This window comes from Schistocerca nitens, chromosome 1 (genome assembly GCF_023898315.1).
Source record: "Schistocerca nitens isolate TAMUIC-IGC-003100 chromosome 1, iqSchNite1.1, whole genome shotgun sequence".
Classification (NCBI taxonomy): domain Eukaryota; kingdom Metazoa; phylum Arthropoda; class Insecta; order Orthoptera; family Acrididae; genus Schistocerca; species Schistocerca nitens.
In genome coordinates, this window is record NC_064614.1 from 55064615 (window position 1) to 55352972 (window position 288358).

At 39.7% G+C, this 288358-nt stretch overlaps 1 protein-coding gene across 3 annotated transcripts; it reads left to right on the top strand.

Moving 5' to 3' along the window:
* The first annotated feature begins 3429 nt into the window (after nt 1-3429).
* Nucleotides 3430-231371, top strand: LOC126241142 (uncharacterized). Of its 3 annotated transcripts, none has more exons than XM_049947980.1 (6): nt 3430-3645; nt 31559-31750; nt 48931-49090; nt 193829-194013; nt 206728-206890; nt 231184-231371. In XM_049947980.1, exons 1-6 carry the CDS (start codon nt 3537-3539, stop codon nt 231245-231247), a joined length of 873 nt encoding a protein of 290 aa, XP_049803937.1. In that variant the 5' UTR covers nt 3430-3536; the 3' UTR covers nt 231248-231371. The 3 variants fall into 3 exon arrangements, with proteins under 3 accessions (XP_049803937.1, XP_049803941.1, XP_049803938.1); XM_049947981.1 differs by lacking the exon at nt 3430-3645 and adding an exon at nt 12759-12828; XM_049947984.1 differs by lacking the exon at nt 31559-31750 and having other exon boundaries at nt 3432-3645.
* The last annotated feature ends 56987 nt before the right edge of the window (nt 231372-288358 follow it).

A 288358-nucleotide genomic window follows, 5' to 3' on the forward strand; every position in this document is an offset into this window, starting at 1 on the left:
TGTAGTGAGTCCACAAGAGGCACTTTTGTGAAAAGAGAAACCCCATCAAGACTGACCAATAAGTCGTTACTTTGCAGCTGTAGTGACTGAAGTCGGCTAATAAAATCACTGGAATTCTTTACGTGATGTGTGCAGTTGCCTATCACTGGTTTGAGCAAAGATGCCAAAAATTTTGCTAGGTCGTGGCTAACAACATTAATATGTGAAACAGAACCCAATTTAATAGTGGAAACCATAACCATCTTCTGTGACAATAAAGGAGCCATTAATCTAGCTAAAAATGATGTCACTAGTGCTAGAACAAAACATATTCATATAAGGCATCATTTGATTCGGGACCACATCGAGCGACAAAACATCGCCGTGGAATACCTGTGCACAGAAGACATGTTGGCTGATCTTCTGACAAAACCCTTGGACAAAGAGACGTTTGACAAGATTGTGGGATTATTTGGTTTATCTTGTGAAGGCATGCCACAAAATATATACTCAAAGGGGGGGGGGCGTTGTTGGAATTGTGTGAACAATATATTTCGTGTGAAATGGCGGAAAAGTGCATCATGTAGAATACAGTAGACCTCTCTGGTGCTATTGTACAGTCTGAGTTTTACGTATGTAATTAAATGTTCCTTGGTTGTTGTGTTCGATATATTTTACCTGGAAGTGCAAATATAATTACTGGCACTAAATGTGTTTTGCTCACTATTACTTATTCACCTGTGTCAACTCTAACAGTATACGTAATAAAATTTGTGTAACAAGGCAAAAAACGGTTTGTTTAGTTAGTTTTCTCTTTAGTTTCAAATTTTATTTTGCTGTCTGCCAGGCACTCGGCTGTCGGAGCGTTTTCGATTTGAAAGGCAATGAAAAACACAAGCAAGTAGAGAAAGAATGGACCCTGAGTTAAGTAAGGCAAAGCTAAAGTGAAATGATGGAAGCAAAACCACTATAATATAAGTAAACTGCGCAACCATAATTCATACATACAGTGATCAAACTTTTGGATGAAACATTGTGAATCCCTGTTTGTGCTACAATCTTAATGTGGCCTAGTGAATGTTATTTTTTTCTTCTAATATAGTAGTTATACATAATTGTTCATGTTGAACTGCAGTGAATTATTTACAACAAAGATCATGAGGGAATAAGTGTAGTGTGAAACGAATAGATCGCTACTCACATGCCAACCAGCAGGCAGGCAAGGTGAAAAGAGTGTTCACAAAAATTTTCAGCCAAAACCTTCTTCAAAAAAGACATGAAGCACACATACATGTTCGTACATTCCTGCAAACAAAACTCACACACACATGACCGTTATCTCCTGCAGTTCTAGTCAGAATCTTTTTTAAAAGGGGTGGACATGTGGATAATGAATAGTAATCGGCGGGAGGAATTTAGGGCGTTAGATGCTGCCCCAGCAATCAACATGGTTACGTAGCCTTGTGTTGTGTGGGGATGAGAGCATTGAGAGAGTGTGACTCAGATGTCGGAGCGTTTGCGATTTGAAAGGCAATGAAAAACACAAGCAAGCAGAGAAAGAATGGACCCTGAATTAAGTAAGGCAAAGCTAAAGTGAAATGATGGAAGCAAAACTACTACAATATAAGTAAACTGCGCAACTATAATTCATACATACAGAAGAAAATATTTCTTGAACAGCTTCACTTATAAATAACATGTGATTCTCTTAAAGTTGTGGTGGCGCAGTGGTTAGACACTGGACTCGCATTCGGGAGGACGACGGTTCAATCCCGCGTCCGGCCATCCTGATTTAGGTTTTCCGTGATTTCCCTAAATCGCTCCAGGCAAATGCCGGGATGGTTCCTTTCAAAGGGCACGGCCGACTTCCTTCCCCGTCCTTCCCTAACCCGATAAGACCGAAGACCTCGCTGTCTGGTCTCCTTCCCCGACACAACCAACCAACCAATCTTAAAGTTGCGATTAAGATCGGATCGATTAGTACATCTGTAGAGCAAACTGACATTTTTGATGAAACAACTAATTCTCCACATAATCAAAGTAACCAACACGTCAAAGATGGACATGACCATGTCAGAGTGACGTCGAGGGGCAGTATCACCATGGTGAACCATGGAGGTATGAATGTGGTGAACCTAATGTTTAGGCTTCTTAAGATGGTGGATTTCGGCTTCAAGTTTGTGATGTAATGACAACTCTTTTTTTTTCCTCCATGATAATTGACTACAGAATGGCGTCCTGTTAATTTAAGACGCACACAACACAAATTAAGAAATAATGCCAAGCCTAGAGGTAATGTTGAAACATGATTTGTTATCGAAAAACAGTGTGTTTTAGGGAATGCAGATTTGTAAAATTCTGCAAAGCTGTCACTATATTTCAAACCAAGTATTGTATTCAGTTCTACTCACCAAATTTGCCTGCTTAGTCATCTTGAACTGAACATTTAATTATGTGCGTATGTATGTAGCATTTAGCAATCTTACAGTATGTCATAAAAGAAACAGGATATTACAGAATACTCTAAGAGTATAGTAATTTCGTAAATCTTACTAAAATGGATAATACAGCTTAAAGAGCACATTCGTGTATACAGATTTCCGTTGATATACATTGTGTCAAGCTTTTCGTATTGTTTTCGGGACGCCAGTACTGCATTATCTCATATTTGGTTCTTTATTATGCTTCAATGCTATATGTGCCAGAAAATAAAAATGTACAAGTGAAATTGATAGAACAGTTGAAACTAGCCAAACTAGCGGAATGAAACACTTCGTTTCAAAGAAACGAGGAAAAGATTCATAAAAGCCAGATTTCTTTGCCAAAGTAACAAAAATTAACTTCATTTTTGTTCAAGATGGTTAATGTAAAAGGCTTGATTGTCAATTACGTGGAGATGAAATCAGAAAACTGAAATAATAAATATTTTAGTCTTCCGTGAGTCTGTAAATGTATTTTGTTTCACTTGATAGCTCCCAGCCTCAGAAATCCTTGTTGCTTTCAATTGACTCGAGAGGTGTAAATGAAGTGAAAACAGTAATTTTGCGGAACTTAAACACGTGTCGAGTGGAGACTATCCCCGCTTTCTACTCTGACTGTTTCTCTCATGCGCGAACCTGGCAGCTTGGGCGCGCTAGAAAAATTTTTTCGGGCAGCATCTTACTGCTTGCAGTTGACAACGCTAACAGGCACACCCCAAGTAGCCAGAGGCGTCCGAAGGCGTTGTTCATGCGCGACTTCAGCTCTGTGTATGGGCGTGAGTCTGCTGCCAGCTTCTCAAACGAACCTCTTGCCTCCTTGTTGCAGTCCTACTCACAAGGGATCGTGGTTAGTCTTACTGTGGAGACATGCAACGTTTTGAGAGGTATTTGAGCGTTTGCAAGGACTAGACGCCTGTATTTATGGAGACCAAAGATATTATCCCAACAATGCCCTATCGCAGTTAATGTTTTTATAAGACAGTCTGTGGTATTGTTATTGTTTGGTTGCGACTTTGAAATTTGAAGTAGTCTTATGGCATTTATGTACATTTAAATTACTTATTTTATCTTGCCGTAATGAGCCTCTGTGTCTTAAGAGCAGCATCACGTCTTCACGAGCGTGTTGCTTATACAAAATTACTACCTTCGCGTGTAATTCAACCCTACAGAAAGCAGCAGTATGAAAGTAAGTTGTTCAAATAACCAGACGGAAGGGCATTTGCAATGACTTGTTCGTGTTGACAGGCTTTCAGGTAGAACTTAGAATATTTGAAAGAAAGTAATTTGTAACTTTGGACCACCTGGCACAGCTAGTTCATTAAGGCGCAGGAGCATTAGCGAACCAGTTGTAGGTTGATTGTAGCTACAGTAACTACATGGCTTGTTTATTCAGTGCGGTTCTACACAATAACACTCAGTTACTTTATGTTGTATACTTTGCGATAATTTTCGAAGTAATTTTATTAATGACCATCAATATGTTGCGACTTTGAAATTTGAAGTAGTCTTATGGCATTTATGTACATTTAAATTACTTATTTTATCTTGCCATAATGAGCCTCTGTGTCTTAAGAGCAGCATCACGTCTTCACGAGCGTATTGCTTATACAAAATTACTACCGGCGCGTGTATTTAATTAGAACTATTTGTTTGCGTATTTTGATATTCATTCAAGATTTACCCGCGTAAAATAATTCGCCAGTGTTAATTCACTATCTTTCTTTAAACATCAGCATTTGTGTGTTTCATTTCATTTACATCGATCATTGATGGTCCAGTGTCATACATTCCACTTCACCAATTGTACTTTAGGGCCTAATGTATTTTACGTTGATTATACTTTTCATTCCCTTTTTAAATTGCATATATTCTACTTCATTCTGTAGATCCAGTGAGGGTTTTTGGAAGCACATGAAGCATATCAGAAAAAGAAAAATACGTTCACGGATCTTCCATGAGATTGCCTTCTATTTGTAGAGGTTGTAGAGAGAACTTACTAGATCAAGTTTTACAAAGGAACCCATGTCCAGAAAAGTCATCCAACAATGTTACGGAGTGCCAAAATTATAGGTGCTGTACCTTTAAATGAATGTATATTCAGTGTGATTTCTTGAAGATGCTTTCTAGGATGATGGAAAAGGATAAATGTATCTATTTGAGATAAGGGCCCCTGTACCGGAAACGATTGAGTCGACAGTTCTAAGCGAAAACCATTCTGATACCTCTGACAGTGGAATACAAGTACTGGTACTATTGTTGCTAAAATGGTTGGGTAAGCAACTTTGAGAGTTAGTAGTATGGACCAAAACAAGAATAAATGTCCAGTTAACATGAGTTCTAAAATGCATACCTCAACAGCTATGAGCATTTGTTCATTAGAGGAGATGTGTTTCACAGTAGCGAACATGAACATGTGGTCATAGCTTCGCAGGTATGCGTTTTAGAGCCCATGTTTACTGTAATTTTTTTCCTCTCTCTCTCTCTCTCTCTCTCTCTCTCTCTCTCTCCTCTCCTCTCCTCTCCTCTCCTCTCCTCTCCTCTCCCTCCCTTCCCTCTCACCATCTTTGAAAGTTGCCTACTCCATAATCTTAGCAGCAACAGTACCGGTACATGTATTACAATGTCAGAGGTATCAAAACAGTTTTCACTTCAAACTTTTGACTTTTTCGCTTCTGGTACAAGGTTCCTTACCTCAAATTGATACGTTTATCCTTTTCCATCACCCTAGAAAGTTTGTAACATCATCACTAAATCACCCTGTATATACCCTTGCCTCAAACTGATACATTTATCCTTCTCCATCATCCTTGAAAGTTTGTAACATTATCATGGAATCATCCTGTGTATATGTACATGTACAGGCACTGTCGCCTATAATTTTGACACTCTCTAGCATTGTCGGATGACATCTCCAGATGTGGGCTTTTATGTAAAACTTAATTTACGAAGTCCAAGGCTAAAAATGCACAACATGAATTGTGGAACACTGTATAACTTCCAAAAATTCTTTACTTAATTTCTTCATATTTTAACATTATACTCTAATAAAGTTTCAGATGGACATTGGCTACATATTTTTTAGGTATATATCATATATAAACACACATGTAATATATAAAGAGTAAATGTTGTAGGCAAAAATCTTGAAAATTTCTTCAGTGAGTTACTTCAAATTTTCACGTGATACAGTAATAAAATTTGGACAATCAGAGTTTATATATTTTTAAATATATGTAATGTATGAGTATACGTAACAAATAATAGCAAATAATGTTAGCAAAATCTCAAGAAGTTGTTGATATATTTACTTCAGATTTTTGCATGTTACTCTAATACACATTCAGATGGACATAGGCTGTATACTTTTTTATACAACAATATACAGGTTTTCTGTTAAGATTGACTGTGAAAACACAAATTCTGTGCCGTGCTGTGAAGATATGCAATTTAGATTTCTTTCTCGCAGTCAGTTTATCTATAATATCAAGTCATTTAAACCATTTGACTAATTGTTTGTCCTGTGTGTATTCTTTACCATTATAATTTTAAACAACATGACACAATGTGCTGCTTTGTTTTATTCTTTGCAGTTCGTTTTGACAGAAAATGGGAAACTTATATTTATAGCTATGGACGCTGAATCTCTGAAACTTTATAATTTTACCCATTCACAGATTAAAACTGTGCAAGATACTATCCAACAGATCCAGCAGCTGAAGAGGTCTCTCTCATTGCACATACCAACCATTGTAATCATCCATTTTAAGTGAGTTCAGTTCCCAATGAAGGTTCCCTTTGCAACACCAGTTAACGAAGCTCAAATTCAGAGAGGGGTGAGGTTGGGGGGGGGGAGGGGATGAGGAGATAGAAAGAAAGAGGGAGAAAATGAACATAGAGATGGGGGAGGAAGAGATGGACAGAGAGAGGGGAAAGATGGAGATTAAGACATACATTGAATTCCCATACAAATTTAACAATTGCGAAACATTGCTAGGTTCACTAGTCCTACATAAAATACACTTCAAATGCACTCGAGAATTAACTTAGACAGTCAGATAATAGGAGGTTGATCCCACAATGTTTTGGTGTTGTTTGTGTTCCTAATATTAGAGGTTGTTTGCCAATATGTTTATAATGATTACTTTAACAACAGCTATCCCCAGTCCTTAAGATGGACAGTATTAGAGATCAGTCAGTGATACAAATCACTTTGACACCCAAAATCTGAAGATAACTTTAAGACATCTAATTCAGTGACAAGAAGTGGAATATTCTACTTATCAGAAAAACAAGAAATGTGGCTTACCGTGACACAGATTTCGCAGGCGATAAGAAAGATAGAAGAAGTACTACAGGATGCATATTTCCATACAGTAACTTTCCAACCATTCGGCATTGCAAGAGGCATTATGTGGTTGTTCTGTCTACTACTGGCGCAGAACACATTTATGCAGCTCAATATATGAAGTTTGTGAAGACTTTCACAAAAGAATTGCTGAATACAAACATGAGAATGACACTTTGTGTGAGTAACCTTAGTGCAATAGCAATGATAAAATCAGTTCAGTGTCAGGAAGAAGTAACCACGTTGATGTGAAGTAGCTTATATCATCAGTGATGAGTTGAATCATTGCTGATTCTGTATAGTATACTGTCGAATTCAAGAACAGTTAACCTCCCCAAAGTATTGCTTTTGAAAGATTGAAAGAAAAGTTCATGTTTAAATTGAAATTAAAATCTGTTGTATGTTTAATAGACATATTTTCAGTAACTGTGGTTATAAATGCTTTGTAAGATAACAACATATTTTAAGGGAGTGTGTTGATATTTAAAAAGACTGTAGTAAACAAAACAACATTCAGCTGTTAAATGTAAAACCACAGTTGGTATCTGTGCTTTGTTACACTAATAAGTTGGCAACATGAGTTGGTTGTACTTCAAATGAAAAATGAAGGTAGTTACTCTTTGTAGCTATGTGCTTCAATGTATTGTTTAAAAAAGGAATCCTGTGTAGTGTATCAACAATAAAAGACAATCCCCAGCTGTGCAATGAGATATATTAACAAATTCGTAAAGCCCAGAACTTTCAGTAAGACTGAATAGATAGGCTGCGAGAAGTGTAAATGCCAGAGGTACCACCTATTTAGTTTGGGATACCATCACATCCACTTCCCAGTTCTTGTACATATAGTGGGCAGGAAGAATGAGTACCCATATACTCCCGTATAAGCACAAATATCTAGATTTGTCTCTGTGGTCAGTACAATACTTGCCTATGATTGAATTTTGTCTTTAATCTTCCATGAAGCCAGGTTTTTGAAGACGTTAAAAGCAGCCCATCATGTGATGCATAGCAGTTTGTTGGAGAAGAGTATCACATTGAACATACAAACAAATTTCAGGCCTGCAGCCGGTACATCCCACAATATTTCAATTGTGAATCTGCCATTTATCCTCAAGTTGGCCATTGAAAACTGATGGAAGATGTCCTCCATTCCATAATATGTAGCTTTCTATAAGTATTCTGCACATGCTGGGATCAGTGAGGGCCAATTAGTTGTTGTTGGAGGTCAGAATTTACAAAATACCTTGCTTACGAAGGTCAGATCACACACACCATGATAGAACAGTGTACTGAAAATCCGTACTTCATTTGCCTTTTGTGACGGAGAACATCCACTGTTGCTGAACATTGTACGAAATTCAGTGTAATATAATAAAACAATGTTCTGACCACAGCAACATCTTTTTGGGCTTCCATTATTAAAGAATCTGTGAAAATACTCCTGGTGGAACATCTGATGAACCATGATAGTGGCTACCAGTTGGACAGTGCGCGGAGTCATCTCCATGATTTGCTGTAAGCAAAAACTACACTGATGGCAATAGCAAGTGGTAATACAGAAGACAGTTTGAGTTCTGCAGTTCCACCAGTGAGGACACTGCCAATGGGTTATGTAGTCCAAGGGTCATCTTGATTTTGATGGATGGGCAGATACTTATAGCACGCTTTACATTGCTGAATGGAGGACATCTTCATCAGTCTTCGATGGCTTACCTGAGAATGACTGACAGGTACCCAGTCGAAATAATGTTGGATCGAATGCCGACCAGCTGCAAGCCCGAAATTTATTTGAACATTCAATTTGCTGGTAAATCTTGATTCATCACGCGATGCCACTACCAAATATACAGCCATCCTTGAATTGTCTTCATTCAAATGTCTGTATTTTTTACCTACAGCTAGGCTATTTTACATCCATTGAAAGTACTGCATTCATTTGGCTTTGACAGTTCTGTAACTCATATGACAAGCTTTTACCATAGATTAGCAGGCATAATAATGATTGGCAAATAAATGGAGATTACTAAGTGGGGTACAAACTGCAGTACATCCATTTTATAACCTTATTAACACGGGTTGAAACATCACTGTTAAATGCCCTTTGCTTGTATGTCACTAGCAGCAGTGTATTACTTATGAGCAATCCTTCTAACTGAACAGTCTTAAGTTCTGCAATGAAAAGTACAATAATTCTGTGGTATACATAAATCATGGTGTGCAGTATTGATCCTTGCAGTATGTACGGACAGTACCTACCACACTCAGCATCTCACTAAACCCCTCTCCTGTCCTTTGCAGTTCACACTGTAATCCCTGACACAGTACTCGTTAAAGCCTGTGCTACGGTAAGTGAGCGGGATTCACCTTATGTGAAAGGATTTTCGCATAGATATCGACCGCATGTACCTGAATGGTGGCAAATCAGACTTACATCCACTCTGTAATAACCATGATAGGTCAAGCAAGTTCGAAATGCAATCACATGTCAGGACAGATCAAAATCGAACCAGAAGATGCTACCAATGTGACAATAATATAGTCACCAGCCTAATTAGGCATTAACCGAGTTTCTTCCCTGTACAAGTTGGTATATATTCATTCAAAACAAGTTGTAACACCGCATAATATAGTAGAATTTTAGAACCAGAAAATCTATTGAACTGATAGTTTCACGTTTTGTACTGATATGGAAAATCATGAATACATAACACTACACTATAATGTTTACTACAAAACTTTATACTGTGTATTAATCTGATTAAAATCGGGCATAGGTTACCCTAGAAATTGTACTTTCATGCCACACACAAAATGTCAATTTTGGTAAAGATAAAACACTGATAAATTTTGACTTTTATATTGACTTTAACTTTTGCTGGTTAAACCAATTCAGAACACTTCAGAATTCAAATGAATGAGGTGGGGAGGGACCCTACAACTGTTATGATCGCTGTCTTTAAAAAAAAGATTACTGAATTTATTATTCATTCAAGCTTTCCAGTATATAAGTTACTACTCTTTTCATCTTATTTACTGCTCATTTAAATGCCTTTAAATCTTTCCTGAAATAGTGAACTTCATTACTATATCAATACTAAAGTCATCTTTCGACTTCGTTAGACCTTTGCTATTCATTTACTGGTTCATTAACAAAACATTTCTTTAAACACTATTCTAACATAGCTAGGTCTGCAAATTATTATTATTAACACAAATTTTTAATTTTCATTTCGGGACACTCTGATTGCACCATGTTTGGAGAGGACCCTGTCTAGGTTAGTTGTGAGGATAATTGAATGATTGAAAAGTTCTGGTAAAATTTAGTTTATTATTGCACCAAACAAACACAATTCACTCTCTGATCCATATCAATACAGTACTAAAAGTTTCAACCTGCTAGTATCGATGCGGCGGGCGGCGAGATGGCGAGGCACAGAGCACACATACAACCACAGCTGTGGCTCTTGATGTATCGGCACTTTAATTCCTCTTAGCGTCTCAATATTTTTCCATTTAGTGCCTACGGAATTTTGCCATGCTGTGTGGGCGTTGGAACGGCACACCCGAGGCTCAGTGAAGCTATATCTTCCAGGAGAGCCTCCTCACTCCAGAAGGTGTTGCTCAAACCAGAGCCAAACTCCAACTACTACTGTGCCCGTTGAGCCGTGCAGTGCCCACGTGCATTTTCCCACGCTCGCCTGCCATCCACCTTTTACCGCTCCCTGACAGACCGGGTATTCACCCAAGGTTTTGCATTCTACATATCCTAACACATTGCCTATGTATGGACCAGACACACAGTTACAATTTTAAACATCTTACAATAGTTTCAACATTTGTTACATTTCAATTCTTTTACAAAATTACTTGACATTTGACATAAACATTAATATTCACATTGAAACTTATTTACGGTATTTAAAGTTTATCCTAAAATCAGATGATAAGAATTACTCATATGTACAATAGTAGAGAGTCGTTGTTACAACACAATTAGTTTCTATAGAAGTACCAGAATTCTGTAGAGAATCCAGTGAACACAAAAGATGTTGCAAGAAAGTAAAATGAATTACATAATTTGGTATCTGTATTATTATTATTATTATTGTTATTATATTAAACAGTGCTTGCGAAGAGAGTTTTCAGTACAGTTATCCTGTGCAGAGTTCTTTATCAGCTTGGCATTTTACCCAGCCATTCAGATTTAGTTCTTCAGTGTGTTTTTTTCTCAGTGAAGATGAATGTTAGGATTTTCCCATCAAAAAAGACATGGCAATTTCCTTCCCCATCTTGTCCATTCCGCGTTTGTCCCCCATGTGTAATGGCTTCATTGTCAGCATAAAATTAAACTTTTGAACTTACTTCTTTTGCTAGCTAGTATTCATGTATTGAAATATACTACTTGTTATTCAAATGAGAACAATAGTGTTCTCTGTACCTAAATGTTTCATGACAGGAGTCAGTAACAGAAACTAAATTTCCATTTGGAGCACATGGCCCAGTATTGCCAATTGCCATGATAAAGCAGGAGAAGCATATGTCAGCTTAAGAGAGGCAGAGAAACCTGACACCTTTGATGTCAGACATAGTAAATGTCGCATTAAGACTTATAGACGGCATGAAATGGTGCTGGTGCTGCTGCTGATAATGATAGTTTAATGTACCACTGTCAATTTGGTCATAACAGTGAAAGATGATCACCTGCCTAATATATTTGGGCACTACAGTGTCATGTTGTCAGTAATATGCACACCATTAGTATACAAGCTTAGAGACCACCTTCATTAGGTGATTGTGGTGGGCTATTCTTAGCAAGAGTATGCAACTGATTTTATTTTGCTTCCTCTCCCAAAGAGCTGGAAGGAAGTTATTGGCCTCAACTGCATCTGTTGAAATGCTCATACTGATTTGAGTTGGTGCCACTGCAACCAAAGGTGAATACTTTAAGTTGTCTGTGCAGTTATGTGTGTGATAGTGTGTACTTACACTAGAAATAGAGTTGTATCTTGAAAACTCATTACGTCTCTGTGCTGTTATGTGTTTCTGTGTGCCATGTATCATTCAGGTCTGTATTAATGGTTACCTTTCCCCCCTTTGGTTTTGTTTTGTGGATGCCATTATTCCTGATCTCTGCATCCCTTCTCTCTCATTTATCAACTGTTCCCCAGGACAGTTGTAACTTTGATTCTTTCAAAAGTCATCTTTACTGTTATCTTATTGATATCACTCCCGCCCCTGCTGTCATGTCTCCATCAATGTGACTTGCTAAGTGAGATGACTGACATAGTGGTTAAAACACTGGGTGGTCATTTTGTAGCAATGGGTTTCTAATTATCATTCAACCATTTAGTTTTGGATTTTCTGTGTTTCCCTAAGTTTGTTAAGGAAAATGTCAGGATAATTTCTTTCACAAGAATGTTATCCTTTCCCCGTCTTCTTTAATTAGATCTTGCGCTTCCTCTCTAAAAACCTGATCACAGACAATGTTAAACCCTAATTCCTCCTCCTTTTCTCCTTGTATGACATTCTTTCTTGCGCTTTCCTCCAACTCTGTCCTGTTTCAAATAAAAGTTGCAGTTTCCACAAACAAGCTTTGTCATCTTTTGCATGTTCCTGTCAATCAGCTATCACGTGTTAAGTAGGAAATTCTTAAGTCTGCATTTAACTTTTAACACACATCGCAGGTGCCAACAGTGGATCTTTTGTATCAGGTATAGTAACGTATTTACGCTTCATTAGTAAGAAAGAACAGTTTTTTTGTGTCAGGTACAGCAGTTCGTAACTGTAACTCAGCATTTCTTTTAAATCAACATACTCCTGTCTTAGGCCATAACAAGTGTACAATTATTGCAGGCTTTTCATCCCTGTGGTCTACTCCTGTCAGTTCCACAGTTGATTGTATAACTACAGCTCCAGTGAAAGAGGCACATCTATTCTGTACCCTACACCATCTCCTTCACAATTCTCCCATGGCCTCCTCATGTTCCTGTCACTCCTTCATATTTGGAATATGTACTCCTTCTGGTAAGTGCTACTAAATCAAAATTTATGTTTTAAACTTTTTTCATTAGTATGCTCAAAAAACTCAGTAAACTAAGGAAAATAACAAAATATCTTGAACAGTGTGCTTAAACAGACCTGTAGTTACGGCAGTGACATATGTGGACTGGACAAAATCATACAGACACATCATTTCCAGAACTTATTTTTGGCTTTCATAGGTGATGCCTCAGCAGTTTTCTTCCCCGTTTACTATAAAATTACAGAAAGTTTTCTGAGCTACCGGTATGTCTGTAGACGTACTAACATAGAGTGTGTGCACTGTTAGTTCATGCTTCCAACCAGTTGCAAATTTACTAATCAGTGATGTTACATGGAGCTACAGTATAACAGTGGAGAAAGTGTTCATGAAAAGACTTGTAGAGAAAAACTAAACTAAGTGATAGAGATATGGAAGTAGTAAGATTGTTATCTCTTATAATACGACACACTATAAAAGTGAGTTCTGAGATTATTATGCATCTAGAGAACACAATGTCAATGTAAGCAATGTGGAAGGGATAATATTAACAAAACATTCACAGTAAAGCTCATACTGTGTAAGACCTTATATAAACAAATCCTTTTAAGAGAATTCAGAAACTTGTTATATCCAACTGGTCTACTTCTATACTTTTGTCTAGTGTAGGGTGTTTTTACATTTTGAAAACATGAGTAGTAGCATACCATCCAGACTGTCTGCTTCCAACTGTGAAGCAGGTGAAGATTGTTTTATGGTTTTGATGGCCACAGCTTGGTTTGTTGTGTTTCCCGTGGTTACACTGAAAGAAAGAGAGACAATTAAAGTTTTTGAAACCATTTAAGGTGAACAAGTTGATTCATTGGCACAAACATTGTTTTTGACAGGGAAGAGCATATTCTGGTAGTACCTGAAAGTGCCCATAAGTGCTTTCAAGGGCTAGATGGTTTAATAGCAGGTCTTCCCTGGCCTCCGTAGTTTCTGAAATTGAATATTATCAAATCATTGTGCCCTTTATTGGTAAAACAGTCATCACTGTTGTTCTTCTGCTGTGGTAAAGTCTTTGATGCTTTAGAAGTAATATTGAACAAGACAGTGTAGCATTATGTGTGTCGAAGACAGGAGCCCTCTGGGCTTAACTACTTGGATTGTGAGGATTGCTACTCGTTGAAATGTATGTACTAATCCTCTTCAGAACAACACTGCTGATTTGTGTAGGCCTGTTAGAACATGCAAACAAAAGAGAAATGTTAACAGATAATAAATCTGTAATAAGAATTTGTTTTTAGGCTTGAATTGTAAAGGAGGTTCATTGGAGGAGAAAAGTAAATGGTGTGTTACAGAAGAGTGATATTGATGTTGCTATTCAACACCACAGCTCCCAGAATTTATAATTGCTGCCTTCATTAATCTTACCCCTACATTGTGAACCACTTAACATTGTTCCAAAAAGCAGTGTTGCAGTCACAGCATACATTTTTACTAAGGACAAAGTTACAAGCGGTAAATATGGTCAAAATGCTCACAGATCAGATGTGTCATTCTCAGCCTCAAATTCAAATTAAATTTTAACTGAAATGGTGAATATCTTGTGTGGAATAGCGAGAGCGTGTATATTTATACGATCAGAATATTGTAAATATAAGTGTGATGATGTATTCCATACAAGCTTCTGTTATAACTTCAAGTTGAACAAATATATTTCAAGGAAGACGCAATACATGAAAGTCACAGATCAAGTAAACAGAGTAAGACGTGTGTACACTTTAACAGTCAAATCATAACTCAGTCCGAACCTAGCGGCTGCTGGCTGGCCGGCCGCTTAAGTGGCGCTGCTGCTGCATGGCTGGCAGACAGCGCCGCATGTAGAGGACGTGCGTAACTGTGCGGCGGCACTTTGAAAGATCGGCGAGTCACAACAGCTTCTTAACTTCTTTCAGAACAGTGATGAAAAATCGATACAGAGTGTGTCTGTATCAGCACAAACACAAGCAATTGACATAGGCACAAATCTATGAAGTAGACCACATGGCAGTAAATTTTTTTTATTTATGGAATGTGAAGTTCAGAACTCAAGTATAAATCAGACAAAGCATATTTGTGCAACTCTCAAAAATTCTTGAGAAAATTGACATTGAACTTTCCCGAGCATCTTTAATACCCTAATGTAAGATAAATTTCTCAAGAGACAATGTGGAGATGCAGTAGGATGCTCACTTGACATGCGAGGGTCATGGATCAATTCCCAGCCAGCCCAGTTTTTTAAATGAAGGTGCATGTTGTGTGAGCATATCTATGAAGTGTAAAATTCATAAAGATGGAAAAAAAGTCAGTAGTGCTCAAAGCTGGTAATCGCTGGGTGACTGGGTCGAGTCTCATTTTGGTCATTATTTTCTTGGGCTTTTTTCAACTTAGTTTGAACACCAATCTCATTTAAATATAAAATTCATCATATGCCATTTAAGATATGTTGGCATTCTACAAACAAAAATCTTGAATACGGAGGTCTTCTCATGATATCACCATCTCATAATTCTTACGTTTGGAATATTTTTTAAATGTTTCCAAGCATGGCAGAGTTGCACACAAAAGACTTGGTTAACTACAGAAACGTAGTGTGTATGGATGCTAACAAACTTAAGCATCGGAGGCATCCTTGTTATACCCAGAAAAGTAAATGTGTCTTAGAGAAAACCGATATTTGTATTGCCATTCATCACCACAAGCCTCCCAGAATTTATCACTACTACCTTCATTCATCTTAAGATACAGCCATATATTCAGGACCCCTTTGTCCCAAATGCCATTGTTTTGACCATACCATATACTTAAATTAAGGACCAAGTTACATGCAGTCAGTGTGGTCAAAATGCTCACAAAACAGGAACTTCATTCTTGACCTCATACTCATGTTAACTGTAATGACGAAAAGGAGTGGAGTAGGGAGTGCCTTGTGTATTCGTAAGATCAAAATACAGTAAATTGAAGTGTGACTGTGTATTCCATACAATCTTCTTGACTTCTTTCATAGACGTGATGAAAAAACCAACACAGAGAATGTCTGTGTCAGCACAAACACAAGGAACTGACACAGGCACAAATCTAAGTGCACCTGTAGAGGCAAAATATGCACACAATATGCCATTACCAAGCAATCCCTGTAGTGACAGTAGGAAATTGTGAAATTAATGCCCTGGTGCACCTGTAGAGGCAAAATATGCACACAATATGCCATTACCAAGCAATCCCTGTAGTGACAGTAGGAAATTGTGAAATTAATGCCCTGGTGCACCTGTAGAGGCAAAATATGCACACAATATGCCATTACCAAGCAATCCCTGTAGTGACAGTAGGAAATTGTGAAATTAATGCCCTGTCTTACAGACTGTCAAAGAAACATATTCTAACTATGTACACGAGGAAATACACACAGCCAGAAAAGAGAGAAAATATATTGGAGCAGTTGGCTCCATTGGTGTCATTCTAACAGCTTAAAAGAAATGTGAGAGCCTCTTCAGCCAGGAAATCTACATACTTACACATCTGCCTATTAAATGTATGGACAGGCCATTCTGTCTTGCTGTTCCGTTGTGGATGGATGGAGGTGCTGTGGCACGGTGAATACCATTGTGTGCACAAAAGTCATTGAAAGATTGTGCCACAAACTGAGGACGGCGGGCGGTGTGGCCGAGAGGTTCTAGGCACTTCAGTGCGGAACTGCGCAACTGCTATGGTCGCTGGTTCAAATCCTGCCTCGAGCATGGATGTGTATGATGTCCATAGGTTAGGTAGGTTTAAGTAGTTCTAAGTTCTAGGAGACTGATGACCTAGGAAGTTAAGTCCCATAGTCCTCGGAGCCATTTTTGAAACTGAGGACAATTGTCCAAAACCAGGGTACAAGGCAAGCCCTCTGTGGAGAATATCCTCAACAGGACATTGACAGTCGTGCCTGCTGTTGCAGAGAGACAACAAACAACAGAAGGTAAATGAGAAAAAGAATCAGTTGCCAATAACCAGAAAGTGTCTGAAAAGGACCAGTGAAATCAATGTGGACTCTTCCCAAGGCTGTGTAGGGACAGGCTCCAGCGAAAAGTGCATGGCTCCACCTGCTGACCTGAATACTGTTGGCAGGCCGTGACAATGTATTCCACCTCCTGATCAGTTCCTGGCTAAAACACATGGGGTGCCAACAGTTTTATGTGAGAGATACCCCAGTAACCCTGTTGTAACAAGTGGAGGACCTCCCACAGCAGAGCAGCTGGAACGTTGTTGTTGTTGTTGTTGTTGTTGTTGTTGTTGTGGTCTTCAGTCCTGAGACTGATGCAGCTCTCCATGCTACTCTATCCTGTGCAAGCTTCTTCATCTCCCAGTACCTACTGCAACCTACATCCTCCTGAATCTGCTTAGTGTATTGATCTCTTGGTCTCCCTCTACGATTTTTACCCTCCACGCTGCCCTCCAATGCTAAATTGGTGATCCCTTGATGCCTCAAAACATGTCCTACCAACCGATCCCTTCTTCTAGTCAAGTTGTGCCACAAACTTCTCTTCTCCCCAATCCTATTCAATACCTCCTCATTAGTTACGTGATCTACCCACCTTATCTTCAGCATTCTTCTGTAGCACCGCATTTCGAAAGCTTCTATTCTCTTCTTGTCCAAACTGGTTATCGTCCATGTTTCACTTCCATACATGGCTACACTCCATACAAATACTTTCAGAAACGACTTCCTGACACTTAAATCTATACTCGATGTTAACAAATTTCTCTCCTTCAGAAACGATTTCCTTGCCATTGCCAGTCTACATTTTATATCCTCTCTACTTCGACCATCATCAGTTATTTTGCTCCCTAAATAGCAAAACTCCTTTACTACTTTAAGTGTCTCATTTCCTAATCTAATCCCCTCAGCATCACCCGATTTAATTTGACTACATTCCGTTATCCTCGTTTTGCTTTTGTTGATGTTCATCTTATATCCTCCTTTCAAGATACTGTCCATTCCGTTCAACTGCTCTTCCAAGTCCTTTGCTGTCTCTGACAGAATTACAATGTCATCGGCGAACCTCAAAGTTTTTATTTCTTCTCCATGGGTTTTAATACCTACTCCGAATTTTTCTTTTGTTTCCTTTACTGCTTGCTCAATATACAGATTGAACCTTGTTACATGGTGTAAATCCTTCTGTCGACAGGAGAATAGTGCCATCCAAGAGGGGGAGGTGATGATGCAATGCATAAGAATTGTGAAGCGGGGTCGCTATGCAGCCCTGTGGACAGTTGGGCCACCCTTTTATTTTTCTGCCTGAGTACCAGATCTGCCACCACAGCAGAGGCAAGATGGCATTTTGGAAATAGGTGATGGGGGAAACTGTTCACCGCTTCCATATTCAGTTGAAACCATAGCCATTCCTCGGGGTTAAATGAGGGGTCAGGGGAGGTGGGAAGTCGAGACAGAGCATACATGTTCACTTATTGAAGAGGGAGTGGGGACTAAAATGGGTCTCATAACTGTACCGAGACAAGAACAAAGCGCAGCGCTAAAGATGATGAGCACCGTTGTCTGATAAGGATGCTGATCAGCTAAACAGGGAAACCAAGGGCTTGTGGCTGATAGGGTCAATCCATACCTAGTGGTCCACCACTGGTTGCTTGACCTTCTCAGAAAAAACTTTATATTTGCTGGGTGAATTCCCCAATGTTTAGTAGTCACAGAAATATTTTTAAAAAAAATTTATTGTTTATTATTTTGAAATGGTGGCCATATTTGTTCCAGGCGACATGCGTTTTTTTGTATTTGAAAGCATCTACATTTTTTACAATTATTCAGTAGTGGATTGTCCTAAGCCTTTCAGATAAAACAGATTTAGTTCAACACACTCTGGGCTACAAATTAACATCATTATAACTTAGCTGAAAGTATTCTTTAATATATTTTAATAGTTAAAAGTTATCAGCCACAAATATAAAACACTTAATTTTTGAACAGTAGTTTTCCAAAGAAAGATTAATTTCTCAGCTTTAATATTTTTTCTGCTGTTACACTGTATAGTACAGTTACTTTTTATAGAGTATCAGTGGTGAGCAGTTTACACTTAAAAAATACACTATTTTAAAAAAATGGACTTTTTTATTTTTCCATTTTGTGGCCTTCAATATCTTTGTTGCGGGACCATGTAAAAATCTGAAAATTTCACAGACCTTTATGGTATCAAACTTCAGTGTAAATTTCAACTTTGAGATTGAATTGGAAGTTATGGAAGAAAGATTACAAAGTTGTTGTTGTTGTTGTTGTTGTTGTTGTTGTCTTCAGTCCTGAGACTGGTTTGATGCAGCTCTCCATGCTACTCTATCCTGTGCAAGCTTCTTCATCTCCCAGTACTTACTGCAACCTACATTCTTCTGAATCTGCTTAGTGTATTCATCTCTTGGTTTCCCTCTACGATTTTTACCCTCCATGCTGCCCTCCAATGCTAAATTGGTGATCCCTTGATGCCTCAGAACATGTCCTACCAACCGGTCCCTTCTTCTTGTCAAGTTGTGCCACAAACTCCTCTTCTCCCCAATTCTATTCAATACCTCCTCATTAGTTATGTGATCTACCCATCTAATCTTCAGCATTCTTCTGTAGCACCACATTTCGAAAGCTTCCATTCTCTTCCTGGGCAAACTATATATCGTCCACGTTTCACTTCCATACATGGCTACACTCCATACAAATACTTTCAGAAACGACTTCCTGACACTTAAATCTATACTCGATGTTAACAAATTTCTCTTCTTCAGAAACGCTTTCCTTGCCATTGCCAGTCTACATTTTATATCGTCTCTACTTCGACCATCATCAGTTATTTTGCTCCCCAAATATCAAAACTCCTTTACTACTGTAAGTGTCTCATTTCCAAATCTAATTCCCTCAGCATCACCTGACTTAATTCAACTACATTCCATTATCCTTGTTTTGCTTTTGTTGATGTTCATCTTATATCCCCCTTTCAAGACACTGTCCATTCCGTTCAACTGCTCTTCCAAGTCCTTTGCTGTCTCTGACAGAATTACAATGTCATCGGCGAACCTCAAAGTTTTTATTTCTTCTCCATGTATTTTAATACCTACTCCGAATTTTTCTTTTGTTTCCTTTACCGCTTGCTCAATATACAGATTGAATAACATCGGGGACAGGCTACAACCCTGTCCCACTCCATTCCCAACCACTGCTTCCCTTTCATGTCCCTCGACTCTTATAACTGCCATCTGGTTTCTGTACAAATTGTAAATAGCCTTTCGCTCGCTGTATTTTACTCCTGCCACATTTAGAATTTGGAAGAGTATTCCAGTCAACATTGTCGAAAGCTTTTTCTAAGTCTATAAATGCTAGAAATGTAGGTTTGCCTGTCCTTAATTTATTTTCTAAGATAAGTCGTAGGGTCAGTATTGCCTCACGTGTTCCAACAGTTATCCCGAGGTTGGCTTCTACCAGTTTTTTGATTCGTCTGTAAAGAATTCGCGTTAGTATTTTGCAGCTGTGACTTATTAAACTGATAGTTCGGTAATTTTCACATCTGTCAACACCTGCTTTCTTTGGGATTGGAATTATTATATTCTTCTTGAAGTCTGAGGGTATTTCACCTTTCTCATTCATCTTGCTCATCAGATGGTAGAGTTTTGTCAGGACTGGCTCTCCCGAGGCCGTCAGTAGTTCCAATGGAATGTTGTCTACTCCCTGGGCCTTGTTTCGACTCAGGTCTTTCAGCACTCTGTCAAACTCTTCACGCAGTATCGTATCTCCCACTTCATCTTCATCTACATCCTCTCCCATTTCCATAATATTGTCCTCAAGTACATCGCCCTTGTATAGACCCTCTATGTACTCCTTCCACCTTTCTGATTTCCCTTCTTTGCTTAGAACTGGGCTTCCATCGGAGGTCTTGATATTCATACAAGTGGCTCTCTTTTCTCCAAAGGTCTCTTTAATTTTCCTGTAGGCAGTATCTATCTTACCCCTAGTGAGATAAGCCTCTACATCCTTACATTTGCCCTCTAGCCATACCTGCTTAGCCATTTTGCACTTCCTGTCGATCTCATTTTTGAGATGTTTGTATTCCTTTTTGCCTGCTTCATTTACTGCATTTTTATGTTTTCTCCTTTCATCAGTTAAATTCAATATTTCTTTTGTTACCGAAGGATTTCTACTAGCCCTCCTCTTTTTACCTACTTGTTCCTCTGCTGCCTTCACTACTTCATCCCTCAAAGCTACCCATTCTTCTTCTACTGTATTTCTTTCCCTTATTCCTGTCAATTGTTCCCTTATGCTCTCCCCGTAACTCTGTACAACCTCTGGTTTAGTCAGTTTATCCAGGTCCCATCTCTTTAAATTCCCAACTTTTTGCAGTTTCTTCAGTTTTTATCTACAGTTCATAACCAATAGATTGTGGTCAGAGTCCACATCTGCCCCTGGAAATGTCTTACAATTTAAAGCCTGGTTCCTAAATCTCTGTCTTACCATTATATAATCTATCTGATACCTTCTAGTATCTCCAGGCTTCTTCCATGTATACAACCTTCTTTTATGATTCTTGAAGCAAGTGTTAGCTATGATTAAGTTATGCTCTGTGCAAAATTCTACCAGACGGCTTCCTCTTTGATTTCTTTCCCCCCATCCATATTCACCCACTATTTCCTTCTCTCCCTTTTCCTACTCTCGAATTCCAGTTACCCATGACTATTAAATTTTAGTCTCCCTTCACTACCTGAACAATTTCTTTTATCTCATCATACATTTCATCAATTTCTTCATCATATGCAGAGCTAGTTGGCATATAAACTTGTACTACTGTAGTAGGCATGGGCTTCGTGTCTATCTTGGCCACGATGATGCGATCACTATGCTGTGTGTAGTAGCTTACCCGCACTCCTATTTTATTTATTTATTATTAAACGATATCTGGGAGGCTAATCAAATAAAGTATATGAATTGTTGCATAATGTAACACACCACATTACACTAGCTAATGATTATTTGTCGAAACAATTCTGTGGTAATTGTTTCAGCAGGCTAATAATTGTATCTGCAAGCCTATACAAGTCTGATTGTTGTCTTCTCCCTTACACCAACTGTCTACTCTCACTTATTTAGCTATAAGTTCTTGAAGTGTGCAGTTGAAAAATGTTGCTCAGTGAAATTTCATCACCTTTTTGGTCAGTCTTGCATGGCCCTTTTGAGAAACATAAGAAACCTATAACAAAAAGTCTGTGAGAATAACATTTGATCATTATTCTAAAAATAAAAAGTCCTTTTGTCAATCTCATTCCAGGAAAATCATTGTGTCCAACATGTTATTCTAAGATATTTGTAATTCACAAGAGAAAGGATAGTGAAACCTCAGATACAGAATTTTGTGACTTACCAGCAACCATTAAAAAAAGTAGATACAGCTTGTGAAATCGTAGGTAGTCAAGATAAAAGACCAAGTGCCTTGAATATGAAAATTGAGAATGTGGCAGCTACAGTCAAAAAGAATTTGGAAGCTTCATTTCAAAATACAACTTGTAGATGGAAGTTCTAAAACTTCACCAACTGAATATGACAACTTGATAGAAAAATAAAAACTAAATGCAGTTCTTCAAACAAAGAGGATAAAATTAAGATTATCATTTTACTGCCTAATTCTTGGAGTCGAGCAAAAGTTAGTAATGAATTTAATGTGTCAGAACGTCTTGTTAAGTTAACGAGGCAGTTAGTGAAAGAACATGGAATTTTACCAGCATTACAAAAGAAAAGTGTATCTAATTTCGTAGTTGAAAACACAATCAATAAAGTTATTAAGTATTATGACGATGACATTAACAGTCATTTGATGTGTGGCAAAAAAGACTGTCTTTCTGTGAAAGAAAATGGTTCTAAGATTCAAAAACAAAAAAGGTTAATATTGTGTAATTTAAATGAACTATTCACTGAATTTAGAAAAGAAAATCCTGACATAAAATTGGAAGATCAAAGTTTTGCGAGTTGAGACCAAGATGGTGTATTGTTGCAGGGGCATCTGGCACCCATAATGTTTGTGTGTTTGTATCATCAGAACGTTAAGTTGATTATAGATGGGGCCGATCTTAGAGTTGACTACAAAGACCTTTGGAAGTTATGGTATGCAATATTGACAGTTACAATTGTATGATCAAGGGAAAATGTGAAGATTGTCCAGGCAAATGAGCCTATGTTATTTATGGCATTGTGTGGATGCACCTAGTACTTCCTTTTTTTTCAGTTTTCTGAGTTTTAAATAATGATAAGGCACAATAACACCCACTTCAGAAGAGATTATGGTTGCAGCTGATGCAGAAAGTGATTCATACTTTCTTGTTTTTGTCAAATTGCTCCATTGGGAACGCGTGTGTCATACAGGTAAGCATCAGAACCTGTGACCTTTATTGCAGTATGTCGTATCATATATAGTATCATGTCAGTGGGAAGTGTGTATTAAACCTACCTGACAGAATAACACATCATGTAGAAAGCACATGAGAAAACTTAAGGTGGTTTATTCCCAGGATCACAAATTTGGAGAAGCAACTTGATGTAGTGAGGTGAAGCCTGGGACAGAACATAGCTCCAAACTACTGGATGTGATGTCTTGCTATCTCAGTGAGCTAATCATTGGCCAACCAATTATTTACTGCATCTTTCCAAGCACACATGATGATAAAACCAACAGTGCACTGCCACAGACACATAGTTGTTATGAGGTAACTCAATGACATGTTGGGGTCAAAACTGGCACCTTACAACCTCTGCATACCAATGGGAAAAAATTCATGCATACCAATGGGAAAAAATTCACTTGAAAGCATTACATTTTATAAATTATGATTGATGTTTCCCTCAGAATGCACTAGTTAGTAGTGCTGTCTGTGTGATATGAAACTTCCTGGCAGATTAAAACTGTGTGCCGGACCGAGACTCGAACTCGAGACCTTTGCCTTTTGCTCTACCACTGAGCTACCCAAGCATGACTCACAACCTGTCTCCACAGCTTTACTTCTGCCAGAACCTCATCTCCTACCTTCCAAACTTCACAGAAGCTCTCCTGCGAAACTTGCAGAACTAGAATTCCTGGAAAAAAAGATATTGCTGAGACATGGTTTTGCCACAGTGTGGGAGATGTTTCCAGAATGAGATTTTCACTGATATGAAACTTCCTGGCAGATTAAAATGTGTGCCGGACCAAGAATCAATCTCGGAACCTTTGCCTTTCATGAATTGTGCTGGGGAAACTCAGTTGGTAGAGCGCTTGCCCGTGAAAGGCAAAGGTCCCGAGTTCGAGTCTCGGTCCGGCACACAGTTTTAATCTGACAGGAAGTTTCAAGATCTACATATTGTGTTTTATCACCCTGCAGATCCAAGGACATCTTTTTAAAAAAATTGAGAAGGATCAAGTTTGGATGCCACTTAAAAATGTACTATGGAAGCTGTCTCCCATGGAATTTACAACTGTGACTGGGCGAACTTATAATCTAACACCCAAACTGAATGAACAAATTTCTCAAATGTTCAATGAGTGATGTACTAAAAACAAATAACAAGAGAACAATATAATGTAATTAGTAGGCTTATTTTCAATAAAAATGTAAGTAATCATTGATATGATTAAATTATATACTATAACTGATATATTTTATTCCATAAGCCTAGATATAGCGTATGTTAAAAAATGTATTTTTGACTCTTGTTTGTAATTTTTTTTCTATAACTTCCGATTCAATCTATAAGTTTAAATTTATACTGAAGTTTGATATCATAAAGGTCTATTAACTGTGAAATTTTCAGATTTTTATATGGTCCCCCAACAAAAATATTGCAGACCACAAAATGGAAAAATAAAAAAAGTCCACTTTTTAAAAATAGTGTATATTTTAAGTGTACGCTGCTCACCATTGATACTCTATAAAAAGTAACTATACTAAACAGTGTAATAGCAGAAAAAATATTAAAGCTGAGAAATTAATCTTTCTTTGGAAAACTACTGTTCAAAAATTGAGTTTTTAAATTTGTAGCTGATAACATTGAACTATTAAAAATATATTAAAGAATACATTCAGCTAAGTGATAAAGATGTTAATTTGTAGCCCGGAGTGTGTTTTATTTGAAAGGCTTAGGACAATCCACTACTGAATAATTGTAAAAATGTAGATGCTTGCAAGTACGAAAAAAACGCATGTGGCCTGGAACAAAATATGGCCACCATTTCAAAATAATAAACAATAATTAAAACAATATACATATTTTTGTGACTACTAAACATTGGGGAATTCACCCAGCAAATATAAAATTTTTCTGAGATGATCAAGCAAACAATTATTTTTTTCTTGGACCACTTGGTATGGATTGACTCCGTAGTTACATGAAATTTTGCACAATGTAAGAACACTTGAAATATTTTGAAGGCATAGAGAATAACAGGAGCTTCTTTTTCGACCAGAGAATAATGTTGCTGATCTGAGTTGAGTATTTACAATGCAAAACCAATAGGCTGTTTGGAGCCATCTGAATGGCAATGGTGCAAGACTGCCCCCACCCCATACTGGAACATCTGCGTGACCAAACCAAATGCTTGCTGGGTTCAAATGCTGTAAGACATGGCACAAATTGATGACTATCCTTATGGCGCACAAGAGCACACTCACAGGCTAAAGGACCACTTTTCCAAAGCAACAGATGCAAGGTGTGGGTGACAGTACCCACTCGGTAATTAAATGTGTGATAGTACGCCACATTGTTGCCAAGGAATGCCTGAGCTTCTTGTAGATTAGACAGATGGAGCAAAGCATTAATGATGGCGAAATGTTGTTCCATGGGGCACCTTGCTTGCCGGGACATTTCATGACTCAAACAAACAATTCAAGGCTTGAAAAAGTTAAACTTGCCAAGATTATAGTTGAGGTCAATGGTCTTTAGAACACTGAGCAAAGAACAGAGGTTACATAGGAAATCTTCTGAGGTAGCATCACTGAATCGTCAAAGAAACTGGTATAGGCATGCGTACTCAAATACAGAGATAAGTAAACAGGCAGAATATGCCGCTGCGATTGGCAACACCGATATAAGACAACAGGTGTCTGGTGCAGTTATTAGATCGATTACTGCTGTTATAGGGGCAGGTTATCAAGATTTAAGTGTAGTTGAATGTAGTGTTATAGTCAGTGCATGAGCAGCCCGATGGATGTGTACGGGTATGTAGACAACAGCATGAATCTATGGACCCAGCATTTTGGCCCTGATACACCTAGATACGACTCTGGTGACACATATGAAAACATCCTGTCTGATCACCTGCATCCATTGTGCATTCCGATTGACATGGGCAATTCCAGCAGGATAATATTACACCCCACACATCCAGAACTGCTACAGAGTATCTCCAGGAACACTCTTCTGAATTTAAACACTTCTGTAGGCCACCTAACTCCCCAGACATGAACATTATTGAGCATATCTGTGATGCCTTGCAACATGCTGTTCAGAAGAGATCTCCATCCCCTCATACTCTTATTGATTTATGGGCAGCCCTGCAGGATTCATAGTGTCAGCGCCCTCCAGTCCCTCCAGCACTACTTCAGACATCAGTCAAGTCCATGCCATGTCATGTTGCGGCACTTCTGTGTGCTCACGGGGTCCCACACAACATTAGGCAGATGTACCAGTTTCTTTGGCTCTTCAGTGTAGTTAATGGAGTGAGGGACAACCATCATAACCTGTTATAAAAAACTTTGAAAGATAGCAGGTGCGCTAGTGACCCCAAAATCAGCTGTTGATACTGATAGAGACCAAAAGGCATATTAACAACAAACAACTGTTTTGATGCCCCATCCATTGGGATCTGAAAACAGGCTTCAGCTAAGTCCATTTTTGAAAAGAATTGACCCCCAACCAACTTTGGGAGCAATTCCTCCAGTTGAGGCAGGGGACTCAATAGTGACCTTGGAAGTCTCCCTAAAGGTGAAGCTGACTGCACAACTTCTTTCCGATAACTTGTGGAAATTGCTCTAATCATTCGCAGTGATTTTAAGTGGTCCAGCTCCACCTTAACCTGGTCATGTAAAACTGCTGGCGTTGGCTACACCCGAAGAAATTGAGGGCAGGCATAGCGTTTGACAGTGATGTGTGCTGTGAAATTGTTTGCATAACCTAACCCTGGGGCAAACAGATCTGAAAACTCAGAACATAAGGATAAGACAGTTGGTCCAACATTGGATACACTGCATCTGCAATAGGATAACCAAAAGTAGCAACGGCATCTAACCCAAACAACTATGGCGGCATGTTAACAAGCGGTGACTGAGCCCAGATCAATGTACCCAACAACCTTTTCAACATGATGTATGAACCTGCTGTTGTTGCAGAAGTGAGTGGAGTAAAGCTTCTCTGGAAGAGCCAAATGACAGTAAAAGCCCAGAATCCAAAATGTGTGAAAATTTGACCTTCGACATCACTACCTGTGTTCTAACAAGGAATGCAAGGAAACATGCAACATAAAAGAAGCACAAATCAACAGTTTTCATCAGCTTTTCAAACACTGAACATGTTTTTTCTGTAGGTTTAATGGATTGTTCTCAAATAGTGTTTTTTTGTCCATGTGGATGCTACTTTGCATCATGTTGTCAGTAAAATTAAAGTTTCAACTAATTACGGTCAAACATCCCTAATTATATCTATTTTTAATGCAGCCACTACTTTCACTATTTTATCTTTTATTTGTGAGAAAATTCACTTTTTATTGTGCGGAATATACATTCCAGTCTGTCATTTAAAATATGTAATATCCACCAAATATCTACTGTAACAGTTTGATAGTACTCACTGAGACCTATCCGAAGAAATTCTATGAATTATTTAAGGCATTAGTGAGTTATTAATTTTTGAAGATCATTTTATATCTAAAACATTTAACACTAAATAACATGGAAACAACTCTTAGCAGGGGCCCTTGGTCATACATGCAGTTGTCTGACTTTTGTTCTAGAAACCATGTTATGGCTTCCTTGTTGCTGTTGGGCTTAGTTTTTATCAGAGTTTCGTCAGTGTGTGCTAGGCAGTTATCAACCTAAGGGTGATGTTGCAAAGTGAACTTACTTCTGATACTAGTCTTCACTTTTCTACAATCAGTGATCATCACTGGTAGTGCTCCTCGCTTCAAAATGGTATCTTCCACACAGTTTCTGGAGCTTCGGCCATCAGCACAGCATTGATGACTGCATATGAATGAGGTAGTTGGTGCAGACTGTTATTATCCATTGATTCCCATTTGTCAACTTTGGGAACATCCCCAAGAGGTAGATTTCAGTTTCATGGAGTGGTGCTGCTGCAGATGGAATTGGTACCAGATGTGCTGGAGGTAATTGCCACATGTGTTTCTGTTGCTGGCATTTGCTTACAATGGCTCACATAGTGTCCAGTAGATCGGTAGAGACCTGGCCTTTGATACCTGTGTCTGATTATGTCTAGAATCTTCATGAATCCCAGGTGACCATATGTTGGAGTGTCGTAGAAATACTGCAGGATCACTGGCCACATATGAGCTTGAATGGTGAAGTACCATTTCTGCACCACCAGGTGACAGTGTTTCATTTATTAATTGGAATTCTCCTTTGGTCAGTTCCTCATTATTCAAGGCTTCTGTGGTTTTCAGCAATGCTACGTCTTCTGTTTGTTCAGCAGCACAGAATTCCTTGAAAGGCAGTCAGCAGCCTTGTGTTTATGTCCGTTTTTGTACAGCAGTGTGATGTTGTATTGCTGAAGTCTCAGTGCACTTATTCCCAGACATACTGATTGTTGATTCAGGCTAGTCAGCCAGCATAGAGACTATTGATCCATCACAAAGATGTATGAATTGCCAAATGAATAAGGCCAGACCTTGATAATGGCCAAAACAATTGCAAGATACTGTTTATTGGTTGTAGATTTGTACCTCTTGGACTTGGAGAGTTATCTGGAAGCATATTTCTGAATTTGCACTAGGAACTGCACCCATACCACAACCACTTGTTTTTGGTATTCTTGTTATGCAATCCTAGAACTGCATAAGATGTTAGCACTACCTTGAGGACAAGAAATGCTCATGTTGTGTCCTCCCCCCCCCCTCCCCCAAAAAAAGGCCTTGCACTTCCAGATGTTGGGATAGTGTTATTAAGGAAGCACTTGAGACTAATTTAGCAAGTCACTTTATAATAAAGATGAAAGTTTTTGCTCAAATTCTGGTTGGAATCCTGCTCTCTTCCTGGTCAAGTAACAGTTACTGCTGCTTATTCACCCACTGCTAACTAATATTCATTGTTGATGACTTCAGATGTCTTTTATCTTTGGTAGTGTGGTGGTGCTAGTTTTGATGTGATGTGATGTGGTGTGTGTGTGTGTGTGTGTGTGTGTGTGTGTGTGTTTTGTCTTTCTGCTTATGCCCAGCATACTGAGGGCTTAAATTTCCTTCCACTGTATTCTCTCGATGCATTTGTGCGTGTAAAATGATGGAGTGTGTAAATGTCCAAATATTGACAGTTGTCAGTGACATCATATGATTACATTTATTGAGCCTTAATATATGTGGCAACAAAGCGAGGCACACTGACAGTGGTGTACTCAGTAGTAACACTGCACAAGCAGCAGTATCACGTCTCAGTTCTGCATACAGCATCGCGATAGACATGTCCTCGTGTGAAGGCTCAGTGGAGAGCAAATATTGCCAGAGTGCATATGTCATTGGTAGACAGGCCCAGCACCTTAAGTAGTAGGGGGTGCGACAATCACCTCTGGTTTGCGTAGCCAATAATTTGTGATGTGTTGAGGTTGGTAGTTGTGCCCTATCTTTGAGGTCTTTATGACAATGAGTCTGCATGTTGCCCCTGTTTTCCTGGCCTATTTTGATACAGAGGGTGTTTGACTGTTGTCCTGACCATCATATTCTCCAGATTCTCACCCACTGCGGGAAAAAAAAAATCCAGCTATGAGTAGCTGAGGAACTGGCCTGCTACCACTTGCCAAGCCATTGTTTCTGCATTAAATGTCACAACCAATACGTCCCAAAATCGCCTACAGATTTAATCTTCTATTTTTTCTAATGTACTTGATACAATAAATAAAATTTCACTATTTGCTCTTCTTACTTGTGTTGTAGATGTAATGTTCAGCAATGTAAATCACCACATGCAACTACTACTTATAAGGTTAGATACTTTTATCAACTATGTAAAATGGCAGATAGTTGCAGTCAATTTCAGGTCTGTTTAGACCCAGTGGCAGTATTAAAGACCTTTGTAATTTTATTGTAGTGCTGCAGATTTTTGCTATCGCTGTTAACTTTTATCTACAACTTTGTTTCACTATGTTACACAGTAAGTGTACAATGTACTAGGGCTATCCAGAAAGTAACCTCCATTAGGCTCTAAATAAAATAGTGGAATAGTTAGGCAGATTTATTTGCACAACCTTAAAATTACACTTTTACATTACTTTTCTACATTATCATCATTCTGATTCATACGTTATCATATATCTTAAAGAGCTGACTAATTCCATCTCCATAAAGTTTTGCTTCCAAAGATTGCAGCTAGCTATGACAGCATCTTCAAGTTCTTCATCAGAGTCAAAGAACAAGGAGTCAAGCCGTTTTCTCATTTGCACGAATAATTGGTGATCACTTGGAGGCATGTTTGAGCTGAAGAGTGAAAGTACAAAAATTTCTCATTTGAACAGACACAAAATTCTTGCGTTTGCTAGACAGTGTAGCCACGCATTATCCTGCAAAAAGAACAATGTTGTTAGTCAACAGACCACAATGCTTTGAATGTCTTCTCTGTTATCTTAATATGTCACAGTAGGCCTGAGAATTGATGGTTCTTCCATGTTCTGTACAGTTTGCAAGTAAGATTCATTTAGCACCCATAAAATGATATCTGTATTCTGTGGCTGACAGATCACATGCTTTAGTGTCACTCCATCCCTCGTCCCGCTCAGAGATGGTATGGCCCAATTCCATTGATTGTTGTTTTGTCTTTGCTTCACTGAAGGCAATATTACTAACTATGGTTGTGATTCTGTTCAGTGAATTTACTCTTTTTTCATCATAAAGCAAAAGGAAAGCCACAAGAAAAGTTTAATCTGTTAGTTTTGTGGTTCTGAGAAATGAATTTTTGAATCTAACAAGCACAGAATTGGTAGTACCGTAATTGTTTAGTAATGATATCTTGCAAAAGGCTCAAGAAGTCTGCAGAAATTTGTCGGACAGTTGAAATATGGGGAAAAAAATGTTGATTTTCTGTGTCAGCCTCTTGCTGGCCCTTCTCTTCTGTCATTAATAAAAAACATTTGTCATTCTACTCTTGAACACTCCCACCATTGATGCACAATACCACCATTCATTATAATCGGTAAATATGTGCCACAAATTTCATGATAAATTTTCTGCCGCTATAAACAATATTACAGAACAGATTTCTCATTTGGCAGGTTCTTCAATTGCAACACTTATGTTAATGGCTACCTATGCAACCAAGAACTAAAATGGCTCTCTCGCCATTACAACTTAAAGTACGCTGACCTCCTATGTGACGTAATGTGATGATTGTTCCGTTCTCCAACCAATTCCCATCCTGTAAGAAAATTGAGGTTTTTTTCTGATAGCCCTTGTATATGGAAAGATTTATAGTTACAGCAATAATAGAAATTGTGCTAACACAACAAGGTGTTTCCAGATCAGGCATTGAAGAAAACTGTTCGCAATGTTTTCACTCGTAATATGGCCACTGATGTACCTGATGATAGGAGATTAAACACTGAGGAGTTAATGGATCTCATCAAAAAGAAGGAAGTTCTGTTAATAGATGTAAGAGGCCGAGAGGAAGTGAGACTAACTGTTAGAATACCTCAAAGTCTTAATATCCCAGGTAAGTAATTAGTATGTTGAACCACATGAGCAGCTGTGCACTTGAAGTAATATACAAGATGGAGAACTTATAGTGCATCCCAAATATATCCAGAACATGTAAATATATCAGGATGTGGTTTTTCCTAAGCTATAACAGATACTGTCAGATTTTCTGAAGAAAACACACAATCTTTAAAAGCTGCCAAATTATGATCCCAATCCAGGTTTTGTGTGTGTGTGTGTGTGTGTGTGTGTGTGTGTGTACTTTTTTCCTCGGCTTCAGAAAGTGCTTTGGAAGAGAACTTCGGATACATAACTAGCATGGGACAAGATAATAGCACCACAATCCAGTGTCGTGCCATCACAATAAGAGGTCCTACAGACATTTCCCCTTCTGTACCAAGTAAAAGTGAACCCATAATTTAGGCACAGTTTGTGAGTTTAACTGTACACTTGAAATCCATATGCGCCTTGCTGATTTAAGACACTAACAGTTTTTTAAAAAAATGGAAATATATATTTTTGTTCAACATTAGAAAGGGCGTTGAAAGAGGACTTTGATGACGTAATGTGTGGAAATTGCTCTGTGATCTCCTGTTGTGGCAATCGGGCAACTTGCTTGTGATTTTTTTTCCCAAACTGTTTGAGAAATAGTGTTGTTGTACCCTGAAAGATATCATGATCTTGCAAGCCCACAAAAGCTGTCTTTGCAAACTTTATTAAAAAGTCAAGCAACAGAAAGTGTGAAGAATGAAGAATATTAACGAAAAAGAACAGCAACTGCTTGAGAGAAATGCAGCTAACATTTTGGCAGTGCTAATAAATAGTCATAGTGTTTCTATGAGGCAGCTTCAGTATGCTTGTGGGATCAGCCAAATCAGTGTTTTGTGAATACTACATTCCAGTGCATTGCTTCCTTTCCAGATTTCACTCCATCAACAGCTCCATGGCATGCAGTTTTTCTATGCAATATATTGTTTCTGGATGAAACAACATTTACAAACTATAGGCAAATGAATCTTCTCAATATACACTGCTTGTTGTAACACATACAGTAAGTTCACATGGAATAACCAAATCACATTAATGAGAAGACCAATCAGATGTTCTATACACAGTCTGTGTACATAGCCAGGCCAAGTCCAAACAAGCAACAAACATCACAAGAGCAGAGTCAAGTAAGCACACAAATGAATCATAACAGAATGAGGAAAGACCTCTCTACTCTGGGCGTATAACAAGTAGGTTGCTAGTCTGACTCAGGAGATTCCCCTGTCCGTGGGCTGTGTGTGCCAACCTCGCAGCCATTGCTGTTTGATCGTGCTGCTGCCTGACGACCAGATCTGTGCCACCAGGTGCCAGCACAGGCAAGTTTAACCATAACAAGACAAGCTGACACCCCACATCTTGTTATGTCCCCAGCCGCATGGTTCAGGGACAGTAGATGTAGTAACATAGGGTTCCACTTGGTAAGGTGGATGTGAGATGGTGCACCTTCATTCTTCCTTCCCGCAGTGTGGTGTGGCATCCAGCACCCAGGAAAGCAACGTCCTGTCTGCTGGGGAACTGTTGATGGGCACCTGTGGAGAAGCCAAACGTTCCCTGTTGGCTGGCACCAGAGTACAGGGCTGGAAATGACCCTAGCAGTGATGGATCCGTTGCAGGCGAACACCTGCAGGTAAGATGGTAATGGCTGGGGGCACTAACACTGGAATAGAATCCATGGGGGCATCTGGGGCTTTGAGGGCGGGAGCAGGACCCAACTGGTACAGTGTCTGCTGAACATCCAGTACCACCAGTTGCTGTTGAACCCCATCTGCACCCAGCCACTAATGCTCATTTGGTAGGCTGGAAAAAAACATTGCAGGAGGATGAGGTAGGCAAGATTTCACCTACTGTAGGGAAGGTGGAGGCAAAAACAGGGAGAGAAACTCCAAGGACATTGGAGAATGACAGAACCTGGACTTTGGGAGAGAGGAGGGCCTGGAAGATGAGGACATGGGCGGCAGAGACCGGTCCCCCATCCATGGGCAGAGTCGATTCCGATGGTGGTCCACGAGACCGTTACCTGTATACAGGATGAAGATTCTCCGAACGTGTATACCGTGAATTATTGGGGTCCCTACATGTGTGGCAGTGACAGAGGCACCCAAGGAAGGCACGAGGCAGGCTGCAGGAGTTGAGGAGCATGTAACAGATGGTGCCTGTGGAGCAGTTCTGCCACTCTTCTCACCCAACAGCAAGGGCCTATAGGAAATGAGAAATTGGGTGAATGCATCTTCAGCCAGGTCATCCCCTATGTACTTCTTCATTTGTGTCATGAAAGTCCAGAAGAGGCGTTCCACCTCGGTCGTCTGAGGGTGTTATGGGGCACCCTGACCTGATGAATACCGTGTTGTACCCAAAAATCTTGAAAGGCATTTCTTCATTTGCATCTAGAAAGTCCAGCAAAGGCGCTCCACTTCCCCTTCGATTTTGGGTGGAACGGGGGCACCATGACATGGTGGATACCATATTGCACACAAAAATCTGGAGAAATCTGTGAGATAACTGAGGGCTGTTGTCCATCATCAGGGTGCGGGAGAGGCCTTCGATGAAGGAGATCTGGTTGGGGGCCCATATCGTCGATTCCATCACTGTCGGACAGCAGTTTACAATACACAGAAACTGAGAATAGGCATCAATGACCACCAGTTAGTAAACATCCAGAAAGGGATCAGCAGAATTTAGGTGGACTCGTTCCGATGGCTGTGAAAATTCATCTATTTTGAAGCCTTCGTGTTTTCTGAGATTTGTTGACGACATGTTTCTTGTTTTGCCACCTGGAATAGACTCTTTGCACCGGTTATTGGACCATTTTAATTGTCTTCATCCGAACATCAAATTCACAATGGAAATTTAAAATGAGGGAAAGTTACCTTTTTTGGATGTACTAGTTTATAGAAAAGAAGACTGAACTCTTGGACACAATGGTTATAGGAAACCAACTCATACCGACAGGTATTTACATGTTTCCAGTTGCCATCCACCTTTTTAGTGTACAGGAGTCCTTTGGGCCTTGGTTAAACGAGCATATGTTGTCTCGGATGCTCAAAATTTACCTCAGGAGTTGCAACACCTTAAGGATATGTTCAATAATAACTGCTATATGGACCAACAAATTCGACGTGCTTTTGAGTTTGGACCTCTACCTGAACCTTCTGAAGACACCTTTAGGTCTGTGGCTTTTCTTCCGTATGCTGGGAATGTGTCTGCCAAGATAGGTAGACTTTTGAAGAAATATGAGATCAGATGTGTTTTTCGTCCGCCAGCTAAGATTCGAGCACTTCTTTGCACTGTCAAAGATAATTGAGATTTGAGGAAGTCCGGTGTTTACAAAATACCGTGTGAGTGCGAGAAAATTTACGTTGGCCAAACTATTCGTACCGTCAATGACAGGTGTATTGAATATCATCGCCATACACAATTATTACAACCAGATAAATCTGCGGTGGCTGAGCATTGCCTTACAGAGGGATACAGGATGCTGTACAATGAGACACAAGTAGTTGCAAATGCTTCGCGGTACTGGGATTGTGTTTTAAAAGAATCTGTTGGAATCAGACTTGCAGATAATATCGTTAATCATGATAATGGATACCCGCTAAGTAAAATGAGGAAACCTGTTTTATCAGACATGAAGAAACAATGGCATCTGATTCGGCCGGCTATGAATACTCATTTGTAACCATATATAGTTTTCAGCAGTATTCACCACCGGAGGCACTGCAACTCTTTTTGTGCCAGGGGGCAGCAGGAATGATTGAGCGTGTGCACACTGTATTTAGCGCATGCACCATTGTACGTCCAATGCATATAAAGGTGCAGTCATTTTCAAGTGGAATCAGTTATTGGCGAGAGCAGCATAGCTTTTCTCACCTGATGATGGCGGCCAGGTGGACCACTGAAATATTGTGCTCAGATGACAGTTTGATCCGGCTGGAAACCCGACAAGAATTTGATATACTAATACGCTGGGAAAGTCTGAATAGTCTGATATAGCATTTCATATCACGATATACTCTCATACAAACTGGGAAATGTGCAGGTAAAATAAGGTAAAGCATACCTGTTCTACACCATGTCCTAATGTGATAAAGCCGTAAGGCATCATAAAAGGGTATAAATAACTCGGCAAATTATCGTCACATAGCACTAAAATATAGTAGAAAATAGCCGACATCGTCCACACAGTCATTTTGCAACTGGCGTTAACTGTACAAAACCTACTGAATTGCAGAAGCTACCAGAAATCTGTTTGCCTAGCTGCTTCATAGATATCACTACTGTGGGCTTAGATGTATTCTTCATTTACATATATTTTATTTTTGACCATAATTTCACCATAAATGAGTCAGATCTATTATCTTTATATATTTCCTTTTAATAATTTTATATAGTTAACTGTGTTCGTCTTTTTATTTTATCACACTTGTTTTCTATAATAGTTATCAAAATTTAAAATTCTGCTACATGTATTTTACCTAATTTGTTTTTATCATATTATGGTTCTTACATAAATGAAGAATACGTCTAAGCCCTCAGTAGTGACATCTATGAAGCATGTAGTCAAACAGATTTCTGGTAGCTTCTGCACTTCAGTAGGTATTGTACAGTCATGCCAGTTGCAAAATGACTGTGTGGATAATGTGGCCTGTTTTACACCATATTTTAGCTCTACGTGACGATGCTTTGCTGAGTGTATTTATATGTTTTGATGATGCCATTGCGGTTTTATCACATTAGGACAGGGCGTAGAACAGGTACGCTTTACCTTATTTTATCTGTACATTTCCCAGTTTGTATGAGAGTACATCGTGATATGAAATGCTGTATTGTTTTGAAAGACAGACTGTCCACTAGGTGTATATATTTTTTATATTGTAGATCTGAAGATGGTCATTTCTGACTGAAACCGGTCATCATCAAAGGAATTTATATTGTGATCAAACACTGGAATAAAAAATCTTTTGACCATATTGGATCACTGTTTATATTCGTGACCATGCCACAGTGGGTGAAGAATATGCTTAACAATGACTTGTTCCACATCATTATGATTCATCGTGCAAAATTATCCATGGAATGTAAAAAACTAACTAATTAGAGGCATGTGAGCGATGAAGAGAGTGAGTACAAAACCTGAAATCGTACTCCATTACAACAACACTGAATGTGCTATAGATAACGGAGAATAAAAGACAAGAGTTTACAGCTATTTAGAGGAATGAGGTAGTGGCCACTAAGAATTTAATGAAGATGGTAGATACTGTAACACTGAATGCTTATATCCATACACAGAAAGATTTTCTGAGCAGAAGAGAATAATTGGAGCCAACGGAAACTCTTCATGATTGAGCTGGTATTTAGACTTGGAAAAGGCAATATGGAGAAAAGAGCAAGAAATATCAAGAGTCTTCATAAGGATGTACAAGATGCACTGAAAAGCATCTGGTATTGAAATTCCAACAATAGTGATCCAACCCCAGTGTTCCAAGTTAGCAACACCACTGTGATGCAAGAGGAACAAAGATTGGAAAACAAGTTTCTGTTGCATAATGTACCAAGAACCCATTTGTAATGTACACAGAGAAGAAACTGTAAATGTGAAGAGCTTGTTGTACAAAAGTGTACCTGAATGACCAGTTCAAAAATGTTGTGTGTTATTTTGAGGCCAAGTACTAGTTTACTGCACTGGCAGCCAAAAGTCTACATTTTTAGTTTTACAGGTATCCAGTATTGAATTTCTCTTGTGAATAATGTAAAATTTATTGTATTTTGCTACTGTGTTCAGTTTAAGACTAATAATAAAATGAAAAACTATATTTCACTACTAAATACTGCTATTTGTTGAAAATAAAAAAATCTAAAAACAAGTGTTATACAAATCATAAAACTGTATTGAGGAAGTCAAAGTATCCCACCTAGTAAAATAAGGGCGTCATAAAGCTTGGCAATGAGAGGTTTAAGAAAGAAAGTCTTCATTACTATAAACGTGCTTGCCCACAATCGTCTTGTATAGACTCCATCTAAGGAGTTGGGTATTTCGACTGCTGCTTCACTGTATATTTATTCCTCATGAAGTTTGTTCTAAATAATCCACTGCAGTTCAAAAGAAACAATGATACATGTAATTTCAATACTAAAAGAAGAAATGACGTTCATCACTCTTCATTAAGGTTGTCTTTTAGGTGCACAATGCTGCAACAAAAGTTTTTAACCATTTCTTGCCTAACATACATCAAATAAAATTTGAAAACAAACTGAAAAAGTTTCTCCTTGACAACTGCTCTTTCCTAGAGCAATTTCTATTAATGTTGTATGTAAAATGTGGTGGGTAGTAATTAGTAACTCACAACTATATATTGAGTAGTAGTAGTAGTAGTAATAATAATAATAATAATAATAATAATAATAATAATAACAACCACCTTATAAATGTTCAGCATGCATCTATATTTATGAATTAATTTGTGGTGTGAATATAAAATAACTTGTTACACATCATTACTATTTATACAAATAATCCACGGAGCAAGAAACTAAATAACTAACTATCTAAATCAAACAATAGAACTCCAGATAGGAATATCAGCAATGTAGTAAAAGATATATTGCTACTTTCTGTAAAGATAATGTGCTAAAAGTTGCTGACAGGCAGAATTAAATGACACTTACACGTAATCTTTCAGCCACAGTCTTCGTCAGAAAACGAGAGAGACATGCCATTCATTCACACAAGCAAGCACACCTCATGCACACATGACTGCCAATTCTGGCAGCTTGGGCAAGAATGCAACTATCACATGGGATAGTAGCAGCAATCTGGAGGGGTCGAGGAAGGGGAAGAGGAAGAGATAGCATTTGGTGGAGTCAGCAGGAACTACAAAGCCAACAGACACAGCGTCACGAGGCTGTGGGGTAAGGAGGTGGTAAAAACAGAGCAAAAAAGGAGAGGACGTGGAAAAGATGAGCGGGTCCATTGGCAGAGGGTGACAAACAAAGAGTTCAGGAGACGGGAATTGGGAGGAGGTGATGGTACAGAGGGGGTTGAAACAGTTGGGTGGACAGTGTGGGGACAGTATGTTATGGCAGCTTGAGTCTGGGATAACAATGAGAGTGGAGTATGTGTTGTAAGGGTAACTCCCATGTACGCAGTTCAGAAAAGCTGGTGGTGGAGGGGAGCATCCAGGTTGTTTGGGTAGCGAAGCAGCCATTGAAATCAATGCTGTTATGTTCAGCTGCATGTTGTGCCACAGGGTGGTCTACTTTGCTCTTGGCCACAGTTTGGCAGTGACCGTTCAGCCTGTTGGACAGCTGGTGTGTAGTCATACCAATGTAAAAAACTGCACAATTATTGCAGCACACCTGGTGTATTACGTGGCTACTTTCACAGATGGCCTGGCCCTTGATGGGGGTAGGATAAACCTGTGACAGGACTGGAATAGGAAGTGCTGGGTGAGTGGATTGGGCAGGTCTTGCACCTGGATCTTCTACAGGGATATGATCCTTGTGGTGAGGGGTTGGGATTGGGAGTGGCATAGGGTGGACTGGCCTGTTGTGGATGTTGGGTGGGCGACAGAACACCACTTTAGGAATGGTGGAAAGGGTCTCGGGCAGGATGTCCCTCAATGATGATAGGTAATCAAAGCTCTTGCGAAGGATGTGGTTCGGTTGTTCCAGTCCAGGGTCGTACTGGGTGATGAAAAGGACTTTCCTTTGTGGCTGGTTCTTGTGGTGGAGGGAGGATTGGGGGTGTGAGGGGATCTGTCTATGGGCTAGGTGTGGGGATAGTGCCTTCTGTGAAGGCCTTGGTGAGACCCGTAGTGTACTGGGCATACTGCACATATGCCATCCTCACTTAGCCAGGCTTTATGGGAGGGATTTTTGGTGAGAAAGGGATGACAGCTGTCAAAATGCAGGTACCATTGCTGGTTGGTGGGTTTTATGTGGACAGAGGTGTAGATGGAGCCATCAGAGAGGAGGAGATCCACATCTAGGAAGGTGGCACACTGGGTTGACGAGGACCAGATGAAATGGATGGGAGAGAAGGTGTTGAGGTTGTGAAGGAATGAAGATAGGGTGTCTTGGTCCTGAATCCAGATCATGAAGATATCATCAGTGAACCTGAACCAGGCTATGGGTTGCGTTTTGGGAGGCTAGGAAGGACTCCTCTAGATGACCCATAAACTGATTGACATAGGAGGGTGCCATGGATTTGCTTGTGTACTTCCATTCAGAGCTGAAATAGTTGTGGATAGGATAAAGTTAGTAAGATCTGTGATGGATGAGGTGATGGGTTTGCAGTCTGGAGGACGTTGGGACAGGTAATAGTCAATAGCAGTAAGACCATGGACATTAGGGATGTTGGTGTATAGGGAAGTGGCATCAACAGTGACGAGTAGGGATCCAGGAGGTAAAGGGGTGTGGTTGGTGGAGAGTTTGTGAGAGAAGTGGTTGGTATTTTTGAGGTGGGAGGCTAGATTATGAGCAATTGTTTGGAGGTGTTACTCAGTGAGGGCTGAAATTCCTTCAGTGGGGGCACATTAACCAGCCACCTTGGGGCATCCAGGATTGTTAGGTTTATGGATTTTGGGGATCATGTAGAAGGTTGATGTGCAGGGTGTCATAGAGATGTGGAGGGAAATGGAGTCAGGGGAGAGGTTCTGGAAAGGGCCTGTGTTGCACATCTGGGATGGGATCACTCTGGCAGAGTTTGTAGGTGGAGTAGTCAGATGATTGGCACTCTGCAAATGCACCCACCCATCTTTCCCTGCTCTTCTCCCTTTTTCCTCCGTTTTCCCCACCTCCCCACCCCACGACCTCCTGATCCTGTGCCTATCGGCATTCTAGTCCCTGCACATTCTACTAGACAGCACTTCTCACTTCTCCCACCCATACGCTGCTATCCTATCCCTTTCCCCTCCATCCCACGTGATAGCTGCTTCCTCGCCTGAGCTACTGTAGTTTGCGGTTATCTGTGCATGAGGTGTGCTTGCTTGTTTGAATGGATGGTGTGTGCCTGTCTTTTTCCAACAAAGGCTGTGGCTGAAAGCTTATGTGTAAGTGTCTTTCAGTTGTGCTTGTCTGCAACTTAGTGTGGTATCATAACAAAGTGACTAACTAACTAGAGATGACTGCTCACTCCAATCATATTACCGGTAGTATTATTACTAATGATAAACAACTAAATGAGTCCTCTGTATTAATGAATAAAGAAAAGTTGCATACAATTCAGTGCCCCATCGCTAAGAAGGTCATAACAGACAGTATTCAAGCTTGGATAGGTCAAGTATTGGGGGTTGGGGAATCAGCCATGTCCTTTTTGAAGGAACCATCCTGACTTTCACTTTAATCAGTTTAGAAACTTACAGAAAACTTATTGAACAAAAGTGTGTGTGACGTTCTCAAACATAACACTAGATGATGTGGTAAAAAATGCATACTTCATTTAAAAGACAGCTGCTTGTCATTTTCAGTCTCCGACTGAACTGTTGAAAGCTGCTTCAATTCCTTAAGAATGGTGGAGCTCTTATATTCACATCTCAGACTTTCCTAAATAACATGGGCAAAAGAGTGGATTTGGATTCCATTATGAATCGTTGTACTCATCAACAGTGAAATGATAGTAATCAGGGACGAACACAGCAAACAGCTGCATAGCAATATATATTTTATTGCAGATGTAGCAATATTAGAACTTTTAGTTTAACATTTTATTTTTATGTGCAACTGATATAACTGCAATTTGTAACCAAAAGGTAACTAGTAGAGTGGACACCTTTTAGTATCTTTAATGCACACTGTGGCTGGCTAAGTAAGCTTGTAAACAGCACCCACAGCGTGAACTGAGATATGGAAACTTTAAGGTCATTTCAGCAACATGAGTATGTACTTGCATTCTGTGTCTATATGGCTCACTACTAAACGGTATGTTTGTTTTCCCATGTAATCTTTGGTCTGAGCAAGTGCCTCTTGACATAACCAATTCAAGTGTCAGATTCCTATGTTTTCTTATTAATTTTGGCACTGATGATGACTATACTGTACTCGAAATCCAACCAGATTTACAATAAAATACAGACTGATACGCGACGGTTTGCTGCATTCATCCCTGACTACAATAAGCTAGCGTTTATCTGTCACAGGATCCTGCAGCATATTCTGAACTTTTAATACAGTGAGTTTCCTAGAGGGAGAAATTCTTCTCTCCATAAATCGGCGAGGATTTAGAGAGCGTCACTTGTGCAAAACATGGCTGCCCTTTGCACACATGTAGTTTGCAAACCGTGAATGCACACCAACATGTGGACTCTACGTTCCTGGTCTTCTTGAAAGCACTCAACACTTTACTTCACTAAAGATCCAAGCATATGAAATAGTTTCTCTGTCACATTCTTTGCTTAAAGACTTTCTGAAATATAGAAACCAGTATGTCATCTTAGATAGCAAGAGTTCATCAGAAAGTACCTCAGGTCGTGTGATTATAGAGCTGCTTCTGTTTGTCAAATATATATAAGGTCTATCAGATAGGATGGACAGCAATCTGGGCAGCTGTTGAGTATGTGAAAGTGTTGCCACTGAGTGACTGTAGGGGCACAAAGGACGGCATGGATAGAATTTCTATTTGGTGTCATGAATGGGAAACTAGCTTTAAATGTGGATAAATGTAAGTTATTGCAAGTTGGTATGAGAAACACTACTGTAATGTTCAAATACAGTATTAATGGTATGCTGCCTGCCTAAGCCAATTGTAACAAAGCAGGAGGATTCTTTCCCCGTCATGCCCCCCCCCCCATTTTTTTTTTCTTTTTGGAAATATCTTCAGTAGTATAATTTTTATGACATGTTCACGGTACTAAAAATCTTGCATATTAACTGAGGGTTTGGCCAACTTAACCCTATTATCCATTACATTCTTCTGTTTAATCAGAACTCATAACTGTAATTAGTTTACCTACATCTACATGATTACTCTGCTATTCACAATAAAGTGCCTGGCAGAGGGTTCAATGAACCACCTTCACGCTGTCTCTACCGTTCCACTCTCGAGCAGAACGCGGGAAAAACGAGCACTTAAATGTTTCCGTGCGAGCCCTGATTTCTCTTATTTTATCGTGATTATCATTTCTCCCTATGAAGGTGGGTGCCAACAGAATGTTTTCGCAATTGGAGTAGAAAACTGGCTGATTGAAATTTCATGAGAAGATCCTGTCGCAACGAAAAACGCCTTTGTTTTAATGATTGCCACTCCAATTCACATATCATGTCTGTGACACTATCTCCCCTATTTCACGATATTACATAACGAGCTGCTCTTCTTTGTACTTCTCCATGTCATCCGTCAGTCCCACCTGATGTGGATCCCACACCGCACAACAGTACTCCAGAATAGGGCGGACAAGCGTAGTGTAAGCAATCTCTTTGGTAGATCTGTTGCACCTTCTAAGTGTCCTGCCAATGAATCGCAGACTTTGGTTTGTTCTACCCACAATATTATCTATGTGATCGTTCCAATTTAGGTTATTTGTAATAGTAATCCCTAAGTATTTAGTTGAATTTACAGCCCTCAGATTTGTGTGACTTATCGCGTAATCGAAATTTAGCTGTTTCTTTTAGTACTCATGAGAATAACTTCACACTTTTCTTTATTCAGGGTCAATTGCCACTTTTCGCACCATACAGATATCTTATCTAAATCATTTTGCAAGTCGTTTTGATCATTTGATGACTTTACAAAACGGTAGTGGACAGAATCATCTGCAAACAATCTAAGAAGGCTACTCAGATTGTCTCCTATGTCGTTAATATAGATCAGGAACAAGAGAGGGCCTTTAACACTTCCTTGGGGATTGCCAGATATTACTTCTGTTTTACTCGATGACTTTCCGTTTATTACTACGAACTGTGACCTTTCTGACAGGAAATCACAAATCCAGTCGCACAACTGAGGCAGTATTCCATAGGCACGCAGTTTGATTGGAAGACACTTGTGAGGAACGGTGTCAAAAGCCTTCTGGAAATTTAAAAATATGGAATCAATTTGACATCACCTGTCGATAGCACTTGTTACTTCATGAGTATAAAGAGCTAGTTGTGTTTCACAAGAACGATATTTTCTGAATCCATGCTGACTATATGTCAATAAATTGTTTTCTTCGAGGTACTACATAATGTTCTAATACAATATACATTCTAAAACCCTACTGCACATTGATGTTAGTAATATAGGTCTGTAATTCAGCGGATTACTCCTACTTCCCTTTTTAGGTATCGGTGTGACTTGAGCAATTTTCCAGTCTTTAGGTACGTATCTTTCTGTGAGCGAGTGGTTGTATATAACTGCTAAATATGGTGCTATTTTATCAGCATACTCTGAGAGGAACCTGACTGGTATACAGTCTCGACTAGAGGCCTTGCCTTTATTAAGTGATTTAAGCTGCTTTGTTACGCCGAGGATATCTACTTCTATGTTTCTCATCTTGGCAGTTCTTCTTGATTGGACTTCAGGAATATTTACTTTGTCATCTTTGGTGAAGGAGTTTCGGAAAACAGTGTTTAATAACTCTGCTTTAGTGGCACTGTTGTTATCGCGCAGTGAAGGTATTGATTGTGTCTTGCCACTGGTGTGCTTTATGTATGACCAGAATCTCTCTGGGTTTTCTGCCAGATTTCGAGACAGAATTTTGTTGTGGAAATTATTAAAAGCATCTCGCATTAAAGTGCGTACCATATATCGAACTTCTGTAAAACTTTGCCAATCTTGGGGATTTTGGGTTCTTTTAAATTTGGCATGCTTTTTTTGTTGCTTCTGCAACAACGATCTGACCCGTGTTGTGTACCATGGGGGATCAGTACCATCACTTATTAGTTTATGTGGTATATATCTCTCAATTCCTGTTGATACTATCTCTTTGAAAACATTCCACAACTTTTCTACACTTACATGATCAGATCGGAAGGAGTGAAGGCTGTCTCTTAAAAAGGCGTTAAGAGCATTTTTATCAGCTTTTTTAAATAGATATACTTTGCGTTTCTTTTTTAACGGTATTCAGCCTAGCAGCAACTGCCTTGTGGTCGCTGATCCCTGTATTCGTCACAACACTCACTATTTGTCCAGGATTATTTGTTGCTAAAAGGTCAAGTATGCTTTCTTGAACCATTTACGTTTTGAGTGGGCTCATGAACTAATTGTTCAAAATAATTTTCTGAGAAAGCATTCAGTACAATTTCGCATGATGTTTTATGCCTGCCGCTGGCTTTAAACGTGTAATTTTTCCAGCTATCAAGGGTAGATTGAAAACACCACTGACTTTAATTGTATGAGCGGAGTAATTATTTGAAATGAGACTGAAGTTTTCTTTGAACTGTTCAGCAACTATGTCTTCTGAGTCGGGGGGTCAGTAAAACAATCCAATTAATAGTTTAGTCCGATTGTCAGGTATAACCTCTACCCATACTATTTCACATGAACTATCTACTTCAATTTCGCTACAAGGCAAACTACCTCTGACAGCAATAAATACTCCACCACCAACTATATTTAATCTATCCTTTCTGAACACTGTTAGATTGTTTGAAAAAATTTTGGCTGAACTTATTTCCGGCTTTAGCCAGCTCTCTGTACCTACAACTATTTGAGCTTCAGTTCTTTCTATTAGGGCTTGGAGCTCTGGTTCTTTCCCAACACAGCTACAACAATTTACAACTACAATACCAATCATTTCTACAACTACCTTACTGTGTTTTACCTGCCCACTTTCTGACGGACGACCCTTCTGTGGTTCTCTGAGACCCTCTAACCTAAAAAACCGCCCAGTCCCTTCCACACAGCCCCCACTACCTGTGTAGCTGCCTCCTGTGTAGTGGACTCCTGACCTATTAAGTGGAACTCGGAAACCCACCACCCGATGGCGCAAGTCAAGGAATCTGCAGCCTACACGGTCACAGAACCGCCTAAGCCTCTGATTCAGACCCTCCACTCGGCTCTGCACCAAAGGACCGCAGTCGGTTCTATCGACGATACTGCAGATGGTGAGCTCTGCCTTAATCTCGGAAGCAAGACTGGCAGTCTTTACCATTCCCACCAGCTGCCCGAAACCAGACAGAATCTGCTCCGATCCAAAGCGACACACGTCATTGGTACCGAAATGAGCCACCACCTGCAGTTTGCTGCACCCTGTACTCTTCATGGCATCCGGAAGCACCCTTTCCACATCCGGAATGACTCCCCCCGGAATGCACACGGAGTGCACACTGGTTACCTTCCCCTCCTTGGCAGCCAAGTTCCAAAGGGGCCCCCTTATGCGCCTAACATTGGAGCTCCCAACTACCAGCAAACCCACACTCTGTGAATCCCCAGACCTTGCGGGCCAAGAAGCTTCCTCTGGAACGGGGTGGACGACTGCATCCGGCTCAGAGACATCGTCAGCCACAGGTAACGCCCAAAACCTGTTCATCAAACGAACCGGGGAGGCCCTACGATCGGCCCCATGGAAAGTTTTTCGCTGCCTGCCAGACTTTGGAATGATCTCCCACTCAACCACGGGTGAGGGATCAACCTCAGTGCAGGCAGTACCCGGGGAGGTCACAGCAGTGGACCGATCGGAGGACACGTGGGACGTACTCGGCATCCCTCGCATCCCCACTTCCGATCCCCCACACTGACGCCCCTTGGCAGCAGCCTGAAGCTGTGTGACGGAAGCCAACGCAGCCTGAATCTGTGAGTGAAGGGTCGCCAGCTCAGCTCGCATCTGTATCCAACAATCACAGTTCCTATCCATTACTGCAGTCGCTCCTGTTTGAAGCTCGTAAAAATATGTAACAAGCGAACGGTGTACTCGCCTTATTAGTAGCAGGAACTAGCGGTGCGCTCTCTCTGACGGTCTAACTGACACTGAGCTGTTCTATCCAAACAAACAAAAGCCTGCACGATACGAGAGTCGATACAAAGGTCGATAGCAACGGCGGTACTGTACACTACACTGTTATTGAAATAAAAGGTTGTGCCTAGGAAGCAGTCGAACACGCAATAAATTACAAAAATAAAGTAGTAACTACACAGTTAACTGAAAATAAGTCGCTCCTGTTTGAAGCTCGTAAAAATATGTAAAAAGCGAATGGTGTACTCGCCTTAGTAGTAGCAGGAACTAGTGATGCCCTCTGTCTGACAATCTAACTTGCCTAAAAACCTTGCTAATTACAAATACTAGTAATGTAGAACTTTGTTACCATTGTTCATATGTAAACATATACCTGATTGCTAGCTTCCTGATAAAGTAAAGCAAAAGTATATAGAAATAAGTGAAGTGTCTATACATCTAATGGCAAAAATATGTTAGCAAATCTTGTGCCCATTTAGTTTCAGGATAAATATCATTCTTAGTTATAACATTGTTACTGAAGTAGCATCCTCTGTTATTGCAAACTAGACAGTATAATTCAATAGAGATTTTATATATCTAAAAACAAAGATGTATCTAAAAACAAAGATGATGTGACTTACCGAACGAAAGCGCTGGCAGGTCGATAGACACACAAACAAACACAAACACACACACAAAATTCAAGCTTTCGCAACAAACTGTTGCCTCATCAGGAAAGAGGGGAAGGTGAGGGAATGACGAAAGGATGTGGGTTTTAAGGGAGAGGGTAAGGAGTCATTCCAATCCCGGGAGCGGAAAGACTTACCTTAGGGGGAAAGGACAGGTATACACTCGCAAGTCTTTCCGCTCCCGGGATTGGAATGACTCCTTACCCTCTCCCTTAAAACCCACATCCTTTCGTCTTTCCCTCTCCTTCCCCTCTTTCCTGATCCCTCTTTCCTGATGAGGCAACAGTTTGTTGCGAAAGCTTGAATTTTGTGTGTGTGTTTGTGTTTGTTTGTGTGTCTATCGACCTGCCAGCTCTTTCGTTCGGTAAGTCACATCATCTTTGTTTTTAGATATATTTTTCCCACATGGAATGTTTCCCTCTATTATATTAAAAACAAAGATGATGTGACTTACCGAACGAAAGTGCTGGCAGGTCGATAGACACACAAACAAACACAAACATACACATGTAATTCTAGCTTTCGCAACAAACGGTTGCTTCATCAGGAAAGAGGGAAGGAGAGGGAAAGACGAAAGGATGTGGGTTTTAAGGGAGAGTGTAAGGAGTCATTCCAATCCCGGGAGCGGAAAGACTTACCTTAGGGGGAAAAAAGGACGGGTATACACTCGCAGACACACACATATCCATCCACACATATACAGACACAAGCAGACATATTTAAAGACAAAGAGTTTGGGCAGAGATGTCAGTCTTTGCGGAAGTGCAGAGGCAAAGATGTTGTTGAATGACAGGTGAGGTATGAGTGGCGGCAACTTGAAATTAGCGGAGATTGAGGCCTGGTGGGTAACGGGAAGAGCGGATATATTGAAGAGCAAGTTCCCATCTCCGGAGTTCGGATAGGTTGAACAACATCTTTGCCTCTGCACTTCCGCCTCGACTGACATCTCTGCCCAAACTCTTTGTGTTTAAATATGTCTGCTTGTGTCTGTATATGTGTGGATGGATATGTGTGTGTCTGCGAGTGTATACCCGTCCTTTTTTCCCCCTAAGGTAAGTCTTTCCGCTCCCGGGATTGGAATGACTCCTTACCCTCTCCCTTAAAACCCACATCCTTTCGTCTTTCCCTCTCCTTCCCTCTTTCCTGATGAAGCAACCGTTGGTTGCGAAAGCTAGAATTTCGTGTGTATGTTTGTGTTTGTTTGTGTGTCTATCGACCTGCCAGCACTTTCGTTCAGTAAGTCACATCATCTTTGTTTTTAGATATATTTTTCCCACGTGGAATGTTTCCCTCTATTATATCAATAGAGATTTGGTTGTATTTAAAAGTTCACATTCCGAAGAATCTTTCTCCAGTATTCAGTTAACCAGGATTGTAAATTTCTAATCGTAACTTGTAAAACTTCAGCAAACAACAATAGATACATGTAGTTCTAATTATTATACTTTAAAGCCTTCCTTTACTCATTAAGACCTAGAAGTTTGATGTAGAAGTAAGTTTTAAGATCCCAAAATATATGGTGTATTCCAAAAATTTGTACTGAAAATTAAAATGAAGTATACTTTGACCTTATTCAGCTCTAATTCATGAAAATGTATTTATTTCAGTGAGTGAATTTACTACTGCTATGAAGGTCCCAGATCAAATGTTTAAGCAGAAATATGGTTTTGATAAACCAAAACCAGATGATCCACTTGTTTTCATCTGTACTACTGGAGCAAGAAGTTACATAGCTCTGAGAAACGCTCTTCGAATGGGCTACAAAAAGTAAGAAAACTCAGTTATTTATAAAAGAGATTTAGTTACATTTTATCAGTGAGAGATGAAAATAGAGTTTCTATGTATAAATTACCAAAGCTGATAGTACCTCAGCAAAGCTAACATAGATATTGATTTTGGGCTTTCAGAAATTTTTACTGGTTGTTTCGTCATGATTAGTCCTCTTATTTAAACAATGTGTAGCCAGTAATCTTTACAGTGAACCACAGCGGTGCGTAGGAAGTCGATATGAACAATTTTGTACAGGAGGCACATGGTCTATCAAGTGTGGAAAGTACCTCAATTGGCCTACAAGAATCACCAAAGCTACAGCACACTAGATTTTCAATATTCCCTAGATCTCTGTACGCAGACTACTAGTCCTAAGAGAAAAAATCGAATAGAACCATTTTTGTGTAGCAAATTTAATATACACACACACACACACACACACACACACACACACACACACACACAGGGAGGGGGGTCAGGATTGTTCAAGGCACTCACTCCTGCCACTGTAGAAAAATTTGCAGGTACGCAAATTTCTCATATTGGACCTTTTTTGATGTTCATTGACTGGGCTTATTACACCACTGGTTTAGTCACAAATTGTAAAATTGACATTTGTGTAAATTCTGAACTTGAAAGTAAAGTTCTTGTAAGGGTTAAATTTTAATCAGATTGGCAATAATTAGTTTTTGCATAATATTTACAAAAGTTATTTTTCTTTCATCGTCCTCATGGGCGTGTTTAAATTAGTAATGTGAACGAAATAGCTGACTCAACTGGTGGTGTAATAACCTCATTGATGAAGACCAAAATAGGTCGATTATGAGAACTAATTCATGTAGTCACAAATTTTTGTTCAGACGTAGGATGGAGTGCCATGGACAATATACCAGAAATCCTGACAGATGGGAATGGAAGGGGTGTGCATTTGTGTTGGGGCAGTGTGTGTGTGTGTGTGGGGGGGGGGGGATGTTTGTACATTTTTCTTGTGTCACTCGAATACCATGGCCTCAAGTGAAAATGTGTCCTAGTACAAAGTTAACCTACATTTAATTTTCTACAACAAGTGTCCTGTTAAATCTTTTTTTCTCAAGGACTAATAGTGCATAGAGAGCAAGAGAATATGAAAATCTCGGGGGGCACGCATATAGTGTCGTGTTTTTTGTAGGTCAGTTTCAGGTACATTACTTTCCCTACTTGATAGACCACAAGTGTCCTGTATAAAACTGTTCATCTCGACTTCCTCTACACCACTGTTGTACATTGTAAAAAGTTATTATTGTTTACATCCCATGCAAACATTTCCTTAACATGTTCTTATCTTGTATCATTTTTGCTTGTGATGTGTGTACTCAACAGTCATAAGTGCATGTTTCATTTTCTCACTACTTACATTCTACTCTCTGCCTCACCATGTCAACCTGAATTTGACCAGACTATTTTGAATTAAGCCTTCGTTTATCTCTGAACTTGACATTAATCTTTATTGTGATATGAACATGGTTTTTGTTGCCCCATTACAGCAGACCAAGTAAGTCATAAAACATAGAATCATGTTTCTACCCCTTACATCCATTAAGCCTTCAATTGAGGAATATAACCAAGGACATAATATGTTGCGTGTAAGTCTGCAAGAAAAATATCAACGCTAAGTTCACATACTCAACACACCAGTCTGCAGTTTAACATAAATACATTTTCTATAAAAGCAACCCAGTTTTATGGGCACTTTATAACTCTTTGCATAACAGATGATGTGGAGGCTGTGTATTCACTTTACAATATAAGCACCAACTATTACCTTCGATTAGATTAGATTAATTATTCATTCCATAGACCCACAAAAGAGGGAATCCTCTGGATGTGGAACATGTCAGATAAACACTTTACAAAGATGTAAATGGTCTACTGCACTTTTTGAGACATTCATGGATGGAACAGGAGGAGTTGGCCACCAAACATTCTTTTAAATAATGTTTAAATTGTGCCTTGTCTGAAACTAAACTCTTAATGGTTGCTGGTAACTTATTGAAAATATGCATTGCTGAATATTGGACTCCTTTCTACGCAAGAGTAAATGATTTTAAATCTTTATGTATGTTGTTCTTATTCCTAGTATTGATACTGTGTACTAAGCAGTTAGTTGGAAAAAGAGATGTATTATTTACAACAAACTTCATTAAGGAATAAATATACTGAGAAGTTGTGGTTAGTATGCCCAATTCTTTGAATAGGTTTCGACATGATGTTCTTGGATTTACACTACACATTACTATACGCTTCTGTACTCTAAACTTTTTTTCTCCGTTTGTGGAGTTACCCCAAAGTATGATACCATATGACATAATGGAGTGAAAATAAGCAAAATATGACCTTTTTTGTATTTATACCTACTATATCTGACATCATTCGCATTGCAAACACAGACTTGTTTAGGCACTTTAGCAGTTTGTTAGTATGTCGCTCACAACTGAATTTATTATCAAGTTGTAATCCCATGAATTTTACACTCTCAACTTCTCCTATTTCCATGTCATCCATTTTATACACACACTAAAAGGAAATCTCTTGGAATCATAACATGTAAGCTTTCACGGCCGGCGTCTTCATTAATTAAAACTTCCGGGCTGAATTGCCGTGGTCCATATATAAAACTTCTTCTCCTTCCTGACATTTCGTTGCCTACTGCGGGCAACATCTTCTGAGGTGAGTCGGTGACTGGCGGTCGACTTTGTACAAACGAAGTGACAATCGATTACCTGTAATCGAGAGAGATGGCACTAGCCAGAGATAGTTTTAAAGTCGAAAGCATGTGATGAGTGGTGGCGCCATCTAAGCGCTCTATATAAGTGGGACCTCCAGTGCCTAGCAGCCAGTGCCGATTCACCTCAGAAGATGTTGCCCGCAGTAGGCAACAAAACGTCAGGAAGTAGAAGAAGTTTTATATATGGACCATGGAAATTCAGACCTGAAGTTTTAATTAATGAATGAAATCTCTTGGAAGTTCTGAACTGCATACAGTTGGTCTTTTCAAAGTTTAATGACAGTGAATTGGCTGTGGACCACTTATTAATGCCATTAAAAATTTCATTAGCTGCCCTTTCTAAATTTATATTTGATTTACTATTTATTGCAATGTTTGTATCATCTGCAAATGAGACAAACTTGGCATCTGGTAATGTAACAGATGACAGGTCATTAATAAACACAAGAAAAAGTAGTGGACCTAGTGTGGAACCTTGGGGAACATCACATGCAATTTCTTCCAAGTCAGATGACGTCTGATTGCCTACTGCTGAAGTGTTACGTAATGACACCCTTTGTTTTCTATTAGTAAGATATGACTGAAACCACTTTGCAGCACTACCAGCGATGCCATAATATTTTAATTTACTTAAAAGAATGCTGTGATTCACACAGTCAAAAGCCTTTGACAGGTCACAACATATGCCAGTTGCCTCTAATTTGTTTTCTAATGAATTAAGGACATTTTCACTGTAAGTGTAAATAGCCTTCTCAATATCAGAACCCTTTAGAAACCCAAACTGTAACTTTGACAGTATGTTATTTTCACTAAGGTGCTTAAGTAGATGCTTGAACATAACCTTTTCGAAGACTTTTGAAAAAGCTGGCAAAAGTGAGATCATTTGGTAATTTGACAGCATTTCTTTGTCCCCTTTCTTGTGGAGAGGTATAACTTCAGCATATTTAAGCCAGTCTGGGAATGTTCCTGTGATAAGTGATTGATTACACAAATAACTTAAGATATGATTAAGCTCACATGAACACTCTTTTATTAACTTTGTTGATATGTTATCATAACCACTAGAATGCTTTGATTTCAAGAGCTTTATAATGGATTCTATTTCTTTAGGTGAAGTAAGTGTCAATTCCATTTTACTGAGATTGCTTGTGTGCACTGGTCTCAGATATTCCATTGCATTATTTACTGAACCTGACAACCCCATGCTATCAGTAACAGAGACAAAATACTTGTTTATATGGTTTGCACCACAACATGCGTTTGTTACCAGGGTTTCATTTATTTTTAGAGCTATTTGTTCCTCCTCATTTCTGGTCTACCTGTCTCTGATTTAACTATATCCCATATTGTTTTTATTTTATTACTGGATGTATTTATCTTCTTCTAATAATGCAGGTGTTTAGATTTCTGGATAACCTTCTTCAATATTTTGCAGTAATTTTTGTAATGAGCTATAGTGCTAGTATCAAAAGTGTTCTCACATGATATCTTTATCCCTTGTGTGATCCATGGTTTCTTATTAGACTTCTGCTTAATTTGAGTTACCTTCAGGGGAAAACAATTTTCACATAAGGTGCTAACTTTATTAATGAATGTTTTGTATTTTCCATTTGTGTCTCAGATGCTGTAAACATCCATCCAATTAATTTCTTTGAGCAATCTCCTTAGTTTCTCAGTTTTTTACTGTTTTGCTGGCCTTCTGTACTCAGTTCCGATAGATGTTTTACCCTGACAATTTTCAGAATTTAATGTTAGTTGTTGCATGTCATGATCAGATAGCCCATGTACTACTGGTTTTGTAATGTGGCTTAGTTGCCTATAATTGTCTATAAAGATATTATCAATGGCAGTCTTAGAACGTTTGCATACTGTAGTTGGGAAATTTACAGTAGAAATTAAATTGAATACAATGTAACTGATTTCAGTAACTGTTCATTGACAATGTTTTTCAGGACATCTATATCAAAATCACCAGCAACCACTAGTTCTTTGTTTCTTAATTTTAGATGACATATTAAATCTTCAAGACCATTTATAAACAGGTTGTGGATTGCAATTAACAACACAAGATTGACATTTCCATATCCATTCAACACAAGTTTGTTACAATATTTGTGTTACTATAATACTAATCATGCACCCATAAAGTGGAATGATTGTTCATTCCATTGCTTCACAGTGACTAAATTTATGATTTCTGTATAGGTTCTCGTGTAGTTGTGATCATCCTTCAATGAAAACTGAGTATTCCTTTGAGATATATAAGGTAATTGAAAGTGTTATTGAATATTAAAAATTTAAAGAACAAGTGCCTTATTGGTTTGACTGGAGTCATTCACCTGGGAAACTGCTTAACAGGATGAGGAGTAAAATAAGAAGATTCTGACAACCTACAAGATTGAAAAATCTGAGTGCTACAGAGTGACTGAGAAGACAGAAAAAAAATCTGAAGTAAGAGAAGGAAACACTAGAAATATAACCATAAAAGAGAGAATGTTTGACAACAAGAGACGAAATGCAAAATAGAAGCAAAACTATATGAGAAGCAAACTGCAGATTAATCTGTAGTGAAAAGCAAAAAATGTAATGATTGAGGAGGTGAAAATGGAAAAAAATGGCTCAAATGGCTCAGAGCACTATGCAACTTAACTTCTGAGGTCATCAGTCGCCTAGAACTTAAAACTAATTAAACCGAACTAACCTAAGGACATCACACAAATCCATGCCCGAGGCAGAATTTGAACCTGTGACCGTAGCAAAACAACAGTGTAGATCTCCGTGATAGGACCGGTTTTTCAAATACGCACTAGAGAGCACTGCCTAACAAATAGATGATGACATTTATACATTTTAATGGGTGTATCTTTTAATGTATTTATTCCTAAATTATATTTTCACATGATATCTGCATGCACATATAATTATAGATATAATTACTTCTCTCTAGTTCATTTGTTTATTGGCAAAATATTGATAAGAACGATGTTTGTGTCATTTATATCAGTGTCATTAGGTGACAGTCCTTCCTCACTCATTCTGTAATTTCAGCTGTTTTTAACAAAAAAGTCTATTTGTCTGATGATGTGTAATGGTTGAACTGCTTATATATTTGTACCTGGCCTAGTTTAATTTAGTTATGTCATGTTCCGTAGATTATTTTCATGATTATTTTATCGATATGATGTGGAACAAGTCAGATCACAAGATATATACACACACACATGAATAATGCTAATATTAATATTACTGAAATTTGTAGTTCTACACATGCAACTACATTTAGAGGTACAATTTTTTTTTCTTTTTTTTTTTTTTACCAGTTCTGAAACAGAAACTCTTCCATGGGATAGAAGGAGTTGTCCAAAAGAAATGATTTTAAGCTAGATTTAAAACTTGATCTGGTACCTGCCAGACACTTGATGTTGATGGGCAAATGATCAAAGATTTTTGTTGCTGGATAATGTACTCCTTTTTGAGCAACTGACAGCTTCAATAACGGATAGGAAAGGTCATTTTCCCCTCTAGTGTTGTACGTATGAACATCACTGTTCTTTGCAAATTGAGATGATAACGAATTTCACTAGCAAATATATGTACTCTGATGGTGCAGTTAAAATACCTAATTCCTTGAATAGGTGCCTGCATGACGTCCTTGGGTGAACACCACTAATTATTCTCACTGCTCTCTTTTGTGCAATCAATACTTTATGCCTAAATGATGAGTTACCCCAGAAAACTATTCCATAAGATATTATTGAGTGGAAATGTGCAAATACATTAGGAGGCTGATCTGTTTATTACCAAGACTAGCGATTATACGAAGAGCGAAAGAAGCTGAACTTAGTTGTTTGAGAAGCTCAGTAATATGCTTCTTCCAGTTCAAATTGTCATCAATGTGAACACCCAAAATTTTGGAGAAATCTACCCTGTTAACTGAACCCTGTACATATGCTACATCAATTGTTGTTGTTCGGTGTACAGACTGGATATAGTTTTTTTTTTTTTTCAAAACAAGGGAGAGTCCATTTCCTGAGAATCACTTAATAATTCTTTGAAAGACGTCCTAACACTATCTTCAGCTGCTTTTTCTGGGATGGGATTTATTATAACACTCATGTCATCTGCAAAAGGTACTAGTTCTGATTGCTGAACGTTAAGTGAGAGGTCATTCACATGAATAAGGAACAGCAGAGGACCCAAAATTGAACCCTGTGGGACTCCCTCTATGATAACTCCCCATTCACTAGAATTTACCACCCTCCCAACATTATTTGTGTTATTCAGCACAACTTTTTGCTTTCTGTTCGTTAAGTATGATTCAAACCAGCTGTGCGTATAGCCGTCAATTCCATAAAACCGGAGTTTTCCTAAGAGTGTGACATGACCCACACAGTCAAATGCCTTGGAAAGATCACAAAAAATACCGGCTGGTGATAATTTGTTATTTAGGGCTTGTACTATTTGATGGGTAAATGTGTAGATAGCATTCTCAGTTAAGTAACCGTGCTGGAATCTGAACCGTGACATGCTGAGTAAATTATTTTCACTTAAATGTGAGACTATGCTTGAATACATAACTTTTTTGAATATTTTAGAAAATGAAGTCAGCAATGAGATTGGTGTATAATTACTTAAGTCACTCTTGTCCCCTTTCTTATGAAGAGGTTTGACAATTGTGTATTTCAATCTGTCTGGAAAAATTCCCTGTGCCAATGAAGCATTACATATATCACTAAGGACTCCACTTATTAAATTAGAACAACACTTCAAAATTATGTTAGAGACTCCATCAACACCACATGAGCTCTTGTTTTTCAGTATATTTATAATTCCCTTACTTTCAGTGGGGGATGTTGATGCTGTTTATAAAGTCCTGGGGAATGACATTTTTAACATATTTTTTTGCTTCTTCAACTGAACCCTTTAACCCTGTTTTTGCTGCTACATTCAGAAAGTGATTGTTAAAAATACTTGCAACTTGTGAATTGTCACTCACATGATCATCATTTAGCTTCATTGTTATTGCTATGGTATGGTGTGCACTGTCAGGTTGCCCCGTCTCCCGTTTGACAATATTCCATGTAGTTTTAATCTTATTACCTGCATTATTAATTTCTGTCACAACACATAAGCTTCTCGACTTCTTAATGACTTTCCTTAAAATATTACAGCATCTTTTGTAGTAAGCAAGTAATGTTGGATCCTGACTTATTCTGGCCTGTCCATATATTTCCCTCTTCCTCTTACACGATATCTTAATTCCCTTAGTAATCCATGGCTTACTTGATTTTGTAATGGCTTTTTTGGACAACGTTTCAGGAATGTAACTCTCAAATACTGAGACAAATTTACGGTGGAATAAATTGAATTTGGCATGAGCGTCATTTTCTGTGTATACTTCATCCCATTCTACCTTTTCTAGGCTGCTCTTAAAACTCTGTATCCTGTTCACACCAATAAGCCTCCCTGCCTTGTATGAACCTGCCCGAAGCCTGTAAGGTGCTATATGTGTTATTTCCATTAACTGTGTTTCATGATCAGATAGCCTATTAACAACTGGGTACGCACTAATTGTTTCTGCCTGAGCACTGTCTATGAAAATGTTATCAATAAGTGACCTACTATCCTGCTGCACATGAGTTGGAAAATTTACAACTGACACTAGATTGAAACAACCAAACAAAGATTGTAGCTCATTTTTCCTATTTGTATCTTCTAAGAAATCTACATTAAAATCATCACAAACCACTAACTGTTTCTTTTTGTCTGACAGGTAGCTCAATAATGCCTCTAGATTTTTCATGAATAGCTGAAAGTTACCTTGAGGAAATCTGTTGATTGTTACAGTTACTATAGACGTAAATTGCAGTAGCAACTCACAAGCACATGCTTCAAGGATCTGATCTACACAAAAACTATTTGTTTCAATATTTTTGACTTTGTGTCCAGTTTTTATATTAGTAGCAACTCCTCCTTTTCCTGTGTTGACTCTACATGAGGAAGATGCTAATCAGTAATCCCTTAATTTTAACTTCTCCATCCCTGTGGTTACAAGGTGTTCAGAGAGACACAAAACATCTATACCTTCAGAATTTACCCCATTTTCTAGGCATACGAGAAGCTCATCTATCTTATGTTTCAATCCTCTAATTTTTTGATGAAACACACACATTTTATTTCTTTGGATACTGCTACAGACATTATGTCGCTGTTCTGTTTTAATCTCTTTCAGTACTCTCTGTCTGCAGCCTGACTCTAACCTAAAAAATGTGTCCCTCTGACTCCAGTTATCACAGGGATTTTGGCTTGTGTGCATGTGGCCCCCCTTACATTTTCTGCAAGAAGATCAACTAATCTATCCTTCCCCCTCCTATTCAAGTACAGGTCACGAGTATTGTAACCCCACCTCCCAATTGCATCAACAGGCACAGCACAGATGTGATATTTAGTTTCTGCCAACAGTAACACCCTCCCCCCCCCCACAACCCCCACCCCCACCCCCCAGCTCTCTGTTAACAGGGTTGACAGCCGTATTAACCCAGGGCCAGTCATGATGCTGCAAAACATCCACAAACCCCACATGAGTGTGAGCTGTTGCTGCTCCTATTACATCCAGGTCATACCTAATACTATTTTCCGAATTGCTAGCCACTCTTTCCTGCTTCTCCTACTACAAGAACATGGTCCTCACCATCAAAATCTTTGCACAAGGCCCCTAGGTTTTCTGTAACCTGGCTAAGCTTAGTACTAGGTTGCACAATGCTTGTGACGTGATACTTGACTCCTAGCCTATCCTGTAGCAACTGGCCTACACCTCTCCCATGACTGCTACCTAACAGCAGGGCTTTTCTTTCTGCTTGACTTTACTCCTGACCTAGCTTTACAATTGTTACTATGAGTCCGCTGCACCCTACTTTGCTCAAAAACTGTTTGAGGCTCTTCTAATTCAGGTAACGAATCAAAATGATTGCTTACTAGAATCTGAAGAGTGATTTCTGGGGTTTTCACCTTTTGACTACGACTTATTACCTGTTCCCAGCTCCCATTCTCTCTTTCCCCCTTCAACCTGTCTAATTCGAAGTACACCATTTCTAGTTCAGCCTGAAGGGCACAAATCTGTTTTCCCTGTTCTACGATTTTCTTGTCACGGCTACATAAACTACAACTCCATTGGTGAGCCTCATTTGGCACTATAACAGCTTCCCCACTATAATCACCCCAGTGAAACACCAACGCACAATCCTGACATTTCACTCCCGTGCTCACTAATCTATGACAACACCCACATTTGTCACACATGTTGGCAGATTAAACAATATAAATTACACTACAAACAAACAACACAAATACAAGCTATACAAATTACATTACAAACAATTCCGCTACACCAATTAATAATTAGTAGAAAGTAAATTAGTTTCCAGTGAGATGAGCAGAGAACTTCTGGACGTCAGGTGAGTGTAGCAGCAGGTGAGAACATAGTTTGAAAATTTCATATAACATCCACATTTCACTTTTTGTGAAACATTTCCATTGGCTGGTGCTGATGTAATCTGTGCTTAGTGTGGGAATTCCACACTGTTTTACGCATGGCTCTACGGTCGTCACTCACAGTTACAATTGTGTTACCAAGAGATCAGCTGAGGAGCTGCCAACAGCAGCTATAGGGATATTTGTGTGTTTTCTTGTAATTTTATGTGTTTTAGTACTCTCTGTACCTCTGCTATTCTTACCCTTGCAGGGCTCACATTCTGAACATGATTTTAACTTAAAGTTGAATCCGGTCATAATTAGTAAATATCATTGTGATATAGACTGTTGTTTTAACCAAGATATGAGAAAGTGGTAGCTAGAAGACACAGTATGCCTTCATGTCATGTAATAGGAAACAAGCAGAGACTGGAGATCAGGTTCCCATTGGTAAAACATTCAGGTGACCATCTTTTACTTGCTTCATTCTTACAGGATTTGGAGGCAGTTTCCAGACATCAGTTTCCTAAAAAAAGTAAGAATCATATCTCTAAAACAATAAAAAATTTCCTTTTGAAGATAGATTTCCGAGCACTGTTACATACAAAACATTATGCAGTGTTGTAACGAATCCAGCTGTAGCTTACATTGTAGCATAATTGGATTGTAATTGTGAAGTTGGTATTTTGTGTATCTCTAATAGCATTCTACAGCCTTTCATTTAAATTCTGTGTTGTAAGAAATGTTAACGTTATTTAACAAGCATTGAATCATAATTTTAATAGAAATAATATCTTTTTATTTTTAATTAGTATTCACATGAAAATGCAAGTATTCATGATAAATTAAAATTTTTTGGAAAATTGTGAAACATCATATAGAAAATTGAATACTTTTTTATTTCCAGGGATTGAAAAATATCATTGATGTAAATTAAAAAAATATATATTTAATGAAAAGGCCTTACACATATCTCTGTCAAATTTTAATTTATTTCCTTGTGACCATTAAAATGAAAAATAATATATTTTCATTTAAATAATTATGTTCAGTATTTGTTAATTAATATATCCATTTGTTTGCAAATATTTACTTCAAAAGAAAGTACCCTACTAGTGACATTCAAACTATGATCCCATGATTGCAGTTCTTTGTACTTCACAGTGCTTGGAAATATCAATTTTTTGTAATTTTTTTTAATTTTATTTATTTATTTTTGAGAATTGTGTCATTCTGCTTTAGAAGATTTGTGTCTGGATACTGACCTGAAAAGCCCTTATGTATGAAGAAAATCGGAGAGGGCCATTTGGTAAGTTCCCTTGTGAGTATAGAGTGCCATATAGAAGCAATAAGTTGCTTCATTCCCACATGTGGCGAATTGGTTGATAGGTACATTTTCTGTGCATGATGTGCTGATGTGTGAAAGATTAGGAGATGCAGTTTTGATTAAGTGTGTCCCTTGTGAGTTTCAGAGATTCATATATTTTAACCACATTTGTCTTAGACTTTTTGGTGTTTTATAATAACGGTAGCTAAAGATGTAGCTCTACAAACTAACTCCCATTCTCAAAAATAAGAAAAGAACTGAGATTAACACATTGGCAACATGAGACCCTACTTCAAGCTCCAGCTGATTATATTGCAAACAGCTGCACTCTATAGGAGTAATGGCAATGAAATGGTTTCCTTTTTTACAATGCTCTTAACTGCTTTCGCCATCCAGAGGCTAAATCTGAACCCAGACTGCACAGAACATGCTAGGTTATTATATTCAAATTAATGAGCACAAATTTATTTTAGAAATTACTGTGATGTATGAAACAGGATGTTGATTATTAGGTGACAGTGTGTTATGTATATTAAATGGATTTGATGTGGCTAGTTTGCACTATTCTGGGTAGACTATTAAATTTAACGTTCTTCTTATAGTATATATGTTTTTCTTTCATATGGAATTGACAGTATGGCCAACCAATGTAAGCAGGAGAAATTCTCCTGACTGGGGAGAAATCATTACGGCATTCCACAAACCTCGATTTTAGCTTGACTATTTTTTCTCATATATGCCAATGATCTACCATCTGAGGCCTGAGTTTCTCATGACATATATAGTGTTTAAATAATGTATGGAATTACAACTGGGTAATTTCATCAATAACTGCCAGTATTTTGACAGGTGACCAGCCTGTCATTTTCAACAGCTTTTCCTTGAAGAGGAAAGGGTGGTCACTTGTTGAAATATTGGCAGTTGTCAGCATCATCACCCAGCTGCAGTCCCGTATATTATTTGATCTTCCATCTAATATAGAAGGAATAGAATTACAGTTGCACTACTATAGTGATCAGTACAAAGACACATATAGCTACTGAAGAAGTAATAAATTATGTCCTTAAAAGTAATATTGAGTGGTTTTCTGCAAATGGTCTCACTCTCAATTTAAAAATGACATAGCGTGTTTAGTTCTGCTCATCTAGGGGATCTACTTGAGTGGTAAGTGTAACAAACAGTAAATAAACAATAATTAGGATGGAAGCTCCAAAAATTGCAGGCATCCACATTGATGAGAATTGATTAGATTAGATTAGATTAGATTAGATTAGATTAATACTAGTTCCATGGATCATGAATACGATATTTCGTAATGATGTGGAACGAGTCGAATTTTCCAATACATGACATAATTAGGTTAATTTAACAACATACTTAAGTTAATATAACAACTTTATTTTTTTGTGTTTTTTGTTTTTCTTTATTTTTTATTTTTATTTTTTTAATATTTTTTTCTTTTTTTTCTTAATTTATATCTAAAAATTCCTCTATGGAGTAGAAGGAGTTGTCATTCAGAAATTCTTTTAATTTCTTCTTAAATACTTGTTGGTTATCTGTCAGACTTTTGATACTATTTGGTAAGTGACCAAAGACTTTAGTGCCAGTATAATTCACCCCTTTCTGTGCCAAAGTTAGATTTAATCTTGAATAGTGAAGATCATCCTTTCTCCTAGTATTGTAGTTATGCACACTGCTATTACTTTTGAATTGGGTTTGGTTGTTAATAACAAATTTCATAAGAGAGTATATATACTGAGAAGCTACTGTGAATATCCCTAGATCCTTAAATAAATGTCTGCAGGATGATCTTGGGTGGACTCCAGCTATTATTCTGATTACACGCTTTTGTGCAATAAATACTTTATTCCTCAGTGATGAATTACCCCAAAATATGATGCCATATGAAAGCAATGAGTGAAAATAGGCGTAGTAAGCTAATTTACTAAGATGTTTATCACCAAAATTTGCAATGACCCTTATTGCATAAGTAGCTGAACTCAAACGTTTCAGCAGATCATCAATGTGTTTCTTCCAATTTAATCTCTCATCAATGGACACACCTAAAAATTTGGAATATTCTACCTTAGCTATATGCTTCTGATTAAGGTCTATATTTATTAATGGCGTCATACCATTCACTGTACGGAACTGTATGTACTGTGTCTTATCAAAATTCAGTGAGAGTCCGTTTACAAGGAACCACTTAGTAATTTTCTGAAAGACAGTATTGACAATTTCATCAGTTAATTCTTGTTTGTCAGGTGTGATTACTATACTTGTATCATCAGCAAAGAGAACTAACTTTGCCTCTTCATGAATATAGAATGGCAAGTCATTAATATATAATAAGAACAACAAAGGACCCAAGACTGACCCTTGTGGAACCCCATTCTTGATAGTTCCCCAGTTTGAGGAATGTGCTGATCTTTGCATGTTACGAGAACTACTTATTTCAACTTTCTGCACTCTTCCAGTTAGGTACGAATTAAACCATTTGTGCACTGTCCCACTCATGCCACAATACTTGAGCTTGTCTAGCAGAATTTCATGATTTACACAATCAAAAGCCTTTGAGAGATCACAAAAAATCCCAATGGGTGGTGTTCGGTTATTCAGATCATTCAAAATTTTACTGGTGAAAGCATATATGGCATTTTCTGTTGAAAAACCTTTCTGAAAACCAAACTGACATTTTGTTAGTACTTCATTTTTACAGATATGTGAAGCTACTCTTGAATACATTACTTTCTCAAAACTTTTGGATAAAGCTGTTAGAAGGGAGATTGGACGGTAATTGTTGACATCAGATCTATCCCCCTTTTTATGCAAAGGTATAACAATAGCATATTTCAGTCTATCAGGGAGAATGCCCTGTTCCAGAGAGCTATTACACAGGTGGCTGAGAATCTTACTTATCTGTTGAGAACAAGCTTTTAGTATTTTGCTGGAAATGCCATCAATTCCATGTGAGTTTTTGCTTTTAAGCAAGTTTATTATTTTCCTAATTTCAAAGGGAGAAGTGGGTGAGATTTCAATTGTATCAAATTGCATAGGTATGGCCTCTTCCATTAACAGCCTAGCATCTTCTAATGAACACCTGGATCCTACTATATCCACAACATTTAGAAAATGATTATTAAAAATATTTTCAACTTCTGACTTTTTGTTCGTAAAGTTTTCATTCAATTTGATGGTAATACTGTCTTCCTCTGCTCTTGGTTGACCTGTTTCTCTTTTAATAATATTCCAAATTGTTTTAATTTTATTATCAGAGTTGCTGATTTCAGACATGATACACATACTCCTGGATTTTTTAATAACTTTTCTTAATATAACACAGTAGTTTTTATAATTTTTGATAGTTTCTGGGTCACTACTCTTTCTTGCTGTCAGATACATTTCCCTTTTGCGGTTACAAGATATTTTTATACCCTTAGTAAGCCATGGTTTGTTACAAGGTTTCTTACGAGTATATTTAACTATTTTCTTGGGGAAGCAGTTTTCAAATGCATTTACAAAAATGTCATGAAATAAATTATATTGAAACTGGAAAAACGCAACTTGGTTCAGCTAAATTTCCATTTTGAATCAAAGCAAATTTTTGGTAGGGATAAATCACTAAGTTAAAATATATTTTGTATTTTCATTCAGTAAAGTCATATGGAATGATGATTTGGGGTAACTCATCTTTAAGAAATAAAGTCTACTTTGCTGCAAGAATAATATGTGGTGCTCACCATGGTCTGTTTAAGGCATCAGGCATTTTGACTACTGCTTCACAGTTTAAAGATGCTGTAACTTACCAAACAAAAGCGTTGGTATGTTGATAGAGACAATAACAAACACAAACACACACACAAACACAAATTTCAAGCTTTCGCAACCCACGGTTGCTTCATCAGGAAAGAGGGAAGGAGAGGGAAAGACAAAGGGATTTTGGGTTTTAAGGGAGAGGGTAAAGAGTCATTCCAGTCCCGGGAGCGGAATGACTCCTTACCCTCTCCCTTAAAACCCACATCCTCTCGCCTTTCCCTCTCCTTCCCTCTTTCCTGATGAAGCAACCGTGGGTTGCGAAAGCTTGAAATTTGTGTGTGTGTTTGTGTTTGTTATTGTCTCCATCAACATACCAACGCTTTCGTTTGGTAAGTTTTTAGATATATTTTTCCCACGTGGAAAGTTTCCCAAACATTCCACAAGGGAAAAATATATCTAAAAACAAAGATGATGTGACTTACCGAACGAAAGCGCTGGCAGGTCGATAGACACACAAACAAACACAAACACACACACAAAATTCAAGCTTTCGCAACAAACTGTTGCCTCATCAGGAAAGAGGGAAGGAGAGGGAAAGACGAAAGGATGTGGGTTTTAGGGGAGAGGGTAAGGAGTCATTCCAATCCCGGGAGCGGAAAGACTTACCTTAGGGGGAAAAAAGGACGGGTATACACTCGCGCGCACACACACATATCCATCCACACATATACAGACACAAGCAGACATCTCACAATCAGACATATTTAAAGACCAACAACGTCTTTAAATATGTCTGCTTGTGAGATGTCTGCTTGTGTCTGTATATGTGTGGATGGATATGTGTGTGTGCGCGCGAGTGTATACCCGTCCTTTTTTCCCCCTAAGGTAAGTCTTTCCGCTCCCGGGATTGGAATGACTCCTTACCCTCTCCCCTAAAACCCACATCCTTTCGTCTTTCCCTCTCCTTCCCTCTTTCCTGATGAGGCAACAGTTTGTTGCGAAAGCTTGAATTTTGTGTGTGTGTTTGTGTTTGTTTGTGTGTCTATCGACCTGCCAGCACTTTCGTTCGGTAAGTCACATCATCTTTATATATATATATATATATATATTTTTTTCCACGTGGAATGTTTCCCTCTGTTATATATATATATATATATATATATATATATATATATATATATATATATATATATATATATATATATATATATATATATATATATATAGAGGGAAACATTCCACGTCGGAAAATTATATCTAAAAACAAAGATGATGTAACTTACCAAACGAAACCACTGGCATGTTGATAGACACACAAACACACACACAAAATTCAGGCTTTCGCAACCCACGGTTGCTTCATCAGGAAAGAGGGAAATAGAGGGAAAGACGAAAGGATGTGGGTTTTAAGGGAGAGGGTAAGGAGTCGTTCCAATCCCGGGAGCGGAAAGACTTACCTTAGGGGGAAAAAAGGACAGGTATACACTCGCGCACACACACACATATCCATCCACACATATACAGACACAAGCAGCATATGTCTGCTTGTGTCTGTATATGTGCGGATGGATATGTGTGTGTGTGTGCGCGAGTGTATACCTGTCCTTCAGTCTTTTGGTAACACATATGATCACTGGTTTCTGCAACTGAGGTTTCTGATTCTGCACTTAGGCAAGTTTGGATGGGTTCCCTTTCTCAGTCAAGAGGGCAGTGATTTCTGGCACCTCCTCTTCTCTCGACTTGCAGCTCCTAGTCGCAGACCAATTTTATCACTCTCTGGCACTCCCAGTCACAAATTGGACAACATTTCAGGGAGTAGAGATGCAGACATTGAGAATAAAGATCATCAATTCCCACTAGAGAAATAGGTGGGTTTGCTACAACACAACTTCGATGTTCTCCAGTGGCAAATCCGTGCAGTTCCAAACACTTCCACTGACACACAACACACTGTCTCATAGAACAATATTATGAAAGGGAAAGTTGGTACTCACCATATAGCGGAGATGCTGAGTTGCTCGTCCACAATAGACGTACACACACACACACACACACACACACACACACACACGCGTGTGCGCCTGCTGTCTCAGGCAACTAAAACCAGACTACAGGCAGCAGCACCAGTGCATCATGATGGGAGTGGCAACGGGGTGGGGCTAAGGAGGAGGCTGGGGTGGGGTGGGGGGGGGGGGCATAGTATGAAGTGCGGCAGGTTAGACGGAGGCAGGGGAAAGGTGGGGAGGAGGCAGGGAGAAGTAGTGGAAAAGGAGAGAAGTAAAAAGACTGAGTGTGATGGTGGAATGACAGCTATGTAGTGCTATAATCGGAACAGGGAAGGGGCTGGATAGCTGAGGACAGTGACTAACAAAGGTTGAGACCAGGAGAGTTACAGGAACGTAAGAGTATTGCAGGGAGAGTTCCCACCTGCACAATCCAGAAAATCTGGTGTTGGTGCGAAGGATCCATATGGCACAGGCTGTGAAGCAGTCATTGAAATGTAGGGTGTCATGTTTGGCAGCATGTTCAGCAACAGGGTGGTCCACTTGTTTCTTGGCAACAGTTGGTCGGAGGCCCTTCATGCAGACAGACACCTTGTTGTTGTCATGCTCACATATAATGCAGCACAGTGGTTGCAGCTTAGCTTGTAGATCACATTGTTACAGTCTAAAAGAAGACGTAGAACACGAGTTGACGATAACCAACAGCTGAAAGTGTGTTGTACATTGCCCACTTTGGGCAGCTGGAACGCAAATGTAATCAACCACGTCCTTATCCAAAGGGGTACAGTGACTGGGTGCAGTGACTGGACTTAGGCATGGCTGGTTGCTCCAGTGGACAATGTCTAGATAATCTGATATGCAATGAAAGTGCTCCATCAAGCCGTAACCACATGGACCTAGCATTGACAGTGTATCTGGCTTGAGGTGCACAAATAAGAACTTTCGAATTCACAATACCTCCATGTCACACCTACTTTATGTCCAAGACAAGTACAACAATCTCATGTATTTAGTTGACAAAGGCTCGAATGTCAGCATCCTTTCGGCAACAACAAAAACTATGGTAATAATTTTTCCATACAATCATAGCTATCGGTAGCAAATGAATTTAAAATTCTTAGATATGGCAGCGAAGAGGGAACGGTGTGTCTTGGTTTTTTACAAAAATTGAGATGGACTTCCAAGGAAAACAAAGTGTTACATGGACATTCAAGAATTCTGCGAAATGCTACAGTCAATGACTACCACAACACGAGTTCAGGTACAGCATAATACCATTCACCATAAACCCACATCAGGGCCACTGGTAGCTTGCAGGGCACATTGGTTAGCCCCTGATAAGTAGGCTGCTACAAAGAAGGAATTTGAGAAGTTAATCACAGTGGGGGTTATCAGACATTGTGACAGCCCATGGGCATCACCCCTCAATCTATTAAGTAAGAAAAGTGGGTCATGGCATCCTTGTGATCATTTAGACTTGAATGCATGTACCACATTAGATTGTTATCCAATACCACACTTGCATGATTTTACGACCACAGTGGCAGGCTCCAAGGTGTTCAGTATTATTCATTTTCAGAAGGCATATCATCAGTCTCTGGTAGCATTAGAAGATGTGAAAAACACTGCGGCGTAGTTGCACCGGTCCTTGGGAGTGGTCAGTTTTTACAGATATCACAGGTGATTAAGGTACAGGCACTGCTCACAGTAGTGCTTTCAGGCAGCAGTTCGTGAGAGTTCGAAGTATTGTATAGACTCCAGAGATGTTAGCTGCATTTCACAAAGTTAAATCATCCTTGTGAGAAGCAGTACTTCTAGCTCATCCCATACCGTCGGCACTGCTGGCTGTGGTCATCAACACTAGTAAGACAGAAGATAAACGAATCAAGGCAGCTGCTCGAGTTTTTCTCTTTGAAGTTTGAGGAACAGACAATGGAGTCCCAACCGAGCGAGGTGATGCAGTGGTAGCACACTGGACTCGCATTCGGAAGGATGACGGTTCAATCCCGCGTCCGGCCATCCTGATTTAGATTTTCCGTGATTTCCCTAAATCGCTCCAGGCAAATGCTGGGATGGTTCCTTTCAAAGGGCATGGCCGACTTCCTTCCCTAATCCGATGAGACCGATGACCTCGCTGTCTGGTCTCTTCCCCCAAAACAACCCCCAACCCCAACAATGGAGTCCCAAAGACTGGGAACTTCAGGCAGTCTATGAAGCAATCAAGCATTTCCTAATGCAAGGTGAGGCCCATCCCTTCACTGTTTTCTCAGACATTTCCTCAGTGTTTAACAACTCACACAACTCTTTTTCTCCTCAACAGTTTTGCCATCTAAAGGTTGTGGCAAAATTCACAACCGATATTCATTACCTGAGAGGAGTGGACAATGTGGTCGCCAACTGTTTCTCTAGAATCAGTGCACTTGCAGCAAATGTGGATCTAACACAACTGGCTGTGGCACAGGAAACAGATGGAGAACTACAGACATTCCAGACAATAAAAATGATGGGGATGCAGCTAAAACAACTTCTGTTGGCAACTTTCTCATGTGGTGTGATATGTTTCAGAGCCAACCTCGCCCCTTCATGCCTGTGAGTTGTAGAAGACAAGTGTTTGATGCAATTCATGGGATAGCACATTCAGAGGCCAACACAACCATTAGCATGGAGATGGAAAGGTACACGTGGCCAGGGGTAAGATGAGATTGGGTTAAAACGTGCTTACCTTGTCAAATGGCCTGAGTAGAATGTCATGTTCATATATCATTTGGTTCGGTTTGGGAGCCGATAGGTCGTTTTTCACATAGGCATATAGACCTTGTAGGGCCACTAGCACCAGTGCAAGGATTCAGATATATACTCACGGCTGTCGACAGATCTAACCGAAGGGTTGAGGCTGCTCCTGTCATGGACATTGCAGCAGAAACAGTTGCAAGGGCATTCTTGACTATGTGGAGATCATGTTTTGGGGACCCAATGGATGTGATGACAGACATGGGCCGTCAGTTTGATTCAGCCCTGTTCAATGAGCTGGCCACGCTGTGTTGATTCGTTCATCATCATTCCACTAGCTACGATCCAGCCAGGAACGGCATTGTAAAATGCTGGCACAGGAGACATAAGTCAGCATTAATGTGGTAGAGGTATCCCTGGTTGACTGCTTTACCGCTAGTGTTACTGGAGTTGTGCACAGCATTCAAAGCTAACCTTGGCACATCAAGTGCAGAAACAGTGTATGGTGAAACCTTAAGATGGCCTTCGAATTTTTTTCGTTCACTCAACAGGGATACTATACAGAGTATCGTGGCTCCTTGGCACTATGTATGAGGAAGTGCATCTCGAGCTTTTGGCCTTCGACAGTGCCCTGCCATCCACAGCCCAGTCTTTATGTATAAAGACGTGGCTCACTGCACCCATGTGGTGCTCCACTGGGATGGCAAGAGAGCACCCTCGCAGCCACCCTACACAGGACCCTATCCAGTTTTAGAAAGAGATGTGCACACAATGATGCTCTTGATAAATGCCAAACCAAACAAAGTGTCCATTGAAAGGGTTAAACTGGATCCCTGTCACCATAAAAAGAGGCAGAGTACTGACAACCATTCTGATAGCAAGCAACTGCAGTAAGACCACCTCTGACTACATCAACCTCTACACCAGCAGCCTCGACTACTACTCCACCAACAACATTGATGGAGTCAACTGCCACAGATGCCACATGCCTTCAGAACCTCCTACACCTGAGAAGGACTAGTGGGCAAAAGCACCAGAACCATTTCATACGTGGGCAGGCAGAATGTTTTGACAACAGTACCCGTGTATACCAGAAGCTCCGCTCTACAGGAGGGAACACTGTGTGGCGACGTTAACTGGAGAGCAAGTGGTATGGTAGAATATCTCTGGACCTAGATGATGGTCAAAAAAGAGACTCTTTGTTGTTATTTTGTAACCTAGTAATTTTTATGTAATTTCTTTGAAGTTTTCTTGTGTGTTCATTACTCGGAGTTATTGAGATTTCAGAAGTGATAAAAACAAAGAAAATATAGTTACAAAATCTTCTAACTGATTGTGGAGTGAAGTACCCACAAGATTTTACTAAATGCTACAAGAGGGGTCACTGTCCCAGCCCAGGCCAAAGAGATATACATTGTTTTGATAAGCGATCACATCATCATTAGATATTGCTACATTTATGAGAAATTTATTAATGCATAGAGATATTTGAACAGGGTTCAAAATAGTGTTGTTTTGTTTAACTTTTGAAATTTTCTTGTTGTTAGCTTCTGTACCTAATTCAGATTCAATAACAAACTATACTGTCTTAGACTTATTCTTATGTCCTAAAATGAACATACCATTTATCATTCTTTTGATAGTTTCGACAACACTTTTTAAATACAACTTTGTAACATCTCACTTAGTTAAAGACGTCATGATTTTTATATAGCTCTCGTTTTCTCACACTAGATATTTTTAAGCATGGAATAATCCAGTTTAGTTTACTTGTGCCTTTTTGGTGCCAGATGCATGGTTGGAATGATTCATTGAATACCTCTTGAAAACTTGTTAGAAACACAAATTTCTCAGTAATTAACACACTACTAACTATGGACTACTGTACTGCATCTGTATTGTCTCGGGACAGTATCAAGTTATTTTTACAAAAGTTTCTTTTCATAAAACCTTTCTTAACATTTGATTTCATTATTCCTGACAGTTGAATGAACAATGTGGAACAGCCGGAAATTCCTAACTGTAAAGAGAAGTTGTTTTCTCTGTTAAACATATAATTTGTTAAGATACTGTATATACACTACTGGCCATTAAAATTGCTACACCATGAAGATGACGTGCGAAATTTAACCGACAGGAAGAAGATGCTGTGATATGCAAATGATTAGCTTTTCAGAGCATTCTCACAAGGGTGGCGTTGGTGGCGACACCTACAGCATGCTGACATGAGGAAAGTTTCCAACCCATTTCTCATACACAAACAGCAGTTGACCGGTGTTGCCTGGTGAAACGTTGTTGTGATGCCTCGTGTAAGGAGGAGAAATGTGTACCATCACGTTTCCGACTTTGATAAAGGTCGGATGTAGCCTATCGCGATTGCGGTTTATCGTATCATGACATTGCTGCTTGTGTTGGTTGAGAACCAATGACTGTTAGCAGAATATGGAATTGGTGGGTTCAGGAGGGTAATACGGAACGCCGTGCTGGATCCCAACGGCCTCAGAGATGACAGGCATCTTATGCACATGGCTGTAACGGATCGTGCAGCCATGTCTCGATCCCTGAGTCAACAGATGGGGACATTTGCAAGACAACAACCATCTGCACAAACAGTTCGACAACGTTTGCAGCAGCATGGACTATCAGCTCGGAGACCATGACGCTGCATCACAGACAGGAGCGCCTGGGATGGTGTACTCAATGATGAACCTGGGTACACGAATGGCAACACGTAATTTTTTTGGATGAATCCAGGTTCTGTTTACAACATCATGATGGTCACATCCGCGTTTGGCGACATCGCGGTCTTGTTCGCATTGACGGCACTTTGAACGGTGGACGTTACATTTCAGATGTGTTACGACCCGTGGCTCTACCCTTCATTCGATCCGCGAAACCCTACATGCACGACCGCATGTTGCAGGTCATGTACGGGCCTTTCTGGATACAGAAAATGTTCGACTGCTGCCCTGGCCAACGCATTCTCCAGATCTCTTCGCCAATTGAAAACGTGTGGTCAATGGTGGCTGAGCAACTGGCTCATCACAATACACCAGTCATTACTCTTGATGAACTGTGCTATGGTGTTGAAGCTGCATGGGCAGCTGTACCTGTACACGCCATCCAAGCTCTGTTTGACTCAATGGCCAGGCGTATCAATGCCGTTATTACGGCCAGAGGTAGTTGTTCTGGGTACTGATTTCTCAGGATCGATGCACCCAAATTGCATGAAAATGTAATCACTTGTCAGTTCTAGTATAATATATTTGTCCAATGAGTACCCGTTTATCATCTGCATTTCTTCTTGGTGGAGCAATTTTAATGGACAGTAATGTAGAAATAGCTGACTGAGCATATTCTCTAGTGAATTCACAAAAATTTAGTTTAAAACCAGATTTCTGAATTAAAACAATAAACTGGTTTGACCTATAGTCATGACTTACCACGTTTACATTGAAATCAGGTGTGGTGATAATATTTTTCTTCCTTTCTTTCTTAAGTTTATCGAGAAGACACTGGAGTTTGGACAAGAAGGCTTCAGTTGTTGCATTTCCTGAATTCTGTGTAAGTTGGTATAAGTATTGTGTTCATCTCTCTTAATTCAACACAACAGCTTTCAAAAGAGCACTCCTCATTCAAGCAGTCAGATCTGTCTTTATATTGTATGTTAAGCATGTGTTGAGAAGTATGCATGACCCTTCATTGTATCTCTGTCTTCTGCAAAAGCAGCTTGTTGCATTGAAATATTCCAGTTTATTTAAAAATTTTATAGAGTCAGTAGTTAACTAATGCTCATTTAAGCAGACAATTTCAATATTTTTGCTTTCATTGAGGTTAATTTGCTGTTCTTCAATATTGGTTCTACCTGCCTTCAAACCATTTATATTCCAATGCTTTATGTAACTTTTGTCACTGTTTTTTTATCTGTCTGTGTACAACTTCTCATAGATTCCTTACCTCAGCATCATCTTCATACCAGTTTCTACTAAAAAATCTTTCAGATGGCATGATGGTGGAATTCTTCTCTTGCCAAGGGTACAAGTGGCTCCTGTTACTTCTGCTGTTGTTGATTTTGCATTTTCTGTTGTCGGTGTTGATCCTTCCCTGGTTGCTTGTGTTTCTGAAGATAATCCTAATTTTGCTGCCACTGGTGATGGCTGTCATCACAATTGGTGGTTGAGGTTGTGGATGTTTTTTTTTTTTCTGTTGTTGCTGCTGCTTTTGATGATAATAGTTTTGTATCAGTTGATACTGGTTTTATAGCAACTGGTGATGGTTCTACTGTATTAGCTGATGGTGGTGGGTTTGCTTCTGCAGTTGGTGATGGGTGCTGTTCTGTTGTTTGTGGTTGGCATGGTTCATATTATTTCTTCTTGTGCTAGCTGTGATTCAACATTTCCAGAGTTTTATTGCTGAGAAGTCTCTTACCCTATCCATTCGGGTGCAGTCCATGCCTTGTTAAACTGTCTCTCTCCAGGTAAAAAAGCGAGTGTTTTGATAAATTTTGCCAATCTCCTGAAACTGTTGGCCTTAATAATTTGTTTAGTTACAAATGAGTCGTTTATAAGGTCATATCTTTATGATATTCTAGGACAACCATGCATTTGCTCTTCTTAGGCATCAAGTTATAGAATATGCTGGCTTCATCCATACCAAACATATCTCTTGGATGATACAAATAAGAAAGCTTGGACTGAACTTCCTGCACCACCCATTGGCCTCTTCCTCACTTATATTTACTCTATGCACCTCACCACAGACACTGACAGCACCTATTTTATACCTCTTCTGGAAACGCTATAGACAGCCTTCAGAACACACAAACCTACAAATACTCATGTTCTGAGCATTTTCAAGAGCCTTTTCTTGAAGTGTGGGGCCCGACAAAGGAATCTACTGTGAGTGAATGTGTTGGAACCATTCAAACAGTGAATCCTCCACTTCTTTGTCTTTGACTGTCTTGATGCACTTGCTATTGCTGCTAAATGAACAGCTTGAAGACTTGCCTCTATTTTCTGTTTTCCGCAGCCTGTTTTTTAGTATTATCTCCATTGTTGACCATATCTAGAATTTGCTGCTTTTCTCTTAGTATCATAGCATTTTGAGCCCATTTCTGTTTTGGCAGCAAACTGCGCATGATGGAGCGAAAGAAATAAAACACATTCACTATTCACAAACAAACAGAGATGGAGAGCTCCGGTAATACTTGTGTGTCGTGCGCCGCATGCAGTCTGCTGACCAGCGCCTCTCTTCCCCAGCCCTCGTGTCTTATGCTGCGGAAATAACACGTGAGCTGCAAGCAAGTGAACAGGCCATTGTTGTGAAGCTACAATGCAATATATTACTGAGAAAAATTACGTGAAATGCATAATGGAAAATACTATAGTGCACAGCACTACATATGTATATATTTACTGGTTTACTTGGAGAAATGTATGATACACACAGTGCTGTATTACAAAACATTTATTCACTTCTGGTTTCAATCATGGACCATATTCGCAGAATAAGAATAAGAATCTTTATTAGCCGTTCAGTATTTTCTTATACAATGGGCTTCATCAGTAAGTTCAATTACACTATAAATATGGTTATATTCTCATAACAATGTATATATAAATCATATGAATGTGGAAAAATGTCTATTGTAACAACTTCACATGACATACATACTATTTAACCAGGAAGGATTATGCCATTGCTGACTTGAAAATGTAAGAAAATTGATACTTAGCATCCTAATACAGGTTTAAACCAAATGGTGCTGTCCACTTACTGATCTTACGGGTTTAATGTTATTGGCATTGTTTTCTGCTTGTTTAAGCCAGTATTAGTGCATTAAGTATCATTTGTCTTATATTTTCAAGTCATCAATGGTGTATACCGTACTGGTTAAGTAGCATGTACACCATGTGAAGTTGTTACAATAGATATTTTTCCATTGTGAGAATGGTCCGTGATTAAATCCAATAGTGAATATATGTTTTGTAGTACAGCGCTTTGTGCATCATATGTTTCTCCAAGTACATCAATGCTGTTGACAGTTGCCCGAAAAAAAAAAAAAAAAAAAAAAAAATTATTTGGTTTGGATGAAGAATAAGGAATTGAATATGTAATGTAGGGATCATATTTTAGTTTGTAGTATGAATTGCCCTTAATTCAGGTTAAGCAGTAGATATTTTTGAAGTAATTTGGCAGGGACCAGATAGCTACTATGAATTATCTGAGTTCTCGGTTTATCCGATTTTGAAATAATGAGGGTCTACTGTACGTGTGTTTTCTGTCAATATAATTTTATAGATTACACTACTTAGCGTATAGATCTACAATAACTTTCCACATATTTTGATCTGGGAAAGGCATAAATGGTAATTGCAGAGTCCAAAAAGCTTCACATGTTGATCAGACAGTGTTAGCGATCGTACCTTTCCTCAGTAAAACTGAGGGGATAGGTCTTGGCAGCTGCAGCCTGTAACCAACCAGCTGATGGTGCTGAGTGCACATTTTTTTCATTCTATGCTTCCTAATTCCAGGAGACTTTGTGACAAGTGTGAAAGAGATCTGAAAGTTCAATTCTTGTTACTTCTGAATGAGCAGCTGGACAAGGCTGGGAAGGATACAGTGTGATTTTTCTCATCATTGTCAGCTGGGAAGGATACGTTGTGATTTTCCTCATCATTGTCGGCTGCTTCTCCATTTCTTCAAACACATTGTCCACTCCTAAGCAGAGTTCGCCATCCACTGCTAAAACATTGGTGGTTACTGATCTCACTTCAAATCTAGCAATGTTTATTTTGAACACATCTCAAGCTGAATCATATTCCACCGTGCGAAACTGAACATTTGTGGAAATGCTGTCCTAGTTTCATTGACTTGTAACCACTTTTGTATATACGTGTCCACCAAATGAAGTATCATACTAGATAGTCATACTAAAAATAAACTTTTTCATGGTGGCCTTTTTAATGTCACTCGAACACTTGAACCAACTTATCTTATTGTCATTAGGATCTCCTCAGCAGTGGAAATAGCAAGTTGAAAATTTTTTGCCTAATTTATTACAGCAGCTGATACAAGTTGCTCCAGAAAGTGAAAACTGTCTGGAATCATTTGGTAGAACTGTTGGAATTTTTATTTGTGTTGAGAGAGCTTACAAGGAACCACAGTGGAACTATGTTATTTATGGCATTGTGTGGATGCACCCAGCACATCCTTTTTTCAGTTTTCTGAGTTTTAAATAATGATAAGGCACAATAACACCAACTTCAGAAGAGATTATGATTGCAGCTGATGCGGAAAGTGATTCGTGCTGTCTTTTTTTTGTCGAATCGCTCCAGTGGGAACGTGTGTGTCGTACAGGTAAGCATCAGAACCTGTGACCTTTATTGCAGTATGTCGTATCATATATAGTATCGTGTCAGTGGGAACTGTCTCTTAAACTTACCTGACAGAATAACACACCATGTAGAAAGTACATGAGAAAACTTAAGGTGGTTTATTCCCAGGATCACCAATTTGGAGAAGCAACTTGATGTAGTGAGGTGAAGTCAGGGGCAGAACATAGCTCCAAACTACTGGATGTGATGTCTTGCTATCTCAGTGAGCTAATCATTGGCCAACCATTTATTTACTGAATTTTTCCAAGCACACATGATGATACAACTAACAGTGCACTGCCACAGACACATAGTTGTTATGATGTAACTCAATGACATGTTGGGGTCAAAACTGGCACCTTACAACCTCTGCATACCAATGAGAAAAAAATCACTTGAAAGCATTACATTTTATAAATTATAATTGATGTTTCCCTCAGAATGCACTAGTTAGTAGTGCTGTCTGTGTGATATGAAACTTCCTGGCAGATTAAAACTGTGTGCCGGACCGAGACTCGAACTCGAGACCTTTGCCTTTTGCGGGCAAGTGCTCTACCACTGAGCTACCCAAGCACGACTCACGACCTGTCCCCACAGCTTTACTTCCAGCAGAACATCGTCTCCTATCTTCCAAACTTCACAGAAGCTCTCCTGCAAAACTTCTAGAAACATCTCCCAGGCTGTGGCAAAACCATGTCTCAGCAATATCCTTTTTTCCAGGAGTGCTAGTTCTGCAAGTTTCGCAGGAGAGCTTCTGTGAAGTTTGAAAGGTAGGAGATAGGTAATGGCAGAAGTAAAGCTGTGAAGACAGGTCCTGAGTCGTGCTTGGGTAGCTCCGTGGTAGAGCATTTGCCTGCGAAAGGCAAAGGTCTCGAGTTCAAGTCTCGCTATGGCACACAGTTTTAATCTGCCAGGAAGTTTCAAGACAAAATACACATTAAGCATGGATGAAAATTCACAGAATAGGCGAGGAAAAATGGAAAGACTGGTAGAAGCTGACAGCAGGGAAGAACAGTTTGGCTCTTGGGAAAAGTAGGAACATGCAAATAAGTACTGACCATACAACTTATCTTAGAAAATAGTTTGAAGAAAGGATAACTTACATTTATAGCTTTGATAATATTGGCTGGAATACACATTTTGAAATTCTAAAGAAAGCAGGCATAAATTACAGGGAATGAAATGTTGTTTAGAACACGCACAGAAACCAGACATAAGCTATGTAAGTCAAAAGACATGTAAGGAAGGAGGACAGTCGTTGGAGAAGGGAGTGAGGCAGGTTTGTCACTTGTCCTCACATAGTTATTAAATCTCTGTACTGAGCAAGTAGTAAAGGAAACAAAGGAAAAGTTTTAAAATGGCAATAAAGTTGAGGAGAAAAACAAAAACTTTGAAGTTTGTTGATAACATAATTTGTCAACCATGGAAAAAGATTTGGCGGCTGAATGAGATGGGCGATATTGTGAAAGAGATTACAAGATGAAGATAAGCAAAAGTAAAACAACTGAATAAATGTGGTTAATGAGTCACTAAAAGTAGTAGATGAGTTTTGGTGTTTGGGCAGCAAAATAATTGCCGAGAGCCAAAGTAAACAGGATATAAAAAGCAAACTGCAATAGCAAAAAAGCATTTCTGAAAAAGAGAATCTTTTAACATAAAATACAAATTTTTTACTTAGTTTTTTCTAAAATTATTTGCCATGAATGTAACCTACTACAGAAGTGTAGCATGGAAGATAAGAGATACAGACAAGAAGTGAACAGAAGAAAAAATGTCGTGCTACAAAAGAATTCTGAATATTAGATTGATAGATCGAATAGCGAATGAGGAGTCACTGAATCATATTGGGGGCGAAAGTAATTTATTGCACAACTTGACTAAAAGAAGAGACTGGTTGATGGGACACATCTTGAGGCAATGGTAATGCAGGTAAAAATTGTAGATGAAGTTTTGACTACAGTAAGTACATTCACATAGATGTGTTTGCAATACTTATGCAGTGATAAAGAGACTTGCACGGGGTGAACGAGTACAGATAAATGCATCAAAGATGTCTTTGAAATAAAGACCATAACAACAATAACAACAACAACAAGGTAGTCATTGACAAAAAACAGGAACAAGTTTAACTGGACTCAATTCCAATTCATTAATTCACCGACTGAAATGGCAAGTGTTAAACCATGAAGTGCCAGTCATATTTATCAGAATTTGTGGAGCTGTTGATACATAAAGGGTATTAAATGGTTATGCTTTCATTTCATTCAGAACTGGTATCAATCAACAACATCAACTTGAGATATGACCCCCATCCCCCACCTCCCTATGAGTACATACAACAGTCTTGTATTGCTGTGACATGAAAGCAAACAGCATCCAAATGTTATCTTGATGGAGTTCTCATGATGTGTGAAACATAGGCTGTGTCAGTTTGTGAAGTTTACTGGCTGGATGCTAATATGAAAGTATGTATATGTCTTCATATTGTATCTCAAGACATACTCTAAGGGTGATAAATCAGTGGGCTGGGGTGAGCCTGTCTAGGACCCATCCAGCCTTCAAGACATTTGTGGTGCTAACTGCAGTGTGGAGTCTTGAACTGTCCTGCTGAATGTCATTTGATAACCTAGTCAGGAAGGGTATGACAATAGGGCCACTCTAGCTACACACTGGCAGACATTCAGCCTCCCTTCAACAAACTGAATTTTACATTGGTACTTGGCAGAACATGATAACAATATTAAATAGGAAATACTTAGTAAGGTTCTGCAAAATTTTGCTGAACATTAGGAAATGTTTTCTATTTAATATTACAAATCATTTCATCTAGTAACTCCTTTTCCCATGATTCCAGAAGTTGGAGATATGTTGGTCTTGAGAATCACTGTTTCCTGTCTGCTAGCAGCGTGTCATCTTTGAGTGTTTTGTCAACCTGGCCACCAAAAATTGAAATGAGACGCATTACTGAACACCACAGAATGTCACTCAGTGCCGCAGTTAACTATAGCTCCACATCATGCAAGTCTCTACTGTCTGCGTTAACAGTAAATAACGCGTGGCAGTTCGAGATCTCTACCCACCTTCTAGTAATCTGTCCCCGATGGTTCGAGGTGACACTCTACCAGTGATCTCAATCTGGATTTTGGGCTCTTGTCATCTGTTTATTTGTCACAGCCAGTTGAACATTCCTTCAATCTTCTTGTGGTGTTGCCCTTCTGGGAAGACCCATGCCTGTTCTTCCTTCCACATTGTTGTCCTGGGTTCATCACATCACTGCTTGCCCTGCTTTCATTGCACTACAGCAAACTGTCTGTCTGGCACTCCCCTGTCCCTCTTGCCAATGATTCAACCTTTCTCAGAATCTGGAATATGGTGATAAGCTGCATCGTGCACTTCCTCCCAGCATCGGTATTCTGATCTCCACCTGAAAAGTTCCAGTCATGTTAGACACACTAAATAGCCATCACATAGTCACACCATGCTGCATCTGTATGTATGTTGTTTTTGGTACTAAAATTTAGCTTACATAAGGATGAAATTTTACAGCTTAATTTGTAAAATTTGTTGAGTGCTTTATCAGCTTCTTCTTTGGGCATTGGTTTCTTAATGAATCTAGCCTACAAAGAAGAGACTGCTGTTCCAGGTGGCATCACTGTATCCATTGTTAAGGTTTTCATTTCATGCTAAACTGTGTCTGTAATCACTGTTTGCTATGGCTTGATACTCTGCTTGTATGTTTCGATAGAATAACCTTATGATGATGGTTGCATATTATTGAATAGCACAAACATGGTATTCACTTCAAGGTAACCATTAAATAGAAAGAGAAATCATTGACATAGTGCTCATAGTGAACAACTTTACTCTCTGTTTGTAAAGTTCAAAAAACTGATTTTCAATATCATTAACAGATATGTGCGCCTGAGAGGCATCTATCCACTGCTAGACCTTCAGGCTGTGGATATATCTCCCTTTGAAATCTGAAGTAAACTTTCTAATGTTATCATACTTCAAGATGTTATCTGTAATAATACTAACTTTCTTGGCTTCCACCACACTGGTTACAGGCTCTCAATGTCCTTTGGCATCCATGCATCTTAACTTGCATTGATCCCCTGTAGGGACTTCCTGATTGTGTAATTTGTTTCAAACAGGCAAGGTGGAATGTCAGTACAGTGTGCAACTAGATGGTAGGGTTATTTGTCTAAGGTATCGTAGGTTGGTGCTTATGGCTTCATTACAATTCTTAATGTCATTATCAGTCAGTATGGGATGCAATTTTTTTCATTATCTTTTCAATCAGTGTGTTAAATCTATGTGGCACTATGCGATGCACAAGCATGTGCATGCTCTGTATATTCCCTCCCTTGCATGCATGTGCACACTTGCACGCATGTACGCACACACACACACACACACACACACACACACACACACACACACACACACACTGATGTAGAGAGGAGGTGAACATGGAAAAGATGAGGTGTATGGAAACAGAAGGACTGTAGGTGAAGAGGTTTTGAATAGGGGAAAGAGACTTCTCCCAGAAGTGCGGACATGATGTTGGCATGTTGCACTAAGCAGTACATGGTGGGGAAGCAGTATAAAATGTAACTAAGAAAACAGTAATATATTTGTGAAGCAGTGGGGGGGGGGGGGGGGATCATAAGAAGAGAATGGAATTGAAGAAGACTGAACAGGATACTGCCAAGAGAGTAGTAGAAAAGAACGGACATAGGTGGAGGATAGAATGTAGGCTGGACAGATTGAGGAACAGAAGCATATTTTGAAGGTACATAAATCTCATGCACCCATGATCAGGGAGGGGGTAGTGTCTTTGATTTTTAATCAAAACATACTCACTCGCAGGTTCGAACCCTGCCACTGCTTAAATTTTGAATAAAAATCATCAGCAGTGGCGACTGAAGACTTCTGACATAAGAAATCATCCTTATTCGCCCAATGGCCTTGTCAAAGCAGGTGGAGGAGCAGACAGAGATTCAGGACACATTCTTGCCATTGGTGTGAGAAGCTGCCTCTAAAGGCAGAGGAATCAGCAGTGACAAGTGGCAATGAAAATAACTGCATTAAAGACACATAATGTGTATCCACAGGACACGTAACCTGTAATTTAAAAAGTGTCATGATGATCTGTCCTGTGACAAAAGATTGCAGACTAGTCCCCTGTTCAGATCTCCGGGAGGGAACTGCCAAGAGGGAGGTGACCATGAGAAAAAGACTGAATAACCAACAAAAGGATAACATTGTACAAGTCGGGGTGTGGAATGTCAAAAGTTTGAAATTGGTAGGAAAGCTAGAAAATGTGAAAAGGTAAATGTTAACACTCAGTCTAGATATAGTGGGAGTCAATGAAGTGAAATGGAAAGAAGATAAGGATTTCTGGTTGGACAACTACAGGACAGTATCAACATCAGCAGAAAATGATCTAATGGGATTAGAATTCATTATGAATAGGAAAGTGGGGCAGAGAATGAGTTGTTGTGAATAGTTCAATGACATGGTTGTTCTCATCAGCATCTACAGCAAACCAACACTGACAACTATGGTTCAGGTATAAGTGCTGACATCACAAGCTGAAGGTGACAAGATACAGAAAGTGTATGAGAATATTGAACAGGTAATTCAGCATGTAAAGAGAGATGAAAATCTAATAGTTGTGAGGGAATTGGAATGCAGTTGCAGGGGAAGGAGTAGAAGAAACAGTTACTAGATATGAGAGAGGAGAAAGACTAATTGAGTCCTGCAGTAAAGTTCAGCTAGTAACAGTGAATACTCTTTTCAAGAATCACAAGAAGAGGAGGTATCCTTGGGAAAGATTGGGAGATAGTGGAAGATTTCAGATACTGGACTGCAAGGTATACCCAAGACCAGGTATGGATTCAGATCACAATTTAGTAGTGATCAGAGTGGGCTGAAGTTCAAGAACTAGTCAGAAAGAATCATTGCACAAAGAAACGGGTACGGAAGTACTAAGGAATGAAGAGACAAGCTTGAGGTTCTCGAAAGCCATAGTTACTGCAATAAGGAATAGCTCAATAGGCAGTTTAGTTAGACAGGAAGGACAAACTCGAAAAAAGGGCAATCACAGAAGTTAGAAAGAAAAATGGAGGTACAGAGAAGGTAACTGTAAAGGAACCATGGGTTATAGAGAAATACTTTAGCTGTTCGATGAAAGAAGAAAGTACAAAAATATTCAGGGGAATTCAGAGACACAGAAATACAAGTCAGTTAGGAATGAAACAAATCAGAAGTGTAGGGAAGCTAAGCCGACATCTACATCTACATCTATACTCCGCGAGCCACCTTACGGTGTGTGGCGGAGGGTACTTATTGTACCACTATCTGATCCCCCCTTCCCTGTTCCATTCACGAATTGTGCGTGGGAAGAACGACTGCTTGTAAGTCTCCGTATTTGCTCTAATTTCTCGGATCTTTTCGTTGTGATCATTACGCGAGATATATGTGGGCGGTAGTAATATGTTGCCCATCTCTTCCCGGAATGTGCTCTCTCGTAATTTCGATAATAAACCTCTCCGTATTGCGTAACGCCTTTCTTGAAGTGTCCGCCACTGGAGCTTGTTCAGCATCTCCGTAACGCTCTCGCGCTGACTAAATGTCCCCATGACGAATCGCGCTGCTTTTCGCTGGATCATGTCTATCTCTTCTATTAATCCAACCTGGTAAGGGTCCCATACTGATGAGCAATACTCAAGAATCGGACGAACAAGCGTTTTGTAAGCTACTTCTTTCGTCGATGAGTCACATTTTCTTAGAATTCTTCCTATGAATCTCAACCTGGCGCCTGTTTTTCCCACTATTTGTTTTATGTGATCATTCCACTTCAGATCGCTCCGGATAGTAACTCCTAAGTATTTTACGGTCGTTACCGCTTCCAATGATTTACCACCTATGGCATAATCGTACTGGAATGGATTTCTGCCCCTATGTATGCGCATTATATTACATTTATCTACGTTTAGGGAAAGCTGCCAGCTGTCGCACCATTCATTAATCCTCTGCAGGTCTTCCTGGAGTACGTACGAGTCTTCTGATGTTGCTACTTTCTTGTAGACAACCGTGTCATCTGCAAATAGCCTCACGGAGCTACCGATGTTGTCAACTAAGTCATTTATGTATATTGTAAACAATAAAGGTCCTATCACGCTTCCTTGCGGTACTCCCGAAATTACCTCTACATCTGCAGATTTTGAACCGTTAAGAATGACATGTTGTGTTCTTTCTTCTAGGAAATCCTGAACCCAATCAGAAACCTGGTCCGATATTCCGTAAGCTCGTATTTTTTTCACTAAACGTAAGTGCGGAACCGTATCAAATGCCTTCCTGAAGTCCAGGAATACGGCATCAATCTGCTCGCCAGTGTCTACGGCACTGTGAATTTCTTGGACAAATAGGGCGAGCTGAGTTTCACATGATCTCTGTTTGCGGAATCCATGTTGGTTATGATGAAGGAGATTTGTATTATCTAAGAACGTCATAATACGAGAACATAAAACATGTTCCATTATTCTAAAACAGATTGACGTAAGCGAAATAGGCCTATAATTATTCGCATCTGATTTATGACCCTTCTTGAAAATGGGAACGACCTGCGCTTTCTTCCAGTCGCTAGGTACTTTACGTTCTTCCAGAGATCTACGATAAATTGCTGATAGAAAGGGGGCAAGTTCTTTAGCATAATCACTGTAGAATCTTACGGGTATCTCGTCTGGTCCGGATGCTTTTCCGCTACTAAGTGATAGCAGTTGTTTTTCAATTCCGATATCGTTTATTTCAATATTTTCCATTTTGGCGTCTGTGCGACGGCTGAAGTCAGGGACCGTGTTACGATTTTCCGCAGTGAAACAGTTTCGGAACACTGAATTCAGTATTTCTGCCTTTCTTCGGTCGTCCTCTGTTTCGGTGCCATCGTGGTCAACGAGTGACTGAATAGGGGATTTAGATCCGCTTACCGATTTTACATATGACCAAAACTTTTTAGGGTTCTTGTTTAGATTGTTTGCCAATGTTTTATGTTCGAATTCGTTGAATGCTTCTCTCATTGCTCTCTTTACGCTCTTTTTCGCTTCGTTCAGCTTTTCCTTATCAGCTATGATTCGACTACTCTTAAACCTATGATGAAGCTTTCTTTGTTTCCGTAGTACCTTTCGTACATGATTGTTATACCACGGTGGATCTTTCCCCTCGCTTTGGACCTTAGTCGGTACGAACTTATCTAAGGCGTACTGGACGATGTTTCTGAATTTTTTCCATTTTTGTTCCACATCCTCTTCCTCAGAAATGAACGTTTGATGGTGGTCACTCAGATATTCTGCGATTTGTGCCCTATCACTCTTGTTAAGCAAATATATTTTCCTTCCTTTCTTGGCATTTCTTATTACACTTGTAGTCATTGATGCAACCACTGTCTTATGATCACTGATACCCTCTTCTACATTCACGGAGTCGAAAAGTTCCGGTCTATTTGTTGCTATGAGGTCTAAAACGTTAGCTTCACGAGTTGGTTCTCTATCTGCTCGAAGTAATTCTCGGACAAGGCAGTCAGGATAATGTCACAAGAGTCTCTGTCCCTGGCTCCAGTTCTGATTGTGTGACTATCCCATTCTATACCTGGTAGATTGAAGTCTCCCCCTATTACAATAGTATGATCACGAAACTTCTTCACGACGTTCTGCAGGTTCTCTCTGAGGCGCTCAACTACTACGGTTGCTGATGCAGGTGGTCTATAGAAGCATCCGACTATCATATCTGACCCACCTTTGATACTTAACTTAACCCAGATTATTTCACATTCGCATTCGCTAATAACTTCACTGGATATTATTGAATTCTTTACTGCTATAAATACTCCTCCACCATTGGTGTTTATCCTATCCTTGCGGTATATATTCCATTCTGTGTCTAGGATTTCGTTACTGTTCACTTCCGGTTTTAACCAACTTTCCATTCCTAATACTATATGCGCACTATTTCCTTCAATAAGCGATACTAATTCAGGAACCTTGCCCTGGATACTCCTGCAGTTTACCAATATTACGTTAACTTTTCCTGTTTTTGGTCTCTGAGGACGGACGTTCTTTATCAACGATGCTGATGTTCTCTCTGGTAAGCCGTCAGGTATTTTATTGTTTCGCCCAAGGGGGGGTCCCTCTAACCTAAAAAACCCCCATGTGCACGCCACACGTACTCTGCTACCCTAGTAGCTGCTTCCGGTGTGTAGTGCACGCCTGACCTGTCTAGGGGGGCCCTACAGTTCTCCACCCAATAACGGAGGTCGATGAATTTGCAACCATTATAGTCGCAGAGTCGTCTGAGCCTCTGGTTTAGACCCTCCACACGGCTCCAAACCAGAGGACCGCGATCGACTCTGGGCACTATGCTGCAGATATTAAGCTCAGCTTGCACTCCGCGTGCGATGCTGGTTGTCTTCACCAAATCAGCCAGCCGCCGGAAGGAACCAAGGATGGCCTCAGAACCCAAGCGGCAGGCGTCATTCGTTCCGACATGTGCTACTATCTGCAGCCGGTCACACCCAGTGCGTTCAATAGCTGCCGGAAGGGCCTCCTCCACATTACGGACGAGACCCCCCGGCAAGCACACCGAGTGCACACTGGCATTCTTCCCCGACCTACCCGCTATTTTCCTGAGGGGCTCCATAACCCGCCTAACGTTGGAGCTCCCTATAACTAATAGGCCCGCCCTCTGTGACTGTCGGGACCTTGCCGGAGAATCGGCCACTGGCCCAACAGGCGAGGCATCCTGTGGTGGCTCGGAAACGATGTCATCACCACTAGGAAGCACCCCGTACCTGTTGGAAAGGGGTAAGGCAGCTGCCACGCAGCCAGATCCCACCTTCGCCTTTCGGCCAGGCACGCGCGAGCCCACCACTGTCCGCCATTCACCCTGGAGTGATGGCTGACCGGTAAGATGCTCACTGCCGGAAGACGCAGCGACATCAGGGGTTCCATGTGATTCCAAGGCCACCGAAGTAGGCATAGGTCTCACCATAGTTGCCCCAATGCCACTACGAGCCGACGCCTGCGCCTCGAGCTCGATGAGCCTAACAGACAAAGCCTCCACCTGCCCCCGAAGAGTGGCCAATTCTCCTTGCGTCCGCTCACAACAACCACAGTCCCTACACATGACTATGTTTACCCTACTCTATACGGTGACAAATTCCCAAGATAATCTTCTGATGAGCTACTCTGATAATCAAGAAACACTCACTGAAATACGAGACGCGAAAACTACGCTAGGTTTTCCCAGAAAAACTATTTAAAAGCTAAGCGCAGCAAATAAGTACAAAATAAATTTCTCTCCTAACGATCAAGAACTGTTAGTTTCTATGCAGAGCAGATAAACACAAATAGAATCCCTTCCTTAGTGGAAGGTCGTAAACAAAATGCAAAATAAACGCTTTATACAAACAGTACTCGCTGCTGCTGGTGCTCTCGCTCTGGCTGTCACAAGACAACTGGCTGCAAGAAATATGTGAAGAAACCGAGAATGAAATGATTGTCGAAAGAATGGACTCAGCATATAGAAAACTCAAAACAAACTTTGATGAAATTAAAAGCAAGGGTGGGAACATTAAGAGTGGAATGGGAATTCCACTGTCAAATGCAGAGGAGGGAACAGATCGGTGGAAACAGTACATTGAAGTCCTCTATCAGAGGCAAGACTTGTCTGATGATGTCATAGAAGAAGAAACAGGAATTGATGTTGAAGGGATAAGGGATCCAGTATTAGAATTAGAATTTAAAAGAGATTTGGAAGATTGAAGATCAAATGAGGCAGAAGGGATAGTTAACATTCCATCAGAATTTCTAAAATCATTGGGGGAAGCGGCAACAAAGGGCTATTCAAATTTGTGTGTAGAATGTATGAGTCTGGCAATATACCATCTGACTGTCAGAAAAACATCGACCACACAATTACGAAGACTGCAGTGCTGACAAGTGCAAGAATTGTTACACAGTCAGCTAAATAGCTCATACATCCAAGTTGCAGACAAGAATAATATATGGAAGAATGGAAAAGAAAATTGCTGATGTGTTAGATGACAATCAGTTTGGCTTTAGGAAAGGTAAAGGCAGAAAAGAGGCAGTTCTGAGGTGGTTGATAATGGAAGAAATACTAAAGAAAAATCAAGAAACATTCATAAGAATTGTCAGCCTGGAAAAAGCATTTGACAGTGTAAAATGATGGAAAATGTTTGAATGGCTGAGAAAAATGGTGTAAACTATAGGGAAAGACGGGTAGTATTTAATATGTACAAGAGCCAGGAGGGAACAGTAAGAGTGGAAGACCAAGATCGAAATGCTTGGATTAAAAAGGGTGTAAAACAGGAATGTAGTCTTTTACCCCTACTGTTTAATCTCAACATTGAAGAATCAATGATGGAAATAAAAGAAAGATTCAGGAGTGGAATTAAAATTCAAGATTAAAGGATATCAGCGATAAGATTCGCTGTGACTTTGCTATCATCAGTGTAAGTGAAGAAGAATTGCAGGATGTATTTAATGGAGTGAACAGCCTAATGGATACAGAATATGAATAGAAAATAAATCAAAGAAAGACGAAAGTAGTGAGAAGTAGCAGGAATGAGAACAGAAACTAACATCAGAATTGGTGATCACGGAGTAGGTAAAGTTGGGATAGAGCAAGGAGGACATAAAAAGCAGACTAGCACCTGGCAAAAAAAGCCACTCTTGGTCATGAGAAGTCTACTTATATAAAATGCTTGGATTAAAAAGGGTGTAAAACGGGAATGTAGTCTTTTACCCCTACTGTTTAATCTCAACATTGAAGAATCAATGATGGAAATAAAAGAAAGATTCAGGAGTGGAATTAAAATTCAAGATTAAAGGATATCAGCGATAAGATTCGCTGTGACTTTGCTATCATCAGTGTAAGTGAAGAAGAATTGCAGGATGTATTTGATGGAGTGAACAGCCTAATGGATACAGAATATGAATAGAAAATAAATCAAAGAAAGACGAAAGTAGTGAGAAGTAGCAGGAACGAGAACAGAAACTAACATCAGAATTGGTGATCACGGAGTAGGTAAAGTTGGGATAGAGCAAGGAGGACATAAAAAGCAGACTAGCACCTGGCAAAAAAAGCCACTCTTGGTCATGAGAAGTCTACTTATATAAAACGTAGGTCTTAGTTTGAGTAAGAAATTTCTGAGAAAGCATGTTTGGAGCACAGCATTGTATGATAGTGAAACCTGGACTGTGGGAAAACCGGAACAGGAGTGAATCGAAGCATTTGAGATGTTGAAAATTAGATAGACTGATAAGATATCCAATGAGGAGGTTCTCCAACAAGTCGTCAAGGAAAGGAATATACGAAAAACACTTGACAAGAAGAAGAGACACAATGGTAGGACATCTGTTAAGACATCATGCAATAACTTCTGTGGTAATAGAGGGAGCTGTAGATGGTAGGGAGCTGTATGGGCCAACTTGAAGGGGATGAAAGGAAGGGTGAATTAAGGATAGGCAATACAAAAGTGTATCAGATACACTCAGTACAGGTATATGTAAGTTAGTAGAACAAAAGCAAAGTTGTTTTACTGCAGTTTTGTTGGTTAAATTTAAGAAAAGCAAAAATTTTATTGCTAACATCAAGTATCTTGCCTAGTAATGGAGAACAGAATGATAAAAATTAGGACAACTGACAGGTATTTTTCCTCACAATACATTTGCAAAAGGGAAAAACTAGAGAATAATGATACAAAGGACCATGTTACAACCACACTACACTTATTTGGCGAGCATATATGTAGATGTAGACCAAAATATTTCATTCATTGGACAGACAACAACACACCATTTTTTGAGTGGAATATTTCTACATTCAGTGTGTGATGGAAGGCAGTTGAATTCTTGGTCAGAAATGTCGTTTAGTTCTATATGAATTCTTGGTCGGAAATGTAGTTTAGTTGTGTCAAGAGGTTGATATTGTGTAATGAGGGAGGTTCACTTTTTTGATTGGTTGATAGATTTTGGTGGAGCATTAAGAAGAAAGGAGAACGTGGAGCACATGGTCTGTTTTATGAAACAGGTGTGGAGGCTAGTGCCCCTAAGTGAAGACCTTCAATGCTTTCAGCATGTTAGGACAAGAATTACTTTGATTACAAACAACACACCTGCATATAGCAATATTTTGTTAGAGAACTGGAGTGAATTATACAGCCACAGAGAGATTAAGGTCAACATCTAGAAACGAGATATCCAGAGGAGAAGATAGGCCAAGTGAAATAGATTGAAGAGCTGGTGCACAGGTTCTAAAGGAACAAGGAAAGGGAGTTGTATATCCAAAATTGTATCTTCAGTGCATATGAAACAGACGGTAATACTTTACAATGTATGCTTTGCAGTTGTTAGGTACGTTGTGCAAGTAATCTAAGAAAAATGCAAGTAAGTAAGTCTGCATACAATCAAAAACATTTTTTCAGGCTGTGAATTCTACCATGTGATTTTTGCCGTGTGTCGTCATGTTGTGCATCAGGAGACATATACAGTGAAATTAATCAGATGGGAAGATTAAAAGACCTGACCTTGCTAGCAAAAGGCCGTGTTTTATGAGTAAAAAATTCCCAAACTTATTTATGTAATTCTCTTTTAGAACAGTGTACTTTGAATATTTTTGCAGTGAGTAAATGTCATTTTTGAAGTGAGATTCTGTAAATTCTGTTGGACATGTCGGTTATTCCATTATATGCAATATCTTATGCCTGTCTTGTTTGTAGTTATATTTGGAAGATAATAAATTAAGTAATATTCCTCTTGTCATTTCCAGCCCTCCTGATTTAAGTTTAAGATGATTTCACAAATATGCTCCAGATAAACAGTGCCTTTGTAAAGGCACAGCTGATTTTCTTCCCCATCCTTGACTCAGTCTGAACTTGTGCGCCACCTCTAATGACATCGATATTCATGGACATTAATAACTCTTCCTTCCTTTTCTTTCCATTTCCCCTCGTTGTCAAAATGCCACCAATTCTATCAGTGTGTAATTTTACGAATAATGTATGTAAATCTTAGAAGCTTTGATCTCACACTGAATCCGTAACAACTGAAGTACGCAAATAACTGTACATTAAAAACCAGTTACAGTAAGTTGCATCAACCTACACGTGTATTGCTGTAACAGATTTTTCACCCTGACATTCTGAAAGATATAATGTTCTGCATTTTGATTTTAAGCAATATTCAGTATTATAAAGTTACTGACCTAAGCTAATTATAAAAACCTGCAGAATATCTTCTGTAAATTCACAACTGCGGTTCTAATTCTTCTAGAGCCCGCATGTACGATGGAGACCTCGATGATTTGGTGAAGCACATGCAAATAAAATAATTGAAGCATACTGGTTTTTAGATGACTGCAGCAAAGAAATTTATAAACAAATATTTTTCAAAGCATTATCTACTGGAAAATTTGCCATGCGTACTAATATGCAAATATATAATCACAAGTAATATGTCTTTCATTTGTAGCATTTTGTGTGTTCCTAGTATAATTTAGTTATTTACTTGTTCCATATGCTCTTAGTCACATCATGTTGATTGAACAAAAGTATGTGTGTGAGAGGGTGCGATACTTGCATTTGCACGCTGACTTGTAACTGGTACTCATTTCTATGCAAGAATTCTCCTGTAATGTTGTTGGGAAGAAGAAACAATTTCAATCTACCAATTCAAATAAAATAACAATGAAAACAATCAATTATTGATAAAATTATTTAATTGGATAGCGGTGGCAGAACACACACATAAAAGACAGTTGTAACTGGCAAGCTTTAGGAGCCACTGGCTCCTTCTTCAGGCAGAAGGTTGAAGGGGAAGGAAGAGGGGTGAAGGAAAAGGTCTGAAGAGGTCAAGCTCTGGTGGCAGTCCGTAACAATCAGTCTTTCCTTCTCATCCTGTACGCTAAGTCTCCCGTGACCCGCGGTTCTATGTGACTTTCCCAAAATCTTTCCCTTTTCCTAGACCTCTCCAGTCCTGTTCCTTCACCCCTCTTCCTTCCCCTTCAACCCTTCTGCCTGAAGAAGGAGCCACTGGCTCTCAAAACTTGCCAGTTACAATCGGCTTTTATATGTGTGTTCTGTCACTACTTGGTGAATAGATCTTTTTTTTATCTATCCAATCAAATAATTAAAATAAAATGGTAGATTATGACACAGAACAAGAATAATATTGGAGCCAAGTAAACTATGTGAAACAATCATTGTAATATCTCCTCAATGGCATTACTTAAAGAAGATAATATAAGTTTCTTCCTCTATTATAGAATGAGAAACATGCTGTGCTTCTGAAACGTGAAAATGCTCTTTCGTGAACAAATGGAGAATTACAAAATAGTTGAGGCTTTTGTTGGTCACTTGTTGACTTTTACCTGTTGGCTGTTGTCTTAGAGCTATTAGCCAGTGTTTGTTTAAAGATTTTTCTGAAATTTTACTAGTAAGATTGTATGACAATGTTGAAGATTCACCTTCCGTTGCTGGTGGCAGACTAGAGTTGTGCCCAGGGCCAGAGATTATTTGTATCTGTCATGTCAATGCCTGAGGGCCTTATCCTGCTCATTAGCACTAATGTTACCTTGTTACTTGACATTGGTCATTTGCTGCACCGCTGGACTCCATGATACAATACCTTGAGGCTTTCTTCTTTCTTCTTTCTTGCTAAAAGTATTCTCCTGTTTGTATATTTTTAAGGGTTCCCTGGACAAATGGGTGTGGTGGCTGTACTTCACAGTGAAAACCTCCGTGTTGGAAAATTTTATCATGTGGTCAGTCTCACCCAGAATGTCCTCTGCCCCCAATGGTTTCTCCACCTGTCCAAAACTGCAATTCTGTTTATCTTTGATAGTCCTAAGATTGATGGATCATCTGATCATTCGAACACAGACTTTTCAACATGTACATAGTATGCGGTATACTCTCAACGTTGAGAGTCTGTTCCTATAGTCCTTTGCTGATATAAACCACTGTTTGATCTTGTGGTTGGTTTGTAATGGTCACTTATTGGCATGGTTCCTGTGGATTCTTTAAGTAGGTGGGATAGTACTAGACGTGGAATTCACCTCAACAGGCTAGGGAAAGGTAAAATGACTGAGCCAAACAGCAGAAAAGTTAATGGGAGGAGGCATTGTTAGGTGTAGTGGAAGAACTGCTGTTATTGTAATATGTAGTAAAATATGGCAGATAGGAATCACTAGCTCACATATGTATATTTTGTTAATGATCATCATGTAGGCATATTTACGAAATAATTTGTGAAATGAATGTAAAATAACTCCTTCCACGTCTCGCAAATGATCCACGGAACAAAATTAACAAACTACCAGTGATTACATGTGTCAGAGCAGCACTTTTTTTTGGAGAGGAAGGACAGAAAGAAATTATGTTTTAAGAGAGGTTAGGTCTGAGACAAATCTTCAATTTGAAAAAGAAATTAAACGACATAATTCTGACATGCTGCATCAGCACAGACAGAGGCTGGTTCTAAATTTTCAGCAATCAGCAGAGATTTCTATGTCACTCAAATTTATCTCAGTCCTGAGAAGTTCTAGGTGTCTTTATTCCATCAAAATAGTCAATTTAAGTATAATCAGTCACTTGTCAGCCTAACGTGTCATGAATAGTTGTAATACACTGAAGTTAAGCCTTTGTTTCCTTAGGAATTAAAGAAATGCCATCCAATTTCACTTCTGCTAACATATTAAAAAAGTGTAAAAAACATAATGTACAATTGGCTTCAGAACCATCTGGCAACTAATAATAAATTGTCAAAGTCACAGTTCAGATTTCTGATGAGCTCTATCTGCACATACAGTGAGATTGTGCGTAATTCATTTGACAATCAATTAAAGCTTACTGTTACATTTTGTGATCCATAAATCACAGTATCCTTTTAAGTAAATTAGAATATTATGGTGTAACAGGAAATGCCTAGATCTCTAACGGAAACAAAGGTTGTCAATAGGAAACAGACATACGTGAACGTATCAGACACCATTCAAAATGGAAATAATTACATGTGGTGTTCCACAAGGTTCTATACTATGGTCCTTTTTTCCTTGTGTATATCAATGACCTTTCATCAGTAATATTAGCAGATTCCACGTTTATTTTGTTTGCTGATGATATGAGCATTGTAATAAATAATCAATCAAGTATAATCTCATAAAGATCCCTTAACAAAATTTTCGTAGACGTTAATAAACTGTTCCTAGGCAATTATTGTGGAATTGTGGTTTAGTCATCTCATGACATGCATTTGCAGTCCATGTGGTTTACATACAGGAAGCGTGTCCAGAATTTATAATACAGTTAACAGTGATTTTTACACTAGTAAATAATAGTACTGAAGTAAATAATAACACTATAATTATACAGGGTGATTCAAAATGAATACCACAACTTTAAAAATGTGTATTTAATGAAAGAAACATAATATAACCTTCTGTTATACATCATTACAAAGAGTATTTAGAAAGGTTTTTTTTTTCACTCAAAAACAAGTTCAGAGATGTTCAATATGACCCCCTCCAGACACTCGAGCAATATCAACCCGATACTCCAACTCGTTCCACACTCTCTGTAGCATATCAGGCGTAACAGTTTGGATAGCTGCTGTTATTTCTCGTTTCAAATCATCAATGGTGGCTGGGAGAGGTGGCCGAAACACCATATCCTTAACATACCCCCATAAGAAAAAATCGCAGGGGGTAAGATCAGGGCTTCTTGGAGGCCAGTGATGAAGTGTTCTGTCACGGGCTGCCTGGCGGCCGATCCATCGCCTCGGGTAGTTGACGTTCAGGTAGTTACGGACAGATAAGTGCCAATGTGGTGGCGCTCCATCCTGCTGAAATATGAATTGTTGTGCTTCTTGTTCGAGCTGAGGGAACAGCCAATTCTCTAACACCTCCAGATACTGTAGTCCAGTTACAGTAGCACCTTCGAAGAAAAAGGGACCAAAAACTTTATTGGCTGAAATGGCACAGAAAACGTTCACCTTAGGCGAGTCACGTTCATACTGAGTTGTTTCCCGCGGATTCTCAGTGCCCCATATACAGACATTGTGACGGTTGACTTTCCCGTTAGTGTGGAAAGTTGCTTCATCACTAAACACAATCTTTGAAATGAAAGATTCATCTGTTTCCATTTGAGCAAGGATAAAATCACAGAAATCGATTCTTTTAATCTTATCAGCTGCAGACAGTGCTTGAACCAATTTCAGACGATAAGGTTTCACAACTAACCTTTTTCGTAGGACTCTCCATACAGTTGATTGTGGAATTTGCAGCTCTCTGCTAGCTCTGCGAGTCGATTTTCCTGGGCTGCGAACAAATGCTTGCTGGATGCGTGCTACATTTTCATCACTCGTTCTCGGCCGTCCAGAACTTTTCCCTTTGCACAAACACCCATTCTCTGTAAACTGTTTATACCAACGTTTAATACACCACCTATCAGGAGGTTTAACACCATACTTCGTTCGAAATGCACGCTGAACAACTGTCTTCGACTCACTTCTGCCGTACTCAATAACACAAAAAGCTTTCTGTTGAGCGGTCGCCATCTTAGCATCAACTGACGCTGACGCCTAGTCAACAGCGCCTCAAGCGAACAAATGTACAACTAAATGAAACTTTATAGCTCCCGTAATTCGCCGACAGATAGTGCTTAGCTCTGCCTTTTGTCGTTGCAGAGTTTTAAATTCCTAAAGTTGTGGTATTCTTTTTGAATCACCCTGTATTTTGAGGGTTATGTATATCCATCTCAAATTTCCAGTTTGTCCTGCATGAATTCATCCACTGAGTAATAACATTTCAGTGTAAATGCCTCATATAGCCTTCTTTTAATTCGACCTAAGGTCATCTGCATTAACTTTTCCCCTTTTAATTTATTATAAATTTCCATTCCCCGTGATTGAGGTCTCTGCGTGTAAAGTTTGAGTGAGTGGGTAGAAAACATAAACTTTGAAAAAACATGTATATGCATTTCAGAACTTGTAAGGGGTTTTCTGTGAATATATGTCTTAAACATGATGATAAGCACACAGAAGAACTTGACAGTATTAATCTTCTGGGGTTACAAATTGATTATACTCTAAATTCAAGTGGGAAGAGCATACCACAGAACTGCTGGAAAGCCTAAACAGGTCTCTATTTGCAATGCAAATGTTTTCAGGTATAGGTGATTTGAAAATAAAAAAGCTAGCATACTTTGCTTACTTTCATTCCATATTGTCATGTGGGATTATTTTTTGGTATAACTGATCAAGGCAAGCTGACTTTTTTGGGTCCAAAAATGTATAATAAGAATTATTTGTGTTTTAAACTCAGAACATCCTGCCATGGCCTGTTTAGGGATGTGGGGTTAGTAACAACTGCTCCACAATATATTTATTCCTTAATAAAATTTGCATTAAAAATAAATATTTTTCAAACCAAGGTCTTAGTCCATGAAGCCAGCACAAAAATAAGAATAATCTTCACTAATATTTATAGTCACTTATTGTGGTTTAGAAAGGTGTCCATTATTTAGGAATAGAAATTTACAATAACTTGTCATCAGTTATTCATCTTGCTTGCATTACGACCATGTTAATAATTCCTGTTTACTGGCTCATGCAATGATTTGACAGTTTGTGCAGGTATCAGTCTGTGTATGTCAGTTTTCAGTTCGTGAAACCAGCAATCTCTAAAGTACTGGAAAAAGTTATGTAGGACAAACTTATGAAATTTATAAATAAAAACAGTATCCTATGTAATGAACAACATGGATTCAGGAATAAGAGGTCAACGACAACTGCCGTCTATGAGTGCATCAATTCCATCTTAAACCTGATGGACAAAAAACAGGAAACAATAGTAGTATTCATTGACTTGTCAAAAGCTTTTGACATGGTGGACCATAAAATTCTGCTATCAAAGCTTGAAAGATAGGGTATTCGAGGTCTGTCCAACAAGTGGATCAGTTCCTTCCTGACTAATCATAAGCAGGCAGTGTGCATCAAGCACACAAAAATTGAACTAAAAGCTGTATCTAATCACTTATCTGACTATAAACAAATTAAATGTGGTGTACCCCAAAGATCAGTAATGGGACCCCTTCTGTTTCTTCTGTACATAAATGATCTAAGCTTAAATGTTGATGCACACAAAACAATCATATTTGCAGATGACACCAAGATTCTACTAAAAGGAGATGTCGATGAACAGTTACAGCAGACAGTAAATGCGGTTATGAAACAACTTAGCAGCTGGGCAGAGAGTAATCAGCTTGTAATAAACAGTAAGAAAACCATTGCTCTAAAACTCCACAATGTTCCTAACAAGGACATGTTTATCCCATAAGTCTCTATCAATGATGAACCTGTTGGTAACAATACTGAAACCAAATTCCTAGGACTTTGGCTGCAGAGTAAAATCAGATGGAATAAGCATATTGAATATCTCAGTGCAGAACTGAGTAAAACATGTTACCTTTTTTTTTTTCATTAAAATCATGCTGTAGTGAGAAAACAGTATTGAATGCATATTATGCATACTTTCATTCTCATCTTAGATATGGGGTCACCTTCTGGGGAAACTCTAAAACAGCTAATAGCACTTTTAAACTACAAAAAAGGGCCATTAGAATCTTGTTTGGGTGCAAGCCTAGAGACTCTTGTAAACCCCTGTTTAAGAAGTCTGGTATTCCTCCATTACCATCTGTATATATTATGGAAACCCTTTTGTTCTTTAAATTAAATGTGATAGGTAAGGACTGGGGACTGCAAAAAAACTGTGATATACATGATAACCCTTTTGTTCTTTAAATTAAATGTGATAGGTAAGGACTGGGGACTGCAAAAAAACTGTGATATACATGATCACTTTACCAGACAAAACAGAAACTTACATATGACTCAAATCAGCACAGCACTGTGCCAAAAAGGTACTTTTCCCATGGGAGTTAAGCTTTATAACAAACTTCCTGAAAACATAAAAGCTATCTCAGAGGTATTTGGAAAATCTCTTAAGTCATATTTACAGCATCACTGCTTTTACTCCATTGAAGAATATTTAAATTTATGAAATGTGTTATATAAATACTTACGTATAAAGTGTATTATTGCAACCTTAATTATGTATGCCTTGAAATGACTTTCAGCCTGTATATTTATAACTTGACTTGTCCATTGTCTTATGCTTAAGCTGCTATGTAGACAACAGGACCAATAAAAAATACAATACAATACAACACTAAAAATAAGAATTATTTTCATGAAAATTAAAATTCACTTATTGTGGTCTAGAAAGGTGTCCATTAATCAGAAATACACATTTTCAATAACTTATCATCAGCCATTAAAAATAAGTTCAGTGTAATAGGAGTCTAAAGGATTTGTTGATGGCCAACTTTTCCTCCATTGTAGAATTTTTTAGTAGAACCAACTCACATGTACATGTCTCTAATAATATCAAATGAAGCAAGTATTACGCACAATCTGATTTTTGTACCAAATCAATGCAGTAATGTGATTATTGTAAATAAATATTGTAAAATGATTTTTCTGTTTGGTGATGCACAGCTGATATAGCCATTCCCTCCCCACCCCCTACCCCCTCATCCATGAGGCCCAGTTCACTGTTCGAACAAAAAGTATGTCTACTCTAATCTTTATGCTGTCTTTGCACAATACATGTCCAGTTCTGTCTGTCACACTGGGGATGTTCTGCAGCAAGGCCATACCCAACATTTCTCTGTCCCACATGTCACTTCGTGGGTGTTTTGTTTTTTGGCTTTTTTTTACGCAAATGGTTGAGCACCCATTTATTGATCCTCAGAATGAATGCCAAGTGTTGCATCTCACATATCCATCTTGCTTGCATTGTGACCATATTAATAATTCATATATTCTGGCTCTTACGATGATTTGAAAGTTTGTGCACGTATCAGTCTGTGCGTGTCAGTTTTCAGTACAAGTTGTGTCACAGGTTCCCACCGTTACAAATAACCAACACATCTAGAAAAGTTAGCTGTTGCTCCTTTTCTACCTTTGTAGTAATGTTAATGTTGGCATGGAGACCATTCATCTGTCTTAGGAAATCAGTAAATTGAGCCTAATTGTAGCTCCACCCAATGTAGATATGATTAACACACTTGTACCAAGTCAAAGAGTGTCTCATATTGGCAAAGGCGAAAAGTGCAATGTCGGGGGCTCTAAGGAATGCCATAAACATGTGGAAAAGTATATGTTGGAGTGACTAGACAATTCATCAATATCAGAATCATCAAACATAAATGATATTGCAGGTTGTGTGGAGAAGACCGATCGCACCTGTTTCTTCATGAAAATGATAGACATTCACAAATATGACTATAGATTTAATAAGAAAAAGAAGAAAGCCTCAAGGTAAATGGATACTGGATTCCTGTGCTGCAGCAAACACAGCAAACAACTGTTGTACATAACAAAGGGAAAGGCCGTTAGACATTGATGTGACAGGTCCATATAATGTCTGCCTAGGGGGTTACTCCATTCCATCTCCGCAATTGAGAGTGAATCTTTGACAGTGCCAGCCTTGTGTGCCGACAAAACTGTCAGAAAAACAATAATACATGACAGATATTTACATCTGAAACAAATAAGCTAATGTACCTTCCACAGGTCCCAAGTGGAATGATCACCATTTTTTTATGAACACTATATGAAACAATCATTTTACAAAAAACTCATTTACTAAGATCACATTAATGCACTGAATTTAAAATAAAAAAAATCTTTGTTTATTTATAAGATAATAACTTATAACAGAACTGCTACAATACTTATTTGCAATGAACACATTACTGCACTGAAATGGTGCAGAAGTTAGATTGTATATATATATATATATATATATATACTACACACAAATCAGTTGGTTCTACTGAGAAATTCATCAGTGGAGTAGAAGGAGTTGGCCACCAATAAATCCTTTAGGTTTCTCTTAAACTCAATTTCATTGGTTGTTAAGCTTTTTATGGCTTCTGGCAAGTTACTGAAAATGTGTGTTCCTGAATAATGCACACCTTTTTGTACAAGAGCAAGTGACTTTAAATCCTTGTGAAGATTATTCTTATTTCTAGTATTGATTCCATGAAGTGAGCTATTAGTTTGAAAAAGTGATATATTTTAAATGACAAATTTCATTAAGGAATAAATATATTGGGAAGCAGCAGTTAGTATCCCTAGTTCCCTAAACAGGCTTCTGCAGGATGATCTTCAGTTCACACCACATATAACTCTTATTGCACATTTTTGTGCCAGGGAACTTTAGCTTGTCTTGATGAATTACCCCCAAAAATAATCATAGTATGTCAGCTTTTTCATTTTTATATCCCCTATGTCTGACACAATTCGCATTGCAAATAGAGATTTGTTAAGACACTTCAGCAGTTCTTTGGTGTGCTCCTCCCAATTGAATTTATTATCAAGCTGTAATCCCAAGAATTTAACAGTGTCCACTTCTTGTATCTGCTTGTCATCATATGTTAGGCATATACGCGTGGGACGCCTCTTACAAATTCTGAACTGCATGAAGTTTGTTTTTTCAAAGTTTAGTGACAAAGACCTGGCTAGGAACCAGTGGTTAATGTCCACAAATATTTTATTAGATGATCTTTCTAAGACTAGGCATATACACGTGGGACGCCTCTTACAAATTCTGAACTGCATGAAGTTTGTTTTTTCAAAGTTTAGTGACAAAGACCTGGCTAGGAACCAGTGGTTAATGTCCACAAATATTTTATTAGATGATCTTTCTAAGACTAGGCATATACACGTGGGACGCCTCTTACAAATTCTGAACTGCATGAAGTTTGTTTTTTCAAAGTTTAGTGACAAAGACCTGGCTAGGAACCAGTGGTTAATGTCCACAAATATTTTATTAGATGATCTTTCTAAGACTACACTTGATTTGCTATTTATTTCAATGTTTGTATCATCGGCAAACAAAACGAACTTGGCATCTGGTAATGTTACTGATGAAATGTCATTGATATACACCAGAAAAAGTAAGGGCCCTAAGATGGAACCTTGTGGGACCCCACATGTAATTAGTTCCCAGTTGGATGATGCCTGATAGCTTAATACATGTCTCTTTCCTGACAACACCCTTTGTTTCCTGCCAGAGATATAAGATTTGAACAATTTTGCAGCATTTCCTGTTACACTATAATATTCTAATTTACTTAAAAGGATATTGTGATTTACACAATCAAATGCCTTTGACAGATCACAAAATATACCAGTTGCCTGCAATTTTTTGTCTAATGAATTAAGTACATTTTCACTGTAAGTGTAGGTAGCCTTCTCAATACCGGAACCCTTTAGAAACCCAAACTGTGACTTTGACAGTATATTATTTGTGATAAGATGGTTATAAAGCCAATTGTACATTACCTTTTCTAAAATTTTTGAGAATGCTGGCTAAAGTGAAATTGGACGGAAATTTGATGCTATTTCTTTATCTCCCTTCTTAAACAGTGGCTTAACTTCAGCATATTTCAACCATTCAGGAAATATTCCACTGATAAACGACTGGTTACACAGATAGCTTAGTATGTTACTTAACTCAGAATCACATTCGTTAATTAACTTTGTTGATATTTCATCATACGCACTAGATGTTTTTGATTTTAAAGATTTTATGATGGACATTACTTCTGCTGGGGTAGTGAGGTCAAATTCATATTATGGAAGTTACTTGAAATGTCTGGTCTGAGGTATTCCATGGCAGCATCTACAAAACTTGTAAACCCCAATCTTTTCAGTAACAGTTATAAAATGTTTGTTAAAAAGTTCTGCAACACTATATACATCTGTCACCAATGTATATTTACTCTTAACACTATTTGCCCCTCTTCATGTCTGATTCTACCAGTCTCCACCTTCACTATATCCCATATTGTCTTTATTTTGTCATCTGATGTGACTTTCTTTTTCTCGTAATATATTTGCTTTGACGTCTGTATTACAGTCTTTAATATTTGGCAGTATTTCTTGTAATGTGCTATATCATCAACATGAGAACTCTTTCGGATTGACAGATACAGTTTTCTTTTTGTTTTACAAGATACCGCTATTCCTTGAGTAATCTATGGCTTCTTTGTAGACTTTGCTCTAACCTTGTTTAGTTTTGGGGGAATAGAGTGTTCAAATAAGTTAAGCTTTTTATTAGCAAAAGTGTTATATTTTTCATTCATGCCATGAGCACTGTAAACATCATTCCAATGAATGTCTCTGAGGAGTGTCCTAAAATAATCAATTTTTGGCTTATTGATTACCCTCTTGAGCTCAGATTTAACAGATTTTATATCCTGTTCAGTATTAACATTTAACAGGAGGAACTGCACGTCATGGTCTGAGAGGCCATTGACTATGGGTTTTGTAATATAATTGTGTTCATCGGACTTTTCTATAAAGATATTATCAATGGCTGTTTGTGAGCAATTGGTTACCCTAGTGGGGAACTTTACAGTGGGGATTAAGTTGAATGATGGTGTTACTAACTCAAATAAATTCTTATTGGGAGGGTCTTCAAGGAAATCTAAATTGAAGTCATCAGCAACCACTATTTCTTTGTTTTTGGTTGTTATGTGGGCAAGTACAGCTGCAAGCTGGTTTATGAACAGATTAAACTTACCATCAAGTGCTCAATATACACTTGATATTATGAAGGATTTTTTTTTTAAATTCTACTTCTGTTGCACATGCTTCCATATGCTGTTCTAGGCAGAATTTATGAATGTCTATGTTCTTAAATTTATGACAGTTTCTGATGAATGTGACAACTCCTCCTTTCTCCATTTCTGCTCTACAAAAGTGAAATGCTAACCTGAATCCTGTAACACTTAAAAGTTCTATACCAGTGGTCACATGATGTTCAGAGAGGCAGATTATGTCATCTGGGTTTGAGGACTCTAATTCATTAATTTTATTTCTCAGTCCTCGAATATTTTGATGCGATAAATATAGCTGACATTTCACATAGACTGAGTTAAAATTGGGTAGAGTTGAAATATCTGCTGATTGTTGAAAATTCTCAACCGGCAGCTGTTTATGCTGATGTAATAAGGTAGAATTATGTTTTTTTGGTGTCTTTCTCAAACTGAAGGTTTGTCTCAATCCTAACCTCTCTTAAAACTTGGTTTCTTTCTGTCCTCCCTACCTTAAAAAAGGATCTTTCGTGAACCCTATAACCATTGGTGTTCTATCTCTCATGACAGTGCCTACCCCCTTTAACTTTCCTGCTATTTTCCCAGCCAGTTTACCCTTCCCTTTCCTGTTTAGGTGAAGGCTATGCCTAGTGTAACCCCAGCTATCGAGAGAATCAACAGGAACCACACCAATGTGTGACCACGCACCTTACATAAGCAGCCGTTCCAACTCCAAATTAACTCTCTTGACAGAAGAGTTTAAATGAGGTCAGTCATGGCACCCAAGAACAGATACAAACTCAACACTAGTATGCTTTGATGCTGATGGAATCCTTGCCAGCTCACACTCTATACTGTACCCAGGATCTCTGTCAGTACTATTACCTGGCCCACCCCTGTAACCACGGTGTCTTCCTTAGTGAAATATTTGCAAAGTGATCCTAAATCCTCTGTCACGTGCTCCAGACCAGCACTAGGTTTAAAGAAATTGGTGAGCAGATTTTCTGATCCTAGTTCATCCTGCAAAAGTTGGCCAACACCTCTTCCATGGGAACTACTTAACAGCAACACTTTCTTTCTCTTTACTGATTTCTTTACATTCTTACTTTTCAATTTGTTGTTGAAAGTTTGTTGTGCCCTGTGTACACCTGCAGCTGCTTGAGGCTCACCAGCTTCTAACTGAAGCAGTAGGTCAAACCTATTTTCCACATTCAGCATGAAGTTGTCAGATAAAGTTCTAGGTCTGTTCCTCCTGTTGCTTGTTGCCACTTCGCACCTCTCTTTACCCTTCTCCCTCCTTAACCTGTCAAGATCTCACCTGGCCTTGTCTAACTCAGCCTGAAGGGCGGTAATTTCCCCCTCCTCTTCTAGTATCTTCCTGTCTCTACTACATATCCTAGAAAATCACTGATGTGTCTCATTTACTTCCCCTATTCCCATGCCACTACAGTCGCCCACATGGAAAAAACTGCAGCACCCACCAAAGCTCCGACCTAACAATCCTACGGCAAATCAAGTACTTTTCACTCATGATAAACGTAATACGAGAGTTGGAACTTAAATAGTGACAACTATTTATTCACAACCGATACAAAAGAATTACATGTTTGCACCTGTTACTGTCCTTGAAAGTAGTCACCAGCATTGTGTAGAACCCATTGCCAGCGATGTGGAAGGTGTAGTATACCGTTAGCAGAACCTGTTCTGTTGATGGTGCAAATGGAGCGGTCTACTGCCTGTTGAATCTCTGGAACAATTCTGAAGCGAATGCCATGAAGTGATTCCTTTATCTTTGGAATCAAATCAAAGTTACAAGGACTTTAGTCCAGGGAGTATGGTGGATGGTACAATACTTCCCAGTCCCATCGACCAAACAGAGCAGCCGCAGCTTGCGCTGTATGTGCCCACGCATTGTCATGCAAAATGGTGGGTGGGTTGCACAGAAAGTGTTGCCGCTTCTTTCGCAAAGCTGGTCCCAAGTGATGCTCCATAAACAAACAGTAATACGACTTACGTCCTTGTGACTTTGATTTGATTTCGAAGATGAAGGAACCATTTCGTGGCATTCGCTTCAGAACTGTTCCAGAGATTCAACAGGCTGTAGAGCGCTCCATTCACACCATCAACAGAACAGGCTCTGCTAATGGTATACTACACCTTCCACATCGCTGGCAACAGGTTCTAACAATGCTGGCTACTACTTTGAAGGACAGTAACAGGTGAAAATATGTAACTCTTTTGTATTGGTTGTGAATAAATAGTTGCCACTATTTAAGTTCCAACTCTCATAGTTTATTAAGAATAAGTCAGTTAAATTACAGATAAACATGAAAATATGATTCCACAAATTTGGCCTATTCACAACTGTATGTAAACAAAAACAACAATGCAAAGTTTCTGAAACAACAACTTAAACTTTACACTACTTTCCGGAAGTGTGAGTTAAATAATGAAGAGTTATGCTACAGTTAAATTCCTGGAGAGAGCAAAGAACAATTAAACAAAATTCTGTAGATTTGCTGAGACAAAAGCCAACAGGTAAGCAAAAGCCAACAGGTAACGTGTCGATTGTGCAACAGTTAATTGTGGGAATAGTGTTTGTTATTGACAATGTTGGATTAGTAAATTTATTGCACTGTGCAGGAAATAATTACTCACTGCTTAAAAGAGCAAGGGCAAAGTAGAAGTATGGAATTTTTACTGTCAGTGGAACACCAAGGGTATGGGAAAAAGTTTTGTTGAAAGAATAGAGAACGACTAACCTTAAAGATGAAGTACTGATAATAACATAAATGTGCTAGATTTAATTAACTTTCAGATGCTTGTTGTTAAAATTTCATGCATTTTTTTACAACAGAATACAGAAATTCTGTAAACCTTTGAAATAGCAACTTCAACCTGTCACCTTCAAACCAAATGCACTTATTTCATCTTCTTTTTCTTTGTTTTGTGTACTTCATGTAAAAATGAATGACAGACCCACACTTTCACAGACACTTAACCACGAATCAATGAGACACTCAGCCATTTCCTGGAGAGAAAAAAATAAAAAAAATGAAGTGGTTCTCTGAGTGAACTGTTGCCAGTGTCTAACATTTATAATTTATTGATATAAGAAATTATAACACACTTTTAACACACACCTTAAAAGTATGTATACAATATCTAGAATTACAGTTAAAAGAAATACCTCGCAAATGAACACAATTGTTTAAAGCAGGTTCCAAATCGGAATCACAATACCACTATCGTATTTCTCCTGCTTCTGCTCCTTCCTTTTGCTGTGTATAGCCAGATATATCCTTTCAGGAACCATGTTTCCACATGAAGGGTTTTGCTGAACAGTTGTAAAGAAGATTCTAGTGGTCTGATGAACGTCAATTGGCAACAGTCTTCATTTGCCGTGACACTCTTAATTGTGTTAAAACATAGTTCATTTTTGAAAATCCCCTCTTACATTCACTGGTGGATATTGTTATGCAGTAATTGTGTTTGTTGGAGGCAGTAGGGAAGCTGGACATCACTTTTCTTCTAGAAACTCTCAAACACTTGTGAATATTTGTCTTTCACGGAATATGAAACTCTGACATAATTATTTTCATTTCTTCCTACCGAAAAGTTACTGCAGGATTGTCAGGCCAACAAGAAGGATCCAGTACATTAGTCCACAAAGAAATATAATCCCCATCTCGTGAAGTCTATCTTCCAATCGCTTGCATAACCTTTCATTAAATGTTGTTGGATCAGTAGGACTAGACTTAGCAGTAGGATCTCTTTTCATTTCCTTTCTAACGAGGAAACCCCTTCAACTTTAATTGTTCCTTTGCTTTGAGAGCTTCCTTATAATATTGACCTCTGTGTACCTTTCTCTCTTCAAACACCGTGAGTTGTGTTTTTATTATTGTCTTCAACAGTGAATATGGAAGTGAATGAGTGACATTCAGACATCACTGCATAACAATAAAAGCAGTGCCTTCTCAAAACGTGTTTTAATTTCTGACCACGTAAGACTTATTTATTTCTATGGCTCTTAACATTCACACAAGGAATGATTTCAATAATATTGTTTAGGTCAATACTCTAGTAACATTTTGAAAAGGCTGTGAGATGTGCTGACAGGAATACCATCATACCATTTATAATGTCCCAGGTATATATGAAGTCTAATATTATTACCTATTGTAGTAACCAAGTAATAAACAAAACTGATCCATGAAAGACAAATGTGGCTTTACTCGTAAACCTTTGAACAATAACAGAAATAAGCCTCTCATGACTCCACACATAACAAGACAAAAGAATCATACAGAAGACACAACATAAGCCACAGATAGAACAACTGATGTGAGCAATAAAAACTAAAAGAACATTGTGAGCATGAGTCAGTGCTGCTCTTGGTGTATATAGGCATAAGTCACCAGTAGGCAGAGTGGTGGAGTACGTGCCATGTGCACACTTCCTATAGGTAGCCTGTAATAGCCAGCCCCTGCTGATACAGAAGGTGATTGATTTAAGTTCACACCTGTGGTGACACTACACTCAAAACACTCACACTCACATGCACTATTAGCAGGATACAGCACACCTTTTCCTCCTTCATGCAAGGAGTGTGCTCAGTGATGGAGGAGACGCCAGAAGCCGTACGAGAGACACATGTATCAAATTCGGAGCAGTGGCAACCAGTGTCGATGGTAGGGGCAGTACAATGTGGCAGGCAGGTACTGGAGCATATGGCCAGGAAGTGCAGAGGGGCGGACATGCCCAAGGGTGGTGAGCTCGCATGGCACCTGATAACAGCACCAAGGAGGAGGGTGCCATCATCATCTCTGTGTTATCATCAGCAGGCAGGTCCCAGTGTGGAGGAGACAGGCATGGACCCACCAGTGACAGTGGCCAAGGCGATAATGACGAGGGGACGATGGAAGTGGCCCAACTGGAACAGCAGGCTGTGGCAATGGAGTTGAGGCTGGAGACGGACTGGCGTCCAGTGCCAGGAAGCTAGAACCCCAGAGCACTGCACGTGGAGGAGTGTGGAGGAGGCAGCCAATGGGACTGGGGTGCCTCCACAGCGGGTGACAATGGGCTCAAGGCTGAGGGCAGCAGGACAGGCTGGGGCAACGGTAACCACACACATGAACTGGCAGGAGCGGCGCACAACTGATTAAAGTTGTACGCCACCAGCCTGTCAGACATACAGACATCACAGAGACAGCTTCCTTGAAGGCAGAAAACAGTGGCCGGTATCCACTTGGACCAGTGATGAAACCCTTGCACGCACACAGGTGATCCCAGCGTGAAGCAGCCAGATGAACCCTACTGCTGGAGGTGCGGCACATGCTGCAGGAGGAGGAGGAGGAGGAGCATGTGTGGCTGCCGGACATGCAGCAACTCAGCCAGGCTCTGCTCCCCCATGAGCAGGGAGTGACAGGTGCTCAGAAAACAGATAAGGGCATCGTCCAGAAAAGGATCCACAACAAACTTTTTCATTTAGGGCGTGAACATACACACTAGTCATTCTGAGCCATAACATATGAATTCTGTGACAGGAACAAAACAATTAAAAAGTATGAAAAACGAACTGGGTCCCATTATCGGAAACTATGACATGATGTAAGCCCTCAGTAGAAAAGAACCGTCAACAGCATATGAATTGTGACCTTGGCTGATGTCGAACCACACCGGATAATGTAAGGGAACCGGGAAAATGCATCCACAATGAAGATCCAACAGGAATTCAAGAAAGGACGTGTAATGTCTACGTGAATGTGTATCCATTGCTGTTGTGGAGAAGGCCAGGGGAACAGAGATGCCCTGGGAACTGCCTGTTGTCAGGCACACTGCTCACCACACATGACAAAACGAATGTTTCACCATCAATCCCTGGCTGAAAAGCATGTCTCGTAGTTAACAGTTAGTGCACAAAAATCCCCAATGGCCCCAGTGGAGACGGCGTACTACCTCATGTCGTAACGCAGTGGGAATGACTACTCTGGGAGAGAGGTCTTCCATGGACAACAGCAAAGCATCATCAAAAACAGAGAGGTGATAACATAAGGAAAAATACTTCTGTGGAAATCTGAAGCCTGACCTGGCAGTTTATCTGGCAAGCTCTTTTGAACAAACTGAACCACATAGCGGAGAACCTGGTCGGTGGCAACAACGGATGCTATGTATGAGCTGGTAATTGGGAAGCCCTCTGTAGCAACCTGTGTTTCATAATCAAGATGGACACAGAGCAATTCTTCATGATCAAACTCAGGATCAGAACCCACAGGAAGGCAGGGCAAGGCATCCACATTGGCATGTTTAGGTGTAGATCAAAAATGGATTTCATAGTTGTAGCAAGACAAGAACATCACTCAGCACTGTAGCCGGTGTGTTGTCTTGTCAGTCAAGGAAGTGTGAGGGTTAAACACTGAAACCAAAGGTTTATGCTGAGTAATAAGGTGAAACTTGGAGCCATACACAAAAACATGAAACCTGTGGAGAGCATAGACTATGGCAAGAGCCTCTTTTTCCACCAGAGAGTAATGCTGCTGGGCCAGAGTTACAGATTTAGAGGTGAAAGCAACAGTTCGTTCAGAGCGATCGGCGTATCGGAGCACTAGGACCAAACCAAAACCGTACTGTCAGTTGTCAGTCGCCAGAACTATGTGCTGGTCCAGAGAGATCATACTTAAGCAAGGGGCAAAGAGTAGTTTAGATTTCAACATTTTAAAACCACGGTCACACTCCTGGCACCAGCAAAAAGGTACATTCTTGCATAGCAAGGCATGCAATGGGTGGGCCAGTGTGGCTGCTTCCGGCAGGAATTTATGAATGGTAGGCTATCTTCCCTAGGGAGGGCTGGAGCTCCTTCGTGTGTGAGGGGCGAGGCACAAACGTAAAAGTGGAGATCTGGTCTGGCAGAGGGTGAACCCTATCCTGTGAGACCTCAAACCCCAAAAACAGATATTTCACAATGTGAAACTGTAAGCCTGTGGATTATAAGACAGAAAACAAAACTCACAAATTTTTCAAGTGATCGGCCTTGGAAGAGCCCATAACAACAATATCATCCAGATAATTAATGCAACCCAGGACAGGCATAGTCAATTGCTCTAAAAATCATGGAAAATAGCAGGGGCACTAGCCACACAAATAGGAAGGTGCAAATATTGATAGGGACCAAAAGGAGTATTGAAAACTAGAACTCACTGAGACACTTCGTCCACAGGAAACCAGTTTTAGAGAAATACTGGCCGCACGATATTTTTATTAACATTTCCTCCTGATGTGGGAAAGGATACATATCCATGATCGACAGCGGATTTACAGTAGTACTGAAGTCGCCACAGAGGTAAAGTTTTCCCAGTGGCTTCCAACTACAACCAGCAAAGACAACTCTTCACTAGCCATAAGAGGTTGTATCAATCTTAGAGATGAAAGTCTTTCCAATTCTGCTTTCACTTGATCTTTCAGGGTGACAGGAATAGGATGCACATGACAAAAACAAGGCTGAGCTGTGGATTTCAAGGAAATATTAGCAGAAAAACTCGTAGCCCACCTTGTACCTTCCAAAAACAAGTCTGAAAATTCCTCACACACGTTTCCAATCGAGAGTACAGTACCTAACCTGACGCAAGGTGAAATGTGTCAGTGATAGAAGATCCAGATGCCTGAAAGCATCCATCCTGAACAACTTCTCAACACTGGCAGAAGCAAGCACAAAAAATGTAATGGAATAAACCACTGACTTGTAAGAGGCATATGGTGTAAATTTTCCCAACAGTGCTATGTTCTTTTTGTTATAACAGATCAGCCTCCATCTGACCAGTGCCAATGGTGGCGAACCTAAACTTATATAGGTCTGAGAATTCTGTAACGTCCTGCAGTGCCTGTGTCAACCTGTAGCAGGAGCACTTGGCAGAAAGCACATAACTCAGTAAACAACTTGGGAGAAGTTTCAAACATTGGAATCACACAGTTTACATCCATCTCCATAACCTGAGCAACCTTCGGCGAATGACACATATAGGCAATGTGGCCATGCTTCTTACAGGCATTATACACCGCCCTGCACTTAGGGCAGTCCGAAAGTTAGTGCTGGATGAAACAGAAAGGACAAGATGAGTACAGAGAACGCAGACACAGGCACTGTGGCGGTCATGGCTGCTTGGGATGGCCTTGGTCTGCTTGGTGCTAGGCTCGCATGTTTACCGCCACTACTGCCCCTCCTTCATGCAAGCTGCCTGTTGTCTGAGTGGGTGCACCTTACGACACTACTGCCACATTGCCCCATGCTTCAATTTGGTCACCCACTGCTGGAAAAATTTCAAAAAATTGCAAAAATTTTGCCAAAGGCGGGGGTGCGGTCTGCCCAGGCCCTATGTTGTAGTGTCAGTAGTATTCTACCCATGCCGCTATGACAGGCGATCATTTAGACTGATAGTTGGACAATAAACTGCACATGGGATCAAAGGTAAGAGTTGCTGGTTCTTGTAAAGAGGCAAGCTCACAAGTGTTTGACTCGCTTTAGGTGCAGTCCACGAGAAGCTTTGGCTCTGTCACATGAAAGCCAAAAAATGTTCTGAGAGCCTTTTGTTTTAAGCTTCCCACTCCTTGGCTGAATCATCATATGGAGGAAAAGTGGATAAGTAAAACCTGTCTGTTAATAGAAGCCGTCAAAGTGGTCACTGCCGAAGTAAGCTGTTCAATCAGGGCCTGTAGCCATAATGACTAAACCTGATGAAACCCCACTTAACAGACTGCACATGCGGAAACCATTCCAAACTTGTCGCCAATCATATAGTAACCAAGTAATACACAAAACTGATCCAAGTAACACAAATATAGCTTTTTTTGTGAATCTCTGAACAATAATGGAAATAAGCCTCTCATGACTCCACATGTAACAAGAAACATGAATCATACAGAAGGTGGAACATAAGTGGTACACAGAACAACTGGTGTGAGTGGTACAAACTAAAAGAACATTGTCAACATAAGTTAGTGCTGCTCTGCCCGTGAGTATGTAAAAGTCACCAGTAGACAGCACATCAGAGAATGTGCTTTATGCACACTTCTTGCAGGCAGCCTCTAGTAGCTGGCCCACACTGATGCAGTTGGTGCTTTTAAGTACACACAGAAGTGGCGACACTACACTTGGTGTACTCGCACTCACACGCAGTTGTAGTAGGATACAGCACCTATTTTTGCTAATGACACTGGTGTATGATTTTCCTGACTTTTAATATAAGTAAAGCAGATACATCACCGAGTGTACCCCAAAAACTCACCACTGGCTATACCCAAAGCGATGTGTTATCCGTCTTGTCTCTATAGCTGATGAATGATGGTCATGGCTGTTAAAAGGATTATTCTCTGTTAGTTTGGTAGTTCACTTCTCTGGTTGACTCTGCCACTGTGACAAGATGTTGTGCTTCCCATTCACATATTAAATTAGACATATTAAAAAATGTAAGTATAGAAAAATCGAGGATTGCTACATCTGGCATAACTGCAGTGAGTGTAGAAATTTAATATCCCACCTTTCTAGTGATGTAGAGACAGGTTTATAGAGTGGCCGTGATATTATGTATGTGGCTGATAGTTCCATTTTTTGCTGTTGCAAGTCCAGTGGTTGCAGTGAACATATCACGTGGGATGATGTTGGCTCTATGCAGGTAATGAGCACACAGCCTGGTGACTGACTCTACTGTTTGTATCTTGTTATTGAAGCCTCTGTAGGCTGATTCTCAATAACAACTGTTAAATTACTTTCTGGACCTAGACTTTGAATTTATGTTTTGTTATTCAAGATGATCTGGCTTTATTCATTGATAATGATTTGAGCTTACATTGCTCACATTATAATGTCCACGCTGTACTATGTTTTTGGCCATCAACTCAGCATCTATCTTGGTTTTCACACCCTCTGTGGCTACAGGCAGTAACCTATTTAATTTGTGTTGTCATACAACACAAAAGTGGTGATGAGGAACTTAGAACACTCACATGTTATTAGTGCATCATGGATGCAAAACGAATTGTGGCAGCAGCAGCAACTGATGAAGTTGCGACAACATTGCAACAACAGAAAATTCAGAGATAGCTTGAGATATTACAGCAATAGGTTTACACCATATAGAATGTCGAAAGAAAGTTGATCTGTTATGTCTTCTGAGCACCATGTAAGTGCAGGAATCCATAAAAAATGTGTGAAATATAGAGTGTGGTAAATTAGCATCCCATTTCTGTAGATAATGTATGGAGAAAGAAGAAATGATCATGCATGTAAGAAATAAAATCAAATTCAAATCTATTGAAACCAGTAGTTTTTGTTTAGATCAATAAATGGAAGCCTATTTGTGAACTGCTGCTGTTGCAAAAGTGTAATTGTTACTCTATTCATAGTGTCCCAGGAGGAATGGTCAATATTCAGGGATACACCAGGAACAATCATCTGAAGCAAAAAAAAACTTCATATGAAAATTCTGAAAGGCCTATGAGATAGAACACATTTAATCCACATTGTTATTTGTTTTCTACATTATTCCATAGATTTATGTGTTTATTTAGTAATTATTACAACATTTAACAATATTATGAAAGGATAGGTGCTACTCACCATATAGTGGAGATGCTGAGTTGCAGATAGGCACACCAAAATGACTGTCACAAAATAAGGTTTTTGCCAACAGGGCCTTTGTCAAAAATAGGTGACACACACACACACACACACACACACACACACACACACACACACACACACACACGACCACAGTCTCTAGCAGCTGAAGCCACATTATGAGCAGCAGCAGCAGTGCATGAGAGGAGAAGCAACAGGGTGGGGGCAAGGAGGAGGCTGGAGCAGGTAAGGAGAGGGATAGCAGAGTTGGGGCGGGGGACAGAGAAGTGCTGCTGTGGAGCGTGCAGGGACGAGGTGGAGAGGGGGTAGGGTAGTTAGGTCCAGTCAGAAGGTTAGATGGGGTGCAGGGGAGAGGTGATGAGGGGGGGTAGTGGAAATGGAGAGAAGGAAAAAGACTGGCTTCACTGGTGGAATAGAGGGCTTTGCAGTCCTCGAATTGGAGCAGAGAAGGGGCTAGATGGGTGAGGACAACGACTAACAAAGGTTGAGGCCAGAAGGGTTACAGTAATGTAGGATATATTGCAGGGAGAGTCCCCACCTACACAATTCAGAAAAACTGGTCTTGGTAGAAAGGATGCATATGGCACAGACTGTGAAGTAGTCATTGAAATGAAGAATGTCATGTTGGGCAGCAAGCTCAGCAACAGGGTGGTCCAGTTGTTTCTTGGCCACAGTTTGTCGGTGGCCATTCGTGCACACAGACAGCTTGTTGGTTGCCTTGCCCGCATAGAATACAGCTCAGTTGTTGCAGCTTAGTTTGTAGATCACATGACTGGTTTCACAGGTAGCCCTGTCTTTGATGGGATAGGTAATGTTTGTGATCGGACAGGAGTAGATGGTTGTGGTGGGAGGATGTGTGGGACAGGTCTTGCATCTAAGTCTATTACAGAGATATGAGCCATATGGTAAGGGGTTGGGAGCAGGGATTGTGTAGGGAAGTTAGTGTAAAGGGAGGTAGCATCAGTAGGACGAGTAGGGCACAGTGTGGTAAAGGGACATGAACTGTGGAGATTCTCTGAAGAAAACGGTTGGTATCTTTTATATAGGAGTGTAGGTTCCGGGTAATAGGCTGAAGGTGTTGGTCTCTGAGAGCAGAACATCTCTGTGGGAGAACAGTAACTGGCCACAATGGGTCATCCTAGGTGGTTGGATTTATGGACTTTGGGAAGCCTGTAGAAGGTATATGAGTGGGGCGAATGGTAAGGGTGAGGAGAGAGATGGTCTCTGGAGAGAGGTACTGGGATGGGTAATTTGATGGTTTGCAGACATAATCCTGGATTATTTATGTATTTTTTGCGTTTTTTCCACCACCATGATCCCGTCTTCTTCCATCTGCATCAGTACAGAAATGTTTCCTTATCCCTAGCCAGAACCCATTCCCACATACTGTTCCTGCATTGTTGCTTGGCTCATGGAATCCCTCCAGATTGTCTTACCATCAAATTACCATCTCCAGAGCTACCACCATTCTTCCACAATGACCTTCATCTGTTCAGATTCTGCCAATCCTTAGCCTTCACCAACATAATTCTGCAAAACGACATGAATCAAGCCCAAACCACCTTGCAATACCTTCTCTCCATCTGTAAAATTCTCCTGCTATGCAATCCCGTATTCCAGATTCCCTTAACACACATTGAAACCCTTGCCCTCCAGGATCTGGAGCAACATGCACAACACCACCTCAAAAAACTCTCCACCCTGCTCACTTCCTACTCCCATCTTGGAGTATCACTGCCCACCACCTCTACAACAACCTCCAAACTTTCCCCATGTCTCCTCATAGCTGACAAACCCTGTCTTGCAGACCTACTACATTTACCCCACCCTCCAAAATTCCCTCCCACCACCATGCAGAATCCAGAACCTAAACAATCCCAAAATACAGTCATGAACTTTCTCTCCAAAAGCCTTAGTCCCACAGAAATATCAGTCCTTTCCAAAAGCCTCACCTTTTGTCCCACTCCAAAATTCAATCATGTAGGACTTCTTCTAGACCTTCTCTCCTTCTCCTGATGCCTACAGTGAAAACAGTTTTTCACCACCAACCCAACCAATCAGACTCAACTGAAGACCAATATTGAACACCCCATTGTGACCAGTTATTGTTCCCCCACTGAGAGAACCTCTGCTCTTGTAGACCAACACTTTCAGCCTATTACCAAGAACCTACCCTCCTCTATGAAAGGAAACAACCATTTCCTCCTCCGACTCTCCACAGTTCCTGTCCTTTTACCACACTGTGCCCTGCTCATCACTATTAATGTCACCTCCCTATACACTAACATCCCTAATCCCCATGGCTTTACTGCTATTGAGCACTACCTTTCCAACGCCCGACTTTCCAAACCAACTACCTCCTTCCTAGCCGCCATGACCAACTATATCCTCACTCACAATTACTTCTCCTTTGAAGGCGTTACGTTCAAACAAATCCGGGGTACACCTATGGGCACCCACATGGCACCATCCTATGCCAACCTATTCGTGGGCCATCTAGATGAATCCTTCCTAAACACCCAGAATCCTAAACCCCTCACCTGGTTCAGATTTATTGATGACATCCTTGTGATCTGGATCGAGGATTAGGACCCCCTGTCCACGTTCCTCCAGAACATTTCCTTCACCTGGTCCTGACAATCCAACAAGCCAGCTTCCTAGATGTTGACCTCCGCCTCAAAAATGGCTACATCAGTACCTCCGTCCATATAAAACCTACTAACCACCAACAATACGTCCACTTGGACAGCTGCCACCCATTCCATGCCAAGAGGTCCTTTCCATACAGCCTATTCACCTGTGGTCGTCGCATCTGCAGTGACAAGCGGTCCCTCTCAAAATATACTGAACCCTTCACAAACCGTAATTATCCTCCCAGCCTTGTACAAAAACACCTCCCAAAGTCCCACGGTCCGGCCACAGAGGAGTATTCCCCTCGTAACTCAATACCACCCAGGACTGGAGCAACTGAATTACATTCTCCGTCAGGGTCTTGACTACCTCTCGTTGTGCCCTGAAGTGAGAAATGTTCTGCCCACTACCCATCCCACCTCTCCCACAGTTGTATTCTGCCGTCCACCGAACCTACACAATATACTCATCCATCCCTACACAACCCCTGCTCCCAACCCCTTACCTCTCGGCTCATACCCCTGTAATAGACCTAGATGCAAGATCTGTCCCATACATCCTCCCACCACCACCTACTCCAGTTCAGTTACAACCATGACCTATCTGATCAAAGGCATTGCTACGTATGAAACCAGTCATGTGATCTACAAGCTAAGCTGCAACCACTGTGCTGCATTCTATGTGGGCATGACAACCAGCAAGCTGTCTGTCCACTTGAATGGTCACCAACAAACTCTGGCCAAGAAACAACTGGACCACCCTGTTGCTGAGCACACTGCCAAACATGAAATCCTTTATTTCAATGACTGCTTCATAACCTGTGCCATATGGATCCTTCCCACCAACACCAGCTTTTCTTAATTGCACAGGTGGGAATTTTCCCTACAATATATTCTGTATTACCATAACCCTCCTGGCCTCAGCCTTTCATTAGTCATTGTCCTCACCCATCCAGCCTCCCTTGATCGAAAAATGGAGTTGGCTATTGGTTTCCATCATGTCTTGTGGATTTTCCTGCGTCCATCGGTGTTTGTTAGGTATCTTGTTGATTCCATTCTGTGTGAGTGTGGCTTTGTCAGTGAATAGTTTTAATGATAACGAATGACTAAATTCAAGTCATGTGGCATTGCCACCAGTGTGAAGATTGTGGACTCGCAGTATGTGAAATGGCTACAAATTTTCCACATTTAGTGTTCACCGTATGTTTGTTTGTTGGACATTGGTATGTGCTGATAGTAGGTCTTTGTTTTCCTTTGTGTGACAACTCATCAGCTTGTGAGTCCTTTGCTGCACCATTTCAACAGTGTGTTGCTGTTCTTGCACAGTTGGTTGAACATGTTCAGAATAAAACTGGGAACTTGGAAGAATACCTGTTTCACACAGTATGCTAAAAACTTTGGTAAAAACTCTGTAATCAGGAATTTGACATGTTAGAAAGTGGTGACATACTCTTCAAAAGCATCAAGAGCACTACCATCTCTGAAGCCATAAACATACAATATGTCTGCATATTCTCCATTTATGTAGATGAACGGCATTGTAGCCAACGTGTGTGCAAACAGTTATCTGATGTACACTCAACCCCTTGCACTACTCCACTCACAACACACTATGGTCAGCTACACGGCAGCAGGCTAGTTTAATGGCGGAAAGGTGTCCTGAGCAAAGAGGTTGGAAGTAATGAGGTAGGGTGGGCTAGAATAAAACTTCAGAGACGTTGGGGGCAGGGGGGGGGGGAGGGGGTAAGATACATGCGTGCACACCATTAGCACAAAAACAAATGTAAATTAAATGCATCCTGTCTCAGAGTCCATTCAGAATAGGGCATATGTCCATATGGAGGTTTTTACATCAAATGAGTGTTCTTGTCATATTCCTGAATACTGATCGTCCCTCCTGGGATGCCCTGTGCAGATCCTCACTGGGATACTTTCAGATATTCTAAAAAACATTCTTAAAAAATTGAAATCCTTATTATACCACCTAAGCAAATGATAGTCTGTGGAGATTTTAATATTAATTTTCTGAAAAAAAAAGAATGCTTTGTAAATGTTACTTAACACTTACACTTATGTTTATGTAATTCTGTAAATGGGACTGTGGAGTGTGAAACAGGATAATTTATGTATTGTGAAATGTATAAATGTGACCCATCAATTGGAAACCTGTACTGTATACATTCAGTATCTTATTTAAGAAATCATGACTATATGAAAATACTGAAAATAGAATACCACTGATGATGCCTAGCATGAATAGGCAAAACGTGTGTGTAATAATATTATGAAAAGGAAAGTTACTACTCACCATATAGTGGAGAGGCTGACCCCCTACCATCACTACCACCACACCACCACCACCACCACCACCACCACCACCACCACCACTCGCCTGCCCTCCGTTTAATCTGCAGCACTTCACTGTCCACCATCCCTAACCTACTATCCTCCCCCCCCCACCCCATCCCCACCCCAGCCTCCTCCTTCCCCCACCCTATTCTCACTCCCGTTATGCACTGGTGCTGCTGCTCACATTGTGGCCTTAGTTGCTTGAGACTGCAGCCGTGTGTGTGTGTGTGTGTGTGTGTGTGTGTGTGTGTGTGTGTGTGTGGTCTATTTTTGATGATGAAGGCATTACTGGCCGAAAGCTGTATTTGTGACATTGCTTTTGTCCTGCCTGTCTGCAACTCAGCATCTACGCTGTATGGTGAGTAGCAACTTTTCTTTTCATAATTGTTACACTCCATTCTGAATTTTGGATTGTTTGATTTTTGCATGTCTGGTTAGAAACAAATAAAACATCCAGGTGCAGAAGACACAATTTTTCGTATCTGCATAGTGAACAAAATACTCATCCTTTGATCACAGTGTACTACTCAACCAAGCAAACTGTAGAACCAGGTGTAATGGGAACCAGCTTGCTCACATGCGTAGATACTATCCTTTTTCAGTTCAAGGTAGTGCACATTGTCCTTTCAGGACTATAAGCAACACAGATGTGTCCTATCAAATGATCTTCTCTTTTAGTGTAATCAAATTGTGCCATAAATTTCTTTTCTCTCCAGATCCATGCATTAACTCCTCATTAGTCATCCAGACTACACACTTAATCTTCAGCAATCTTTTGTACCACTACTTTTCAAAAGCTTCTGTTATCTTTTTGTCTGAACTGTTTGCTGTGTATGTTTAACTTCCACATAGTACTACACTCTAGATCAGTTACCATCAGCAAAGACTTCGTAACATTTAAATTTATACTTGATTTAAGGAAATTTATTATTTTCAGATTTTCTTGTCTTGCTGTAGTCAGTCTAGATTTTATATCCTCTTTACTTCTACCATCCTCAGTTATTTTGCTCTCCATACAACATAACACATCTACTAGATTTAATGTCTCATTTCCTAACCTAATTCCCTTAGCATTGCCTAATTTAATTGAACTACATACCATTAACTTCCTATTATTTTCATTGATGTTCAACTTATAACCTCTTCAAACCAGTATCCATTCTGTTCCTCTGATCTTCTGTGTCCTCTGCTGACTGAAAATTACAATGTCATCAGCAGACCTCAAAGTTTTAATTTCTTCTTTCTGAACTTATATTCCCTTTACGAACTTTTCTTGGTTTCCTTGCTCAATTATAGATTGAATATCATGGGGGATGAGGTATTTCCCTGCGTCACTGCCTTTTCAACTAATGCTTCCCTTTTGTGCTTTCTTTGACTTATAACTGTAGTCTGGTTTCTGTATATGTTGATGGATAGTTCATGGATGTTAGTGACCAATGGGCATAATATTTCAGCAAGCGACTTATGTTGCCATCATCAGGTACGCTGATGAACTGACTGCTTAGGGGGCTGATGTGGTGCTTTTCTCTCTTCCCCCATTCCCTCCAACCTGGTGCTCTGTTCACCGTCTGCACCCAGCACCTCCTTCCCCATTCCTCCGGACTTTGGTCCAATCCCAGAAATGCATGCTGACGGCAGTTCTGCTATTCCTCTGCTTGCCTCCGAAGTTAGTTCATTGTGGGATATCTCTTTCCTCTTCGTGGGATGTCTCTTTCCTCTTCTTAATCAGACTAATTGCTACTTCCCAGGCCGTACTAAGGATGTAGCCATTATAACAATTGATCAGTGGTCCCCTACTTGAATCTCGATAGATTATTTTACGAAAATTTGGAAATTTGTGGTAAGACCTTATGGGACCAAACTGCTGAGGTCACCCATCCCTAAGCCTACACACTACTTAATCTAACTTAAAGTACGGTATGCTAATGACAACACACACACCCATGCCCAAGGAAGGATTCGAATCTCTGACGGGGTGGGGGTGGGGGGGGGGTGGGGGGGAGCTGTGCAGACCATGACAAGTTGCCTCAGACCGCGCGGCTTATTTTGTGATACATACCCAGAAGTTAGACATTTGTATCAGAACCTTAGAACGGTCATAATCCATTTCATGTTATGCTGAAAAGCAAATGTTCCATGAGTGCTGACTTGCTGGTTTCCTGCAGTCTGGTGTCTCATTGGTGTTCTAGACAATGATCTTCAAGAGTATGCACTGCCTGACATATATGTATTGCCAAATTGGCAGGATGTCTAATAAACTGTGGATTTCTCTAGTCCAGTATCACTACCAAGCAGTGCCCGTGTTCTAGCTGATGGAGAGAAGACAGTCTTCACTTGGTGTGTCTGGAGAAATTATCCTATCTTTATGGATAATGCAACACAGAAAAGAATAAAAGCATTGGCCATGTCCTCGTGAGGTTCCTCTTCTGTATCTGCCAGTTTTACAGTAGGTGTAGGACAAATTTGCCACTCCTCATAGCTCTTCTTCCAGAAAATTGTCTTCAAATGTTAAAGTCCTTTATTGAGACTTTCATTGTCAAAGAGGAAGTGAGTCCTATCACCAGTGTTTTGAGCAGCCTATTCCTCTGCATCAGGTGGTGGCATGTGTCTGCATGTAGGTACAGGTTGGTTTGTGTTTCTTTGAGGTAGATACTATGGTCCAACGTAACACCCACTCGTCTTTTTACCAGGGCATCCAGAAAAGGGACCTCTCCATCCATTTAGACTAACATGGTGAAAGGATTTTCTGGTGCATAGAACTGAGATGTATGAGGAAGTCATTCAGCTCCCTCTTCCACCTGGTCGTATGACAAAGTGTGACATTCACCTGCTTTATTTCTTCGTTGATAGTCCTCGGTGTTGACATACTGCATTGTTATACTGGATCGGGTGGAAGCTCAGCACTGACTACTGTAAATTATGTAGCTGACAGTTGCACTGTTGCGTTTCACAGTTCTTTACTTTCACTGTTCACAACCCCCCAATATTACACAGTTATATGTCCAGTTCACTATTTGTAACTTTTGATAAGCCTCATTAATAGTTAGCAGGCATACATTAGCATACTGCTAAAATTGTTTGCTGTTGAACGGCTGTGAGCAGTAAAAACCTAATCATGCGGTTCACAGTTCTTGCATAATAACATGGTACATGTGACACTATTTCTCAAATAAATTGAACAGACAATGTTATTATTTTAACATATGTCCCATGTCTGTTACTCTAATTCCACTGTTAAGTTAATGCATTGTTGCTATTTGAAACTGACACTGACTTCCCGTCTGAAAATCTACCTGGACTGACTGTCTCAGGACCAAAAATCTGTCCTGTATATATTCTCACAATAATAGGCACTGTAACAATACATTGTTCGATGTTTATAAGTTACAAAAATTACAATTAAAACATAACTCATTCAATTAACAGAATCCATCGAAAAATTCCAGCTTTTTAACTGTTTCTTCTACCACAAAGCTTAGGCTGAATTATATGATTAAATGATGAAATTAACAGATATATTTACGAAACAATGCTTTTGACGAACTTTGTAATTATTTTGTAATTAATCAAGGGCTGGCTTTGCTAATATGTTTTTGAATAGAGCCAAATAAATACTTTAAAAATACTAGTAGTTTATCTTCCAAGTGTTTATAATTAGTACAGTATTTATATTTGTTTATAAGCCAACAATAGAATTTAAGTCACGAAACAATTACTGATTTCACCTTATAACAAAAGAATTAACTAGGAATGGTCAAAATAAATTAGGAAATTAATTACATAGTCAAAACTAAGCTCAAAATTAGATCTGGTGCTATATTTATTAAGACTTTCTCTTTTATGAAAGTGCAGATTATACTCATGTATGTTAATGGTAATTAGTCAAAAATGAATTTAAGGAGGCAGATAGCAAAACAAGAAAGGAAGTAAAGAGATCCCAGCTTGCTTCATCACAAAAGGTGTCATCTACATGTCAGAAAGTATAGGCAGGCTTCCCATTGCTGATTCCAATGCCCCCCCAATGAAATTTTCTGTATACAAGTTGGGCACAAATGGTGAAAGTCGTCTCCCTACAGCTACTCCTTCCATTTGCTCATCGTAGCCACCATCGAAAACACGTTATGTTGATGTCAAGACAAGCCTAAAAAAGTTGATAATCTCTGTGTTACATTTCTGGCCAGTAAGTTGTAATGATTCTTGCAAACACTCTCTGATGAAAAGAAACACAATGCCGAAACTCACAAGGATGTCGGTATCCTTAAGCTCAAAATTGTCAAGCCTTCCACCAGAATCCATGGATTTGCAAATATCAGTACTTTCCAAAGGCCTAACCTTTTGCCCCACTCCCAAATTCAGTCATACGGGACTTGTTAAGGGCCTTATTTCCTTCTCCCACTCCCTACAATGGAAACACTTTTTCACCACCAACCATACCAATCAGACTCAACCAAAGACCAATATAGAACCTTGCCTAACTCAGTTCACTCCTCCGTCCACTGCCCTCAGATCACCTCCTGTTAACTTTCCAGAATTTCTTAACCTCGAACCTTGCCTCACCATCATTCCCCAAATCCCTCAACATGCGAACTTACTTACATCCGCAGAAAGAATTGCAGTCCACCATCTAAAAACTGATCCCGACCTTATAATCCTACTTGCAGACAAAGGCTCCACCATTGTTTTGAATCGCAAGGATTACCGGGTGGAAGGACTCCGCCATCTGTCAGATACTTCCACCTAAAAACCTTGCCACAGTGACTCCATTCCAGAAATCTAGCAGGACCTCCAGTCACTACGCAAATCCTTAGGCCCATCCCAGAATCTCTCCCCGGAGTCCACCTCTCTACTCACCCCTACCACTCCCCGCACTCCAACCTCCTACATGTTTCCTGAAGTCCATAAACCTAACCACCCAGGACACACCATTATGACCTGTTACTGTGCCCCCACTGAGAGAATCTCTGCTCTCGTAGACCAACACCTTCAACCTATTACCTGGAACCTACCCTCCTATATAAAAGATACCAACCATTTCCAACACTGACTCTCCATAGTTCCTGTCCCTTTGCCACACAGTGCTCTGCTTGTCACTATTGAAGCCATCTCCCTGTACACTAACATTCCTAATGCCCATGGCCTTACTACTATTGAACACTACCTTTCCCAACACCCAACAGATTCCAAACCAACAACCTTGTTGCCATGACCAACTTACCCACAGTTACTTCTCCTTTGAAGGCATTACCTACAAACAAATCCGGGGCAAAGCTGTGGGCACCCACATGACACCATCGTGTGCCTACCTATTCATGGGATATCTAGATGAATCCTTCCTAAAAACCCAGAATCCTAATCCCCTCACCTGGTTCAGATTCATTGACTAAATCTTTGCTACCTGGATTTAAGGTGAGGACACCATATCCACATACTTCAAGGACCTCAGCAACTTCTCCCCCATTTGCTTCACCTGGCCCTACTCTACCCAACAAGCGACCTTCCTAGATGTTGACCTCGACCGTCAAAGATGGCTACCTCAGTACCTCCGCCCATATCATACTTACTAGCCATCAGCAATATCTCCACTTCGACAGCTGCCACCTATTCCATACCAAAAAATCCCTTCCGTACAGCTAGCCATCCAGGGTCGTCGCATCTGCAGTGACAGGCAGTCCCTCTCGAAATATACCAAGGGTCTCCCCTCTTAACTCAGTACCACCCAGGATGGGAGCAGTTAAATTACATTTTCCGCCAAGCTTTCAATTACCTCTCATTGTGCCCTGAAATGAGAAATGTCGTGCCCACTATCCTTCCCCCCTTCCCACAGTGGTATTCCGCCGTCCACTGAACCTACACAATATACTCGTCCATCTTTACACAACCCCTGCTCCCAATCCCTTGCCTCATATATCATATCCCTGTAATAGACCTAGATGCAAGAGCTGTCCCATACATCCTCCCACCACCACCTACTCCAGTCCGATCACTAACATCACCTATCCCATCAAAGGCAGGACTACCTGTGAAACCAGTCATATAATCTACAAGCTAACCTGCAACCACTGTGCTGCATTCTATGTAGGCATGACAACCAACAAGCTGTCTGTCTGCATGAAAGGCCACCAACAAACTGTGGCCAAGAAACAAATGGACCACCCTGTTGCTGAACACGGAGCCAAACATGATATCCTTCATTTCAAAGACTGCTTCACAACCTGCAATATGGATCCTTCCCACCAGCACCAGCTTTTCTGAATTGTGCAGGTGGGAACTCTCTCTGTAATGCTCATGGCCTCAACCTTCGTTAGTCACTGCCCTCACCCATCCACTCCTTCCGTGTTCCCATTCCAACACTACACAGCCATCATTCCACCATCCACATCTCTCCTTTTGCACTACATCCCCCCCTCCCCCCCTTTCCTCTGCCCCCCCCCCCCCCATCTAACCAGCAGCACATCACTGTCCGCCACCCCTACCATACTATCCCTTTCCCTCCCCACCTCAGCCTCCCTCTTACTCCCACCCAGTCGCCACTCCTGTCATGCACTGGTGCTGCTGCTTGCAGTTGCGTGTGCTAGTTGCATTTGTGTGTGTGTGTGTGTGTGTGTGTGTGTGTGTGTGTCTGTCGTCTAGTGTTGACGAAGACGTTAACAGTCGAAAGCTTTAATTGTGAGTATCTTTTTGTTGTGCCTATCTGCGACTCAGCATCTCTGCTACGTGGTGAGTAGCAACTTTCCTTTTCATAATATTGTTGCATCATTGATGTTAGAGACATGTAAAGGTCTCTGGAACCAAATAGTTTCATTTCATTATTGATAGTCACTCAGTTGATCCTTTCCTTACCCATCAACGCTTTGGAGACCAGCTTGGCATACACTTGTCATATACTTGTTTATCATGATAGTGTGCACAGCAGCTGTTTGAAGGTTCAGTGTCTGTGCAAGCATTGTAACGGTAATTCGATGGACAGAGTTTAACAAATCTCACCGTGTGTATGTCACATTTTCGTCAATGTGACTATTTGATGGCCGCCTAAGGTTGGTCACCTCTTCCTGGTCCTCCTTAGACACACCTTCAACCAACTTGAAACTTATGAAGACACTAGAGCAGAGTCCCCATAGGCTTGCTGGATCAGTTGATTGGTACTTTTGTAATGTGTGTTCTGTTGTTAGATCATTTGCTTCTTTGGGCATTATGACGTGATGTTTGGGAAGAGTTTCATAAAATTAATGACACTGATCCAAGCACTGCACAGAGCAGAATGACCTTGGTCACACTGTGAAGTCAGGAATCCCTCCATCTAACCAAAATAGTTTGAACATACTGCAACATATAGCCTTTTCGCAATAAAACCACTTCCGTGACTTTACGAACACACACAATATATCTTTGTACCAGGTGGAATAGTTTTGTCATGGTGTGTTGTCTCATGGATTTTAATAATTCTGAGGGAATGTAATGTACTCAAGGTGCCATGTTTCAAATAAAGCTTTCAGCTCTGTCAAATTCTTCTCCACAGATCGAGCGAGGTGGCGCAGTGGTTAGCACACTGGACTTTCATTCAGGAGGACGACCGTTCAGTCCGGCCATCCTGATTTAGGTTTTCCATGATTTCCCTAAATTGCTTCAGGTAAATGCCGGGATGGTTCCCTTGAAAGGGTACGCCCGACTCATCCCGCATCCTTTGCTAATCCAATGAGACTGATGAACTTGTTGCTTGGTCTCCTCCCCCAAATCAATCAAACCCTCTTCTCCACAGTGTTGTAGCCCCAATATAATCTCAGTCTGCTTCATATTTCCTTTCCACAATATTATCTGGATGCTTGTGCCCATTGTATAGTCATTCTGTTTATTCATTTCACCTTTCAGTCTTCCCTTCTTTGCTTAGTACTGGCTTGTCATCTGAGCTGTTAATATTTGTACAGCTGCTTGTCTTTTCTCCAAATTTTTCTTTTATTTTCCGTAGAGGTTGCTCCACCTTAATTTCCTACATTTCTGCTCTTTTTTAACTGTATTTTGTAGCCAATGATTTGTGATAAAAGTATGAATTGGCTCTTGTTTATAAATTTATAATCTTATTTAATACTATATAATCTACCTCAGTTCTTCCAGTGTCTGCATGTCTCTCTAATGTATACAGGCTTCTTTCGCGATTCTTAAACCAAGTGTTCAATGCAGTTCAAGTATGTTTTACAAAAAATTATATCTGCTGGCTTTCTCTTTCATTCTTTTCACTCAGTCTTGTTCTACTATTTTTCCACCTCTTCCCTTTCCATCATCTGAATTCCAGTCTCGCATCATAAGCATGTTTTAGTCTATCTTAATGATCTGAATAATTTCTTTTCTTTCTTTATACATTCTTTCAATGTCTTCATCATCTTTATGACCTGTTACTGTCATAAATGAACTTGGGTGTTGGCTTTGTGTGTGCCTTGGCTACAATAATGCATTCATTAAGTTGTTTTTAGTAGTGCACCCAAATTCGTATATTGTTTTATCCTTTATTGGACCTTCTCCTGTGTGACCCCTGTTTGATTTTGTGTTGACAACTCTATACTCAACTGACCAGAAGTCTTGTTATTAGTATCACTGCACATCCCACTCATTTCTCGTTCTAAATTTTCCAATGAGGATACCCTATTAAGGGGGCTATCACTCACACTCTTACCCATATAATGTCAGATTTTTTTTCCATGTGACGTGTCCTGAGTAGTCCTGGAGATCCGAATTGGACTCTATTTTACCACCGGATTATTTTACCCAAAAGGATGGCATCGCCATTAAACCACACATTAGAGTTACAGGTCCTTTAGTTTGCCCAAGCTTCACAAATATCTTTTGGATGTGGTTTAACAGCTGCTTACAAGTATTTTTGAGGCACGAAAGCCACCCCTCTGCGGCAAGGTCCATGATCCGTGGGGAGTTTCGAAACATGTTGATGTGTTCTTCAGTTGGAAGGCTTATTTGATGCAGCTCTCCATGCTTGTCTGTCTTGCACTAGTCACTTCATTTCTGTGTAACTGCTGTACCCTACATCCAAACTCACGATTGCTTTATGCTTCAGGGTGTGTCCTGTTAACCAATGCCTTCTTTTACTGAAGTTGTGCCATAAATCTCTTTTCTCAAACATTCGATTGAGTACCTCATCATTAGTCAATCTACCCATCTTTCGTAGCACTGCATTTCACAGATTTCTATTCTCTACTCATCTTAACTGCTTATCATCCACGTTTCTCCTTCAGACAATGACTTCAAAAATTTGAATTTATATTTGGTGTAACAAAGTTTTTCGTATTCAGAAACGCTTTTCTTGCATTTTATAACCTGTCTACTTCGCTCATCATCAGTTATTTAATTGTGTACTCTTTGACTGCTTTTAATGTCTCATTTACTAATCTGATTCCCTCAGCGTCACCTGACTTGATTTGACTGCATTTAATTATCTTTGTCTTACTTTTATTGATGTTCATACCATTGAAAATGATGTTTTGTCGTCTTGTGATATAGTTGTCTTTTACTCTGCAATTATTTCTAAGCGCAAATTTAATTACCTTGTGAACTGAAAATGTCAGTGTCCGTTGGAATGGTTTGTGGCTTATTTTCCTACTGGGGTGATAGTAATGGGCCGTTGAAAGAGTCGAGTCGTCGGTCAGCTCTCATATTTTACTGGATTTTCCAATTCTGTCACGTTTTCTACCGGTCACTATACAATGTTGATGCAGCAAGGGTACCGCTAAGCAGTGCCACCTTGAACCAGCTTTTTCCCCGTGAACTTCTGTTCGAAGCGTCGATAACGCGGAAATATACGTCTTTTTCTGTGTAGTGAAATAACACATCTACAGAAGTTGAACTTAGTGTATTTCCAATAACGTACAATCCTAACTACTTCTAATTGATCGACTACATAGGCGTAAAATTCTGGCCAGGTGTTTGCATGAGTGCGTTTCACGGGTGACGCTGAACAGTTTTTTACAGTAAAATCTGAACATTAGTTGTCTTTTCGGCGATGATTTCTTTGTCGTCATGGTGGTCACGTGCGCTCCATGTGCTTCAGTCGCCGCCCCACGGAGCAAACGACTCCACCCAGCAGGTGGAAGCGCCAGTCCGCAGCCCTCATCGCCCGTAGCACAGGATCCTTACAGTTCCGATCGGAAAAAAACCGTCAAAAAACTCCCACAGTGGTGTGCTGCTACTTACTAACTACCTTAACCTATGAACATCTTTCGTCGGTCAATGGAAATCAAGTTGAACATCTCATTCGTAGAATGAGATATTACACCTCATATTACCCCACCGAGACGAAAGATCTCGTGCTCACAAACTTAATTCTATAAGGTTTGACGCATTTACAATAAACTTCATTTTTCAAACAATTATGTAATGTTATAACTTTACAAAATTCTAATGCTGTTTGCAGTTCTGATCCCTCTTGGATTCGCATAGTGTCATTCAGTTCCATTCCATTTCACCAACTACTTGACGTCATAAATTAACCAAACACAAAAGCTATTTTCAGTTCAGGTCCCTACGGGAATCGCGTAGAGTTTCTTTCATTGCTGTCTGTATCTGTCATGGGTAGCTATAATTTCATCTCCGCTCCATAATTCGGACATTTTAATTTTGAGATTATACTTTAGTATTCTCATTTTGTTGTTATTATCCGGGTTATAAGAACTAAGTTCACTTGGCTATGGATATTCCGATATGCACAAACGTTTTTGTAAGCTTCTCGAGACATTACAAGTAATTATCTTGTTTTTTTCTGCACATAGGAGGCTCTGGTTTACTGTCGTTTTCTCTTTACTTCATTTCTTGGCACGGGTATCTACATTATGCTTATTTGCGGTTTCAATTATTTCATTTACCAAGGAGGTACTTCTGACGTTGGAATCAACAATCCATTTACCTATTCCCAGTCTTAGATACTCACGTCCTTAAATCGAGCTTGAAACGTATACAGGGCTATTACAAATGATTGAAGCGATTTCATAAATTCACTGTAGCTCCATTCATTGACATATGGTCACGACACACTACAGATTCGTAGAAAAACTCTTAAAGTTTTGTTCGGCTGAAGCCGCACTTCAGGTTTCTGCCGCCAGAGCGCTCGAGAGCGCAGTGAGACATCAGTCAGTCATAACAGTGCAACGACACTTCAGGACGAAGTTCAACAAAGATCCACCAACTGCTAACTCCATTCGGCGATGGTATGCGCAGTTTAAAGCTTCTGGATGCCTCTGTAAGGGGAAATCAACGGGTCGGCCTGCAGTGAGCGAATAACCGGTTGAACGCGTGCGGGCAAGTTTCACGCGTAGCCCGCGGAAGTCGACGAATAAAGCAAGCAGGGAGCTAAACGTACCACAGCCGACGGTTTGGAAAATCTTACGGAAAAGGCTAAAGCAGAAGCCTTACCGTTTACAATTGCTGCAAGCCCTGACACCCGATGACAGCTCATGGAAGAGGATGCGTTCAGTGCGAAACTTGTTTTCAGTGATGAAGCAACATTTTTTCTTAATGGTGAAGTGAACAGAGACAATGTGCGAATCTAGGCGGTAGAGAATCGTCACGCATTCGTGCAACAAATTCGCAATTCACCAAAAGTTAAAGTGTTTTGTGCAATCTCACGGTTTAAAGTTTAAGGCCCCTTTTTCTTCTGCGAAAAAAACGTTACAGGACACGTGTATCTGGTCATGCTGGAAAATTGGCTCATGCCACAACTGGAGACCGACAGCGCCGACTTCATCTTTCAACAGGATGGTGCTCCACCGCACTTCCATCATGATGTTCGGCATTTCTTAAACAGGAGATTGGAAAACCGATGGATCGGTCGTGGTGGAGATCATGATCAGCAATTCATATCATGGCCTCCACGCTCTCCCGACTTAACCTCATGCGATTTCTTTCTGTGGGGTAATGTGAAAAATTCAGTGTTTAAACCTCCTCTATCAAGAAACGTGCCAGAACTGCGAGCTCGCATCAACGATGCTTTCGAACTCATTGATGGGGACATGCTGCGCCGAGTGTGGGAGGAACTTGATTATCGGCTTGATGTCTGCCGAATCACTAAAGGGGCACATATCGAACATTTGTGAATGCCTAAAAAAACTTTTTGAGTTTTTGTATGTGTGTGCAAAGCATTGTGAAAATATCTCAAATAATAAAGTTATTGTAGAGCTGTGAAATCGCTTCAATCATTTGTAATAACCCTGTATAATCAACCAGGTCCATACCACATTATTCTTGAAACTTCCTGGCAGATTAAAACTGTGTGCCGGGCCGAGACTCGAACTCGGGACCTTTGCCTTTCGCGTGCAAGTGCTCTACCAAGTGAGTGCTAGTTCTGCAAGGTTCGCAGGAGAGTTTCTGTAAAGTTTGGAAGGTAGGAGACGAGGTACTGGCAGAAGTAAAGCTGTGAGGACGGGTCGTGAGTCGTGCTTGGGTAGCTCAGTTGGTAGAGCACTTGCCGTGAAAAGCAAAGGTCCCGAGTTCGAGTCTCGGCCCGGCACACAGTTTTAATCTGCCAGGAAGTTTCATATCAGCGCACACTCCGCTGCAGAGTGAAAATCTCATTCTGGCACATTATTCTTGTCTGGAGAACGCTTCTTTAACGTAAACATAGTACCTGTGCACGTTTACACCTCATTCTGCGGGCGGATACTTCTCAGTTACATTTCCATCTGAAATGCCAGTATCTCTTTTCAACTCTCCCTTCATGAGAGCGGCACGTGTCCTTCCTTTCGCAGATCTACCCTATCTAAGGCGTAAGTCATCCTTCTTTAGGTCCACTTAACCTTTATCCTCTTAACATGTTGTACACCGCACCATCAGTTTTCAATCCCTGTGTAAAGTATCTTTTCCTGTTTAAACTCTCATCGGCAGAAGATGTTACTCCTTCTATTTTTGACTCCGGCGATCATTACCTTGTGTACATTCCCACCGTCCTCAGGTCTATCTTACGTTAATATTTACGGCTCTTAACAGTTCTGCGCTAATATTGCACCTAAATTGTGAACTATTAATCGTTATCGTACGCTTCATCTTGTGTGACACCTTCTGCCAGTAACTCTGTTCCACGTGCTCCGCTTAGTTTTAAGTATGTTTATCTTATTCAATGATCAACGTATTTGGACTTCTTTTTCATCCTCTCCCTATTTTTAATCTACTATGTATTGTCAGTATATTGTACCTATCGAGATGAATACTAAGTGGTACGTGCAAGCGTCTCCTAATCCTTATACTACTTATATTACAAAGAATATTTACTTGATTTCTCATCATTTCTCATGTCCATCTCAGAACCATCTCTTTACAAGAGGGTTCTGTTTTATTGATTCTGTTTCTCACAGTCAGAATAATTTATGTGCGCATGTCTGTCCATCACCTTCTCAGCCGACGTGCTATACGCACTAGAAGGTTCTCTTCCCCCCACAACACGTGACGCGATTAACATGCGACACCGCACTTCATGTGTAGTTGTCACGAAACTTCCTAAGTGTTGTTGTCGTATTGCCCTATGTGTGTCGTTCTCCCAGGTTAACCTGTGAAGACAGGTTGCAGTAAGATAATCTATAAGAAGGAATGGTTTCAGCGATAGAAACTTGTGAATATGAAACAGCGGGAAGGATAGATATGGTCCTCCGATTGGAGAAGTAGGAAAGGAAAAGAAAGATGATTGAAGGAAAAAAGAAGATAGCCCCGAAAAATAAAGTCCCGTACCACCCGACACCCCAAAGAAAATCTCTGCTCAAGTTCTTCGTTGTGACGTCGGAGTCACAACTTCACCGTTGCAGATACCGAAGTGACTACAGTGAACCCTTATTGACAGCGCGCAGAGAAAGAAAGAACATCACATGACGAAAAAAAGGTGTATTTTCAATCGTCAGTGTTCTGAGTCCGCCTGTCCAATCTCATGCTTATAATACTACTATAACTGACACCTCCCCTACAAAATCGTCATAAACCAACGAGTGTATACAAGAGTACAGCAAAAAAAAAAGTACAAAATATTTAAAAAAACCTTGTTGATACTTATTCATGCGTCTGCACCGCACGATAGCGATTTATCAGTTTGCGCTGTTTTATTTGTTGATTTCCTTCAATCGCTCGTGTTGATACCTGCAATCGCTCGTATTTGATATTTGTGTTATTGATACAATGTCAGCTATATTCCTTAGTAAACTGAACAACTGAATGGTAACAATTGAAGGTACTTAGCTCCTCTTCTCTTGCATTTAAACATTAACCAGTGTGTACAATACCTATAAACGTAAAATATTGGAAGTAAGTACCAAAATAATAAAATATTTATGCAAAATATATAGAATATAGATTCGAAATTTAACCTCTGTATGACGTTTCAGTATATAAGTAAGTGTGTGTACTATCGTACGCTACATGTATATTCATGTCCTACTTGGAGTTCGATATACCTAATTCTAGGATAGGATAGTTAGAGATAATGTTTTTCGAAAGATTATAGGATAGAAAAAGATTGAAGAAACTGTTCTACAGAAGATTAAAACGTGAATAATAGAACAGTTAACTGGGGTCTTGGGTATGGTATACTCACAATCCTATATGGTGCACAGTACTTTTAAAAAAATTACTAGTTTCTTTCTTTATATCGGAACTATGACGATGATCTTGAACTAGCACTAACTCATCAATATTAAACATTGAGTAAGTACTTCACTATTAAACTTGTGTACCCTCACATCTGCAGGGTCTATGTAAACGCCATTCTGTTTTCTTATGTACGTCTTCCAAATTTTCTTTGGGTGTAGATGCCACTTAAATAATTTCAATAACGGTTTCCCAACACAGGTTCTGTTCATGATTTCTGTTGGAGATAATCCAGTAGCCGTGTGTGGTATTTCATTTATTGTCACTAAAATTTAGGCATCAGCTGTACCCATGTAGTATGTTTTTCTGAACAATATCTTCTACGTAGCCTTCCCAGTTCTTTCATTATTCGTTCACACAGGTTGGATTGCGGTTAATGTATTGATATAGCTACATGTCTCACTCCTTCCTGTGCCAGAAACTTTATTACTAATAAATTGTGTTCCAACATCTGGTAATAATCGTCGTGGTTTTCCTATATTCCTGAAATATTCCTGTAAACAGTGTATCACGGTGGGTGTACTTGCTTGCTTAACGGAATAAAACTTACAATATTTTGACCAACCTTCTATAAATGCAGAGATATACTACATAAATCCACCGCGGCTACGAAGTAATTGACGAAAAAAAATTGGCGGCAGTTAAATTGTATAGTGCCCTATGTATTACAGGATACGACCTATAGGGGATAGCTATATTAGCGTCTTCACAGCACAGTTAACACTTCCCCTAATTTTTCTACTCAGATTCTTGAAGTAATAGAATTTGCTCATGTGTTGTATACGTTTTCGTATGCCATACTGACCTTTATAGATAAACCGTATTAGATCTCTCTCTACTGTTTGTGGGATACATTGTCTCCACAGTGACTTACCTTTGTGATTAACTTCCGAGAGTTAAGAGTTAGTGATTTATTTCAAAATATTACGTTACATTAATACTCGCACGTATAGGTAAGCCAGGTCCCCTAATACACGAAGCATAGAATACTAAACTAACTAGAAAATCAAAGAATAACACACACATAGAATTGTACATCTCACGGAATGTTTATGCACACTGCCACTGTGCATAATGTGGTGTAATGCTCTGCCCCCCCCCCCCCCCCCCATCCCCCACCCACTCATCTTCCAGTGTCAACGGTATCTGACGTTTAAACGGAATGACGTCCAGCATTTGTTGTCACTGTTTTCTGGAAACCAGGTTTTTTAATATTGAATTCCGTTGTACCAGCTTTTCGTGTGATAAATGAAATGAAATGTCGTGTGACGAGGGCCTCCCGTCGGGTAGACCGCTCGCCTGTTGCAAGTCTTTCGATTTGACGCCACTTCGGCGACTTGCGCGTCGATGAGGATGAAATGATGATGATTAGGACAACACAACACCCAGTCCCTGAGCAGAGAAAATCTCCGACCCAATTGCACTCGACGTCGCTATCTTCGTTACGATACCCGGTGATGGTCATATCTTGTCGGCATCCTGTTGGACATGTGTGATTTCAGGTAAACATCTTTATCTTTGTCGATCGCGGGGCCCGTCGTCTTCGTTGCATCGTTTATATCGTAAAAGGCAGGTTTGAGTCTTTCAATGGATATGGTTGTTGGCGCACCTCTGATGTCTATCTTAAAAATGTTGTTACGTCTAGCAGCACTTCATGTGGCCCTTCGTACGGTGGCTGGAGTGCTTCACACACATCATTCCGTATGAATATAAGGTTGCAGCTGGAGAGGTCTTTGAATATGAACAGGTGATCTCTAGGTGTCACTGGCCGGAGTTGTCGGATGTGCGATCGTATTTTGGTGACAAACTCTGCCGCAACAACCGAATCATCCGCCACATTATGCATGAGCTCCCCTGTTAGGTGCAGTGTTTGTCCGTACAGTAAGAAAACTGCTGTAGCCTTCAGGTCGCTCTTAACTAATTTACGGAGACCAAGGAGCACAATTGGGTAATGTCACCATCCAATATTGTGTACCGTGACACCGGAGGACTGACTTGAATTGGCGGTGTAGGTGTTCTACTATTCCATTCGCTGCCAGATGACAAGCAGTAGTACGAATGCGATTAGTGCCCAACAAACTGGCCAATCCTTTGAACAGGTAAGGTACGCCAAACCGAGCGATCCATCCACGGAAAAACGTTTGTGCTACCGTCTCGACTGTAATGTCTTTCATAGGGGAAGCTTCAGGTCATCTTGAAAATCGACCCACGACCGTGAGGTCGTAGCTGTAGCCTTTGATACCGGAAGGGTCCCACAATGTCTGTATGAACATGTACAAAGCGTTGACTTGCCGGAAAAATGTGCGTCTTGGTGCTTTGACATGCCCAACGATCTTATTTTTCTGGCATTCCATGGAGATTCTGACAGATGACTTACAGTCTGCATCCATTTCTGGCCAGACAAAAGTCTTGACTAATTTCGCCGTGACCCGGACCCCGGGATGAGCCAGGTTGTGCATTGACGCAGTTGCGTAGTTGCTTCTGATCATTATTGGTGAGGTATGAACGGTTGTATTTTTGTACCAGACACATTACACTACAATACATTTGTTTCTGGTACAGTCATCCCTTGTAACTGTAATCCCGCTGGGTTATCCAATAACGTGCGTAGCTCATCATCGCGCTGCTGAGATTGAGCTAGGACCTCGTAATCAATTGCAGTGGTTGTAACTTCAACACGTGAGAGAGTGTCTTGGCACATTTAACTTTCCTTTCACATAGCAAATGTGAGTCGTAAACTGGCTAATATAGTCCAGATGTCGAAGTTGTTTCGGTGATGCTTTCTCTAGTTTCGTGTTTAAAGCATATGTCACTGGTTTATAGTTCGTACATATGGTAAAGTGTCGGCCTTCTAATGAGTGCAGAAACTTCCTAACTGCATATGCGGTATAGAGTTCTCGATCGCCCAGCGTTGCTGTGACGGTAACAGCTTGTGACTGAAGAATGCGAGCGGCTGCCAATTACGTTCCACTTGTTGCTGAAGTACGTCGCCAGTAACGGTAGCTGATCCATCTGCCTTGAGCGCAAGTGGGGCTTGTGATACTGGTTGAGCTAATTGAGTGGCCTCTGTTGTTGCTGTTTTTACAGCTTGGGAAGCATTATCTGTTTCGTTTGTCCATTGCACTCCACGATTTGGCATCGGAGCACACTTCAGAAGTTCATTCAGTGAGGCTCTTATTAGTGCATGATCGTATAAATCGATGTTACTGATGCCGAGAGAACGGCGTAGCTCCCTAATTGTAACAGGACGGGAATACTTGACTACGGCTTCCTCATTATCTTTAGGAGGTTGGATGCCATGGGGTCGATTGTATATTCCAGAAGCTGAACCTCTGTTGCCTCAAAGATACACTTTGCAGGGATATTAACTAGGCATTGCATACGTAAACGATCAAATATCTTGTTTAAATGTTCTAGACTTTTCGTTTCTGACGCAGACATCACTAAAATGTCGTCTATGTAGACATATCAGAAATCCAGATCTCTTGTGATTTCGTCCGTACAGCGTTGGAATGTTTCCGCCGCAGTACGCAGTCTGAAAGGCATTGTTACACTCTCGAAAAGACCGAAGGGCGTTGTTACGTGTTGTGATGCTCTACACCTTCTTTTAACTCGAAAAGTCAGATTTTGATTTCCAAATTAGACCCTCTTCTTTATATCACCGTATATTTTTATCTCCGCTTGTTTGTAATGCTATTTCCTCGTTACTTATCACCACAATAACTGCCCAACAGTCGCGAGTAATTCTTTTCCCGTAGCCGTGTAGGATAGTTGGTGTTTAAATAAACTACGACCCGCGAAAGTGATGATATTGTGCTCTCCTCACTTCTGTATCAGAGCTCCTTTCCCTCTGAAACAGTCCACATGCTATCCGTATTCGGATACATTTGTTGCTAGTTTGAAAGGTTCGTTTAACTCAGAATGTTTCAATATTGTTGCATTTACTAAACACAGAATAATGTTTTGAAAATCTTCTGATGCTCCCTCATCCCACATTCATTTAGGTTTTTGCTTTAATAAGGATAATAATCTCGGGTCATTCCTCTGTTGTTCTTCTATGTATCGGCGATAAAATCCGGCTAACCGAGAAACGAACGAATTGCCGTTACATGTTCTGGGCCAGGTTAGGTCCCATGTACACGTACCAGATGCCCTAAGAACTTCAGCCCTTCTCATCCGCAGTGTGATTTGTCGAGTTTAATCGTAATTTCTTTCTCTTGGAATTTTGTATGGCATTAATCGATTTTTTACAATGTTCTCCCTAGGTGTGTCATATTGTTAAAATGTCATCTACATGTATGATCAACTCCTGTAGTAATTCTTTCCCTAATATTACTGCTTTCCCTAAGACTTCGTCAACTGCCCTAATGAACACCGAAACTGAGATGTTCAAACCGATAGGTAAAACTCGAAACTTAAACGATTTACCCTCATATAAAACGCTACATTTCTTGAATTTTCATGTAAGTTTATCAGCCAATAGCCCGCTGTCGAGCCCATTAAACTGAAATACTTTCTTTGTGCGAATTTGGCTAGCAAATAGTCTTTACATACAGATCGATCTCTCTCCATTTCTGTATGTTATTCAACATGCAACTCCTGTAGTTTTCCGTACCACTAGCAGTGGATTGTTGTAGACGCTAAGACTTTTCCACATTCTCATTGTCTGCAACCTTATTTATTTTGTCCTCTACTGCCGCTTGCTAAAGGCTAGATATGATTTGCAAAAGAGGGGTTCAGTCTTTAACTTTGAAATGGCACACTTAGTCTCTTATCACCCCCGGTTTGTCGGAAAATACATCCCGAAACTTCTGTAAGATATTGCATAAGTCTCTCTTCTGGTCTTCGGTTGGGAGATTAGACTTAAACGCCATATGACAAAATAAAGCTCACCTTCATTTACTTAATTACTTGTTACGTATGTATTCGCTACTAAATAAACAACCTTACATTCCTTTTCTGATTGATTGTGTTGGACGATTCACTCTGAATCGTATCTCATAGAGATATTATCCATGTGGCCAGTATAAGATTTTTGCTATCGAAATCTAACTTTCCTTTGTATTTTATTAACTAATCGGTTTCCAGTAAACCTTTATATTTACATCTTGTATTACCAAAATTGTTTGCATGAACTTGAAATTAACGGATACTTAATGTCAATTGAGTTTCTTCTCTGATTATTCTCCCTTTAGTGGTTATTATTCAAATGACGTGCACCCCGGTCAATGACATTATGGGATAGTAAAATTGTTTCCTAATAGATACTAACAGTTCTTGTGATAATAAGATTTTGCTTCCAAAATCTATGTAAATATCTGCTTTTTTACCTTCCACTGTGTCTAATACAATAGGTTTTGCTTGTTCCTCTTCCAAAGATTCTTTTTCTTCTACCTAACCGTCTCTCGCTGGTAAGATTTGAGTAAATGCAACCAGTTTTTCTTTCTTTCGGCCTACTACTGAAATGTCACGTCCTGGCTTTTGACCCTCCTTCCAGTATGTTTCCCGTTTTCCCTCGTTATATAGGGGTTGTTCGTTTGTATCACTTTCTGGTTGGAGTAAGGTGTACTCTGGTTCGCATTTTCGTCTACAACATTTGCAGGATTTGATGTGAAAAATTGCGTATTGACTTTTTGTGTAGGTTGCTTCCGTCTCTTGCTTCTGTTACGGTTATTTCGTCTTATATTTCTACTTGTATGTCTACTATTGTCAGTAGTTTCGTTAACATTGTTATCTCTTTGAGTGCAAGCACTCCTCTCTCTGTTTAATAAATCTAATTTCTCTACGAAGATCAATAGCTCCTTAGCATCCTTCTATTCTCTGTACCAAATCTCCTTCCGTACATAGTACGGAAGTTGCCTAACAAATATTTTGCCAATTAGTTTTCTATTAAAGTTTTCTCTAAATACTTTGATTGTATTAAATGCTATTCACTGTATTTCTTATATCCCCTGCATGAATTATTACAATACTTGGGGTCTAACAGTTGTAGCGTCAACTCCCCTGTTAACTCGTATGCCAATATTTTCTTTTAAACTGTTCTTTAAAGCCTTACTACGATTTAAAATCCTGAGAGTGGGCCGTTCGCGTCGCCAACTGGATAACTGAGAGCAAAATCAATTTTTTGCCTCCCCAGTTCTTGGATGACGCACACTGGACTCGCGTTCGGGAGGACGACGTTTCAAACCCTCCTCCGGCAACCCTGATTTAGGTTTTCCGTGATTTCCCTAAATCGCTTCAGGCAAATGCCCGGATGGTTTCTTTGAAAGGGCACGGCCGACATCCTTCCCCATCCTTCCCTAATCCGATGGGACCGACAACCTCTCTGTTTGGTCCCTTCCCCCCAAATCAGCCAACTAACCAGCTCTTGGGTAAATCCCTAAAACGTATGAGAGATGTAATTCTCCATCTGATTTGAAGTTGCGGAACTGGTTTGACAGGTTCATACCTGCCTTTATTTGAAATTATTCTAACTATTCTTTTGGGTTACCTGTACTTTTTAGTACTCATTTCTGCATTTCTTTTTGTGTTTTCTCCTAACTCCTCCCATTTTCGCTGAAACTCTTGGTAATTATAATTAGACTCGCGAATAGAAACAGGTGTAAAGCTAGAGGAATCGATTGTTTCCTGTACTTTTTGTTCTGCGAACTATTGCCAATCATCCATCCAAAGCTGGTAAGGCAGCGTGTGGAATCAGAATTTCACTGAATGCCATATCTTGTTCGAGTATACCTACCCTTTTTTGTTTGTATCTGATATTTCCTTGTTTACTATTTTTAAATGTTTATGAATACCTTTAAAATGTTCTTCAGTTCTTTTGTGAACTAAAACACACTCGTCATTCATTTCTTTTCGTAACTGCTGGAGTAAATTAGTGATTACATTTTCTAAGGTAGAAATTTTTTCGCTGTGTTGCTGCATTACTACGCGTTTCTTCTTGTTTAGTATTCATTTCTGCTTTAATATCTTCCTCTTGGACTTTAAAGAGCTGCTTCTGATTTTTTTAGACATATCCTCATGAAATGTAGCATATAAAGCTGTCATGTCCATGCCCTGTGTCTGAGATGCCATTTTACGTGTGGTGACTGGCATAGAAAATTACGAATATTTTGTTTCGGAGATTGGCACTGTTTATCAGTTGTTACAAATTTTATAATTTTAAACACAGTTTTTCCGAGTCACTCCTTGAACAAATCATAAATTTTTGTCGCAAATTTGTGACTAATATAGCTCACCAGACGTCGTACCTGAGTTCTGCGGTGAACCGCGGTCGAGCTGCGAACACGCGTCCTTGAGCTGGAGCAGGTTGCTGCTACTGCTGTGAGGATGTGACCTGCGGCACGTATCCCCGTGGCGCCGTAAACCGCGTGCTGAGTTAGGTCCCCTTGTGAGGTCCGTCAGCTGCAATAACGTCTGTAATCTTCTTCTCCGAGCCCAACGTAAACTCCTGTGTGTCCCAACTAGAACTTTACGTGCGTGACTCGTGTCTTTAAAATCTTATTTTCGCCTCTTTCTTTGTACCTTATCTTCGCGTACTTCTCGTCGTCAAAGGAAATGTTTTGTGGCTTATTTAACTACTGCAGTTCTCATATTTTACTGGATTTTCAAGTCCTCTTACGTTTTCTAGCGGTCACCGTACAATACGCAGTGCCCTTGAGCCGCGAACCAACTTCTCCCCCCCACCCCCTCCCGTGGTCTTCAATTCGCAGCTGAAAAGGGACTTTTTCTTCTGTCTAGTGCAATAACACACCTACTCAATGTATTTCCTAAAACATAAAATCCTAACTTCTAACTGATCGACTACATAGGCGAAATTCCGGCTAGGCCTCATAAGCGACTCTGAACAGTTTTTTTTACGATAATATCTGAACATCAGTTGTCTTTTCGGCGATGATTTCTTTGGCGTCATGGAGGTAACGTGCGCTCCATGTCTTTCAGTCGCGGCCCCCGGAGCAAACGACTCAACCTAACGGGTAGAAGCGCCAGTCCGCAACCCTCATCGCCAATATCACTAGATCCTTACGACTCCTATCTGCACAAACTTCAGAGACCTTCCGAATGTGGTGTGCTTGCTACTTACCAACTACCTTAACCTATGACCATGTTTCGTCGGCCAGTGGAGATCAAAGACATGGAACATCTTATTTTACGAAAGACATGTTACACATCACTGTCATTTCAACATCGCAGTTGTATATCTGTTTGTTAATGAATATCTGGTCAGTTGTTTTTTGACTTACCAGATTAAATCTGGTGGTCACATGTACTGCTGCTATCAAGTTGTACGGGATTAACAAGTTCATTGGTCGATTCGTTTTGGTGCATGCAGTTCTGAAGTTTGTGTCGAAGTCACTTTGCACAACTGCGCATTTTGATTAAATTGTAAGTTTATTTAAAGAGACGTCTAGCTCTTCAGAAAGAAAAGAAAAATTAACGTCTAGTTATCTCAATAAACATTCCATAATAGTTCCGTTTTCTGTTACTTCAAAAACGCACTACTCAAAGTCTTTTCGAATGGATTTCACGTGATTGCTGTAGTGGCCTGACACACAGTCCTTTCACCATATATATATGTTCCTATTTTCAAGACTATCCCAGTGCACACCAGACAGCCAAACTCATCACATGTCCCACCATCATCATTTAAGACTGATTATGCCTTTCAGCGTTCAATTCCTCCATGACCCCCTATTCAGTGCTAACATTGATGCCTCTTCTGATGTTAAGCCCATTACTTCAAAATCATTCTTAACCGAATCCAGGTACCTTCTCCTTGGTCTGCCCCGACTCCTCCTACCCTCTACTGCTGAACCCATGAGTCTCTCGGGTAACCTTGCTTCCCCCATGCGTGTAACATGACCCCACCATCTAAGCCTGTTCGCCCTGACTGCTACATCTATAGAGTTCATTCTCAGTTTTTCTTTGATTTCCTCATTGTGGACACCTTCCTGCCATTGTTCCCATCTACTAGTACCTGCAATCATCCTAGTTACTTTCATATCCGTAACCTCAACCTTGTTGATAAGGTAACCTGAAACCACCCAGCTTTCGCTCCCATACAACAAAGTTGGTCGAAAGATTGAACGGTGCACAGATAACTTAGTCTTGGTATTGACTTCCTTCTTGCAGAAGAGAGTAGATCGTAGCTGAGCGCTCACTGCGTTAGCTTTGCTACACCTCGCTTCCAGTTCTTTCACTATGTTGCCATCCTGTGAGAATATGCATCCTAAGTAATTGAAACCATCCACCTGTTCTAACTTTGTTCCTCCTATTTGGCACTCAATCCGTTTATATCTCCTTCCTACTGACATTACTTTCGTTTTGGAGATGCTAATCTTCATACCATAGTCCTTACATTTCTGATCTAGCTCTGAAATATTACTTTGCAAGCTTTCAATCGAATCTGCCATCACAACTAAGTCATCCGCATATGCAAGACTGCTTATTTTGTGTTCACATATCTTAATCTCACCCAGCCAGTCTATTGTTTTCAACATATGATCCATAAATAATATGAACAACAGTGGAGACAGGTTGCAGCCTTGTCTTACCCCTGAAACTACTCTGAACCATGAACTCAATTTACCGTCAACTCTAACTGCTGCCTGACTATCCATGGAAAGACCTTTAATTGCTTGGAAAAGTTTGCCTCCTATTCCACAATCTCGTAGAACAGACAATAACTTCCTCCTAGGAACCCGGTCATATGCCTTTTCTAGATCTATAAAGCATAGATACAATTCCCTGTTCCACTCATAACACTTCTCCATTATTTGCCGTTAGATAAAGATCTGGTCCTGACAACCTCTAAGAGGCCGAAACCCACACTGATTTTCATCCAATTGGTCCTCAACTAATACTCGCACTTTCCTTTCAACAATACCTGAGAAGATTTTACCCACAACGCTGATTAAAGAGATGCCTCTGTAGTTTTTACAATCTTTTTTGTTTCCATGTTTAAAGATTGGTGAGATTACTGCTTTTGTCCAGTCTGATGGAACCTGTCCCGACTCCCAGGCCATTTCAATTACCCTGTGTAGCCATTTAAGACCTGCCATTCCACTGTATTTGATGAGTTCCGACTTAATTTCATGCACCCCAGCTGCTTTATTGCACTGCAGTCTATTGACCATTTTCTCCACTTCCTCAAATGTGATCCTATTTCCATCATCATTCCTATCCCTCGAAATCTGAAACATTACTGATCGTATTTTCACCTACATTGAGCAACTCTTCAAAATATTCCCTCCATCTGCCCAAGGAATCCACAGGATTCACCCGCAGTTTTCCTGACCTGTCCAAAATACTTGTCATTTCCTTCTTACCTCCCTTTCGAAGACTGCTCATTACACTCCAGAATGGTTTTCCAGCAGCTTGACCCAAAGTCTCCAACCTGTTTCCAAAGTCTTCCCATGATTTGCCCGCATCTCGTGGTCGTGCGGTAGCGTTCTCGCTCCCCACGCCCGGGTTCCCGGGTTCGATTCCCGGCGGGGTCAGGGATTTTCTCTGCCTCGTGATGGCTGGGTGTTGTGTGATGTCCTTAGGTTAGTTAGGTTTAAGTAGTTCTAAGTTCTAGGGGACTGATGACCATAGATGTTAAGTCCCATAGTGCTCAGAGCCATTTTTTTCTTCCCATGATTTCTTCTTGGATGCTGCAATTATTTGTTTGGCTTTGTTTCTTTCTTCAACATAACTTTCTCTGTCTAACTGAGTTTTAGTATGTAGCCATTTTTGATACGCCTTCTTTTTCCTTTTACAGGCTGCCTTGACTGTGTCATTCCACCAAGCTGTTTGCTTCATCCTACCTTTACACACTACTGTTCCAAGACATTCTTTAGCCACTTCTAGTACTGTGTCCCTGTACCTTGTCCATTCCTTTTCCAATGACTGTAATTGACTACATTCAACTAACTGGTACCATTCTGAGAACACTGTTACGTACTTGTGCCTGATTTCCTTATCCTGAAGTTTCTCCACTCTTATCCTCCTACATATGGACCTGACCTCCTGCACTTTCGGCCTCACAATCACAATTTCACTGCAGATTAAATAATGATCAGTGTCATCAAAGAATCCCCTGAATACACGTGTGTCCCTAACAGCCTTCCTGAATTCCTGATCTGTTATTATATAGTCAGTGACAGATCTGGTTCCCCTGCCTTCCCAAGTATACCGGTGAATGTTCTTATGTTTAAAAAAGGAGTTTGTGATTACTAAGCCCATACTGGAGCAGAAATCCAAGAGTTGTTTCCCGTTCCTGTTGGCCTCCATATCCTCTCCAAATGTACCCATAACCTTTTCATACCCTTCTGTTCGATTTCCAATCCTGGCATTAATATCACCCATGAGCAGAACACTGTCCTTGTCCTTTACTCTAACAACTACATCACTGAGTGCCTCATAAAAACTATCCATCTTATCATGATCTGTCCCTTCACAATGCGAATATACTGACACAATCCTGATTTTCTTGCTAGACACTGTCAAATCTATCCACATCAGTCGTTCGTTTACATACCTTATTGCAACTACGCTGGGTTCCATTTCTTTCTTGATGTAAAGCCCTACACCCCATTGTGCTGTTCCTGCTTTGACTCCTGACAGGTAGACCTTGTATTCTCCCACTTCCTCTTCTTTCTCACCCCTTACCCGAATGTCACTAACAGCTAAAACGTCCAGCCCCATCTTACTTGCAGCCTTTGCCAGCTCTACCTTCTTCCAAGAGTAGCCCCCATTGATATTAATAGCTCCGCATCTCATTACCATTTGTTTGCCAAGTCGTATCTTAGGAGTCCCTGGTTTGTCAGTTAGAGGTGGGACTCCGTCACCTCCAAAGGTCCGAGGCATTTTGCTCTGATTGTTGCCAGCATCATATTTAAAGTACCAGGGAGGCAGGTTGCTAGCCTTACTTGCCCCGAGTCCCATTGAGTTTTACCCCTAACGGTTGAGGGACTAACCGGTGGATTTGGTAGTCTTTGCCGTATGAGCACAGAGGTGACCACGACTCAGAATATGTCCGAGATGCCCAGCCTTATTCCAAAGTAACTGGTATCCCGACTGTCGGGACCACTTACTTGGCCACTCATACGTTGCCCGTGGTTCATGAACTAGGACATGACTACAGCAACCCACACCATGAACCACCATCTCTTGTCCCCACTTCAAAATTATACGACAAATACGAAAGAAGTGAAGGGCCGGAAGAACACTTCAAACCGTCTTGTTTTCGTCTTAGCAACAAGGCCACCTTCACTGTGTACCTTGTACCATGCGTGTAGATTCTTTAGTTGTAAAACTTTTCAGTTTGGCCAGGACTAGCTTCATCTTTGACAGTTTTCACACACTTCTTCAAATTTGACGTTGTTATACCGTTCATATTCAGAATTGCTGCCAACTATTCATTTATTACAAAGTTACTGTCAACGCTTCTAATAAAAATAACAAGTTGTATAGTATCACAAACGCCTTTACTCTCGTTCATAGCGGGACAAAAGAAAGAAAATTTAATAGGTCTTTCATTAGGCGTAGTTTTCAGTTCGTGACATATTTGCTCTATTCTTCCAGTCACCAATCCGTACAACAATGATCTCATTACAGGTTTCTACGGACTCCATGTCAATTTAAGATATTGCCTATTATATCAGCAACGCGATAACTAACTCTCAAAGCAACATCTTTTAAAATATGTACAGATGTATTTTTTTTACATCAGAATCGCCTTTAATCATAAGATTTTGATCTGACAAGCATTTCCTATAAGAGGTAAATACACACATCAAAAAAAGATTTGCATCTCCTCCGTTCCGAGAGTTACGGACCCTGCACAGAAAATTGGAATAGAGATCAACATAAACATCATTTCCGCCCTTTTTATTGCTCATGAAAACCACACATTGCATGTTGTACCGCCAGACAGCGAGACCTTCGGAGGTGGTGGTCCAGATAGCTGTACGCACCGGTACCCCTAATACCCAGTAGCACGTCCTCTTGCATTGATGCATGCCTCTATTCGTCGTCGTATACTATCCACAAGTTCATCAAGGCACTGTTGGTCCAGATTGTCCCACTCCTAAACGGCGTTTCGCCGTAGATCCCTTAGAGTCATTGGTGGGTCACGTCGTCCATAAACAGCCCTTTTCAATCTATCCCAGGCGTGTTAGATAGGGTTCATGTCTGGAGAACCTGCTGGCCACTTTGGTCGAGCGATATCATTATCCTGAAGGAAGTCATTCACAAGATGTGCACGATGGGGGCGCGAATTGTCGTCCATGAAGACGAATTTTGTTTAACCTGAATATTTCACTGACAGGTGCCTGTATCGATGTAGTTTCTGCTCATTATAAGATTTCATATTAGTTATGCAATATTAAACCTCAACTTGTTTTCGATGGATGAAATGCACACTGTTTCCAGAAGAATGGAAACGAGTCAAACCCTGTGTGCTGCTTGACAAATTTGAAGTTGATAAATTTCTGTGGGCATCCGTCAGGCGCACAAATTATCAATTAACTTGTGATAATAACGCTTTATTTGATGGACTTCTGATAACATTTATTTACTTCTGAATAAGCACACTGAACTGGGTACTCAACACTACTTAATTTGTATATTTCTTAACAATGATAACATTTAACCCATTCTCAGCTCTTTAAATTGTTCACTGGATAACGCGCCTTAGTTACAAGTCATCTAGTTACTCCTTCATGTTTATATAACAAACAACGCTGATTCCCTTGCTCACATAGTCTCTGATAAAATTTTATTTAATATCAGTGTGTTTCATTCTTCCGTGCTCTCATCTTGCAAGCAAATAACTACAATAATGGTTGTTGTTGTCATCAAGAATCCATATTGGACAGTTGACCTTGTGACCAATATCAGTCAGCAATTAATTAGCCACAGAAATCCATCTGCAGGCGTGGCCAAAGAAAACAGTATTTGCAGGCTTTTGCAAAGTGAATGTTGAAGTAGGCTTCTTATCTTCTCCACTCCCAAATTCTGCATCTGCATAGCACAGATCAAAATCCCCTCCTTCTATAGAACAAACCAAAATCCAACGTTCCTTTGATATATCTGAGTACTGTTTTAAGCCGCTTCCAGTGATTTTCCGTTGGTTTGCTGAAATAATTTACTGCTACACTCAGATCTGGTCGTGCTGTAAGCATGATATACATCAGACAACCTCTATTTACGAAATTGTTTTGGTTCGCCTACGTAATATTTATTATTCAGCTCTGGTCTACGTTCCATTGGAGGTTTTGTCTCCATAGGTGTCTTAACTGGGTTACAGTTATTGTTCATGTCAAAACGTTCCAGTAGTCTTCGCAGGTATATAGGTTCATCCATAATAATTCCATCGTCTGAACTTATGAAATCAATGCCAAGAAACGATTTATGTTCCCCCTGTATTTCTCATGAATAATTGATTTTCCAAAGCCCTTTTAATCTTGTTGCTCTCATCTTAATTACTTGCAGCAGTTATATCATCTTCTACATATAACAGAATACACACTCTACTATTTTCCAAGCTGCCCATAAACAAACTTCTGTTAACGTTTGACTAAGTTCAATACATTAGACAGAATTATCAAATGTTGCATTCCACGCACGAGGAGACTGTTTCAATCCACACAAGGCATTTTTTAATTTGCAGATTTGATTATTTTTACTTGTGGTCACTTGACGGACCTTCGTGAAGTTCCCCATGTAGAAAGGCATTTTTAACATCTATTTGGTGCGTATATAGACCCTCTTCAGTGGTGAGTGACACCAGTGTTTTTAACACAGCCAAATATGCAACAGGATCATATGTTTCATCGTAATCGTAACCCTGTCAGTGAGCACAGCCTTTTATTACAAGCCTCACCTTATATCTTTCAGTATCTGCATCTTGATTACGTTTAATTTTGAATACACATTTGGCATCAATCGGTTTCTTCTCTGCATGATAACTTTGTCAGCTCCCGTCTCTCCTTAAGTTGCGATAGCTTTATTTCTTCGTCGATCGCTCTGCTCCATTCGTGTTCATCATGTCTCGCTTGTATCTTCTGTAAAGGGATAAACATCTACATCTACATGACTACTCTGCAATTCACATTTAAGTGCTTGGCAGAGGGTTCATCGAACCACAATCATACTATCTCTCTACCATTCCACTCCCGAACAGCGCGCGGGAAAAACGAACACCTAAACCTTTCTGTTCGAGCTCTGATTTCTCTTATTTTATTTTGATGATCATTCCTACCTATGTAGGTTGGGCTCAACAAAATATTTTCGCATTCGGAAGAGAAATTTGGTAACTGAAATTTCGCAAATTGATCTCGCCGCGACGAAAAACGTCTTTGCTTTAATGACTTCCATCCCAACTCGCGTATCATATCTGCCACACTCTCTCCCCTATTACGTGATAATACAAAACGAGCTGCCCTTTCGATGTCCTCCGTCAATCCCACCTGGTAAGGATCCCACACCGCGCAGCAATATTCTAACAGAGGACGAACGAGTGTAGTGTAAGCTGTCTCTTTAGTTGACTTGTTGCTTCTTCTAAGTGTCCTGGCAATGAAACGCAACCTTTGGCTCGCCTTCCCCACAATATTATCTGTGTGGTCTTTCCAACTGAAGTTGTTCGTAATTTTAACACCCAGGTACTTAGTTGAATTGACAGCCTTGAGAATTGTACTATTTATCGAGTAATCGAATTCCAACGGATTTCTTTTGGAACTCATGTGGATCACCTCACACTTTTCGTTATTTAGCGTCACCTGCCACACCATACAGCAATCTTTTCTAAATCGCTTTGCAACTGGTACTGGTCTTCGGATGACCTTACTAGACGGCAAATTACAGCATCATCTGCGAACAACCTAAGAGAACTGCTCAGATTGTTACCCATGTCATTTATATACGAGGGCCGTTCAGAAAGTAACCTCCGGTTGATTTAAAAAAATACACCAAGTTAAATAAAAATATTTTAATATATACATCTTACAACTACATCTTTGCACTATTTTTCTACATAGTCTCCATAGCGATTGAGGCACTTATCGTATCTCTTCACAAGCTTTGAAATTCCTTCTGCATAAAAATCACCCGCTTGTGCCTGGAGCCAGCCTGTGACCGCATCTTTGAGCTCTTCGTCGTCATCAAACCGCTGTGACCCGAGCCATTTCTTCAAATGCATGAAGAGGTGATAATCACTTGGCGCCAGGTCTGGGCTGTAAGGTGGATGGTTGATAACATCCCACTTGAAGGACTCAAGAAGGGCCGTTGTTCTGCGAGCAGAATGAGGACGGGCGTTATCGTGCAAAAAAACGATACCGGAAGTCAGCATACCACGGCGTTTGTTCTGTATAGCCCGTCGTAACTTTTTTATTGTTTCACAGTACACGTCTTGATTAATGGTCGTACCACGTTCCATGAATTCAACCAACAACACCCCTTTGGCATCCTAAAACACCGTTGCCATCAGTTTTTTGGCAGAAAAATCTTGCGAGGCTTTTCTTGGTTTGGTAGGCGAATTTGAATGTGCCCACATCTTTGATTGTTCTTTTGTCTCAGGGTTCACGTACTTAATCCAGGTTTCGTCACCGGTCACGATTCTGTTTAACAATGGTTCTCCTTCGTCCTCATAACATGACAGAAAGTCTAATGCAGAGGCCATTCTTTGAGTTTTGTGGTGGTCGGTAAGAATTTTGGGCACCCATCGTGCACAGAACTTACGGTAACCCAATCTTGCTGTCACTATCTCGTACAAGAGAGTCTTAGAAATCTGTGGGAAACCAGTAGACAACTCCGACATTGAGAAACGTCGATTTTCACGAACTTTTGCATCAACTGTCTGAACGAGTTCGTCAGTCACCAATGATGGTCTACCACTCCTCTCTTCATCATGAACGTTTTCTCGTCCACTTTTAAATAAACGTACCCATTCACGGACAACTCCTTCACTCATAACTCTTGGTCCGTACACGGCACAAAGCTCACGATGAATAGCTGCTGCAGAATATCCTTTGGCTGTAAAAAACCTTATGACAGCACGCACTTCACATTTGGCGGGGTTTTCTATTGCAGCACACATTTCAAACTGCCACAAAAACTAAACTAGCGCAGGTACGACGTTCACTCGACCACGGCTTGATGCCGACTGACCTGTTGAGTGCGTGAACGCACAGATGGCGTCGCTACTCCCCCCACAACCCGCACTGTGACCAATCGGAGGTTACTTTCTGAACCGCCCTCGTAGATCAGGAACAGCAGCGGTCCCAGGACGCTTGCCTGGGGAACACCTGATATCACTTCAGTTTTACTCGATGATTTGCCGTCTATTACTACGAACTGCGACCTTCCTGACAGGAAATCACGAATCCAGTCGCACAACTGAGACGATACCCCATAGGCCCGCAGCTTGATTAGAAGTCGCTTGTGAGGAACGGTGTCAAAAGCTTTCCGGAAATCCAGAAATACGGAATCAACCTGAGATCTCCTGTCGATAGCGGCCATTACTTCGTGCGAATAAAGAGCTAGCTGCGTTGCACAAGAACGATGTTTTCTGAAACCATGCTGATTACGTATCAATAGATCGTTCCCTTCGAGGCGATTCATAATGTTTGAATGCAGTATATGCTCCAAAACCCTACTGCAAACCGACGTCAATGATATAGGTCCGTAGTCCGATGGATTACTCCTACTACCCTTCTTAAACACTGGTGCGACCTGCGCAATTTTCCAATCTGTAGGTACAGACCTATCGGTGAGCGAGCGGTTGTATATGATGGCTAAGTAGGGAGCTATTGTATCAGCGTAATCTGAAAGGAACCTAATCGGTATACAATCTGGACCTGAAGACTTGCCCGTATCAAGCGATTTGAGTTGCTTCGCAATCCCTAAGGTATCTACTTCTAAGAAACTCATGCTAGCAGCTGTTCGTGTTTCAAATTCTGGAAGCTGTGTAATAGGCTTAGAACCAGCAGTGCAGCTCCAAGGCAGAATCAGGCCATGTCAAAGAAGGGCAATGGACAGTGGACTGCATGGTCAGTGGCTCTGCTATGTTTACATAATACATGTGTTAACCCTAGACGAACCTTTAGGGAGGTGTTACAGCCCGATTATGACAATTTTGGTCATGGCCCCCAGCCCAGAATATCCTGCGCGACTCACTAATGCCCTTGTTACCACGAAATCAGCACGGAAAAGCAATAATTAACCGCGGCCGAACCAACTCGTGATCGTGGAACAGCTGGGCATTAATGTGATGTTGACCTGTGCTTCTCCGCACTGCGCTAATGACGCAGACATTTCTGCCAGTGGTGGGACATGAACTGCTGGCTGTCAACTAAGCATCTGGGCGCCAGGGGCAACCCCGCACTCCGCCGCCGTTCCGAGAGTAGGATGTGAGAATCCAGCCATCTCTGTCCTTGTCGGACTATCAACACCGCCTGCCCCACTTATTTCGGCCGGAGACACAGGAACAGCGGTAGCAGGACTCAGTCAGCAGCCGGAGGCAGCTGCACTGGGGAGTCATTTTGATCATCCACTGATTGTAAACAATTCTCAACAAAGAAGTCATTGTAACATCCTTCTGGATTTTCTCCGAATGCACCAATGTTATAATTGGTGAAAGAACGACTACTGAGGATGAAGATAAAGAGGGCCAGCCAGAATACAGCAGCCATAACTCTGGATGTCGCCCAGCATGGATGTCAAAACATTAATACAAGTAAGTGCCGAATTCAAAGTTTCGTTTGAGTCTCTATGGTTGCTTTCTATCCTTTCTTCTTCCATTTACATTTATAGTAGTTATGTTGACACTTGGGTTGGCAGTATGGAGAAGCAGGTTTCGGCTCAGAACGCTATTCGACAGTTAGTAAATCAAGTAGCTCAGTTACAATCAGAGCAACTAATGGAGAAAGAAGGGAATGGTCACTTCCTAGTCCACCTATCCTACACACTAACACCGCTGCATTGGTCACATCGTTTTCAGGAAAATCAGTATAGGATGTCGTTCTATTTTTTGATAATTTAGACACAGCTGCTACGTTGGGAAATTGGATTAATGAGCAACTGATGAGTGTAGCCAAGCTAAAATTGGCAGGGGACCCCAGGACGTATCCTATGTGGCACTGAAAGTTGAGGAAAGCACAGTTGTTGTGTGACTCCAGGGAAGGATTGATGTACAGATGTAGGAGGATAACAGTATGTTTCAAAAGTATGGGGAATTAATAGAGAGTTTTGTAGCCCGTATTGAATATGATTGTCAATACTTATGTGCTCATGGTAGATGATAATGCTAGCAAGGTCATCTTGCGGGAACATAACAGAGGGAACTTTACGCGTTCTTATGGAGATTACAGCCAGAAATTTATGTAGATTTCGGATGGAATTCCCAAGGGTTCCTAAATGAAGCAGTAGAAACCGCACTAGCGATAGCTGAAAATCATGTGGTCACAAAACCACGGGAAAAGGAGGTAATATTTAATATTGATGTTAAATTTATATATGTGGACACACTGGGCATATGGAGCCTAACGGCAGAGAACAGCAATGCCGGATATGCGGACGGTGAACATTCTGAGCGGAACTGTAATGGTAGAACTCCGCAGAGGCTCGGAAGACGGTCACTCGGTGGACTTCGCTCCCATCAGGTAAAACAGGGCAGGTTCAAATGGCTCTTGAGCACTATGGGACTCAACTGCTGAGGTCATAAGTCCCCTAGAACTTAGAACTACTTAAACCTAACTAACCTAAGGACAACACACACATCCATGCCCGAGGCAGGATTCGAACCTGCGACCGTAGCGGTCGCGCGGTTCCAGACTGTAGCGCCAGAACCGCTCGGCCACCAGCGGCCGGCAGGGCAGGTTCAAAATGGCTCTGAGCACTATGGGACTTAACTTCTGAGGTCATCAGTCCCCTAGAACTTAGAACTAATTAAACCTAGCTAACCTAAGTACATCACACACATCCATGCCCGAGGCAGGATTCGAACCTGCGACCGTAGCGGTCGCGCGGTTCCAGACTGAAGCGCCTAGAACCGCTCGGCCACCCCGGCCGGCAAAACAGGGCAGGGACTAGTATGTCTACTGCTCCCAGTAAGAGTTAGCACAAGTGAGAAATCAATGGCAGGCTTTTTTCTAACAGTTACGCAGAAGGAAAGTTGTATAAATTTTTATTAAATATAGGCTCTCAGTATCTGTGACAAGTAAGAATATACCTGGTAAAGTAAAATTAAATCGCCACGACAGGCATTAGGGGCATAGATTGGGGTGAGGAGGGGGGGGGGGGGGGCAGATTCATTCGCTTCAACGATAATAAGTTTCCGAGTGGGGGAAGGTAACTTCTGGGTTGATGTAGAAGTTCTTCCCATGGTTGGCAGTGGTTATGAAATTATTCTCAAATTAAATTTGACTTGGAAAGGCGTATAGTAGAGCTGGACTGAGCACTGCTTAATCTAGGTTCTACGGCTGGAAAATAATTAATGTCGCAAAGTTTACCAACAGGTCAGGATCGGTTGCCTAAAGTGCATACAAGACCCCTTAAAGTCAACTCGCAGTATATCATACCGAAATGTACTGGAAAGATAATCGTGGTTGATTTTGTAGCTAATCTGCAACTGCATTCTGTATGTTTTGTTGAACCTTTCCCTGAAAATTAAGAACAGGGTAAGGTGAAATATTTTGCACTGCATATTTATCCTGCATATGGGAAATTGAAAGACGCAAAGTATTGCCAGTCGGTTTTGATAACTTTGGTTCAAATGGTTCAAACGGCTCTGAGCACTATGGGACTTAACATCTGAGGTCATCAGTCCCCTAGAACTTAGAGCTACTTAAACCTAACTAACCTAAGGACGACACACACATCCATGCCCGAGGCAGGACTCGAACCTGCGACCGTAGCGGCCGCGTGGTTCCAGACCGAAGCGCCTAGAACCGCTCGGACACTCCGGCCGGCTGATAACTTTAGCCCTGAGGAAGTACAGCTATCTTGTAGAACCCTGGTAGCTAATTTAGAAATACTAGATGAAGACGAATTGGTCAGGGATTTCATGTCAAATTACACAATACCAGGACACTCTGTTAGCTTTGCAGCACTGAGAAATAAAGTAAAGCATATAGAAGGACAAAATAAGGACACGGAGAGAATTTTAGAAGAATACATAGGGTTTTATCCTCTTGGCCCACGCCACTTGTTCAACATTATGTCCCCAATGGAAATAAAGCTCCTTTATAAGAAACCATACAGTCGCAGTTCAGCATGGAGTACAGAATATTGTACAGGAAGACAAGATGCGGGCTACACATCGTAGTGCCAGAGGGATTACGAAATGAAGTATTGAAGCAGGCCCACGATTCGATTTTTGAAGGACACGCTGGTCACAGGGCAGCAGAATACAGAATAGCCCCAAATTTCTGGTGGGTAACATGCCGTCAAGACATTGATCAGTACATCAAGAGTTGTATACAGTGCACACAAAGGGCGGAACTCAGTCACCAAAGGATTATGTTACAAAGGTTGCTTAAGCCAGAGAAACCATTTAAAATGATTTATATTGATATTCTCAAGCCATTCGCATTAACTCCAGCGGGAAACCTTTATGTTTTGTTATGTTTTGACATTAATCGATCATTTTTCACGTTTCGTTTCTATGATAGCCATACCACACCAGCAGGCTGAAACAGTAGCACGTGCAATGGCGAACCAGTAGATACTTAAGTTCAGAACGCCAGGGACCATAGAGCCAGCATGGTGGCCGAGCGGTTCTAGGTGCTTCAGTCCGGAACCGCGCGACTCTTACGGTCGCAGGTTCGAATCCTGCCTCGGGCATGGATGTGTGTGGGTCCTTAAGTTAGTTAGGTTTAAGTAGTTCTAAGTTCTACGGGACTGATGACCTCAGATGTTAAGTCCCATAGTGCTCAGAGCCATTTGAACCAGAGACAATAATAGCTGTCCAAGTGACGAACTTCATGTCCAATTTAATGAAGCAGTTATGTCGTTTATTGCACATTAAGAAACTTCGGACTAGCGCTTTACATCCACATGCGAACAATTGCAAAGATGTAAGGTACTACATTGACTCGCAGCATAAGAACTGAGACGCTACTTGCATACGTTGAGGGAGCACACAATCCGAAAATCCATTAGAGCGCCTGGCTTTCCCCCTACGAGGTTGTCTTCGGTCAGAAGAAGATACCGTCTCCTTTTGAGTTTTTTAAGTCTTTCCCAGGAAGTGATATTTTGACAGTGTAAAATTTCTCCAACAGATTAAAAGCTATTTGGGGCAATGAAAAAGATGAACACCAAAGCTTTGGAACGACAAGACGGCACATACTAAGGAAAGCGGTGTTACCTGTAGTGCGTTTAAATCTAGTTGCGACTTTTGACGTTTGGCTGACCGAAGGGGGACGTTGCCCAGGTGACAACAATGGGAGCTGGATTTCCCTACCACATCGCCAGCGATTCTACTGGTAAAGCGCCCCTTTAGCCACACCATGAATAAACAGTACCACTTGGTGTCACGCATTAGATGTATCAATACTCGTCAGCTCTCGTTACCAATCGTATTTTCTGGCGTTAAAGTGTCCTGTAGTCGTCAGGTATTGTGAACAAGTGTTATGTGTTGGCGTTGCAATAATAACAGTGCGGTACATCTGGATACGTGATTTGCAATAAAAGTGTCGTCCAAGAACTCGTTCACCGGCTGCGAATATAACGTTTTGCTGCAAAACATTCCTCGGAATTCGACATTAGTAATGGGCGAAACGCCACAACACTCTGTTGCGATGCATAAACCTCCAACAGTGCAGTGGAGGAAAGCGGATATTTCGCTCTGGGTACAAATAAATGTTTCACGAGATAAAGTTGAACCTAGGATGTATAAGGTGAAGCTAATGGAACTTGTGCTACTGTACAAGTAAAAACTTTACGCTACCAGGTCGACTGGTTTTGAGTTGTCAGCCATACCAAGAACGTAGCTAGGAGACTGATTCATGAAGGACTGCGGCGAGTTTTGAGGAATACGTAACTTCTGTGTTACCATGTTAAAATCGGCTTTTTTGTCGAAATACAGCAAGAGTTTAGAAAAATTCATCTTACTAACATTCGAATGCAGTTCAAATTGAGACAGAATCCTGAAATTCATTTAACACTTAACAACATGTAACCAAACGCAAATTCATAGCGACACCTATTTTTCACTGCAAATTAAGAATTTCTAACAGTAATTGCCTACTAACGAAATATCAGCCCACCCCGCTAGCCGCGCCGTCTAACACGCTATTTCCCGAGCGGGAAGTTTTGCTCGTCCCCGGCACGAATCCGCCCGGCGGATTGGTGTCGAGGTCCGGTGTGCCAGCCAGCCTGTGGATGGTTTTTAAGGCGGTTTTCCATCTACCTCGGCGAATGCGGGCTGGTTCCCCTTATTCCGCCTCAGTTACACTGTGTCGGAGATTGCTGTGCTGCGCAAACACTGTTTCCATGTACACATTCACCACCATTATTCTACCATGCAAACATTTTGGGGTTACACTCGTCTGGTATGAGATGTTCCGGGATGGGGGGGGGGGGGGGACCACGGAGGGCTACGGCGGGACGAAGCCTCTCTTTCGTTTACTAGGCCCCCGGTTTAACACATACATACATACACAACGAAATATCACAATAAGTTTGACCATTAACGGAATGATAGGTTTTTCATCATAAAGGTGACTATTATTTAACTTTAAGGTGTGCGAGAATCAGAGTTTATTACCGATTTTTTTAAGCGTTTGAGACAGATCGTAGCACGCAGTAAAGAGCCTGCCATTATACTGTCGTCACCTGCTGAGGCGCGTAGTACACGCTGGCAACTACGCTTTCCTCCACTCGCTCTGCACAGAACTGTCAAAAGTCGCTACTAGTTTTAAACGCACTGTAAGTACCATTTGGGTCAGTGGGTTATGATCACCAATCCGTATGTGCCAAAAGGAAAGACTGTGACACGTTATCAGCGCCTTCTTCAGGTGACAAAAATGACGTCGACTGTTAATGTCAAACTGCAAACCTCCAATTCGCCCCACTATAGTTCACCGCAGTCGAATTTCTCCTTTTAAGAAAACTATAGAGCTGCTGCCTCCACTGTTGGCAGCGCCTTTAAGAGAAAGGGTAGGATTTGGGGGAAAAGGGAAAGGCAAAGTAAGAATAGCGAGGTAGTTCTGCAGTTACCCCCACACACCACCACGCACTTAGGTCATGAGCAAGAGCAATAAACGAATAAAACTTCCTCATCCATTAGGCACCTGGTTCAAGCACAAAGCATTGAGCTGGAGATGAATGGGAAAAGGAAAACGCGAATCCGCCTCATAGTAAGTCTACTGTGCTGTTGCAGGGTGACAGAAGACTTCAAGGTACGTCCTCGAAGAGGTGATGTCTTGTTTACACAACAAACGTACGTGATAACAATAAATCATCAGTGGATTGTAAGAATAGATTCCAATCTTTGGCCGCGAGAGAACGAAATTCGAAGGTCTGAGGACCATTGTGTGCAAATTACGTCCCATGATAAATAATCAAACAAGGTTCAGCGGCACACAGGGTGAGTACCTGCTGCTGTGGTCAGATTTTGCTCGGCTACTTGCAGTATAGTTAGTTCTGTGAGTGCGACGAAAAAGATGTTGGCTAACGCAGGCTTTCGGATTTTTCAAAACAGGTGCATACCAGTCAGAGGTCATGCGAGATTTTCTTGCTCTATTCCCAAAATGCTGCTACACAATGTCCGAAAGAAGTCGTGTCAGACGAAACAGTTTTTCAAAGAGTGGGTCTACACTGTTTATACTCAGTAGCAAACGAAACTGTCGTTATCTATTTATTACGAGCAAGGTCGAAAAATGCACACAGCGCTAGACTACATGCTCAGAGGTTGTTAATGAATGGCACTCAATGTGACATATCCGGACCGACTTTCAGATTAACCTCCACCGTGACAGGAACCACTCACTCTTCACATAACTCAACCATTGATTTACGTACCCACTAACGCCGACTTGACCGTGAAATTAGCACGGAGAAGCAGTATTTAAATACGTCCGAACCAATTCTTGATCCTCAGAACAGCTGAGCAGTTATGTGACGTCGAGCCTGTGCTTCTCCGTACAGCGCCGATAACACAAACGCTTCTACCAGCTGCGGGACATGAAACACTGCGTACCGCCTAAGGATCTTGGCACCAGAGGCAGGTTCGCACTTCGTCACCGTCCTGAGAGTACAATGTGAGGATTCAGCTAGCGGTATTATCAACAGAAGGCGAACAACGTCGTTTTCTTCTAATCTTGCTACAGACGATCGTAACTCGCGAAAAAATTTGTCAAACTGCAGAAAATAGTAAGTTAGTCAAATTTCATCGTTAGCAAAGTTTTCCGGATTAACAACTGACTTGCCATTCCTGGTCGCTTCAAAATCTTGCACAGCGACAACCACAGATTAAAATGAGGTTGCTTTGTCTTTGGCATACTCCAGATAATTATCCGCAATTCACTGTATGAGTTCAGACTTACATCTGTTTTCACGTTTCGTCCGCGCCTTTCTTTGCGCGTACTAGTACTGTATCATTCATCTCTTCATATACGACCATTTCAGACTGTTTCATTTGAATAAATTCCGGCAGGCCAGCCTCACCGAACGGGATCCCATTTCGAAATTTCCAATTATTAAAATTGATTGCATCGAATAGCGGAGTGTTATATTTCTCTGTCTGACTAACGATGATCAATATTGAGATCACGTTGTATTATATAAGCAAATTACGTGTCCGGGAAATCAACACAGATTTTTTCCCAAAACCTGATAAATTTAGAAAGCTGCCGGCGTTCCTCAGGCACACAAATTATCAATTTACTTGTAAAAATAGTGAGTTATTTGCAGCAAATTTTGTATTGTGGGTATCCACAGCTGTAGAATTGAATCGTGATGAATAAGACTGCTTCAGCTGTACGATAAATCTTTATTTCTGATCCAGCTAGTTCCACGGCACTAGAGCCGCATCTTCAGGGATACAAATTTATGATTTATTCCAAACGATAAGCAGTAGATGACCCAACATTATTTGTCCTGTTATGATAAAACTGTTTAACCGTCAAAACGGCGGTAGTCCAATTTAAAATAAAGCAGAATGCATGGATCATTATCCCGATACAGGAAAACTTAGGCGTGACATCGTCGTGACAACATGATGTCCACAGTGATCGCCATATGGTAGTGACAACATGATGTCCACAGTGACCGTCTAGACTCTAGATGGTCTAGTCTGTCACTGAGAACACCATGTTGTCACGACGATGTCACGCCTAAGTTTTCCTGTATCGGGATAATGATCCATGCATTCTGCTTTATTTTAAATTGGACTACCGCCGTTTTGACGGTTAAACAGTTTTATCATAACTGAACAAAGAATGTAGAGTCATCTACTGGTTATTGTTTGGAGTAAATTATAAATCCGTATTCCTGAAGATGCGGTTCTCCCGCCGCGAAACTTGTTAGATCAGAAATAAAGATTCATCGTACAGCTGAAGGGGTCTTATTCATAATGATTTATTTGATAAACTTCTGATTACTTTATTGACTTCTGAATAAGCACAAGGAACTGTAACACTCGGCAGCCACTATCAACAACAGAGTAAAAGAAAGTAGCGTAGATGTGTCATCAAAGAGAAAAAGGAACATATTGAAACAAAATTGAGGTATTCCAATTCTCAATATAGTTGTATCAGTGCGCAGTCCACGATAAAACGGATGTTCTCGCACTGAGTTTGTGATCAACAATGTGAAAGCGTCTTCATAGTTTCAAGCGCTAAGCGCACTGGAACTAGTCTCCTGTTGTGTAATTAAGAATCTTTTACCGGAGAGGGAAACACAATTTCTCTAGCATTTGGTTCTGCGTGTATGGTGACCAAAACAGTGATGCCCCTATGAAATGGTTTCTCGTGCTGTTTCATTGGTTAACGACTACTGATCTACAGTATAGACCACAAAACATAGTACTTCCGTTATACTTCATTACTTATTCATATAACTTACGATAGAAGAGACCCTTGCACATTCATTTTGCAAGGCACTTTATACATAGACATCCAGAAAGTGTAGTCTCTTCTTGTTATATAGTATGCCATTTGTTTCGTGTCACTCAGTTGAGTTGCAGCTGTAATTAGCCTTTGCGTAGGCTAAAAATACCTGGGGGTAACAGAATGTGTATGTATATGAAACGAAACAAAAATATTGGAAAATATTAGTTTATCGGCGAAAATAGCTACTTATGCGTCCGAACTAGAATAACGCTCAAGTGTGTAGTACTATTTTGAGGTATTCGGAAACTTCAAGTATATAAGCGGGCAACGCGAATGGCAGCAGGTTGTTTTCCTCGCGGGAGAGGGTACTGGAGCTGGAGACCCATAATGGAAAACAGAAAATTCCAAAATACTGTTTTTTAGGATGGACTCAACAAATATTCTTCGGCTGCCCAAATCTCACGTAGCATCAGTGAAGACAAATTGGACTAATAACGGCTGACAAGCATATACGTTGGTACAATAAAGCATTATTTGACCAGCAGGTTTGAACGTAAAGACTTCTATATTAAACTGTCATAGAAACAAGGCATCAGAATTTTACGTGGCTATTATCACTCATAGGTTAGTAGGAGCTGCAGAACTTAAACTGAATGCAGAATAACGGTTGTCTTGGCTTGCCTTTCGGTTGCGCAGCATGTGCAAAGCAGAATTATGACTGGAACTTTGTCACTATCCGTGTTAACTTGAGTGACAGCATACAGTCCATGTGTGACATCACACGGTGGTCCATGTGTGACATCAAACGGTGCCGGCGCCAGCAATTACAAGTGAGGGTCGTTGTACCATTGATTGGACCATGAGTGGGGTTCATTTAATTCGTTACTGGCGTTGTGCATTTGCCCAGTGCTGCTGCTGAATGATTAGGATACCGGAACGGTCCGCTTTGTTTACTGTAGCATTTATTCTACAGTTGTCGAATACAGCGTTTTCATCAGCGAAAGGTAGCATAGATTTGTGTTCTGTAAAGTTGGTTTTTATGAAGTGAAACGAAAGTGAAGAGAGCAGTATTCGACAGTGAAAAAAGTGCACCAAATTGAAAAGCGCCAGCAGCGTCTGGTAACATGATGTAAGTGTAGGCACAGCCGAGGCCAACGACTCGTTGGCCTCGGGCACAGCCTAACATAACAGTCACGACACTTCCTCTCGCTTCTGTTATCCGCTGCGACACCAGCGCCCCAAGCGGACAGCAAGCGACACTTCTTTAAACGATGTCTACATCTACGTCATACTCGCAAGCCACCTAATGGTGTGTGGCGGAGGGTTCGATACAACTGTCTGATCCCTCCAACCCTGTTCCACTCGCAAATAGTGTGTAGGAAGAATGATAGTCGGTAAGCCTCTGTATTGGCTCTAATTTCTCGAATTTTCTCGTACGCGAGATGTATATGGGGGGAAGTAATATGTTGTCTGAATCCTCCTAAAAAGCGCTGTCCCGAAATTTCAATAGTAAATCTCTCCGTTATGCACAACCTCTCTCTTGTAACGCCTGCCAGTGTAGTTTGTTTAGCATCTCCGTAACGCTCTCTCGCCATCTAAACGATCCCGTGACGAAACGCGCCGCTCTTCGTTGGATCTTCTCTCTCCTCTATCAGTCCTACCTGACGGGGATCCCAGATAGATGGACAATACTCAAGAATCGGGCGAACAAGCGCCTTATAAGCCACTTCTTTCGAGGATGAGTTACATTTCCTTAAGATTATTCCTATGAATCTGAGTCTTGTGTCTGTTTTTCCCACTATTTGTTTTATATAGTCATTCCACTTAAGGTCGCTCTGGATAGTTACACCTAGACATTTTACGGCAGACGCTGTCTCCAGCTATTTGTCATCAATAGTGTAGCTGTACAGCAGTGGATTTCTTATCCTATGTATGCGCAATATGTTACATTTATTTACCTTCAGGGTCAACTGCCAGAGTCTGCGCCTTTCATCAATTCTCTGCAGGTCGTTCTGTAAATTCCGACTATCTTCTGGCGTTGCTACTTCGGTATAAACACCTGCATCGTCTCCAAATAGCCTTAAAGAGCATCCGACGCTTTCTACTAGATCATTTATATATATTGTGAGCAGCAGCGATCATATCACACTTCCCTGTGGTACTCTGGATATTACCTTGACATCTGTCGATTTAGGTCCGTTAAGTGCGCCGTGTTGAGTTCTATCTGCAAGAAAGTCTTGAATCCAACCGCAGGTCTGCCCCGATACTCCGTAAGCCACTATTTTTTTTTTCATTAACCGGCAATGCGGGACGGTGTCAGATGCCTTACTGAAACCAAGGAACACGGCGTCAGCCTGAGCGCCGTTGTCCACTGCACTATGGATCTCATGGAGGAATAGAGCGAGCTGTCACAGGATCTCTGCTTGCGAAATCCATGTTGATTTTTATAGAGGAGTTTTCATTTTCCAAGAACGTCATAATACTTGAGCATAAAACACGTTCCATAATTCTACAACAGACTGACGTCAACGACATAGGTCTATAATTGTGTGGATCTGTCTTACCTCCTTTATTAAAAACGGGAATGACCTGCGGTTTTTTCCAGTCGTGAGGTACCTTTCGTTGCTCAAGTGATCTACGATAAATTACTGCTAGAAGGGGAGCAAGTTCTTTCGCATAATCTTTAAAGAATTTTATAGGTATCTCATCTGGTCCTCAAGCCTTTCCGCTACTACCGCGGTGAAACAAGTTCGGAAGACCGAATTCAGTATTTCGGCATTCTCTCTGTCATCTTCCGTTTCGGTGCCGGTGTGCTCGCTGAGAGCATTAATAGATGATTTTGACCCACTTACTTATTTTACATACGACCAAAATCTCTTAGGGTTTTTACTCAGGTCGGTTGACAGCGTCTTACTTTCGAAATCATTGAACGCTTCTCTCATTGCTCTCCTTACGCTCATTTTCGCTTCGTTCAGCTTTTGTTTGTTAGTTAGGTTTTTACTTCTCCTGAATCTGAGATGAAGTGCTCTTTGTTTACGTAGCGCTTTTCTAACACGGCTATTAAACCATCCCTTAAAACCTACCTCAGAACATACTTGTCTAGGGCGTATTGAACGATGCCTTTGAATATTTTCCATTTGTTCTCCACATCTTCGTCCTCATCACCGAATATTTGATGCTGACTGCTGAGATATTCTGAAATTTGTATCCTGTCAGCTTTACTGAGCAAATATATTTTCCTACCTTTCTCAACATTCCTTTTAGGACCCGTCGTCATAGATGCTGTCACAGCCTTATGATCACTGATACCTTCCTCTACGTTAACTGATTCGATAAGCTTAGGTTTGTTTATTGCCAGGAGGTCTAAGACGTTACCCTCACGAGTTGGTTCTCTATCGGCTCAAGGTAATTTTCGGACAAGACATCCAGAACAATGCCACATGATTCCCTGTCTCTGGCACCAGTTTTGATGGCATAACGCTTCCAATCTATATCCGACAAGTTGAAGACACCCCCTATTACAACGGCATGATCAGGAAAATTACTAATGATATTCTGTAGGCTCTGTCTGAAGCACTCTACAACTACGGATCCTGACCTAGATAGTCTATAAAAGTATCCGATCACCAATTTTGACCGTTCTTTGATACTCAGTTTCACCCAGATTTAATTCACATTCGAGATCCGTGATAACCTCGCTAGATTTTATAGAATTTTTTACTGCAATAAACACGCCGCCACCATTGGCGACTAACTTATCCTTACGATAAGCATTCCAGTCTGAACGTAGGATTTCGTTGTCACTGAAGTCTGGCTTCAACCAGCTTTCTGTTCCCAATACTATCTGTGCATTATAGCCTTCAATAAGCGATACTAATTCTGGGACCTTTCCTTGGATGCTCCTGCAGTTTACTAAAATCATATTAATCTTTTCTATCTCTGATCTGCGAGGACCAAGATTCTCTTAGGTCGCTGTGGCTGATTTAACAGGCAAATCGTGTTTTCTCCCAAGGGAGGGGGTCCTCTAACTTAAAAAAGCCCCATGTGCACGCCACACATACTCCGCTACCATAGTAGCCGCTTCCTGCATGTAGTGCACGCCTGGCCTATTAAGGGGAACCCTACAATTTTGCACTTGATAGCAGAGGTAGAGAAATTCGCATCCGATACCTACGCAGAGCCGCCTGAGCCTCTGGTTTAGACCTCCCACTCGGCTCCATACCAGAGGACCGCGATCAACCCTGGGTACGATGCTACAAATAGACAGCTTAGCCCGCTCCCCGCGTGCGTTGCTAGTTGCCTTCACCAAATCATCCGGCCGCCGAAAGGAGCTGAGTGGCCTCAGAACCCCAGCTGCACGCGTCATTCGTGCCGACATGTGCCACTACATGCAGCCGGATGCACCCAGTGCGCTCGATAGCCGTCGGCAGGGCCTCACACATCACGGATGAGACCTCCCGGCAAACATACCCAATACACACTGGAATTCTTTCTTGCTTTGCCTGTCTCCCTGAGAGGCTCCATCACACGTCTAACATTGGAGCTCCCAATGACTAGCATACTCACCCTCTGTACTTGTCCGGACTGGGCAGGAAAATCGACCGCTGGCCCAACAGGCGAGTCATCCCGTGCTGGCTCAGAGTTCTCATTAACACTGGGAAACACCTCGTATCTGTTGCTAAGACGTAGGGAGCCAGCTGCACGGCCTGCTCTCTCTTTCGCCTTCCGCCCAGTGACACGCTAACCCACCACTGTCTGCCACCCGCTCTGGAGTGAGGACCGACCGGTCAGATGTTGCGTATCGGAAGCCGCAGTGACGTCCGGACCCCCAAAGGATTTCAGTGACACCAAAGGTGTTGCAGGTCTTGCAACTGGCACCCCGGCGTCACCGCAGCTTCGAGCATTAGCTAGAATCTTGACGGTTTCCAACGCGGCTTCCAGCTGTTTGCGGACAGCAACCAACTCTCCTGGAGTCCGCTCACAACAAGCACATTCCCTAGCCATATAGTTCTGTGTTTTAAATGGGTATACTGTTTCAAATGGCGATACTGAGTTTGAAAGTATACCAAAGGAAAATAAAGTAACACTCAAAGTTGGTGTGCAGATTTCTCACTGAACTCTGAGACCGCAAGCTATTAAACAGGAAGAAATTTCTCTACACTTGGAAGCCACCCTACACAAGGTTATTCACAAGACTTACGCAAAAACAATAACTGCGATTAATTTTCTAACCACTAGTCTACACAGTAAAAAACACACAAGTTCTGCTGCTGCTCTGCTGCACGTCCTCTCGGCTCGGCGGCTGCGAATATTATCGTTCATATTGATTTGTAACATAATTCTTACAGTAGGGAGTGTATGTAGTGCCATAAAAATCGACAATAACTTAAAAAAATTACAACACGTATTTCATTGTTTAGAGTCCTAAGGGCCCTGGGAGATACGAAACAGCGCATTACAGGACAGTTTATTTATGGCGTTTTGCTTTAATAACTAAAAATTGCTGATAAATACCATAAGAAATAATTCAAAAGCCAAGATCGCTTAAATACTGTTTACTGGATAACCGGTTTCAACACACTAAAGGTGCCATCATCGGACCTGAATGTAGATTAACATTTATAAACCGTTTGGATATAACAATACATGAGGCAGAACAGCTGATATAAAATCATTGTCACGAAAAATAAAAAACAACTGCTCTCACGGTCATTCTTTTCCATAAGATGTGTAAAACCGCAGCTACAAGATAAAACATATGGTACATGACTGTTGCTCGACTAACTCAATTTGGTACAGTAGCACTAAATCGTGTGATGTTCGTCTCCGGTCTTGGTTATCATAAGGCTTATATCGTTGTACATTATTAGGTGGCAATGATAATGGTGACGTGTTGGTGATAAATTTTCAGTGCTCCGTTGCCTTGAAACGGCATAGTTCTCATTATTAATCAAATGTGTTCCATCCTTAGTTTGTAAATTATTGGCGAAATAACTTACTCCTGTGATAGCATTCTTATATGATGGCATTAACCGTCGATAAATCATTGTGTAACATTTTATTATAGCAATAATTATGATCGTTTATTCCAAGAATAACTTGGTCCGGTGCGCGTGCGTTGAGGCTTGAGAGAGGCCCGTATCGAACGCTAACAAAAGTGGATAGCGAATCATGCGGTTATCAATATTGCATATTATGTCAAAATGACGTCACGTTTTCGGGGAGTAGTGTGAAACGAGTGTTACCTTCGGTGTAATTACGTTCAGGTGTTTTTCGCATTCCAACGATGTAATAACTGCTAGGTGCTAGTCTACTCTAGAAATAATTTGGTAACTTTTCTCCCAATGTATCCATCGTTTATAGTGCAGAAAAATATTTCCACACGTTCCGAGGAACGTTCACCTCGCTTTTTGACGAAATAATCAATCGCGGTCAATAACGTATTTGCAGTAAGTAGAAGTGTAAAACCTGGTAGTCAGACAATGAAAGAATTGTCATAGCTGATAATCTGTTTCGTGAAAGAGGGAAATGAATTATAGTTTCAGATGTGATGAAGATATCAGTATTTTATTTGGCAAACAAACTCGTTCGATTCTTCAGGGTGCTATTGCGGCATGTCGTGAACTTCGTCATAGAATTTACTTAAATATTAGAGACCGGTTAGCAAACTGTAATGATTACAGGTATTTGTATTTTTATTGGTCCTGTAAATCGTGTTTAGGTACATATTTTGCACAAACGATGTAGGACAAGTCAGGTTGGTACAGTATATACAACTTCATACACATTGTTATTTTGAAAGGATAAATAATTAAAAATTGTTCAATACATGTTGCATATTGATGACAAATTTAATATAATAAAATAAAATGATAGACTTGTTAGGAATATTTGAGCAATTACACTACACTTTTCTGGTACTCTTTCAGTTTCACTTTAAACTTTTGTAAATTTTGCCTCTGTTTCAAATAGGATGGCATGTGATTGTACAGCATTATGCCAGTATGACACACTCCTCTCTTACAAATGTTTGTACTTACTGTGTTGACATGCAAGTAATGCTTCTGCCTAGTATCATGAGGGTGGTAATCACAGTTATACTTGAAGATATTTCCATCTTTTAAAATACTTCCTTTTGTGAAATTTAATATTTCATACATATATAAGCAAGGAAGAGCCAGTATACTGAGATTTGTAAATATTGGTCTACATGAGTCTCTGTACTTAGCATGGTTTATTATTCTAACAATCTTTTTCTGTAGCCTAAATGTTTTGTTTGTACCTACGGAGTTCTCCCAAAAGATAATGCCGTACATCAGCAGTGACTGAATACTGCCATGGTACATTGTGATCACAGACGCACGGCTTGTATTTTGTGCGAGGATTCTTACTGCATACGTAAGTGTGTTTAGCTTTTTATTTACATGGTTAAGATGTGTCTCCCATTTTAGGTTTTCCTGAATATGTATACCTAAAAGCCGGCCGCTGGTGGCCGAGCGGTTCTGGCGCTACAGTCTGGAACCGCGCGACCGCTACGGTCGCAGGTTCGAATCCTGCCTCGGGCACGGATGTGTGTGTTGTCCTTAGGTTAGTTAGGTTTAAGTAGTTCTAAGTTGTAGGGGACTTATGACCTCAGCAGTTGAGTCCCATAGTGCTCAGAGCCATTTCAACCATTTTTTTTGTATACCTAAAAATTTTGTGTCGCTCACAGATGAGACAGTTTTTCCATCAATTTTAAAAATTGGTCTTGCTGGCTGTAGTTTCTGTGAATTGTGGAAATTAACAGTCACTGTTTTTTCATTATTTATTATTAGCTTGGTTGTTCTGAACCATTGTGTCATATTTTGTATTATACCTGTAGCTGTTTTTGTAGGCTTTCCTCATCACATGATTTGATTAGGATATTTGTGTCATCTGCAAAAAGTACTGTTGTCCCTTTAGTTATTTTTTCTGACAAATCATTAACGTAAAGAATGAAAAGAATTGGCCCAAGGACTGACCCTTGAGGAACTCCATAAGTAATGTTTTGTGCATTACTGTAAAAATTACAAATTTTTCTGTTTTTATGTCTTTGTATTTTATTTGAGTGATCTGTTGACAGTCATGAAGATAGGAATGTATCCACTTGTTTGGCAGGCCTCGTATTCCATAATTACCTAGCTTCTGTAACAGAGTATTATGATCAATTACATTGAAGGCTTTACTAAGATCAAGAAATATGCCACTTATTATGTTTTCTTTATTTAGAAAGGCTGTCAGCCTTCTAAGAAATAGTTTTTCAAGAATTTTACCAAAGCCTGACAATACTGATACAGGTCTCTAATTTGCAGCTTCCTGTTTGTCCCCTTTCTTGTACAGTGGTGTCACTTTTGCCATTTTCAGATTTTTCGGGAAAAATACAATTCACGAATGATGAATTGAAAATATCCGTTAATGTTTCTACGATAGCTTTTACACTTGCTTTGATGATAATATCTGGTATTTCATCAGTACCTGCGGAATACTTGTTAGGTAACCCTTTTATAATGACAGATAATTCCTCATGTGTTGTTGGAGAGATAAATAGGGTTCCTGTAAAATTTTTTGTATCTGGCTGGAGCGTATTGCTGTCTGGTTGTGAGTTGTAATGTTTGGTAATCAGGTGGTGTGCTACATTAGAAAAGTAGTTGTTAAATTTATTAGCCACTACTGTGGGGTTGATTATTTTATTGTTTTCATTATTCTGGCATGATATTTTTATTCCTGTTGTGATCCATTTATTTGGGTTGTGCACAGAATTTATAAGTGACGTTTGTTTAGGAAAGGGTACTTCAAAAAAATGTTTGTATGTGGCCATAAATTTATCAAACTTGTCATCTGTGCTGTTTGAACTGTAAACATTAGTGCAGATTTCTCCTCTCAAGAGAAAACAAAAGTAATCTATGTTTTCATTATTAAACTTCCTCACAATAGTTCTAGTTTTCTGGGCTTTCGTGTTTCCTGGAATAGCGATTGTTAGTATTTGGGCATTGTGATCACTAAAACCAGTGTTTGCAGTCTGTGTGTTGCAGATATATTTATCTGTGTTTACAAACACCTGATCTATGGTTGTTGCAGAAGTATGGATATACGAGTTGGATTGGTTATAGTTGGTTTTAGGTTAAAGGACTTCAATAAGTCTTCGATTTCATCTTTAAATTTACTGGGTTTGGAGCAATCAACATTGAAATCTCCACATATGATAATATTTTCTTAAGGGTGTTGAAATCCTCTAACAGCTCTTCCATATGATTATAAAAAACTTTTTTATCGCCATCTGGTGAACTATATACAAAGATGATTACAGAATTGCTATTTGGCAGTTCTACTGTTGAGAGTTCTGTCTCTTTCTTTACATAGGCTGTTATGTTAGTGAAGTCTATATCTTCTCGAACATATATGCAGCTACCACCATGCCTGAGTACTTCTCTACAAAATGTGGTAGGTATGTATGCTAATTCTATCATGTCTTTATTTAGCCAGTGCTCAGTAAAGCATAAAACAGAAATATCACTCGGGGTCAGGGATTTTCTCTGCCTCGTGATGACTGGGTGTTGTGTGATGTCCTTAGGTTAGTTAGGTTTAAGTAGTTCTAAGTTCTAGGGGACTGATGACCATAAATGTTAAGTCCCATAGTGCTCAGAGCCATTTGAGCCAGAAATATCACTCATATCATTTAACACGATTTGTATTTCATTCAGTTTATTGGAAAGAGACTGAACATTTTGATGGAACAATTTAAAGTATGAAACGGGCTATATTGTGTCTTGCTTGACCACTTACCTCTTTTTTACATCTAGTATTGTTAGCTGTCAGACAAATTCCGTTTCGAAGAATGAACAATGTAATTATTCTGCTGAAGAGAGTGGTTTAGTGCACGACCGTCAGAGGCGTACTTGACTACCGGGGCTGGAAAAATCTTGAAATTACTTGTCTGCAGCGAGCGGAGCGCAATAACTTGTTACTTGCGCAACGCACGAGCTCCAGTGCTATACTGCCGGACGTATTCATTCGAGAGCTGTGACTGCTGAGGTGCAAGATGATGCCGCGCACTCTCGTACTTTTGATCGCCTGTATAAGGTTGGTTGAGTAAAATGGACCTGATTAAGAACGGAGAATTACATTAAGTGTTTTAAGTATATATCTGTGGTGAATAACAACTGCATGCAAATTTCTCTCGCCTTACACACACAAAACCTGACGTAAATTTTTGTGCATCGTATTACTTGACAATTGCAAGTTTCGTTACAGATAAAATGTGAATTTTTTTATTGAAAGCAGCAGAACGCCGTGGCAGGAATTCAATTCGTAAACATTAACTGTAAATTTTGACTAGTGGATGTACGTTAGATTTCGTACGAAAGCAGCGCGCTTGGTGATTGCAGACTGCAGTGTCAAAAGTGAAACGATTTTGTAACAAGCTCTTTGTTGTATATACAAATACACTTATAGCAGATTTCTTAATCTTATTGTTCCCGACACATATAGAAAACATTTTATTTGAAAGTGTAATAATTTTGCTTCGCACAGACGCGCCATCTTTAAGACGTTTCGAGACACAGAGCATCGATTTTTTTTTTCTGAAATATGTCCTTTTTACGCATGGTATTTTACTGTTTGCTTCTGTCGTGCATTAGGCGGGCCATATTTTACTGCAGTGTGTAGCCCCATTAGTGTTGCCGTCGATACCGTAAAACGGGGTGAATAGGATCACTTTTCATGTTCAAAGATGTGCATCTCCTCAACCAATTGATGTAAAGCGATTTTGTGTGTCTTCATCTGTAGTTTTGAATCCAATATATGGCTTTCTCATTATTGTTTATGACGAATTTTAATAATTTTTTTAAATGCTTTATCCTATTGTTCTGAAGGTCGGGGTGAATAGGATCAGCCATAGTATTTTCCCAAATTATTCCATTAAGACGCTTGTTTTGTGATTAGGATCACTGGCTTATTTTTTTAAAAAAAACTAAAAGATGATTGCGAAATAGAAAAAGGAAGTATACATATGATTTTAATTATTTTATTGAAAAAGCAAATACATTTTACGTAGAAAACTTAAAATAATGCTACAACTTATTCTAAAAAACATGGGATCCACAAAAAAGTGTGTTGACCCCTTTGAATGTTCCACTTGTATTGGGGTCACCTCACATATACCGTCCACGTCCTGGAAAACAAAGACAGTGTTCTTTTCGCAGGCACTTAACAGTCATTGCTGACTCAGTTACACTGACAATTGTGCCTATGAAGCTCCTGTGCCCCTTTTTTGTGTCAAATCTAACAATGACAAAGTCACCAGGCTGAAGTTTATAAGGCGAAAAGACTTCAGATACACTGATTGCGCTTGTGCCTGCACCTGGGTTCCCAGGTTCATTGGTGGAGAGAGTTGGTGAGCCGTTATCCCCAGAAACATCGTCACTTGTCTGAGGCGTCACTCTTTCCATCTCCAGGGAAATCATGTACTTTTCCCAGCCTGCACTGGAACCCTGGTTCGCTGTTGTCTCCCATCGCTCCCTCAAAATGCTTGGAGCAATCCTGTGAGGGCTCCATCAACATCCTGTGGATTTGTGGGACCTTCACCATCATCCTCAACACCAGGAACTCTACTATTACTCTCTTGGGATTGAACAGCAGAATCCCACATTTCTCGAAACCAGCCTGTATGTTTCTTTCAGCATTTATTTCCAGAGCCCTCACAAGCTGGTTTAGTAACCGGGGGAACATATCCTTTGGAATGGTGGACTCCTTACGACTGGAACCCAACTTCCATTTTTGGAGAATGATTCGCCAGCTGGTCTTCAGTGGATCAAAAAATGCCACGTCAAGAGGCTGAGTGAGATGCATAGAGTTTTTGGGGAAGAAAAATCATTCTTACACCATTCTCTTCACAAGCCTTGACTGAAGCCACTGAAAAATGAGTGGAAAGGTTGTCGCCGATTAAAATTTTGGGCCTTCTAACTTCCTATAACAAGGCTAAACGATTGTGGTAATCCAGCCATCAGAACTCTGTCGTTGGGAGCACCATCCATCCATGACACATACAAGTGCTTTGAGCGATAAACAACATACAGAGGCAGTAGTTTTCCATTTGCTCCAGCAGCAAACATAATTGACATTGCTGCTCTGGAGGTATTCATGACTCTCTCAGGATATTTTGATCTTCTTTTTGTAATCACTTTCGCACGTCCCATATCATCTGCTAAGTTCGTTTCATCGAAATTCACAATATTACTTGGAGGAACATCTTTAATTTCCTTCTCTAAATTACCAAAATATTCCCACAGGACAGCTCTCGACACAGAAGCACGTGCTCTTTTTATGTTCTGGCACAGTCTTAGACTCAATTTTTCTTTGTGCCTCTTCAAAAAGCTAACAGTGGATTCATGACCATTTTGAATTTCCTACAACTTTACCTCTCCAGTCCAAGAATCCTTTGACAAACAATCGCAGAGTCAACCAGTTAAAGGGATAGCCCCACTCGGCACAAATAGCGAGCCTGTCCACAATCAACGGCTCTTCATCTGCAGTGAGTGCAGTTTGTCCCCCTTGGGGGCACACATTCTTATTCCTCAAATGTCGGTGGAGAACTGTGTATGGAATGCTGAAATTTCTGGCAGCTTGCCTAATGCTGCTCCCTCCTTTAACAGCAGCAATGGCTTGGACTAATTCATCCTTGCTTCTCTTTGTGTAGCATTTCCCATTAGGCTCAGGAATGTAATTTATGGGCATTTTAATCAGTCTGGAAATTAAATAGAACGAAACATACAAAACACAAGAAGATAGTATCCCATAACCAAATGTAAGCCCGATAATAGTGTTATTTTATACTCATCCTATTCACCCCATTTTTTAAAAAAAAAAATGCGTTCGTTTGAGCGAAATAAAATGCAATCAAGAAATATATTTAACACTCAGCAAAAACAAAGGAGGACCTGAATTCGGAACACAATTCTCTGATACACAACTCCCGACCACACACCACTGTATACCAAGTTTTCGGAACATACATAAACATGGGAATACCTGCCCACATGTTTACAGTGCTCTAGAAGCCAGGGTAGTCACTATTGAAACACAAAGTGTTTGTGAATGTGTCTCTCAAGAGCAGTACTGCTGATTGACACACTGGTTTCCATCTTTTTTTGCGATCCTGTGTAGTTTCTATTGTTTTAAAGTTTTTCCGTCAGAATTGATCCTATTCACCCCTATGATCCTGTTCACCCCATTTTACGGTATTTCTGCAATACACAGCAACCCGTGTAGCCACCTATTGCGTGTGGTGGACTATTGATCTGGTAAGTCTATCCCAATACCTCTTCACCCTGTGGCACAAGTTAAGGAATCTACAACCTACATGGTGACAGAACCATCTGAACCACTGATTCAGACTCCCCACTCGGTTCTCTAAGGAATGTCCCAACAATTAACCATATCAACGGTGCTGCAGGTGGTGAGCTCTGCCTTCATCTTGGATACACAAGACTGGCTGTCTCTACGACTTAGGACAACTGCTGGAAACAAAGGAGAATCTCCCCTGATCCAAAGTAATACATATTGTTGGTAATAACACGAACCATCACCTACAGCAGCTAGCTACACCCAGTGCTCTTCATGGAACACAGAAGGACCAGTTCCAAACTTGAGATGACTTACCTTGGTATGCACACACAATGCTGGACTTCTTCCCTTCCTTGGCAACTATATCTCTAAGGGGGATATCCCTAACATTGTATCTCCAAAACTACCAATATTCCCACCCTCTGTGTAGATGGTGGACCTTGCAGCCCATGAAATATGCCCTAAAACAGGGCAAATGGCTGCAGCTTATTCAGTCTGCACTACACGAACACAAGAAGTTAAAGATAAAACTACAAAGGCACACAAAAAAAGAAACAAAGCTAAATAAGCAACTCACTTCTACTTAGAAGCTTGTAATATAGTGAACAAACAAACAGTCTATATGGGTGGTGCTGCTTGTATTGAGATGGATGCCTTAATGTAGATGTAAATATTGTTTCTAATTAAATTATTTAATCTTTCATTGTCTTTTGCCAGTGAATTGTAGCGAGCATGAACAAAACAAAGTCTAGATATTTCCCGTGTGTCAATCATGTCTTCAAGAACAGTGTCAGTCATTTATCAAGGCTAATGACTACTACATCAGAAACCGAGAGGTGGAGCAGTGGTTATCACACTGGACTTGTATTTGGGAATACAATGGTTCAAACCCGTGTCCAGCTAGAACTGGACGAAGGTGGAAGAGGGGGAATGGTGGAAAGACAGAACACGATGGAGAGGCTTGTGTTCCCGACAGACCCAGCCAGTGGCTGGAAACTGTCCAAGATGATGATGACTTTAGACAAATGCCAGGATGTTTCCTTTGAAAAGGCACAGCTGACTTCCTTCCCCATCCTTCCCTAATCTGATAATGGGACCGATGACATTGTTTGGTCCCCTCCCCCAGATCAGCCAACCAACCAACCAACTTGATCAGAAATCATTGACTATGCTGACTGCTAACACCAGTGAAATTTAGGCACTGTAAAAATAACCCGTCAACAAGAGGAAGAGTGGATTTCGACTCGTAAACAATGTAAAATTGCCGTTTGTACTACTCGCAAACGATACTTGGCATCAGGTGGGTAAGGTTTGTGGGAACAGTAGATATGGCATGTGAAGGAGAGGTGAGATGCGGAAAGGGGGGGAACAAACTCGACCTCTGTGTACTGTAAGTATGTAGTGCACGCAACAAATAACCGGCTTCCATTTCCAAATTAGAGTAGAAGGTACCTCCGCAATGGGCCGGCAAGTGGGTCATCATTCATTTTCGAAAAAGCTGCAACGAAAACAGTGGAACAAATTGCGGACAGCAGCAGCACAGCTCAGTAATAAAGCAGACGACACTGCAGCTTACACTGGCTAATGGTATGTTGCACAGTTGGCAGTGAACATAAGTGAACACTACAAATGAAGTCTCCCAAGTACTACTGATCAGAACTAGGTAGTCCGTGTGCCAAGTCATAATTCCCACATAGTAGACGTTTGTTCTGTAAGACTGCTTTGTCATAAATTATGGCATTTTCTTCCCATTACAGTGATATTAAAAGAATTTACACTTTAGGTTTCCAGTTTACTACTAACACATTCTAAAATGAATGATGTATCATCAGTTTAGATATGAGTGCAATAGTGAAAAACACCCTTGATCTTCCGCTTCCCTCATTGTCAAAATCAGTTTGGTGACAATGATCTGCAGTGTAACCCAATATCAGTTACATCAAAGGTGACATTACTTTAACTTAGTTCCCAATAGTTTTCAAATAATCCCTTGACATTGTGGAATATCTAGAAATGCTAATTTGAATTGTCTTGTCAGGTGGAAAAGTAGTTCTGTTTACATCAGTGGCTGTGCATTGTGATGTCTAATTTATTTTTTAAGTTCTATGCAGAAAAGTTGACTCTGAACATAAGCCTTCAGGTACTTTCTCTCATAAAAACATGTAATGTTCCGTGTAGCTCTGGTACTAATTACCATATGTAAATTTAAAGCGTGGAATGTTTTGTGATGAATTGCACTGTAATGCAGCAAGGTCGAACACAATCATCATTGACAAAACATTAACAGTATGGATTCCTAATTCACCAGTTACGCAAGATCCAACTTGTGTTCCATATCTGTGATATTCTAAAAGCAATTAATCCAAATAAATATGATAATTCTCTCTGTTTGATGCTAAAATAAAAAAAAAAACTAAATAAATGTACTGATTCCTACTAAAGAAAGTACTTCATATGGATTGTGGAGCCTCATTTGAAATAAAACTAGGAACGAGAAAGGGCAGTCTCAACAAGCAGAAGATGAACATTGTTCTTGATAGTGATACTGTTGTCACAGAGAGTGGTAAATCATTGTTGCCTGTTCTAAAGCAATCAGTCTGTAGGAATAATTGTACGTGGTACATGGCCAAAACAGTTGGCTCCCAGACTTACTGACAAGTAGCTCTGAAGTGTTGCCATCCACTGATAAATGAGGCAGAACCACTGGCATACGTGTCTTCTGTCCATCATCCAACTCAAACAGCCACACACAGAACTTAAGGGACTAATCACTGTAGACAGTGTAAACATTAGGCACGTGATGCTCCCTTTGAGGAAAATACACTCGCAGTAGGAAAAGAAATTCTATATTTATTTGATGTGTATCTCAGAAGCAGTTGTACACCAGCTGGGAAAGCCCATAATGAAAACAATCAAGAGTGAAATTTGAATCAGCTGTAGATCTGTGTCGGTGGCAACTATCCCCTGGGATCGGAGACCATCTTGGTTCTTCTTAGCGACAGGCGGAAGTGACATCAGTCTGCTTCAGACTAGAGTACAACAATGAATACTTCGATCAGTGCTACAATGCAAAAGCTCTGCTGGTTTTTCACGACTAATATTAGGTATTTTCCTCACTTTCGCTTGTCTCTGGAAAGAACCAACATTAGTTTCAGACCACAGAGGACAACTTCACTGGCACAGATATGAACGACATTCTGCAACTGATTGCACCCTCTGTCTTGATTATTTTCAGCTGCACCCTTCCACCTACTGGACAGTTGCTTCCAAGACACACACGAAGTCCACAATGAATGAATGACATGTCAAAACATTCACAGCAAATACAATAACTTTTCTTTTTCAAATAAAGCATTTGTTCTCACATAAAACTGGAACTTGAGAATTCACACCCAAGGTAAAAAAAAAAAAAATAGGGAAAATTTCAACACTGCTGGGTTCATATATTGGGAATCAGCCTTGTATCACACGGAAAAACGAGGGCACTTTCAGTAAATATAAACAGGCTTGCAAAATAATACACAATGTGTCATCAGAAGTCCGCCTCTGACAATTAGTTCGGCAGCCCACGTCCATTGCCAGTAATTGGCCAGCTTGCAGAGGAAATGTGGCATAAAATTCGTGAACCCCTGACTTTGCATCTCAGACCTGGATTCAATTCTTTAGCTTTCTGCAGTGATTCATGGAGCAAGAGAAATGAAACTGTTGATGGTGATCTATCCATCGCATGGACAATTTAAACCTAGTTCCTGGAGATGAGCACTGTTGTTGCACTGTGTGTCACCCTCTTCATTCTTACACCTTTATCATCATGAACAAGACAAAGATGGTGCTTCAATCACAGTCTCGTAACAGAACAGTCACACGTAATGTGCCTGTCAAAAGAATATTAAGAAAGCTAAAAGAGAAGTTGTATTTTATGGTACTGATAGACCAATATTAACATTTTACTTTATTTAAAACATATATTAAGAACATATATAAAAACAAAGATGATGTGACTTACCAAATGAAAGCGCTGGCAGGTCGATAGACACACAAACATACACACAAAATTCTAGCTTTCGCAACCAACGGTTGCCTCGTCAGGAAAGAGGGAAGGAGAGGGAAAGACGAAAGGATGTGGGTTTTAAGGGAGAGGGTAAGGAGTCATTCCAATCCCGGGAGCGGAAAGACTTACTGACTTACCTTAGGGGGAAAAAAGGACGGGTATACACTCGCGCGCACACACACACATATCCATCCACACATATACAGACTGTCTGCTTGTGTCTGTATATGTGCGGATGGATATGTGTGTGTGTGTGTGTGTGTGTGTGTGTGTGCGTGCGAGTGTATACCCGTCCTTTTTTCCCCCTAAGGTAAGTCTTTCCGCTCCTGGGATTGGAATGACTCCTTACCCTCTCCCTTAAAACCCACATCCTTTCGTCTTTCCCTCTCCTTCCCTCTTTCCTGACGAGGCAACAGTTTGTTGCGAAAGCTAGAATTTTGTGTGTATGTTTGTGTTTGTTTGTGTGTCTATCGACCTGCCAGCACTTTCGTTTGGTAAGTCACATCATCTTTGTTTTTATATATATTTTTCCCACATGGAATGTTTCCCTCTATTATATTCATATATTAAGAACATTTATTTAAAATTTGACAAATTTAGAACAATTAAAACCCAACCAAGTTATTCTTCTGAGTTCCACAGTAAAGACAAAAAAAAAAATTATTGAAGGAAGTTAACATACACCATAAAAAACCAACAAAAGGTTTGAACCTAAGTGTGTCAGATATCGATTATTTTTGGTTTACTGTATGCACCCATGGAAGGGGAAAAAAAGTTGTGCTCATCTTATGTATAGATCTGACATGAATACAACCAATTATTAAGCCGGGAAAGTTTACAGAGATACATATAGATCCAATGTTTTTCAAGAAATGAAAATTATTCAGAAAATGTCATGACATAAGTGCTAGGAAGCTGAAATTGATGGGGCTGGCCAGTGTGGCCGAGCAGTTCTAGGCGCTTCAGTCTGAAACCACGCAACCAGGTTTAAGTAGTTCTAAGTTCTAGGGGACTGATGACCTTGTATGTTAAGACCCATAGTGCTCAGAGCCAATTGAAATTGATAACATTGTAAAGGTTATGATTTAAGCTTTACTTTAATATGTATCTAATAATACAGTAATATTAGCTAATAATACAGTAATATTTGTTGGACTACACAAAATCTATAAAAATATATTTTGATAAATATCAAAAACATCCCCTTTGATTTTTGTAAAAACAATATGTTTACAAACAATGGTTTAAATTTCAAGATGGTAAAAGAAAGGGGTTTTTGAGAAATGAAAGTAAGCATATTGTATTATGGGGAAAAACTAAGAGATTTTAGTCATAAATCATGAAATTTGTACTTTCCTTCAAAAACAAGCTCGGGTATTAGGCTGATTAAGAATTGACTTATATATTTATTAATCTATGTACCTGAAAAGATATGTAAATAATAAGCCACTTGAAATATAAACAGTTGCGTAGGAGTGATTTTAATTAACATCACCTGCATTTTTATTAGAATAGTTTTAAGCAGTCTTTTCTCACATGGAGGATAAAAATAATTAAAATAATGAAATTGCACAAAGCAATCGCTTGACCTATGTTACTTGAAGTCTCGCTTGTATGGTAGTGTTGTTATTGTTGTTGTTGTCGTTGTTTTTGTGTGTTAGTGAGGATATCTCATCCAAAGTAACGATCTGTGTAGGAAAGACCCTGGAGTGAATGCTTAGCTGTCGGCTGGTCTGGTTATTAGAGACCAGGCAACTCTTTAGCTGCTCTCGGTGTGGACTCTGGAGATTTCGGTCTACTGTCAACAATCTGACCCTGCTAGACATGGCTATTCAGCAGGCTTTCCTATGTAAATATCACCGTCTCCATATATTCTTTGATGTCAGCAAGGAATATGACACTAATGGGAGACACAGTATTCTTGTGCAACTCTGTCAAAGGGGCTTTCGTGGCCACCTCCCCATCTTCGTAAGGTCCTTCCTTCCTAAGCACTTTTTTAGATCTCAAATTGGTGACATGCTGTCAGATCGTTTTCAGCAGGAGAATGGTGTTTTACAGGATAGTGTTTAACAGCTACCCTCTTTACTGTTGCCATAAACAGAATCATGTCTGTTTTAAGGAGTCCTGTACAGTGCTTCTAATTTTTGGGCAATTTTGCTGTTTTCCATTCCTCCCCCAGTGTTGCAACAGTGAGCTGTCAGTTGCAATTTATAGTGCAGAGGTTAGAGGAATGGGTTGCAAAGATGGGTTTCAGTTTTCTGCAGATAAGTGTGTGTGTGTGTGGGGGGGGGGGGGGGGGGGGGGGTTCATCTCAATCATTCGCAACTTATTTTTAATTTACCTGACTTCAATATGAGGGACACCATTATACATTATAGAGATTCAGTGAGGTTTCTGGGGCTCATTTTTTACTCCAAATTGTGGTTGCCACACCCGAGATGCTTGAAAGCCAGAACCCTAAAGGTGCTGAACGTCACAGGTTGCTTTAGCCGTAGGTCTTGGGGAGTGGAATGGGTGCTTCTACTCCAGTTTTACAGGGCTTTCGTGCATTCACCTGTTGTCTATGGGTACAAAGCTTCTGGATCAGTTAGACCTTTTTATTTGAAGATCATTGCTGCTGTCCACCATGAGGGGATTTGGGTGGCCACTGGTGCTTACAGGACCAGCCACATATCCATTCTCTGTGTTGAGGCTGGGGATCTGACACTCAACATCTGGCGGCAGCTCCTCATTGTGCGTCAGACATTTGACTTCCTCGCAGCTCCGACTTCACCTGCATACCATACTGTTGCTCATCAACCTCTGGAACGCCTTTTCTCCAGTCATCCTAGAGCAACAATACCGTTTGGGCTCCGCATGCAGCATGTGCTGGATATACTTGCTGCGGAGCATGTACAACCCTAAATACAGGGTTGATCATGTCCTAAAGATCCGACTACCTTGCAGATGCAGATTTATATGTGTACTGGAGCAGATGAGATGTTATACAAGTACTAAATTCTATGTCTGTTCTGATTCTTTGAGTGCCCTTCACTCTCTACCAAACTTGTACCCAGCAGATAAACTAGTTCAGAATATCCACGACACCTTCCTCTAATTACAAGGTTTGAGGAAGGAGTTGACTTTCTACTGGGTACCAGGGCACATGTATACGTGGGGAATAAAAGGGCAGATGTAGCAGCCAAGGAGGTGTGTCGTGTTTCTCAGTTATTTCAGCGTTACATCCCCCTGCATGCTATCAACTCATTGTTGAGCTACAGAGTCATGCACCAAGGGAAAGATGAGTGTCTGGAAGTGACATAATAAGCAGTGTCACATAAAGCCCACTATGCAGCTGTGGCATACTTTCTTCCAGCCACGAAGATGGAATGAGCCCCCCCCCCCCCCCCCCCCACTCGTCTTCACATAGCACACTGTCCTCTGATGCAAGGCTTCTTGCTCCGGCAATGTTCCAATGTTTGGTGCTTGCAGTGTACAGCTCACAGTGCACCATAATTTACTAGGCTGTGTTCCAGCGGAAGTTTGTTTTAATGACTATAAGGGCCCTGATAACCTTGCCTTTGCATACCCATAAACTCAAATCATGCATCTCGTCCAAAGTCATGTGTAGATTCTTCTAGGAAATATCCTGGGCTCAACCATTCTTGTGACATAATCAGCAGGAGCGTCTAGGATTTCGAAATTTGAATAAGAATAAAAACTAAAGCATCAGACTCTTTTGGATAAATAAAACTTTTTTCTTCTACTTTTCCTTGGCTTTATACCCTAACTGCACAGGGTCGACATGTTAATCTGGATGTGGAACTGTTAGTGGTAGAGGTTGGGTAGATGCCCTTCCTGTCACCACCCCTTTCCCCTCATGGCAGATTTTGTGTACCCCATCTGTTTGTGCTGCTAGTGTTATCCTATGCGAAAGTGTAGGAAAGTTTCTGAAATATTTGCAAATCATGTAAGTGAGGGCAGGACATGGGTACTAGCCCAGTGTTCACCTAGTCAGATGTGGCCAACAGCTTAAAAACCATATCCAAGGTATCTGGTACACAGGGTCTTGTCGTTAATCTCTATGTGGGTTCGATGTGGGGCCTGTGCTTGTTCCCAAATCTCAGATGCGGCTTTCTAATGCATGCAACTATCCTTGTGGGCTGGATGAATAACACTCATCTTAGATTGTTGTTGCCATTCAAGAATACGAATAACATGGCACTAAATTTTAGAACTAGCATTATATTTTAAGGCAATTACAATGAATCTGGCCTGAAAATGCTCAGATATTCTGAGGAAGATTGCAGTTTGGAAATGGTTTGAATACTTGATTTACCACTCGAAGAGGATGGCTTAAATGCAGTATGAAATCTGGATACTTGAATGAGAGAGTGTAGTTTATGAATTACTAGATGATGGCACTAATGTTACTTCATATAGAGTGTTGTTCACTAGTGTACAAAATTCAAAGTGTATGCCAGGAATGGTATCTTGAACAAAATCATAAAGTTGTATGGGTGTCACAGTTCGATTTTAAATTGTCCTTAATAAACTTGACTTAGTACCAAGTATTTTGCCAGTAGTCCCATGTTAGTACTGAGCTCTTTTTCTGTGTGCTGTGGCAAAGTGATGCTATTCTGCATGAGTAGTGTATTAAATCTTATGAGGGCACATGTTGCTAATCTGTTTTCTGTTTCTATGTAGTACCACCAGAAAAGGGGGGTATCTTTTGTGTTTGAGCCAGTTTTTCATTTAATATTGAATCACCTTTGGATGGAAAACATTTAAAAGCACTTTATTGTGCCCTAAACAGCCAACAATGAAAACATAATCCAGATGTCTGAGATTGTTGTAATTTTCAATGTTGTACACAACAGACAGTTACGTTATGGTTTGGCTGGTGGTCTAGGGTGGGATTAAACTTCATGTCAATCACAAATGAGTAATTTTCAGCAAAATCACTGGTTATGAGAATGTGCCTCTTGTAAGCAGAAAACTGATTTATCTAACCTGTACACCAAACATGACTTAACAATGGATTCTGAGACCATTTATTTTAAAAATCACCTTCAGTGATGACTAATTTAATGTTGCTATTAATTACCCAAATGAATTAGTACACATTTGGGAAAGATTTTCACATTACAAAACACAATATTGGGAAACTGGCATCTAACAGTAATACAAAAGTTGTAACAAAAATTCCATACTATTTAACTGTTGGCTATTCCTTGCAATATAAACTTCTAAGAAACTCCTGGATATAAAAACGTAAAATAAGAGAAAGGCAACAACTCATCCATAGCAGATTGATACTTGGAACACAGAAACACATAACAGAAAAGCCTTCACACTAACTCTCGAGCACTAGCTCTTTTTCTAGCAAAAGTATACACCTTCACACACGCAACCACACATACACCCAAATGCACATTCCTGAGGCCATGGCAAGACTAATTATTTATACTCAAATATTGAAATCAGTTGCCTGAGCTGATTCAAAAGTTGTGAGCAGTATTCGTCAGCTCTATTGTCCAATATTTTTTCAAAACAATCAGAGAAGCCTAGAATATCAGGAAGTAATAAAAATTGATGTGTTTGACATGGACTAAGCTGAGAGTATTTGCGTTTGACAGAACATACAGATAAATGTTAACATTTTTAAAAGATGAATTGAGGATATTTATTCCAGTTCTGATGCCAAACCATCTTTCTTGCTGGGTTCCACAAATGGGGTGACTTTATCAAAAGCAGAACATCTTATGCAGAAAAGTAATTTACATCACCAGTAAAATAGGCATTACTGAGGAGACACACTGTGTGCAATAATATACTGTCCAGCTACATGATTTTGACCACCTGCCAAAAGCATGAATAATTACCTTTTGTTGTGTGGGCTGCTGCAGCAGAAAGAGAGTCGTTGAGGTTCTGGAAACTACTGACATGGATGTGGACCCAAGCCAACTCGAGTGGCAAGTTTCTCGGTTGAGCATCCAAGGCTCTAACACCCAAATCAGAGTTGTCCCGCAGGCTCTAGACTAGGTTCAAACCTAGGGAGAGTGGTAACTATGTTTACAGTCTACTCATCCTGGTGCTCTTTGAACCACACACATACTTGTGAGCTATGTGACACTTTACATCGTCATGGTAGATGCCATCATGCTGAGGAGAAACAAACTGCACGTATGGGTGCACATGTTTTCCAAGATCAGTTGCTTGTTTGTGTTGGTCCATTCTGTCTTTCAGAATGATGAGATTACCCAGGAACTGCAACGAAAACATTCCTCGGGCCTTTTGACGATTGTTGTAGGGTGTTTGCTTTCTGTCAGACAGAATATAAAATGTAGCAACGAAATCAGTCAATTTTTGACAATATAATGTAGTTGGATAGATAAAAAATCTACTTACCAAGCGTCGACAGAACACATACATAGAAGGGTGTTATAATTAGGCAAGCTTTTGGAGCCAGGCAGAAGCTTTGAGGAGGAAGGATGAGGGGGTAAAGGAAAAGGACTGGAGGGGTCTAGGAAAAGGGTTAGATTTCAGAACAGTCTTGCAGAACCCTGGATCCGGGAGGCCTTACTGGATGGGATGAGAAGGAAAGACTGATTATTAGGGACTCCCCAGCACCCAGTCTTTCCTTCTCATCCCGTCCAGTGTAAGTCTCCCCTGAAATGGGGTTCTGCATGACTTTTCCAAAAAGTACCCCTTTTGCTAGACATCTCCATTCCTTTTCCTTCACCCCTCTTTCTTTCCCTTCAACCCTTCTGCCTGAAGAAGGAGCCAGTGTCTCCAAAACCTTGCCTAATTATAACCTTCTTTTATGTGTGCGTTTATCTATCCAGTTACAGAATATAAAATGTGATTCATCTGAAGAAGCAACCTGTCACCATTCAGTGGACATCGAGACATAGTCTTGGCAGCAGCCAATTAACAGCATCCAATATGAACCAGGCAGGTGCTGCGGAGACACATACGAAACAGTGGTCTCTGTACAGTTATTGAGGAGACACTGTTGGTAGCCCCTTGGTTCATTTGGGCAATCAGTTGTTCAACAGTTGCTCCTGTATTCGTCTGCACACATCTCCGCAGCTGTCATTCATTCCTGTCATCTATGGCTCATGGTGCACCAGTTCCCTGAGCGCCAGTTTTGGATAGTGCCATTTTGCCATGCACAGTATACTTTAACTATGGCAGTATGCAAACAGTTTACAAACTTAGCCATTTCAGAAATGTTTCCAGCCTTGGCCTGGAAGCCATTGATCATGTCGTTTTGCACATGAGGTAAATTGCTCCTTTTCCTCATTACAACAACAACAACAACAACAACTGCACTTTTATCACTTTCCTCCTACATGCTTTTTATGCCCTCCACCGCTAATGCTGCCGCCTGCCATCTGTTAGTGGTTATTACACATTGATGTTGAACTTAGGCAGTGCTCACATTGTTTGACTGGACTATGCACTTGTTATAGTGATATACTCAGAATAAATAATTGCATGGTACAACTGCTATACTGGTATTTACATTACTCATGTATTTGCATAAGATGATCAGCTTTTAATGCATGAGTGATGCATACTATGGTACGTATAATATGGGTAAATTAAAAATCTATTTATCAAACAGTGGCACGAGAAAACACATAAAAGATGTGGAAACTTGCAAGGTTTTGGAGTCAGTGTCTCTATCTTCTGGCAGAAGGATTGAAGAGTAAGAAAGAGGGATGAAGGAAAAGGAATGATGAGGTTTAGGAAATGGGCAGAGTTATGGAAATGTCACCCTGGACCAGGGAAGACTTACTGGATGGGATGAGGAGGAGAGACAGATTGTGTTGCCCACACTGGATGAAATTTGAAAATCTGAGGACTTTAAAGGTGGAAAGTAAGATAATAAACAAGACAGATGTTACTGAAAAAACTTTGTGAAAGAATCAGTAAGAGCAGAAAGCTAAGTGCATAAAACCTGGCACCTGCTGCGGAGGCCAAAACACAGCAGTGTCCCAGAACAGTCATTGAGGAGACACTGTTGGTAGCCCCTTGGTTCATCTGGGCAGTCAGTTGCTCGATGGTGAGTAGGTGAGTGTTGTGGAGGAAAATAGACAAGTTGGAAAATTAAAAATATACAGAAATAAAAGGGAGTGAAAGAAAGTAATAGTTATCAAAAAGAAATGCTGATACCACAGACATTAACATAAATTGAAGCCAGGTGGGCAGTAAGAACAAAGCAACATGTTTTAAAGCCGGTTACCATATGTGGAGTTCTGAGAAACTGGTGCCGGGAGGGAGGATCCAGATAGCACTTGTGGTGAAAGTGGTACCGAGGTCATGACTGTCATGTTGTAGACTGTACTCTGCAACAGGATATTGTGTGTTACCAATTCTCTCCCTCTGTCTATGCCCATTCATCCTAACTGAAAACTTGATAGTAGTCACCCCAATATCAAAGGCTAAACAGTGTTTATATGATAGTTGGTACATGATACGTCATTTCACAGGTGATTCTTCCTTCGATAGTGTATATTTTGGAAGTTAAAAGGATGGGTGCAAAAGAAGCATTGGGTTTGACCAGGATGTTGTGGTTTGGATGGCAGAGAACAAAGCTACTCTTGGTGGGGTGGGCAAAATATCTGACAGAATGGGCCTTATTTCATGGTATAACTCTAGTAAGTTATAGCCTGTTAACGTAGCTGGTTAATACATTCAAGACCAGAACAGAACTGAATGACAAAAGGTGTACTCCTAAGTTGTTTTTTGGAGGGATCAGCATGCACCCTCCTCCCAAAGCAGCTTTTTTAACTGCCAAAATATATACTATCAAAGGAAGAGCCTCCTCTGAAATGACACGTCATGTACCATCTGGCAGGTGAATACTGTTTTGCCTTCAGTTTTGGTATGACTTCTATCAGGTTATCAGTTAGGATGAATGGCCATATTGAGAGGGTGTGAACTGGTGACACACAATTAAATTTTGCAGAGCACAGTCTGCAACATGAAGGTCATGACCTGGATGCCTGTTTCATTGCACATGCCATCTGGATTATCCCTCCTAGCACCAATTTCTCAGAACTCCACATGTGAGAACTAGATTTACAACATGTGTTCTGTTCTCGCCACCCACTTGGCCTAGATTTATATTTATTTCTGAGGTGTAAGCATTGCTTTTCAGTAACTATCCTTTCTTTCAATGCCATTTATTTTTCTGTATTTTTAATTTTCCAACCAGTCTATTTTTCCCCACATTGTTCACCTGTGTGCCACATTTTATGCACTTAGCTTTCTGCTCATATTGACTCTTTCACAATGTTTACTCAGTAATCTCTGTCTTGTTTAATATCGTATCATCCACCTTTAAGTTGCAAGGTTTTCAGATCTCATCGAGTACAGACAAAACAATCTCTCTCTCCTTTTTATTCCATCCAGTAAGTCTCCCCAGACCTGGGGTTCTGGATGACCTTCCCGTATCACATTTCCTAAACCTCACTATCATTTTCCTTCATCCCTCTTCCTTTCCTACTAACCCAGCCACTGGCTTAGGGGAATTATATTCTTTTTCGCTTTGTGAGCAAACCACTGGAAAATGAATGAATCAGTTTTATATACAAGAAATTTGGAAGATATGGGTAGTAGTGAATCGCTACTGCCTTCAAGCTGGTGAATGATCACTCCTAAGTATTAATGAAAAATATAAAAAAATAATAAAGTAAAAAAATATCAAGACCTCGTAATTTGCCGGGTCTAACTTATAATGAAAAAAGAACCATACTAGAGAAATACATCATAAAATATATAGTGATACACCAATAATAAAACGTAATACGATATTTGCCCTTAATGAGTATAGATTAATTGATTTTTTATTTTGAAAAATAAAATAGAAAAGATGGAAAATAGTTTTTTATATTAAAAACAATAAAGTAAAATGTAATAATACAGAAACATTTATGTTACATGATAATGAAAATATTCCATGGTTTAAAGTAAAAGATGTAGCCAAAATTTTAGAATACAGAAATCCACACAGAGCCATAAGAAATTATGTAAGAGAGAAAACATAGAAAAATGTATAATGATATAGGAGTGGCCAAATCGGTACCCACTTTAAAAAAACAACCACATACTGTATTTATGAATGAATCTGGTATATATTCACTAATTCTCAAACCTAAAAAAGAAAATGCCAAACAATTTGTAAAATGTCATTATTATTCCTCACCCAACTATTGTGTGAGTTATCAAAACCCATCCATTTAACATATATGTTACCTCCTTTTTTTCTTAAAACTTTTTCAATTAGATGTACATCTGAATGGCCAATTGCCTTGCCACAGTGGTAACACCGGTTCCCGTCAGATCACCGAAGTTAAGCACTGTCGGGCTGGGCTAGCGCTGTTGGCAAGCGGGGTGCACTCAGCCCTTGTGAGGCAAACTGAGAAGCTACTTGATTGAGAAGTAGCAGCTCCGGTCCCTTAAACTGACATACGGTGTGCTGACCACATGGCCCTCCATAGCCGCATCCAGTAACGCCTCTGGGCTGAGGATGACACGGCGGCCAGTCAGTACCGTTGGGCCTTCATGGCCTGTCCAGACAGAGTTTAGTTAGTTTAGTACATCTGGATATTTGGTCTTCTGTAGTTCACAGTCAAAAAAATTTCCATATAGTTTTTCTCTATCCAATACCTATAATTTATTTGTGGTAGGGTTAGAATGAATAACATCTTCAATTTCAAAAATTCCTATTAAGCAATTGATTAAATATACTTTTTCAAAAAATTTCTTTCAATAAATTTAGTATTAGATACAATGACAACTGATTTATAATTTTTGTCGTTAACTTCTATTGGCTTTATTTTTATTGTTGCATGTTTTATATTGTTGTCATCAATCACTTTTTCAAATAATTTAGTCCATTTATAATTTCCTTGTAAGTCATATTTTATCAACAACTTCTCTTCATGCATTCTATTAAATCTTTATTGTAGAATTCTTTATCGTTATCTGTTTGTAAATTTCTTAAAGTTCTCTCTCTAAATATTTTTTCAAAAACATCAACTACATTTTTGACAGTATTATCTATAACTGGAATAGTCAAAGCATATTTTGAAAAAAATATCCTTTACATTTAATAAATATTTATACCCTTTATTTGTTTTTGAAATTCCTGTCAATTTATTAGGATCCATTTCTACTAGATCACCTTACCATAAATCACACACACACACACACACACATATATATATATATATATATATATATATATATATATATATATATATATATATATAGAGGGAAACATTCCACGTGGGAAAAATATATCTAAAAACAAAGATGATGTGACTTACCAAACGAAAGCGCTGGCAGGTCGATAGACACACAAACAAACACACAAAATTCAAGCTTTCGCAACCAACGGTTGCTTCGTCAGGAAAGAGGGAAGGAGAGGGAAAGACGAAAGGATGTGGGTTTTAAGGGAGAGGGTAAGGAGTCATTCCAATCCCGGGAGCGGAAAGACTTACCTTAGGGGGAAAAAAAGGACGGGTATACACGCGCGCGCACACACACACACACACACACACACACACACACACATCTCACAAGCAGTCTTTAAATATGTCTGCTTGTGTCTGTATATGTGTGGGTGGATATGTGTGTGTGTGCGAGTGTATACCCGTCCTTTTTTCCCCCTAAGGTAAGTCTTTCCGCTCCCGGGATTGGAATGACTCCTTACCCTCTCCCTTAAAACCCACATCCTTTCGTCTTTCCCTCTCCTTCCCTCTTTCCTGATGAGGCAACAGTTTGTTGCGAAAGCTTGAATTTTGTGTGTGTGTTTGTGTTTGGTTGTGTGTCTATCGACCTGCCAGCGCTTTCATTCGGTAAGTCACATCATCTTTGTTTTTAGATATATTTTTCCCACGTGGAATGTTTCCCTCTATTATATTGATATCAGTAATTTGAACCCAACAATTACGTTTGTTATTGTCACTGTTGCATTTCGAAATCTTTCCTGTCATCTTATTTTCTCTTTCTGTATTTACCAGTAGTCTCACTTTGTATTCACCTTCCCCTTTTTACCGTAATCTACTATACAATTTTATCCCGCCTATATATACTCAATAATACATAACCCACTTCCAAACCATAACCAAAAAAATTTATTTCCGCTTTCAACACTACCGCTGCTATAAAATCCACCATTTCTAGTTCAAAAAAAGTTGCTTTAACGTATTAAACAACCATTTCGGCTGGTTCTAATAACTTTCGCTTTATTTCCACTTCCGTTTTTCGCACATCACTGATCATTTTTAGCCGCTCCCCACAGGTTTTAACGTCATTGTTTCTTCGTCAGACAATTGTTAGCCCCATTTTCGTAATCTTTCACCACAACACCACTCCTTTTAATACATTTACACGTAGTTTTTTCGAAATTTTCCCGAATTTCTCCGTCCTTTAACGTGTTTTAGCGGCAACACAACCACCTAACCTTTATGCACATCGTTGTCTACCAACCCAAGTTCACCACAAGATCCACTTAACCAACACTTTTTCGCCCTTTTTCATACCAGATCTCCAGTTGCTTTCTAGTTCACCTTTATCTCTCCCCATATATTTTTATTTTTCATTTTCATTAGGTATGTGTGGATGGATATGTGTGTGTGTGCGCGCGAGTTTATACCTGTCCTTTTTTTCCCCAAGGTAAGTCTTTCCGCTCCCGGGATTGGAATGACTCCTTACCCTCTCCCTTAAAACCCACATCCTCTCATCTTTCCATCTCCTTCCCTCTTTCCTGACGAAGCAACCGTTGCTTGCGAAAGCTAGAATTTTGTGTGTATGTTTGTGTTTGTTTGTGCGTCTGTCGACCTGCCAGCACTTTCATTTGGTAAGTCACATCATCTTTGTTTTTAGATATATTTTTCCTACGTGGAATGTTTCCCTCTATTATATATATACAAAGATAATGTGACTTACCAAACGAAAGCGCTGGCAGGTTGATAGACACACAAACATACACACAAAATTCAAGCTTTCACAACCAACGGTTGCTTCATCAGGAAAGAGGGAAGGAGAGGGAAAGACGAAAGGATGTGGGTTTTAAGGGAGAGGGTAAGGAGTCATTCCAATCCCGGGAGCGGAAAGTCTTACCTTAGGGGGGAAAAAAGGACGGGTATACACTCGCACACACATATCCTGTTACAAGTGGGGCACTTTCCGGGACTGGATCAGATTCTGAATGTGGCTCTCCAGCAGGGATACGACTTCCTCAAATCCTGCCCTGAAATGAGATCCATCCTTCATGAAATCCTCCCCACTCCACCAAGAGTGTCTTTCCGCCGTCCACCTAACCTTCGTAACCTCTTAGTTCATCCCTATGAAATCCCCAAACCACCTTCCCTACCCTCTGGCTCCTACCCTTGTAACCGCCCCCGGTGTAAAACCTGTCCCATGCACCCTCCCACCACCACTTACTCCAGTCCTGTAACCCGGAAGGTGTACACGATCAAAGGCAGAGCCACGTGTGAAAGCACCCACGTGATCTACCAACTGACCTGCCTAAACTGTGACGCATTCTATGTGGTAATGACCAGCAACAAACTGTCCATTCGCATGAATGGACACAGGCAGACAGTGTTTGTTGGTAATGAGGATCACCCTGTGGCTAAACATGCCTTGGTGCACGGCCAGCACATCTTGGCACAGTGGTACACCGTCCGGGTTATCTGGATACTTCCAACTAACACCAACCTATCCGAACTCCGGAGATGGGAACTTGCTCTTCCATATATCCTTTCTTCCCGTTATCCACCAGGCCTCAATCTCCGCTAATTTCAAGTTGCCGCCGCTCATACCTCACCTGTCATTCAACAACATCTTTGCCTCTGCACTTCTGCCTCGACTGACATCTCTGCCCAAACTCTTTGTCTTTAAATATGTCTGCTTGTGTCTGTATATGTGTGGATGGATATGTGTGTGTGTGTGTGTGTGCGCGAGTGTATACCCGTCCTTTTTTCCCCCTAAGGTAAGTCTTTCCACTCCTGGGATTGGAATGACTCCTTACCCTCTCCCTTAAAACCCACATCCTTTCGTCTTTCCCTCTCCTTCCCTCTTTCCTGATGAGGCAACAGTTTGTTGCGAAAGCTTGAATTTTGTGTGTATGTTTGTGTGTCTGTCGACCTGCCAGCACTTTCATTTGGTAAGTCACATCATCTTTGTTTTTAGATATATTTTTCCTACGTGGAATGTTTCCCTCTATTATAACCATATATATATTAAATTTTTTTGTCATATGTAATTCATTAATAATTCCTTCACAAATATTAGGAGTGAGAGATTTCCTCACACCTTCACCTACAATTTTTTTAACTACTTTTTAACTACTTTTTAGTTTTACATGTACAAGTTCCTTCAATTCTATGTCTTGCATTTGTTGTTGTTGTTGTTCTTTTGGATGATGTGTATCAGTAAATTTTATACATTTTAGACACCATCATTCGAAAGGTGATTAAGGTTATTCATTAATGTAAGATTAAATTTCACCAGATAAAATTATTTTTGCATCTACTGAAACTTTTCTACAGTTAGGATGTTTTTATTTATGCAATATTTTTATTATTGATTAAGAGTAGTTATTTCACACAGATTAGCCAACACTTTTCATGAAATACATACTCAATTTTATGCTTTTTTTTTTTGTTCACCGCCATTCATAAAGTAAATTTAATTATTTGCTTATCATATAGCTTTCTTTCCAGCACACTGCATCTGTCAAAAGCATATTTAACAGTTGTATTGACATTATGTTTATTTTTATGATAATCTTCTATAGCACTATCATAAATCCTATTTCCTTCGCTGAATTGTGTCAGAACATTTTCGTATTCGGCTTCTGTAGCAACATTGTTTAGTTGCAGACTCAGTGATAGCTGACAAAAAGACTGCATCAACTGACGCAAACTCATTTAATAAATATTGTTTGGTAACTGTGTCATAACCGTTTACAGGATTTTTTTTATATCTACCCGTCTTCTACCTTTAAAATCAATATAACTTTTAGATGCTTTAAAAAAGTTAATTCAGTTGCTTAATTACATTCTCTAATTTTCATCTACTAATGATGTTAAATTAAATTTTTTGTTCTTGAATTTATTTCTTTTTTAGTAATTGACTGAAGACCTTTGGTTTTTGATTCCAGTTCTGTTTTGACTCTTTCAAATTTTATTTGCTCATTGAACTTGCAGCTGCTTTTAGACCACTCTTTAGTTCCAAAAATGTCCATTTACTAGATTCAAAATACTGTTAAACTTATAATTATCTGACAAGTTTTAAAACAAATATACACAAATAGCCACAAAATACTTCATTAAAATTTTGTATTCATTGTCTATTATAGTGCAACTCACTTGAGCCAAGATAAATAACTACTACTTAAGGAATATTTCCTCTAAATGAATCAAACACATTTTTTTTATCTTTATTCTTACAATAGCAGATCCAGTGATAGCCAGCTGAATCAGCTGTGTGTAAATTAACTTTTCCAGATTTTCATATTCTCTAGGATGTATAGGTAATTCATCAAGCATAAAAACACCATGCGAGTACCGGTATTTGATTTTTAAATGTTTAGCATGTTTTTGTGTGTCAGAATTACTTAATGCATTACGATACATATGGATTATTTTTTGCTATTTTTCTCGTATTCCAGCACCAGCTTTCTTCTTCATTGGTACAGCCTTTTTTGCTCTTCTAATTCTGCATCATCTTTTTCTTGTCCATTACCGCTTTTACAATTCCAGCTGCTCCACTAGCTAATAAACCAATATTTGCTTTATATGGTAGCGCTGCCAATAATAAAGGAAGAAATCCTTGTTCATGTTTTGTTAGTCCTGAACCTTCTTTCCCTTTTTGTTAGGTATTTGATAAGTTTTTACTTACCATCAATTTTCGTTTCACTTCTAATTTGTTGGGCATCAGTTAAAAAATTATCAATAGTATGTAACTGATCAGTGTAATTTTAGTTGCTTTAGGTTTAGTCTTGCCACTAGGTATCAAAGTATAATCAGTGCTGGTGTTAATCATTTATAGAGTAATTTTTTTTATAATGTTTAAGCAACACTGAGCAAGGTGGCACATTTGTAAGAAAAGCACTCTGTGATCAGGCCATAAGTGGCCTATCAGGACCATCTAACCGCCGTGTCATCCTCAGATGAGTATGCGGATAGGAGGGGCATGTGGTCAGCATACTGCTCACCCGGTCATTACGATGGTTTTCTTTGACCGGAGCCGCTAATATTCGGTCGAGTAGCTCCTCAGTTGGCTCCGGTAAGGTTGCCGTATTTGTAAGGAATGTGGCTGAAATCCTTATGCACCGATCCCGATGTAGATTTTCTGTAGTTCCCATAAATCACTTGATGTGAATTCCGAATTCCGGTAATTTCATTAGAGCACTGTTATTGCCATCCACATCCTCCTCCAATCTGAATTTATACTCCATCAATAATGACTTCATTGTCACGAGAACATCGAACTGTTTGTTTTCCCTTCATATATTCGCAAATTAACATATTCAGTTTAAAATTAAACAGTTTCATTTATCTGACTTACAGTATTTATCCTGGAGGTTAAAATAAAAGTTCATCTCAGTCATTGTGCTCTACAGACAGTACACTTGGTTGCTAGTTCCAAACAGAAAGCTGTGACCACAGTGTTTTTGTTATTTGTTCCTCATTAGAACACACTTTGGGAGTACTTCACCAATTATCATTCACAAAGTCTGTACAGTATGTACCTAATAAAATAGCAGCCCCAACACCATTAGAAGTTAAGGCCTGTAGAGGAGGGAGAGGTGAAATGGTAGACTCTTATGCTGTCATTGAAATTGAAATAAATAACACATACTACCTCTCTTTTTGTTTCAGCTTTAGTACATCAGCATGGTGCCAAGATACTCAGAAAACACCTGTAAAGATCAGTGCAGACAAAGCACTCTCTTATGATGACCTTGTAAATTTAATAGCCAGAAAAGAACTTTATTTGGTTGATGTTCGGGAGCCTCGTGAGCTACAAGAAACTGGAGAACTTCCTGGAAGTGTTAATATTCCTTGTAAGAACTTTTGAATTTAAAAATTATTTTTCTAGTACAGTGAAACCACAAACCACATGACCTTGTGCTAAAATACTAAGAGTGGAAGAAATTAATTACTGTGAATAGGAATCCACTTAATGCCTAAAAAATTAGATTTTATTACTATCACTGCACATTTGGCAGAAATGTTCAGTCTGTAGTGTTTTGATGGGAGATGCAGTGACTTAGCTTCGTTACTATGAATGTAAATGTAATATTACAGATTGAAAGGTTCAGTGTTTTATACCCATTGTATCCTAGGATTTTTTCTGCCATTTAATGTGACTTTCCTCTCTGTAAGTACTCCATCTAAGAGGAAATGGTAAGTTGACCGAATGGGTGACCTAGTTCTCAGGTGAGAGGAAGGCAATGGTATACCATCTCATACAATAAACCATATATAGTAAGAACTTTAGTATTCAAAGAAGCTTCATATTTGTTACTGTTTTACTTAGGAGAACTATTATGAGTTTCACATGTAACAGCTGGGCTCAGTATTTTTCTTAGAATACAAAAGTAATAAATATAAAATAAAAGAAATCTGACTGTATGTCTTCCACTTGTTTGCACATTCTGTTTTGTGAATAATTATAATTCTTGTTTAATATAACATTATGATTATATGCTAATGACCAGTAGCTCAGTTGGAAGTATACATCTGCTTCTTCACATTCAAACATCATGGTTGGGGTAACCATCTTATTTGATAATGTCTGGTCAGTTGGTGCCACATAGCTGATACCATCTGGTGCAACAACTTTTGGATTGTATACAGTCAGTATTTCATAGTGCTATATGTAAACTTACTGCCACCATTCCTTTTGCACCATTTAGTGTGTGAAGCTGTATCTCTAACTGTGATCTACAAATGTACAATAAGTGCTGGACATGATGTTGAATAGAAATAAGAGTTCTCCTACTCACTATATTCCATTCTTTGTGTCCAGACAAATTATTTCCTTTGCTGCTGCCAGCCTGCCTGCCCCCCCCCCCTCCCCCATCCTCCTACCCCTCCCCCTCCCCCTCATTGCTGTCAAATATCCCGATAATTCTCACTGCTCACTGCTACAATTCTGTAGTATTGTGCCTCTTTATTTCTGTGGTTATTTATTAAGTTTTGGCATATACAACACACTTTACTCATCTCTGTCCACTACATAATTATTTTAAGTTATTGATAGTGCAATGTTTTTAAATGCTTCTGCACCACGCGAACCCTCCATTTAATGGTTTATGCTTAGTCATTCATCATACCATTACATTATTTTGGTGCGTCTTCTATACTCAAAATAATATTTTACGTCCATGAATTGTCTCGTATGACTTATCCATCTTGTATTGTTTGAATTGCTGCCAGCTTTTACTATTCACCTCATTCCATCTGATTGGACTTCGTTGGTATTTTCCCCAGTTATGTCAGCATCTGTGTACTACTATTGCCCACAAACTTCTCTTGACCTTTGTACAACAATTGATGATCAAATACAGTTGCCCCCATACCATCTGTATGTAGTTGATTGAAATATTGCTTTCCTGTCTATTTCCTTCCAATTAATTCATTAAGCATTCTTGTATTGCTTTGGTAGGCAATATTGTCTAATCATGATCCTTACATTTTGTTTACTTGGTCAGTGACTGATATTCTGCCAAAAATGCGTAATTATTCAGATATGTTAACAGAATGGGAGTTTGAAGGTTACCAATACAGGGAAATGACAATTGGGAGGCAAGGGACCAAGAGGAATAGCAAGAGAGTACTGGATCCTTGTTTTGAGAGAATGTGTGAAGAAGAGAGGAGAAGACTGAGACAGAGTGGAAGAGAGGAGAAGACTGAGACAGAGTGGAAGAGAGGAGAAGACTGAGACAGAGTGGAGAAGATTTTGAGACAGAGTGCAAAGAGAAATGTGGCAAGAGGACAGGAAAAGATGGAGAAACTTATGTTTCAAGCAGATCCAGCCAGTGGCTGGAAGCTGTAGATGATGATGATGACTCATATTTTCATGGTTATACCCAGTCAATGTTAGCTGTATGATCACCTAGGAAACAGAGGCTGAAGGTGATAGTATATGATGGCCCAGTCACCAAGCCAGAAAGTGAATTAATTGAGTCAGTATATGAACAGAACTTGGAGGGAACTACAGATAAGATGCAGTTCTTAGAACTAGCAATTTACCCATAGTCATGGCAATTATAACATTTGGTGTCTGCTAAGTAGTCTGCACATTGATCAAGGCACAAGATATGTTCTCTTCTGTGTAATTAACTGTGCTCTGTCTTTTGGATTTACCTCCAGCATATAATTTACTGTCATCTCATGGACCTGCTTTAAATCTCATGTCATGTTCATCACTGATTACATTCTCTTTGTAATTGCTGTTGTCTTCTGAAGGTTCTCCAGAGATCTGTGTTTTTTCATAATCTCCCTCTATGTTGCATGCTATCACACTCCACTGCTATAATGTATTTCGCGCTGTCACACTCATGTTTTTGACATGTTCTGAATTTGAGAATATGTTTGTCTCTTTCTTCTTTATAGGCAGACACAATGTCAATTCCTTGTTTTCCTCTCTTCTTAGCCACTTCCAAAAACTCTACTACTCCTCCCTAATAATAATAATAATAATAATAATAATAATAATAATGACACATACAACACAGAACAAAATTATAAATGAAGAACAAAAAGGCTGTTGCAAAGGAGCACGAGGATGTAAAGAGCAACTGATAAATAGATGCAGAGGTGACATATCAAGCTAAAACTAAACAAAGGTCGCTACACTACGCATACATTGATTACCAAAAAGCTTTTGATAGTGTACCCCACTCATGGTTACTACAAATATTGGAAATATACAAAATAGATCCTAAATTGATACAGTTCCTAAACATAGTAATGAAAAATTGGAAAACCACACTTAATATCCAAACAAATTCAAATAATATCACATCACAGCCAATACAGATTAAGCGTGGAATATACCAAGGAGACTCATTAAGTCCTTTCTGGTTCTGCCTTGCTCTGAACCCACTATCCAACATGCTAAATAATACAGATTATGGATACAATATTACTGGAACATACCCACACAAAATCACACATTTGCTATACATGGATGATCTAAAACTACTGGCAGCAACAAATCAACAACTCAACCAATTACTAAAGATAACAGAAGTATTCAGCAATGATATAAGTATGGCTTTTGGAACAGACAAATGTAAGAAAAATAGCATAGTCAAGGGAAAACACACTAAACAAGAAGATTACATATTGGATAACCACAGCGACTGCATAGAAGCGATGGAAAAAACGGATGCCTATAAATATCTAGGATACAGACAAAAAATAGGAATAGATAATACAAATATTAAAGAAGAACTAAAAGAAAAATATAGACAAAGACTAACAAAAATACTGAAAACAGAATTGACAGCAAGAAACAAGACAAAAGCTATAAATACTTATGCCATACCAATATTGACCTACTCATTTGGAGTAGTGAAATGGAGTAACACAGACCTAGAAGCACTCAATACACTTACACGCTCACAATGCCACAAATATAGAATACATCACATACATTCAGCAACAGAAAGATTCACATTAAGCAGAAAGGAAGGAGGAAGGGGATTTATCGATATAAAAAACCTACATTATGGACAGGTAGACAATTTAAGAAAATTCTTTATAGAACGAGCAGAAACTAGCAAAATACACAAAGCAATCACTCATATAAATACATCGGCTACACCACTACAATTTCATAACCACCTCTACAACCCTTTAGACCACATAACATCAACAGATACGAAGAAAGTAAATTGGAAAAAGAAAACACTTCATGGCAAGCACCCGTATCATCTAACACAGCCACACATCGATCAAGACGCATCCAACACATGGCTAAGAAAAGGCAATATATACAGTGAGACAGAAGGATTCATGATTGCAATACAGGATCAAACAATAAACACCAGGTATTACAGCAAGCATATTATTAAAGATCCCAATACCACAACAGATAAATGCAGACTTTGTAAACAACAAATAGAAACAGTAGATCACATCACAAGCGGATGTACAATACTAGCAAATACAGAATACCCCAGAAGACATGACAATGTCGCAAAAATAATACATCAACAGCTTGCCTTACAACATAAACTTTTAAAACAACAAGTTCCTACATACAAGTATGCACCACAAAATGTACTGGAGAATGATGAATACAAATTATACTGGAACAGAACCATTATAACAGATAAAACAACGCCACATAACAAACCTGACATCATACTCACCAATAAAAAGAAGAAATTAACACAACTAATCGAAATATCCATACCCAATACAACAAATATACAAAAGAAAACAGGAGAAAAAATTGAAAAATACATCCAACTGGCTGAGGAAGTCAAAGACATGTGGCATCAGGATAAAGTTGACATCATACCAATTATACTATCAACTACAGGAGTCATACCACACAATATCCACCAGTACATCAATGCAATACAGCTACATCCAAACATATATATACAACTACAGAAATCCGTAATTATTGACACATGTTCAATTACCCGAAAGTTCCTAAATGCAATATAACACATACCGTACAGTTAATAGGAAGTGACGCTTGATCAAGGTCCGCGTCACTTTCCATTCTCAACCAGACTTAACGTCTGAGAAAGTAAAGAAATAATAATAATAATAATAACAATACTTGATGTCATTTCTAAGAGAAGGCAGAATGTGCTTGATATCAAGCATCTGTACAAGTAGTTAGTGATGACGCATGGCTCAGTTCTACATGACGAAGATCAGAATAAAAACTACTTCTCCCATAGAATTTACTTACAGTCAACTCGATAGAATTTACTTGCAGTCAACTTGCATCCTCATGGCAATGGAATATAAACAAATAATTCAAATCATCAGATAAATGTGAAGTGCAGTGCATGGTGCATATTAGAAAAGATGGACCTACACATTTTACATAACTAGTCAACATTTTCAATAGTCAGGAGATACAACCACCCATGGAAAAGTTAAAAACAGCTACAATACCCAGTCGATATGTGAGATACATTTTTGCTGCAGTCTTTAATGTGCACAATGATGCAGGTGAGAAGATACTACCAGAGATCCTTAGGGAAAAAGAACAATGAAGAAGGTTGAATTTCTACCAAACAGTCAAACAATAACACAAAGAACTGTTACCCCAACAAGAGTAGAAAAATGGCAGGCAAATGTCACGGACTAAATGGTAAGGCCCAAACGGTAACATATATTTAGGGTTTTCCATACAAACTTGCAACAAATAAGGTTCAGTCACCCACTGTATTATTAGCATTGTGATAATTCGATGGCATGACGATGATAGACTTGGAGACAACAGTGCAGTACCTACTGAGAACACTGCTGCTGGACAATATGATGATGGGAGACACGGCATACCATCAGTATCTTCGCTCTGAATTACTAGAGCAGCATCTTAATAGTAGAATTGTGTGTCCTTTTGCCCAGGAAGAATGAGACTGGCAATAATGAAATTAAAGAAGAAAGCACATGTGGGCCAGATAGAGATATCGCAGAAGTGTTACATTAGCTGGTAGACCAAATTGTTCCTAACAGCTATATTAAATGAATGTTTTTTTGCAGGGACATGTTTCCAGGCCCTGGAATATTTCAAATATCACTACACCAAAAAAGGGGGAAGGTAAAGACCCAAGAGAACAAAACTCTTACAGGACAGTTTGTTTGATAAATCTCCCACCCAAAGTACAGCAAAACCTGTGCCATAACCCGAGAGAACACAGACAAGAAATTCGCCTGAGCCCCCTGCACTATGGTTGGTTTCAGGAAAGGCAACTTCACCAAGGATGCAGTAAATCAAAGCATATTGTGAACAGTCCAGATGATGAGCATGTTATAGGCATAATGATCGATGTAGCTGGGACATCTGATATCTTATGGTGCCCTGCCCTGTTCAAAAGAATGAAGCAGATGGACTATCCCAGGTGTGTCCATAACAACCTATGAGATTACTGCACAGGCAGGCAAGTGAAACTGGAATGCCCAGGAAAGAAAATTGTGAAAAATATCAAAAAAGGCTGCCCGGGTGGGCTCAGTGGCCCAGAGTTCTGGCTTCTAGGCACAGAGCCTTTACTGAATCAGCTACAGAATATTACCAAAATAGACATTATCCAGATTGAGAAACCCCGCAGTCAGACTAAATGACCAACCTCTGAAGAGAAAAGAAGTATATAGGTTTAAACATCAACAGACATTAAAAGTTTATTGCACACATACGAATTGTTTGCCAGATAAGCATTAGATTCCTGATCAAAACAGCAACAATAAGACAAAGAAGTTTTCAGCTGCCTCTAAGTGCAAACACAGTGCTGATCACTATTGAGAACTATGGGTCAAGCATATGGGCTGATGGAGCCAGAAAAGTACAGGTTTTTCAGCAAGCTCAGACAAGTGTACTCCTTCTCCTGAATGTGCAGAACAATACCAGCTGAGGCATTAATGGTGAAACTCAGCTTACAGTGTTGGGCCTAGCAGTAAGGAGGAGAGGTGTGCACAATATTGGCTCAAGAAGACAAATATGATGAGATAAAGGAAATAATCAGCACAGGTACCACATCAAATAAGGAAATAAAGGCATGCACTGATAGAGAGTGGCAAGAAACCTGGGACAGGGTAGAAACAGAGGGAGAACCTACCAGTTCCTCCCAAACATAAAATAAAGATCAAGAACGTCATATGTCCTTCAAATCAAGGGAGCTATATTCCACCTATTGGGACATGGGTCATTTCATAGCTATTTACTGAAAACACACCACATATACTTGTGAATGTGGAGCAATTGGCACCCTGGATCATGTCCTCTGGGAGTGTACCAGTAGAGAAGATGTACAGACCAGGATAGGAACATCTTTGGCAATTCACGAGCCTGCAACATCATAAGAAGTCAGGAGCTATGGCACAAGCTGAACTTGCTGACAGGCAAAATATCAATTGATGAACTGCAAGCCAACATGGCTGAGAGACAAGCAAGAAGAGGCCATACATCATAAAAATAGACACGCCATGGCTGAACACCTTCCAGAGGCAGCCAGGAGATAAGTTCCAGAGACAGCCAGGAAGGATTCCTGAGACCCTGTCAATCCTGAGTTGTGCCTCAGTGTGCCAGAGGCCAACTATCCAAACAAATGAGGAAATCTAGTTTTGTTAAGTGACAAAATTTGTGATATAACATTGTAGTGTAGTGTGTTAGACCAGTAGTGTGTATCTTCTGGTTCGGACAAACATATATCTGTGTGCCAGATGGCCAAACAGTTGTATGTAGATTTTTAATCTTATTTGTATTATTTTTCTTTTTTAGTAAATATTTTTTTACATTTTTTCTTAACTACAATAGTGCTTAGTTGTGTCATCTATTGGAGGTTGATATGTATATATTATATTTTGTCTTGTCTGTCTCCTTTCTTGTGAAATAGAACAGTTAAAACATTGTCATAGTTGTGGAAAATTATTTTGCTCCACATACATTCCACAAATAATTATTTGAAATTATGATACAATATTGTATTTTATATTCATTTACACTAACTGATATGCAACATTTTGTCTGTTCTTGTATCTAGATAACAGATTAAAAGAAAACAGCAATACATTACTGGGCTTCTTCTGCCCTATATTTTTTGGCTACATGTTCCACGCCTTCTTCAGTAACTGAATCTTGATTTTCTGCATTTTTTTACTCACTTGTAGAGCTGTTTACTGGGTAGATGTGTTGCATTTTAATAATCTTTCCCTTTAGGGACTTAAATTTTTATTTTGTTCTTGTTGATATTCATTTTGAAATCTTCTGTCATGAGTTTTCATCTACATGCTCCCCATGCACATCTGCACATTGCATAGTATTTTTTTGGATATTCTTCTGATTATTTTGCCCAGATTATCCATTTTCTCTTCTTTCTTTGCGACAGTTAGTCTCGTACTTACTGTGCTTTCCATCGATATTTGTTTGGACCTCTGGTGTGTTATGGGAAGGAAATTGATAGGTATTTAGTACTTTGTGTCTTATCTGTTTCCTTTATTGTGATGTAGAACAATTAAAAGAATGCCATAGTTTTGGAAAATTATTTTTCTCCACAGACATTCTGTAAATAATTTTGTGAGTTAATTTTGTGTTATGTTTACTCTTGCTATAATAATTTGCATTTAAACGTCATCATCTACTGGTCACTTTTATTGCTTCATACCTCTTGTAATATTATACAGTTCATTTGGCATTTCTTCTGGAATGTCATTATTTTTGCTATTAACTATCTATGTTCGATTCATCATGTGAGCTGCACAAACATTTTAAAAAATGTTCTTGTACAACTTTCTGACTGTTGTTAGTTATTTTGCCATCTGTAGTCGTAACTGATTAAATGTGATATTTTCAATTGTTTTGGTTACAGAATTTTTTTCTATATCCTTACATACTCTTGAATACATTTCTGAATAATTTTGTGTAATTCAGCTTATTTTATAATTTTTCTATTATTGTTTGCTCAAAACTCTTTCTTTCTTTCTTTTTAACTGCTGTCTTATTCCATTGAGATTTTCTTTTCTTGTGCTTGCTTGATTTGTGCAATACATTTTTATGTTTGAGGGAGCAAAAGGACTATGCAGGCTGGGGGTGGAAATGATGTGTGAGAGGCTGAAGTGGGAGCAGTGCATGGAATAGGGACAGATGGGGGCAGATCGTGAACATACCAAATTACAACTTGAGTGATATGTAATATGGTGGGACCACCAGCCATGCTTTTGTAAAGGCCAGTTTTTCCACATCACAACAGATAAGAATAAATCAACAAGTTCGCTGTGCCATTGCTCATGATATAAGTGAACTCCCTTACAGAAATTTGATGATGGTGCTCAACTTTTTAGGTACAACAGCCCAGTTGCTGAACATGTGATTACTGTACACAACATTTATCACAGTTTGCTCTAAAATAAGCTCATAAATCTTATAGTGACACACTTGGATCATATTTTTGCAGACTGTTTCTTATGACAGAATTACTTTCTGATGTTGATTTCTTCGTTGTTCGCAGCCAGCCAGCGTGTCATAAGAATGTGTAAGTGGTGTCTTGATCACTCAAGTGATTACTGAGTTAGCCAAGATTAAAGTTGATTATAAATTATTCATCAATTTTGTCTGATTGTCAAAAGGCTGTTCCTCACACCATTAGCAAGAGCTCATTATTTTCGACCAAGAAAAGTTTGTTTCATTTTTGGGACAAACCAGTTCAGAGGTAATGCAGAAGTTCAAAAATGTGCTTTGACTTCTACTATGAGCAAAGAACGTGTGGAGTTTGACTATTCACATTTGGAACTACTGTAAGATATGTTAAAGCTGTTACAGTTGTCTTTGTTTTTCTTAAAATAAAAATTAATTTGCTCAATATTTGACTTTTGGAAAAGTTTATCTGTTCATGTAGGTTGTTTCTGTGCTATTTAGGGATTTACCACTACACTCTTCATGCTCTGAGAACATGCACTTATTTTCAGGTGAAATTCCCAGCATTTTTACATTTAACAGTTGAAAACAAAGTCAAGTGAAAATTACGAGGTGCATTCAAGTTCTAAGGCCTCCGATTTTTTTTCTCCGGACTGGAAAGAGATAGAAACATGCGCATTGTTTTAAAATGAGGCCGCGTTCATTGTCAATACGTCCCAGAGATGGCAGCACCGTACGGCAGATGGAATTTTACCGCCAGCAGCAAGAATGAGAACTGCTTTAAATACTTAAAATGGTGATGTTTTCCTTACTTGAACAGTGTGCAATCATTCGTTTTCTGAATTTGCGTGGTGTGAAACCAATTGAAATTCATCGACAGTTGAAGGAGACATGTGGTGATGGAGTTATGGATGTGTCGAAAGTGCGTTCGTGGGTGCGACAGTTTAATGAAGGCAGAACATCGTGTGACAACAAACCGAAACAACCTCGGGCTCGCACAAGCCGCTCTGACGACATGATCGAGAAAGTGGAGAGAATTGTTTTGGGGGATCGCCGAATAACTGTTGAACAGATTGCCTCCAGAGTTGGCATTTCTGTGGGTTCTGTGCACACAATCCTGCATGACGACCTGAAAATGCGAAAAGTGTCATCCAGGTGGGTGCCATAAATGCTGACAGACAACCACATGGCTGCCCGTGTGGCATGTTGCCAAGCAATGTTGACGCGCAACGACAGCATGAATGGGACTTTCTTTTCATCGGTTGTGACAATGGATGAGACGTGGATGCCATTTTTCAATCCAGAAACAAAGCGCCAGTCAGCTCAATGGAAGCACGGAGATACACCGCCACCAAAAAAATTTCGGGTAACCGCCAGTGCTGAAAAAATGATGGTGTCCATGTTCTGGGACAGCAAGGGCGTAATCCTTACCCATTGCGTTCCAAAGGGCACTACGGTAACAGGTGCATCCTACAAAAATTTTGTTAAGAACAAATTCCTTCCTGCACTGCAACAAAAACGTCCGGGAAGGGCTGCGCGTGTGCTGTTTCACCAAGACAACGCACCTGCATGTCGAGCTAGCGTTACGCAACAGTTTCTTCGTGATAACAACTTTGAAGTGATTCCTCATGCTCCCTACTCACCTGACGTGGCTCCTAGTGACTTTTGGCTTTTTCCAACAATGAAAGATACTCTCCGTGGCCGCACATTCACCAGCCGTGCTGCTATTGCCTCAGCGATTTTCCAGTGGTCAAAACAGACTCCTAAAGAAGCCTTCGCCGCTGCCATGGAATCATGGCGTCAGCTTTGTGAAAAATGTGTACGTCTGCAGGGTGATTACGTCAAGAAGTAACGCCAGTTTCATCGATTTCGGGTGAGTAGTTAATTAGAAAAAAAATCGGAGGCCTTAGAACTTGAATGCACCTCGTAGAATCAAACTGTAGCTTGAGGGGTAACATTTCAACAATCTGCAAAAATATGATCCAAATTTGTCACAACAAAGATGTATGAGCTGCTTTGATAGCAAACTGTAATAAACTTGCTGTACAGTAAACAAATTTTCAGCATCTAGATAGTTGTACCTAAAACATCGAGCAGAATCACAAATTTCAGCATGGGAGTTTGCTTATATAATAAGCAACGATAAAGCAAACTTGGTAATTTATTCATACCTATCACAATATGGAAAAACTGGCCTTTACAAAAGCATGGCTAGTGGTCCCACCATACTGCTTTTCAAACTGTATTGTGGCGTGGCTTCATGTGAGACCTGTATGCACATCCTGTAAAAATTTCAACAAAATTGGAGAGGGTCAAGTGGAAATCATTATGTCACTTAACATGGACTGATTCTGGAAACACATCTTTAGGCAAGGTGTAGCACACCACCATGAATCTGAAATGTGAGAGAGGTGAAAGAATGATGGATGGCTCTGGGAAATGTTAAGGATTTGTCTTATCAAATCAAAAGTGGAATGTGTAGCATTAAAATTAACACTTTTTTCAGGAAAAAGTTTTCATTGTATAAAAATGTGCAGTAAGAACAGTATATGTCAATCACCCATAATGTGCCTTAATAGGCAAATCATGAAAGAGTTTTGCATTATTGTTGCAGTTACACAGAGCATATTTTCTTTAAGGAAATTCATAGTAAACAATCCTCCATTGCAGTTGATAATAATAATGATGATGTCTGTAATTTTAATATCATAAAAAATGACCTTCATTATTCTTCTCTGAATATGATGGTGGCTAATTATTCTTTTAAACATGATTGGCCAATTACCAATAATGTAAACTATATGAAGAATGGCTTTGAAAGCAAACAGAAAATGTTTCTGCTTGACACTCATTTCAGTTCTACAGACAATTTAAATTAAGAAACTTGTAGAGCATGTAGTGTACAAAAAGAGCATATTTATATTTTTGTGAAATTATTGTCTCATTATAAAACTTATTTGCAAAAGGGCAACATACAGCCATATAAAAAATCAAAACTGACTTAAGTAGCTTGTATTGTAATTCAATCCACAAATTACACTAAGTTGTGTAAATGATCTAGGGAACATGTACCTAACATTCAAGTTATGAAATGATTGAAGGTATTGGCAGAAGAAAGTGCTAAACTCAAGAGTGTCATTTTCAGTTATTGCTAGAAAGAATAAATTCAAAGACAAGAATATTAATACAATAATACTACACAATTATAGTAGGAAAGTTCCCATAGAATATAAACAGTTTAGGAGGATCAAGCCAGCACCACATAGGGGCACAGGTGTGTGTGTGTGTGTGTGTGTGTGTGTGTGTGTGTGTGTGTGTGAGAGAGAGAGAGAGAGAGAGAGAGCTAGCAAGTGTTCTGTCTTTGTATGTGTGCCTGTCTGCAAGTCAACTCTTCTGCTTTTCAGTGTGTGGCTCCTTTACTCCTCAAAGTATTTACGTAATACAAAATAGTTCATATATTAGACAGGTCTAATTGGTACCAGGATGTGTGGTGAATTTGAAAAGATAACATGTAGTTAAGCTGTGCAAAATTGAGGATTAGCACATTCTTCCACCAATCCCTTCAACTGAAGTAGCGAGAAAATATGAAGAGGGGTCCGAAGTGATTTAAGTATAAGTGTAGGTTAAGCACCAGCCTGACTAAAAACTTTATGGCATTGCATTTTAGTGACCGAGCTCCAGAGTGCTTTAAAAGATCTCTCAGAAAATGATTTCCAAAAGAAATATGGAGCAAAGAAGCCCGGCCTGAATGCACCTCTGATATTTTCATGCCGTTCTGGAGCAAGAAGCTTAAAAGCCTTGCAGCTCGCACTGGATCTTGGATACACAAAGTAAGTTTATTAATAAAGAAATATAAAACAATTGAAAGTCGTGGATGGATTAACAACAACATGGAAAGGCTAAATTACTACTACTCACCACTTAGAGGAGACAATGAATCACAGACAAACACAATGAAAAAGACTGCTTAGGTGTTTAAGCTTGCAGAAGAAGTCCTTCTTCTGAAGTAGAAAAACCCGTTCACACAAGCACAACTTGCATACAAGTGGCCAGTCTCCAGGTGCGAGCCCAACTGTGACTGCGTCTGAAGTGAACAGCAATCTGCTGAGTGGGTTGTGGGGTAAGGAGGAGGCATGGGGGTGAGGTGGGGAGGGGAAGGGAAGGGATAGCAAGGGTGGGAGAAAATGCTAGTTCTGCCTGTGGTAGTGTGCAGGGATGTGGCAGTGACAGGATAGATTATAGATTTACTGTCAGGAAGCTGTACTGGGGGGTTGGGGAGGGGGGGGGGGGGGAGGGGGAGAAGAAGAGTGAATTACAGAAGGGAAAAGGACCATTAGGTGTGTGGACAGGAAGAATCCAGAAGGTGCAGATTGTGGCGCAGTCAATGAAGTGAGTCACATCATTTTGGTGGCATGTTCAGCAACTGGGTGGTCCAGCTGTCTCTTGGCCTCAGTTCGGCGGTGGCCATTCTTGTGGACAGACAGCTGTTAGTTGTCATGCCCATGCAGAAAGCAGCAGTGGTTGCAGTTTAGTTGGTAGATCACACAGTTGGTTTCACAGCTGGCCCTGCCTTTGGTGGGGTAGGAGAGTCCTGTGACAGAACTGGAGTATTTGGCAGTGGGAGGATGTATGGGATTGCATCTAGGTCTATTGCAGGAATATGAGCATGGGGCAAGGGGTTGAGAGTGAGGGTGGCTTAGGGATGGACAAGGATATTGTATGGGTTGGTGGATGGTGGAATACCACTGTGGTTATAAGCCATAGCGATTACCTAGAGGAGGGACTCCACCAGTTGTCAGATATGCTCCCCTGCAACCCTGCCACAGTAACCCCATTCCAGAAATCAGAAGTCCCTCTGCAAATCTGTAGGTCCATCCCAGAACCCCTCCTCTGAGTCTCTATCCTCCCCCCCCCCCCCTCCCCACACCATCTACATGCTTTTTAAGACCGTAAAATGAACCACACAGGATGATTCAGTGTGGCTGGTTACTGTGCCTCCACAAAGAGAATCTCTGTTCTTGTGGACCAACTCCTTCAACCTATTACATGTAATTTATCCTCCTGTATAAAGGACACCAACTATTTTCTACACGACTCTCCACAGTTCCTGTTCCTTTACCACCTGGCAGCCATCTCCCTCTATACTAACATCTCCATTGCCCATGGCCTTGATGCTGTTGAGCACTACATGTCCCAATGTCTGACTGACTCCAAACCTACACTCTCCTTCCTGGTCACCATGACTAACTATATCCTCACCCACAATTACTTCCCTTTGAAGGCATCACCTACAAAAAAATCCACAGTGCAGCAGTGGGCATTCATGTGGCACCATTCAGTGCTAGTCTTTTCATGGGCCACCTAGACACATCCTAAACCCATCACATAGTTCAAATCTACCAACGACATATTGATCTGGACCATGGGTGAGGACACCCTATCCACATTCCTCCATAACCCCAATACTTTCTCCCTCATTCACTTCATCTGATCTTCCTCAACCCAGTAAGCTACCTACCTTTATGTTGACCTCAGCTTGAAGGATGGTTACATCAGTACCTTCTTCCACATCGAACTTCTAACTAACAACAATACCTCTACTTTGACAGCTGCCTCCTTCAATACAAAAAAGCCTAGCCTAGCTACACATGGTCATCACAACAGTAGTGATGATCAGTCCCTCTCCAAATATGCAAAAGGTCTCACTGAAGCCTCCATGAACTGAAATTGCCCTCCCAACCTTGTCCAGAAACAGATCTCTCATGCCTTGTCTCACCAGTCACCTACCACTCCCCTTGTACTTACTATCTGGCGACAAAGGAGCACTCCTCTCATGACTCAGTACCACTCTCTTGTGACAAAGAAGCATTCCTCTCGTGAGTCAGTATGACCCAGGATGGGAGCAACAAAATCACATTCTTCACTAGGGTTTCTACTACCTCTCATTGTGCCCTGAAATTAGTATCCTCCCTACCCTCCCACATTAGTCTTCCGCCATTATGAAACCTCCACAATACCCTCCCCCATTCCTGTGGCCCGCAACCCTTTGCCTCAAGGCTCATGTCCCTTCAATAGACTTAGATGTGAGACTTGTCCCACACATATTCTACCATCTCCTACCCCATCAAAGGCAGGGCCACCTATAAAAGTACACATGTGATCTGTGTGGCTTTCTACGCAGGCGTAACAACTGACAAGCTGTTTGTTTGCATGAAAGCCACTGCCAAGCTGTTGCCATGAAAGCCACTGCCAAGCTGTGGCCAGGGGACAGCTAGACCACCCAGCTGCTGAACATGCCTCCCAAAATGATGTGCTTCTTCAAAAGCTGCAACATCTGCATTTTCGTGCCAACACCAGCTTCTCTGTATTGTGCATGTGAGATCACTACCTACAACATATCCTTCATTCCCTTTAACTCCCCTGGCCTTTGCCTTCGTTAGTCTATATCCATCACTCACCTATCCCCTTGCCTGCTCCCTCTCCAGCACTGCACACACTTTCTATCTCACTAATGCACCAAGTCTTTTCACTTCTCTCCTCTTTCTTCCCCCGCCCCCCTCCCCCTCTCCTCCTCCAGGCCCCCAGCACAGCATCCCGACATTGCACCTAGCAGGATTTTCCTGTCCCCTCCACTTCCTGCACGCACATGCCTCCCCCCCCCCCCCCTCTCTCACACACACAGAGGCAGTTCTAGTGTCTTCACCCACCCATGTATCCTCATTGCCCCCACCACAAGCTCCAATAGATTGTAGCTCACATCAGATGCAGTTGCAGTCAAGCCCAAGTGCCCAGAGACATTAGCTATGCACGTGTGAGTTGTGCTTGTATGAAAGCTTAAGCATTTTAGCAATTTTTTTCATTGTGCCTGTCTGCGAATCAGTGCCTCATTTATGTGGTGACTAGCAATCTATCCCTTCCAATGAAGAAATATAATATGATGTAATTTAATTATTAATAGAAGCACAGTTGTGATATTTTGTGACAGAACTAAAACTGCTTTCTTACTACATTTAGTATATTGCATAGAAAATATGCCACATCATTAAATATACAGTGTGCTGTCATGAAACCCATTTGCCTATTTGAAGAAGATAACCTCATCTATTTTAACATTGAAACCACAATCAAGTCCAAATCAATATGCAGGGTCAGAACATCAACACCAGCATAGTCAGAAAAGAACTGAAGTAAGTGCTGGACTGACAAGGAGAGGTTCCCAGTAGTGGATCAACTTTCTGAAGCCATCTATATAGTGAAGTAGGTTAAGGTCCCTGATGTTAGACCCTGAAGCCATTCACCCTGGTGAGCCATCATTTGCAAGTAATTGACGGGGGAAAAAAAACATTTTGGAATTTTGCATGATGCTCTACTGTTTTAAAATACTAGTATTTTACAAACTGGTTGCATAGCATAATGGTTATAGTGCTAGCCTCATATGCAAAAGGTTGTGGGTTTTAAGCTTGTTAGGTGCTTTGACATCTTATATTTAGTATTTTATTCATCTTCAGCAACTGTAGTTGTATATAATGAAATAATAAGCAACCAGTTGCTTTATCTGAAACCTCAAGTTTTTAGTTTATTAAAAATGTGTGTTCCTGAATATTGGACCTCTTTTTGGACCAAGGTAAGTGATTCTAGGAATAAGAACAATGTACATAAAGACCTGAATCACTTACCTTGGTCCAAAAAGTGGTCCAATATTCAGAAACACACATTTTTAATAAATTGCCATCAACCAATAAAAACTTGGTTTCAGATAAAGCACAGTTTAAACAGAGTTTGAAAGACTTTTTGATAGGCAACTCCTTCCACTCCATAGATGAATATCTTAACAGATACTGTTAAGCTTAAGTAAAAATATCTGTTAGATTTTAGTTTTGACAACACTTGGTCACAACAGTCAAGATTAGGTATTTTGTGTATGATAAATTTATTAATAGTGCATAACTGTGTTTCATTCTGACAGCATGTTAATTCTGTAAATATTAGCAGTTCCAGTTTACTGCATTGTATTAACCTATTTCGACTATCTCCTGACAAATAATCAGGGTAGTAAGTATTATATTCAAATGTTTGATGTTTTTATGTTATACATTCTGACATGTTCCACACCCACGAGAATCATGTCATTTTTTGGGTCTATGGAACAAAAACTGAATCTAATCTCTAATATAATCTAATCTAAAAGAAATTTAATTTCTTTATCAGTTTTGGGCACCTAGTGCCCATAGTCAAAATTTATATCTGTCACCTTATTTGTGACTGTCTACTATAAGAAGCATGCAGCAAAACACCATGGCCCTAAGCTAATAGATGCTTACATGTAAGCAATACAATACTGAATCCAGTAATACAATAAGAGCTCGTAGATGCATAAATGTAAGCATATATGAACTCTTACAATATTAATGGATTCAGTATTGTATTATGTACTGCTGCTGTATTTTTTTAGAACCATGGCATTTTGCTGTATGCATCTTATTATTGCTACTCGCAAATAACGCATTAGGTATAACCTTCTGAAGAAGGAACCAGTTAAGAAATTAAATTCCTTTTATGGTACAGGTTGCTTATTATTTTGTTATACATCTTATATTTTTATATCTTAATTGAAATGGCTTAGACAATTATTTTTATTAAATTAATTGGTTTAAATGTACTTTTTAAATTTCTATTCCTTTGTCACATTATTTTAATCACCATATTAACTTTTTTCAGTTACTCTCATTTTTAATTCCTGTCATTCATTTTCCAGCGGAAATCATTGTGCATGTGATGTTAATGATTGCCATGTTTTAACATCAATTTAATTTCTTCCATTTCATCATCATTTATTTTGTTCATGTTATTACATTTGTTATATGTATTCCTCATTTTGATTGAGTTTTTCTGTGCTTATAATCCATTTTTGCATTGAAATCAGCTTAATTTTTTTCCATAGTTCAAAAAGCGTTAATGTTTTAAATGTTTTTATGATTACTATCATTCAAGAAAACGTACAAGGGTAAGTCAATTATTATCTGCAAAGTAGTTATAAAATTTTATTGTAGTCAAATAGGAGACTTACAAGAACATCATTTTTCAACATTCTCCTTGGTTTCAACGCACTTGGTCCATCGTTGTACAAGCTTCCTTGTGCCCTCATAAAAGAAGGTTCTCAGTTGAGCTGCGGGGCGGAATGCACCGCTTCTTTCACTGCTTCGTCCAAGGCAAATCAACGGACCCTTCATGCCTGTTTGAGTGGAGAAAACAAGTGATAGTCAGAAGGAGCAAGATCGGGGGACTACATGGAGGATGGCTGGCTCTGAGCACTATGGGACTTAACATCTGAGGTCATCAGTCCCCTAGAACTTAGAACTACTTAAACCTAACTGACCTAAGGACATCACACACAACCATGCCCGATACATGGAGGATGATCCAGTACTTCAAATTTGAGTTTCTGGAGCGTTTCAAGCAGTGTGGGCAGCAGTATGTGGATGGGAATTGTTGTGCAACAACACACCTTTTGACAGCAATCCTTGGCATTTGCTTTGAATTGCAGGCTTTAGCCTGGTAGTAAGCATCTCACTGTAACATACACTGTTTACTATTGTGCCCCTTTCCCCATAATGTTCCAGTACTCAACATTGTGCGTCCCAAAAAACTGTAAGCATCAGTTTTCCTGTGGACGAATGGTTCTTGAACTTTTACTTGCATGGTGAATTTGGGTGTTTCCATTCCATACTCTGCTGTTTACTCTCTGGCTCGTAATGATGGATCCATGTTTCGTCACCAGTAATGATCGTGTCTAAGAAAGTGCCCCCTTCATTACCATAGCGATCCAAATGGTTTTTGCGTATGTCCAAATTTGTTTATGCAACTATGTGAGCTTTTTGGGGCCCATCTCGCACAAACTTTATGAAATCCAAGTCTGTTGTGGGTGATTTAATACATAGAACCATGACTAATTTGCAGACAATGTGCCACTTTGTCAATAGTTAATCAGCTGTCTAAGAGAATCATTTCACATGAACACTCAAAAGTTTCTTCATCTGTGGCAGTAAACGGTCGTCCGGCTCCTTCAGCATGCGTAACACTTGTGTGACCATTTCGGAATTCTTCAATCAATTCTTAGACACTGTTGTGGCAAAACACTGTTCCCGTACTGTACTGAAAGTCTTCGATGAATTTCAGCCCCTGATATGCCTTTTGATCACAAAAAATGGATCACTGAATGTTGCTCTTCTTTGGTGCAAATAGACAGCGGAGCAGCCATGATTAACAGCACGGCAGCGATAACAAAACTAACATAGCAGCTTGAAAATTGCAAAGATATAACAACAAACAAACAAAGCATGCATCATCAATGTGAAAAGACAAAATAAACAAAAATATAACAAAATGGTGGATAATAATTGGCTTACCCTTGTACATCTTGCAAAGAAAATTACTGTTGTGACACCACTGCACATATAAATGGATTATTTTGTCCTTTGCTTTTTAATCAATAGATTGGCATTTTAAGATAGATAAATAAAAATATTTAAATAATTAACTTTACTTGCACAAAGATTCAAACTGGAAAACAAATGATGTGAATTGAAACTGAAAGCAATTGAAAAAGTTGACAGGACATTTAAAAAAAAACATTACAAGGGGGCAGAAATTAAAAAAAAATGCATTTATACCAGGTAACTGAACAAAAATAATTATCAAATTCATTTCAGTAAAGATTTAAAAATAAAAGACTTCAAAGTTCATAGCCAGATTTGAACCTACAATCTTTTGCATATGAGGCTAGTACTATAACCATTACGCTATACAACCAGTTTGTAAAATGCTACTATTTTAAAGCAATAGAGCACCACAGAAAATTCCAATTTTTTTTTTGTCAGTTAGCTGCAAATTATGGCCTACCAGGGTGAATGATTGCAGGGTGTAATGCCTGGGACATTGACCTACATCACCATGTAGACGGTCTCAAAAAGCGATTCCACTGCGGAGGCCTCTCTTCGTGAAAGTGTTGCTATTTATACAAACTTCAAATCTTCCAGAATATACGAACAAACATTGCAAACATAAGTATTTCAAGTATATTCCAGAAATTATAAATTGAGATTCCAGTGTGGAAGAGGGGGCGGGGATCATTTCTTGAACTGAAGCCCATTGTGTCTACATTTTGCCAATCACACCTATAATAGCTTTTTATTGCTCCACTCCTCACCCCCCCCCCCCCTCTCCCAGTTGCTGCAATATCCTGGTCAGACCCTGTGCTTCTTCTGCACCCATTTCCCTACCTTATGACTCCTAAATGCATGACTGCCTCTGCCGTAAGACATGCACTATGCACCATTCTACCGGCACCTATACCAGCCGTGTAACTGACAAAACATCTATCATCAGAGACAGAGAGGGAGCCACCTGTGAAATGACATGTCATGTACCAGCTGTTATGTAAATACTGTCTGGCCATCTACATTGGTATGACACCACAAGTTATCATTTAGGACAAATGGGCATGGACAGAATTGTATAATGGCAACACACAATATATCTTGTTGCAGAGCATGCTTTACAACACGATAGTCGTGATCTCAGTGCCTGATTCACCACACATGCCATATAGATTTTTCCCCCAGACACCAGTTTCTCAGAATTCCACAGATGGGAACTGGTGTTACAACATGGCCTTGGTCCTCGCCAATCACTTCGCCTTAATTTATGTAATTATTTTATTTAATTTCCTTAGTCTCAACATTTCTTCTCTGTAACTGTTCCTCTCTTGATTCCCTCTTAGTTTTCTGTATCTTTTATTTCTGACTATCTATATTTTCCTGCCACACACCTCCACCATATATAATGCACTTAGATTTCTGCTCTTATTAACTGTTGTACAATGTTTTAGCAGTAATCTCTGTCTCATGTATTACTGTACCTTCCACCTTTAAGATTTCAGGTTTTCAAAGCCCATCCAGTGCAGTTGACAACAATTAATCTTTCCATCTCAACCCGCTTGGGGTTCTGGGTGACTTTTCCAAACTCTGTCCATTTCCTAAACTTTGCCAGTCCTTTTCCTTCATCTCTCTTCCTTCTCCTTCAACCCTTCTGCCAGAAGGAGCTACTGGCTCGGAAAGCTTGCACATTGCTTTAAATCTCTCTGTGTGTTTTCTCCTGCTGCCACTTGGTAAATAGACTTTTTTTTATCTATCCAATTGTATTATCTGGACTGTAGTAGGACTTGATGTGGAGGATGTGGGTGACATCTCTGTGGTTTTGTCTTCTTGTTGATGGGTCATAATCCTTGATTTCTTATGTGATGTCTGACAAGTGACAAAGCATATCATACATCGTAAAATAACACTTTAGTTACTTTTCTGATAGTCCTACTTTCTGCATAAGTGTAAAAGTCCAAATCAAGTCTCCTGGGCTGTATCTCACTGCCCAGTGCTTGGCATTGTAGTGCTGTCATCCAAGGATAATAATGTGAACAAGCTGCTTGCGTTTTCAGTCCTGGTCATGAGCTGTTTCGCGTAATGATTGTGATTATTGTCCAGTTTAAATGAGCAGTGTATCTGTTGCCTTGCGACCATGAAGCAGAAAAAGCAATGTGAAGCCTGTAGTGTCTTGCTTGCTGTGTTATATGCAAATGTCACATCAGGCAGTATTTCATCCCAGTTTCCCTGTTCTACATCAGCATATAGTGAGAACATATCTGCCTGCAACATATTAAAGTGTTCTTTCAGGCTATTCATATGTGACTGGTAAACAGTTGTCAGACTGTGGCTGACATCGCAACATGAAATTACCTCTGATACTAATCTTGACTAAAAAAACTTTTCCATGATCAGAGATCATCACATGGGGTGTTCCACGCTTCAGAATGATGTCTGCCGCAAGGAACTTTGGAGTTTCCATAGCTTCAGTAGTCAGCACAGCCTTACTGACAGCGTAGCAGGTGAGGCAGTCAGTACAGACTATTACCATCAATTCCCATTTGTTGACTTTGGGAACTCCCCCAAGAAGCCAATTCCAGTTTGATGAAATTTCCTCCCTGTGGAGTTATTGCAGGCAGCTTTAGTACCAGGCAGGAGGTTTGCATGCCTCAGTGTCACTGAGAGCTACATCGGCAGTAGCATAGCTACTGGCAGGGTCACACAAGCCAGACAGGCCACAGCGAAGGAGCCTGACAAAGGGAAGGGAGGGTCTCAAGGTGTTTTCCCAGTGAGCTCCACCAGAAATGGTTGGATATTGGCATGGCAACCTCCAGACTATTACCATCAATTCCCATTTGTTGACTTTGGGAACTCCCCCAAGAAGCCAATTCCAGTTTGATGAAATTTCCTCCCTGTGGAGTTATTGCAGGCAGCTTTAGTACCAGGCAGGAGGTTTGCATGCCTCAGTGTCACTGAGAGCTACATCGGCAGTAGCATAGCTACTGGCAGGGTCACACAAGCCAGACAGGCCACAGCGAAGGAGCCTGACAAAGGGAAGGGAGGGTCTCAAGGTGTTTTCCCAGCGAGCTCCACCAGAAATGGTTGGATATTGGCATGGCAACCCCGGTTTCCTGAGTTGGGGACTGGCTATTTGCCACTCCAGGGACCATTGTTAGATGCAGAGTGGAATGTTGTGTGTTTCATGAGAACAGGGGCCTCGTGGACCATGAGTAAGGTACTCAACCTCCCCCCCTCTCCCCCCCCCTCCTCCTCCACATATATATAATCTCTGTGTGATGATTGGCTGTTAAGGTGAAATAGTCTCTAGTGGGTGGGGCTCTGTGTAGCTCAACATTTGTATTACTAACAGCTCTTGGGATACCTATGGAGTGACCTCAATTCACGCCTATTCATGACAGGATGGATGTGCTGTTAGGTAGTACCTACACCCAACAAAGAGAGCTCACTTGGTCAGTCCATCCAAGAAGTAGTCCTGGGATTATAGTAACAGGGTACTAGACTGCAGTAACACTTTCATTGCAATCTAGAGGGCAGAGGGAGTCTTGAGGAAGTCTCCTCTTTGTATATTCAAAAGGTGATATTTCTGGGTCCTTAAAAAGAGTTAAATGACGTTTTAATGGAATGCTTCTCATTGAAACTGCCACATCAAACCAAGTATCTAAGTTCCGAGATGCAAGGCCTTAGGTGAATATCCTGTTGAGGTTGAGTTTCATAACACTCTTAACTTCTGTAAAGGCAGGGCTACCTGCTGCAATGTAATGGAGATGGACGCTGAGGAGTTACATGAAGAATAAAAAAATACGGGTGTCTTATAAGTACAGAAGTATATGTGGAGAGTCAATGGCATACTGGAAAAAACTGCAACATTTATTCTAACAATCAACACTCTGGAATTACCTGAAGATATTCTTGCAGGCTTTATCTGCCTTAAGCTTCGACCATTTGTTCCCAAATCTTTGCAATGCTTCAAATGTCAAAGATTTAGTCATACCACTATGGCACGTAATGGGTATTGGGAGGACGGGCAACTCTTGTACCCTTCCTCCAAAATGTGTAATCTGCTCACGGGATCACCCAGTATGGTGCAGGAAGTGTCAACCTCTGGTGTTTTATTTATTTTTTATTTATTTATTTATTGTTCCGTGGGACCAAATTAAGGAGAAGTCTCCATGGTCATGGAACAAGTCAATACATGAAATTATAACACGATATTAGAAACAGATAAAATGAAATATAAAAAACATATTCAGGTGACAAGTAAGTTTAAATAAAGAAAATCAACAATGTAACACTGGGATTTGCTTAATGTTTTAGATCTTCCAGGAGCTCCTCGACAGAGTAGAAGGAGTGAGCCATGAGGAAACTCTTCAGTTTAGACTTAAAAGAGTTTGGGCTACTGCTAAGATTTTTGAGTTCTTGTGGTAGCTTATTGAAAATGGATGCAGCAGAATACTGCACTCCTTTCTGCACAAGAGTCAAGGAAGTGCATTCCACATGCAGATTGGATTTCTGCCTAGTATTAACTGAGTGAAAGCTGCTAACTCTTGGGAATAGGCTAATACTGCAAACAACAAACGACATTAAAGAAAATATATACTGTGAGGGCAATGTCAGAATTCCCAGACTATTGAATAGGGGTCGACTTGAATAGGGGTCGACAAGACGTTCTCGAACTTACAGCACATATAGCTCAAAGAGCCTGTTTTTGAGCCAAAAATACCCTTTTTGAATCAGAAGAATTACCCCAAAAAATAATACCATACGACATAAGCGTATGAAAATATGCGAAGTAGACTACTTTTCATGTTGAAGTGTCACGTATTTCAGATACTGTTCTAATGGTAAATAAAGCAGCATTTTGTTTCTGAACAAGATCCTGGACATGGGCTTTCCACAACAGCTTACTATCTATCCGAACACCTAGGAACTTGAACTGTTCCGTCTCGTGTTTGCTACTTCTTTTCCATTGGCCCACATGAAGCCATTTGCCAAGTGTCATGCCTCCACACAAACCCAGACTACAGATTCATGTACGAGTACATGCACTTGTCAGAGTACCTGTGGGGGAAAAGCTCCACTTAAACCTAAAATCATTTGGAAGCCGTTGATGATGGGATCTCGGCCACCTACCAGTGCACGCTATCAGAAGCCTACTAAGCTGTCCTCACTACCGACACAAGCAACTCCTCCCGTAAATAAGGAAAAACATCACACAAAAAGTCATTTGAAACTGATAAAAGTACCAGCAAAACCAGTGAACTATCTTTCTGGTGGTGATTTTTCTGTTGAGAACACTTGGTATCCAGATGGGGAACCAGAGAGCTGGACACCATCTGTTGTACCCCATGACTTCTGAGATAAATTACCGCCGAGTAAGAAGGATAAAGACAACCATCGCTAATCAGTGGTTGCCACTGGGACTTTCCTATTGCTCTGAAACTTAAATGGATACTGATCGCATTAGGAAGAACTACAGGTTCCGGACCAGGAAAGACAGTTCTACATCTGGTTACAAGAAACTAATTTTAAAGTAACCAACACACCCACATTATGGGGCTACCACCCATAAAATGTTACTGGAGACAGGATTAAGGCTGGAGTGACTGTTTTCATTCCTGACAGGTACCACTACTCTCTTTCCCTCTTACCATGGCCATACAAATAGTTGCAATGGAAGTTTTCTCACCAGTTGAAATCACAGTGTGTTCTTTATATCTTCCTCCTCATGATCTGTTGGATGCAGATGCACTGACAGACCTCATCTGGGCACTCCCCCACACTCATTCCACCTTGTGGGTGACTTCCTTGCACACAATGTGCTGTTGGATGTGGTTGCCACATGCTCCAGGGGTCGAATTATCAAGCACCTCTTCCACTCAGAGAATCTCTGCCTTTTGGGCTCTGGTCAGGTGACACACTTCTCTACAGCTACAGGGTCATCTTCAGCCATTGACCTTCGCTTTTTGCTCCTTTTTAGTCTCAGTTCAGTGATAAGTGGTCACAGGTTTGCATTCAGTGACTACTTTCTGGTGTAGATTCATTGGCTGACTCAAATGGTGATCAACAGGAGACCACGAGGATGAATGGCTCAAAGGGCAAATTGGTTGCTATACTGTCAGGAGGCCGTCTCTGAATAACAGGATTGTGCCCAGATGGTGAATTGTCACCTGTGTGAGCCAATGAGCTGCCACAGATTCCATTGCCCAGTCTAGCAACTATCTCAGACAACAGCCTGTCCCTTGGTGGAATGACGAATGTCACTCGGTAATCAGAGCCAGGTGCATAACTTTGCCAAAATTCAGACACCATCCACCTACAGAAAATCTTTGTGCCTTCAGATCTGCGAGATCTCAAGAGAGGTGAGTGATAAGAAAATGGAAGAGGAACTCCTGGAAGGACTTCCATTAATTGGTCCACTTCCACTGCACAAGTTTGGGACTCAATAAGGTGGATTTCAAGCAAGGGTGGTAAATCTCCCTTTATGGCCTTGTTCAAAAATGGGGTCATGGTGGATGCATCTACAAACATGGCTCAGGTTTTAGCTGAACACTTTCTTACTGTCATGGTGTCATCCAGACAGACCCCTGTTGAGATGAGAGGGCTCCATTTTGTCTCATGAAATGAGGAGCTCTACCATATGCTATTCACCATGTAGGAACTGGAATCAGCTGTGTCCACACCAGAGACAATGTTCCAGTACAGGATCAAGTTCATTACCATATTTTACAGACATAAGAAACACTTTTTTCTTCGAATAATTACCTCCAAAATTCAGGTACATCTTATACTCGTAATTAATATAAAAATGTCCAGCATTTGGTTTAAAATTCCTGCCTATCTTAAAAATGGCTATATATTCGATGCCATGGGAAACCTATCTCTATTGGCTGCACTGGATTCAACTGGAATTAGCAGTGCACCAATGTGTTGAACATGAGTTGTGGAGATTCACAAGTTTGCTAAAACTGTCTCCCTCCTGCCCTGCCACCACAAAACCAGAACACTGTTTAGCCTGTAAAGTATGACTGCTGTCTATGGTGCCAGTGAAATTGAATTCAGAGTGATTTGTGTTATAGGTAACAGTACAATATGTTTGTTAGTACTTACGAAGTATTTAGGAATCAAGGAGATGACTCACCAAAAGGCAGAAGCGCTGCACTGTTGATAGATACAAAAACAAAAGGTACAGATATTGGCTAGATTTCAGGATATACTTCCTTTTTCAGGCGTGTAGGACAAACATGCATGCGCGCGCGCGCACGCGCACACACACACACACACACACACACACACACACACACACACACACACACCTACCTCTGTTCCCATACATTGTGCTCAGTTGACTGTCAGTTCTTTCGTGGTCCACAGTGAGTATACAGGAGTGCAGTAGGTGTGGTGGGATGGGGTGAGGGATGGAGAGAGTTGGGAGGGGGTAGGGGGGGGGAGGAGGGGAGTGTCTAGTGGCTGTTGGGAGAATGGGAAGCTGTCTGTGGGCTAGCTAGGGGTACAGGTGGAGGGGGACAGGCGGCAGATGGCAGGGCATGTGATTTAACAGACTAGGGTATGAGATGACAACACACAACTATTTTAAGTGGTGCTCCTCCACCACTTTGTGGTTACTGCCCTCAACCTTTGACAGTTTGCCATATCCTGACAGAATGCCCTTTTTTTAACCACTTACGTTCTGATTTATGTTTTCCGTCAGATTTACTGGTCATTTTAGTGAATGATGTGCGGGCTGTCAAGCGCATTTTACTTTTTATCCATCAAAGCAATATGGCAAAGAATATTTAACCTTTAGTTTAGGAGCTCCATGTCTCTATGGCATATTTTATGGATCCTTCTCAAAGTCCCTGTTTTTAGCTGTCTTTCCTTCTGTTGATTGGGCTTAACATGTAGTTGTTTTTAACTCCTTTTTTTTGTCTTCATATTCTATGGTTCTGACATGGTCGTGGTTGGATGTGATCCTGGTTGTTTTTATGCCCTTAAAATAAAAGCACACAACTAGCTCATTAGGGCAGGTGTACGGTACTAGACACACACACACACACACACACACACACACACACACACACACACTACTGTGGCGTGGGGGAGTCAATGAGCTACTTAGGTTTAGGCCAGGAAGGTTACAGGAGTGAAGGATGTGCTGTACGATTTCAATGCTTCACAACCCATGCCATTTGGACCCTCCCCACCACCACTAGCTTTTTTGAGCTGCCAGATGGGAACTATCCTTACAGCACATCCTTGTCTCCCATAATCTTCCTGGCCTAATCCTAAGATAACTCACTGCCCCCACCTCCCACATTACAGAGAGAGAGAGAGAGAGAGAGAGAGAGAGAGAGAGAGTGTGTGTGTGTGTGTGTGTGTGTGTGTGTGTGTGTGTGTGTGTGCACCATCCCTTGCCCCAGTATCCCCACCCAAATTGTGCCCCACATTAGCTAGTTGTGTGCTCTCATCTCACGCCCGTCTGTTCATATCCTGTGCCCAGCCATCTGCCCTCTCCCCCCTCCACCGCCTAGCTAGCTCACAGACAGCTCCCACTCTTCCAAGAGCTGCTAGTCGCCCCCCCCCCCCCAACCTCTTCCCTACCTCCCGCCTCTCTCCATCCCTCATCCCACTCCACCCTACACTCCCACCTCGCCCCAGTACAATCACCATGGGCCAGGAAAGTGCTGGCAGTCGACTGAGCACAATGTAGGGGGACATGCATGAGCACGTGAGTGAGTGTGTGTCTGTGTTTGTGCACATTTTTCCTACAAGCTTCAAAAAGGAAATGTATTCCAAAACCTAGCCCATCTCTGTACCTTTTGAGGTTACAGCACTTCTGCCTTTCGGTGAGTCATCTCCTTTATTCCTAACTAAATTATAATTCTCAACCAGAACTTTATGTACTTTGTTAGTGGCTAGTTTCGTAATGGATAAGAATAAAAGGTATTCATATGGTGGGGACTGCAAATTGAAAGTAATAGCATATCCAAAAGAACATGGAAACAAAGTAGCTGAGTCGTATTTTGACCCTCCACCAGAAAGTAAAGAAAAACTGAAAAAAAATGAGGAAGACTAAAAGCACAAATAGAGGACTGAATGCAAAATGACCAAAACTAGATGATGACAATTTTCAGGGTATTTAAAGGTCAGTTCGGTTTTATAACCTAAGAATTTTTTTTAGCCAACTTTGTGCAGTCTAATAAAAAATGGTAAAAATCTTTTTTTAAAAAAAAAACTTGCTTAAAAATTAAGGTGATTTATATAGTCCTTAACATCCTGTCGTCCGTAAAACATGGTATGCCAAGCTCCATCATATGTGCCCTGTAGACAACAGCAAGCTCCTGTCTAGTTTCAATCAGATCCTGTTTGATGGACATAACCCCATCACTTGGAAAAAGGCAATTGGAAGAAGGCAATGGCTTGGAAGGAGGCAATATTAATTCCATTCTGGACACAAGGCGAGGATTGTACCAACCCTAATAGTTACTGGAATGTATGGATAAGACTCTAGAGTGCCTGGTCTGTTACTTCCTCATCTGGCTCATTGAATCCCGAGGTCACCTAATGGCTCCCAGTGCAGTTTCAGGCTCTACTTTTCGTACTTTTCTGCCCTTGACGACTTAATTCTACTGGAGGCAGCAATACAAGAGCCCTTCTTAAGATGAAAGCATTTGGTTGGTGTGTTTTTTGATGTTGAAAAAGCACACCCATCACCAACTTCATGACTGGGCATTATATGGACGTTTTCCATTTCTTATCCAATCCTTCCTCCAGAACCAGTGCTCTCGATATTGCGTTAGTGATACCTTATCTCATTGCTATGTGCAGGAGAAAGGGATCCCCCCAAGGTAGTGTACTCAGTGTTACACTGTTTGCAAATTGCTGTCAATGGCATCACCTCCACAGTCAGGAATCTTGTTAAATGCTCTTTGTCTGGGGATGACTGCAATCTACTTTTCCGCCAATCTTACAGTGACAATGAGGTAACTACAGCCGACAATCAGGAAGCTGGAAGCTTAGGCCAGTAAAACTAGTTTTATGTTTTCACCAGAGAAGGCTACATATGTCAATTTTAACACTGCTCGTTGAAGGTGTAACCGGCCAGAGCTCACAAGTGGGGGGGGGGGGGGGGTTTAAAGGCAGCGTGCACAGTTAGTGCCTACTGCCTGACTTGAAATCAACCTGGCCTCCACACCTGAGAGATATGTGAACAAAGGGCTTCAAATCATTGAATATTTTGAATTGCCTCAGTGGAAAGGTGTAAGAAGCTGGCATGTTCCACAACCTGCAGTTTTATAGGGCATTTATCAGATTGTGGTTCCATTATGGCAGTGTAGTTTTGAGATCAGACCCTATTTACTGCCTCAAGACATTAGATGCTGTCCACCATAAGGGCATACGGATATCAACTGAAGCTGTTCGGACCAATCAGTTCAGAGTCTCTGTGTAGAGACTGGTAAACCACCACTCTGGCTTAGCTGATCCTGTACATTTCAGCATTGCCTCAGTCACTGGCAGTACACCACAACTTTAAATGGCTGTTCAGGAATCTGCCCCCCGTGATCAAGCCATTAGGGTATGTGCTACTAACTGTCTCAGTGATCTGAAAATGTCAGACCTCCGAATGCAGTCAGGGATGGAACAAATTGCCTTTGTGTCTCCAGAAGCCCAAAGCGATTTTAAGCTTTACGCAGTACAGGAAAACTTTTAATCCAGATTATGTTTGTAAAACTCTGTTTAAGCTTTTTGCAGTACAAGAAAACTTGTGCTCCAGATTATGTTTGAAAAACTCTGTTTTCTTCAATTTTAAGTATGTATTGTAGTTTTACCATTGTTTATACGAGTGGATCCCAGCAAGAGAATGCTCTTGGTTGTTCAGTTTCCTTTCGTGGTAGAGTTTTCAAAGTGCATCTTCTGAACAATTTACAAATTATGATGCTTTGATGGCACTGGAGTGTATTCATAGGCATAACAGTACAAGGTTTCTTGTTTGTTCTGACTCACTCAATGTGCTATAAGCAGTCCACCAAATGTATCTGGTAGAGCAGTTGATCAGCTTGTCCATGAGTTTTTACATGGCTCCGAAACCTTGGCAAGGAGGTGGTCTTTTGCTGGGACGCTGACACATTGGGATCTGACAAGTGTTGGAGGCAAGTGTCACATCTTGTTAATGACAGACAGCTTCAAACGAGGCAGGAATTGCTGCTGTCAGTCAATGGACATCCAGCTCAACCAGTTTCCAAGTAAACACTGTGAGGGCAAATGCATTCAGTGGACACTTGGAGTCAGGTGGTTTGCAAGACGCCATAACTTACAGCGGCACACAAGTCTGAATGTCTTTATGGACCAAGCAATGCAGAAATTGAACAGCAGCTGACTGGAACCATGTTGTATGGTCTGATGAGTCACGATTTTGCCATTTTTCAAGTTATGCACAACACCAAGTTCATCAAAAGCCCAATGAGATGTTTAACCCGCAGTGTGTGGAGGGTGTAGGTCAGGCAGAAGATGGTTGTGTGATGTTTTGATTTTTATTTTCCCCCAGCACTATGACTTGGGCCCATTCATTCAGCTTACTGCAAACATGGACCAGTGTGGCACAGGGTTGCTCTTTCTTCTACATCTCTTGACTTTAAAGATGACAACAGATGTACTGAAAGGACAGCACATGCATTCTTGGTTTTACAAATGCTCAGTTACCCTATTGCACATCATCTGTCCACTAAACCTCTTGTTCTTAACCACACAGAAGTTCATTACTATGTGGGACTGCAGATGGAAATACCAGTCAGCATTCCTGCAATTTTGTAGCTGTACCGGATCTAACTGTCAGTCAGTCCCTATTGCACATCATCTGTCCACTAAATTTCTTGATCTTAACCAAACAGAAGTGCATTACTATTTGGGACTGCAGATGGAAATACCAGTCAGCATTCGTGCAATTTTGTAGCTATGCTGGATCTAACCATCAATCAGCCAGCTGGATATGGCATAACTGAGACTCGCTTTCTCACAAAATTTGTGTCAAACTTTGTGTCTCCATGACTGGTGAATGGTACTGCGCAATTCTGGGGAAATTACAGTGTGCAATTAAGGCAAAACCTCTGGGAAGTTCTGTATTGGTCACAGTTCAACACAAGGTACTGGTCAATCTGGGAGGCCAGGCTCATCCATTCAAGGAACCTTTTCAACTTGGTGTGTCAATGGGATGATTGCCTCAGTGTTCACTGTTATTTTGCATGATTGGCATACTGTTTCTGGACTGTGTGGCCTTATAATGGAAACTTTTTGATCGCCCCATGCTTACAAGGTCTGTTTAAAAAATTTCCCAGAACATTTGTAATTTCGCACCAGTGGTGTGTTGGAGCAAAATGCGGTTGGCATCCCTGCACACACCTGTGTTTAATGTATAACTCCGGAAGTTTCATTGTTGTATGTCTGCTAATTATTGTCAGTGCTGCATTGAGTAGAACATCGCACAGTTTGTGAAATTCAAGATAGCAGAGTTAGAGGAGCAAGGTGTCTGCTTTAAATTTTGCTTGGAACTCGCAAAAACCTTTACAGAGACTCACCAAATGCAGAAAGCCTACAGTGATGAATGCTTAAGCCATACTTGGTATTACGAATGGTTCATCGGTTTAAGAAAGGCCAGATGAAAGTTAAAAATGAATGCTCATTCAGGAACATCAACGGATTGTGCTTGGCAATGGAAAACTGACTGTGCGAGAGATTGCAGAAGAATGTAACATTTCAGCTGGATCATGCCATGAAATCCTGACACAGTATCTTGGAATGCATCATGTGGCCACCAAGTTCGTCCCACAGCCCATGAGTCACGACCAGAGAGAACGGCGCCTCGCAATCTGTGAAGAGCTTTTGGGTTGTGCAAATGAGAATGAGATGTTCCTTTAGAGAATCATAATTGGTGTTCAGACATGTATCTACAGTTATAATGTTGAGACTAAGGTTCAGTATTCACAGTGGGTCAGGAAAGGTTCTCCAAGACCAAAAAAAGCTCATCAGGTTAGGTCAAGTGTCTAAGCCATGCTGATAGTTTTCTTTGACTTTGAAGGATTAGTTCATCATGAATTCATGCCACAGCGACAAACTGTTAATTGATGGTACTATCAGGGTGTGTCACAATGCCTGTTAGAAGGAAACAGCCTGAAATGTGACAATTCATGGGGCTTGCATCACAGTAATGCCCCCCTGTTGGTGCGTGACTAATGCACAAAAAAATTAAACCGCTGTGCCACCCCATACTCTCTACTCACCATACTTGGCCCTTGTAGAGACTTTTTTATTTCCAAAGTTGAAAACACCATCGAAAGGACAAAGATTTGCATCGATAAAAGAAAATTCGCAGACAGCGCTTTGCACAATACAGCAAGAAGCATATAAGACTGCTTCTGGAAGTGTAAACTGCACCAAGAGCTGTGTGTCGATTGTGGAGGAGAGTATTTTGAAGGAGACCATGCACAATAAAAGGTAATCATAGAAACCTACCCCCATGAACCATGGACCTTGCCATTGGTGGAGAGGCTTGCGTGCCTCAGCGATACAGATGGCCGTACCATAGGTGCAACGGAGGGGTATCTGTTGAGAGGCCAGACAAACGTGTGGTTCCTGAAGAGGGGCAGCAGCCTTTTCAGTAGTTGCAGGGGCAATAGTCTGGATGATTGACTGATCTGGCCTTGTAACACTAACCAAAACGGCCTTGCTGTGCTGGTACTGCGAAAGGCTGAAAGCAAGGGGAAACTACAGCCGTAATTTTTCCCGAGGGCATGCAGCTTTACTGTATGGTTAAATGATGATGGTGTCCTCTTGGGTAAAATATTCCGGAGGTAAAATAGTCCCCCATTTGGATCTCCGGGCAGGGACTACTCAGGAGGACGTTGTTATCAGGAGAAAGAAAACTGGCGTTCTACGGATCGGAGTGTGGAAAGTCAGATCCCTTAATCGGGCAGGTAGATTAGAAAATTTAAAAAGGGAAATGGATAGGTTAAAGTTAGATATAGTGGGAATTAGTGAAGTTCGGTGGCAGGAGGAACAAGACTTTTGGTCAGGTGATTACAGGGTTATAAATACAAAATCAAATAGGGGTAATGCAGGAGTAGGTTTAATAATGAATAAAAAAATAGGAGTGTGGGTAAGCTACTACAAACAGCATAGTGAACGCATTATTGTGGCCAAGATAGACATGAAGCCCATGCCTACTACAGTAGTGCAAGTTTATATGCCAAATGGCTCTGCAGATGACGAAGAAATTGAAGAAATGTATGATGAGATAAAAGAAATTATTCAGGTAGTGAAGGGAGACGAAAATTTAATAGTCATGGGTGACTGGAATTCGAGAGTAGGAAAAGGGAGAGAAGGAAACACAGTGGGTGAATATGGATTGGGGGAGAGAAATGAAAGAGGAGGCTGTCTGGTAGAGTTTTGCACAGAGCATAACTTAATCATAGCTAACACTTGGTTCAAGAATCATAAAAGAAGGTTGTATACATGGAAGAATCCTGGAGATACTAGAAGGCATCAGGTAGATTATATAATGGTAAGACAGAGATTTAGGAACCAGGTTTTAAATTGTAAGACATTTCCAGGGGCAGATGTGGACTCTGACCACAATCTATTGATGTACAGAGTTTCAGGGAGAGCATAAGGGAACAATTGACAGGAATGGGGGAAAGAAATACCGTAGAAGAACAATGGGTAGCTCTGAGGGATGAAGTAGTGAAGGCAGTAGAGGATCAAGTAGGCAAAAAGACGAGGGCTAGTAGAAATCCTTGGGTAACAGAAGAAATATTGAATTTAATTGATGAAAGGAGAAAATATGAAAATGCAGTAAATGAAGCAGGCAAAAAGGAATACAAACGTCTCAAAAATGAGATCGACAGGAAGTGCAAAATGGCTAAGCAGGGATGGCTAGAGGACAAATGTAAGGATGTAGAGTCTTATCTCACTAGGGGTAAGATAGATACTGCCTACAGCAGGAAAATTAAAGAGACCTTTGGAGGAAAGAGAACCACTTGTATGAATATCAAGAGTGCAGATAGAAACCCAGTTCTAAGCAAAGAAGGGAAAGCAGAAAGGTGGAAGGAGTATATAGAGGGTCTATACAAGGGTGATGTACTTGAGGACAATATTATGGAAATGGAAGAGGATGTAGATGAAGATGAAATGGGAGGAGATACGATACTGCGTGAAGAGTTTGACAGAGCACTGAAAGACCTGAGTCGAAACAAGGTCCCAGGAGTAGATAACATTCCATTGGAACTACTGATGGTCTTGGGAAAGCCAGTCCTGACTCTATCATCTGGTGAGCAAGATGTATGAGACAGGTGAAATACCCTCAGACTTCAAGAAGAATATAATAATTCCAATCCCAAAGAAAGCAGGTGTTGACAGATGTGAAAATTACCGAACTATCAGTTTAATAAGTCACTGCTGCAAAATACTAACACGAATTCTTTACAGACGAATGGAAAAAATGGTAGAGGCCAACCTCGAGGAAGATCAGTTTGGATTCCGCAGAAATGTTGGAACACGTGAGGCAATACTGACCCTACGACTTATCTCTTAGAAAATAGATTAAGGAAAGGCAAACCTACATTTCTAGCATTTGTAGACTTAGAGAAAGCTTTCGTCAATGTTGACTGGAATACTCTCTTTCAAATTCTAAAGATGGGAGGGGTAAAATACAGGGAGCGAAAGGCTATTTACAATTTGTACAGAAACCAGATGGCAGTTATAAGAGTCGAAGGGCACGAAAGGGAAGCAGCGGTTGGGAAGGGAGTGAGACAGGGTTGTAGCCTGTCCCCGATGTTATTCAATCTGTATATTGAGCAAGCAGTAAAGGAAACAAAAGAAAAATTCGGAGTAGGTATTAAAATCCATGGAGAAGAAATAAAAATGTTGAGGTTCGCCAATGTCATTGTAATTCTGTCAGGGACAGCAAAGGACTTGGAAGAGCAGTTGAACGGAATGGACAGTGTCTTGAAAGGAGGATATAAGATGAACATCAACAAAAGCAAAACGAGGATAATGGAATGTAGTCGAATTAAGTCGGGTGATGCTGAGGGAATTAGATTAGGAAATGAGACACTTAAAGTAGTAAAGGAGTTTTGCCATTTGGGGAGCAAAACTGATGATGGTCGAAGTAGAGATGATATAAAATGTAGACTGGCAATGGCAAGGAAAGCCTTTCTGAAGAAGAGAAATTTGTTAACATCGAGTATAGATTTAAGTGTCAGGAAGTCGTTTCTGAAAGTATTTGTATGGAGTGTAGCCATGTATGGAAGTGAAACAAGGACGATAAATAGTTTGGACAAGAAGAAAATATAAGCATTTGAAATGTGGTGCTACAGAAGAATGCTGAAGATTAGATGGGTAGATCACATGACTAATGAGGAGGTATTGAATAGAATTGGGGAGAAGAGGAGTTTGTGGCACATCTTGACAAGAAGAAGGGACCGGTCGGTAGGACATGTTCTGAGGCATGAGGGAATCACAAATTTAGCATTGGAGGGCAGCATGGAGGGTAAAAATCGTAGAGGGAGACCAAGAGATGAATACACTAAGCAGATTCAGAAGGATGTAGGTTGCAGTAAGTACTGGGAGATGAAGAAGCTTGCACAGGATAGAGTAGCATGGAGAGCTGCATCAAACCAGTCTCAGGACTAAAGACAACAACAACAACAACAACAACAACAATCGTAGAAAAATTTTGTGGTCAAATTTCCGGAATTTTTTGAACAGACCTCCAACATTACTTTCAAATCTATTATGTTTACACATTGCATTGATAGTGAGGAATTCTTTTAGTTCATCTCTGAATGTGTATAAGTTAGTTATGTTGTGATTTATATGGAGTGTAGCACATATATAAACTCCTTTTGCATTTATGTGTGAGTTGTTGTGTTTTATCATGGCTGTCAATGCCACAATGTCTTCAAAAGGGATTGGTTTTCCTTATGTTACAATTAACAGCATTTTACGTACAGGCACGCAAATTTAAATCTTATGGGCATTTGAAGATAGTGGTTCTGTCTGTGGATCACTTAAGTTGTTTAAATTTTCATGGTTGGCATTTACAGTCATATAGAACTTTTGAACAGATGACATATTCAGCATTAACTGTAGAATTATCTGTTTCACTATTCATTTAAGGTTTACTGATATTTGTTTTAAGATGTTAACATTGTTAAAAAGGCTCAGATGTGGTAATGACAAGAACATGTGTCGGAGGTTTTATAAAGATTGACTGCCTTTGGCAGTATACCACATAATAATGGCCTTAAGGCCAAAATTGCAATAGTACATATAAATGATTTCTACAGTCAATGGGAAATTGATTTCTTTTAAAAAATTTCAGTTGTTGCTTTCCAGTCATGCCACCCAACATGTATGTCTACTGATTTAGGATATTCGGAACATGCAAGTTGTATCCCTGCTTTCCGTTGTACTGTATTTTCCTTTCTGGTGGAATCCAACAGTTTTACCAATAAATCAAATATTGTTTATTTTAGAGCTTATAATAATATAGCATTGTTCTAACACATTGTTTTTGTTTCATTGGTTGAAGGATTTTAATAAGCATACTGATTCTTTTGTAAAATATGTATTTGTTTTTCTAAAGTGGTCCACATTCATGAGGATAACATTACAAGAGATGAACTTCATTGTTTCAGGGCAAAACACTACAAAGGTGGTTACTCAGACTGGGAAGAGCACACAAAACCAAAAACCAGCTAGAAATGACAATTCGATATTGGTACATGTGAGATGCTGCAGGAATTTGCTTGAGAGGATAAATGCTTCAGAGTATAAAATGTAGTGCTTTTTTCTATCTGCCTTAATAAAATGCAACTTTTCATTTTGTTGGTCTTTATAATAGAAGTTATATTACCTGTATCATTTACAGTTATCCTTTTTCCTTAAAAAATTTTACAGCATTTGAAACAGAAAGATAAATGTATGCTTTATGTACTAAGAGCTTTCTATGGAACTGTTGAGTGTAAGCTGTAAACGGACCAAAATCATTTCTGTAGTCTATTCTCCACCACTCCTTTGGTAAAACATCAGTCTGTAGTCATAAAGCTGAAAAACTTCAGGTATTGGATGGATAACGTACATAACACCACAATTATGGTTTCACTTTTTGATTCATTATTCTCAGTGTTCTATTTTTCAGACAATGACCAGTTTATTAACTTTGTACCAAAAATAGCGCATAAACCATATTATCACTCACAAACAAAGAAGAGTCCAGTGAAAGAATTCATCAGATAAATTGTAAAGTTGTTGACGCACAAATTTAAAAACACTGTTCAAGAATCAATAATAGGCCTAAAAAGTCACCTAAACATAGTGATTGTATGTGGCACAGAACACTGTTCATATTTACACAATACATCACTGAAAAAAAAATACCGTCTTGCAGAAAAAGACAACAACATTACTGAATTTTTGTGGACATCGATATGCATATTTTCATGGAGAGATTGCAGATAGTTGTTGCGTGAATGAACACCAGAAACAGATTTCACATAAGTGTTAATCATTTACTCATTTAGCAGGGACTGTGTTAAACAGCTACTTGCTAGCTGCAGACTATTTTGGGAGAACAAACAGTGGAAACTCCAGGCTGGAATGTCACCATACATATGACGTGCTGAGTTGCAGACAGGCGCAACGAAAAGACTGTTACACTTTATAGCTTTGGGCCAAAGCCTTCTTGTGCAAAGCAAACAGGCACGTGTGCAAACCCCCCCTCACACACACACACACACACAAGGGAGCACACCTTACCCACACATTACTGCTACCACTGGCATTGAAGGCCGTTCTGTTCTTTGTTTTAAGCAACTTGCCCCACAATTTTATTCATACTGTGAGAACATTCTCAAGATAAGCATATTATCTGATTAACTTTATTCTTGCGAACCTGAGAATGTTCACCGAAATTTTGAGTATAAAGCATATTCTCTGTTTTATTCGTATGACCCAATGGCTGCAACATGATCAGGCAGGAGCAGTGACAATGACAGCAGTGTGGACTGGCAGCAGCATGTGGATGCAGTGGAGCAGCAAAGAAAAGCTGTTATACCAGCAGGCATTGGTGTGGTCAGTGGCAGCCCATGATGACTGCAGCAAGGACTGCAGTGGCACATACTTGGCAACTCTGTGAAAAGTAACACAAACATTAGCAGCAGAGACAGCAGCAGAAAACATGACGGCATGAAATTGGATTTACTCCGCTTATTGCACATACTGTGGCCTTCTGCTGTAAGGAACATACACCTATGGACAATGATTACACTGCTAAGCCTGTAGCTCAGAGCTCCCATACAGGCCTAAATATTTACTGCTATACGTTACATTCACCTATGCACAATGATTGCACTGCTAAGTCTGCTCAGAGCTCCCTCACAGACTGTTTACTGCGACACCCAATCTCGAACTAGACCATGGAATGGGATGCAGATTACAGTTCTATTCTGGATGAGCCTGCCCCATTGCAACGTAACATGTTACTGCTGATTATTCACTGATGAGACCAACCAATAGTGATGTGTCTGATAAGACTCCCAATGGCTAAGTACATAACCATTTATACATTTCATGGCTCAACTATTGGTCTAGGGGCTGGCTGTGTCCCATTGCATTGTATCCTATATTAATTCAATAATAATAATAATCCAGCCAGAATGAAATTTTCACCCTGCAGTGGAGTGTGCACTGATATGAAACTTCCTGGCAGATTAAAACTGTGTGCTGGACTGACTCAAACTAGGGATCTTTGCCGAACTAGGGATCTTTGCCTGTCCCAGGCAAGTGCTCTACCTCCAAAGTCCTGAGTTTGAGTCTTGGCCCGGCACACAGTTTTAATCTGCCAAGAGGCAGAGTGAAAAGTTCATTCCAGAAATACCTTCCAGACTGTGGCTAAGCCATGTCTCTGCAATAACTTTTCTTCCAGGAGTGCTGTTCCCGCAAGTTTCACGGGAGAACTTTTGTGAAGTTTGGAAGGTAGGAGAAGAGGTGCTTCCAGAAGTAAAGCTATAAGGAAGGGTCTTGAGTTGTGCTTGGATATCTCAGATGCTAGATTACTTGCCTGTGAAAGGCAAAGGTCCCGAGTTCAAATCTTGGCCGGGCACACAGTTCTACTCTGCCAAAAAGTTTCAATACTCCAGCCTATCAAACAGTCAATGACCAGTTAAAAGCACAATTAAATATGAAACATCAAATAAGAAACTGGAAATGGTCTGTTGGGACAGCGATGTATGCTAATACTGATTTTGACTGAACTTTAATTTTATTACAGTCAACAAACACATTCCCTAAATTGGCAGCTGTACAGAACATGATTTTAGTATAGCAGTGCAAGTACACAGTTAGTTCCTATGTAGGTAATGTTTTACTTGAGCAGTGGTGTGGTCCAGTACTTGCTAATGCCAATTAATTCCCCACATGTATTTAGTTTACACATGCTACTGAATAACAGAGTCTCATAAGAAGATCAGTACAATTGTTCATGCTGACTCACAATGAATAAAATGTATTTTCACAATTGCAAACTATTTTACCACAAATGAATAAGGTCAAACTGCCTATCACATTGTCACAGGCTAACACCAGAGGCATTTAGACAGCACAGTTATTACACTTACCAAAGATCTTTAAACCTGCCCTTCTCTCTTCTTCCTCAACTTGGTCGCTTGACCACTACTTAAGTCATGTTAACTCTTAAGTGTTAGAACACCATTTGAAATTATAAGAGGCAGTCAAATGAAAATGAGACAGATTCAAAAAAAGATAACTAACCTGTTAATTATTTCAAAAGTAATCATCATAACTTTCAATACATTTATCCCACTGTGAGACAAGATGGTCAATGCCTTCATAGAAAAATGTTTGTGGTTGCCTATGGAACCATGATTGTACCCAGACATGCACCTCTTCATCCAAAGCAAGTCAATGGCCAAGAACATCTTCCTCCAGGGATCCAAAAATATGGAAATCATATGAGGGATTCTTCATACCTCGCATTACAGCTTTAGTCAAATGACACATTCACAACATTATATTACCAGAATTTCTTACCAACATTTGCAAATAAAAAGCAATAATATAAACTATTTATGCAAAGGCTAATCTTGTTGTGTAATTGTGGTGGACTCTCTGCTTTGGTACACCACCATTCTGGTATGATGTTTTTTGTTTATAAGAAATTCCTCATTTGTTTAATAGTAGCAGTATGTCATGTGAGCTCATTCTACAATTGTCTTTACTCTCCTTTTATATGGCATGTTATTTGTTTATGAAACTTGTGCAGTCATGAATATTTTTTATTCTAAACCATATTACACAGTGTGTCCCAAAACTGTATACACTCTTTTTAGGACTGTAACACTAGTATTTATTAAGACACAAAAAAATTCAAAATATTGTAAACAAATGTAGAAACCAGCCATTTATTGCAAGTGACAAAATTTTTGGCCATCGTTGCAGTTCGTATTTTGGCACATTTGTTTTCAAAGGCTGCTTTTAACTCATTGATAGAACCTAGTCTTGTGCTATATGCATTGTGCTTCATATGCCCCCACAGAAAAAAATATAATAGGGTCAAATCTGGGAGACCTGAAGTGTACTCGGTACTACCTCTTTGTCCTATCCACCTGTCCAGTAGGTGTTAATCAAAGTAGGCCCTTACGTCGCAATGGTATTGGGGAAATGCTCCGTCCTGCTGTAAATACCATTCTCCATCCAAAACATCAATTCAAGACATAGCATGGTGTATTCTTGTAGTAAGTTCAGGTAATTTTCATCAGTCACTCTACGCTGATAAATGCACCACACTGTAACTATTGGTATGTTCACAAGGTGTTTGACTGTCACGTGAGTATTCTCAGCTGCCAAATAGGTACAAATGTGATGATTAATTGCATTATTTAATGTAAAAGTGATCTCATCACTCCAAATGATCTTATAAGGATAATTTTAAAATATTATGAAAAGGATAGTTGCTATTCATTATATAGCAAATATGCTGAGTCACAGATAGGCACAATGAAAAGACTGTCGTAAAATGAGCTGTCGGCCAAAAAGGTTTTTGTCGAAAATACACACACACACACACACACACACACACACACACACACACACACAACTCATGCACTCATGGTCACAGTCTCCGACAGCTGAAGCCAGACTACAAGCAGCAGTGCATGATGGGAGAGGGAACCAGGTAAGGAGGAGGCTGGGGTGGAGAGAGGGAGAGATAGCAAAGTAGGGGTGGGGAACGATAAAGTGATGTTAGTGAGAGCACACAGGGATAAGGTGGAGAGAGGGTAGGGCAGCTAGGTGCAGTCGGGAGGTTAGACGAAGGGTGGGTGAGAGGGAGGGGGGGTTGTGGAAAAGGAGAGAAATAAGAGCACTGGATGTGTTGGCAGAATAGAGGGCTGTATAGTGCTGGAATGGGAACAGGAAAGGGACTAGATGCATAAGGACAATTACTAACGAAGGTTGAGGCCAGGAGGGATATGGGAACATAGGATATATTGCAGGGAGAGTTCCCATCTGCGCAATTCAGAAAAAAACCTTTGGTGGGAAGGATCCGGATGGCACAGCCTGTGAAGCATAATTAAATTGAAGAACGTCGTGTTGGGCGGCATGCTCAGCAACAGGGTGGTCCAGTGTTTTCTTGGCCACAGTTTGTAGCGTGCAGAACAGCGTTGCAGCTTAGCTTGTAGATTACATGACTGGCTTCACAGGTAGCCCTGACTTTGATGGGACAGATGATTTTTGTGACTGAACTGGCGTAGCTGATCGTGGGAGGATGTATGGGACAGGTTTTGCACATCTAGGTCTATTAAAGGCATATGAGCCATGAGTCAATGGGTTGGGAGCAGGGGTTTTGTAGGGATGGACGAGGATAGTTAGTTAGTTACTTGTTCCATTGATCACTCTCATGGTAACTACTATGATGTGGAATGTGTCAACTACATAAGAAATGCACTCATGAATAAAGGTTTCTTTTTTAAGCTTACAATTTGTTTTATCTACCCCATTTCCTTAAATGGCATAAAATGCATGTATTATACCTATAGATTTATTTACTCCTATTCAAGAATTCATCTATAGTTGTCAAGGAGATATGATTTCAGTTTCTTTTTGAAACTATTACTGCTGTCATTCAGACATTTTATTTCATCTGGCAATTTATTGAAAAGTTTTACAGCAGCACATTTTACCCCTTTCTATGTCATATAGAGTTAGGTTCAGTGGCCAGCGGAATACCAATGTGGGAGGGGTTGGAACGACAGTGGGTAGGACATATCTCACTTCAGGTCAAGGCGAGAGGTAATCAAAACCCTGGCAGAGAATGTGGTTCAGTTGCGTCAGTCCTGGATGGTACTGAGTCACGAGAGAAATGCTCCTCTGTGGCAGGATAGTGGACTTTGGTAGGTGGTGGGTGACTGGGGAGATAAGGCATGGGAGATCTGTTTTTATACAAGGTTCGGAGGGCACTTCTGGTCTGTAAAGGCCTCAGTGAGAGCCTTGGTGTTTTTCGAGAGGGACCACTCGTCACTGCAGATGCGACAGCCATGGGTGGCCAGGCTGTATGGAAGGGACTTCTTGGTGTGGAATGGATGGCAGCTGTCGATGTGCAAGTATTCCTGGTGGTTGGTAGGTTTGATATGGACAGAGGTACTGATGTAGCCATCTTTGAGGTGGAAGTCAACATCTAGAAAAGTGGTTTGTTGGGTTGAGTAGAACCATGTGAAGTGAATGGGGGAGAAGGTGTTGAGGTTCTGGAGAAATGTGGATAGGGTGTTCTCACCCTCAATCCAGATTACAAAGATGTCATCAATGAATCTGAACCAGGTGAATAGGTCGGCAAAGTGTGGTGCCATGTGGGTGCCCATAGGCATTCTCCAAATTGTTTTGTAGGTAATGCCTTCAAAGGAGAAGTAATTGTGGGTGAGGATATAGCTGGTCATTCTAACTAGGAAGGAGGGTGTTGGTTTGGAATCCATCAGGCACTGGGAAAGATAGTGTTCAATTGCAATATGGTTATGGGCATTAGGGATGTTAGTGTAAAGGGAGGTGACATTAAAAGTGACGAGCAGTCCACCATAAGGCAAAGGAACAGGAACTGTGGAGTGTTGGTGGAGGAAATAGTTGGTATCTTTTCTGTAGGAGAGTAGGTTGCAGGTAATAGGCTGAAGATGTTGGTCTACGAGAGCAGAGATTCTCTAAGTGGGGGCACAGTAACTGGCCACAACGGGGCAATCCTGGGTGGTTGGCAGGACTGTGGACAGTGGTAGGGGTGAGGAGACAGATGGACTCTGGGAAGAGGTTCTGGGGTGGGCCTAAGGATTTGAGGAGAGACTGGAGATTCTGCTGGATTTCTGGAACAGGGTCACTATAGCAGGGTTTACAAGTGGATAAATGTGACAACTGGCAGAATCCTTTTGCCAGGTAATCCTTGCAGTTCAAAATAATGGCTGTGAATCCTTTGGCAGTAGGTAGGATTATAAGGTCAGGACCATATTTTAGGTGCTGAATTGTGGTTCTTTCTGTGGATGTAATGTTAGTGTGCATGTTGAGGGATTTGGGAAATGATGGTGAGGCAAGGATCGAGGGTAAGAAATTCTGAAAAGTTAACAGGTGTGATTTGGGGGTAGTGGGGGTGAATCAAGGTTAAACTGAGGAGTGAACTGAGTCAGACACGGTTCAACATTGGTCTTTGCTTGAGTCTGATTGTTAGGATTGGTTGCAAAAAAACGTTTCCCTGTAGGGACCGGATGAGAGAAGGTCTTTAAGTACTGCATGATTGAATTTGATAGTGGGGCGAAAGGTAGGCCTTTGGATAGGATATATTTCCACAGGGCTAAGGCTCTTGGGGTAATGGTTTGCTACTGTGTTTCAGGTCTGTTTAGGTTCTGGATTCTGTGTGGGTGGTGGGAGGGGGTTTTGGAAGGTGGGGTAAATGTAGCAGGTCTGCAAGACACCATTTGTCAGCTATGAGGGGATATGGTGGAGGTTTGCAGGTTGTTGTAGAGGTGGTGGACAGTTGTAATCCAAGGTGGGAGTAGGAAGTGAGCAGGGTGGAGAGTTTTATGACATGGCAATCTGCATGTTGGTCTAGTTCCTGGAGGGCACGAGTTTCAAGAGGGGATCCAGAAATTTGGGATTGAATAGCAGCAGAATTTTACTGATGGAGAGAAGGTTTTGCAAGGATGTTTGGGGTTGACTGATGTGGTTTTACAGGACTATGTTGAATCGGAAAAGATGGAGGTCATTGTGGAAGGGAGGATGGCAGCTGAAGTTTGGTAATTTGATGGGAAGTCCATTTGGGGGGGGGGGGGGGGGGTTGTCCATGAGCCAAGCAGCAGTGCAAGTACAGTGTGTGGGACGGGGTTCTCACTAGGGATAAGGAAGCTTTGCTGTATTGATGCAGATGGAAGGAGCAAGGCTGCACAGTGGTGGAAAAAAGTGAAAAAATGTAAATGAAGTAGAATTACATCCAAAAAAAATTAGCAAACATACACCCAAATAAGTGGGAAAAACCCCAGAAAGGGTGAAATGGATGAAATAATGGGAAACAAGATGAAATATGGGAGTATGTCAGTAGTGAACAGGGAAAACCATGTATTTAGCGTATGTCTGTTGAATATTCATTGATTAGGTCCTTTTGCCGCAGGCATCAGGAAGTAATGTCTTTGCCCGGGTTGCAGATGGAATCTGAAAGCAGCTGATGGTCGATAAAGAAAGTAACTCATGTCCTTCAATATCATTGTGGAAGTGTCTCACCACCTGATAGAGCACGAGGAGTTTGCAGTCAAATGTAGACCACTTGTGTTGTGCAGGAGAGAGTTTTCTGGGGAAAAATCTGAGAGGTTCAGTGGTATTGCTGATATGCTGTTGCAAACCCGTGCTTATTGATGTATCATTTGCATTGACAGTGACAGAGGTGTGGTCTTCAGGTACTAGGTGTGATGGTGTGGGTTGAGGCAAAATTGAAGGCCTCGAATGCTTGGAAAATATCATCAGTCCACGTAGATTTCCTCCTGCCCAAGTGTTTTATCCAATGACAGTGCCAGAGGGTGGTGCCTGGATGGAGCTAGCAAAAGGAAGGTGACAGGGAGATGACAGAAGTAGAAATTTATAATGCCCAGTGATCTCTGTCCTTCACAGTAGTCCTTTAGTAGAGGAAGTTTATGGATAAAATCAACAGGCAGATGCCCTCGGCCAACACAGTACAGCCAAGAAAAGTCACATTGCTGTATGTGACTTGTTGTAGTTGATTTCAACACTATTGTTACAGAGTAAAGTGTTTCCTGGACTTGAGCCAAATCCTCTTTGTGTTTCTCAGGGGGAGCCAAATCCTCTTTGTGTTCCTCAGGGGAGGGGGGGAAATAAAGATGTCATCCAAGTAGGTATATGCGAATGGGAGGTTGCACAATGTAGAAACAATGTACTGCTGCCAAGTCTGGGCCATGATTTTTAAACCAGTGGTAATTAGAGCAGTCTTGTGGATGTCGTTCTTGAACACAGGAATTTGATGGTAATCTTTGCAGCAACTCAGTACACTGAACACATGTGCACCTCTGAGCAGCTGGGTCCTGACTGTGTGGGATTGGATGATTGTTCAAAACAGTGTGAGGATTCAGAAGCCTGTAGCCCTGCACAGATTAAATGTATCAATTTTCATCTGGATGGCATGCATGGTGAAAGATCAACTGCTATATAATTGTCAGATATGCCAACTTTCAAAAGTGAAAAATCAGGAGAATTTTAGCGGTGTACTATTGTGAATTACAACACATCCCTGACAATTAAAGTTTCAATAATTCAATACCTGTAACAACTCAATTACATTTGCTTTGTTATTTACATGTAAATACTAAATAATGGACATACCTGAGCCTTCAGACTGTACAATTTATCATTCAACATCCTGAACAACATGAATGATGAGCTCTGCAGGTTTCTTTGGATTCACACACATTCAAGTGAAGCGCACTCAAGAGAACTTCAGTTAGAAATTACTATCTGAGGAAACAAATTAACGTCTATTAGATTTCTGTTTTGACATTAGCACACTTTTTGCATGAATAAATCACTGTTAAATGATCACACGTTTTCATTTCATAATGCAACCCATATTTGCATGGCATCTTATGTCCGTAAGACATCTTTCCCAAATTTAAATTAATTTTATACAGGATGTATATGTTAGGCTTAGCAAATGATCTGAATAGTTTATTAGTGTGAATTTGTCTGATTACGATAGTTACTTATTCAGCACACCCGTAGCTGACTTGGCCTTCTTCAAAAACTATGAACTAAATTTTTGCTCAAAGCACTTGCTTTTTTGAACTGATTTTAAACTTAAAAATTTCTCCAAAGACGTTTCTGAAAGTATGGACCTAAACTGAGTTTAGGTCTTTGTAACTGTGCTAAAAATTCTCTCACATTCCGCATTACTATGTGGAAATGACAAAATAACCAGCATCACCTGTGCAAGTTTATCATATTGAAGAACCCCATCAGCTGATTTCATCTGACCTACCAACGCCCACTGAATATCAATTCTCTCTGCTGCCAAGTTGGTTTCTTCCAGCTGAAATTTACAGACCTGAGAGTGGAGAATATCAACTTCTGTATCTAAGTGTTCACTTTCGCTAGTCAGAATATTAAAAAATCTGTTTGTGAAAAATCTAAGGCTGGAAAATGATGCTTTGCCAATTGTAGAAATATTTGCAACTTCCGCATGCATTAAAACTTCATCTTCAAATGGAAATTTGTGTATCAAGTAATCACATGAAACATTTTCGTACAGACATAAAGACTTTTCCTCAGGCTTCAAAGTGGTCACCGAAGCAAATGTAGAATTCCCTATCATCAGACCACAACCATTTCACTTGCTGGAGTGTGATAATCTACATCAACAAGAAAGCTGGAGGTTTTAATAATGAGTGCTCTCACAAATCTTGTCATCACATTCTTCAATAGTTCCTCTAAAATTGACCTCAATAAGTGGATATGTGGGGCACTTGACTGAAGAGCTACACTTGGGCTCTCAAAGACAGCCATAAAACTTTAAAGGAAAAAGCATAAAGATTTATGTAAAATTGATGACAGAAACATGAACAGTCGTTTCTCACGTGATAAAGCATGGTCCACAGTGTCAATGGTTTTCTGTAAAACTGATGATTGGGTTTTTCTTTTAAGTGAGGAGTGTGGTGAAATCTTATGACAGTGCTTGGACTTGTGATATAATGTAGACACATCTACATTTTGAGGGTGTTTTGGAATTTTATAATTCTTCAAAGTTTCCGCTTCAGAATCCTTACTTACAATGTTACTCTTGAACAAACTAACCAAAGGGTCCCACTGCTCCAAAATCCTATCTAAACATCTTTTCAATAATAACCATCATGTAGGCACATGTTTCAGAATTTTCCTCTGTGTCATGTAAAGTTTGAAACTTTCTAAATTTTTCTTTCTTCTTTGCACTCCTTTCCAAATAATGAAATATGTCAGTTATATTTAAAGGCAAACATGATGCTCCCTTCTCAGCAGAAATATTAATTAGGTGACAAGAACAGCCTACAATGATTGAGTTAGCAATTTCTTGCTTCAAACACACTGCCACATCCTTTTTTAGCCCTACCATTACAGGGGCATTATCAGCACCAAAAGCCAGACAGTTTTTTAATGGAATATGGAATTGCCGTAAAGTTGAAAGTAGAAGATCAGCAATATTAGCTCCAGTGGCATCCCCATTTAAATTAGGCACAGAGAGGTAGTAACCCTAAATATTTTCCCCCTGAAACATTTATCCCTCTAACTTCACCCTAGGATGCTTAATTCCCCCTAAATTTAAGGGGAAATCACCCAACTTGGCAACACTACCTTGTAGATACAACAACGCTAATCACTTCACTTTGAATAACTATTGACTACTCCTTGTCCATGATAACTTTACGATTGTGTTGGTGCTACCATAAGCAGAGGAAATTGGCACTAGCTGAAAGATATTCATTTGCCTCCAAACGCTGCAAACGATAAGTTCCTTACTTCCTTGTAGATACGAAGCGCGATCTACGCCTACTGCCGCTCCCGACAGCCATTGCACGAATCTTCCCATAGACAAGTAGCAGCCGTACATTGTTATCCACCAATATATCGAAGGCGCAGGATTTTCAAATAGTAAGGAAAATATTGAAACTGCTCTGAAAATCGGGAGATTGGCCTTCACGGTCGGGAGATCAGGAGGAAGAATGAAAAAGTGGGAGTCCCCCGCTTAAATCGGGAGAGTTAGCACATCTGAATTGTCATATAATCCCTGCATCAAGTACCTCACCAAAGACTGATTGAGCATAGCACAGTGTTTTGGGATTGAGGTAGCAAGCCTTGTGTCACACAGGGGATTGGGGGGTCCCTACGTAGTATTGATTCTGTGATAAATACCATTAGTAATTGTAGTGACATGTGAATCCATGGGTGGAATGTCACTGTGGGCCCCAGAGGGAGGGCAGGGGGAGGAGAGTGGGGTTCCAGGAGGAATCACTGGCAAGCAAATTGTCACTGACTTTGGAGTCCTGGTCAAGGAGGAAGTACCAGAGAGAGTGTGGGTGTAACTGTCAAAGCGTCCTCAGGGCATGAGGAGATCCTCCAGGATGTAGAACATGTCAGAAAAACAACAATACATGACAAATATTTACAACTCAAACAAATAAGGTAATGTACTTTCCACAGGTCCCAAGTGGAATGATCGTTATTTTTTTTAATGAACACGATATGAAAGAATCATTTTACAAACACTAATGCACTCAATTTAAAATAAGAAAGTTTTTTATTTATAAGGTAATAAATATGTAAAAAAACTACTATAATACTTATTTACAATGAACACGTTACTGCACTGAAATTGTGCAGAAGTTATATTGTACTTACACACACACACACACACACAAATACCAGTTGGTTCTACTGAGAAATTCATCAATGGAGTAGAAGGAGTTGGCCACCAATAAATCCTTTAGGCTTCTCTTAAACTGAATTTCATTGGTTGTTAAGCTTTTTATGGCTGCTGGCAAGTTACTGAAAATATGTGTTCCTGAACAATACACGCCTCTTTGTACAAGAGCAAGTGACTTTAAATCCTTGTGAAGATTATTCTTATTTTTAGTATTGATTCCATGAATTGAGCTATTGATTTGAAAAAGTTATATATTTTTAATGACAAATTTAATTAAGAAATAAATATATTGGGAAGCAGCAGTTAGTATCCCTAGTTCCCTAAAAAGGCTTCTGCAGGATGTTCTTCAGTTCACACCACATATAACTCTTATTGCACATTTTTGTGCCAGGGAACTTTAGCTTGTCTTGATGAATTACCCCCAAAATTAATCCCCTATGACATTATGCAATGAAAGTAATCATAGTATGCCAGCTTTTTCATTTTTATATCCCATATGTCTGACACAATTCGCATTGCAAATAGAGATTTGTTAAGACGCTTCAGCAGTTCTTTGGTGTGCTCCTACCAATTGAATTTATTATCAAGCTGTAATCCCAAGAATTTAACAGTGTCCACTTCTTGTATCTGCTTGTCATCATATGTTAGGCATATACACGTGGGACGCCTCTTACAAATTCTGAACTGCATGAAGTTTGTTTTTTCAAAGTTTAGTGACGAAGACCTGGCTAGGAACCAGTGGTTAATGTCCACAAATATTTTATTAGATGATCTTTCTAAGACTACACTTGATTTGCTATTTATTGCAATGTTTGTATCATCAGCAAACAAAACAAACTTGGCATCTGGTAATGTTACTGATGAAAGGTCATTGAAATACACAAGAAAAAGTAAAGGCCTAAAATGAAACCTTGTGGGACCACACATGTAATTAGTTCTCAATTGGATGATGCCTGATAGCTTAATACATGTCTCTTTCCTAATAACACCCTTTGTTTCCTGCCAGAGATACAAGATTTGAACCATTTTGCAGCATATCCTGTTACACCACAATATGCTAATTTACTTAAAAGGACATTGTGATTTACACAATCAAATGCCTTTGACAGGTCACAAAATTACCAGTTGCCTGTAATTTTTTGTCTAATGAATTAAGCACATTTTCACCGTAAGTGTAGATAGCCTTTTCAATATGAGAACCCTTTAGAAATCCAAACTGCGACTTTGACAGTACGTTTTTTGAGATAAGATGGTTATAAAGCCGATTATACATTACTTTTTCTAAATTTTTTGAGAATGTTGGCAAAAGTGAAATTGGACAGAAATTTGAAGCAATTTCTTTATCTCCGTTCTTAAACAGTGGCTTAACTTTAGCATATTTCAACCATACAGGAAATATTCCACTGATAAACGACTGGTTACACAGATAGCTTAATATGTTACTTAACTCAGAATCACATTCTTTAATTACCTTTGTTGATATTTCATCATACCCACTAGATGTTTCTGATTTTAAAGATTTTATGATGGACATTATTTCTGTTGGGGTAGTGAGGGTCAAATTCATATTATGGAAGTTACTTGAAATGTCTGGTCTGAGGTATTGCATAGCAGCATCTACAGAACCTGACAATTCCATCTTTTCAGTAACAGTTATAAAATGTTACTCTTAATGTTATTTGTCCCTCTTTATGTCTGGCTCTACTGGTCTCCTCCTTCACTATATCCCATACTGTCTTTATTTTGTTATCTGATATGACTATCTTTTCCTTGTAACATATTTGCTTTGATGTCCGTATTACAGTCTTTAATATTTTGCAGTATTTCTTGTAATGTGCACATCAGAACTGTTTGGGATTGACAGATACAGTTTTCTTTTTGTGTGACAAGATACCCCTATTCCTTGAGTAATCCATGGCCTTTTTGCAGACTTTGCTCTAACCTTGGTTAGTTTCGGGGGATAACAGTGTTCAAATAAAGTAAGCACTTTATTAGCAAAAGTGTTTTATTTTTCATTCATGCCATGAGCACTGTAAACATCACTCCAGTGAATGTCTCTGAAGAGTGTCCTAAAATAATCCATTTTTGGCTCATTGATTACCCTCTTGAGCTCAGATTTAACAGATTTCATATCCTGTTAATATTAACATTTAAAAGAAGGAACTGCATATCATGGTTTGAGAGGTTATTGACTATTGGTTCTGGAGCAAAATTTTGTTCATTGGACTTTTCTATAAAGATATTATCAATGACTGTTTGTGAGCAATTGGCTACCCTAATGGGGAACTTTACAGTGGGAATTAAGTTGAATGATAGTATTACTAACTAAAAAAAGTTCTTATTGGGAGAGTCTTTAAGGAAATCTACATTGAAATCACCAGCAAACACTATTTCTTTGTTTTTGGTTGTTACATGGGCCAGTACAGCTTCAAGGTGGTTTATGAACAGATTAAAGTTACCTGCAGGTGCTCGATATACAGGCTGGTCCAGGGATAGTGACCAGGCCAAATAGCTCACGAAATAAACATCAAATGGAAAACTACAAAGAACGAAAATCGTCTAGCTTGAAGGGAGAAACCAGATGGTGCTATGGTTGGCCCACTAGATGACACTACCATAGGTCAAACGGATATCAACTTTGATTTTTAAATAGGAACCCCCACTTTTTATTACATATTCATGTAGTACATAAAGAAATATGAATGTTTTAGTTGGACCACTTTTTTTGCTTTGTGATAGATGGCGCTGTAATAGTCACAAACGTATAAGTATGTGGTATCACGTAACATTCCGCCAGTGCAGACGGTATTTGCTTTGTGATACATTACCCGTGTTAAAATGGACCATTTACCAACTGCGGAAAAGGTCGATATCATGTTGATGTATGGCTATTGTGATCAAAATGCCCAACGGGTGTGTGCTGTGTATGCTGCTCGATATCCTGGACCGTTCACTGGATAGTTACGTTATTTAAGGAAACAGGAAGTGTTCTGACACATGTGAAATGCTAACCACGACCTGCAACAAATGATGATGCCCAAGTAGGTGTTTTAGCTGCTGTCGCGGCTAATCCGCACATCAGTAGCAGACAAATTGCACGAGAATAGGGAATCTCAAAACGTCACTGTTGAGATTGCTACATCAACATCAATTGCACCCGTACCATATTTCTATGCTCCAGGATTTGCATGGTGATGACTTTGAACGTCGTGTACAGTTCTGCCACTGGCCACAAGAGAAATTACGGGACAATGACAGATTTTTTGCACGTGTTCTATTTAGCGACGAAGCGTCATTCATCAACAGCGGTAACGTAAACCAGCATTAATATGTACTATTGGACAACAGAAAATCCATGATGGGTGCGACAAGTGGAACATCAGCGACCATGGTGGGTTAATGTATGGTGCGGCATTATGGGAGGAAGAATAATTGGCCCCCAAGTTATCGATGGCAATCTAAATTGTGCAATGTATGCTGATTTCCTAAGTAATTTTCTACCAATGTTACGACAAGATGTTTCACTGCATGACACAATGTGATGTACTTCCAACATGATGGGTGTCTGGCACATAGCTCGCGTGTGGTTGAAGCAGTATTGAATAGCATATTTCATGACAGGTGGCCCGCACGTTCACTGGATCTGACGTCCCCGGATTTCTTTCTGTGGGGAAATTTGAAGGACATTTGCTATCGTGGTCCACCAACAACGCCTGACAACATGCGTCAGCGCATTGTCAATGCATGTGCGAACATTATGGAAGGTGAACAACTCACTGTTGAGAGGTATGTCGTTACACATATTGCCAAATGCCTTGAGGTTGACGGACATCATTTGAGCATGTATTGCATTAATGTGGTACTTACAGGTAATCATGCTGTAACAGCATACGTTCTCAGAAATGATAAGTTCACAAAGGTACATGTATCACATTGGAACAACCGAAATAAAATGTTCAAACGTACCTGCGTTCTGTATTTTAATTTAAAAAACCTACCTGTTACCAACTGTTCGTCTAAAATTGTGAGTCATATATTTGTGACTATTACAGCGTCATCTGTCACAAAGCGAAAAAAGTGGTCCAACTAAAACGTACTACATGAATATGTAATAAAAAATGGGAGATTCCTATTTAAAAAAACGCAGTTGATATCCGTTTGACCTATGGCAGCGCCATCTAGTAGGCCAACCATAGTGCCATCTGGTTTCCCCCTTCAAGCTAGACAAGTTTCGTTCTTTGTAGTTTGTTTGTTTGATGCATATTTCATGAGATATTTGGCCCGGTCACGATCAATGGACCACCCTGTACACTTTATAGTATGAAGGATTTTTTTTATGAAATTCTACTTATGCTGCACATGCTTCCATATGCTCTTCTAGGCAAAATTTATGAATGTCTATGTTCTTAAATTTATGACAGTTCCTGTGGCAACTCCTCCTTTCTCCATTTCTGCTCTACAAAAGTGAGATGCTAACCTGAATCCTGTAACACTTAAAAGTTCTATACCAGTGGTCACATGCTGTTCAGAGAGGCAGATTATGTCAGCTGGGTTTGAGGACTCTAATTCCTCTACACAGATAATTAATTCATTAATTTTATTTCTCAGTCCTCAAATATTTTGACACAATAAAGATAGCTGACATTTCACATTGACTGAGTTTAAAATTGGGTAGAGTAGAAATATTTGCTGACTGTTGAAAATTCTTAACCAATAGCTGTTTATGCTGAATAAGCTATAATTTTGTGTTTTGGTTTCTTTCTCAAACTGAAGGTTTGTCTCAGTCCTAACCTCTCTTAGTTGATAGTTACCACAAGTATAATATCAATACAAAGTATCGATATGTTTGTTTCAGTAACCATACTTGGTACAAGTCAACAATAATAAGAGATGAATCAATGACAATAAGTAGACGAGGCATCAATTTATTTTAAAAATGTGTGAATTCTTATTTGGGCACCACAGTTGCATTTTTTATTTTTTTTAGAGGCTCATTCATTGGTTGTTCTTGCCCACAAAAAACAATAAACTGTTGTGTCATAAATAGACATTAAACACAGACATGTAAAAATGAAGTAAAATCTTAAAAATGAGGTCATCCTTGAAAAATTAAATACAGTATGAAAAATGCAAAATAAAATTGACGTTTCTATAGCCAAAATATTCAGGATTTTAGTACCTGTGAACAAAATTCAGACATCACTAACACGCTATAATATAACGAAATGCAGCTGCCGATAGACTAAAATTTCCCTTGCTAGGGAAGAAAAATTACCCTTCCAGTTCCTATGTCACTAGGTATGCACATCTTAATAAACCTTAGATGGCTATTGGTGTAACAAAACAGATGCACGACAAAATACTCTTGACTAAAATTTGGGCCTCCAAATTCAAATAATGGCTAACAACTGTCTGGTGCTAATTTAAAGTAGCGTATTGTGTAATATTTCTTTTAATTTTCTTAAAGGTATTCATTTGTATTGTGTGACCATTGGTAGGTACTTGTTGGTAGAAGTAAAAAGTTTTTGTCACTGGCATTACTGCCAATCTGAATGATGTAATACTGGTAGGGGTTGGGGGGGGGGGGGGGGGGTGTACTTACTGAGTAATCATTGTACAACAGTCTTCACTTAATTAATTTTGTAATCACTACTGCAAACAAGCAACACATCTGGGTATCGACATCTCTATAATGTGCGGCATAGAGTTCAGCTGATCAGTATTGTCCAAGTGTTGTCAGCAGTGAATAAAATGCTCAGTTTACCACAGTAATGTGAGTGAACAGTGGTGTATGAATACAGTTAACTTAGAATTTTGTAGAGTGCGAGGCATAAAAGCCTAGTGAATACAATGAAAAAATTACTGATTTTTTTGTACCTCAAGAACAAATCAAAATCAAAAATGAAAGTAGGAGAATAAAAAAATATACTACCTGCAATGAAATATCACAAGATAAGGGTAATAAAGCAAGTAATTGTACTAGGCATAGTGAATTAAGTGAATGACTGATTTTTGTAAGTTCTTTGTAACTCATGAACAAATGAAAACCAAAAATGAAACCGAAGGAATAAGAAAAAATTATTTGCTGTGAAATATCACAAGAAAAGGGTAAGTGAAACTCAAATATATCTATTAAAATGCCAGTAATTGTACTGATGAAGAAAATATAGGTCTAACTATACAGCTGCCGCTTCAAGATCTTTGATGAAAAGGATAGCAGTCTCCTGGTAAGTATTTTTGTTGTTGAACATTACATTGAAAAAGGGCAACTCATTGTTCCCAAAAGAATAAGATTTTATTCATTCCGTGGCCCTCTGACAGGAATTGCGATTTCAAGATTGATGCACAGGGTGATTATAATTAAAGCTAAACTTTCAAACCACTGTAGAAATAGCACAACTGGTCAGAATGACATAAATTGCAACAGAATATTATCGGAGAAGGGGGAAAATGTATGTCAGAAGAAAAATAAATAGTTACAAAATGTAGTAATAGATGGTATTGTAAGCATCATAATTTCATAGTGGTCAACTACAAATGTCAAATGAATCATACAACAATGCCTAAGTTGTACGTTTGACGTTAAACAAATTGTACTACTCAGTGTGCATGGGTGTACAGGTACGATGTACACAAGCCCATCCACCAAGGCAAGGTCATATCACATTGGATGGGAAAAATGAGTTTTTAATTGTACTGAGGCCAAAAACCGCATAAAAAGCATCACTCACATTGGCTTTTAGTTGTCCTGAGACCAAAAACTGCATAAAAAGCATCAATCACATTGGTGTTTAATTGTCTCGAGGCCAAAAACTGCATAAAAAGCATCAGTCATAATCAAACTGGATTATTAATTTCCGCGTGACTGGTACAAAACGGGTTCAATATGCTGTCAACCATTTTCTGCAACAAGTTGAAATTGAGAAACAGCATGTTCCACAACTGATCGAAGTGTTTCTGGGGTCACATTCAGAATGTGTTGTGCAATGCATGCCTTCAATGCAATCAAGTTTGCAATCAGAACACTGAACACAACATCTTTCAGATAGCCCCACAGGCAGAAGTCACACAGATTAAGATCAGGTGATTGGGATGGCCAGGCTGTAGGGAAATGGCCGCTAATTCTAGCATTTCCGAAATGGCGCTTCAGCAGCTGCTTCATTGGATTTGCAATGTGCGGAGGTGCGCTATCTTGCATAAAAATTATCCCATCCATGCTGTTGGAGAGCTGGAATGATTTTGTTGCGCAAAAAGACACTCATACCGCTTACCACTGATGGTACAGGTAACAGGACCAGAAGCACCTATCTCTTCGAAAAAATATGCCCTATGATAAATGATGCTGTAAACCCACACGACAGAGTGACCTTTTCAGGATGAAGTGATACTGGTTGATCTTCCATGGCCAATCGTCTACTTCCATGTGAGCAAGAAATTCTAAGGCAAAGGTCTGTCTAGCTGGTAGGTCAAAAGGAACCAACTTGTGCACATGGGTAATTTTGAATGGATAGCAAAGAAGGTTGTTTCGTAGGATTTTACGCACCGTGCTCTGGGTATGTCCAATGTTTGGGCAATTCTTCGTGCAATACAGGTTTGCACAACACCACTCGTCTCCTCCTGCATCTCTCTGGCCACTGCTTCCACTGACATCCAATCAATTTATTTCCTCCCTTTACCAGGCTGCACACCAAAAGAATTTCCAAATCATTTTCTCCAGACCCACGGCAGCCATCAGACCAACGCCTTTTTTCAAACCTTTCAGTGTCCAGAACTTCTGCAGAGCAATGTTTGCACAATCATTGTTATTGTACTGCAGCTTTACAAGCAGAGCGCATTCCTGCATTGAGACAATCATGGAAAATGTCACAGACGTGAAAGGAGGAAAAGCTGTGTACCCGGCGTGTTCATACCAACTTCAGTGGGTCGTGCGCATGACAGGTGTTTTCATTTATGTATTCTGACACATACAGTCCACCTGCTTAGCTGAATTGCAACGTGCTTGCCTCCCATGCAGCAGGCCCAGGTTCGATTCCCCGCCAGGTTGGAGATTTTCTCCACACATGGACTGGGTGTTGTGTTGTCCTCATCATCATTTCATCCTCACCACTGGCATGCAAGTCGCCCAATGTGGCATAGACTGAAATAAGACTCGCACTTGGTGGCCGAACTTCCCCGGACGGGGCCTTCCAGCCAGCAATACCATATGATCATTTCATTTTTTTGACATATATAGCACCATCTTTTGATCAATTTTCACACTATTTTTTTTCTTCTGCCATATGTTTTTTCCCTTTTCCAATAATATTCTATTGCAATTTGACTCCATTGTGACTAGTGGTGTTATTTCTACAGCAATTTGAGAGTTTAACTTTAATTATAATCACCCTCTATATGACATAAAGAGAACATTTCAATTGGACTGACTGTCATTACATCCATAGTTTGTTTATTATAAAGTGGTTTAATGTGCACTTTCAAAGTTGTGTGCATTTTTCCAGCAATGTAACACACATGACAGTGATGATGGTTCATTCATAAGCCACCCATTCAGCAATTTCAAAATTTTCCATGAATCTGTAAAAAAGCACATTAATTCCAAATGTTGTAAAGATGCAGTTGAAACAACCAAGTAATTCTGTTAATATTATGACAAACTAAACTAAGAGCAGAACAACTCATTGACGAGAATCTTCTGAAATAAGTACAAACTAATCACACTAAACTGAAATCATATGTTTCTTGCATATTGTTTTCTGCATTACGTGACCTGCCTTTAAGAAGAAAAACACATATCCCTAAACAAATTGCAGTTTTATGTTATGCATTATCCTCCAGGTTGTGCGAGTGGGGACATGATATAATTTGCACATTACTGCGTTTGAAAACTGATGTTGAAGTTTTCGGTAGTGGCTCCGACATGTAAAACCTGTGGAAATGACATCCATACAAAAATTTTAATGCAGGAAAACAACCAACTGTGAGAATAGGGAGTGCATCAACAAAAAATAATGTAAATAGAAGGAGAACATAAAATCTGGGAATGTAGAGATAGGTTTCACACTATTTACACTGTTAGCTTCTAAATGCTTATAACACTGACCAGGTACTAAAACTGCTTGGAGAAAACAATGAGCATATAACACTCTCTTCAAAATTTCTAAATCAAATGCACAGGGAAATGATTTTGCACATACTGACATGAAACCCTGTGGGCTCCCGTGCCTTCCATAACCCTTTCTTGTATTCCTTTCACTACAATCACATTCCAGACCCCATGATTATTAGATTTTCATTTCCCTTTACACACTGAAGTACCAGTTGAATATCCTTACATACTTTATCTATATTTCCATCTTCTGGTTGCAACATTGGGATGTGTACCTGAAATATCACTGTCAGCATTGGTTTACTGTGGAATCTGATAAGACCAATCCTGTCACTGTACTGTTCACTGTAGCTAACTCTCTGCCCTACTTTCCTATTCATCCTCCACCCGTTATACCATTTTCTGCTGCTGACAATACAGCCCTACATTCATCTGAAAAATCCTTATTTTCTTTCTATTTCACTTCACTGAGCCATATTACATCTAGAATGATCCTCTGCATTTCCCTTTCCTGATTTCCTAACTTTCCTATTGTGTTCAAATTTCTGACATTAGAAGCTAAGATTCTTATAACATTATCCGGTAGTTGGTTATTCCGTCTTTTTCTCGTGGTCACCCTCCCCTTGACAGTCCCCTCCCAGATGTCCAAATGGGGACTAATCTCGAATCTTTTGCAAATAGAGAGATCATCATGACACTTTTTCAATTAAAGACCACATATCCTGTGGCTACACTTTATGAGCCTTTAACGCAGTGATTTTCATTGGCTTTTGCATCTCCATGTCATTGATCATTGGGGATTCTTTCACCTTTTACAGGCAGTTTCCCACCCCAAGAACAAGACAGTGCCCTGAACCTTTGTCATCTCCTCCACCCTCTGTGACGAAGCCATTAGGCAGAACGAAAGTGACTTCTTATGCCAGAAATCTTCGGCTGCCATTGCTGATGTTTTTATTTAAAATTCAAGCAGTGGCTGTGTTCGAACATAGGACATTTTGATTATTAGACAAAGACCTTACTCCTAGACCATGGGTGTCAATTGTTCAGAATTATTAAACTTTTTATAAGTAACAAAAAAACTCCATTAGGTACAGTACAAATACTATGCTTCACACTCTGAAACTTACTGACTTTATTTTCAATTTCAACAAACTTAGATCCTATATTTTCATTGAACTCTTCCATTTTCTTTTTAATAATAACCAAACACATATTTCTACTTCCTTCTCTAGTGTTTCAATTTTATTATTCAGATCTATTTTGGTTTGCTCAATTGAGTCTCAAGCTCTTCCTTATTTTCAGAAGAAAATTTCGTTAGTCCTACATGACTTTTTTTGATAGGATTTAGAAATAGCTTCCATCCTCTTTTCACACAATTGTACAATTTTGTTTTTATTGTATAGAATGAAGGAAGGGCAACTGCTCACCTGGAGCTGACTAATGTGTGGCACATAGAAACACTCAAAAGAAAACAACAGTATTTATACTAGCGTTTGAGCTCTTGCTCTTTCTCCAGTAGAAGTACACACATTCACAAACACAACCACACCATCACCCAAAAGCACATGCCCATGGCTATGGCGAGACTGACTGTTAATTATTGATAGCTGTTCCCTTTGCAAATGGAGGTGTAGAGGGGCAGGAAGGCACACATGTGGTGAGTAGGGGATAGTAGGGTGATGTGAGGACAATTTTTTTGACAGATGATTCAGTGGCTGCACATTCAGATGAAAGGAGTTCACTGAGGTAGAATGTATAAGATTTAGAGGGAGGGAGGGGAGGGGAGGAGAGGACAGTGGAGATGAGGAGGGAAACAGGGAGGGAAGAAAGAGAAATGGATGGAAAGGGGGAGGTTGGGAAGGGAGGAGGGAGGAGGAGGAGGAGGAGGAGGAGGAGGAGAGAGAGAGAGAGAGAGAATGCCCACACGGAGGAGACTGGAGAAAAGTAATGGGAGAAGGCAGTATGTGATCTCACGAGCTGGATGGGGAAGGAGTGCTGTGGGCAGAAGAGAGAAGGGAAGTGGTAAGATGAGGCTGTAGAAAACAAGTTAGCAAAGGTTTTGGCTAGGAGGATTTAGAAAGTGCATGATATACTGGAGAGACAATTCCCACTTGCCCAGTTCAGAGAAACTACTGTTGGAAGTGTTCTGCAACTGGATGGTCAAGTTTACAATTTGTCACAGTTTGGCAGTGGCCATTCATGCAAGTAGACAGTTGGTTACATGCCATACTCACATAGAATGATGTACAGTAATTGCAACATAGCTGTTACGTAGCATGACTGCTTTCTCCTGTGGCCCTTCCTTTTATAGGGTATAAAATTCCTGTGACTGGACTGTGGTAGGTAGTGGTGGATGGAACAGCTCTCTGACTTAGGTCAGTCAAAAAGGAATGATCCACAGAATGCGGACTGGGAACAGGATTGGAATAGGGATGTTGGGTGGATAGTGAAACATAACTTTAAGTGATGTGGGTAGGATATCCTGCATCTAAGGGAATAAAAAGAGGTAGTCAAAGCCCTGATGAAGGACATGTGTAGCATTCAGCATTCATGTAAATGAACAGGATAAAATGTATTAAAATTCTGTTTGGTCAGTGTAGTTCAATGATAATGCATTAATTAAATTGAAAATGTCTGCTTGTGTCTGCGTATGTGCGGATGGATATGTGTGTGTGTGCGAGTGTATACCTGTCCTTTTTCCCCCTAAGGTAAGTCTTTCCGCTCCCGGGATTGGAATGACTCCTTACCCTCTCTCTTAAAACCCACATCCTTTCGTCTTTCCCTCTCCTTCCCTCTTTCCTGATGAAGCAACCGTTGGTTGCGATAGCTTGAATTTTGTGTGTATGTTTGTGTTTGTTTGTGTGTCTATCGACCTGCCAGCACTTTCGTTTGGTAAGTCACATCATCTTTGTTTTTAGATATATTTTTCCCACATGGAATGTTTCCCTCTATTATATTCATATTAATTAAATTGTGTTACATTTTAGTTATAAGGGTAAGTTAAATTACAACGAGTTTATTATTAAATGAAGAATTTAATTCTCGTAAACAGTATCAACTTCACCTAAGACGACATATTAGGCTCTCTCATGTTATAAGTCAAAATGACTTTCTAGAGGTGCATGTATGATGACAATATAATTTTCTGGATGTCTACACTTCTCCTCTTTGGTAAGATGTGGACAGTCACAACATATACACATAATGGAATCTTGAATAGTCAAATCAAATATAAAATGATGAGTGCATTCAGGTATTATCTATCTAAAAATCAGTTACCTTGTTCTTGCCTTGCTTCTCAGAATGTAGTCCTTTATACAGTAAATTCTTTTACATCAGTGCCTAATGGTAAAGCAATTTGGAAGAGTGTACAATCCAACAGAGTGATAGAGCAATGGTGGAATCAATTCAGTCTGCTCAGATGCCAACTCAAGAAGAAGGACTATAAGATGGAGATGTGTGGAAATGGCTCTGTTAGGAGCGGCTAAGGCGGTGGGTGAATGTGTTGAAAGAAATTGTTCTGAAACCTTTTCTTGAGATGAGGCCATTTATTGGCAGAAAAACCGACAGATGTGAATTCAAATGGGCAACATGAGTCAGGCCTGGGGAGATGAGGATGAGCCAAGATGTAGTGGTGGGCGAAACATAGTTCGCAGCAAACTTAGGCGAAGTTAAAGAAAAGTGGTGTCTGCCATTCAGACAAGTCCGAATGGTGTGGCAGCTACAGTAACAAAGTCCTCGGCGCCACAGCACTGGGAAGAGAAGATGATGTTCACAGCCACAGGGCGCGCGGCATAGAGCGCGTTTTCGGTCGACGGGCAGCAGGGTACCTCCAGCACAGCCAAGCGATTTCCTCTGCCCTGATTGGCCAGGAGCCAAGAAAGCGGCAGGGGTGACATGGAAAATTCTGAAGCATGGCCTGGTCAGCTTCACCTAAGCGGCGTTATCTTGTCAGCACACGAGGGAGGCACGTGATCGAGATTGCCCACCTCGGTGCTGACTTGTTGCTGCCAGACCATGGGACGAGAAAATTACAGGCAGCTGAAACTACAGGCTTATGCTTGACCATAACAAGAAAATGAAATAAACCTTTTGAAATAAAATAAAGATAGAATCCCCTACTATCTGGCTCAACCTTACACTCCTCCCCCTTCTGGGGGAATGGAAAACATATGTGATTTTGCTCAAGGTGATTGTTATTTAAATGTCAACAATTTTAGTTTGCAAAGACAAAATAGACATTATTTGATTGTTAAAAGTTCCCATGGAAGACGGCAGGGGTCTTAAACCACGGGTGGGTGTAGAGACTTTGAAGACCTCTTAGGGGTCACAAAGGGGCTTACACACTTCAACAATATTATGTTTACACAAGAACAAGGAATAAATATTATAAAGCATCAAAACAAAATTACATCAATGAACAAGTGTGAAGAAAACACATTGGAAGGTAATAGTTTGAATCAGGAGTACACGCCAAGCATGTTTGTTTCTTAAATGAATTTAAAAGCTTGTATGTATCACCACTGAAGTTACATGCAAGGCTGAGTGGCATGATGTGGTGCGTTGCGTTGTCCTCAGCGGGCAGTGCACAAGCTGCTGGCTAGAAGGGGGTGTGGCAGTGACCAGGCCCATCCACTGTAACTCAGCACAGTAGAGTAGGAGGGGAGGTTCACACATTTCACATGAATTTAAAAGGGGTTTAACACTAGGGGAGCACTTCACTATGTTGCACCAGTTTTCCCATTAGTTAATAATACAGTTGAACTCTTAAAACTAAAGGAGGGCACATGCCTTGATAAGCTTTTCTTTCGAATCATGGGTGATATTTGCCATGAGGCTTGGGTTCTGAAACTATTGGAGGGGACGGTCGTAACCGTTTGCAATATCCATATCAGTACAATAATAAAAATACCAGTGACAGGTTAATGTGACACTGGGTATAATAGTTGTATGTAGATTAGTAGCTGTCTGCCATTCCCTTAAATGTGCTAACAGGGGATCGTAAGAAATTTGTCCTCTCTTGTGTCATCGATTGATGTTGATAGGTGATCATTCAATGTATTAGCTAAAACAGGTAATTCAGCTGACAAAGGAACCACGAATGAACTTTCATGTAAAAAACATAGGTAGATGGGTGCGAATACTGACAGAGTAAGCCATAGTGGCATGAAAAGTTACAAGTGGCGTAATAACATCACAATAGGAACTGTTTGCTAAAAATCCACTGTTTGAGATTTATCTCTTATGTTTTTGCCTGGAAATTATGTTCATAGCAACGAAGTGTTAATATCGTAGGTTGGTCTAATGTGTACAGGAGGTTTGTGCTAATGGTCCTAAACCAGGGTTCCACTAGGCGAACGACGGTTCGTGAACAGGGTGGCGATTGATGCTTTCCTAAGAAAAGGCTAATCTCACATCCCGTAGGATGGTTCGAAGGGCAATTTCACGCCACATGAAATTATGAACATGTATGCATTCATTCAACTGATTTTGGGACATCATAGTATATTTTTAGCAATCCGGACTAATGACTAGAATGTCTGCTGTATTCCAGCGTACATACTGTCCAGTTGCTGACCACACAACAGGGAACACCTGTATCTTGTAACACTCAAATTGACAATACAAACAGGCTAGGGGTATAAGTATATGGAACTCTAGGGTGTTGGCACATTTTAATAACTGAGTCCTAGCCATAGCATAATAACCGGGAAACATAGCTTCATGTACGGGCAACACTAAACGCATTGACGGTGGCAAATCAGTGGTAACATTCTGCAGTACTTGAATAAATTGTTTGGGAGGTAAAAGTTCTGAACTCAGAATTCCTCATAATCCTAGCTGTATTGTGACACGTAACTTGACAAGTAGCAGTTGGGTAGTCTGCATGTTATGTGATAGCGTTTGTATGGCATCAGATGCTTCAAGGTTTAGCGTAAGGTTGGATATCTTGGCTTTTACAGTCACAAAGTCCCATTTTACAGAGTTCTCAAAAGAAAAGATTCATATTGGTGGAGTATCATAGCTGTAACATGTCTTGCATGCAAATACATCAGCGCCATTTACAGTAGTTCCGTCACCTTCTAGTTCCAATATTTTTCACATGTCTGCTTTTGATTTATTTGGTTTACATATTCAGGACAATGTGCAGATCATTGATACACAACTTTCCCATGGCTGCATAACATCAATTGTATGAAAAATATGGACATTTGTTCAACAGCACGTTGCTATGTATGAAGAATTTTCATGCAAATATTATACTTAAGGACACTGGAAAATCTACCTGTAAGCACTCTCATCTGGTACTCCATACCATTGCTTAAGAACTCAAAAGATTAGAAGAACTGGAGTTTTGAAACCCATTTATGAAAGTCAATGGCATCTCCCCTTGTCATAGCAAGAAAAGCAAACAGGAAGAATAGACTTTGTGCTGACTTTAAAGCTAGAGTTAACACTCAGACAGTGATTGAATCCTTACTGATTCCCCATATAGATCAACTTATGGACCATCTAGCAGGTGGACCATTCTTTCCTAATTTGATTTAGCTGATGCTTATCTCCAACTTCCCCTGAATGAGTAAATGAAAATGTTTATGGTGTTTAATACACACATTGGCTTGTACCAATACCAATGCCTTCCTTTCAGAAGCACTTCTGCTCCTGTTTTATTTCAACACTTTCTTTAACAAGTGATGTCAAATGTTCCATTCTGTTCAAATTATGTAGGTGACGTTGTTGTATCTAGCCATACACTGAAACAGCACCTCAAGAATTTGGAGTCTTTTTTTTTTTTCAAGTTTTAACTAACACACGACTTAGGTGAATTTATAGAAATCTCCATTTTTCAATGCTGAAATTGAATATTTGAGACATGTTACTGACACCCACAGCACTCAGCCTTCAACTAAGCATTCAGAGGCCAAAAGAGATTACCTTCTCTTACGAATGTAGGACACTCTAAGCTGTTCTTGACAAGCTGATATACTACGTGTGTGTGTGGGGGGGGATCTGTTTTTGACAAAGGTCTTGTTTGCATGATTGCCCGAAAGCTTATTTTGTGACAGCCTTTTTGTTGTGCCCATATGTGACTCAGCATCTCCACTATATGGTTAGTAGCAACTATCTTTTTCATAATACTGATACCACATCAATTTTTTTCCAAACACAGTGCAATTAGCCACTCCTGTGTATTACCTCTGGCATAAAAATTTTCCTTCTCAATGGACTGGAGAATGTGAATAATTTTTCAGCAACTGATACACGCATTGCCTAGTTGCTTATGTCTTAGGCATTTTGATCTGCAGAAACCAGTAGTGCTTCCTGCTAAGACATCATTACATGAAGTAGGGGCAACTTTAGCTCACAAAGTTGGTAACACAGAATGCCCCATAGCATTTGCGTCTAAGACATTGAAGACATTGAACAGGACCGAGGCCAACTACAGTCAGCTGGGAAAGAGGGCTTTAGCTGTAATTTATGGTGTCACAAAATATGATCCATATGGTATGGTATAAAGATTTTCTTGTGACTAATTTATTTATTTATTCTCCATGGACAAATACAAGGATTTGTCCTGGATAGTTTACATATTGATCATTTCCCCTTATAACATTGTGGGAAACAATTATATACAATAGGCCTTCAGATAGAAAATATTTTTTTTTTTTTTTTTTTTTTTGTACATGTAAATACTATTTATACAAATGAAAGTATTCTACTCCTCTGAGAGCAATTCCTTAATATTATAAAAACACTTATTGCTGAGGAACTCCTTCAAGGCAATTTCAAAGCAGCTTCCACTTAAGCTTTTTAATTTTTTTGGAAAAAAAACGCTGACTGTTCTTTATTGTTTGGTGAATAAGATACCTGACTGTACAACACAGAAGCTGCAGAGTTTGTCACTACTTCTTTTCTCTCACTTACTATGGGAAATGATCCAGATTTCAGCACATTAGAAGTTTACTTTTTTCATACTGAACATTCTGATTCACAAGCACTGCAAGCTTTTCCCACTGTTTCTTGGAAAATCGCACAGGCTACTGAACAATATCAGTCATTATGACTGCTCAGTCACTACTTTCAGATGGGTTGGCCTTGTAATCCAAAATCATTCCCAGATGCAGTAGATCACAAATAAATGCAAGGTCCATTCTCCTCAGAATGATGTCATTTTATTGCAGTTTTCTAAAGAAAAATTGCAAGTTCTGATTCCCACATCTTTGCAACAACATATTTTGACACTATTACACAGCAGACACTGGGGAATCAGGACTGGGCAGTTAGTGTGCCAGCATTGTACATGGCTCAGGCTGGATAAACAAATAGAACATGTGACTGCCTGTTGCCACGCATGCACGGGTAACATGGCAGTGTGGAGCCAAGACCTTTTCATTTGGCCTTTTCTTGATGGTCCTTAGCAATGTATCCATACTGATTTTGCTGGTCCTTTCTTGAACACAAGATGGCACATTATTGATGATCCATACAACAAATATGCTTTTACATTACAATGCATTTGACCATTATGGCTAGCACTATCAACATACTCATTCCTGTCTTTTGCTTAGAAGGTTTGCCACATACAGAGTTTTTGGACAATGGTCCATAATTTTCTTTGCTGGAATTTGAACAATTCTCCACAATTTTCTTTGTCAGAATTTGAATAATTTTGACAACAAAGTGGAATTCAACATACCTGAATGACATCATTCTCACCTCAATCAGACAGTGCACAAGAATGTTTCATTTGCTCTTTCAAGACACAGGTGTCCAAACTTTGTGATTCACATATGAGCAAAAATGCTTTGTTGTGGTTTCAGAGCACCTATCATACTAAGTCTTCTCACAATGCTTTTGTCAGCAGATCTCTTACATGGTCATTACCAGTGCACTCCACTGCATCTCTTTCACCCTCACCACCCTGTTTCTGACACTAACTTTACAATGAAGTTTCGCATGGAGGACAAAGTTTTCTATCATGATCTATAACAAGTCTCACAACTGGGAATCATGTGTTGTCAGTCAGATATTTGGCTGTGCTCATTATATCACTTACGGAGTATTTTGCATCCTCCAGCAGCACCAAAATCAGCTTCGTTTGTGTGATTATAGTGATCCTTCCATAGATTTTCATTTTCCAGACACATTGCCTGCAGCCCAACCTTTTGCCCCTGAGCAGCCCTTGCCTGAGCCTGACATCCAGGCACATGGGACTTCCAATGACTCGGTCGTGGAGATCACTCACTGGCCACCTTTGCAACTGCCTCTGCATCCACTGCCACCACGCCTATCACTGTTTGCTGCGACAGCTGTCACAGATGTTGAGCCTACACTGGCTGTACAGCATTCTGCATCCTCAGCAGCCCAAATGCTGGACCCACCTGTGCCGATGAATCTACATCTACATAGATACTCTGCAAGCCGCTGCACGGTGGATTGTACCATTACCACTACTAGTAATTTCCTTTCCTGCTCTGCTTGCAAATATAGCAAGAGAAAAATGACTCGTCACTTAACACTTCTGGGCTGAGATGCCGTGGTCAATACATAGAATTCGCCCCCAACGTTTTGCCTTCGACATCAGAAGGCATCCTCCATGCACAATCGGTGAACTGCAATGAGAGCGTGAGTGAGCACCATATATATAAGCCATCCAGAGGGCGCCGTTGTCAATCACGTGACGTCGGCTGTGCTATAATCTCTGATATTGCCAACTTTCTCAATTGAAATTAATCAATTGTCATGCTGTTGTTGCAATTTTGACATCCATATCTTAGCCTTAATGCCTTCATCTTTTCTATTAAAATTATTGCAGTATTTGGCAATCTCAATGGCCTCTCTGTACATTCGTGCATAATATAGTGATGTCTTTGCTATGACGGTCGTCTCACTAAACTTTATTTCATGATCATCTTCCTGAAACACATGTTCTGCTACAGCCCATTTATCAATATGTCCAAGGCAGCAGTTCCTTTTATGTTCACCCAGACAGGTGTTGACGCTTCTTTTTGTTGTGCCTATATAGATCTTTCCACTACTGCATGGAATTTTATAGACACCTGGTGTAGCTAGAGGATGTCGTTTATCTTTAGCAGATCTTAAAGATTCTTTTATTTTTGTGGTGGGTCTGAAAACAGTTTCCACATTGTACTTGCTTAAAATTTTTCCAATGCAATCAGTTACCTTATTGATAAATGATAAGAACACTTTCCCCTTGGGTTGGTGTCGATCCTTGTCCGTCCTGGCTGTCAGTCTAGGGTGCAGTGCGCGATCTATCTCTCTGTTGGAATACCCATTCTTCTTGAAGGTCTCTCTAACACCTGCCGTGAAAGCCTTCGTTCTATGATCAGAAAAATGACTGTCTATATGCCCCCATATGAACCCTAATTTCTTGTATCTTATCTTCACGTTCATTACGCACAATGTACGGTTTGTCAGTCAGTTTCAAATACCAGTTCTCTAAATTTTCTCAATAGTGTTTCTTGTAAAGAACGCTGCCTTCTCTCCAGGGCATCTAATTTGAATTCCAATGCATCTCCATAACACTTATGTATTGTTAGAACCTACTAGCAACAAATCTAGCAGCCCACTCCTGAGTTGCGTCAGTGTATCCCATCAATCCAACCTGGTACAGATCCCAAAGATTTAAGCAGTACTCAATAATAGGTCTCCACTCTTTCCTAAAATTCTCCCAGTAAACCAAAGTGAACCATTCACCTTCCCTACATCAGTTCTCAAATGCTCGTTCCATTTCATATTACTTTGCAACATTACCACCCAAATATTGAAAAGACTTGACGGTGTTAAGCAGAGCACTAGTTGTACTGTATCCGAACAGTACTGTTTTGTTCTTCCTACTCATTTTCATTAACTTACATTTTTTCACATTTAGAGCTAGCCGTTCATCACACCAGCTAGAAGTTTTGTCTAAGTCTTCTTGTACCTTCATACAGTCACTCAAGTTCAACACCTTACTGTACACTGCAGCATCATCAGAAAACAACCACAGATTGCTGTTCACCCTGTCTGACCTTACTGTACACCACAGCACCATCAGAAAACAACTGCAGATTGTTGCCCACCCTGTCTGCCAAATTATTTATGTATATACAGAACAACAGCGGTTCTATCGCAAATCCCTGCAGCACTCTTGATAATACCCTTGTTTCTGATGAACGCTCGGTATCAAGGACAACATACTGTGTTGTACTGCTAAGAAACTAGACATGTGTATGCCCACCAAATGAGAGTGACATTGTGAAAGTATTAAGTAAAGATTGGTGTTCCCACCAAAATCTGCTGTAACAATTTTGGACAATCATGAGGACCTGCAAGGACACCAGTAATAATGGAGGAAAAAACCATCGTGTCACTGCAGCATTGAAAAGGTATAAAAGTAAATTATTTCAATAATGGGCATAAGAACATTTTTAATTTTTGTATCTATGTATTCTTAACAAAATATTATTGTTCATCCCTTTCTTCGTTAGCTACGGTGACTGTTTGGGCAGCTGAAACCCCTCCTTTGTTTGATAATGTATTTCAGAATAACCTTTAAAAAAACCATTTACCCCTTTTAAATAATATTTCCCTCTTACTTTCAAAATCCTTTTTCCAAAATAAATTTCCCTGCAAATGGCAACTGAACAGTGACTGCAATCTCCAAAAATTTTATGTATAAGTACAATAAAAATTAGAATCCATTATTCGAGATCAACATTGTACTAATAATTATTTTTTGTTGCATATTTATGGTATATGAGGAAGAAAGATGGAAAAATACAATAATTACTGGGAACAGAAACATTTAAACCATCCAAATATACTGGAAATTAGAAAATCCTGGACTTTGAGGAAATGTGGACACGACAACTTTAATTTTATGCATGAGAGAGCAATTCCAGCATGATCCTATACTTTGTTCAATTTCCCAACCTTTGTGGCAAGGAACAGAGTCTGATCTTGTAATGTGTATTCTTGTAGTATTTATTACATAATAGTACCACAATTACATACCACCTTGTTCTGAGCAAAAAGTAATTTCTAAAGATACAAAAAAAAAGAAGCTTTTCTGTAAGAATTTAACATTTTTTACATATTCAAATGTTACACGTGTTTATCAAATTTGGAACCCAGCAACAAGCAACTATTAATAATAGTGAAAATGAAAATGCTGAAGTATCCACAAATTTGCCAATAAGAGGAGACAAAACTGGATTGCAACAAGGCGGTAATTTGCCAAATAAAGAGAATATTCAATTACACTCCACTATTACTAGTGAATCACATGTGCATTTTGGCTATAATACTTGGCTCACATGTGACGAGACCAGTCCTCAATCAATGTTGGAAGGTGAAATTTGTGATAGTAATGGAGAGAGAAGTAATGGAACTGACTATTAAAATTTTTGCGACTCAGTTTTGAACGAACGAGGTGAGTTCACAAGAATGAATAATGGGGATGGATCAATACGTAATGGTAGGAATGAGATAGAGAGTAGCCAAATATTGCAGGCAATATTAAAAATGAGTTCAGAAATATCCAGCATGTGTACAGAAATGACCATCGTATGTTCAGAAGTTACTGGTAAACATGCACATAATACAAATTTAAGTATTGAGATTACCCAGGTACGGTCAAATCAGTAGTTTAGATACAAAATTAATTTCAAAAATTGACTCTTGCAACAGAAGTCAACAATCTCAGCCAAAAACTTTCTAATCATGTCAGCGTAGTAGAACAAAAAGTTAGATGGTGATCTTGAAACTTTGAGTAATAACTGGAATACAGATCTAACAGGGACAAACTTGACACGAAATTTTCTAGTATGAATATGCAGTTAAGCCAAAGTTATCAGACATCAAAAAGGAACAGAAAAAAGATTCAGATCAAGTACAAAGGGTAATAGAGGTGCAAAAAGCTTTGGAAAATGATCACAAAAATGTGGTTGAATTGGTCACGATTGTACAAACAACTGTAGCTGAATTTGTATCGACTTATGGAGAATTGCCAGAGGAAGTACGTAAACTCATGCAAAATGTTTGTCTTTTAAAGCTAGATCATACATTTCTAACACCCGAATGTGAAGGGTTTAAGAAGGATCTATAGAAATTAAACAAAAGAGCCAAAGCAGGAATATTCGACCGTGACATCATGCTCACAGAAAAGTGTATCCAGGAACACAGGACTTATATTGAGGCGGTGGAGGAACTAATTAGTGAGTGTGAAACAAAAATGCTTGCCAAAAATTGACAATGACATGTAAATGATCAAAGAAAAAAATAAGCGAAAATAAGAGTTCAAATGGTCCATATGCAGCTACAAACCAGAATCAGTCATCTGTAGAAAATAATTGCGCAAACATGGTTTTGCCGCAATGAGAGTACAGTATAGGTGAACCAGAACAATTTGGAAATAATTATGTGAATGTGCCAATGTTGTTGAACACTGTCATGCTGTCAACAAAGAGGCAGAGAACAACATCACAGTCAGATGAAATAGCAAAAGGAATAGTCTGTCCTTATTGATGAAGGTTTGCTTACACACAGACAATTTCCAATCTTTTTGCAGGAATTGAAAAAGGCACACCCAGTGGTATTTGTGCGAGCATTTAGGAACATATTGCCCCAACATGGTCCAAACAACAAAAAAACCAATTCATTGTAGGATGGATTCAAGGTGACGCCTGTTAATGAGCAGCGGAAGAAGCCTACAATACACACATAATACAAAGGATTTGAACAAGCCTTTTTGGAGAAATACTGGTTACAGGGAATACGAGAGAAACTCCGAATGGAGGTCTTTGACCTACAACCTTTCAATGCAAAACACCTCGGGATACAATATTATTTCGAAAAATATTTAAACAAGACAAGATACTGGAATAAACCGATGTCACCTGTTGATGTGTTAAGAACATTAAAAGGACTGTTACCCATGCAAACACTTGGAAAACGGACTGCAGTTCCGACTTATGAATATTTTTTATACATAGTTGACTCCATTGATCTCACATATGAAAGCAGCCTTAAGACAAATGATTATAATCATAATCAGTCAGTTAACAACTACAACAATAATGGCAATAATGACAGTGGGAGCACCTACACCAAAAATAGTTGTAGCAGCTACTGCAACCAATATAGTAACCAACAACAAGCGTATCCTCGATACATACCAAAAGTATAGTGAGAACTGTAATTTCAGAAACAGAGGCTGTAACAGTAGGCGATACAATCAATGAAACCACAGTTCTCAACAATGTAAAAACCAGAATGAATGGAATAATGCGTATGGTCTGAATGGCAATGCCCAACAAGATTTTGATAATAGTAATAGTCAATCGCCAAATAACTACATTAATAACAATGGTTACAGGAGTGGGAGAAACCCAGAACAGTATCATGCTGCCCCGTCAAATACAAGGCTGTATGTGGGACAATTCTGAACCTACAATACACATAGTTGACGTGACGGGCGAAGGGACTAACTCAACACCTCTGCCATGGGAAACAGGGATCAGCTGAGCCCAAACGCCTGCTAACGACCCTGAATGGAAGCATGGGAATAAGGATTTGAATAGCTATTTTATAAGATATGATCAGGAAAATGACATGAGGGCTGATATTTATACAGATGAAGACATGAGTAATATTGAAGCATTACAGGATGAAGTACAAACTAATATAAATGCCAAAATTGGCAACACAGACGTACAGGTTGTGCTAGACACTGCTGCAGAAGTGAATTTTGTGAAGTCTCTTTGACAAGCTGCCGAACAAACTCAATTTGTCTATTTTACCATTACAAAACTGTCACACTATAACTGCACTGGGTGGTGAATCAAAGATTGTCAGGCTGCAAACTTGTTTACCTATTAACATAAATGAGAACATATTTACATGCACCTTTTTAGTAGTGAAAAATTAATAGTTAACTATCTGTTAGGTATGGAAATTTTTAGGAAGCATCAGACAAAGACTGATCTAGGCAAACCTAAGTGCCATCTGTATGTTGACGAAAAATGTATTTCAGTTGATTTGTTGACAACAAAGGCAAATATTCAGTCATTTGACAAACAAGGTTAACATTCAGTTGATGTATCCTGACTTTATGATGTAAATTTAGAGAAGGTGACCACCAAATACAACGTACAAACCAGACAGTACTGTTCACCTTGTTCTGGACACCAGGGAAATAAATAAAATCATCATACCTGTAAGGACCAGACCAGACAATATGGAAGAGCAATTGTTAAAATTTCACAGAGTTAACTATTTGGCATCGATTTCAACAACAAAAGAACTACTGTTCCTCATCAGCCAAGTATTATTTTAGACGAAAATAACAAAAACGAGAAGACTCCAAGTTCACAAGGAAACACAGCAGTAGTGGTAGAACCAACATTTGAAGTGTCAGAAACAGCACCACCATCAACAACAACAAATAGAAGGCTGTTGGACAGAAGAAATGCTGAGCCTCCTTCTCATCTCAATGATTTTTTATGTGTGGGCCTGAAGAAAAAGAAGGGACAACAGTAGGTAGTGTCAGGTGTCTCCTCTCTCCTGTCTCAAGGCAGACTCCAATGGATTCTCAGTCAGGTAACAGCACTAATAGAATGAAAAAGCAAGAGGAAAGCATCTCTTTCTTTCATCAAAATATAAGGGGTCTCTTAAACAAAACAGATCAACTACTTATTAACATTAGTGAAAAGGACAGTATAAATAATGCCCAGATTTTGTGCTTAACTGAGCACCATGTTACTGATATATGTGCCTTGCCATCTATAGTAAGTTATACTTTAGTAACATACTACTGTAGGGAAAGTAAAGATAAAGGTGGAGTAGCAATTTATGTTAAGGATAGTGTAGCATACAAAGCTATAGATATTAAGAAATATTGTGTGGAACAACAATTTGAGGCATGTGCCACAGAAATAACAACTAAATTCTACCCAATAATAGTGTTGGCTGTCTACAGGGCTCCTTAAGGTGACATAAAAACTTTTCTGCATTCAATGGAACTCCTTCTGTCATGGTTACTTTCAAAAGCGAAGGATATTGTAGTATTAGGTGATTTCAATATAAACTTTTTGACAGAAAATAAGAATAAAATAGACTTTGAGATTGTGATGACCTTACACAATCTGACATCAGTAATAAACTTCCCAACAATAATTACATCCGAGTGCCAAACTATGATAGACAACATTTTTTTAGATGTAAATAGACATCAGAATTATATTGTCAAGCAGGTTATAAGTGGGCTTTCAGATCATGATGGACAAATTCTCACTATCTATGACGTTAATCTGTTCAAAAAAGAATTTCCTCGATGGAAATTCATAAGAGTAATTAATGAAGAGGCGAAAGGAACTTTCAACCACAGGTTGCAGCAAATGGATTGGTCTTTAGTATATAGCCATGATGATGTTGATACTAAATTTAACTGTTTTATAAATGAATTCTGTGCTCTTCTTGAAGAAATATTTCCCAAGAAATGGGTCAGAAACAGTGCTTCCAATTCTGTAAGCAAACCTTGGATTACAAAAGGTATAAAACAGTCATGTAAAACCAAAAGGGAAACTTATGCTGCAATAAGATTCTGTAAAGATGTAGAAAAATGGGAACACTATAGAATATACTGTAAAAGTTTGAAGAAACTAATACAGATATCAAAAGCCCTTTATTATGAGAAGAAAATAGATAATTCTAATAATAAAATAAAAGCAATTTGGAGCATTGTAAAAAAAGAAACAGGAAGAGATACAACAAGTAAAGAAGATATAAATAATATCAGATATGAAGGTATCCTAGTAGATAACCCCAAAACGGTGGCTGAGACTTTTAATAAACACTTCCTATCAGTAACTCAACAGATTGGTTGCAAGCCCGATGTTGATGAAGCTGTAACTCTTTGTCAAGCTGTATATTCAAACACAATTTCAGAAATGCACCTTAATCCTGTCACTGTAGAAGAAATTCAAAAAATCATCATGTCTCTAAAAAGTACAAATTCTGCAGGGGTTGATAATATATCTAGTAATTTATTGAAATATTCTTGTGTGTGGATAAGGGACATTCTCTGTCATATTTTCAATGCTTCCCTTCAGAAAGGTGTTGTTCCCAGTAGACTTAAGTATGCTATTGTGAAGCCCCTGTACAAAAAGGGTGATAAAGCTGAACTAACTAACTATCGATCTATCTCTTTGCTGACAGCTTTCTCCAAAATTCTAGAAAAGCTAATACATGTAAGAATTACTGATCGTCTCATGAAGAATGGAGTTCTCAGCAAGAGCCAATTTGGCTTTCAAAAGGGCCGTTCAACAGAAGACGCAGTCTACACACTTGCAAATGAAGTCCTAGAAACCCTTAATGAAAAAATGCTAGCGCTTGGTGTCTTCTGTGATTTATCCAAAGTGTTTGACTGTGTTCATCACCAGATTCTCTTGCAAAAAGCAAAATTAGTAGGAATAAGTGGTGTTGCAGGCAATTGGCTACCTCCAAGACAGAAAACAAAAAGTTGTGTTGAATAGCTCGGGTGGAGTATGTGACACTTCCTCAGATTCTGAATGGAGTTCCATTACATGTGGAGTGCCCCAGGGCTCAATTCTTGGGCCACTATTATTCCTGATTTTTATAAATGATCTACCATCATGTACAAGCCTGCCGTGTAAATTTACATTATTTGCTGATGATACCACAATTTTTATGAGCAGTAGAACAGACAACAATCTTGAGGAACTCATTAATCACATACTCTCAGATATGGTTAATTGGTTCAAGGTGAATGGTCTCTCATTAAATTCAAGTAAGACCAGCTTTATTCAATTCTGTACAAAAACAGAAAAAGAGAGTGAGATAAGTGTGACATGTGGTAATCAACCAATAGTTAGAATGGAAACAACAAAATTTCTTGGAGTGCACATTGACAAGAAAATGAACTGGTCTTCACATATTATTGATCTCTGTAAGAGGCTTAGCTCTGCTACCTATGCTTTACAGGTTGTCACTACATGTGTTGAACCTAACACTGCAAAAGTGGCATATTATGGCTATTTTCATTCTCTCATTGAGTATGGAATTATTTTTTGGGGCAACCAGCCATTAGCAAGGAAAGTGTTCATTGCACAGAAACAAGCTTTAAGAATTATATGTGGATTGCGCCCAAGAGACTCTTGTAGAAATAGTTTTCGTAATCTTAAAATATACACAACTACATGCCAATATATTTTTTCTCTCATTTGTTTTGTTTGTAAAAATATAGATATATTTCAACCAAATAGTAATTGTTGTTGTTGCTGTGGTCTTCAGTCCTGAGACTGGTTTGATGCAGCTCTCCGTGCTACTCTATCCTGTGCAAGCTTCTTCATCTCCCAGTACCTACTGCAACCTACATCCTTCTGAATCTGCTTAGTGTATTGATCTCTTGGTCTCCCTCTACGATTTTTACCCTTCACGCTGCCCTCCAATGCTAAATTTGTGATCCCTTGATGCCTCAAAACATGTCCTACCAACCGATCCCTTCTTCTAGTCAAGTTGTGCCACAAACTTCTCTTCTCCCCAATCCTATTCAATACCTCCTCATTAGTTACGTGATCTACCCACCTTATCTTCAGCATTCTTCTGTAGCACCACATTTTGAAAGCTTCTATTCTCTTCTTGACCAAACTGGTTATCGTCCATGTTTCACTTCCATACATGGCTACACTCCATACAAATACTTTCAGAAACGACTTCCTGACACTTAAATCTATACTCGATGTTAACAAATTTCTCTTCTTCAGAAACGATTTCCTTGCCATTGCCAGTCTACATTTTATATCCTCTCTACTTCGACCATCATCAGTTATTTTGCTCCCTAAATAGCAAAACTCCTTTACTACTTTAAGTGTCTCATTTCCTAATCTAATCCCCTCAGCATCACCCGATTTGATTTGACTACATTCCATTATCCTCGTTTTGCTTTTGTTGATGTTAATCTTATATCCTCCTTTCAAGACACTGTCCATTCCGTTCAACTGCTCTTCCAAGTCCTTTGCTGTCTCTGACAGAATTACAATGTCATCGGCGAACCTCAAAGTTTTTACTTCTTCTCCATGAATTTTAATACCTACTCTGAATTTTTCTTTTGTTTCCTTTACTGCTTGCTCAATATACAGATTGAATAACATCGGGGAGAGGCTACAACCCTGTCTCACTCCTTTCCCAACCACTGCTTCCCTTTCATGCCCCTCGACTCTTATAACTGCCATCTGGTTTCTGTACAAATTGTAAATAGCCTTTCGCTCCCTGTATTTTACCCCTGCCACCTTCAGAATTTGAAAGAGAGTATTCCAGTTAACGTTGTCAAAAGCTTTCTCTAAGTCTACAAATGCTAGAAACGTAGGTTTGCCTTTCCTTAATCTTTCTTCTAAGATAAGTCGTAAGGTTAGTATTGCCTCACGTGTTCCAACATTTCTATGGAATCCAAACTGACCTTCCCCGAGGTCCACTTCTACCAGTTTTTCCATTCGTCTGTAAAGAATTCGCGTTAGTATTTTGCAGCTGTGACTTATTAAACTGATAGTTCGGTAATTTTCACATCTGTCAACACCTGCTTTCTTTGGGATTGGAATTATTATATTCTTCTTGAAGTCTGTGGGTATTTCGCCTGTCTCATACATCTTGCTCACCAGATGGTAGAGTTTTGTCATGACTGGCTCTCCCAAGGCCATCAGTAGTTCTAATGGAATGTTGTCTACTCCCGGGGCCTTGTTTCGACTCAGGTCCTTCAATGCTCTGTCAAACTCTTCACGCAGTATCTTATCTCCCATTTCATCTTCATCTACATCCTCTTCCATTTCCATAATATTGTCCTCAAGTACATTGCCCTTGTATAAACCCTCTAGACACTCCTTCAACCTTTCTGCCTTCCCTTCTTTGCTTAGAACTGGGTTGCCATCTGAGCTCTTGATATTCATACAAGTGGTTCTCTTCTCTCCAAAGGTCTCTTTAATTTTCCTGTAGGCAGTATCTATCTTACCCCTAGTGAGACAAGCCTCTACATCCTTACATTTGTCCTCTAGCCATCCATGCTTAGCCATTTTGCACTTCCTGTCGATCTCATTTTTGAGACGTTTGTATTCCTTTTTGCCTGCTTCATTTACTGCATTTTTATATTTTCTCCTTTCATCAATTAAATTCAATATTTCTTCTGTTACCCAAGGATTTCTATTAGCCCTCGTCTTTTTACCTACTTGATCCTCTGCTGCCTTCACTACTTCATCCCTCAGAGCTACCCATTCTTCTTCTACTGTATTTCTTCCCCCATTCCTGTCAATTGTTCCCTTATGCTCTCCCTGAAACTCTTTACAACCTCTGGTTCTTTCAGTTTATCCAGGTCCCAACTCCTTAAATTCCCACCTTTTTGCAGTTTCTTCAGTTTCAATCTGCAGTTCATAACCAATAGATTGTGGTCAGAATCCACATCTGCCCCTGGAAATGTCTTACAATTTAAAACCTGGTTCCTAAATCTCTGTCTTACCATTATATAATCTATCTGATACCTTTTAGTATCTCCAGGATTCTTCCAGGTATACAACCTTCTTTTATGATTCTTGAACCAAGTGTTAGCTATGATTAAGTTATGTTCTGTGCAAAAAACAGTAATTATCATGAGCATAACACACGGAGGAAGAATGACATACACAGTGAACTCAGAAATTTGAGCTTGGCACAAAAGGGTGTCCACTACACTGGAGCAAAACTCTTCAATGCTCTTCCTCCCGAAATAAAGACAAAGATTCATAACAAGAGTGAGTTTAAGAAAGCACTAAAAATATTTCTGCTAGAAAAAGCTTTTTACAGTCTAGATAAATTTTTAACTAAATAAATTGTAATATTTTAATATTATATATATAATACAAGGAGACACACTAAAAGAACAAAATATGAAAATTTTAGCCCTGCAAGAAACAAGGTTGCCTGATGAGAATACCATGGATTTTGGAAACTACCGATTGTTTAAAAGTAAAACAGACAAAAGAATTCTTAAAAACACTCCGCATCTGGGTGTTGCATTCGCAATTTCGCAAGACATTCTTGGCTCCGTAATCGCAGTAAATCCAGTAAACAACAGACTAATGACAATTTCCATGAAATGTGCAAATAAAATGTACTGTTTAATTAACGCACACATGCCTATCAACCAGGAGAATAAAACAAATCCAGAAAAAGTAAATAAGTCATGGGAAGTGTTAGAGAATACAGTCTCCAAAATTCCTCAAAATTATGTAAAGATTTTAATGGGTGATTTTAATGCGCAGTTAGGGAAAGAGAGAAAATTTAGAAAAACGGTCGGTGAATTCCCTGCACATAAATGGACCAATCAAAATGGAAAGAGGCTGGTAGAATTTTGCAGAAATTTCAATCTCAAAATTATGTCAAGTCATTTTAAGAAAAAACCTTCAAAACAAAAGACATGGCGATCACCTAACAAGGACATAGGTGAATTCCAAATTGACCATATTGCAATCTCGTATCCATGTCACAAAGAAATTTTAAATGTTCAAGTTCGTAAAGGCGCCAATATTGACTCAGACCATTACTTAACCCGTGTGAAACTAAAGCTAAAACCCCAAAATTTCAACAAAAGGACACCATTAATCCCCAAATTTGACACCAGTAAAATCCAACCATCATTATTAGCAGACGAATTTGACAAAACAAGTGCACAAAATTGGGAACAACTCAAACACAAGATTATCAAAACAGCTCAAGATCAAATTCCTTTACGAAAACACAAGAAACATGCTTGGTGGAATGAAAACTGTGATCATGCAATTAAAGCCAGACAAGAGGCATTTAAAGCATGGAATAGCAACAAGACAGAAGACACATATGATACATTCATGGCAACTAGAAAAGACACTTCAAAACTAATTAGACAAACAAAAAGACAATATGAGAATAGTCAACTCTTAGAAATTGAAGAAGATTTTCAGAAATACAATACCAGAAATTTTTATAAAACTTTTAAAACCAAAATAAAGGGGTACCAACCCCAGAATCTTTGCTTCAAGAAGGAAAATGGACAGTTGGCTCTTAACAACCAAGAAAATTGCAAAGAACTTTCTAAATATTTTAAGAATCTTCTAAATTGCCCCGAGCCCACAGAAAGATTTCCACCAAAAATTCCCCAACAATGCAATCCAGTTTCACTTGCACCAAATGAAGAGGAAATCATTAAAGAAATTCATAGGTTGAAAAACAACAAAGCATCTGGTGAAGATGGAATTGTTGCAGAACTTTTAAAGGCAGCTGGTCCAAAAACCGTTAAAGAAATTACTTCAATCATGCAAAACATTTGGCAAACTGAAAAAATTCCTGATGAATGGAAAACCGCCTTGATTCACCCACTTCATAAGAAGGGAGACAAAACTGATGTTAATAATTACAGAGGAATTTCTCTTCTTCCAGTCACATACAAAATCCTCTCTCAATGTCTTCTGAACCGAGCACAACAGCAACTTGAATGGAAAATTGGCGAATATCAAGCAGGTTTCAGGCCAAATAGATCTTGCCCAGAACAGATTTTAGTCCTCAAACTAATTCTCAGACATCAAAAAATTTACAATAAAAAACTAGTTTGTACCTTTGTAGATTTTAGAAAGGCTTATGACTCAGTGGATCGTGAATCTCTTTTCCAAATTGTGAAAGAACAAGGCCTGGATCCTAAAACCACGGCAATTATCAGAGACACGCTAACTGGTACAAAATCAAAAGTAAAGTTCAGAGGAGAAATTTCAGAATCCTTTGAAATAAAAACAGGCGTGAGGCAAGGTGATGGACTCTCTCCGTTGCTATTTAACTGCGTTCTAGAAAAAGTAATACAAGAGTGGCGCGAACGAAAATTGGAGTTCAAAATTGACCAACCAGTGAAATTAGGACGAACAAATATTCGAATAGACTGTTTGGCCTTTGCAGACGACTTGGTTATTCTAACGCAGGACATCCAAATTGCTCAGAAACAAATAGAAATCCTTAAAGAAACAGCAGAAAGAGTAGGTCTCCAAATCTCATTTGAAAAAACACAGTATATGACTAGCAACAAACTGGCACCCAAACTTTTGGAAACTAAGTATGGAAAAATCAAAAGAGTTTCGCAATTCAAATATTTAGGTGAAACAATCTCAGAGACTGGTCTAGAAAAAATTGAAAATGAAATTCGTTGTCAAAAGATGGAGACAGCTTTTAGACTTACAAAAGACATCTACAACAAAAAATGTCTCTCGAGGTACTCTAAATTGAGACATTACAACACGGTCATAAAACCAGAGTGCCTTTATGGGGCTGAAACGCTAATTTTAAACAGAAAAAAGGACATTCAAGAAATCCAAAAAAGAGAAAGAAAAGTAATCAGAAAAATTCTAGGTCCAAAATATACTGAAGAAGGAACATACAGGCTAAGAGCAAATAGTGAAATTCAACAATACACCAGCATATATTCAGATATGAAAAAACGCAGATTAAAATATTATGGGCATATTAAAAGAATGGATGCTACCAGACTAACTAAACAAGTAGTGGAATTCTACGAAAATCGAAGTAAAGCTAAATTTGAGACAATAAAATGGATTGCTGCTATAAAAGAGGACATGAAAGAGGCAGATATAAAACAAGATGAAATTCAAGACAGAAAATTATTTAGGAAAAAAATTCATGACTGGGTAGTTGGTCAAGCTGAAAAACCAAAGAAAACTGGAACCACATGGTCTGATGAAAGGAAAAGAGCTCATTCCGAGAGAATGAAAACAATTTGGGCAGAGAGAAAGTCTAAAAGAAAATAACTGAATGCCCCGTGATTGTACTTTGCGTGGTCCAGTAGGGCCCAAACGTGAATAATAATAATAATAATACAAGTTGACATAATGCCACTAAGAATTTTATTTAACCTGAGCTCTGTATCTGTGTGTGCTCTGTATCTGTTTTCTTTAGTGTTTTAATGATTCTAAGAAAATATGTATTTTCTTTTTCTGTATTGCTGCCCAAAGAATTTACTCTATAAATTTTTATATAATTATGTACTCAAATTTCTGTATATGCTATAAGATTATCAGATTGTATTTGTAAAAAACTGACTCATTCCACGTCCTTGTGTATCCAACACAGTTGGACCTATGGAACACGAAATAAATCAAATCAAATCAAATCCTCGATTGACCTGAGGGCCTTGTACTGGCAAATTTTACTCCACCCTGGAAGTCGCCTTCATTGCCTTCATGTGCAATGGTAGAAGTTACCAATTCTGCTTTCTGCTGTTTGGCCTAAACATGATTGCTGGCTTATTTACTGCAGCATTAGATAGAGTGCTTGGACCAGAACTTTTTGAGTCGAGTAACCATGTATGTGGATGACCTTCTTATCACCACAGCCATGTGGGAAGCTCATGTGCAAATACTTTGGCAAGACTTACAAAGATTCTCAGAATATTAAGTTACCGCAACTGTGAAAAAAATCTGAATTTGCACGGGAAGAGACAAAAGTTTTAGGTCACATCATCTCACCTACAGGTATTAGACCTGATCCCAAAAAGCTAGACACAATCAAACATTTTCCTAGACCACAGACAAAGAAACAACTAAAGGCATTTCTATGGTTAGCATCATTTTTTCAAAAATTCGTGCCAACTCAGTTATTAAATAGCGATGCTCCTCTGAATTTATTGAGGAAAAACCATAGGTGGTGGTTGTGGATGGCCAGGTGACAAGAGGATTTTGAGGTAATTAAACAGCCTTTAATAAATGCAGACATTTTAGCATACCTAGGCAGGATGAAAGAATTGCGTATTAGTACTGATGCCTCATCACAAGGACACTGAAACCTTTACTTACTTTCAATAATTTAAACAAATTTACATTTATTTTCAAATCATGAAGTACTTATAAAAATTCCATTAAATGCCCCCCAATACATTTTGCATATATGTTTCACTTAATGCACTACATATGTTTGTCATGAGTATGTGTTTTTTGTGTACTAACTGCCTGTTATCTAATTATGTACTATGGGTATGTAATTTGCTTTGCTTGTTTATTATGTTATGCATTGTTATCATGTGTTACATATAACATTCTGACAAATCCTATATCACAGGTGTGATCTTTTGGATGATGAATAAAATAAAGCTATGGACAAGGGTGCTAGGAAAAGTGCAAATACTCCATGAGAGGAGCACAGTCAATTTGAAACAAGAGAGGACATTCTTTCTCCCACAACAGCTAAAATTTAGACTGAACTACTTTAAATTTGGTATGTGGAAAAACCTTTTGAAGTGAAAAACCAGAATTATTAAATACATTAAAAACTTATTTAAAAAGTCAGAGTGATTAATATTTGCTGAATTTTTTTAGAGTTTATAAAAATGATTTGTAACTATTTATCTGCCACTGAATTATCATTAGCTATTTTTTTTTATATCTGTCTGTATAACTTAGCTGGGGGGATTGGGGGGGGGGGGGGGGGATGTGATGTAACATGGCAAGCTGGAACTGTTCCACCTGCTATGACACACTACTAATAATAATTAATGTTTTTTGTTTCTTTACTCATTTTTCACTTTTCGTCCAAATATCTATGTAGGACATATGTAGTATGTACCTGAAGCTATTAAAATATTAATCAGGGTTTGTCTCACTTACATTTAGTTTTCAGGTTATTAATTTGAAAGAGCTACTGCCAATACTGTACCTACAACAACGAAAATAATCAATTTTTTACAATATAATGTAACTGGACAGATAAAATATATACTCACCAAGTGGCGCCAGGTGAACACACATATAAACAAAGTTTTAAGTATTCAGGCTTTAGGAGCCAGTGGCTCCTCCCAGATAGCACAGTAAGCCGGTTTCAAACTTGTTTCCAGATGTAAAGTTCAAGTATATAAGCTTGATCAAAGCTGGAATATTCAGGCCTGTTAGTTGGATTCAAGCTTGAAACAAACATCAAAGTTGGCAGAGTTCAAGCTATATTTCAAGCTTGACTTATCAAGTTTGGCTCCAGCTGTATCTAGACATGTGGAATACAGCCTGGCATTTACAGCTTGTTTTAAGCTACATAATTATTAATCTGAATTTATTGAACCTAATTAATTAAATAAATACCAGAATGGAAATGGTGTGAAAAAAATTATCAAGACATGTATGTTTCAATTTTTTTTTATTTTCAAAGTGTTTAAAATTGTTTTATTTTAAAATTTAATTATTCTGAAGCCCCTCCGGCCCCAGCACACAGACCAGAGCAGGATCAAATATCGCTGACTTCTGCCGGTATAATGATCCTGTAACAGGTAAAAGAAAATGTTAGCCATACCTAAACATAAAAAATCTAAAAAGTTTAAACTGATCAACCTAAATATAATTTATGCCCCAGATTAGCAAAATAACTTCAAACTCACTGATGCAGTAAGAATCATTAACTAGTATAAATGTCACTGAGTAAGCAGCTGCTTCTGGTGACTTCATTCCAAAGAGTTTTTAATGTAATTTGAAATAACTTTTTGTTTGAAATTTTTAAAGTAAAGATGACATTTGGGTAATTTTGCGATGACTTCATGAAGAAGCCACATGTCACTATTTCTAACAGTTTCAGGGCCATTTAAACTGAATTATAAAGAAACAATTACTTGAAATCATATACACCTCATACTGTAAGCTTATAAGGAAACTACGGTTTAGAAAAAATGTAGACATTTTATTCTATCCACAATTATTTTTTGGTGAGTAAAACTGAATCAAAATGAAATAAAGGATGAAATCGAAATGAATTTAAGAAATTACCAGTTCAGTGGAACTGAAATGTAAAAGAACAAAAAATTTCTCCTTGTCATATTTTAATAATGCCTTCTTTTAGATTTCAGCCACATTACAAATAACAATAAAATTAAAAAGTACCTGTAGGCCTTGCAGTATTATTTCACCTAGGGAACAACAAAATTAAGAGCAGATAAAGAGCAGTCAAAGCTACATAAATAAAAAAGACTGACACCTATGTAGTGACTGGTTCTTGAGCACTTTTTCCCGTTCACCATGTTACTACTATTTGTATTTGCAAAGACACGTTTCACACTTCACGATTATTCATTCATGGTATGACACATGTGAGTACTTACAAGTAAACAAATGTAATAGGGCGATAGATATAAAAAGGCGAGATTTTAAAAAGGTAAAATAACATTAAGTTTTAATTTATTGGTGGTGAACAACTTGTAACATGTATTCTTAGCTGGTAATCCACTTCACTTTCATCCAGGCTCAATTTTTCTACGTAAAAGAATATGATATTTCTTTACATTACGTAATAATATTTAACATTTGTAATATTAACGTACCACTAGAGAAAATTGCACCAACGCACCTGTAATACACTATATATCTTCTTCAGACCCAGTGTAGCAGTAAGGTTGGGGACGCCATACACTTTCCGAACTATTTTCCAGTATAAAACAAACTTCACATCAGTCAACAATCATTAACACGCGTCACAAAAGTAAAATGGCTGTAAACCTAGCACAGTCAGTGCAAGGCTTATAAACGCTTGTGGCGCTACCCGTGGACATCTATGGAAGCTATGCTGTGCGCGCATCTGCTGTACAGCCTTCCAGGGAAATTACAGTTTATTTCAAGCTTGGGAAAATTATTTTAATTCAAGCTAAATTTTTACAGCTTGATGTAAACTGAGTAACAAGTTGATTTTACAATCTTGAATTTTCAACTGAACCTAAACTCAATATCCACCTTGAAATAAGCTGTGTAACAGGTTGATTTTTCAATCTTGAATTTTCAACTGAACCTAAACTCAATATCCACCTTGAAATAAGCTTGAGTGCTAGCTGGGCTTCTTCTGGCAGGAAGGTTAAGGGGAAGGAAGGGGGATGAAGGAAAAGAACTGGAAAGGTTTAGGTAAAGGTTTAAGAGTTCAGAGAAGTCACCCAGCACCCTGGGTCAGGGGAGACTTACTGGATGGGATGAGAAGGAAAGACTGATTGTTGGGGACTGCACCAGACAAGATTTGAAAACCTGAGAGCTTAAAGGTGGACGACAGGGTTTGATTGATTGAATGATTTCTTTATTAATCCATGTAATAATTTACATTGTGTGGATTTCGTCAGCAAAACCATATACAATACAATATACCTACAATTATAAGCATAAAATTAGTATTTACACACATTTTTGAGGTATCTTAAATTAGTTTTATATCCTTATGTAATTTTCTTATAGTACTGTACAATTTTGGATTTCATATTATAATTATTTCCTCATGTATTACAACACAGGCTACTTTAATTACACTACATGTTTTAATTCAGATAGTCCATTACTGCGTAATAATTTTTATTTAATAAAAAATTTTTTAGTTTTGTTTTGAACTGTTCGATTGTGTCAATATCTTTTATTTTTTGGGGTAATTTATATTATAATTTAAAGCTATCAGGCATCATCCAACTGGGAACTAATTACATGTGGGGTCCCACAAGGTTCCATTTTGGGGCCCTTACTTTTTCTTGTGTATATCAATGACCTTTCATCAGTAACATTACCAGATGCCAAGTTTGTTTTGTTTGCCGACGATTCAAACATTGCAATAAATAGCAAATCAAGTGTAGTCTTAGAAAGATCAGCCAATAAAATATTTGTGGACATTAATCAATGGTTCCCAGCCAATTCTTTGTCACTAGACTTTGAAAAAACACACTACATGCAGTTCAGAACTTGTAAGGGGTGTCCGAAGAGTATATGTCTAATATACGATGACAAGAAGATAGAAGAAGTGGACAGTGTTAAATTCTTGGGATTACAGCTTGATAATAAATTCAACTGGGAGGAGCACACCACAGAACTGCTGAAGCGTCTTAACAAATCTCGGTTTGCAATGCGAATTTTGTCAGACATAGGGGATATAAAAATGAAAAAGCTGGCATACTATGCTTACTTTCATTCCATAATGTCATATGGGATTATTTTTTGGGGTAATTCATCAAGCCAAGCTAAAGTTTTCCGGGCACAAAAACGTGCAGTACAAATTATATGTGGTGTGAACTCAAGAACATCCTGCAGAAGCCTGTTTAGGGAACTAGGGATACTAACTACTGCTTCCCAATATATTTATTTCTTAATGAAATTTGTCATTAAAAATATATCACTTTTTCAAACCAACAGCTCAATTCATGGAATCAATACTAGGAATAAGAATAATCTTCACAAGGATTTAAAGTCACTTAGTCTAGTACAAAAAGGTGTGCATTATTCAGGAACACACATTTTCAATAACTTGCCAGCAGCCATAAAAAGCTTAACAACCAATGAAATTCAGTTTAAGAGAAGCCTAAAGGATTTATTGGTGACCAACTCCTTCTACTCCATTGATGAATTTCTTAGTGAAACCAACTGATTTTTATATAAGTACAACATAACTTCTGCACAATTTCAGTGCAGTAATGTGTTCATTGAAAATTTGAGTGTGCATGTGTGTGTGTGTGTGTGTGTGTGTGTGTGTGTGTGTAAGCATAATCTAAGTTCTGCACCATTTCAGTGCAGTAATGTGTTCATTGTAAATAAGTATTACAGTAGTTGTATTACATGTTTATTACCTTATAAATAAATAAAAAACTTTTTTATTTTAAATTCAGTGCATTAGTTTTTGTAAAATGACTCTTAGTGTTCATTAAAAAATGACGATCATTTCAATTGGGACCTGTGGAATGGTACATTAGCTTATTTGTTTTAGTTGTAAATATTTGTCATGTATTGTTGTTTTTCTGACATGTTCCACATCCTGGAGGACCTCCTCACTACGGATCAATTGGAATGAAAGTAAATCTAATCTAATCTAATCTAAAACGGCATTGTACAACAAGCTCTGCTGAGTTTTAACTTTATTTTTCCTCTCTAGATGCAGATTGTATTGGTTTCTAGTTTCATAGCTGGGTACTAAAGAATTTTTCATATAGCAGTCAATTTTTTTTACATACATAATACTTTGAAAAATGTATTCACAGTGGACAGTTAGGATTTCCAGCTTTTGGAAATGTTCAAGGCAGTGAGCCCTAATGCCACTCTTGGTTATTATATGAATTGCTCTTTTCTGTAATTTGAAAACTATTTGAATATTATTACTGTTGACTCCCCAAAATATTATTCCATAGGTAATAACAGAGTGGATATAAGAAATATATGCAGATCTGACACATGTAGTATCACACACTGCAGTCAGAATTCTAAGAGCATAGCATGCTGTAGCGATTCTGCTACTAAGTATTTTAATATGTTCTTCCCACTTTTACTGACTGTCAACATGCATACCAAGAAATTTTGTGTAGTCTACACATTCTATAGTTTCATTGTTTAACTTAAAGTTGTTATAGTGTGGTTTTTTGCAGACATAGAAGTTAACAGCATTTGTTTTTTTTTTTAAAGATTTAGTGTTAGTTTATTATTGGATGCCCACTCACATACACTGTTTAGTGTCTGTTCGGCTTTTTCTTTTAGTGCATCTGGTGATTTGTTACTGATTAGAACATTTGAGTCATCTGCAAACAATATTGTTTGTCCATGCTTGATGCTCTGTCGGAAGTCATTTATGTAAATGAGGAATAGTATTGGGCCAAGGACACTACCCTGTGGGACACCTATATTTACATAATTTGGGTCTTAAGTATACTTTACAATATAGTTTGAGCAACTTGAACTATGTGAGATTTCAGTTATCTGTCTTCTATTTTTTAGATATGACTGAAACCACTTTTTCACAAGTCCCCTTATTCCCAGTTCGTCTAACTTATTTATCAATATGTTGTGGTCTACTGTATCAAACGCTTTAGTTAGATCAAGAAATATACCTGTTGTGTAGTTCCCTTTATCTAATGCTTCTAGAATGTGTTTTGTGAGGTGTGCTGTTGCTGATTCTGTGCTTTTCCCTGATCGAAATCCAAACTGGTCAACAGACAGTAAGTTGTATTTATTTAAATAATTCATTAGCCTATCTTTCATAATAGTTTCTAATATTTTTGCAAAGCATGATAGTAGAGAAATTGGCCTATAATTTTAATTTTTCCTGCATCACCTTTTTTTGAAGAGAGGTAGTAATTTCGCATATTTTAAATAGTCTGGAAAGTAGCCCTGCTTGAAAGATTGATTTATCATATCAACTAAAGGTGGAAGTAGGCTCTTGATACAGTCCTTAATTATAAAAATGGGGACTTCATCCAGACCAGCTGAGTTTTTGTTTTTCAGTTTGCTGACTGCTTTATAGACTTCTTCCTGTGTTTAGGGAATAATACCATTGAGTGTGATACACCATTATTTGGCTTTTTGACCTGAGGGGCTGTTAGAAAATTTTCCTGTAATTTTATTCCTATGCTACTAAAATAATCATTTATATAGTTTGCCAAATATATTGGATCTTTTATTAGAGTCCCTTCCTCTTTGATTTGTTACTATACAAGACAGAGATTACTGCTAAAACATCATGCACAAGTTAATAAAGCTGAAAAGCTAAGTGCATTGTATGTAACAGAGGTGGGAGGCTGACAGCAAAAACTGACAGGTCAGAAAATGAAATATGTAGAAAACTGAAATGGGGTGAAGAAAGTAGTAGTTACCGTGAATAAATATGGAGACAGAAGAAATTAACGTGAATTACGGCCAGGTGGGTGGCAAAAGCCAAGGACGTGTTGTAGCACTAGTTCCCACCTACAGAATTCTGAGAAACTGGTGTCTGGGTGAAGAATCCAAATGGTGAGTGTGGTGAAACTGGCACTGAGATCATGACTGTCATTTTGTAGAGCATGCTCTATGACAGGATACTGTATGTTGCCAGTATACACTCTCTCCCTATGCCCATTCATCCCAACTGATAACTTAGTGGTAGTCACGCCAACGTAAAAGGCCAAACAGCTAGTATATGACGTGTTGTTTCACAGGTGGCTCTCCCATTGACAGTATAGATTTTACCTGTAACAGGGCTGGTACAGGTGGTAGTAGGAGAATGCATGGGGCAAGTCTTCCAGCAGGGATGGTCACAGGGTTGGGAGCCATAGGATAGGAAGATCAGTGCAGAAGGAGTATAAGGTCTGACAAGGATATTGTGGATATGGGGAGGACTACTATTAAGTTATCAGTTAGGATGAATGGACACAGGCAGAAGGTGCATACCGGCAACACACAATATCCTGTCGCACAGCATGCTCTACAGCACGAAAGGCATAATCTTGGTGCCTGTTGCACCATATGGATTCTTCCCCCAGACACCAGTTTTTCAGAACTCTGGAGCTGTCTACTTTTTGATCATGTCAAAAAGAGCAGATACCGTGCGGAATCCGCAGCTGTGATACATATTATGTAAACTGAAATTGGAGGGTGGAGAAAGGAAAGGAAAGGGATAGAAATATTGATGTCAGCTGCATAGGGACCTGATGTGGAATCAGTGGCAATGAGTGAAAATGTCTGCTGGTCCGGCAGGAGAGGTTGCTGAATATGTTGAAGAGACTGGAGACTACGATAATGAATAGTGGTTGAAGCAATTAGTAAAATTTGTGCTGAGACCAGGATTAAGACCCAGGTCTCATGCTAACTAGGCAGATGTGCTTACCACTGTGCCAACCTTACACAGCAGCTAACATTGCTGCTTGGATTACCATAGTATGTCTCCCTCCCTACAAACTCCAGCTCATGCCTCAGCCCATCTTGGTGTTCCCCTTCTTAACTCGTATCACTATTGCAGAGGTTCTCCAACTTTGCAATAGCACCTTAGAATGGAACAAAATGGGATAATCCTGCCTATATCTCAGGCATAGGTGATATATTAATCATATGACATTATATGTTCCGAAATATTAAGTATCAGCTTTGTCTATGATAATGAATACAGACTGAAGCAATGTCTCTGAAAAATACAGTTTCATATGGTTAATATATAACCTATCCTGTGGCACAGGCAGGATTATCCCCATTTTGTTAAACGCTAAGTTGCTTTTCCAATGGTGGATAGCCTCTGCAATACTGATACGAGTTGTTAAGAGGACCATAAAATGGGCTGAGGTGTGGATTTGAGTTTGTATTAGGGAAGGAGAAGAAATAGGGTAATCTGTGCAGCTGTGTTACCTGCAATGCCAGGGTGGCAATGTGGTTAGTGTATCAGCCTCCAGAGCAGGAGACTCAGATTCAAATCTCAGCCTTAGTATGCATTTTAATTACTTGCTTCAGCCTGTTTTCATTATCATAGATAAATTTGAGGCTTAATATATCTTTGGAACATACAATTTCATATGACTCAAGACTATGTTTGAGAGTGGAAGAAGTCTCTGGGTTTGTGAGAGGCAGAGTAAGTCAACAAGGTCATCTGGGAGCTATGAGTGGTTGATGGGGCTGGGGTTGAATAGAAGTGATGAGCAGCAGTACTCTTAGGAGGATGTAAGATGTAAGTGGTATAGGTAAATTCCTCAGATAGTATTGAGAATGTTATTACACCTGTTTGAGAGTAAGCCGATCTCAGAAATGATATTCATAAAATTACTGTCATAGAGTAAAAAAATTGTGTGAATAGAGCAGAGGTGACTAAGTAAGCTCTGTATTCAGATAGTATGATTACATTTATTAATTCCAAGTTCACTATCCTGTTGCTAAAAATGCTACAGCTCCAAAGACTTTAACACCTGCTCCAGTCATGTGACTTTTGGGTATTCTGGCCCTCTTCCCAGTACCAGTTCCTTGAAATTTGTAGATGAACTGTTCCTCCAGAAAGTCCTCTTGGAATTTTCTCCTGACCTCAACCTTTGTTAATCCCCTCCTCACTTTTCACATTTACCCCCATACTTCCTTTCCTATAATTTTCTACACCTCTTCTCCCCTGCCCACACCGTACTCGTTACTTCAGTAGTTTTGTGTCACACTTCCAGTCCTAAAACTGAGAGCCACCTGCCTATTTCTGTATCATGCCTCAAATCAACATCCCCACCCATTCCTTGTCCCTCACATCTGAGTCCTCAGCTGCCACACAACTTCTTCCCTCCCATTACTTTTACCCTGAACAACCATGTATTAAAAGACAATCAGTGTAGCTACAGTCACACGAGTGAATGCGTTTGGGTGTTTGTGTGGTTGTATCAGTGAAAGTACATAATTGAATAAGAAAAGTATTGTAGCTCAGAAGATAGTAATGTATTTGTGCTGTTCCTGTGTCTACGCACCACACATTAGATAGCAGGAGGTGAGTGGCTGCTTTTCTTATTTTTATTTACTGTTCCCATCCTCGGATTTCTGTAGTAAAATTCTATTTCTGACTATGACAAACAGGTCCTTTCAGCATTCCAAAAAGTCAGCACTAGCACAAAATATGAAAAAGTGAACTATTCAACTACCACTTGATAGATATTGTAGAACTATACTGGTGAGAAGGCTTTAAACCAGGCTATAATAGGTTATATTGGCTAATATGAGTTGAGTAAGCTATACCCACTAAAAACACAATGGCTTTCGCATGTCAGCTATATGTCAAGAATGAGAAGGCTATGGAGAAATACACCCACAATACACACTTAAATTGTTAAATTCTTATCTGTTTTTAACCTTAGAAATTTAACAGTGTTTACTTACAGTATTTCTCGATTTCTTGACTTATACTATTTCTGTTTTCTGCTATTTTAACTGTATCCATAAGAGTTTTTGAGATATTCAGAGTCTACTCAATTGACCATAACCAGATTTCTAGGCTACCGGATGTTACAGTGATAGATAGTGATGGGACAATGTATTTGGCTGGAACAATGTAGCTCTGTGTGTGTGTGTGTGTGTGTGTGTGTGTGTGTGTGTTTTTTTTAGTTAGCTCTGAGAAAGCTTAGTAACATTTTCTATTTTTTTCTGTGTGCCTGTTGGCAAATCACTCTCCCTACTGTACAGCCGAATGCTTAACTTTACACCTTCCAGTATTTTATTCCATTCAGGACTCTCCAATGTCATATCAATAAGATAGGTATATCCTGTAGATAAAATCAACAGAGAATTTATTTTTAAGGAAACATACTGACATAAGAGGATCACATTTAAGTTTTAATAAACAAACACACAATGACATTACTGAGATGTGACACGATACGTTTTTACAATTTGTTATTGTTAAAACAATGGCAGCTCAGAAACTTCTTGAGTAATTTGTTTACTGCTTCAGGACAGGCCAAATGCTGGCATAGTGACAGCACTCATAGAGGATGTAGCAGAGATAATAGCGCCAGTTATTAGTTATAGATTACAAGGTCAACAGCAGTAATAGTAGGAATTACTTATTTGTTTTGCGGTATTAGCATGCACCCAGGGCCAATCATAATTATACACAGATCGTTCCTCACCCCTACCCTGCTATCCCTCCACCTACCTGCCCCAGCCTTCTCCGTACCTCCACCACCTGGTTGCTTCTTCCATCAAGAGCAGCTGCTCGCAGTCTGACTTCAGCAGCGTGAGACTGTGGTCATGTGTGTGTGCAGTCTATTTCTAATGAAGGCCTTGTTGGCTGAAAGCTTACTTTCTGACTGTTTTTTGTTGTGCCTATCTGCGACTCAATATCTCCATTATATGGTGAGTAGCAACTGTCCTTTTCATAATATTGTCACATGCCATCCTGGATTTTCCATTGCTTGAATTAGTATAGGTTAGATGTTGGATTTTAGCTGGTTGCTGGTTTGTGGTCTTCATTCAGGAGAGTGATTTGATGCAGCTCTCAATGCTAG

Excerpts from the sequence above, each read along its gene's own strand:
- LOC126241142 (XM_049947980.1), top strand. The coding sequence starts at position 3,537 with ATGAGCCTCTGTGTCTTAAGAGCAGCATCACGTCTTCACGAGCGTGTT. Across the intron at positions 3,646-31,558 it reads CAGAAAGCAGCAGTATGAAA|ATCAGGCATTGAAGAAAACT; the intron begins GTAAGTTGTTCA and ends AGGTGTTTCCAG. Across the intron at positions 31,751-48,930 it reads TCAAAGTCTTAATATCCCAG|TGAGTGAATTTACTACTGCT; the intron begins GTAAGTAATTAG and ends TATTTATTTCAG.